The sequence below is a fragment of the Xiphophorus maculatus genome, chromosome 6 (assembly GCF_002775205.1).
Source record: "Xiphophorus maculatus strain JP 163 A chromosome 6, X_maculatus-5.0-male, whole genome shotgun sequence".
In the NCBI taxonomy this organism is placed as follows: domain Eukaryota; kingdom Metazoa; phylum Chordata; class Actinopteri; order Cyprinodontiformes; family Poeciliidae; genus Xiphophorus; species Xiphophorus maculatus.
This window is the reverse complement of record NC_036448.1, coordinates 18061608-18348994: the sequence shown is the minus strand read 5'-3', so window position 1 is coordinate 18348994 and position 287387 is coordinate 18061608. Positions and strand designations below refer to the sequence as shown.

General features: G+C 36.0%; 11 protein-coding genes across 15 annotated transcripts; 6 read left to right on the top strand and 5 right to left on the bottom strand.

The window, feature by feature from the left end:
- Positions 1-55686: 55686 nt before the first annotated feature.
- Positions 55687-99589, top strand: crhr2 (corticotropin releasing hormone receptor 2). The gene is made up of 12 exons (XM_005809445.2): positions 55687-55939; positions 56054-56173; positions 83988-84073; positions 84615-84721; positions 86747-86864; positions 87013-87166; positions 89818-89878; positions 90009-90081; positions 91881-91966; positions 94746-94881; positions 95290-95331; positions 97904-99589. The coding sequence occupies exons 1-12, from the start codon at positions 55726-55728 to the stop codon at positions 98042-98044; spliced, it is 1338 nt and encodes a 445-aa protein (XP_005809502.2). The 5' UTR covers positions 55687-55725; the 3' UTR covers positions 98045-99589.
- Positions 99590-106783: 7194 nt separating this feature from the next.
- Positions 106784-111129, bottom strand: LOC102217899 (myosin light chain 3-like). The gene is made up of 5 exons (XM_005816267.2): positions 110945-111129; positions 109244-109271; positions 108708-108857; positions 107271-107444; positions 106784-107189 (listed from the first exon to the last, which is right to left on the bottom strand). The coding sequence occupies exons 1-5, from the start codon at positions 111050-111052 to the stop codon at positions 107083-107085; spliced, it is 567 nt and encodes a 188-aa protein (XP_005816324.1). The 5' UTR covers positions 111053-111129; the 3' UTR covers positions 106784-107082.
- A 7445-nt stretch (positions 111130-118574) lies between these two features.
- On the top strand, positions 118575-174964 carry pth1r (parathyroid hormone 1 receptor). The gene is made up of 13 exons (XM_023336194.1): positions 118575-119769; positions 150115-150217; positions 156542-156652; positions 157381-157502; positions 160739-160833; positions 163624-163810; positions 167263-167416; positions 168219-168279; positions 170542-170608; positions 170766-170860; positions 171508-171649; positions 172007-172048; positions 172137-174964. The coding sequence occupies exons 1-13, from the start codon at positions 119659-119661 to the stop codon at positions 172497-172499; spliced, it is 1653 nt and encodes a 550-aa protein (XP_023191962.1). The 5' UTR covers positions 118575-119658; the 3' UTR covers positions 172500-174964.
- Positions 174965-175920: 956 nt separating this feature from the next.
- Positions 175921-185735, bottom strand: tmie (transmembrane inner ear). Its single transcript, XM_005809455.2, has 4 exons — positions 185411-185735; positions 183179-183296; positions 181678-181827; positions 175921-176273 (listed from the first exon to the last, which is right to left on the bottom strand). The coding sequence occupies exons 1-4, from the start codon at positions 185519-185521 to the stop codon at positions 175972-175974; spliced, it is 681 nt and encodes a 226-aa protein (XP_005809512.1). The 5' UTR covers positions 185522-185735; the 3' UTR covers positions 175921-175971.
- Positions 185736-197835: 12100 nt separating this feature from the next.
- Positions 197836-203836, bottom strand: ccdc13 (coiled-coil domain containing 13). Its single transcript, XM_023334826.1, has 14 exons — positions 203752-203836; positions 202668-202879; positions 202395-202543; positions 202172-202314; positions 202007-202090; positions 201798-201911; positions 201013-201117; positions 200466-200627; positions 200201-200377; positions 199905-200111; positions 199709-199815; positions 199385-199447; positions 199138-199263; positions 197836-198628 (listed from the first exon to the last, which is right to left on the bottom strand). Exons 2-14 carry the CDS (start codon positions 202847-202849, stop codon positions 198529-198531), a joined length of 1719 nt encoding a protein of 572 aa, XP_023190594.1. The 5' UTR covers positions 202850-202879; positions 203752-203836; the 3' UTR covers positions 197836-198528.
- Positions 203837-206651: 2815 nt separating this feature from the next.
- higd1a (HIG1 hypoxia inducible domain family member 1A) lies at positions 206652-209651 on the bottom strand. Its single transcript, XM_005809444.3, has 4 exons — positions 209543-209651; positions 209015-209092; positions 208755-208889; positions 206652-207780 (listed from the first exon to the last, which is right to left on the bottom strand). Exons 2-4 carry the CDS (start codon positions 209085-209087, stop codon positions 207707-207709), a joined length of 282 nt encoding a protein of 93 aa, XP_005809501.1. The 5' UTR covers positions 209088-209092; positions 209543-209651; the 3' UTR covers positions 206652-207706.
- A 5332-nt stretch (positions 209652-214983) lies between these two features.
- LOC102227191 (7-alpha-hydroxycholest-4-en-3-one 12-alpha-hydroxylase) lies at positions 214984-217406 on the top strand. The gene has a single exon (XM_005809443.2). The coding sequence runs from the start codon at positions 215026-215028 to the stop codon at positions 216559-216561; it is 1536 nt and encodes a 511-aa protein (XP_005809500.1). The 5' UTR covers positions 214984-215025; the 3' UTR covers positions 216562-217406.
- Positions 217407-220057: 2651 nt separating this feature from the next.
- On the top strand, positions 220058-236186 carry gjc2 (gap junction protein gamma 2). Of its 3 annotated transcripts, XM_005809442.2 has the most exons (3): positions 220058-220218; positions 230206-231466; positions 235597-236186. In XM_005809442.2, exons 2-3 carry the CDS (start codon positions 230234-230236, stop codon positions 235597-235599), a joined length of 1236 nt encoding a protein of 411 aa, XP_005809499.2. In that variant the 5' UTR covers positions 220058-220218; positions 230206-230233; the 3' UTR covers positions 235600-236186. The 3 variants fall into 3 exon arrangements, with proteins under 3 accessions (XP_005809499.2, XP_023190708.1, XP_023190709.1); XM_023334940.1 differs by lacking the exon at positions 235597-236186 and having other exon boundaries at positions 230206-232938; XM_023334941.1 differs by lacking the exons at positions 220058-220218; positions 235597-236186 and adding an exon at positions 226997-227263 and having other exon boundaries at positions 230206-232938.
- Positions 236187-236569: 383 nt separating this feature from the next.
- Positions 236570-239315, top strand: iba57 (IBA57, iron-sulfur cluster assembly). Its single transcript, XM_005809441.3, has 3 exons — positions 236570-237025; positions 238222-238571; positions 238688-239315. The coding sequence occupies exons 1-3, from the start codon at positions 236667-236669 to the stop codon at positions 239077-239079; spliced, it is 1101 nt and encodes a 366-aa protein (XP_005809498.2). The 5' UTR covers positions 236570-236666; the 3' UTR covers positions 239080-239315.
- A 6-nt stretch (positions 239316-239321) lies between these two features.
- On the bottom strand, positions 239322-242865 carry jmjd4 (jumonji domain containing 4). Its single transcript, XM_005809453.2, has 6 exons — positions 242213-242865; positions 241952-242117; positions 241366-241491; positions 240996-241263; positions 239887-240033; positions 239322-239797 (listed from the first exon to the last, which is right to left on the bottom strand). The coding sequence occupies exons 1-6, from the start codon at positions 242463-242465 to the stop codon at positions 239462-239464; spliced, it is 1296 nt and encodes a 431-aa protein (XP_005809510.1). The 5' UTR covers positions 242466-242865; the 3' UTR covers positions 239322-239461.
- An 836-nt stretch (positions 242866-243701) lies between these two features.
- On the top strand, positions 243702-252144 carry snap47 (synaptosome associated protein 47). 3 transcript variants are annotated; one of them, XM_023335812.1, is made up of 5 exons: positions 243702-243778; positions 244073-244594; positions 245675-246174; positions 246460-246584; positions 250843-252144. In XM_023335812.1, exons 2-5 carry the CDS (start codon positions 244098-244100, stop codon positions 250987-250989), a joined length of 1269 nt encoding a protein of 422 aa, XP_023191580.1. In that variant the 5' UTR covers positions 243702-243778; positions 244073-244097; the 3' UTR covers positions 250990-252144. The 3 variants fall into 3 exon arrangements, with proteins under 3 accessions (XP_023191580.1, XP_005809496.1, XP_023191579.1); XM_005809439.2 differs by having other exon boundaries at positions 243740-243852; XM_023335811.1 differs by lacking the exon at positions 243702-243778 and adding an exon at positions 243859-243958.
- Positions 252145-287387: the final 35243 nt, after the last annotated feature.

The following is a 287387-nucleotide window of genomic DNA, read 5'->3' as shown; positions in this document are numbered from 1 at the left end:
TAGGCCAAAAGGTTTTGATCGTATTTCACCTCAAGTGTCCTCTGCATGGCTTGTGACAAATTATAAACAAACTTTTATTGACCCATTCTCAACAATAAAACTCTTCTTATCATATATCACATTTGTTCTGTCAGCAATTTCTGGCATTTGAGATGTGAATTTCAAGAATTCCTCCAGGACAATCATGGGCCTTTATCCTATCTATCTTGTTAATTCCTTTCTTGGCTCTCCTGTCTGTTTAGGAGCAAAGTCATTTCTTGCCAGGCTTTCCAGGGTGCCATACCCTTTCCACTCTAGATAATGGATTGGACAGTGTGAACTGTCCAAAGCTTAAGATATTGTTTTATAATCTAAAGCTGCTTTAAACTTCTACACAAGTGTCCACAGATGTCCTCTACAAAACATCTGAGACTTTCACAGGTCAGTTGGAGTTACAGTGGGAATATATAACATGTAAATAATATTTAACTTCTAAAGGCAATTGGGTGCTATGCAATTAATTTAGAGGTATCAGAGCAGAGGAGGGAGATACAAATGCATTTCAGAGTTTGGAAATAAAATTGTATAGCTCATTCCATTTACAGCTTGGTCATGTAAATCATCTTCAAATACTACATGCTGACACAACAACAATGTATGTTATTTTTATATGTGGAAACAATGTATATTGTAAATGTATATTTTTATGTCTCTTAAAATATAAAGATAAAGGTTTTGCATCTGCATGGTATACTAAACTTTATTTACATGTAAAACTCCTATTTTGACAAAATCTTCCAACATGGTGCTAGCTTGTCAGTGCTGGTGTGTGGGTGTGACTGTAAATGCACTGATTTGTATCAGTGAGAATATTGGGTTGTAAATTGCAGAGAAGCCTTTATCAGTCAAAATGTTTTTTTTTATTATTTTAAAATAAATGTTATAATTTGCAATACATCAGAACTGTGGCATTATGTTATTACAACCCTTTAAATCCATGTCATTTCAGTAATTAAAGTATTTCTACCTTAAAACAAGTCAAGTTTCAGCCTGTTATTTCATTCAAGATAAAACTTGCATGCAAACATCTTACTGTTTCTACTATATGTATAACGTAATGTTCATTACGGTCAGCATAATAACCATATTAGTAAATCTGAATGTGCAAAAGGAGCTCAAACTGCAATAAAGTCAACTTTCTTGGCAACTCCTGAATAGGTAAACAATTTCAAAATTGACAGCACCCAGGAATGACTTAACATTATTATGCTACACAATGTGAGTGCTTATTTTGCAACACAGCCACACACACACACACGCACACACACAGGCATGCATGGAAAACATGCCTTTGCAACTGATTATATAATTTAGTTTATCAAGTAAATTCATAATTGTCAACTTGCAAAACAAATGAAATCATCATGAAAGGTATGCTGAGGTTGCTGCTCAAACATTTTTCAGTTCAGACATTTTGCAGTTCATTTTGCAGTCCCACCCAACATAAAAAGTCAATAGATTTTGAGCACAAGCTGAGAACAAAATGTGTTAATGTAACTAACAGTACAAAAAAATGTTAGACATTTTAATAAAATTGTATTTAGTTATGAGGGAAATCAGTTAAAAAAGCTTGCAGCCCTTTGCCACAACACCTAAATGTTTTGTCAACCTTGTTTACCTAACAGCCTTAAAACCCAATGATTATATGGCACCGAAAGATTGACACATTAAGAAAACAATTAAAATTGGTTAAAAACTGTTTTGATGTCCTATGAGTATACTTTCTTCAGCAGTAGTATATTTGAAGGGGAAAATTCTCTGATAATTATTAAACTTACACCAATGGCTTGCTCAAAGAGTTTTATGGACAGCTTGATTTCAACAAGATGATTGTTGACGAGTGCCAGAGATCAACATCTCCTCGGTGCCATACTTTTGAACAGACGAAAAGATTTATAAACTAGGCTACTAGTGCTTTGAAAGCTTTGACAAAAGCCAGGCTAAGAATTTTATCTAAAAATATTTGACATCACCATATGATAAGGGGCAAAAAGGAGGTGAACACTGCAACATATCAGCATCTGACAGAAAAATGTCTCTAAAAAGCATGGCTGAAAAGTAGAACCATTATTCACAGATCATAAAACATGAAGATATTTTCTATGAGAAGGAGAAACATTTGAAAAACTCTGGCATAAAGTCAAGCATCACCTTCAGCAAGCTAAAGGAAATGAGAAGGTAAAAACAAGGAACTGGTGAACAAATGTTCATTTCGGACCACCATCAGTTCAGTCATATCATGTGCAAGGTGCAAAGGGACTCAAAATTCTGAGAAAAGAGGGGACAAAAGACAAAAGACACGTCACTGGGAGACTGGTCGTGGAAACAGAGGAAGTCGCCGACTGTGGAAACTGTGAAAGAGTTATACAGCATGACTGGGCTGGTGACAGGAAATAATATAAGACCAAGGAGGCTGGTCAGAGATAGATAAGGAGAGATCATGACACTGACAAGGCAGAAAAGTGCAAGGCGCCGAGCAGATTATACCAAACATTCAGAACCTGCACAGCCTGCTGTGAGTGTATGGTATCATTCATTTAATATATGATTTAGTTTTAATAAAAATAAACTGATCATGAAGGGATTATCAAAAATTGATAGCTTTTAATAAAACACATTTTAGAAGTATAATTTAATACTGAATTATTCCTGAAAGGAAAAAGTTGGGCAAAGGTGGCAAGGTGCATCTACCCTCACTGTTTAATGGAAGGATAAATGTATTCAGCTTTTCAAAAAGAGATTCTTGCAATAAAAGTGCACTCACATACATGCACTTCGAAATTTTAGATACACAACTTCAGTTACTTTTTAATGGGGTGGTATTATGTACTTTCCTTGCACATGTCACAATCAAGTAACTATGTTTCCTTCAATTATAAAATTACAATATACTGTATATATAATTTTTTTTTTCCAGCATGGCACCTTCAGCACATAGTCACAACAATACTTCTAATTATGCCATTAACAGCCATTCTTAGGTGTGCTAGTTTGATAAGTATCTCCAATAAGCTTAACAGACTCACGGTTCCATCAGGGGTGCTATAAAGCTAAAAACTGTTGATTTTACATCATTCCCTCTTTTTAAGTAAATCAGACAGTTACAGGACAACAACTTTATACCTTCAGGAATCCAGGCATTATGACCATGACTTGCTTACATTCAAAAGGAACATCAGAATTGCTAAGAACAGGAATTTGAATGACTTAAATGCATTTGTTGCTGCTAATAAACATAGCAAAACTTTGGATTCTTGCTAAATATAATTTATTTTCCAGGCATTGTTAATTACCAAGCAAAAAAAAAAGTAAAAATACATTCTCCAAAATCTCCACCTCCAACAACCCTCTCCTAGTCACAACAAACATCACTGCTTCTAGTTTGATGTTTTGCCATCTATTTGATTTGGTATAATGTTGAAACTTTCCTAACCAACATTAAAATGTGTCCATTTATACAACTTTCTGTTGCACAGTAGGTAACAATAAGCACATAACATGAGTGATTTATAACTGGAACATAAAGTAATTGATGATGTTCTGGTTTTAGTAATTGAGAATCCCCCCTTTTTTTTAGGTCTAAATGTTAAACTATTCTACCACTTATTATTCTCTGCTCTTGTACCCATATATGTGAATATGTTTTGCTGGTTTTACTTTTTTAAGTTTTGTTACTTACTCAACCATTGCCTTTTTTTCTGTCCTTGTTGGCCGTTCTCTTATCTGTATCTTATTGACACAGTTGGGCTCAAAGGGGAAGGTAGGTGCAAATGATTGCCATTATGGCTTTATGGGTGACCTTACATCTCTGCCCTGGGCATGAAAAGGATGTCACCCCACTGGTCAAGACACAATGGAACAAAGGAACTGGGATGCTAGCTCTGAGATCTTTATGACAGCAACTGATCAGGTAGCACAAAAGAAGACTGCGTCAGAAGGAAGCTTAGGTAGTGTTCTTACATTGAAGATGCTCGCCTATGGAAAATCCACATATTCTCAAACTTTGTCAATGCTACTATTACCTCTACAGAGAAAAATAACTGAGATTGTCTTGTAGTGAAACAGTCTATCAAGACATATTCATACACCTTGAAAAGTTTTATGTTTTGGAATGTTCACATACTGTCTGTTGATGATGATTAGTAATATTCAAGGAGTAAGATTATTAATTCTGGGAAAGAAACATATGTGAAATACCATTGATTCTGACACAGCTTCTCATATAAAAGGCGTGTGGTCTGATGTCTTCTTATGTAAAACTTGGCTCTGCTTATATCTTCCAACAAACAGAATGCTCTCCGTTGGGAAACGAGGGAGAGCCCCCTCTTCTTTCCCTTCCCATGCCACAATCTTCTCCAGGAGATCCTGTCTCCGTAAGAGTCATTGGTGAGGGGCGTCATTGTCTTTGATCTAGTGAAAAGCGGTGGCCAGAACAATGTGGAGGGATGCTGCTGTTTATTGGGCAGTGTCCCAGGCTGTCTACCAGATTCCTGGTAATAATCAATAATGATATTCCTAGTAGTCTTTTTCTGGTCGAGGAAGAGAGTCACATTAGGTATTCAGATTGCTTTGAGTGGCCTTGTTGTCCAAGGATCTTCCCTTGAGTCATATGGGGAAAGTCGCGAGAATATGTACGTCCAGAAATCTCTGACGTGCTCAGATATTTTAAAACAAGGTCCCGTATCCCTGCCAGCTCCGGACTTGACGTTCGTAACCACTAATTACCCCACTGGGAATAGCAAAACATATAACAACGGAAGAGCATCCTAATGTAATCTGATCTGATCACATAGTACACACCAATATTAGTAGGAGCTTTTCAGAGAATCCAGATTTTCAAGAACATCTGACTCACAGAGATTTTCCTGACTCCATGAACTTCCAAGAACTTTGACGTAGGATAGAAACTAACAAACGAAGAAACGAGCATTTCAAAATTGGCCACTATGACCTAACAACAGCCGTTAAGATGATCAGTTATGCTTGGAGCCTGGAAAAACCCCTTAAACCCTTGGCCATGACCAAGGAGCTTTCTTTTTAATGGTTGAGGAAGGGCTGAAGGAAGGAAGTCAATAAAGTTTTATTAAAATTGGTCATTGTATTTTTCTCGCAGTAAGTAGATGACATAAACCATTCAGCACTCTCCAACAATTTGAAGTCCAGTGGAGTACCTCACAAAAGCATTCATTTATTTTATAATATAACCACAAAGTGTTTTTTTTGGGAATTTTACAGAATAAACCTTTAGATGCCTCCGTGCTCCAACAACCTTAAATCAAGAAGCACTATTAAACTGTCAACTCGAACAGTAACTGGTTAAAGTTTGGGTATACCTTTAGGTGAACGTTTCCAATACTTTTCTGTTTGTCACTATCGTGGGCAGGACATGAAGGTGCTGCAGCTGTGGTCAACTCTCTGCTGACGGTTGCAGCGACACTCAACAATGGAGAACCTTCAGGTTGCGGTTATGATGAATTCAAATAAACCGATATTTAATTTAGTCTTTTAGGAAGTCCTTGCTGGCCCAAACATAATGCTAAAAACTCAAATCAGCAGATTATTTTAATATACATTTAAATATACATTCTGGCACTTAGATGTGCAACCTTTTAGATTTAGCTGCAGTCAAAAATATGTAAACCAAAACCCACACATTAACTTTATATAAAAAAAAAAAATCCAAAGAAAAATTTAATTACTATGTAGTTCAGGTGCTTCACACAAAGATTGCAGCTCCGCCAGAACTCTGACCACAGATGCACCATTTCTCTCTTCATTGATGTCCGTTCTTCAGAGATGAGCTGCTAGCAGTGCTGCTAATTCAAGGTCATTCCGCTCCAAAACTTACCGCATGTGTTCCTGGTGCTGCTCGTGATTAAACTCATAACTACACTCCTCCAGTCTGAACAGCTCTCTGACAGCAGATGGCATACTGCATCTGCAGTCCACAGCTAACTATATGAGAAATATTGGTTGGAGTTTGCTATGAGGTAATCACGAGCCAGTCAACAAATGAGGTCAGCTGTCAACAAAATTGTTTCTGAAGTACGTACAAAAATTTTAGAAGAGTCAAGCAGAGCTGCTCCAGATCTGCTAATGGAAAATTTATCTGACCTGGGCCGAGCAGGACAGAACCTGTTGGGGGTGCTTGACTGGAAAAGCTAGATTTCCTTACTAGCAATCGCTAATGAACAGTTTGTTTGATTGGGGATGGGATGCATCTACAACATGTAGGATTGTACCTCTTGATGAATGGACTTGGGCACCCCTGTAATAGACCAACATAAAACATTTAATAAGTGTGAAGCGGAAGGACAGCAATGCATAGTTTTTAAAGAATTTGATGAGGATTGTTTCAAGGTAATTTGTGAAGTGTTGTGTTTTCTCCCACACAGTTGTTCTGTAGGACATATAGTTACTTTTTGGTGTCATCAGACAACAGCACCTTCTGCCACATATTTGCCGTGTCCCTTGCATGCCTTTTTGCTAACTTTAAACAGGGTTTGCTCTAAATTTATTTCAGAAATTCCTTTCTCTGTATTTTTTAAGTAATCTTTTTTTTCGTAATTACCTCACAATGCAAGCATTTCCTAAATGGCTTGCTGACAGCATTAAATCTTACATACAAACCATTGTGTGTCTACTGTTGAAATCGCCGAAGGTTGATAATCAGTGGGTGGTGGACTGGGAACTCAAAGAGAACTTCGCTGTTGTCTATCTAGCAGGTGTTGGCTCCAGAGGCACAGGATCTTCTCACAGAGAGCTGCTCCCTGGGGTGTAAAAAATGACTCTCTTGTCTCCTATTCTGTAGTATTGACGGCCTTATCAGGGGAAGGAAACAATTTGGGAGCTGCTTCCCTGCATTGTGTGTTATTGTTTCCCCTAGTGAGAGGGTGGCATTAGTCAGCAGAGAAAGATAACATTTCAGCTTTGGGTCAAGGTGTTTTTGCTTTGGGTTTTGAAGAATTTCAAATTTAGTTTGGCTCAAGAAAAGGGGCTTGTTTTAAAAATAACAATAAGAATACAGTAAACAAAAATGGACTCTAGGACAAACCTTTCCAAAAAAGGCATATAATATTCTGAGGTTCTTGAACCCTGTGGAATCATTTTAATTCTTCTTAAAACTAAGCTCCAATGTTGACACTATTTTACTACAAGAAGCAACTTTTATTTCACCTTAAATCTGTTTAACCAGTGAGTCGTGTTACTGAATAGCAAGAGGCAGACCTATTCACTTCCACTCGCAAAGAACGGTGCCAAGATTTCACTGTGCCAGATTGGTCGAAGAACAAAGAATTTCCTCTGCCATTTATTTAATGGATACTTGGGCTTTGTAGTCGCATCATTGGCACTCTTCCCACTGCTTATCTTCATAGATATCCAACATTTACACATATTAGTAAGAAGTGCAAGACAACGTGACTCAATATGCAGACTAAACAGTAAAATGTTGCAGTGATCTGAAAAATGCATATGCGTGCAGCCTAATAACATGTTTGTTAATGTTCACTGTTTGATGACGTCCTGGCCTGCTGATGACGCAAATCTGACACTTCCTTAGGGAGCTAATGAGTTTCTTTGGCGAATAAGCCTCTAAGGAATTCCACTGAACAGCTCCATGTTTTACTTTATCCATCTCTGACAAGATGATTATTGATATTCTTGGGAATGACATTGTTTGTAAAACTTATGAATTTAGGAAAAGACAAAACATATGTTTAATTATTCAGCAGAAAGGGAAATCCAAACACTTATTTTATTATTTCATTCTGAATTTTATGTCTTACTAAATAGATATTTGGATATGAATAATTATAACATCAAAGCAGTAAAAATGTCAAATGTACAAATCCTCAAGTTTATTAAACTTAAAAAATATGTGTAATCAACCAGACATATTACGAACTCATTGGAGAGAACCCAGGTTTTCAAGTAATTGAAAACCTGATATTTCAGACCATTTTTATTGTCAAAATAGCTCAACCTCAATCAGGTTGGATGGAAAAACATGCAATTTCGTTCACAATTCACATTTCAGAAAGCAATATTTCAATACATTTTTACCCTCTAAACTTTGGACATTTTCTCCAAGCCCATGGATTTGCTGATATTTGTCATATATAATTATATCTGCAACAATTCCTGTGGTGTAATGTCTTTGTTTAGTGAGTTAGTATTTAGAATGTAATTTGGCAGACCTCATATTGTTCTGAGTCATTGACCACAACTGTTTTTCTTTTCTATTTGGAGATCAAAGGGTTTTAGGCCATCAGTATGAAAGTGCTACACTGTCTGACCTCTCTGTTTTCTCCACAGATTTTCCTTCTCAAACAATTTTCACCTGTTAAAAGCTGTTTGATGTTTCACTCCATGACTAAGAAAGAAACTGGAGACAGACACTGCAATTTTACCTGCAAATGGTTTTCCTAAGCCCACTGTGTCATTGGGATTTATTTTTTTACTCTCATACATTCTAAAGCATAATAGAAACTATAATGATTCAGCTTCTATTTTACATATTTTGAATCCAAAAACACATTTGTAAAAGTGTAACTGCAATTAACCTGTGGAATAAAGTCACTGTTTATGTCCTGTAGGTGATGCGCCAGCTAAAGGTGAACATTTGGGCTTTTAAAACCTTCCCTGGATTTCACAGAGCATAGATATGTAGCACTTTGATAGATGGTGTCATCCATGCTTCAGCATAAATCTGTCCGCCCACCAGTGGGTAAATAATTACTGGCACTGAGATTTTATTGGTCAGTAGCTTAATGACTTCAATTCTTAACGCCATTAGTGAAACTGTCACACCTTTTGATCTAATTAAACTGAGATATAAAACCTCTTCGATAAATATATCCCTTATGTAGGACAGGTTATGTCCAGCCTTTCAAGTTATGAAAGATATGGTTATAAGACTACTTTTAGCAGGATCGTAGAAAAATCGGACTATTTGAGTTTCACCTTTATGATTTGGAACAAGACAAAAAGTGAGTGTCTTTTATAAGAGTGGCTCACCTTTCTTTTTCCAAAAAGGAAAAATAAAAGTAGCAAAATGACACTTTGTCTTTTTCTTGAGTCCTTTATGCCAGTCTGTTGCTGCAGTTTTCAACAAAGCTCCCATGGAGAGCAATAAAAGCCATTATAGATTCAGCTTGGGTGTAGGGCCTCTTCACTGAAATGGGATCAATTGTATGAGCAGAAGGCTGTTTCAGACCTATGCTAATGAGAAGGCTCTGCCAAGATGTTGAACAACGCTAAAGCCCAAATCTACCCCAAACATTCTTGTTTATAAGATCGAAGAAAAAATATAGATGGCTTTTTTAGCCCAGTTGTATCAAATGTGACTCACCAGACTGCACAGCTCTGTGTCTAAGATGCACATAAAAAGGCAAAATATCTGAAAATCTCTGTGGCGGTTCCTTCATTGCCAAGAAGTGACTCATTCTAAGTATGAGCATACCTGCAAGAAACAAAAACAAAATACATTAGACCACTTTGATCAGCTCTTTTAAAAATATTCACTCAGCGTAGGGAGAAGCAAAATGCATCTTAATAGCACTACTTCAGGGATGAGGTCTCTGCAAACGAAGCACCCGATGCTACTGATGTGTCCATGCACAAGAATCCACAAAATATTTTTTATACAATGGGTTAAGGTAGCGACACAGCAGATGTTGTCTACAAATCACGGCTCATTTGGCACAGGGCCAGTCATTGTGTCTTTAGCCAAGTTCAAAACATACGCTCCAGACTGGACTGGTTGACTTGTTTTCTTCTGGCTGGTCCGATAGGAGTGTTGCGTCCTGTCTCAGTGTGCATACATTCGTCACTTTGTGTCGGCTGGTGAAAACATTTTATGTCTGTGCAGAAAAAATATTTTTCACCCAGAAATAAACAAATCATTATTCTCAAACTTGAAGATTTGATTTGTGAATGCAATTGGGGCCAGAGAAGGGAACTGTTGTCACACATTCTTTTACAAACTATAGTACTTGTTGAACTTATGTGATTCTTTTGTGTCCAATAAACCATAATCAGGTCTTCTTGCATAATAGAGCAAACAACTCTTTTCACATCAGATAATGCTGCATTTTCACATGGAGGAACAAACACTCTAAAGTAAACGTGTCCTTCGTTCAGCACAAATGCCACAGAATATTGAATAAGAGGACTGTATCAGTATTTTTGAGCAAAATAATGTCTTCCGTGCTTTTTATAGAGAAACAAAGGTTTGTGATTAGAGGGGTTATTTATATTGGCTTAAGATATTGTTTGATTTGGAAAATTCTGGATCTTTTTTAATTAATAAATTAATTGTTACGTTTAGAGGAGGAAAATGTACAACTTGTGCAATTGGCTCTACAAGCTAAATTTCACAGTGACAGATTGTGCAAAGTAATTATAGAAAATAAATCCAGCAATGTACTTTACAGTTTTGAGATACTGTCTGTTTTACAATATTTTATTACCGTTTAGATTTACTCTGATATTTCTGGGAAAGTGAATGGGTGGACAGGAAACATCACTATTGACAAAGCACTTGTACAAATATTAGGATGACACACTGATGAACTCAAAATAAGGAAAGTATGAGATTCATGTTATTGCAACTCAGTATCCTGCCATTGAAAGACAGGGTGGGTAAAATTAAAATTTAGAAATTATGATTTCCTTTGATTTAACTACACAAAAAGTGCATTACATTTTTTTTCTCCTCTTATATCATGCTGTAAGGACTTAGTCGGAATAACCACAAAGGTGATGTGAAAGATGAAGAAAAACTGTGGTTCTGGTCTAAAGTTTACATCCACTCATCAGGAGCATGATCTACAAATAGTTCATTTGGATCTACAATAGATGTTTTATGATTATTGTGAACTGTTCTGTCCTTATTATAAATAGAACAACTCTTAAAATCATTGGTTTTGATGCTCAGACCGGGCTTTTAAGTATAGTCCTTTTATTTTAACAGGGTTGAGATTAGGGCCCTTGCAAAAACTTAATCTGCTTTGTTCTTTTTACAAACAGTTTCGATGTACCTTTGAGTTTTGAATATTTATTTTTGCTGTATAAGTTGTGGTTGTTGATTTATGTAATAGTGTTAGATTACCTGAGTTCTTGCTGGTTGTAGCTCATCACTTCACAACTACTCACACTTTAGAATTTTATTTAGTTGCATCCTCTTTAGACCACTCTTATTCTGGAAGCACTGGAATTGAAACCTTTAAGCTCCACTGAAAATAGCATCATTCTAAGATTTTAATTTGATGCCAGGGGTATCGGTGCATTGCACCAGTTGAATAGTACAATAAAAGACCAGCTAAAATTTGGACAAATATGGCGCTTCTGGAATGACTTAAAACTGTTTTCTGCTGAAAAATCAGGTCGGTGCCATAGAAGCAAACAATTTCGTAGTTTTTCTGTGTGTTTACTTTGGTTTCTGTGTTCTGTGGAGTCTCTGTGTTGTCCCGTCTACCCCTTGATTAGTAATACCTGTTCCTTGTTTCTCCTGATTGTCTCCCCATGTGTTTAAACCCACCTGTGTTCCTTGTTCTTTGTCGGGTCCTCGTCTTGTCTTCAGTCAAGTCTGTCTCAGTGTATTTTTTGTTACCAGTTGCTACCAGTTTTGAGGTTTAGCCATCTGCTCATTCTGTGCTGCCTGGACTTTTGGATTATTTGTGTGCCATTCATCATTAAATCATCATTCTTTCATTTCAACCTGGGTCCAGAGCGTCTTCCTCACCATCTCTATTACTGCACATCATGACAAATTTAAATTGAGTCTACCATTTCTGATAAGAAAAATAGTTAAATTAGGCCAGAATATTTCTGGTGGTAATAAAATGTATTTTGTTTCTCAGAAAATTTTGAAAGGGACTTTTGTCACAAACTTAGTGGAATGTATGTCTATTTTAGGATGTATGTACAAATGTACAAATTTGGATCTGAGGATAAGAGGAATAGAAAAAATTCTAATTAGTTCATAGTTCTCTCTATTGTTTGCAAATCTTTAACGCTTTTGCATTTTGAAAATAGAATACTGAAATAAATAACTCAAAGGGTTAGGATTAGATATCCTGCTATGAAGATGCAGACTTTCACTATTGGTGTCACAAATGACCTTCAATGTGGAAGTATACTGAACAAAATTTTTAGGGTCTTAAGGGAATGCACGAAAGGCCATAGAGTCAAAGAAAAACAAAGGCTGCATCTTTTGTCAAGTTGCAAACTTGTTTACAACAGTTTGCAAACTTGTTTACAACAGTAAACAAGTTTGCTCTTCCTCTTGGGCAGCTTTCGACATATGATGAGGGTCTCTTTTTGTTTCTAGACTATTAACCTTTCTACAATAATGCTGAAGTGGATCCTGCTGCTGATAGCTCAGATGAGAAGTTTCATATAGTCGACACAATACTTAAGTGCAGAAGCAAACAATAGAAGGAGTGAGGTATGGATATGTTATCAAAGTTATTATGCAAGTGAAAAAGCATCATGTAAAAGCAAAGCTGCAAACATGCACAACATGTGAGAGCTAAGATTTGTTGTAGCACATAGGAAATTACAACGTTGTAAAAATTAAGTCAGCCTCCATTCCACACGTTGATTGATACTAAACTTGGTGTGGTAGATCTTTTGGGATTACAGTTTAAACATAAAATTTGTTTCAAGCCCTTGTTATCTTTTTTGGGTGTTCATAATGATCTGATAAGTTAGTTAGTACTTCTAGGAATTTGAAAATGTTATCTTCGACACTTCTGGAATGTTGCCTTGTGGGAGGTTCCTTGCAGTGGAAACATACCATTTACCTTCAGGCCACATTTATGTCTTTTTGCTGTTCATAATAGCAAATTAAAAAAGAAAATGTTATCTTCAACACTTCTGGAAGATAGTGTAGAAGATTATTCATTTTTTTTTTGTCTATTCCAAACCTGTCAGAAACTTAAAATTCCTTGAACCTTGTGAATGGAAGTATATTCTAGAAAGATTTATGTTCCTACCAGATGGTTTGACCATTGGAGCCCAGAGAAGCATTAACAAGATGGGGTCTGCGGAGCAACGTAAATGGAAGTCCACTGGGATACAATACTGTTAAACTCACACATTCATGCCTCGTGACATAGGTCTGATTGACTCTTGTCACCCCTGCAATCAACATAATGCTCCAAACAGTCTGCCATCCTGAATGGATTTCATTGTTTACTACACTGCAGACACTTTAAATAGCTCAGAGCTTGAACTTCCTTCACACTATGCTTTGTAATTACTTCCAATATCAAAACAAGTTCATGGAAGTTTGCCAACAGCTTTTTCTTCAGTTCCTCGTTGCATGCAGCTCCAAGTTAATTATTTCTTTTCTTCCTTACATGTTATGAGAAAGAAGAAAGGAAAAAAAACACAAGCAACATGTTCCTAAAACATGAGTTTGACAAACAGCCCATGAACTCCTGGGTCAGCTCTCCAAGTCTCATTCTCTAACCTCACCATTGCCCTCTAGTGAACAATGAAAGTTTTGATCAGTAGTAAATGCTTTTAGGTTTCATTTTAGTTCCAAAAAAATATGCATATTTCATCAGTTGACTCTAAATAATTAAACCATTCACACACCATTTTACATCTGCAGCTTTTGTATTTTGAAACACTAGGGTGCAGAAAGTGGATATGAAAAATCAGTTTCAAATTTCAACTAACTTTAGAGCTTTTCTTTATCCTCCAGCTATTACCCCAGAGCCTGCCTGAGCTCAAAGCCTAGTTTGCTACTTCTTAGCCTTTGTATTCACATTAAGAGTGAACATGGCTAAGGGATTATGTGAGTCCCTATCAAGATCTTCAAACTTTCTCATTCAAGGAAAATTACACCAATCTTATGAGTGCTCACGTAACTCTACACCAATACGAGAGATAAATATCAACATAACAATGTATTGTTCTTAACAGATTTTTTCTAAATTAGAAGTTTATAAACAATAACACTTTGAATAATTAGACAATGGTAGTTAACATGGGGAAGATTATGAAGCCTAGGGTTGCAGTGTCTTGTGAACACAGTTTCACACCTAAAACCTTCTTCCTATTTGGTAATCTATAAACTTAAATGTATTTTATTGAGATTTTATGTGACAGACCAAAACAAAGTACAGTGAACCCTCGCTATATCGCGGTTCACCTTTCACGGATTTGCATCGTACATTGTGCATTGTGTTGGCTAAACAGTCTCTCCGCTTCTTCTCTACTTGTGTCAATAACGTTGCGGTTTCATATGTACATGTATGTAAAACAGCTTGCCAAATTTAACATAATCGATGGTGGCATGTCGGTTTATAAAAATCTTTTTGCCCAGAAGAACAAAGAGCGACAACAACTACCGATAACTAGTTCTTCTCTAAATGTTCTTCTCTCGAAAAAAAAAACACACCTGCACCGCGGGCTTTAGAAGAAAAAAATCGCTACAGAGCGGAGTCAGGATGCAGCGGCTCAGTCAGAAGAGCAGTGAAATACATGTGAGTCACTATTTGTCCAACTATACTTTGTATTTTTTTTCATAATCATTTTTCATTTTCTCCCATTCTAATCCAATGACTCGGGTCGCGGTGGGGCGGTGCTGATCTCCACAATTTGAAGCCTTCAGTTCGTATTGATGATTAAAATTATTATTTTACAGTACAGTAGTTATTTACAAAAAAAAAACAAACAAAAAAAAAAAGTTTGCGGAGTACTTTTATTTGTTAAACAAATGCTTGGGCCTGTAAAAAGGTTTTGTTCTTTGGTTTCAATGTATTATGGAGTATTTCATTGTATAATAATTGTAAAAAAAATAAAGGTTACTACTTCACAGATTGCGCCTATCACGGGTTCTTTTTGGAACGTAACCTCCGCGAAAAACGAGGGTTCACTGTATAACATTTTTGTAAAGTGAAAGAATAATGATAGATGTTTCACAATATTTGTCCCCCCCAAAAAAATATGGCTTGCATTTATATTTGCTCCCCTTTAATGCAGTGCTCTTAAATACAATCCAGAAATTTAATCTGACAAAATACATTAATGTTTGTGGCTGTAAAGTAGGAAAATATGTAAAACTTCAAGGGTATGATTACTTTTACAAGGCACTGATCTCTACACACTTGGAGATATCTGTATATTTTGGTAGCTTTTATTTGTGTGACCTGTGATGAGGCCTCCCTTCACTGTGTTTGTGTTTAAGGTCTCCAGGTCAATTAGAATTGGCAGGAGCTGGTCAGTTTTGTCAGGCTAATTTACGACACTCACTTTTTATGGGAGACCCCTCTCCCCCGCTTCTTCGAAGAAACGCTAAATTAGTTTTTAAGCAGTTTCATAACTGGGTTTCTCTTAACTCTTTGCGGTCCTTAAGCCACACATAATGGTCATTCTTTAAGAACAATTATTTAGCTCAGATTTTGTGCAAATCAAATAAAATTAAACTTTTCTAAGCCTCTGATAGGGATCCTATGAGATGCCATCTAGAAACATCAAGTTTGAATAGAGTAAATTTTTACTTGAGCTTAGATTAAACATTGACTCCTCTTCAGTCCAACAGAACTGGAGAGTTTTCTATTACAGAAGTCAGAGGTTTTTAAACACCAGTCCTCAAGGGCCAATGTCTTACAACTGTTAGATGTGTCTCTGGTCCAACACACCTGAAATAGCTAAATATTTTCCCCTGTCTATGCATTCAAGTTTTCCAGGGTTCTGCTAATGACCTAATTATTTAACTTTTTGAAGCAGAAATAAAAGTCTAAAAGTTGTAGGACACCTGCCCTTGAGGACTGAAGTTGAAGACCTCTGACTTAGATTAATTAAGCTATGTTATGGTCTGCCCTGGAAAAAAGTCAAATTGCTGCAAAAATTATAATAGATGACAAGAAAGATGAAGAAAATTGCTGTAATTTTCAAAGAAATAAAATTTTAAGTTACAAGTTATAGATTTATTTGAAAAAATCATGCAAACGTGTTTTTAATATATTTAGTTTCTTACAAAATCCAAATTTTTATCTCAGAGAATGATATAGATGCAAAACAGTAGTTAGCTACCAAAATGTAAATCTGACTCTAAGACATCTCATTGACAAAGCTGTATTTTATATATCAATAGGCAGATTTGTGGAAGAGGTTGATAGTCAGTATTTTAACAAATGCTTTTGTTTCTAGACAGTAACAGCAGCAGGAGCTTAAAACTCCTCATGGTGGGGTGATAACTTACACCATTTTGAAAACATTGTCACTACTATAAACATTATTTAATTACTGTAGTTAAAGACCTGTCCAGATTGTACCTGGGGAATGACCAATGGCACCAGTTCCCCCGCAACCTTGCACTGATAACAATGCATGGATTGAATTGACTACTTAGCAGATGTGCATATTCAAACCACATCTTTAAAATAAATGGTTTCAAAAAGTCTGAATGATGTACTTAGTAAAATCTGAAATTTACTATATTGCTGAAAATCCTGGTATTTATACAAATTTAAATTATTATGAAGTTATATCTTGAACAGTGCATACTAATGTTCCACTCGCCATCTCCACCGTGTGCACAAAAGGCTCACTGTTCGTCTCAGTTTGATTCTGAAGTAAATGTTTGTTGCTTCTGAATGCAGCGTTTTGTCCAATGACATTTAGCTTTAAATCAACACACCCAGCACTAACGAGCACAGCCTAAGGGCAGCTGTTTTTCCCATAAGTATTTCTCCAGGGGTTATGTGAACATTAGGAAAGTAAATATGTTTCATATAGGGTTCACTGACATTCATGTCAAGTCTGCCCTTTGCAAAAGATATTGATTTACACTGAATGAATCAGAGTTATGCTAAAATCCCACTCTGACTGTTAAACACATGTTATGTCCTATGATGGAAAATGTTCTTTCCATTTTATTATTATTTCTATTTCCATATTAAAATCCCACTGAAAACAAGATCAAATCAACAATCCTCACAAAGCTCTCCAGCTGGGTTTAATTTACCGCCACAAGCTGAGCTGAATTATTCTGGCAGCATTGGGTTGTGAAGATGATTTCCCTCATTTCAAGTCTGTCTGCAAAGATCCTGAAAGACTGGATTTTAATGTTACTGGCTGAAACCTTCATGTCAGCCAGCAACAGAGGAACAAACCACTGAAGTGAGATCAGTGATCAAGACAAAAGGTATATTCTGTGTTGACGCCATGCTCCCTGAAAAACCTTGTTTTAGATGTTTGCAGCAGGAGAGCCCTTCACTTAAACTGACTTCACTCTCTTTGAACACTGACAAAGCTGTCAGAAAATACCCTGGAGTGTTGAATTGCTTTGCAGACATTACATGTAGCCTATGACTGAGAATAAGGAGCAGAATTTCAGTGCCTTTGAAAATTGTATCATTATTATACCAGTCAAATTCTTTCAGTTATACCTATGAGTCTGTTTAAGGAATTTTGTGTTAAAAATGTTTGTTTCAATAAGGTTTTGTCCAGTACAAATGATGTTCACTCTTCAGAATAAAAGTAGATCTATAATTCTTTTCTGTTATTTAAATTTTGTGTTTTAAATTACATATTAAAATAGTTATTTTCATAACTCTAGCTGTCTTTTTATTAATTATAGAGTAACAAATTTATAACTGTTAAATTTACAGTGATTTACAGAGCAACTGAATTCATTGAGAAAATTGCAGAAAGACTGTATGTCAAAGTATTGTATATTTTATTTGATACTGTTACTTTTACATTCAATAGCTACTTTTTATGGCTCTATTAAGGCTAAATTAAAAATGAATTATCATTAAATAAAATCACTGCAGATCTGTTTTTGGGATATAAAATTTAAATACATCCTTTCAGTATAAAAAATATTAGTGCAACTGTAAAGACATGTTAATTTAATTTAAAATGTAGAAATTATAACGACTTTCCAGTGGTTGTAGTTGCAAAAATATTAATTCACTGTGAGAAATGCAGTCTAACAGGGTTTTGTATAGATTCTTAATTTTACAAGCACCATCTACAATTAATCAGGCAGATGATTATTACTGGCATTTGGGGCTTCCAATAGGATAACGATACTGCAAAGCAAAACAATGCTACATCAGAATAAGAGAAGGGTTTCATTGTCAATTCATCATGGTTAGGTTCTCGGCTCAATAGCAAAGTGTTACAAAGTGTGTGGACTATAAAATGAAAACCGTACAAATATATTTGCATGTTTGTCATTAACAGTAGGCTATGGATTTGATTTGGATAAGAATGAGTATGTAATGAGAGTAAAAAACAATGCCTCCATATTCACAACCGAATCACACTATATTTGCAGACGGGCACATTATTTACAAAACCATGCAGTAAATGTGATATATGCCACCCATATATAGTAAACTAGTCAGTGGGAGAGGGGTATTTCCAGTTTTTGAAAAGGATTAAATGTCCAGCTCCCGCTGTTACATGTGTAAATAAAAGGAGACCTTTCAGGTTGTGCCGTTGCTTTTCACAGAGAATAACCTACTGTCCAGCAGGGGGCAATAATGGATGTTTATGTCCATTTTAATGGTCCTCCCAACATTTTAAATGCTGCTCATGTCCATTACACAAACTGTGTGTGTTTACTTTTTGCAGCTGGAAACATCATATCTGGACTGATGAAATGTGTAGTCTTTCATTGACATTTATGTCTAAACCTTTTCACTTGTCTTTTAAAAGTTAGCATGAAAATCAAATACTTATTTCAGTTGTGCATGTGAATGTAGTTAATGGGCTGATCTATGGCCTAATATGCATTACAGGTTGGCATAGTAGAGTATTGTTTCTTTTCCTCCAGGCAACATGAATATGAATGTGAAGCATATAATGTATGCAAGCTTCTAAATTAAGCTGTTAAAACTTTTAAACCATGACAGTGCCAGAACTTGTGTTCATGCATTTAATGACGATTATGAGTATTCACTCATCTGTACATCCATCAGCTCTCCTAAAGGTCATTTTTCAGCATTTTGGATGAACTCACTCTAATTCACAAACCAATGTTAAATTTGCAAATGGGAAACCACTACAAAGGAAAAACTGTAAGAAGATATATCGAAATTTTAAGGGAACATACCTATTTGTTAATGAAAAAAGACAGTTTCTTTCCCTCTGGGCAACATAAATTTGAGTGTGAAGCATGTAATGTATGCAAACTTCTAAATTAAGTTTTTTAAATCTTTAAACCATGATAGTGACAGAACTAGATTTTTTTAAATCTGTATACAATCAGTTTACTTTCAGAGACAAAGTCTTTCAGAGCTCTAACATGACTTCACCACTTAATGTTGAGTTTTGAGCTTGGATTGTGATATAGTTTGATATCTTATGTATTAAATCTAATTTAGTGGCTTGTACAAGCAAATGTTACTGCATTTCAGTAGATTTTCTCCATGTTGGGTTAGAACTATTCACATTTTCTATGTGAATGTCAGGTAAATGATGTTTAAAGTGAGCCAGACAGCAACATAAAAAATATGATCCCTTGCACTAGGATTCAAACTAAAGATGATATCTAAATCCAGAGTGAAATAATCTGATCTGTCAACCCTCCCCCCACTCCTGCTTGCTTCCTGACAACTAGATTATCTCTATCTGACACTAATCCACCATATATGAAGCCTTGAAAATCACCTTAAAGGCTGTCTTTCCAAAGACTTACCCACTTACGTGCATTTAAACCCATTAACTCTGCATGCATAGTCTGATGTAAAAGTAACAATTCTCCAGCAGGGATCTCCATAGTGAAGGAAAATCTAAATGGCCTTTTTTCATTGAAACTACAGCAGATTGCTTTTCTTTTTTTTCTATATATATTCCGTGAAAATGATTCATCAATGAGCTAGTTGTCTCCTCATCATACACTTATTTTGAATGGACATGGAGATGAGCAAAACTGGGAATGGCATGTTCTTTTTTTTCTGGGGAAAAATGTTTTTCAAATAATGGACTTAACACAATGCAAAGAAAAAAAAAGAAAAGATTGGAATAAATGTATATGCATTGTGGATTAAACACACATTGCATGATTACAATGATAGCTTCATAAAACACTGCTTACACCATTGGCTCCATGGCGTTTTTGTAGCCAAGTAGTTTGAAGGATTAAAATCCCGCAGAACACAAACAACATGGTGAAACAGTCCAGAGAGAGAGACAGATATTTACTGATTGACTGGTAGTAAGATTTTGCAGAGTCTATATAGGGTTAGTTTGCTCCTTTGTAAATGCATTGCTATTTAATTGTAAAAGTACAATTAGATAGCATCAGACACAATTTGACTTGTCAGAGTACATTTAATCTGGAAAAATCATAATTGACAACTAGGGTGATGATGAACAACAAAAATTAATTAGTTAATGATCTGTGTGATTTTTCTTACAGTAAATGATGACACATGGTACAGAGGTTCCCCAACAATGCATTATATGTTGTAAGACTGACTCTGGGGAATATTTCTAAAGCATTTACAAGCTCTAAAAGGCTCTTCAGCAGCCGTGAGTATGAAACCAGTGATGCTGAATAGGTCCATAAAAGGCTTTTTACTTTCCACACAGGCATTAGACAAGTGGTGAGCCTTCCTAATGGAAATATGGTACATTTATTCATCATTCATTGTTAGTTGGACAGTTGCTGTCCAGTTGTCAAATCAGCAGTTTGGTCTTTCAGTAGTTAGAATATCATGAAAAAAGTTTATATTTTTATCACTCATTTCGGAAGATCACACTCATGTTTTATATAGATTCTTTACAAATCGACTGAAATACATCAAGGCTGTATTTCTTGACATTTTGTGGATCATGGCTTACAAATCATGAAAACCCAAAGGACATTTGTGAACTAAACTGAAAAGGCATGTGTTAAGGTTGGCTAGAAACTTGAAACAATTGTGAGAGGATCCATACTGATCAGCCAGTATGGATTGATATTGATTGATAGGCTGCCTTTTACACCCTGTTTCCTGAACACATCCAAAAACACAAACACTATGGGAGACATGTGTGGTTGCTAACATGCTGTAGCAGTGCTGCTTGGTCCCAAGTCATTACTGGTCTTGGTCCCTCTACTAAAGCAAATACCTGTTATTTGGTACATTTGGCTTCATCCTGCACTGTTTCAATTTTTTCTCTTTACATTTTTTAGCACCACTTATTTGTCTTCCTGTCTTTCTCATAATGGGTGTGTCTGCTCTTTTCGCTTCTTAATATGTAAAATATCAGGCTGACATAGTCTGAGATTTCACTGCCTGTGAATCACCAAGTCGGCTATGAGGATAGTGCTGATGCGCTTTATTAAAGTGGAAAAAAAAAAAAAAATCACACACACATTCTGACCACTAGCCAGTTTGCCCTAGAAAAGACTGACAGCTCAGGAAAACCTCCCAAACCTCAATTAGCTCCTGGTATCCATTATAGTCTTATCTGTCCTTTCAGCAGAGATTTGGAAGTCACCAAAGGTAAAGCCGCTTTATCCTGAAACAAGCTGAAATTTGCAGTGATAAGTTCATATCATAAAACTTCATTTCCCCCCTTTTCACTCTTATTATTTTGGCATAGTGTTAATAGAAAAAAAAAATAGGTAAAATAGAATTGAAAAATGTTGCAAATAAAAGTTTGAGCACTAATCTTTAAATATGAGAAGCAACAGAAGACTTCCCTTCCTTCTTAAAAATAAATAGACTTATGTTGGTGTGAATCATCAAGGATATAACCATATTATCAATCAAATTTGAAGTAAAGCATATAAAAAAGCAACTAACAAACACATTTACTAAATATCATATGGATTCCCCAAAACCTTTTTAAAGCTCAAATTAAATTCACAATAAAATATCTTTAGTGGCTTTAATATTTGACAAAGTGAATAACGGAGGAAACTGGTGACGGAATGCACAATAATGGTCTTTTGGGGGAATGTGTTATCAGGATAGATTTCCTAGGAGATTGCTCTCATGATTTTTATGGCTAAGCAGCATGATAAAGTCACTCTTTTTAACAGAAAATTGCCCTTTTGACAGTTTGCTAAAATAATATTAGATATGAAACTGAAACTACTGAAACTGATTTTAAATTGCCGCATACCTCCTCTGTGCCTTCATTTATTTTGTCATATTGATAATAATAAGAGAGAATACGCTCAGCAACAAATGATCCTGATCTGAACTCAGCGTGGTGTAATCCCTCAAGGGGCTTCATGCAGGAAATGGAGAGCCCGTGTTATTGAATCACCTGCTGCAATAAAGGGATTACAAATTTTTTTACAGAATATTCAATATCCACTTAAAAAACTCCTGCAATTAAGTGAAGTCATTTTAATATTTGATAATATAATTGTTTACTCATACTGACAGCAGCAAAGGATTGTTCAACTGGATAATTATTCAAGAAAACGATGTGTGTAAAACAGAAATCTTTCTGTCATTTTACCTTTCCATAAAGATATAAATTGCGTCAATAAAATAAATAAAATGCTAAACAAATGTCACAAAAGTTGTGTCACTTAGAGTATAACAGACTTCATTTTGTGATTTTGCTCCTGCCAGCTTCATCATGGTGCAACATGAAGCAGCAGTTTATCTACAGCTGAGAAAAAGCGGTTAGATGAGATAATTTGTCCTAGGAACAAAACCCAATGGTGGCAGGCAGAAGATCTCTGGATAAAATAACATCACTGTTGGCCAATGTCTATCACTACATGCATGACTCTTGTTGCAAAACTGGAGAACTCCTTCAATTACAGACTGCTGCATCCTAGGCAGACAAAGGAATGTCATCATAGATCCTTCCTCCCAGCCACTTCATATCCATCACTGTTGCCAACAGACTCAGTTTGCACAACTTTTTATTTCTGCTGTTATCTGCACAGCATTTATTGATTTTTTAAAAAATGTTGTGGTTGGTTTTTTATGCACAAATATGCACATACAGTGTATTTTGAACATCATTATTACCCTGCACCACTGCACATTTCTTTTAAACACAGTATGCTATTTTTAGTAACTGTACAGTATTTATTTTTGTTTAATTTTAGTTAAGATTGACTGAGTGGTTGTTGTGCTGTCATGAATGCTTGTGTCTTCTTTCAGATTTCGCTGCTACATGGTCTGGTTGATTATGCTGTTACTAATTGTATGTTTAAACTGCAAAGGTTCTGCTTCTTGATGATTGCATAAAAAAAAATCTGTGTGCCTTTGGGTCTCTTTCCTCTCACATTTCCATTTATTTTATGTCCATCAAGGAGATAGAAAAGCAACCTTATAAAGCATTTAATTTCTATCCGAGGAATTTCATGCTGAACCACGAAAAGGGACAGATTCTTGATCACCCAATCACATCTGCAACCTGACCAAAATCTGGCCCAAATGTAGTGCCCACATCCAATCCACAACTTTGTGGAATGAAAACCCTAACTCAGTCTAAATGTGGAATCTGGAAGTCACCCTCACCCAGATGTGGGCCACATTTAGGCCAGATAATGTCTTCCTAGTGGCTCATGTCTCGTCCCACTGTAGATACTAATGTGTACTGAGTAAGTGCTGATATTGGGATACCTCTAAAAGGCTTATTGTTTAAAAAAAAAAAAGACAAAGACAAACAAACTATGATGATTAGGGAGGATTGGAGATAATAGCAAACCTCATGGACACAGACAACACATCCTTTTTTCCCCCAAGAAATGTTATGCCTGGTTCTTAATTTAATGCACTTTAAATGTTGTGCAACTTTATTATTGTGAAAATAATGAAGTTAATATGCCCTTTCCTTCTGATTTCCATGACTACATATTTGTTGTTTTATAAATTCTGTTTGGATTAATTTGGTCATTTTTCAATTTACTACATCTGTTTCATGGTTTGTTTCTGTCAGGGTTGCTTTCTGCTCTTCTATCACAGATCAACCTGCTTTGTTAATTATCACACCTGTCCCACGTTCCTCTTGTATTCCTTCATTAATAATTAGTTTCCTAGTTTTCAGTTGTTCATTGCACTGTCCATCACCTACACTGTTTGTTCTTCATGTCAAGTCTCATTTCCGTCCTTGTCACACTCAGTCCTTCTATTTGTAATTCATGTTTTTGTTTTTGAAAGGCTTATATATTATCATTGCCCCTCTCTTTCTTGAGCTCCAGTTTCAATTAGGTTCTCTTCACCTCTGAAATCTAAAACATGGTGACCTGATATGAATTACAAACTAAACCTGCCAATCAAGTCAATCTTAATCTGAGGAGGATGGTATTACTGCTCAAATCAATGGAGGATGTCACTTTCAATCTTTCACAGACAGTCCATGAATAATTGTCTTACAAATAGTGTGAAGGTGTTTGGCTGTGCTGTTAACCACTGTGCATCAAATGCCAAATTTGGCCATGACAGTCTGTAAAAATAAACTTGCTGATGTTAAACAAACTACTTTGGAATGTTTAATGTTTTTTAATATTTAATGTCCTGACTGCTGTAGATAGGCACCAGACCACCTCATGACGCTGCAAACATAAGCATGTTAGACAATGGATGGATGGATGTTCTTTAGACATTAATAAACTAGAAACTACTCAAAGAGGAATTAAGGTTAATTATGGCAAAAAATATTGGAATTTCAGAGACACAAACCTTCTGATATATTTTTCATAAAAGAAATAGAACCTTTACTTATGTCAAGTGATGTAATACATGCACAAACAACAAAAAGCCATTGGTGTTACATATAATGAAGGCAATAGCGATTTAATCATTACATCAAAAATGTTTTTGTCACTTCGTCATCACATTTGTTTTTTTATATTAAAAATATTTTTATGTTCAAATTTTACATTACAATGTTGGCCTTGCCATTTGCCTTTGTGTGCTGCATTTTCCACACTGATGTCATCCAGTTAAATGCATTAATAAAAAAAATGCCTTTCATGTAGGTTTACCATAGAGTACTTTTTAATTTGTGTTCTACTTATCCAAAGTAGTACTAAAGGTAAATGGAAATAGTAGATTAAAGTATAAAATAAACAATGATTTTGAATCAATAAAATTAGAAAAATAAAATAATTCCAAAGCAACATGGATAAAAGTAATTTCTCAAACCTTCACACTTTACTCTCATATTTAACCCTTGGTGGAATAAGTTTGGTCAACAACAATACACAATCAGCTAAAAAGTACAGAACCTTTATCCTCTATCAAAGAAAGTGAATTCTGTTCTAAAGTGGGCTCACACTTCCATGTCACTCAGAAGAGACATAGACACATCCAGAATACAAAATATATGCTTGAGAACAGAGAGTGAATTACCTGTGGCATATCATCTTCTAAACATACCTCTGTGGCAAACAGGCCAACAGTATTTCACAAGTAAATGCAAATTAATAATAAGGTTCCAGATCACTGAGCTCTAGTTCTCCTGCAGGCTGCAGAAAGAAGCTCTCAGATGATTGACCATTACTATAAACTGTTGATTGCGTAAATGGAATCTCTTTAACAAAGAATGAAAACAATCAAATTAATTACATGGGGTCAAAGACAATTGTCCTCTTTTGATCTCATTTGAAGAGAGCAATAATGAAAAGAGTCATAATGGCAACTAATAAAAGATATATTCTCTCTGGTGACAGTAGATTTGTAATTACTTGACGTCAGTCCTTCACGAGTTCAGTGATTTGATTTGAGCCACTAAAATTTTGTAGACATGATAAGTCCAATTTAAAGTTTATAAAAATCCATCCATTAGTTAATTTTTCATATCCACTCATCCTAACAGGGTTCTGGGAGGAGGGCCTGGTGCTTAAAAGCATGCTCAAAAACATGCAAACATCAAGCTGGTTTAACTAATTCTAGAAAGCTTTGCGAGTAAAATATATTTTCGCCAGTTTTGGTTTATTTTAATGTATCAGTTAAACCAAGATAATCATGTAGTTCCTGCTATTTTCAATTATGTTATATTATAAGGATCACAAGTTTCAAAGGCCAGAAAACATTGAAAGTCCATATACGTAGATTTTAAATCAAATATTTACATTTTAGATGATTTAAATAAAACTGTAAATTTATACTTCTAACATAAAAATGAATTTAAATGCTGAAATAATTAATAAAATACAAAATAAAAACATTTTATAATAATGGATTACTTTTTAAAATCATGTTCGACTGATCAGACGAAGGATCAGTCTTCTTAAGATCCTTGGTAAATTAAAAATGACCCTACATAATACATACAGTTAAAGTTAGCTCCACTGTGGATATTTTAAAGCGTTACACAGCTCTCTATTCACAACTATATTTCTTTAGGGATCTGTTATTAACTCTACAATACATTTTTAATAAGAAAGTGGCTGCTATTATCACATCATCATTAGCTTTAATGACCAGAGGTGATCTAACTTTAGATCAATTCTTCCTTTACAACAACCCAAAAATGTGATTGTTTATTAAGCCCTTTTGCATTTTTCACTCCAAGGATTTGATTACTTTGTGGTTAAATACATCTCTACAAATTACTTTTGGATATAATCCCTTTCTGGTATTAGCACAGTTTCATTGCCATAACTATTAATGTTATCATACACCAAGCCGATTACTCAAGTGAACTCCATTATGCTAATGGCCTGATATTTATTTGGACTGTGGCTATGACAATGGAGTGAGAAGCAGTGTAATGAGCCGGCTTCATCATAAAATCCAAAAGACAAACAAAGGATCAAAACAGCTCCATTAGTGGCTCTGAGCTCAACATCTTACTCACTGTCTAAACTGTTATTAATTCCTTATATATATTCCAATGATACTCTTTTTATTGTTTGATATAAAAACTGGTTTTGGCAATAATAAGGTAAAACTGATTCATATGCTAAGATCTTTAAAACAAAAACATTTTCATAAAGAAATGAACATGCCAATGTTTGTGTTCACAAACATGCATTGTGATGCATTGTGATGCAAACTCTGATTTTCATCACAAATCAGAGTTAGTGAAACAGATTCCTTTCACACAACGCTTTGAAGGCCAGGCAGACTTCCAGAAGCAAATAGCATAATACAGATAAGTTGTGAATAGCTTACTTCTTATCATAATATGACCCAAAACAAGTTGTCTCGCTGATGGATTCTAATCAAAGCATATCTACTCTGCACTTGTTTGGTAAGCATAATCAATTTGAATAGAACTAAATCCAGTAAATGTCAAGTTGTCCAGTTTGGCTGGGTGATAATATCAGCATTCAAAGCTGAGTGAGTGCTGAAGGACAGTTAGTAAGCCTGGGCGAATAACTGCCACCATCAGGACATTTTATAATGTCTATACTTTCAAGTGGTCGATTGCACAGCTGCCACCTATTTCTTTGAGAATCCATTAGAGAGGCAAAAATGTTTGTGTATGATGTGTTTTCACGTCAATGTCTTAAACTTGGAATTGCTAGGCCTTGATGCACTGACACAAGCTTAAAGGCCTCATGTAGAGCCAGGAACCACTGTAGCAACACATGACTAGTTAGCATATGAATACATGTCCTTTACTGATGATATTCCTCATTTCGTTCTCTTATCATATTACTGTTCCGTGCAATACCATTAAACCCACTGTATTTGCACCATAATTGAAGTAGGAGATATTTTCACATTCAAATGAACTCAGCTATGACTTTTATTCTTAAATTATGCAGATGATAGGATTTTCTGAAATATTACAAAATTGTTGATGTACGTATATAGCTGAAGATAACTGCTGCTCTCTAATTAAGTCCAAGATTGTTAGTTTTTAACAGCATTCGAGGGAAAGTGGGGGATATTTAACAGCTAGCACTTTCCTATTTTATTATAATGAGCATTTAAAATTCTCTGGATGACGCTTTATGTGGTGGACAGCTTAAATTCATTTGAAACTGTGCAGACATTAGCCGGGTTTTTGATTGTGAAGAAGATCAACTCTGAATTTTCATCCTTAAATTACATCTTATTTTATCATTTTAATTTTCTTTGACTAACAAGAGTGCATTTAAGAAAAATTCAGTCAAGTACTCAAGTCAGTATCCACACCGAATACAATAGATAATTGTATGTTTAATCAGACTCTTTATGTCTCAAACAGTGACAGAAGTCAGATACCTAAGACATCTCCCAGTGAAGTGCAGTATAAGGCTGTTTATATTAATATTTCACAATCCTGATCTTTCAGACATATATTTTTGGTGTGTCTCATTAAAAAAACGTGAATCAAAGGAAAAATATACTTCAACAGCTTGTCATGAAGCTCTACAGAAGCCTGTTAAATACAGATCCATGTAACCCGTTTGTCATAACACATCTAAAACATGCAGAGGAGTGTGTTCAGAAGACATGATTCAACAAACCCTGTCCCCCAGCCCAACACTTCCCCAACAGATCCCCCCAAATGAAGAACTCACACAAATTAATCAAAAATATTCAGTTAATATAAATCTTCAATCAAAACAATTGACTTTGATTAAAAAAAAAAAAAAACATCAACAAGTTTAATGGCTACATGATCAAGCGATTATTTTTGTTTTATTTGAGAAACATAGTTGCTTCAGGAAGAATAAAGCCGCATATTTATACCTTCAAATGACTAGTTCTCAATCATCTTGTTACTTGAAGCAAAGGATGATGAAAAGGAGTGGCAGCTTGCTGTCAGACTATCGAGTTTAGCAATCAATCAAACTAACAGACTGAGCTACATCACAACCCACATCATAATTTAAATATACCAAGGTGCTTTTTTCAAAACTTATCTTCCCTTAAATAAATTATGCAACAATCAGATTACCACTTTTATGAGGCTGTACGTCTTTATTAAATTCAATATTGGTTAGATCTTTTTTTTTTTTTATTGTGAAAAGGATCTTTTTGATCATAAGTACATTTTTCTATCTTTTGTGCACTCCAGGTTTGACCCCTGTGACTTATTCCTCATTAATGTCATTCAAGGAAAGAATTATGATTGACATTTTTTGTCTTCAAGGCACAAAACCTTATTAACAAGTCACTTGTGGCTTCTCCGAAGCATAATTATAGATCATGCATTAAAGTATACACTCTTAATTGAATTTCAGAATAAAGGTGCATCTTTGCATACAAAATGTGGTCTGGAGATTTCAAGGACAAGGACTGTAATTTCTCCATCTGAAAACACTTTCAATATTTCCTCTGAGATACTCGGCACCAAACAGAATGTGATGGATCAATGCTTTTGAACCCCCATACATGGACTTTTAATTGATTTCTTTCATACATGGGTGAGTTTAGTGTGAAGTCACATAAAGGACCTTGTACAACAATAAATCAAAGAGCATCAAAATTATAGAGAAAAAAGGTGAAAATCTTTGTATTTACTAGAAGTCAACCAACTTAGTTATTAGTAACTTGCATACAGAGCAATGTTATTAATTTCAACTTACAGGTATATGTCTATATTTGTATAGGTGCATCTATCAATAAAACCAGTTAAGCTGGATTGGCAGGAGCAGTGGTGTTTTTTTTAATAGATGGCATTAATCCCATTTTTTGACTGAGACTGCTGTCTGTAGAGAGGAGAAATCTATTTTAGTTTTATGACTGTTTTTAACGCTCTTTGTAAACAGAAAAGGACTCTTCTTTCTTAATCCTCTGATGCTTGACATATTGACTACACAGTCTTCCATGAGTGGGTCTTTTTGGGCCCGTGTTTAAATCAATGTGTTTATATGGTACTTTTGTCATTTTGATTCAAAATAATGTTTATGATACTTTCTGCTGTGTTTTATTTCACAAAAGAATTATTTCATGTTTGAAATATTTTTATTTTTCCAAGCATTTTTAGAAGAAATTGTAGAACATTTGTAATGATTTGTAGAACATTTTTAAAATGAAATGACAACAGTAATTTCACAACAGCAATGTTGGAACAATGTCAGCGTCTGCCTCACCACCTCTCTACCGCAAATCATGACACTGGGTACTCCAGCTTTCTACCAACTGTGCTTTAAAAATGGTTTCAAATCTTGCCTGAAGTGTTAATCATCTAATACTAATTGTGTTTTGTTTAGATGCACGTCCTGTGGTTTTCATTGTTGTCTTGTGACAATCTGATGACCTGTCAAAAAACGGACTACACTTCCTCCTCGGTGACTGCTAGAGATAGACTGCATCTCCATGGTAACTAAGGACTGATAAAGCAGATATAGAAACGTTCTTTAAGAAAATACAAGGATGAGTAGTTGAGGACGGTAAGCAATTCGCAGTCAACTGTTATTACTGTGAACAGAATGAAATTATAAAGCATGCTATGTTAGACTGCCAGAAAAATAAGATTAGGGCAAGAATTTATGATCCCAGCTACCAAAATAACAGGGTGGATGTCTCTGACTCACAAGACAAAACAAATGAAGTGGACAAAGCTAGATTGTGTTATCCAACACATTTGAAATAACTTTGTTTTTCTTAGTTTTAATTTTTTGTTTTAAGAAAAAGCATTTTTCCCAGCAAGTAGGTGGTTTTAATAATCACCAGAGAAAGAATTTATGAGAAAATCAGAATAAAAAGCACCGCTACTGTGTGCGTTACTTTCATTTTTGTTTTGCTTGTCCCTGGAAGTTAAACTTTACCTGCAGTTTGTGTTTCTGTTTGGCTGCCTTGATGTTTGCTTCCTTTGTTCCTCAGCGTCTCTCGTCTCCTACCAGGAAATCACGGCTAACAAAGTGAGTGACGGAGGGAGATATAAGTAAACAGAAGTAGGACACCTGTTTACCCACATCTCCTTGTAAGAGTATATTACCAGTGAAGTCTGCTTTATGAACGTTGTTCACATATGAAGACTTGTAGCTATGCAACAGCTATAGATCAAAATAGAAAGCATAGATAGTGATATACATTAATATTGCAGACAAAACAATGAGTGTCAATATGATCTAATTTTATTTGTCAAGGGGCAAAAGTTGCTGATCCTTCTTTGCATTGGCAATCTTTCTACACATAATTTTTGAAGTAGTTTGAGTAGCCCTACAGTGCCATGCAATAGTATGTGCTGCATCCACTTGATGAAGAAAAGGGAAATATAGTTTTTAGAAATGTATGAAAAGAAACCTGAAACATGTAATGAATTGTCTTTAAAAGTCACTTTAATATGATCCTGCTCTGTGTGTTATTATCTCAGTTTAATTATAGTTATTTAGTTGTTGAGTATTGTGCAATAGGAGTCTAGTTTTGGTTATGAATAACTATAAATAGGGGAGTTATTAATAAAACTAATAATTTAGGTCAAAATTACTAAGTTGGGGCACCAGAAAATAACCAAATAGTTAATTCTCAGTTATTGTTCCTGAAGCCCTACTTGATAAGCCTTTTAGGGTTTTGTAATTCTTTTTTTAAAGTATTCTGTCTGGCTGCGTCACATTCAGAGTTGCTGTGACAGTGTCATGGTGAGGTCCAACAGAGCGGTGCATTGTGGCTTTTTTAAAATAAGCTTTTAAGTCCAAAGCACCGCAAATACTAATATCAAATTTTTATGACTGAACAGTGATACTCTAGCAGATCTATCACATGAATCACTAACTAAGCTCTGAAATGTTGCCTTACCTCATTAAAATAACAAGTGATTCAATACATATTGTGGATTTTTAGTTTTTTCTCAAAGCTAACAACAGTAAAATACTACAAAGAAATATAAGGTACACTGAAGTCTTTAATTAAGAGCTTGCGTGTCATCTCTGGTCCACTTCCTTTCATGATCCCCCTGCTTCTGTGATTGCTTTAAAACTGCTCGATAAATCACAACCAAGGGGAAAAACAGAACTGCAGTTTCCATCAATCAACTTTTGTTTGCTGTTTGTTGTGTTTGCAAATCAGGCTTCTTCAGAGCCACTTGCACAATACTTTAATCAGTGCCATGAAATCCACTGAATAAGTCTCACTTTCAATTTCCATTCTTTAGCCATCTCCTGGGGCATTTGACCTTTACCACCTGTCAGACAAGACAGGAGTAAATTTGCTGTTTTATTCATGCTAATAAAAGGAGCTTTCCTACCATTTCTGCACTCTAGTTGTGTTTTTCATTGCAAACCATTACACTTGCTATTTGCAACTATGTATTTTTCATGTGGACTGAGTCCATTTTTACATCGTTGACAACAAAATTAAAAGGAATATTCTCAATACAAAAAGAAATATACCTTGTAAAAATCTAGAATCATAGATGTTCTTCTGTAAAAAAAAAGTTTGACTTATTCAATCTGAAATGGATGTGGAGTTTCAAATTATGAAAAAGAAACAAGAAATATTACAGTAACCTGTCATGATTCATGTTCTGTCCTGTCCATGCTGTGTTTAAACACTCATTCAGCTCACCTGCCACATCTGATAGCTTACCTGTTCCACCTGGGCCCCGCCCTACTTAAACACCCCTCAGTCTCTGCCTCCTTGAGAGATTATCAACAGCCACAAGCCAGTAGAGAGCCAACGTTTCCTTCCAAGCCTTCAGTGTTTCCACGACTCTTTTTTTGTCCACGGATTGCCCCCTCCTGCCAAGCCCTTCAAGGATCCCTTCTGTTCTGGATTTCTGGACCCGGCTCAAGCTTTGCCTCACGACCATTGAGTATTGCCTGCCCCTCAAGCTAAGTTTGCTCTCTCTGTCCTCCTGTGTATGACCTCTACCTGATTATTGTCAAAGTCCCTGGGTGTTGCCTCTTGGCTCTCCTTGTGGAGATCTTCATTGCTTCCACAGTAGCCTGTTCTACCTGGTTTCCTGCACCTCCCTGTCATCAGACCCTTGGTTTCTCAGCTCCACCCGCCCACTGTTCTACAGGTCAGTTAAGCTGAACATCTCTAAGACACCCCTCCTTTATAAGTGCGTCACCAGTCTTCTCACCTCTCTTCTCAGTGCTGTGTTTGACGACCTCATCCTGAGCAGCAACCAGAGCCTGTAAATTTAATTAAACTTGTTTTTTCCTTTGCAAACTCCTGTGTGTGGTTGAATTTCTGGCTCCCCACCGAGTGTCCTTACAGTAACCAATGAAAACTCTTAAAATATCTTACCTCCAGCCTCATTTAAAGCTCTAGGAAATGCACATTAAAAACTCATTTCAGTCTTTGCCATGTGGAATTTATTAATTTGTTTAAACAAATTGTAATGTAACCCCATAAACTATGCTGATCTGTCTGTATGTGTTTGTTCGTTAGTTCTTAGAATGTCCTGTAGAGGGCACTAGACCCACATTTCTCCTGTGTCGGTACGAGAAGAAGAGGGAAGAAAAAAAGAAATGGCAGACTAAGCATATTTCAGCAGAAGTAGGGAAGTTACTACGCATAAGTGCTGCTGTGATATGAAAGAAATCAGTTTATTTTGAACTGGATAACGTATATTCTGTTCTGAGAGTTCTCCGGTGAGTCTGTTTTGTTTTCAGCTGCTTACTTACGCAGAATGGCTAACGTTGCTCAGTTTTTTTCGAACTGAAAAAAAACGGAGTATAAAGTGTCGCTCTGTGAAATGAGACTGTTTATGATGAAGTGATGTTTATTAAGTAATTTCTTTATTACTGAGCGTTTTTGGTTTATTTTAAACGCTAATTAGATTTTCACTGAAAAGTAATTGAAAGATTTCTATGATTTCCGTATACCTGCATGATCGGTTAACGCTCTGCATGCAGGTTGTGTTTTTTTTGGGACGACCGATACCTGAACGAGCCAGTGGTTCCAGAAGCAGGAGGGTCCCGCCGCCATCTTTGACTCGGACTGAAGCCTGGAAATACGGAGGGCCTGGTGCTGCTGGAGCTGGATATTTTAAGTGGACAACAGATAAGCTTATTGAACAAAAAGGGGGCCCCCAATTTTTTTTTCTTTTATTCCACAAACTATTTGTTCATGAATATTTTCATAACGGACAACTTATGTGCACATTGAGTGAACTGACTGACTGGAATATGTAATTTCTTTTGTTGAAATAAGCTTTAAAGCTACTGTTAAAAAAAAAAAACTACCCTCAATTTTCTATATATTAATTTGATATTTTTATATAAGGGTGGACAATTTAAGTTTTACCTTAATTTTATTAAGGTATTTAGTGTTACCTGGATTATTTTTTGTGGGGAAAGAAAATAAACTTGTGTGCTTATCATCCTCCTGTGTGACCCTAAAACAAAAGTAACTTTCCTACTGAATTTATTGCTAATTAAATTAAGTAGTGGTTACAGTAAGAAATGTAATGTTATTACCTTTGAAAAATTGTGATAGACAAGCCTAAAGGGATTAAGACAATCACTTAAGATAAACTGGTTAAGCTGTAAAAACTATAAATGACAAATGAGTGAATGTGGCAGTGGGCATTGTGAGAATTATAAATGAGTAACATATTTAGAATGAAGCAGATTAGCTCAAAGACATTTCATATGCAGGGGGATGGACCTGGGAACAAAAGGAATATTAAAGCTTCTTCTGATAAATTTCCAATTAACACTATTTTATTTTTTATTACTTTGTGTCTTATAGAAAGATCTGAAATTACATTTTAACTGACGTAATACTGTGGAAGCAAATTAAATTTTCCTCATCTTAGATCTCAGCAGGGATTTCTTTATTTCTCTCTAAGGAATCCTGTGGATGTAGATACGCCTGCACAATTTTTAATATCAAACTGCTACTCGGACTTCTCTCTGGGCAAATTAGATGATCCTGTTTGAATATTCTTTCAAACTTTGAGAAAGAAAATTCGACAAGTTAGTATTAAAGTAACTAATTTCTGGGGTCAAGACAACATTTTTCATGAATGTTAGAACAATGTAGAGGTGATTAAAAAAAAAAAGGAGGGGAAAATGCAAAACATCATTTAAACATTCTCCAGGAGTGGCGTGGCATGTAATTTCAGCAGACAGGGAGCTGGAAACCAATGACAAAAGATAAAAAAAAAAAAAGATGTTTCACAAAATGTTTATATTGTGTTCGGCTATACATGAACAAATAAAGGAGATTTTCTTGGAACATGAGGGCCTGTGATACCTTTGAAGTTTGCCTGTTGCATTTATTTGCTCCTATTCTAGTCTAGAAATTAATTTTTCAGCTAAGAAAACCAATACATGGTACCCTCTTGATATGACAGCACAGCAAGCTTCAAACTCTTTTGTCTTGTACATATTTTACACTAATCTTATTGTGACCTGAAAATGAACCAAGTATGATACAAGGCATTTGGCAACTGACAAATCTAATTTAAATTTATTTTCATGGAAAAAATAAACACTGTCATTTTGCAAAAATTTTAAACATGGGTTTTAAGAAAAAAGAAATACTCATATGCATGTATCTGCTTTTATTTGACATAGTGCAAAAAGGGAAAGCTTGTCAGGCACATTTTAAACAACTTTATTGAACTATAATTCCCATCTGTTTGATTTTGCCCATTTTACAGTTCTGATGTCAGGAACTATCTGCACCAGCAAGCACATCATGTTGTGTCTTCTCACATTAGCAGAATCAGGGAATAAAATATTAATTTGAGTGACAGTTTCTGCCTGCCAACTTCATTTTAAAACTTAGACTTGTACATAAAGAGCTGTCAGTGCAGCGCAGAGCAGGACATTAATAATAAATGAGATGATAAACAGAAGAAATGATAAGTACTGGAACTGGACAAAGTCAGGTCACCTAATTTTAGGACAAAATGAGCTAGCAGTGCTGTAAAAACATAAATGACCCTTTACCTGAATAAATTTATAAAACTGATGTCAAAACATGATGTGACTTATTAAGGGAAAGAACAAACCACCCTTTCTCAGTATGAAAAAGCAATTGTCCTCTAAAATTAATAGTAGCCAAAACAACCTACAAAATTCAAGCAATTTTATTTAATAGTTAACAAAATGTATCTATTTTAAGTCAAGTTTATTTATGACATATTTCAGCAACAAGGAAGTTCAAAGAGATCAAAACCCCACACAGGAATCATCCATGAAACAGGTAACAAACATTACATTTTCTCAAATCAGATAATTAAAATCATCAAGCATAGTAATTATCAAACGCACATCAAGTATATGAATCAATGCTTCAGCTGCTTATACTCAAAGGCAACTCCTAACAAGTGGTTTTTTGAGTCTTGATTTAAATGAACTCAATGTTTCAGCAGGTTTTGTTTTCTTTAACTTTAAAATAACTAACTTTCTTTAACTTTTCTGCACTTTCCTCATAACATATTTAATTTTCTTTGCGGCTGTAATGACACATTCTTTTATTCAAAGTAAATATTTAGTTTGTATTTTCTTGTAACATTGAATTATGAACATTAGAGATGAGAAAGGAAGAAGTTTGTTTTATAAGCTTCTTCCTTCCTCCTCTTCCTCTGTGCAGAAACTGTAACACAGGAGTTTGCTACAGAGTTTGATCAATTCGATTGACTTTAATTGGTTTGACAAATCATGTGGTCTGTGATCTCTTTATCAGGTGCAGTTATAAAGTGTTTGATCTACAGCTTTTCACGTCATAGAAAATATTTTGAAAGTCTTTGTGTGTACATAAAATTATTTCAAAAATCTATAAAGCCCATAAAAGTTATGTAGCATGCTACCATTTCAACGTGAGCAGAAGAGCAGAGGTTTTCAAGATGAAAAGGTCAGAGTTCAAGGTTTGGTCTATGCTTCAGCATATATAAAATACTTCTAGGATATGCACCTACATGTTAGTTTTTTACTGTTTTTTACTACAAGTTTGTCAGGCAGTGAGGAGACAAACAGAAACCTCAGAGGGGGGGGATGAAAAACTTTCTGTCCTGGAAAAAATGACAACTGACCGCAAGTCCTTATGAGCCACGATCTAAATAAAAGAAGAGAAAATCTCAAAGGAAAGCATTAGAAGAACTTCCTGTGATATGACTTTTACCTGACAGGGTACATCAAGAGCTCTCTGCCAGGGCGCATCAGCTGTTGTGAGGATTTGCTTATTGCTAATCTGGTCCCAGAAAAAGCTGAAAAGGCACTTAGGAAACCAAACATCCTTTGCAGCTCGAGGAAAAGCTCTGGCTCATGTTTCTCCCTTAGGTTCTTAGCATAAGATCTCAACCAGTGGTAGAGAGACTGTCTTTATATGAACATATGTTCTATGAAGTGAGTTGGCCAAGTTACAGCTAACAGACATCATTACACAAAGAATTAAAACATTACAATTTTGAAAGTACATATGGTTTGCTATTTTGTGTAACAAGCTCTGCTTCTTAAGAATCAGCAGATGCAATGAGAAATTCAAATGTATCCATAAAAATATTGATAAGACTTTCCTACTCAATGGAACCGTCTCTGTTGCAAATCTTAGCTCTGACTCTATATTTTTTCATCTAGTTCATAAATTACCAGCAAATTACCATCTAAAATGTGTTCCTTGAATAGAAATAGTATTTTCTATGTCTACCATGACACATTTCCAGACATTGCCTTTACATTGCCATTAGAGATTGTGACTCAGTTTTTCATCCACAGTCAAAAACATGTGGAATGAATTTCCTAAATGTGATTTCATACTTTTAATAAGTAAAACTAAAACGGCATATGATGAAGAAAGTAAACTTAGCAACTAAACCTCTAACAAATTGCTTATTTGCAAAAGACAAAACTGTCTTATTTGCTGGTTTTATTTAATTAGTGTGTGAAGTAAATACTTCCAGAATTCATGTTTGTAATTAATGATGCATAGAGCAGCTATGGATTTTGTTTTTCATGCAGTCACACACTGAACACAACTACACCACAAATACAGTACAGACCAATGGTTTGGACACAACTGTGTGTCCAAACTTTTGGTCTGTACTCAGTTCAGACCAAAAGTTTGGACACACCTTCTCATTGAATTCAATGAGAAAGTGTGTCCAAACTTTTGGTCTGTACTGTATATATAAATTCTAGAGGTATATACATTTGTTACTCATTTGATTTTCTGAAATGACTGTACTAGGATGAAGTTATGAGAAATGTAAATGAACTGAACTATGTTTGAATGAATCCAGCCTATGTCCAGTCAAAACCAGCAACAGATCAATATTACAGATTAGAGATGAGACTTCTGGGGTATGGAGGATTTGCACATCATCTCTGTTAATATGTGACAGGCTGTAGTATAGACAAACTCTATACCATAGCCAGAAAAAAAGACTCATTTTGCAATGTTTTCATTAATAATTTTTTGTGTTAAATAAAAAAACACTATTAAACCATTGCTTTATTTTCTGAGTTAGCATTGAAATAAGAACCAAAATTGTGATTTTCTCCCTGAGATAAGATGTAGAATCTATGTTTCTGTTATTAACATACAGCTCTTCTCATTTTTATCTTGAAGTATAACTTTACAACTTTATTATTTCACCAAATAGAGCAGTTACAATTTATATGCATTGTCCATTTTATACACTGCAAGTTCGAGCAATTACCAGCACTGGTCACTTTGCAACAGGAAAGTCATCAGTTTTAATTGAGGCCTGGGGACTTTCTTGATGGAGTTTCCATATTCTTGTCATCCACGTGTGGGTTGACTGCCCATGACTGTGGGCTACCTCCCACAGTCCAAAAACATAACTATTAGGTTAATGGCCTAAGTATTGTTTGTCTGTGTGGCCCTGTGAAGTCCTGGTGTCCATTTGAGAGTATATTCCACCTCTTTCCTATTGATCCCTGGGGATAGGCAGCAGGCACCCTGGACCCCTGTATAGATACGTGGGTATGGACTATAGATTGCTAGATTCTCTTCATTCACTAGTTTATGACATTGAAGACTGAACAGAAATGGGGTTGGCTTTCTGCTGTTCTGGGTGAAATAGACATGAAAGCATATTGTTGTGAGATGGATTTTTTTCTCAGATCACTCAATTAGTGCAATTTAGTTGGTCTAAAAGAAGAAACTCTCCAATAAACTGGTTGAACTGGCTGCTTGTATGTGCAAACAGTAGAGGCAAAATTGTTCAATTATGAGGAGAACACCATGCCATAGGTCCTCGTTTTTTGCAGAAAAATCAATAGAACCAGCCCCTCTGTGTGACTTAGAGGGGGAAGATAAATAGAAGGAGAGCTAAACTTATCCTGAGCTGTGAAACTGAGACCAAGTGAGATTTTCTCCCTAAATAACAAGAATGCAATGTGACTGAGACAGCATTATTCATGCAGCTATATGTAAACATTATCATCATTCTTACTGCATTCTTTAAAACATTTGTGATGAAATTGATTATTCTACATAAAATACCACATGATATGGATTACTAAGCTAATTTATATTATCACCAATTCACATGTTGGAGTAAGTGTATTGAATACAGTACTAACGAAATTTATTAGCTCATTTCCTGGGCTTGGTGTGTCTTGTGGATCCAGCCATGTGAACCTCAAAACCTTTTTCTGGTTAACATTGATCCAATACTGACTTTTGCCACATTTGATCTTTGTTACAGTATATGTTTCATGTGAGAGAAAAATAAAAAATGCACAGTGGTCCTTCGGCAGTAGGACATCAGGGGTGGATTGATGTATTATCATATTATGTGCTGAATTTTTTGTATATCTTAATTATGTTTCATTTTTAAAACAGCATGAATGTTGACGACAGTCCACCTATAATAAAATGTTTTACCCAGCACTTCTTTTCTGTTATCAGGTCATTACACTTTTATGCAACACTTTATGGTCACACATTGATACCTGTTTTTGGTATAAAAATTTGTTTCATAAACTGAAACATTTAAGGCAGTAAATACTTTTTACAACTCTTCTTAAATCTCACCAAGCTGACGTTTAGCCTCTGTCTTGGTTACTAATTTTATATTTAATGCATATTTCATGTCTGATGGGTGTAAGTATGTGACTGTGAAACAGAAAGGAAGCCTTTTGGTCTGAAACCAACCTTTGTTCATGCACTCGCACCAAAAGCAATAATGTCCTAATGCTGAAGCGGTGCTCCATTAGACCTGGAGACACAATTAGGCTGGCAGGTGCCTACCAGCATCTTCAAAGCTTGTTAATTACCATGACGAAGCTTATTTATTTAAGCCACACAAAAAAGGGAGGTGAATCCATTACCCTGCTTCCAGCTTTTATGCTGAGCTGACTATCTCCTGGCTTAAGTGAAACTTGATTTTCATTGAAGTGCAGTTTTCCTCAGAACTTTTTTTCCCTTACATGTTTTGTTCTCACAGTCCTCTTGTTTGACTATTATCCCAAGACCAGTAAATACCATTAAAATCAAGCAACTATGTGAACAGCCCTTATCAAAATCTTGTTTTTGTCTTTCAGAAAGAGTTTGTTCAGTGAACTGTATCTAATCTCTAACTTACGGATTTCTGAACATTTAGACACGAAATAAAACTCTAATGTTGTTTACATGTCTATGATGTCCAGACACTTGATTTATTTCAGTACTTCTTCATCCATCACTGTGGTCTTAAAACTTGACGGCAGTGTGGTGTCAGTTCAACCCCAACAAAAATTACTTGTAAATTCTGTCAGGTATATTGGGTCAGTAAATAACTTTGGAAAGTGTGTGAAAAGGGCATTTGACCAATGGCTAGGAAGTTATATGGCACCAATACATTACCAAAATCATGACTTGTAGTTTCCAGGTAAAGCTGATAGTATTTTTACTTCTCCTATCTCACATTGACTAATGTCACATTGACCCAAATGTTTCCTTTTATACTATTTCATTGTAGAATTTTTAAGTTCGTCATTATGCATAATGTTGTGTTGATCTGTCACAACACAACATTGTGTGGGGATAAAATCCCACAGAAATATTGAAATTTGTGATTGCAGTATGATAATTTGAAAAGGGCAAAGAGGTATGAATACTTTTGAAGGCAGTATATTTTCTTGACAGTCGCTTTTCATTGCAAGTGTTTCATTTCCCGTGTATGGGAAGTTGAACTTAGTTCTTGCTGAGGCTAACAGGCAAAGTTGTCCAGTGATAAAAAAATCTGCATATTATGTCTATTTGAAGGTTAGCTATGGTTGGCTTAGATACATACTTGATAGACTTTTCTTCACTTTTCTTTTTGTATCATGTTACTGGACTTTAAAAAAGCTTTTTGAAGGTGTTATGACATGGTCTCTTGGAGCCCTGTGTGGGCTTGATTTCAATACATCCTGTTGTTGCTAAGTGTCAGATAAATGCAGAGGGTGAATGAGTGCTGAGAGGCAGCTTAGGAACATGATCTAAGGCATAAATATGTACATGGTCATAAGACACCTAACTGGAACAGAGTTGGCCACAGGACCACATAACAATCCACAAAGAATACCATCATGAGCTCTGCACTTTGAGACTGTGAAAATAATGGGAGTGAGGTATAGGTGAAGTCTGGTGGTAGATGATTGGGAGCTCTGGCTTTGTCTGGAAGGAAACAAGTATTATTAATAATTGTATGATAGACACACACATCTTCCCCTTACTCTCTAAAGAGAGTGCTAAGAGGGTATCTCAGGGAGAAAGAGGATTAGGAAAGATTAAAGACAAGAAACAAACATAAAGACCAAACTTTCACTGAAAAGTATCCTCTCCACAAACATTGAAATATTACAGAAGGAACAACACAAAGGACCTGATAGAAAAAAAAAAAAATCATAGTTGGAGTAGAACAGGTAAGTATATTGTGTCCAGGCCTGGTACTGCTAAATGCAGTTGTGGATGCACTTAAAGTGAATTGCTGATCAAATGTTATTACAGATATTAAGTTGTATTTTTTATTCCATAGCAAAAACATTATAACCAAAAATGGATTCAATCCTGTTGATTTAACATAACTTTAAAATAATTGCATACATGATAGTGATTACAATAGACATCTCTACAACCCTAAGGCTGATTCATTATAAATACGCTGGAGTAAATACTGATTTTTAAAGCTATTTTTATATCTGTGATAAAACTGAATATTAATAAGAATTTGATAAAAAGGTTTTTGTTAATCAAAGCAGCACCAGAGAGCAAGAAAGAGTTTTACATTCTCACTTTGGTCTTATTCCATTTCTGGCATTATGACAAAGTGAGGATGTACTGTATATCCTCTGAAACTCTGCTCAGATTTATTTTTACCTCTCCGGGTTCTCAAACAGCCATCATGACTTGTACAGAAAATCCTCTTAAAAGTGCTTCAGCACTCTTGCCTGCACGCTTTCATTTCTGAGTCAAGTGCAAGGAGAAGCCTCTTGGATAATAACATCTGGTCAAAGGTAAAGGCAATGCAGAATTGCTTTCTCTTGCTGTATGACAGGTTGTGCCAAAACTGTCACCTCTATTATCAGAGTTATAGATGTTAGAGACCCTAGCTTCTATCAATCGGTTGTAATTTATGAGCTGCAGAAAATTGAGATGATGATTCTCAAGGTGAGAACTGCTGGTGGCAAATAGAAAAGATTTTTTTCCTTTTTCTCTGTAATATATATATATATATAACATTCCTGATCTGTTATTTGCTGCAGACAAATTTCACTAAAATTGCCACATGTTACAGTTACTCTTAAGCTGATTTATGATTAAATTTGTTGAAGGTATTTGTAGAACTGTTATTATTCTAGATCAAAATGTCAAAATGAGACAATCATTCTTTACAAATGCAAGATTTACCAACTTTCTATAATATTTGTTCATTACAATGAAAAATTTTAAGATTTCAGAATTTGACAATATTTTCTTATGGGAGCAAAAAGCAGCTTTGATCAATGTGCTTCTAACTTTCAAAGACACATTTTAAAAAGTAGAAAAAATAAGCAGCAGTCTTTTGTAGAAATAAAGTCAAGCAGTCAATTTAGAGTCATTGACTACAAGTTAAGAATTATTTGAAAGTGACAGAACATAAGAACACAGAAATATTTATTTAGTTAATCATTTACGATACATCATCACAACAACTGACAGCTGTGCCTGTGTACATTTGCTGGAACTATGCCTAATATCTTTCACAGAGATATCAAACTGTTCACAGTACACCCCAACCCACAGTTTTACCAATTTTATCCTCACAGTGACTAAAATGTTTCTCTAAATACACAAAGCAACCTGCATAATTACTGGCACCACTGAAGTGATGTCTGAAAAGATTATCTCAGTATAATAAAGTCCTTGAGAGTAAAAAGCAAGAAAATTCCACACAAAGAGCAATTTGTTTTACTATAATTATGTATCCCACAAGCCAAACATACCAGCTCTACTTAAGAATTGTAGTATTTGATGCAGCAGCTGCAAAAGTTTTAAAAGCCTAAAACTGACCTTTGTCCCAAGGGTGAAGTTTGCAAAGATTCTTGCTTTTAACTTATAGTGATACTTTACCAGTAAATGTCTGAAGCACTTTCTGTAACACCCAGGGGACACCGCTTGGTTAGGATCTTTTCTGTCTCATGTCTGTAAATGATTAAATGGTGCTTCATCATTGCATCATCTTCTAGTTTTGTTGACTGAAAAGCACCATGAGCTGAGCTAAATTTGACACTCATCTACTATTTGATATTTGAATCACATTCTGCTGGCAGAAAGTTCTCTATTTGAAGTAAAGCAATATTTCAGAATTGCAATTTTTGAACTTTGACCTAGTGCATATTAGGAGCAAAAAAATCACACACATGTGATGGTGGTGAAAATCATATACATGGAAGATGTCTTTTTTGCCAAATGGTTTTGGAAAGGTATTGACTGTGTCCCTGTTTTCCCCCATAATACTGTGATGATGCTCACTGATCTAATGAACTTCTTAGAAACAAAAGCGTATCTCTTCACGTTTCTCTCCTGACACTCTGTCAGAATGCATAGTGCTTGACATCTTGGCCTTACATAAACATGCTCAAAGAGTGACACGCTACTTATTGAACCAAATCACATCAAGCCTATAGGAAAATGTTTTTCTCAAATTAACTTTAGATAAGTGAAAGAGTAAAGTGCATGTACCCTGCTTTTCAATTGCAAAAGACAAACAGGAGTAAATGAAATACCACAGACGTTGATTGCTGTGAAATGAGGAAGCATTGAGGAGTGCACCGAATAGGAAACAGAGCTTCATTTGTGCTGTTAGCGATGCTTTTAAACTGTATTGAACGAATATTTCATGCACAAAATTAACTTTGCTTTTTACTTAAGGGAAACGTAGTGAGAGTGTTAATTTTTCTTCCTGTCTGCGCTCTATCATTTTCAGTACATCCTTGAGTTTGCAGAAAACATTAACAAAGCAGTGGCAGGAATGTTAAATCAGCTCTGACATTAAGAGTCTTCGCTTGAGCAAATTAGTCACACACAGTAGCAAATAATTGTGAGCAACTGAAGTCAGGTATGCCCTCAGGATATAGTGGATGAAATGCAAAATGTTGCCCCAAGTACCTTTTTAAACTTGGTTTATATTTAAAGCATATGAAAAATGTAAAACCTCTAAGAAAACACTTTGTGAAGCGAAAGAAACCTTTCTTTTCATTTAAATAATCAGTATGGCATATACTGTACAAAAAGCTATCTGTCAGAGTTGTTCATTAATTGTATTTAGATTATCATAATATTGACAATATTGAGTAGTCATGACTTTCCGTGAAGGAGGAAGAAAATAGAGACCTGACATATTAATTTGTCGTCATGCAAATCAGCTGCTTACTGAGTCTTCCCAGTGGCTAATGAGGAATTCTGAGTGACTTCACATCTCAGCTTGGAGTGTCTAAACTCCATGGGCTTTTCCCCTTCCCATCTGTTTATTTGATGGACCCTTCAAAGTAAGGATGCTGCCATTTGCTTCTCTCACACAATGATGTTCAATATTGTGCTTTAGGAATAAAAAGGCACTTTAGTTGTCTTTTTAACTTTTCATGGTCAGATCTTATCTTACTATATTTTGACTTCTCCACAAGCTTTTAAACATACGTTTTTGTTATAGCTTATATATCATCTCTCTACTCTAAACTCTACATGCCTGGACAACTAATGCAATCTGGGAAAACTTTTGCTGACATGATGGTGGCGGCTGACTGCTTTAGAGATGTTTTCTTCAACACTTAAAAGAAAGTTGGTCAGGATTGACGGGAATATGGATGTGGCTAAATGCAGGACAATCCTGAAAAAAAACAAACAAACAAGCAAACTGGCAAGTTTTGCAAATCACTTAACCAAGGTGAAACTTTACCTTCTAGCAAGACGACTGTAAAGATATTGCCAGAACTGCAACAAATTAGAGCAGATCAAACCACCTTAGGAGCATGTGCATGATTGTTTCTCTCTGTGTTGCTCTGTGACAGACTGGCGACATGTTCACAGTATTCCCAGTCTCTCACCTCTCACTCTGGAGATATGCACTACCGTCTCTGTGACCTTACAATGACATGAAGACATTCTGATGAATGGATAGATATGCAAAACTGACAGGGACAGATCTCAGAAGGCTTAGAGGTACAACAGCAACTAAAAGCCCCATCACGAGACAAAGAAATACTGATGATGACAAGGGTGCTAAATATGAAAACATCTGTGATATGAACCTTCAATTTCCAAAGAGGTCCTGTTTGATTTAGAGCTGGTGAATTTGAAGACAAATAACCGTTTCAAAATGTTCTCAGGTTGGTGATGTGGCCCATTATCCGTTTGTAAGTAGACATCAGGAGATCAGTACAATTCAAAAGGAAATGCTTAGATTCTGAGATGAATGGGATAGAAATAGTCGGAAACAACATCCATATTATTAGAACACCATCCAAATATGCTAAACTGGTATTTAGGGTTTCAATATGTGCTAAAAATACAACCTACACACAATAAAACAAACACCAGCCTGAACCATTGATTCAAGACAAGAATCCATGTTTCTTGTTGCTTACACTGAATTCTGATGCTGTAGTCCATCTGCTTTAAGCTCTAATATATCAAGATATGGTATTCTGCATATTTTGAAGATAATGAGTTGTTATTTGAGCTACTGTTGCCTTTCTATTATCTAAAATAGTATGCATGTTTTTCCTCTCTCTACTTTCTCCTTTTCAGAACATTCATTATAAACCCCAAAAATAGTTGTGCATATAATCCCTGAAAATTAGCATTTTCATGACCAATCAAATCACTCTGTGTGAAGTGAAGACTGTAAATATATAGAACCCGAACATTGGCAGTCCAGAGCCAAATAGGCAGGCAGATGAAAAGTGAGCTCAGATTATTTTATTCTGGCATTGTACATGAACTAGTAGAAAAGGAAACAAAGAGATCCTTTACAAGACAAAAGACAAAGAAAAGATTAAGTAAATAAATTGTAATTTCATTCACTTATTTAAGACTCAGATTGGAAAAATTAGACAACTTCTTTACAGAAAAAGAAACAACGAACAAGCAAATTTATCCACATGTCCCTGCATGCTTTTAAATCTAGGAGTTCAAAGCCAGATATTTTCTTGATACAACCTCTAACACAGATGTACATATTAGTCAAAACATTATGACAACTGACAAGATGACCCATATTAGACAGCAAGTAAGTAATTGCCCTTTAAGTTAGAGGGTAACAAGTAGGCAAACACTTGTGAGTGACTTTGACAAGAACCAAACTATTTGGACTGGAAGGGTGGGTCACGTTATTTTCACTTCTGTAGCTCCTGTTGGATTATTTTAGATCCACAGTGATAAGAAGGTCGACCAAAATGGGATAAACTAATCTCAAATCAACAAGTTTGAACTGGAACACAGAACAATGAAAAATGTGGTCTTATCTTCTTATGTCGATGACATTTTGGGTAATGAGCAGCTGAATAGAAGTGTGTCATGCCATCCATCTGGAGAATATCTTGACAGATAGCTTGTACCTAAATGTGGTGCTGACCAAGTACACCATTTCTCTTTTTCAGGATATTGCATAGTGTTACAATACAAAATGGAAGACTAATGGAATCCCCACTTATTGAATCTGGGAATTTGTGTCACTCAAGGGGGATTTATATGATATTCTGTGTGTTTTCATTCCCTAGACTGACCAGTAGGTAATCCCTAAAATAAGTCCTGACTCAACCCTAAACTTCTGCTTAGCTGCTGGTTTGTTAAGCCTCTCAAAAATATAGCTACTATTTTTTAAAGCAAGAAATATTGTGAGACATTTGTACCTTACTGAAATAGCAAAATCCTTGAATGACCTCAGCTTGGATAAAGAAAACTGACCAACAAGAACAGAGACCAGATCAAACCTGATATTTTTTAATTCAAACAATAACTGGTTTTAAATCCAAAGTAGCATAAAATGGCATTCAATTGAAATTCTATACATCTTAAGTCTATTATGTATTGCTTTACTTTGGAGCACCTAACATTCCAGTGTTGGGCTATGTGACAAATATGGTGTTTAATGCAAATGTGACACAGATTTGAAACATATAAAATAATGTTTTTTTTTAAATGTAATCACATTTTTGAGATTTGGGTTTAGTTTAAGTTTGGTTGAGATAACAAGAGGGATGTTCAGGGATACACTGTGACAGAAGGCTTCATTTCACCAACAGAAATTGGATTCTAATTGCTTATATTCATGGTCTTGTTCTCTCACTCCATACCCCAAAATTATGGCCAGATGGGCATCTTGTTTTGTTGCCTTTGAGTAATAATAATCATTTCACTACTGATACTTTTAAAATAAAAGGATCCTTTGCAAGAATATGTTAGCCTTTCTTAGTAAATTCAGATCCCTGCTACATCTCTTCAACTTAGTGTGTTGCAAAATTATTTCTAACCTTTGAATGTGATGTGCTAGATCAACACAAAGCAGTGATTAATTAAGAAGGGGATTTAGGGGTTAGGAAACATGGTGTTCAGATTTTTTAAATTAAAAATGTGAAAGGATTGTTTTGCATTTCCATTTGCATGATACTTGGCAGAAATAGTTTGTGGCTGCAGTCACTCTAAGTGTTTTGGTTGTCATCTCCATCAGCTTTCCACAGCTGTTATAGATATTTTCCCCATTCTTTCTTGCCAAACAGTTCAGGCTTAGTCACAATAAAAGAAGATAATCTGAAAACATCTATTTTCAAAACTTTCCACAAATTTTCAATCTGATTAAGATCTTAACATTGACAGGGCTAATTTAACACAAGTATACAGTCCTGGCTGATTCGTGGGTTTGGGTTTACTATCCTGTTAGAAGGTTAACCTTCTCCTTATTCTCAAGTTTTTGCAGCCTCTAAAATGTTTTCCTCCAGGATTGTCTTGTATTTAGCTCCATCCACATTCTCATCAACTTGTTTCTCTGCCCTTCCACACTGAAGAAAAGAATCTCTTCAACTTGAAGTTGCCAGCATCCTGTTTCATCAAGGTTGATGGTGTGTTCAGAGTGATGTGCTATATTTCCAGAACATGTAGTGCTTTATATATACACTAAAAGTTTAATTTTGGTCTCGTCTGACCAGAACATCTTTCTTCACAAGCTTCCTTTGTGCCTTACATAGCTTGTGACAAACCTTAATTGAATTTTTTAAAATTATTTTCTTCAGAATATGTGCTTTCTTCTTGTCAATCCTCCATAAAGGCAAGATTTGTGCAGTGAACAAATAATAGCTGTCCTGTTGATAGATTCTTTCACGTAGGCTGTGGACCGCATCATCTCCTCCAAACTTACCGCAGACCTTTGGACCTCTTTTCTTTGCTCCTTAGCTACCAAGTTATTTTATCTGCTTTGTCTTGACAGGTTTTTAGAATAGTACCATTTTATGCAAATGTACATTGCACCTTTACAGTTTCAATTGTTCTTACACCTAACAATTGTGTGCTATAAAAATCCCAACAAAATATGCAAAAGTCTGTATTTTATTTAAGACAAATTAGGAAAAATGAATGCAGACCACTGTGTGTAATATATGCAAACAACACACATATATAGAGTTGAATATCTTCTCGCAGCATGGCAGGTAAGTATTTACTGCACCTCAAAGTCACACTGAGCCAGCATCGATAGTGCAAACTATGCATTAATTTGTAATAGAGCAACAGAATTTGCAGCATCTAACACAGGGCTCAGCCCCTTTTAATGACCTGCTTTTTCAAATAATGCTGAGAAGATACGGAGCTTTTAACTCACCCTCGAAGCATGGTTTGCTGCCAGTGATAACACCTTGTATTCGTCATGGCTCTGCTTCGAGGCTGGGTTCGCTTTGAAGTGTAGGCAGTCATTAGCAAAGATACTAGTGACAACAGTTCATTTAGTACAGCAGTTTAATTGTAGAACAGTTGCTTGCCTAAAACCCTCAGAGAGGTTATTAATGCTACTTAGAGATGAAAGTCTCTTTAAACAAGAAAAATGAATTGACCGGCTTAATGGGTGCTTTATGTTGGCAGTGTAAACTTAGGTCAGACGCAATCGACGGGTCGAAGTCTTCCCACTTTTAGGATTCATCTTAGTTCATTTGTCATCTTAAAGTATAAAACCATTTGGATATTAGAGCTAATACATGAAAACAAAACTCCTTTTTTGTAGCTGCGGATATCAATATTTCAATTGTGACCCCTTTAAAGCATTCTACTTGATCCTTTTCCAAGATGCAGATGTTTACCTCTAGTTAGGATGCTCTCAATCTCATCTTTGATAATTTTTTGAATCACAGTTGCAGGTTACTTTTTGTCCTGTGGAACCAAAGTACAGTTTTGATTCTAACAGTGTTTTTCTCTTTTGGTTTGCTCTCTTTAACATATTTTTTTGGAAATTTGATATTCTAACACATAAAGCGCTCTGTAATTCTACAAGATCCAGTTATACACTTGCAGAAATTACTCTGGCCACTTGATGCTTCCTTACATAAGTATTCAAACCCGATGAACATGTTAAAATGTTCTCAAAAACAATAAACTTTAATGTACTATATTTAGAGTTTTGTGTGATAGAGCAGCCCATAAGTGCATACAGACAAACTGTATGCAGTTTGTCTCAAGTTTTGTAAAGGGCTAAGTAACCTGTGGAAGGATGAGTGCAAAAATTAATGAACAGTACACGTCACCCTGAGCCACTACAGGGGTAGTGGCAGCAGCATGCTTTGGGTATACTTTTTTTCAGCTGGGACAGCAAAGCATTGAAAGTCTGGTGGCTGTCCCACTCACAGCAGGCCAAAAAACCATAACATCATCAGTGGGATAAATTAATAATCCTGTTTTTGATTCAAATCTAGAGATATTTAGAATACATGGCACAAATTAAAATTTGATATTCACAGATGCTCTCCAATCAATATTACTGAGCTTGAGCTATTTCAAAACAGAATGGTCGATCGAGACCAGAAACATGAAAAGACATGTTTCTGTAATTTCTGCAAATTATGGACTCTTCTGGGTCGGTCAAAGAAAAAAAAAAAAAAACAACATTCAAAAATGTATGCAATTTTTGATTGTAGCTTGGCAAAATGTTAAAGGCATAATTGCTTCTGCAGGACTCTGTATTCCAGGATTGTTTGCAGTCATCAATTTCTCTGGAATTTTAATGTTCAGCATCATATAGTTGCCTACATAAATAGAGTAGAAGCTCAGAATAGAATTTTCTATGGGTGAATCAAAGTTTTCTCCCTCTGGTAATTTCACAGTAAACGTTTAGGTTTCCCTTTTCAAATAATTTGTCCTCTTTTTCCTGTGATCTGAGCCTTGCTCACCTGCATGTTTTGGCGTTTCATCAGACAGTGACTCACAAGAGCATGTCACATTTGGCATCAGCTGCACAAATAAACCAAACTGAACTGGTCAGATCTTCAGCCAAATGAGCCTGGGAATCAATTGACTAGAAAGAACAGGGCTTATCACTTATGCCACCTGAGCACTGCTTGGTATGTGATTTCTGAGCCAAGATGTCAAATGCCGCCAAGCTTTGATTAACTCACCTTCAGGCCTGCACAACAGCGCATGAGAATATGTATTCAACGGCTGTCATTTCACAGAGTGCTGTAAGTGGCTCTCACAAAACCCCGCAGTGAAGTAAAGCATCTCAGCCTGACTCACAGGATCATTTTGTTCTTTTTTATGTGCCGCGTCATGTTATGTACATTCATTTGCTGCTGGTTTACTGTATAACTTACAGTCTGTTATTCACTTGCATTACTTTAGATTATTTCATCACAGTGAACAGTAGTTGGGTTTCATTGTCCAGTTGGAGTAAACATAGATGTTTGATAAAGTAAAACTTTGTGATTCCTACAAGGTGATCTTTTTGCAGTTGTGCTGTGTGCCAATTTTCTAATAAAGACAATTCTAAGTTTTGCGATATTTATGCAGTCATAAAATACAACACTTTGTTGTTGTTTTCTTTAGAGAAATGATGCCATCTTCTTAACTTTGATCTATCAAATTCTTGCAAAACCCCATACAAAATAAAAAACTCAGGAAGAAATTAAATGGTTGAGTAGATTCATATGGAACAAAGATAAACTTTACTTTTTTGTCATAAAATGTTCATAAGTCCACATTCAAAGGTCACACGTACAAGATGAATCATCTCAACTCTTATGAGCTACCCATCATTTCATTTTAAGTTATCTCTTAAAGTACATATAAAATGTACTGAAATAAACTGTGAAAAACTGGCCTCCCGGACTGCTTCTAAAGAAATATGTAAAATGTTCATGACCTTTCTTATTCCGATGTTAAACAGTAAAACAATGTTACTTTTCTCAAATTACAAGCTCAATGGTCTAACCTCTGCCAGGTTCTTTTTAATCCTCAAGGTTTCGCCTGACCATTTGCTGCACAATCCACCCTCTACTCTATGCCATCTACCTCTTTTCTTTGAGCAACTGAGCAGAAAACAGCACCTTCTCTGGAAATATGATGGACTATAAAATGGGAAAAAATTGGAGTCGCAGATTGAGTTTGACCTCCTGCCTGTGTCATTTTAAAGACATGGATGAGAAATCTGCAAGAATAAAACCTGTTCACATGAATTAGATATTTCTAGATATGGTGACACTGAAAAACACACATCTGCAATTAAGATTACTAGCTGTTAAATATTTAAATTAAATATGAGGACTTATGACAGGGTAAAAGTAATAATTTCCTCAGATTTTAGCTCAGCTTCTGTAACAAAGTATTTGTGATTTCGCATTGTGCGTGATACAAATTCATTTTATTGGGTTTAATTTGTAACCTTTTGGGGTTTGTGGCCACAGACCTCGTTCTTTTTTCTATATTACGATTTATTTGCCACCTGAAGGTGGAGCCTCTCTTGCTGGACTGATTTCCTCACGTTAAGCTCATGGGCTAATCAAGTCACAGCATACAAAGACCAGCGGGACCTCGGTTACTTCCAGATTACCCGTCTCTTGCTACAGTAACCTGGTGCTCCTTACTTCTTACTTCTATATGAACATTTCCCCCTGCTGTTCTACTACCACTTTTCTGAGATTTACCTCCAGCCAGCAAAGAAGCTGATCCCCTATCCCTGCAACACCCACGAGTCCTGCACTAATCTAGTCTGTGTCTCCTTCTTACCCCAACTTACCTGCCTTTTAGCTCAGTAGTAGACTGCAAGATCATTAAGTATCAACATCAACAACAATTAACTTTCAATTTGATAATCAGTCACCCGTAGTCCCCAATAACCTTTACCTCAAGTACAGAGAATATGGATGTTAGATTTTACACTTTTAACAATTTCATTAAATATTGTCACTGATCACTATTGGAACAATGTTTTTTTGTCTTACCGGGTGGTGCTCCACAATTCATACTCTAAAAACATTTCCAACAGCTATTTCCAGGATAACAAGCAGAAGTAATCAATTAAAAAAGTAAACTCTAAGTATTTAGAGGAAATTTCAAAATGACCTCACACTTGAAACCTTTGAAAGCATTGGAGAGTGCACTCAGGGTGTGTACTGTAGAGTCTGAAACAAGACCTTTTGTGTGAAATTCTTAAAATATATAAAAATACAAGTCTTTCAATTGATCCAGTCTTAAGTGAGAAAAGTGTTTTTTATATTTTCCTGTGAACCTGTTAAAGCGTGATTAAGGTGATTAAGCTGTTTTTTTTTCTTTAGCATCTTTGCCATCTACTATTTAATGTCAATATTATCTTTGAACCCGTTATGCTTGTGCTTAATTTTGGGTACTGTTATGCTTTTCATAAGAAACTACCACCTGAGAGAAAAGTGGTACTTGCCGAATTCAACGCAATCCTGGAGGTTTTCGACTTTCGTAGTAGAAGTTTACTCTCGAATTATTTAACTTTTTATTCAGTATTTGTTTCCCTTCATGTGGATTGACTTAGACTTTCAAGTTTCAAAAATATGTTTTGAAATGTCAACTTGAAATGTGAAAACGGAAATCCCAGATAGATGCCATGGTAATTACCATCATTATAGAAATGAGGAACTTATTAGTATTTTGTGCCAGCTCTCTTCAGGTGAGGAAAGATTATTTCTTGATGCTGCCATTCCTGTAAAGACTTTATTGTTTTCTTTTACTTTCAACGTGGAACAATAGAAAGAAGAATACAACAGAAGGTTTGTTTCATTGTCAGGGAAAGCTGTGTGATATTTAGTAGGAGCAGTGAGGGAATTAATTAACATTTGGGTGTTCTATTCTTAGCAGTGAAATTACAAATCACATGGTCAAGTCAACATTCAGATTCTTGACAGATCTCTGCTTGTGTGATCTAAAAGCATGAAGCAGAATAATGAGACATAGTACAACCTACTACTCATTGAGAGAGTCTCTTTCTCATAAAAAGGTCATGTCTCAGATGTTAAAAGTAAACAACCAAGATATTAAACTCCTCTATGATATACATTCCCAGTCTAGACACATTTTATTGGAAAATGCTTCAGGGTCTAGATACCATTAATTTATACTGTGTGTGAATTGTCCTTTATTTACAGTTTTATATTCAATTTACAACACTAAACAATTTAATGCACTGAACAGAGAGTATCTGCTTATATTCAGATAGAAGGAACCTTTTTTACTTTTTGATATTCACATGTTTGATTAATGCATTTGGCCATTATGTATGTATTTACACATAATATTGCTTGGCCAGCATCAAAATGAGTACCACAATTGTTTGTTATAAAGATGAGTCTTTCTGCCTAAGGACAATTTTCAGAGAAAAATGCTACGTGTGAAACTGTTAATTGTTTTTAGCAATCAGAACTAAATTCACACATACTTATAGGTTGCTACATGGCTGAAACAGTATGCTTATGAAATCCAATCTTTTTTAACCACTGTTTTCTAAAGTTGAACACTAAATTTGGAGAAAATAATGGCAGTCTGAATAATTTTCTTTGAGAGGTAGAGCCAGTTAATCTTTTGTTCCTTTGTTTCCTTTTGTTTGATATATGGAGATTTTTTTTCATGGTGGGTTGTGTTTTGTTTCTGGTTTGTTCTCTTTTCTAGTTTTTGTGTGTCAATTTCTCAGATCTCTGTTAGTTCCTGTTTTGTATTCAGTTTTTTCCAGCCTGTCATAGTCCTGCTACCCTCACAGTTGTCAAGTATCCAATAAATTGACTCCCACTTGTATCCTATTCCAATGATCACTTCCTTCAGTATTTAGTTCATTCAGTACATGTTAAATTCTTTAGTCATTCTCCATGTCTCTGGGGCTGGTCTTTTGCATTTGCCTCATTTGGGTCTTGTTTCTGCCTTGAACTCAGTTTTATAAGTGTTCATTATCGACTGCAGGGTGGACATTAATAACACTTAATTCTTTTGATTAGCACTTTGGAGGTTTGCTAAATCTGAAAACATTTAGCACTTTTTGCTTCCCCTAAGTGACTTTTTGTAAATTCTAAAGCACAAATTTAATTGGCTGCTTTCTAAAGTTTCAGTTAAATAAAGTTCAACATTTGTGTTGATCTATGTAGGAATTAAGTAAACTTCAAGTGAATGTTTATATTCCTGCTCTGATTTTGAAGGCGGTGAAAATTGTTTACACTGTAAAGACATTTCTGTTCTGCTCTTTCCTCTCCTCAAGTTCACTTTTTTTATCCCACAAAAAAATTTGATTTCAAACAAGGAATGTACAGTAACAAACTAAAACATGGTTGGGAGAGAACAAGATATGAACATATATAAAATATCTGGGCATTATACTCAGAATAAATCGATGTAGAACTACAACCTGTAGTTCAACAGTAAACACATTATGTCTTGATTACTTTCTGATTGAAGTCCTGCCTTATTCAATTAGATAAAATCAGCAACAGAGTTAGCAATACCCAACAGCCATGAAACGGCTCAAAGTCAGTCTTCAAGTGCCAGTATCTTGAAGACTGACTTTACTGCCATGGCATACAGTAGATGTCAATGTTCTGCGGAGGCCTGCTAACGAGCAATTATTTGATCCAGGTGTGTTGTACCATTGAGGAAACTAAAACATGTTCTTGAAGACTGACTTTGGACACCCTTGTGTAGATGGCGTAAATATACATATTTTATGAACAAATATTGAAAAGTAACTTAACAACTAATGCATACCATTGACTTTCTTTTGAAGTTAGGAAATTCCACCTTCACCCTTTACTTACACTTTGCCATTTCAATGTTTCCGACTTTTTCACCGTAAGCTAAATAAACTTGACACTTGCGCTGCATGTGTGAAATGTCAACCGCCCCTGATGTGGTCAGATGAGTGAGCAGACTCTCTTGTCCGTCTCTCCTTTCACCACGGACGGATATATGGAGCGGCTGAGCGCGGCTCTGATTGGCCGTACAGGGACGCGCTCCCAGAAGGCGCATCAGCCGCTCTCCTCTTGTCATTTCTGCTCATACGACTCACATGCCCGTGAACTCCACTGGGCTCAGTGCGCGCATCTCTGCTCCAACTTCAAACCGGTCCCGTCAGCTTACTGAAAAGCAGTCGGCTTTCACGATGGATGCTTCTGTTTATGATATCATACTGGGGGAGCTCGAGGAGCTGAACTGTAGTTTGATAGAGCATTTTCAAGACACTTTTTATGAAAACGCTTCATTGGCTCTGCTGAGCGCTGATGGTAAGATGGATATGTTTTTTTTTCTTTTCTTCAGATTTTTCTTGTGTTATTGCACCTTGAAAATACCTAACAGTTTCATTTTGTTTTGTTTTGTATATGTTGCCCTATCCTAAGGTTTATATTGCAATGTCACTACTGATGAGATTGGAACCTGCTGGCCGCGGAGTAGCACTGGCAGGATTGTGGAGAGACCGTGCCCTGCTTACATCAACGGAGTAAAGTACAACACAACGAGTAAGATATTTAAATAATAATAATAACAGCAAAAGTTTGATTACATATATCGAAAAATAGTTTATTTATTAAAAATAATTTAAAATTAAAAGTGGGCTTTTTTTTTTTTAAAGTGATAATCAATTTACATAAAAATAGGTCTGGAGTAAATGCTGATTATTGCCAAACGTCCTGATTTCATGTAACTGGATCTACCAGTTTGCTGATTTACCACTGGCTCTTTTTAGAAATTTTTCATTTGTTGTAGGTTCATTTCACAAAAACCTTTTCTTGTTTCACTGACCCTCCTTCTGTTCTGATGTAAAGCACCACTGGCAGTAACCTATTACTCCTGCTGTTGTTGAAAGATATTTTTTTCATGCAACTTTAAAGGGCAATTCTTGATAAAAACAAAAACGTTAATTGTAAATCCCAATTTCTCGAAGTGTAAAAGTATTTATACCTCTTCTCACATTTTGTCATGTTACAGCTCTGAACTTCAGCACTTTTCATTGGGATTTCTGTGACTGTCCATCATAAAATATAACATGATTCTAAAAAGCAAGAAGATTATATTTGGCTTTGAAGATAATTGAAAATTGTAGTGCGTGTTTGTCTTTAGTCACCTTAAAATAATAATTTTCCAAAACCGCAGTCTGCAATAGTTACATCTGTGAATCTTTGGAGCTGTTTTTCTGCTCATCAAGGCATCAACATGGTTACTTATTCATCTCTTGAAAAATAGTTTAAGATCATATTAAATGAAGACTCTCTATGTTCACCAATTTTCATATCTTACCACCTGGGGTCTCAAGCTGCAAGTAATTTACAATGAATCTTAAGTCTAAAGTCTTCAAACTCTTATGCAGTTTTTAGGTTTTTCACTGAATAATTGCATTGAATGTCCCAACAGAATGACACTAAAAGTACCATAAATGATTAATTTTTTAGATCTATTTTTTGGCAATAAATTGAAAAACATAATATTTTTGTTAAATCATTTTTCAAAAAAATTGCAATCCTTGCAAACATTTATTTCATTATATAACCTAAAAATAAAATTAGTTCTTGATCATAAATAACACATTTTGTATTGTATATATTTATCAAATAAGTCATCTTTTTTTTAATAGTCATGAAACATTTGGGGTTAAAAATTTGTTGAAGTTAGATGTATTAAACACAAAAATAGCTCTTTGGACTGTAAAGGCTCCTGATCCCTGCAATAGACCCTTCGTTTTTGACTGGTTCATTCTTTCACATGACTACCGTTTAACCATTACTGTATATTGAACTCTAGCTGTACTTAGGGCTGTTGTCATGCTGGATGCTGAACCCTGTCCAGCATCCAGGGTATCTTACAGTATTAAAAATGTTTTCATCGAGAATTACCCTGTATTTTACTCCATCTATTTTCTCCGCTTCCCTGTCCCAGTTTAAGAAAAACATGCTGCTGCTGCTGCTGCTATTTTTCAGTGTGTGGATTTTGTGTGGAGCTTGACATGGACGGTTCTAGACAGGGGCCGACAGGGCCACTGCCTCTGTAGAACTAGTCTTGCCCCCTTTTTTACATAAGGTGTTACGCTTTTAGCTACATTTCTATTGAAAAAAGACTAACAGTTTTCATCTGTTAGGTAAGGAGTCTGCAACCTGCAACCCCAGAGCAGCATGTGGCTGTTTGGAATAGTGGCTCATTTAATGCATACATGCTTTGTACTGTTTTACATTCTTTGGCCTCACTTTGTTAAAGTTGGACTAGAACCACCACTGATTGATATGCAGTGTCAGCTTTGCCAAATAAGTTGACTGGAGTAAAAAGCAGCAACTCAAATTTAAACTATAAAAAGCGAGGTAAAAAATTATAACTATAGGAAAGTCAGCACTTTGCTAATTGCATATGAATGAGGGACTTTTGACCTGATTATGTAAAACGCTCTGTTGTCAGCACAAATAATCGCAGCAATGCAATGATGTTACACATTTTACAAACCGAATTAGGAATTAGAGATAATGAGTTCTTCATGGGCCACTGCGCTGACGAATAAATGGAAGCACTAAAATACTTTAAGTAAGTTGACCTAATAAAGGTCAAAATGGAAGTAAAAGCAGTCCCATGCTTTCAGCACAATATCAAATCTGACAGCTAAAAGGCCACATCTTATGTGTGTGAATCTCAGCTGTAATATGAGTTTGTTAAAATCAATAACATATGCCAAGTGGGTGGTGTTTATTTGCAGGCTTGTAAACTCAATTGGCTAATAGCATTTGTAGCAGCTGAGAACAGCCTCTCTGAGCACAGACACTGTCATATTATGCAACGCCTGTACCAATTATGAGACCCACAAAGCCGTTAGCTCAACTTTACAAAATAACAACACTCCTGTACTGTTCCAAAAATGTAATGTTTCCTGTTAGGTCCTGGACCTACATAGTGGCTTTGTTAAAGCCACTATGTAATTCCAGATTGACCAACATTAAAGGAAAAAAATATATATTTGTTGTTGTATTAACAGCAGTGATGTCAGTGCTGTAGTTTATTGCTCTTCTTGTGTTCTTTTGTGTTAAGAGTTCATCCTGGCATTTATACTGCAGGAGGTAAAAGTGTGGTTGGAAATTTGAAGTTGTTTCAGGCTATTAGATCCACAGATTGCATAAGGAGGGTGGGATGCTCTTTTGTTGAGATTGATTGTTTCGTGAAGTGGGTGTTTTGGATTATTTCTGTGGCTTTAGTCAACCAGGGCTCTGACGGCATGTTCACATACGTTTTCAAGGAGGATGAGAAACTGTAGCCAAGAAATAAGGCTATCTATCCCTGAGACTAGAAGAAAGCTGCAAACTAGCACTGTAAAACATCCACAGTTTCTTGCAAAAGTATTCAAATGCCACAATAAAATATTTTTAGCATTTTAGCAACTTATAGCACAAACTTAAATATATTTTACTGTTTATTTTTTATAGAGCATCCTAATTGTGAGGTGGAAGGACATGATTTTGATATTTAAAAAAAAACAAACAAAATCTGTAAAGTGTGGCATGCATTAATTCCCTTTTAGTAGACTTCTACAATTTTTGCCAGTAAACTTTGCAACCGACTGCACAATGGCACAGTTACTGCATGATTCCAAGAAGATTCTGGTGTCCAAATGCCTGTCAGGGCTTTTCCGTGTGAAGTTTTCATGATTTCCTGATGCATGCATTGGTTCTTTCTGAGTATGTGTAGATAAATATTAGTAGTGACGACATTATGCTGTAGGGAATCCTTTCAGCAAGGATGTGAAAGCTGGTCGGAGTTGATTGGAAGTTTGGATTGAGTTTAAATAGAGCAGCCCTTCTTCTGGCTACAAAAGTGGAATGAAGGGTCACTTTCCAGCTGGACAGCAGCTCGGAAGATATAGCCAGAGCTACAGTAAAATGGCTGAGTTTGAAGAATAGTCATGATTTAGAATGGCACTGCCAGACATAAAACTTGCCTGAAAACTGATGTTCAAATGCTCTCCATGCAATGTGACTGAGCTTTACTTCTTTTGCAAAGAAAACTAGGAAAATACTTTTCCCTGTAGATGTTTGAAGCTGGTACATGTATCACAAAAGCAGAAAAAGACGATTCTCCAAAGAACTGAGTCTGGTGGACTGAATACAAACACATTTTTAAATATTTTTTATCAACAATAACATTTGATCAACCATAAAAATAAGTTTAATTCACATTTAGAGTGTTTGAAAATGTTTTCTTGAAGCTCATAATAATATTAGTTTGCGTTGCTTAATAAAGCTAAAATCAAAGTAGAAAACACTGAGGCTTGTAGTTGTAGCATGATAAAAAGTAAATAAAACAATTCAAGCGATATAAATACTTTTGCAAGGCACTGTATTTGCCTGACACTCAGTACTGCTAATGTTCTCCACCTTGCTGGTTCCTTGTCTGTATTGCATGACCACACTGTGTTACCTTTCAGTTCAGCGCTATTAAGTATTGCAGCCTTGAGGTCTCTTTTGAGCTTGACAAATGTCATGGTTCCTTGCTTGCCTTGAGCAAATAGTTGTAATCTCACATAATTTCCTCTGCCACATATTTTAATGAGCCTATGCGATTGCATATTGTCCGATTAACCCAAATTATGCTCCAGCTGTTTCATTTGTTTTTAAGTCAGGATATAGTTTCCTCTGGTGATTCTCTGCTAAATTTCTCTAGTGTGGTATTAAATTCTTATTTGATTATTGCAGACATTTGTGTTCTGTTTATTATCATGTTTTTGTGATGGTTTCACCACAAGCAACAACATATCTAATTAAAGTTTATGAAAATGATGGCAAGAGCCTAATGATGAAAGCATAATTTATTATACTAATTATGAAATAACTGTTTATTTTAAATAGATGAGTCTGTGCAGGATATGCTTGCTCTGTGTGCATGACAGCGCTGTAGGTAAAATTAATTAATTATAGTTTTTCTCGGTCGCTTTGGTACATTTCTTGAATCATCCATAACATTTGCAAAACAGTAAGTGCATTTCTCAAAACAGTTTGTACAAATGGCCAAACTCCCCAGGTTACCTTCAAAAGCCAATCTCTTACTCAAAATCCTTAGCTCATCTCTTAAAGTAAATATATGTCTATGAACATGTCAGTGCCATTGGAATGACATGTCCTTGTGTCATTGTGTACAGTTAAGACAGCCCAACTGCTAAGTCATGCATTGTCAATATCACATTTTACAATGGAATGATTTTTTGATGCAAACTGTGGGTTAGGTTTTGATGACACTTGTAAATTCTAATTCTGGGAGACTAATTTGCAAGATTCATATTTAGACTTTTACTATTTGTACTATAATTTGTTAACAAACCATGCCATTGTGATACAGAAAGGAGAAAGTAGTAATGCAGAGCTCAAAGTAAAAAGCAAAAAACCAAAAACAAGTATAAATGGGAACATAGGACAATCTTCTTAAGAAAAACAGTTTTTGCAGTGCTGCAGGATTTACAGTGCAGTCTTCTACTCCTCCTGAAGCTCACCATGAAGTAATGTACCATGGACAGATTTGGAGAAAAAGACAACTGGGAATGTATAGAAATATTCTTCACATATTATGACAACTTCTTTTGCCATTTTATATGTAAAGACTTATTGGGTGAACTTATGCTTAAATGTTGTAAAGGATGAGACAATTCAACAAAGACCTATATAATACATTTTAATCAACATAACATAAGTAACTGAAAATAAAGGAAAGAGCAGACAATTGGATGTAATCACTTGCATGGAGGTACAAAAGCACTTGCAGCTTGTTCAAAGAAATGGAAAACAGCTTTTTTGATGTGCACAAGTGACAAACAATTGCAAAGAATAAAACAGGACATTTAGTAAATGTAAAGACATCTCTGTGTGTGTGCAAACAGTCATTATTACTCTAGACAGTAGTAGTTCCCATTCTGCAGCACACAATGGGAACTCTTTTTAGGAGTGTTCCTTTCCCATGAAAACACCTCTTTTTCAACAGCCTGCAGTATTCATGCTGTCTCTGACCCATGGCCTCAGTAAACCTAGGGGCTCTCTCTTGACACGATCTATTTCTGGTCATCATCGGTGACTTACTATCATAACAGTTCCATTTTGATGTGAGGCTTGACTGTTTGGCGCACACACATGCACACAGTCTGTGCTAAATAGTCAAATGAGGCAGGTACCATACTGGAATTATAAATTCACAGTAAACTGCAGGTATCCCTGCTATGTTTTCCCTGTTCAAACTGGGTTTAATTCATGGGCTAGGAACAGCTTAAACAATCAAAGATTAAATAAAATTTTTTGGCACAAATTAGGCAGCGTTCTATTGCTGAAGAGTGGGTTAAGGGTGAAACTTTGCTCCTGACAGGTGGCATGAGTGCAGCTGTGGTTCGAATCGCCTCTTCACAGCTAGACAGTTCTCGTATTGACCCTGCTGGTTGGATTTGCCCTTTCAGTGTGCTGTCTGCATCATCAGAGTGTAATCCCCCCACAAGCTGAATGTCAATTTGGACAAAATCCAGCCCTCTGGGACCCTCCACAATGTACAGCTGTCATATGTAGAGCTTTATCAAAAAAACTTCACATTTTATAAATAATTTATTTGTAAAAATTTTGCTTTCTATTAATCTGGGTTTGACATGTACGGTAGTAAGAAAAGTGAGTTTTGAACACATGACTGCTTTTCTCTATAAGTATATTTTTAATATGTATACTGATGTGACATTCACACCAGATGTTGGTAACAACCCAGGTAATCCACCCATGCAAAAAAAGCAACAACAACAACAAAAAACCTCCCAAAAAAACAAATTAGTCCATTAATAATGCATAAGGTAGAATGACTCTAGGAGCTGGCTTTAAATATGCTTCTACAAATGCATTAGTTGTTATGGTCATTCCACTCTATCACACGTATAGTAATTAATGTTTTTATGTATCTTAGGTTGACTTGGGTTGTTATGACATTTAGTAAAATTATCTTGTCAATAGCTCCATTAAAATATTAATGAAGACAATTTTTTGAATGTTCGGTGCTTCTTTTCCACTGTCGATGTTTAATAAACGTAAAAACATAAAAAATATTTTAGCTCATCTATGATTCGAGATCCAGAAAGAAAGCCCAGAGATCCCTTTTCCCAGTGACTCTCTCCAGTTCCTTCTGGAGGATCCCTAGATGTTCCCAGGCCTGAAGGCAAGTTGAAATGGAGCATCTCAACTTGCTCCATTTCAGAAAGCAGAAATGGAGGTGCCTAGGAGATATTCTGATCAGATGCTGAAACATCAACTAGCCCCATGCAATGTGGAAGAGCAGTGGCTCTTCTGGATGATGGAGATCCTCATCCCATCTCTGAGAGTGAGCTCAGCCTCTCTGCGGAGGAAGCTCCTTCTTGCTGATTCTACACAGAATGTTTTTTTTTTTTCATTTTTCCAAGCTTTGGCACCTGGGGCTGCATGGTGCCCAATTCAAAAAGGCTATTAAAAGCCCCTTTCACATGGGGCCACCACCTGTAGGGAGGGACATTCAGGTCAGGTGCGATGGGTGTCGAGTGCAGGCAAGGGCGGAGATCTGGGTGTGCAAATTGCCTGCCTCACAGTCTCACTCTCGTGACATACATTTTCAGCTCAGTCTCAGAATCAGTTTTGCTGCATTACAGTTCCTGACATAAAATATTCAGTGAATCATTATGAAGATTTCAGAAGTGAGAGAAATTAGGCGGATTTTAAATTTTTAAAGGCTGAGGACAAGGAAAATGAATCTCAGTGTTTCTGTTGGAAATGTAAGTAGTGCAAAGCAATTGATTAATAGGAATTTGTTTTTGTCCAGCAGCAAAAACATTTATAGAACTCCAAATTGCACAGCTGATACCAATCTGCGGGGTGCTTCTAGGTTCTACAACAAAGTGACAGGACTCCAGAAACATTTAGATCCTGCTGGGCCGCAGTGAATCTCATTTGCTGCTAGAGAGAATGTAAAATGACAAAATAGGTCAGACCAAGAATAGAATTAGGACCTAACATCCCAAGAGCAGGTGTTAATTAACACAATGCTTTAAAACATAACATATGCAGGTAAAGTCAACCTTATCAGACAGTTGAGTACATTGTTTTGCAGTCCAAGGTTTGATGCATTTTGTTGTGTTAAAAGTATAGCTAGAAAGGAACCGAGAACATATTCTCCTTCATTTACCTCCTGAGTCTCAGAGGTGAACATTTAAGGTAACAGATTTGCGTGCATAAGAAAGTTGACCTACTCTCATATTTTCAGTACAATCCCTTGTGCTTTGAACTCCCAGTTGTTGAATTTTCAAATTATTCAGTGCAAAACCTTGGTGGTTCTGAACATAAGCTCAAAGTCAGCAAAATGCATCAGTTCCTTTAGAAAAATTAGTGAGCTTACATATCTAACAGGCCTGTTCAGGTGTGTGGTTATGAATTCTTTACCATTTCTGCAAGTTCATATTAATATTAATGTCAATGCAGAGTGCCTTAAGAGCTTTATGCATTTTTAAACCTCAGTGCTCTTGTTTTTTGGGGGGTTGCATTTATGTAATTCTCTGGTCTACATAAAATGAACATTAGAGTGGGACTGGATTTTCACATGTGCTTTCTCTGCATTGCTACATTAATGTAATTTGCCTTCTGTCAAGCCGCAGGCAAGATTACATGTTCAGAAGGCTGAAAGTTATAATATCTATTTCGAAGTTTTAGTTTGGAAAATTAAAGCAATATTTTTGTGGTCTGTTTGGCTTTTTTGTGCTTACTCAAACTGGCAAAAATACAATTTACTTAGGGAATTCACTTCTTTCAGGTTTATCACTTAAAAACAAAATACATGACACGTGTTGCATCTTGTCCACACATTATGTCCCATCCTTATCAACATAACTCAGAGCTCAGATTGCTTTTTCTGCAATAGAAATGTATTGATTCTCTTATCAGGATTAATAAAGTCTGAAACTTATCAGGGCCGCCGTGCATCTCCGACTCAGAGAAGACAGTGAACCTTTATCTTTAATCAGAGAAGATGAGTGCGTGCAACCCTGCTTCACTGTCAGGGGTATAGATAGCACGGAAATGAGAGATGATTTAACTGAGATATCCAGGATCGTTAAACCTAAAGGCAAAAACACAAAAAACACTGGCTCTTGAGCTCGAAAAGGTATTTATGTAACACTTTAACTTTTTCCAGTTTTATTGCATTATAGCTACAAACTTTGATGGACATTTAATGTGGCACACTAACACAAAGCAGCACATAATTGTAAAGTGAAAAGACAATATTGCATAGTTTTATGAACAAAAATATGTAAAATATGCCTGCAAATGTATTCAATTCTAGGCCAAAAAACATGTTTAAGAAGGTCCTCTGAGCAGATAAGATCCAAATGGAGCTCTTATTTTCATTCAGAAGGGCTCGATATAATGCTCAATTGTTTGAAAGAAACTTTCTAAGGCCTGTATAATTTTCTCAGCATTTTGCATTTATGTATTTCTTGTTTTGATAGCTCTAATAGTTTCCCATAAAAAATGCGTTGAAGTTTTTGGTTAACATGTGAAGAGATGTAAAAAAGTTCAAGGAGTAACTAGGCTTTTCTGAGATACATTACTTGTGGTCTAAAGTCATCAAGTTCTGCTAAAAGAAATGAGCCAATATTTTGACTAACATTTTGTGTCCTAACTAGAAAATTTGGCTTTTATTTCCATGGATCAACAGTTATGCCAAGGTTTTGTCACAGAGCTGTCTGCCTATGACTACACTGCTGAATTATCCAGTCGTGTCTGGCTGCCAGGGTTTGGTGCACACTGCTGGGCTGATGCTGTGTGCCAGTTCAAGATGTAACACAAGACTGTGCCCAAAAGATTCCTCCACCCTGATATTGAACAGCAGAGAAATTAAGAATGAAAGTGTAAATCAAGGATATTTCCATTAGTTTAGGCTGTTTAGTGCATATGCCGATGTGAACTGTGACACTGGGTATTATCTCATATGGAAACAACTTGGTTCATGGTTAATGCAATGTATTTTGTAAACACACATCCCAAAGAAAAATGAGGAGTGGAAATCTGAGCTTGTGTTATTCTCTCTGAAATTGCCTTCAAAAACCTCTAGTCAGAAAAAAAGACTCTTGCTGTGCTGTAATTGTAATTTTCTTGTTAAAATGCATAAAAAGTTTTTGCCTTCAAGAACCTTGTTTTGTAAAATGTCATATGGTCACCTCCCTAAAATAATAGTCTTAAGTAATTTTTTGACAAAAGTGATTTTGGCAAAAATTCCCCATCTCTTTATTTCCAAAAGATGTTTTAGACAAACAAACAAACAAACAAAAAAAAAACCCCACTTGTGGCAAAATATTACTGAGACTGTTATTTTAGGAAGGTGATGATGCACAACTTATTTTCCCTGAACACCACACAATAGCTATGAAATATGTTTCAATCCATTTGGTCCCTTTTAATTTTTTGTTGTCATGTCGCAAAGTCCATTTTAATATATTTAAATATATGGGTAAACTATTTATTTATACAATATTTATCCATTCATATACAATCATATGTAGTATATTATCTCATATTTGACAGGGTGCACCCTGCAATTTTCCTAAAGCAAGTCTATAGATTTGGGCCAAACCTTCACTTCTGGACCAAGGAACAATGTCACCTTTGAAGCAAAATAGGGAGATTTGGAAACCTGAGGACCTGTCAAGGGTGACAAATGGATGTTTAGCTGCTCTGTGCTTGACACTCGTGGGTATTTCTGCACGATAGAAGACCTTACAAATGGAAGAATTAGGAAGGAAATTCAAACTATTCAGACTTGATGTACTGATGCGCTCTGCACCGACAGAGGAGAGTGACTATCCCTTCTGGCACTGGCTCCTAACCACTTTGCAAAGCCCCCAAGCGTAGAAGAGGCACATTTTAATACAGGTCACATCTGTGTGCGCTCAACTGGGGAGCTGTCATTTGCCTCCTAAAGTGAGGTAATTTGCATTGGCCATTTAGGGTTAAATGTGGACATGGATAGGGCAGAACTGGAGGCAGAATCTGTATGAAAACCTTGAGGTGCAGCTATAATTTATGGTGTGCGTAGTTGTATAAATCTAGATTTTTTTGGGGGGGGATGTACCTCATTTTTGGCTTTTGGACGTATGTGCAGTATTTTTACAGCTCCTATGCAATGTTGTCTAAATAAGACCTATCCCTCTGCAGAACTCAGTGACATGCTGATGAGGGGAATTTTACTATACAAATCTTTGGTCTTTGAGAAACCATACATCCAAATGATACAGGATAACAGCTCGAGAAGACTGGAAGTAGGGACCCCAGTACTGGACTAACATTAGTTTTTCCATGTGTATTTTAATAGGACTCAATGATAACTCTTAACTTGTTATCATTTGCCACTATAGTTGGTCATGTGTGAGCACAACCTACAGATTATTTAGGGTTATAGTCTTTTCACTGAAAGATTAGGGAAAAATCTTTTAGGAGAATTCTTGGCTTTGAACATTGTAATTATTAGCTAGTGTTACAGAAACACTCTTCTTTATTTTTCTCTCCAAGTTTCTTTGCACATCTGCCAGGTGAGCTGTAGCTCAGAATTGATGCATTATTGTCTAAATACAGTATAAGCGTGGTTTGCAGTTTTAATTAACATACAAGTTTAAATACTTGCACCCTTTGGAATATGCTTACATAATGTTAAATTTATAACCATTCAGTACACAATATAAGTTTCTTTCATCACAATCGAGCAATTTGCTGTCTGTATAACAATGGGTCATTGGTATAAACATTTCCAAATGTTACATATTTGCACCTACACAGGCTGGCTTTCTGTTTGGGTTTCATGAAGAGATCAATGGACCCATCTTTTCTGTGACTGCTCAGAATAAAGTAGCTGCACCACAGCCGTGTATGAAATACTTTTCCTGCTGTGAATTTACCCACTTGAAACCTTCGATACACCCTTTCCTGGTTCGGCATGGCAAGAGGTTGGTCCTTCAGCAAATTCAGGTCAAACATGTAACACAAATTTCACTAGTCACTGCACACAAAGTCCCCTATGGGGCCCAATCAGCACCAGCCTCCTCCGGCTCTGCTTACAACTGCCACAGCAGGCGGACATGACACAGTGCTCTACAGAGCATGACAGAAATTTCTAAATCATACAGACATTTAAGTAGACAGTTTTACCGAAAAAAAGTGTGCCCTTAGTTTTTGGTTTTTGTGTTGTCCTGTGAAATGAGATTGATAGCTGTTGAAAGAAAGGTCTTGTCTGCCTTCCTGAATCCATTCATATACAATGCTTTGCAAAAGTATTAATATCTTGTTGACTTTTTTTCTTTACATTTGTTACAACAGCAAATATCATTGTATTTTTTTTTTCTTAAAAAAAATGTAGGGTAGCCCATGACTGTAAAGTGGAATGAAAATGGTACACATTTGTAAATTTTGTTAAGCATTTGCTGCTCCACTCTGTCAACACCGGAGTCATTTTTTATGTGCATTTTCAGTCTTTTAGAGTACGTCTCTACCAGCATTGCAGGTCTAGAAACAATGTTTGACCATTCGTCCTTGTAAAATGGCTCAGGCTCTGTCAAATTTGGTAGAAGACGTGTAGCCATAAATTGTATAGCCTTTCTACAAGTTATCAATGAGATTTTGATCTTCACTGTCACTGGTTAATTATAATAAAATGCTTTCGTTAGTGGTGGGACTCGATTAATTTTTTTTATCGAGTTAATTGCAGGATCTGTAATGAATTAATCACTAGTTGTCTACATTTGATCAAAAAAAGTATTTACTGCTGCTTACATATATCCCAGTCTAATCTCAGGAAAGGGAATAAATATGTCCAGTTGTATGTAGTAATATTTACTCAATTTTCATTTAATTCAGCAAAGTTTTGAACAAAATGTACTTCTATAAGTATTTTTCCCCAACCATGCAGTCCCTATTTCATTGATTCTGTTATGCATATAGAGGTGAAGTGAAAACACACTAAACAATATATGTTATTTCTGGAAGTGCTTTGCATTACTCTGACATATATACACTAATTAATGATTTCAGAAGCTATATGTTGTTAAAAAAACAGATCAAGAAATTAATGTCTTCTACAGAAAACTTTTTTCACAATGCCAGAATTTACACATTATTTTGTATTTTACCTGCCTTATTATGTAGTTTTAATAAATTAAATAATTTTTTGCAAGACTGATTTCTGCTTCTACTTCATTAAAATTATGTTGAAGTGCTTGAGTTAAATTTTAGGCTACTCTGCTGAAATCTGTATATATAAATTATGGTCAGCACTGGTATAATAGAAAAAAACAATGTAGTATTCTGACTGTGATTTGGGAATGCAATCAAACAAACCTCAGAAATGTTTCACACGTATTCCACCCACAATCTCACGTCCCACCGAATGGAAGAAATACCAAAGGGCAATGTTTTGCAAAACTCTCCCACATCCCCTTTTAGGACCATCAGACCACAGTGCTCTCTGCTTGTCAGTTTATTTCCAGCTGTTGAAAAATGGATCACCACATTCTGATGAGATCCTTTTAGAACCTTATCCCCAGGCACATCAAACTAAACGCTCAGACCAGCCTCCATCCTGACCAGTTTGCATTTGAAGCCAACAAACCTACAGGGAGTTTCATATCCCCTGCCTTATATCCCATCATCACAAACCCTGGAAATAATGATTTTGACACAGGCTTTTAATATCTACCTCATGAAAGAAGTAGGACTATCTGTGCTGGATATTGGGCTTCCTCACAGAGAGATTTTAGGCTTGATGAGCAGAGGCACTTCTCTCTGGTGCTCAGCACAAATCCGCCTGGCTATATTCCCCAGGGTTGTTTGCTCAGTCGCCCTCTGTTTAAAGTTTAATAAATGACACATAGACAACTATGTCATAAAATCTATTAACTCAGAAAGGGCACAGAGAATTCACACGGGGGGAAAGTAGTTAATTAAGCCCAATGCTCAAAGACAACAAAACCAAGGACCTGATTGATGATTTTTAGAAAATAAAAGACCAAAATACACAAGTGTGTCTACACAAATGGAGTAGAGGTGTAACTAGGTAACATATTGAGGTCTACGGGAACCTGTGAAAATTAGCACACACCTAATCGTTCATGTAGAAAACCTGGGAAGAACTTCACTTCTCAATTATTTCTTTGCCATCCACAGAGGAGCCATAGTAACATCACTTTTATGTTCCTAACCACCAGGGAGATAGAAAAGGGGAATCTGAAAGGCCATTCAAGGATTTGGACACCTGCAGTGTCTGATAGCACACAGTGGAGGTTCTTGCATGAATGGAGTCCAGAATAAGCCTACTTCAAATTAATCAGTTATCTGATATTCTGGGGGGTCGATAGGCAAAATGCAGTGCAGTCCTTGAGAAACCTCTCTATTCTTAGCAGCAAGCAGAATCTTTGCTACTCTTGGCAAGTGCCCCAAATGGCTCATCTCAAAAACTGCAGCTGCAGGGACCACCATTGATGAACAAGTATTTATGCAATGAATTTCAAGTAGTTTTGCGTAGTGGCAGTTTCTTTTACTGAAAGTTATTTACAAAGGTTCTTCAGTTTACATTTAATATCTACAGAAATATGTTTCAGACAGATTAAATAGCAGAACTGCTGAGAATACTGTAAATGTTCACTAATGTCTCTCTGTTTTGTAAAAGTTCATACATTCTGCCCACTGTCAGTCAGTGTCTGTTATTAAAAAGCATGAAATTAGCAAAATAAGGGACAGAAATTAAGCAGGAGTTGAGGACAATTTTGCATCTCGGGTTTCAGTCGCACTCACTGTAAGAATTGGAGAAAGTCTGTAAGATAAGTGAGAACAGAAATGTTTAAGAGTACAACTTCAGAGTATAACAGAGGGTATTTTATTGTATAATTGGGTATTTTTTCCTTTTTTTGAGAGCTATATTGAAAATGTGTTATGAAAGTCTTAATGTACTGTGTTTACTTCGCTGCCTTTAGAAAACTGTCCATAACAATAGTTTTAGATTTAAAGGACTGTTTGCCATTTAGATGTGAAACTATTAAATCATTTTTAACATCACTCAAAAACCTATATTTAAAAAAATAATCATAGCTAACATAGGTTAACGTGCTATATTTAGATTACACAGGAAAAGAAATGTTGATATTTTGTTTTGGTGAACACAAATTAATTTTTGCTTTGTTTTAATCTAAACAATGGTCAGATTAAAAAAGAAAAAAGCTGTTTTATACATTTAGGTTGGGTGAAGGTTTATGAAACATGACAACATGCTGTTTTAATGTATTCTCATTATCCAGAGACACTATGTTCCATGATTAGTTTGCTAGTTTCACTGAAGGGCATACTTGGCACACAGCCCTTTGCTCATATGTTCTCGCCAACCGTCTTCAGAATTGCTACAAGGGGCAAGTTTTTGACAGCAAGCAGGGAAGTAAGTGTTTGCCCTTGCAGTTTTACCTAACATGTCATCGGGCCATGGTGAGAAACAAGAAGCCTAAAGAGACACAGCTGTGACTAAAACATCTCTGCCTTAGGCTCCATTAGTGCTTCAGTGGAGATAACACAGTTCTTCTCAAGAGCAAATTAGTATTCTCTGCTAAATAGATGAAGCAGACTGAAAACTGTCCAATCTTCTTTTCACACCAATTCATATGACGTGTAGAGATGGATACAATTATCTGATTATTTGTTCTTTTTGCCACCTGATCCAGGGCGAATGTTTGTGTTACTTAGATATTTAAAATTCCATTTTCTCAAAAAATGGAAAAATAATGGCAAAGTTACTCAGTAGATGAAATAATTGTTGGTAAAAACAATTGGATTCAAATCATACCTTTGATAAAGCCTTTTGGGCATATTTGAGTTATTTCTTATAGATAACCTAGAATAAGCATCTTAGTAAGGAGGTTTTACAAAAGACTGTTACCCAAACAAATTTAAAGCAAATTTGTATCCATGAAATTGTTCCGATAATGTTATTATACTACTTAAGTTAATACATGTGTTCCTCATATTGGTCTTATATCTTATGGATATTTTTATTGCGTTTATAAAACCAACAATCATGTATGCATTTTTGTTTCTCTCTTTATCAACCATCTTAAACATCTCTAAATATGTTGACTCAAAATCCCTTCTTATGGAATATAACAGTTGTGATTTTTGATAATTATTTAAGATTTTCGATGTTATAGCACAGTTTAAGAGCTAAGAAGAATATATGTTGTTTCAGTAAAACAAATATAGTCCAATGAAATTATTAAAAACAGCATATAAGGATATTAGGTTTTAGTTTTTTTACCTCTCTTTTAGAGACAGCTTTTCTAATGATGTTCATTTATTTTAGTTTTCCAATTAAACAGCACCAGTCCTATGTGCATGGTAATATTTGAAGCTCTCTGAGCTCTGCACTTGTCTTTCTTGACATTTAATTTGACTTCAAGAACTTATTCTGCGTACCACATAAAAATAAAATCACAGCTGATTCATAATTCTCAGAGGTTTACTTTTGTTTCAACATTAAACCAATAGATAAATGTGGCATGAAGATAATCTTGCTCTGTGCGAGACAAAATTTTAATTCTGGTTTTAAAACTATGTTACCTAGAGAATTTCTTCAACAGGAGTAAAAAAAACATATAGTTTGAATGCACTGCCATCCCACACATGTGTCTCTAGTGTTTCCAGTCAATTGCCTCTGAAACCCGTGCAAACTGTTCCCTTCGCCTGAGTTTATCTGGAAAATCTACCTGGAAAATATTTTACTTTGGATTTTCATCTTTATAAATCTCCCTGCCAGACATTTACTAAGCTAATCTGCAAGAGCAGACCCACTGCAGGTACATAAATGTTTCACTAAATGGTTATTTAGGTATACACATGTTTAGAAGATCTGTGGGATGTGCAAATGCAAGAGAATTTTTAGCTTACATGTTGTGCTTGTGGGTATTTTTTCCACCAATTACTTGAAGCTTTTGAAGTGGAATAAAAGTGCCAATCATAGATCTTTCTCTTCAGTGGTGTATGAAAGTTTTCACTCCTCTCAGACTGGCCAAAAGAGAGAGGCCTATTATATACTGAAATATATCCTGAATGCACTGAAATTTGTGGTCATGAATATGTTTACAGTTAAAACAAAACAATCCTCGTTTTCTTTTGCCTTTAAATTCTTGTTCAACATATACCGTGAAAGTGGGTGAAGGCAGTACGTCTAAGTTAACTAAAAACAATTTTGCACTATTGGCAAAATAGAGAAGAAAAAACTGTGAACTCATACCATCTTGCTTTTATCTTTAATGAGAAAGGCATTCATGCACTCAAATGATTCTACAGTAGTCATGGGTGTTTTGCAGCTTCAGCTTTGATCATCAGTAATGGTTGCGTAATGCTACAATCAAACATATCCGTCATGGAGGCAATGAAGCCTAACCATCTCATCAGTAACTTCTGCAGCTGTGGCACAAACAGCAACAAATCTGATCTGACAAATCTGATCTTCTTTGTCATCTTGATCATATTTTTATGCAAATAATTTTGCAAAAACCAAAAGTGTGGATGGACACCTCATCAAATGACTGTGCATTCCATTTAGAATATGACAAGACTGTGTTTAAAATAATTTCCAGAGAGGATGGGCATAAAACCAAATCTCTACTTCTGCAAAAAATAAAGGACACTCATTCCAAAGGGCAATTTAGAAAGGTTTAAAGGTCACCTATAGTCTGAAGAACTTTCCTAAACAATACAAATACATTGTTTAAATTTGCTGTACATCTATGGGTTCCTTGTTTCCAAGAAAGTAATTGTTTGCAGAATAGTATCTATGGACACATCAACAACACTTTCAGTGACAAATGTTCCTGACCTGCATGGAGCTTGTAAAATAAAGAGATCATATTGATCGCGCTGCTGCTTGGGTGAGCAACTTGCTGTCAGAGCCTTTACAAAATCCCCATAGGACCAGACTTGAAATGCTCAGCAGAGGTTAACCGGGGCTTTTGTTAGCAGACAGCCCACTACCCGCCCGGCTGCTCTGGGGCGGTATTTCAGCACCTCCAACTGAAATAATTGTCAGATGTAGGAGGAGGAGGAGCATGGCACTGAGGCATACAATAGTTATATAAAAAGGAAGCTAAATCAGGCTTCTTTCTTGATTTGTCAAAATGGTCATCATGTTAAAGCATCAGTACCAAATCTTGTATGTCATTTAAGTTAAAGCATATTTGAAAGTCTCACAAGCATCTACTGTAAAGGTGGATGACTAATTTTGGCAGCCAAAATATGCCAGCAACATTCCTGCACAACCCTGTCTGACTGTGTGTGGATGACACAGAAAAGGATGTGTCTTTCTTTAGAGTTGCTCCTTCCCTGGGGCTGTGCTCTTTATAGAAGCAATGAGTGTGCATTGATTTCACAGAGGAGTCTGATTACAGAACATCTGACTCGGTTTGGTAAATATCCGTCTGATTTTCACATTTATAAACCTTAGATAAATGTCAGAGATAAAAAGAAAAACAATTTTCCAAATGCAATTTAAGGGAAGTTGCATCATTACACCTGAAATGATGGTTTACAAGTTATTTTTTCCTATTTTTACAGAGACTTGGGTGATAATAATATTGTAAGAGGTAAGAAGGTTAATACATTAGAAACTGTAAAAAAAAAAACCTTCATCATTAGAACAGCAAAGAAGCTTGCTATTCAATAATATTAAATAATTATTTTTACATAAGTAATAATCTACAGAAACATAGCTTTCAATACAATCTTGAACTGTCTAATTTCTTGTATGTGATATAGTCAAAATCTCTGTTGATGATATCAAAGAGTCAAAGATCATCCCATCTGACACAGGGTCTTGTACAGCAAAGTGAATGTGACAAGGACGAGGTTGTATTTTCTTTTTTTGTTAAGTTTTGTTGCTGCCAAGTTTTATCCAATCAAACTTGGGTTACTTGAGGACTTTAAAGGAGTTTTATGTCGCATTGGAGTCATGTTGACATGTTCAGGTTATTTTATTAAAGATGAATATGTGGAAAAAAAACAACTTAATTTAAACAAAACAAAATTTTCTTTAAAAAATCTTTTCTTTATTAGGCAGCTTAATGAAAATTGTTCTTTTGTCATATGCAGCATGAAAGTGTTGTTTGGCCTTTGAGAAAAGCAAAGGAAATCTCATAAACCTTAAAGGAAAAGACAAGATGTGCTGGTCCAAAAATGGAACCATCATGACAGTGTGAAGGCAACGTAACACAATAACATGGTATTATTAAACAGCTTGATGACGCTGTGTAACATATAAGCAAAAATGACTTGGATTTGTTCAACTACAGCCTTAAACATAACTTTCTTTTATATTTCCAACACCCAAAGTCACATCTGAAGTAACTACTGTACATGTTTAAGAAATACCTAATTTATTATGCTAGGGTATAATTGTCCATTAAAGTGTTTCTTTAATTGGATTTAAATGTACTTATATGAACTTATATATAAGCTTTATTTATGTTGTTCTTTCAAAGATAAACACAATTTATTTATCATTGATAGTTATAGAGAAAATGTAATAAAATCAAATGTTTGCATGTTCTTTCTGTGCATTTGTGGATTCTCTCTGGGTCTTCCACAGCTCAAAAATATGACTGTCAGGTTAGTTGGTCTCTGAATTCTCCTTAGGTGTGATTGTGTGCTTGCATGGTTGTTTGTCCTGTCTGTTTCTGTGTTGCACTGCGATGGACTGGTGACCTGTCCAGGGTGTACCCCATCTCTTGCCCAATTTCTGTTAGAGATCCACACCAGCAGCCCAAAGACAAGTGGGTAAAGACAATGGCGGGATTATTTAAGTGTAAGTGTCAAGAGGCTTTTCAGTCCCTGAGCAATTTCAGGGAAGTGGTTAGCTGACTAATTTGACTTTAATCTGAGGATGAAAATAAAAGGGAGGATAAATTCAAAGTCAATGAATAGGGATCACACTTAATTGCAATCAATTGGAACATTCTGGAACCAGCTTGCATTCCCGATATGGAGGCTCTTTCACCTCCATCTCTCATCATGTCATGTCCCACTCTAAAGCTGTATGTTCTGGTGCAAGTTATTGGTTGGTCATTCTGCATTTACAGAGTTTTACTCGACACAGACAAATGTAACACAGACTAAATGAAAGCAACATTTATCTCAATTAAATCTGATGAGGGTGATTAGTGCAGGCTTTGATTCAACCAGGTAAGGCTTCTTTATAGCTTTTAATCTCTGGTTCTGTCTTGTTTTGCTTTCTATGATATTAGGTGATAACATTGTTCTTGTAGCTTTGTGCTGATTTAGGTGCATTTTACACCCTGAGTCTGTTCTCTTATGTCTCTCATGTCAAGATTTTTATGCGTTTCCTTCCTTTTCTGGACATTTTGTTTGTGACTTCTTGCCTAGCAGCGCCTTTTGTTTTGTTTAAGTTAATACATTTATTTCTCTCTCTGTCAGCCTACATTCATGTCCTCCTCTACCACACCTCATGACACTGTTCTAATTCATCTCAACATCCCTGCAGTTTAACAGTATTGGTCATATGAAAAGCAGTTAAAAAAACATTGAATTCATGCACAGCCATCTTTCCTACATACTCTTCACCATTTTCTAACAAAGCACAAAAGATGACTTCTCATTTTGTGATTTTCTTAAAATAGAGATGAGGAGACATGTATACCAACCTTTTTCTTTGCAGCATGACTCACTGGATGTCGTCTACTGTTTTAATAGCAGTAGGTCAGTTTTTTTTCCTTCTTTCTTTACAATAGGCTTTGTTGCCATTTAAAAGCCTCCAAAAGGAATAAACATTTTTTTAATAGCAACCTGCTAATTTTTAAAATGATTTTTTTAGTAATTTGAAGAATATTCAAAATATAATTGCAGCATTTGCATTTACATAATGTGTGAAAATCATTTAACATTTTGCACAAGCCATTGCATTGTAGACATCTGCTGTCTAAGTCATGCCTGAGCCAGAGTTGTTTTTGTTTTGTTTTTTACCTCTCATACTTGAAGTGACGACACTAGCCGTCAGATTATGCTGACACTAGTACTGGCAAAGCAGTGTGGAAATTAGTCTTACCATTTCAGATTAACTTCTTCAAAATCCCAATGCATATTTAGTTTTACTTAGTCAGTTTTTGACTTTATAACAAAGGCTGGAATTATCACAGCTGCTTTACACCACAATAAATTGCAAGAGTATATGATGAGGATTTTCATAACGTGTATTGATTTTTTTTTTTTTTTATCTTGTATTTTATTTTTTTAAGTTTTGTATCCAAACATACTCATTCATCTATGGGAAAGCAAACCTGTCTCCTTGCTGAACAGTATCATGGTTAGTCATTACTATGGCATTTATACTTGCATATAATTTTTTTGACAGTTGAATGGAGCTCCTTGAGGCATCTAGAAATTGTATCCAAGGATAAATCAGACTTGTGGAGGTTCACAATTCTCTTCCTGTTATCTTCCCTGGCATGTATTGATTTTCACACAGTTTCAAACTGCTTCTGAACAGGCTTACTTTTATTTGCCAATGGGTTCGAGATCCTGTGATCTCTGCCTTAAACGAATCTATGCTTAAAAAAATCTAAATCAAGTCGGTGATTTGACAAACTAGGTAAAAGGGGAATGTAGGAAAATCAATAATGTTTTGGAAATTACTATTAACCTTCAAACCCACCTTGTTGGCGTTGATGCTAATATGCAATAGGAATCAGTAGCAAAAGGTTAATGAGCAGTATTTTTCTACAATTTTCAGGCCTTTATAAATTCTTACGAAAGATAAGTTTCAAGAAATTAAACCTGTGCACCCACTTTGAGATGCGAAGGGGGATTAATTATTCTTAGTATAACTAGATGAACTGGACTGAGATTTCTGCCCCATGGCAGTTCAGTGGATATAGTACAGGAGACAGAGTTTAATGAAATGGGTGAATGTTTGTTAATATCCTCTCTATTAATATTTTAGTTTCTTGATATAATCTTTTTTTTTCTGTCTCTGTGTAGCCTGTGACATAGGTGTGTATCATACAGCAGATTTGCTCCAGTTCCTGCTGTCTTAATAAAATGTCAAGCTGCAGTGAGCTGTGTGATTCCAATGCTTTTGCTATTCCCCAGTTTATTCAGTACTCAGCCTATGAAATTCAATTTCATTTGGCTTGAGAATATCACGGCAGTAACTGGCTCAGGTGTGGGCCGGTTACTGGGGCTTTCAGTCCTCAGTTTTGAGATGATAATCTGTACTGCCACTTTAACCTCATCCAGTTTCAAGCTCCAGTTTTACAGACTGTTCATCAAAATCCAGAGAAGAAGTGTGTAATTTGTTGTGAGACAAGAGTGGTAGTTTGTCTTTTTGAGGAAAAAGGTCACTATTTATTTCTCTGTTTTTATTATTTTACTGCCTTAACATGAAGGAACTTGCAATAATAATTAACAGTAATGAAAATTAACAAAAAAAAAACTGGGCAGACAAATTCAATACATTAAAATAGCCCAGCTCTGCTCTACTTAATTGGATAAGTAAAATCCATGGTAAACATTGGACTGTTCCTCATTTCTGCATCAGTTTCTAAATTCACTTCACATTATGTAAATTTTTCTGTAAGGTTTCAGATTCTCTAATTATTGCTCACATTTTACGCATGAGCAAGCAATCAACCTCAAATCCACTTAACTGAAAATTTCTTTTGCTTTTGTTTGAACACTCATATGGTGCTTGTTAGTGACATCATATTTGTTCATGTATAAAAAGTGAGGCAGCTTGGCTTTCTTAGCAGATTCTGCATTAGTTGATAGTCACAAAGCTCTTCCTGCTATGCACTTGTACACAATTAACATGTTCTTTCTGGATTCTGTTTCTTTCATCAGCCATCTAGATTTAAATGAGACCGACTCGTTACAAGGGGGCGTGTACGGGTGCGCACGCCCGCACATGTACACGCCCACGCACACAATAATAATAATAATAATGATAATAATAATAATAATAATAATAATACTCTCTGCATGACTCATTTGTCTTGATTTTAATAAGCAGGTCAAGTTGACCCAGAACAGTATACGTGTCTCCGGTTCAATTATAAAGATCATCCCTTGAAAAAACAATTCAAAATGTAATATAAAATTTTTTACAAAATATCAATTTCAAGGACAAGTATTGATTTTTGTGTGTAGGTTTTTTCAGTGGTTTAGGATATTGTTTTCTACAAGTATACATGGTAATGGGTCACTTTTGACCCGCAAGACAAAACAAGGGTTAAACACTCCACGGGTTAAATTGACCCAGGAACATTATTGGTGTACGTCAGAAACGAATATAACAGGAGGGTTAATGCACAATGCACAGATGGCTTGTCAGAAGTGCATTGTTCCTGCACTCATGCTTTGAATTAGTCTTGCCTCAGTGGAATACACACAGAAGCGAACATCACAACCTGCTTCTTAAACCCAGTGTGTGCACCATCACTGCTTGTTTCACAAGAACAGCGTGATATTTGCTTTAAGTGCCAGTGAACTTATAGCTCAGATGACATGGAGGTGCAAATCCCTTTTAACTCTGTTTTTCAGATATCTACAAGCTACAAAATATGTAAGGGTTTGGAAGGGATGTTTCGATAAGTAAAAGGAGATTAAATCCTGGCATTGGCAGAAAACACATGCTGTGTGACTTGCTGGGTTTTACCTTCGATTTTGCAGTGTTATACCACTGAATATTATTCATAAACATTTGAAATTTCAAAATTAATTGAGCAGTTCTTGTAAAACTGGAGTTCTAAAGCACAACATTTAAACTCTGATGCCATCTCTTTAGAAATATTTTTTGACTAATCATCATGAACTAACTAAAATGGAATTGTTAGGGCTTTAAGAATGTAATTTTTTAAACAAAATGTAACAAGGGTGGCTTAATCAATTTTTTCTAGTTCAAACCAAATATGGCATCATCATCCACTTCCAGCAGACTGCACTGTATATTGTTTATATTCTAAGACTATTCCTTGGTGATCCATTCAACATTACGATATAAAGTCCCAGCACTGAAAAGAGTACAGCTTAAAATCTTACCTCACTGTTTAGCTAACACATTTCTGGCTGCTGTATTCACACTGTGCAAGAGCAGTTATGTTAGTTGTGTGTTTGTTTAATACAAATATAACAAGATTTATATGCACATATTCAGGTTCTTGCAAAAATGTAACCTTTCCAAACTTCTGCTTGTCCTATTTGACACGTGGATTGAAAACCGCTTTCCTCTCTGAATTATTACCAGGGAGAACCAGGGGAGGCATGTGTGGGCGTGCTATTAGTGCTTCTGGCTGGAAAGAGGAGCTCTGTATGTATGATGAACATAGACATTTGACATGCCAGTTCAAGGCCCGTCTGTTGAATAAGTGTGTGGCTGAAAAGAGACTACAGTTTGGGCACAAATGATTGAAGGATACATGGCACAAATTTATCTATTAAAATGTTTTGGAAAAAATCCAAATTGTTATTTAGATTAGTAGAATCAAAAAATTGCACGACAGTCAGTTTCATATCAGCTTCAGATAATGACAATTTGTTGCAGGAAAAAATTGCAGAGAAAAAAAAGTTGTACTCCTCTTAAAAGTATTGATGTACTGAATTTGAAAAATAATGTTGTCGACTTATCTGAGAGACTGATTGAAACATTATTTGTCTAGAACACAAATTGATTCCACTTCATGTTGCACCTCATCAGAAACATGTTTTCATACTTATTGTGTATTTAATCTATCTCTTGGATTGTAGTATCATTTCTTCAAGTTCCCTTGCCTGTCTCCTGTCTTTGACTTACCTTCATAACAGGGACACAAAACCGAGTGTGATCAAGGTAATACAGTTTAAAAATAATTTGTTATTTTTCTTTTAGGCTTCAAGTAGCCATCTCACCACTCTCCAATGACAAAATGTTACATAATGTAACACTAATTTCAATGCAAAGGTTAATCCTCTGCTGCTGTCATTGCTTCAAAAGGTCCTAAAGGCATTTTTGAGGTGCTTCTTCCTGCTCCAGCATATTGCTTTGGTGTTAACAAGTCTCTGTAATTCAGGATAAAACTGTCTACGCCTGGGTCAGATTTGTCTAAACTGAACTCATCCCACAGGGGGAAACGCATGTAGAAAAGAGATTAAATTATTTATTCATCCCTTTATGTATTTTGGAGCAGTAAATCAGGAATTAATTTGCTCAAAGACATCATAAATTTGTGATTTGCTTATACAAAAGTATGATTCCTTTTAGTACTGACAGCATTAATCTTAAAAATTTAATCTTCAGCAGAAAGATTGAAATACTCACTTGAACTATCTAATGAGAATAAAAAGGGAGAAAATCACCTTTACATGCGTATTGCTGCTGGTTTTCAGAGCAACTCTGTTATTTGGTGTAAAGCAGATAAGGGGCTCACTGAATGTGCTCTGAGGAATTTCAAAATGAAATATTCAGTTCAAAGTTGATTACGAATAGCGGGTTTTAAAAGATATGCAAGCAACTGACGGTAAGAAGCTTTGCATATCCTTGCCATGAATAAAAATTGCGCTGCTCAATTGGCATTCAGTGCCAGCATCACATAGATAGTATAACTCAACTTTGAACTGAGCTTTGAAGAAATTACTAAGATGTTTAGTGTACCTGTGAAGCACTTTATAAACACTCCACATGGAATAAGTATTTCATACCAGTTTGGCTCATTGTAGTGTTAAATGCCATGTTTACTGGTGATTATTTGTTATATTTATATACAAATGTAATGTACTGTGATTTTTTTAGGGTAATCTGAACTCAATGAGTAATTTTAAATTGTTTTCCAAACTGTAAATATTACCATTAATGCAATGCATCTGCAGTCAAAAATAAAGGTTTTGTTAGTATTACATGGTCTACATTGTGCAGCTATTTTTTAATAAAAAGGAGCTGCGCTGGTTGTGTGTTACAAATTAAAAAAAAAGTGTCCAACTCAACACTTGCAAAACTACTTTAATGGTCTTTAGATATGCACATCTGCATTCATTTCAACACTTCATAGTAATACAGACACACATGCACAAAGCAGGATTAGGGAGATGGGGAGTTTGTTGCAGGAATGCAGTATAGTCCTCTTTAGATCTTAACCCTGTAACCAGATTGGTTCATTGGGGGAAAAAAGGCAGTTTTACCTATGGACTGTGATGTGTAACCATGCATGTCATTTGCAGTGCTCATAGATTGTGTTATATTATCATAATGTTCTGTTGTCCTGCTTCATAAACTTAACACACTGCTTTGACTGTTGTCAATTTTAAAGACTATTGGCACAGCTGCTCTTTTTGTAGCTCTACTGGGAGAGCTGAGGATATGTGTGTAAATCACACACCAGGAGGTCACATGATACAGACAGATGGGAGACTTAAAACAGTCTGTCTTGCTCTGTTGTCCTATCAAGTGTCTAGCGTTTCGAAAAACATATATGGATCTGTAAGTAAGAAAATTAAGGAAATTTTGTGGAACTCCCAGTCTCTTTAGAAGTCCTCCTGTTGATATAGAGATCATTGGGCTAAAGGTTTTGCTTCATTTCCACTGAGCGGAAATGAAACAATTTTGCATCTTTCCCTTGTGAAAGAAGCCCAAATGTCTTATACTGCACTGTCCCCGAACCTCTTTAGGTCATAGGACAATAGTAAGCTGATAGGGTGGAGCTACACAACACACTCCATTGATTGGGAGACAGAAAAATGTCACTGCTTGCGATAAGCACAAGTCATATGTGTGTGTCATGTTTTTTGTCACGTTGGGCATTCTAAATAAAAAAAAGTGCCATACAGAAAAAAAAAAAAAAAAACTGAACGATTTTCTCTGAAAGAGATTTTAGGAGAATTTTAGAAGTTTGTAGAACGTTTGAAATTAACACTTTGCAGATTCACATTTTACTCTTGATCATAGTACTGAAGAAATTAACTTTCTTGACATTGAAGGAAACAAAAGACAGATATCTGTCCACATCTATTCACTTTAGACTGAATATAAAGTTTTCTGAATATTATACTGAATATAAAGTCTAAGTTTATATATGTATATATAAACTTAGACTGTTTACATAAAATCCAACTTTCTAGAGACATTATAAATTCTAGATAAATTTGTGAAATTCCAGAACAATACAATAAGAACAAAAAGAATAGATGTTAAAAAAGTTCAAAACCAAGAAACCTTTAAAATAAAAAAAAACTAATCAGTTTTTACCCTACCTTTACAACAAAGTGCAGGAATATTACAGAAATAATTTGACACATTCTTCAAAGGGACCTCAATGATAACCCATAGAGAGGCAAACACATTAGTGATAGGATTGTTGAAGCTTTTCAGGATGATATTACCCCAGCAATAACCCTAATAATTTTCAACCTACATTGCAATTTTAAATGTCAACCCAGTTCCACTTCAGCTAACTGAGCTCACACACTATTATCCTGTAGCAGAATTCCAAAACAACAATTTTATTTTAAAATACTTGTATTTCCCTTGTTCAAAGCCCAGTTGTGACAGGCTGGTCTGTCTTCTGTTTAACTTGCTCAGGTCTGGAAAATGTAAACCAAAGATAGGGGTAATTGTTATCCAGCAAGTCAAGGATCAGTTGAAATCCTACCAAAGGTCTTTTTTTAAATAGACTGATTAAACATCCACTGTTACTGTTTCATCGTGTTTAAATTAACATTTTATTAAGTTTTTCAGCAGCAAATAAAAGTTGCTGATTCGATTTTTAGGATTTAAGCAATATTCTCAAGTTTCTATTTTTCAGTTAAAAAATTCAATATCAGCTGGGAATTTCTGATTTAATGAATATTAGATAAAGCCAAAATAAGGCTTACAATAAGTAAGATTTTCTTTCTTCAATAAATAAAAATGCACTGCAAAAAGAGCAAATTTGAAAGAGTTTCAACTTTCTCCTTCCAAGATAAAGTAAATGAAGCATGAAGTGGGACTTGGGTGATGTATGATAAAGCAGACATGCGGGTGGAGAGAGGAAGGGTCCAACCTTATATTAGCAGAATTTTCTTGGCAGTGATGATAGTTGTGCTTTCAAGCACAGAAAAGGTTCTTGTGAGGGAATCTCATTTTTTTGTTTTTAAATTTCCTTCCCTCCAGGTCATTTCCATTCTACATTTAATGTCTCTGTAGATTTAAGCCACCTTTAATAAAAAAAAATCACAAATTGTTCTTGTGTGTAATGCATTTTTATTGACTCCCATTACTCTTGTTTTGCAGGAAGTGCTTACAGAGAATGCCTGGATAATGGTACATGGGCATTGAAGATCAATTATTCCAACTGTGAGCCCATTTTGGAGGAGAAGGTTAGTGTGGTGACATGAAAACAATTTCTCGTTTTCCTATAAAAACACAGATTGCTATTACAAATGAAAACTCAAAAATATTGTTGCCACTTATTAATGCTCATTGAAATGTGTTATTTTAATGATGCAGATACCCCCCCCCCCCATCAGCCTTCAAAAAGCAAAAATAAAAAATAAAAAAATGCTGCCCTGCCTGTTTAAAAGCTTGAGGATAAAGAGTGCTGTTCATATGTGTTGTGCCTTGACCTGGTTACCTCTAATTTTCTCTCCAGTATTTCTGGGTCTTGCTCTAGTTCCTTTAATAATTTTAAGCCAAGACATCTGAAGTGTGTCAATGACATTGCTTTTCAATCCATGTTATCTAGTATATTATATAAGTATATTATGGATTTCTTGCTGTTTCCTATTATTCATACAGCAAAGAAACGATCTGCAGTTGTACTTCTTAGTATTTGTAAAGTGATCTAACAATGTCTGCATTTGTAAAACATATTTTTTACATCTAGCAATATAATAATTAATGTGTGTGTTTCCTTTTCAGAGAAAATATCCCATGCATTACAAGATAGCTCTGATCATCAACTACCTAGGCCACTGTATTTCTGTGGGAGCTCTAATCGTGGCCTTTATTCTCTTCTTATGCTTAAGGCAAGTATAGAAATAATCTGAAATGGGGCTCCTGTGTGCAACAGCCCAGATAGAAGATAATCAGTGAAACTGATGTTGCATCCTAATGCTGCTTGTCATTAGCTTGCTCATGTCAGATAAACAAATCTCTGCAGCTCAACTCGGTAGCTGACTCTAGTCCCAGACCTGATGCATATTTTCTAACACATCTGTCCTGAGGGCAGCTGTGAGTGCTAGCTTAAATACAAGAAGCTTTAGAAGCATTTTCTCACTTTTAAAGTTTAATTATTATGTAACTAAAGGAAAATTCTTATCTCTTACTGAGCCAGTCTACTTTAACACTTAATTGATATTGATTACATCATTCTATATGGGTTGTACTACTCTTTGACCTTTTTCTTGAATACTGTGCTATATATAGCATGAACAGATTATGTGTTAAATCTTAAGTACCTTCCAAGATAGAGTGACCCATATTTTAAGACCTAAAATCTCAGTTTGAATGAATATGCTTTTATCTCTGAAGGCATGACTGAGTGCAATAAAACACAAGGGCTATGACTACATTTTAACAATAGATTGTATGTCAACACTTTGGGATGTCAAGTTTTAAAATATAATGATGTAGTGAAAAAAAAAAACCTACTATGCTCCCTGCTGCCTGCCAAAAATCATGATTAATTTTTCTAAAATGCATTCATTAAGTTCAGCAAGACTATAGCCCTCAGGCCCTCATGTTTTCTTTCTCTTCAACTGTTTTAGCAACTGATTTGAGGGGCATAGAAAGACAATGGACTTTCACAGGGTATTTTGCACAGATTTATAGTATAGAAGGAACAGAGTATCTCAACTTTAGTTTATATCAACACTCAAAATCAACTCAGCCCATACACAGCTGTGACTAGTACTTGGCAGACTATAAACCCTTCTTAGATACATGCATCTATTTAATTCCCTTGAGCCACAGATAGTCTGTAAAAACCTCTGTGACAGAACCACAGCATAAACTCTTGGTAATGCGACTGCAAGCCAAGCATCTGTTACACTAGTCCCACTCACACTGTAATCCTTTCATCACATATCAGCTCCAGGCATGGCAGGCGTCATGTTAGTACTTTATGCTAAAGCAAGGATGGGGGGTGGGGTGGGAGGGTGGAGGGGCAATTATTTCTTCCAAAAAACACACAAGTAGCTATGATGTAGCTATGTATGTTGTAGAGTACCGGTACCTGAATATTGGCAAAATCAATTCTTCCACATATAAATGTGATAATAACCCCTAAATATGACTTTTATTGGTTACTGGTAACTTTAATCATTGACACTGAGCAATAAAGTGCAACGCTCCGTAGAGACAACTGGAAGTTTACATTATGTTAATGTAAACAGTTACCCCATTTAATCCCACCAGCAACAATTGTTGGCAGACATTTTTTCTAACTTCCGGAAGCTCTAAAATAATTGTTTTGACTTTTGGCAGCTAATTGAAGTTTCAAAATAAAATAATAGGGTGTCTACTTTAAGCAATATCAACTTCATGTATCTACTATGAACCCTCTTTACTTCCTCTTTACTTCCTGCCTGTAAAGCTGGAGGTAAATGTCTGACATAAACCTGTACAAGAGGAAGTCAGTAAAATATTTAAATAAACAAATATAAATAAAATATTTTGAACATATGTTCTTTCAAGTGTCTTAAATTATTGTCAAACTAAACAAAACAATAAAACAATTTCTTATGTTTCATTGTTTTGTTTAGTCTGACAATTATTTAAGGGTTAAGAAGTAATCCCTGAGAGCATTATTCTCCACAAACAGATCTTTTGCTTTTTAAAAAGCAACAACTGCATGCTACACAAGAAAAAACAATCTGCCCGGGCTCTAGGCTAATTGATATGAATGCCAAAAAACCCCCCCAAAAAACAACTAAAATCTTGAAAGGGCCGTACACTTATGAATTTGTACAAATTTCAAACCCATGCATATTTTTGTTAGTTAGCTCTTCTGAGAAATAACAGTGAAAATCACCATGTTGCTTATGTTGTAGGAGCATACGGTGTCTTCGAAACATTATCCACTGGAATTTGATCACCACCTTCATATTGAGGAATGTTATGTGGTTCTTGCTTCAGTTGATTGACCACAATATCCATGACAAAAATGAGGTATAAACATTTTTTTTTACTAATAGTAATCACAATAAGAGAGATAAATTACAAATATTTATTGATGGTAGTAGTCTGTACAACATAACATTGTTTTATAATTGTAATTTGATTTCTTTTGGATAATTCTGTCTCTTTTTCTTCTCAGCCTTGGTGTCGATTAAGTACGACAATATACAACTATTTTGTTGTGACCAACTTCTTCTGGATGTTTGTTGAAGGATGCTATCTTCACACTGCTATTGTTATGACCTATTCTACTGATAAACTGAGAAAGTGGGTTTTTCTTTTCATTGGTTGGTGTAAGTATGCTCCTGGTTTTATGCCATATATAAGGCAAAGCTGAGCAAGCTGGCTTTCAAATTATATTAGTGTACAATGTTCATAAAGAAAATACAGATTTAGAATGGAGATATGTCTGAGATGATTGCTTAAAGATGAATTGTGGTATCAATATTTGCTCCATCCCACCAAACATCAAAAGGCATTTGTTCATAATATGGAGGACTTATTTTTAGTTATGAATACAGGAAACATCCTGAAATATGCCTAATTTTTATACAGGAAATTATTATAATTTTTTCTGAAATGTAAATTTTATTTGTGAACTCTTCTATTCTATTCTATTCTAGTGTGGAACAACCCTAGCAGGACTTTCCATAAGTTCTGCACTTAAGGTTCCTATGAAGTATTTTATCCTGGCTAGTAAAAAAAACAAAAACAAACAGAACTCTGTTTTTGTTCTTTACCTCGAGTAAAAATAGATTTCTTTCATTGTGGAGCATGTACAGCCCTTACACAAGCAATAAGTTCAATCTTGTTCTTCTTAAAAATCAGTTTAACTTTGAGCAATGTTGTCATTAGATGTTCTGGTCTTTCCACCAGTATCTGATGCTAAAAGCAGTTGACATCAGAAATCTACAGACACATTTATACATTTTTGGAAAACAGTCACAATTGTCACAGTTGCCAAAATAATAACTAGCCAACAAAAATAACTAGGAACATACAGACAGTTGTGTAAATCAGCCAATCTGTCCTTGGTTTTCATCATGTAATAGACATGAGAGCTTATTTGCAACTACACAAAGTTAATGGATCTAACCATCCACAACCTGACAGAAATGCATAAATTAATGTAGTTTGAGTTAATGCAGCTGAAACACACCTCCTGGTTTGACTGCTGAAATGTAGGCAGCTGACTCTTATTTCTGCCTCAACACTCAAGCAAGTAGAGTTGTTCACACTTCAACTGCCTTAATTTGCTCATTCTATCCTACATCTTGCATGTCAAATGGGAAATAAGGGAATCAAGACAGAAATAGTCATTTAGCCGTACTTGGGGGAGGGACGGTAGATCTTAAGTTTCCAGGTAATTTTTGATTTAATTTATTTCTACTTTTGGAACAGTTAATGTTGTTCAACATAGATGGTTTCTTAGAGTACCTTACAAAAGCATTTAAATTCCTGGAATTATTTCACAGTTTGTCACATGCAACTACATATCTTGTCAAAATTTATAACAGTGAAACAGATGATTTGTGGTTTTCAGCATTTATAAAAAAAATAAAAAAAAAACCACAAGTGTGGCAATTAATTGTTCTCAACATACTGATAAACAATACCCAAGACCTCCAAATAAATTCTGGAGCCACCAACTGTCTTAATTAGTAACTGAATAAAGATCCTCAGATGTGTCAACATGAAAACTATAAATCAATCACTCCACAGACCTCACCTTTAAGGGGTCACAAGCCATGTAAGGAAGAAAGCAAACAGTGGCAGTGTAATGCTATAGGGATGCTTTTCAGGAACAGCACAGCTAATCAGAACTTTTGGGGAAATGGTTTGAATTGAAATCAGGTCAATACTGGAAGAAACCCTTTTAGCATCCTTGGAAGACACTTGAGATTTGAGCAAAGGTTCACCTTCCAGCAGGATACATGTACCCCAAGCTGGTACATCAATAGACATACAAGAATGTCTCAGTCAACGTCCTGACATATACAATAGAGAATCTCTGGTAAGAGTCCACAGCTCATGTTCACATGTTCTCCAATCACTCCAATTTGAGTTGTTTTTCGTAGGAGAATGGGAAAACATGTACAGTAGGTCTCCATACATGGAAAGCTGGCAGAGCCATTTCAGTATTTTTTTCCCCTTGTCTCATCTATGTACTACTTTTTATTCTGTAAAATCCCAATTATTTTGACACTTTTGAATCAAAACTTTAAGGAGTGCAGAAACTTTTACAACATATTGTGTAGTAAACAATGAATAAATTATTCAAACCAAATCCATGATTTATTTGAGTCCATTGTTAACTAAACAACTTTGTTGTAATGAAAAAACTTTTTTTCTCTTTCAAGAGAAAATCAATTTAAATAACTGTTCAAGTTTAAGCTCAGTTGAAGAAACTTTGATGTGCCTGGCATAGAATATTTAATGAACATTCAAAGTTCAACTCATGTGACACTTGACAGATTTGTTTAAATGTTTTATTTGCTTACCATTTCAAATAGTTAGGAGTCAAACTTAATATTGGAAAGTTTAAAGCATATGACAGTTTTATAACAGAAATCTTTCTTAGATATTTACTGTGTCAAAGAATCCTCAGTGTTTTCCTTACGCTTTGGATCCATCATCAGTTTGAGGAAATTAGTTTTGGCTCCCATGATGTGGTTTATGTCTGTCGAGTGTCTTTAGCTGTAAAGTGCAGTTTAGGTGAAACCCTTTCAGAGAAGGATAATGGGTAGATGTTTTCGTCGTGTTGGTTTTTCTTTAATATCACCATTAGCTGATTATTCTGACCTAGTTTTTTCTCTGCTACTGTTTGAGATTAATGGAGATTATTACTTCAAAAGTCAGAAGAGGACTTTTAAAATGAACAAGTGCAAATATACTGTTAAAACAAAATATGTAACTTGGATCACCTTTCCTGTCTGCATTCCAGGCATCCCGTGTCCAATAATTGTGGCGTGGGCTATCGGAAAATTGTATTATGAAAATGAAAAGTAAGTATTTTTTGTTTGCATTAACATGACAAAGAAAGGAAAGATTGATGCATTTTTTTCATCTAAATTTGTTTCAGATTGTTTAAATTTACATTTCCTCATTTTTCTATGTATTTTTTACTTTCAACAGATGCTGGTTTGGTAAAGAGCCTGGGAAATATATGGACTACATTTATCAGGGACCAATTATTCTTGTGCTTCTGGTCAGTAGCTGCAAGAATCTTCAACATGTTTCAGATTTACTCTTTGCACTAGAAAAAATTCAATACCATCAGCACTTTTTTTTACACCTTTTTATTGTGAGTTTTGTTTGGGATGGCTTACCAGAGTTTTACTTATTTTCACACTGAAAGTTGCAAATTAAGTGGAAAAACAAACCCAAATCACTTGAGAACCCAGCAGAGAATGTTGCAGTAGACTGATGATCTATGAAGAAGATAGTAATGAAAGAAGCTCTAACCAGGGTTCAAGTGATGTTTTATTTGATTATATATCAAAATAGGACAGCAAGTCTGAAAAAATGTGGGTGAATATTATGCCATGTAGACCTAACAAACAGGTGATTATTAAAGTGCTCTTTGAAGAGCAAAGTCAACCAATATTCACCACAGTGATGAATGATTATTTGCAACAAAATAATTATATGTGGTAAAACTAAAAGTCTGAAAATATTTATACAAATACAATTTCTGCCACAGTTCTGAACAGCTCTGTTATTCTAATGTCCATAGACATTCATCTGTTATCCTACAAGCGACTGACACAAGAATATTTTATACTGAGCAGCAATACTGTGATTTTTGTAAGTCTGCATTTCTCCTCATATCAGTCAGCGTTTTACTCATGACAGTTTAATTGCACTAAGTAGCTGGTGACATGTTATTTTGAGGACATTGTCTCGCCACTTAAAATTTACAATTCGATCTGAAGTCAGGTTTCTCATGGGATGTTGTTTGACCCTAAAAAGTCACATTGAGCCAGACTTACTCATGTGGTAGTAGGCGGGAAGTTAAAATCCTCAGACAGGATCTGTGCTCAATTGTTTCCTTTCTTTAGTGGGCTTATTTTCCTGCCACATGGAGACAAACATATTGCCCACAGCTAATTTATGTTAAATATTTAGGAGGAAAGTAGACAGAAGACACATCAAAACAATTAACATAACAAAATAAAGCACTTTGTTACCCAACAAACATTATGCTCACAAACAATAGTCTGACTGTATACTCACTTCATTTGTAAGTGTTGTGTTGTTGCATAAACTGTGCTGAAGTCTTCGCTCTCAGCTGCAGTTTGTTTATTGCTTGCATGTACAGCAATTTTATACATTCCTGTTAGAAAGTGAATTTTGGCCAGAAAACAAACTCTGTGCTTTCTGTCGTCATAGAAAGCACAAACATGGTTCAGGACCATGCTCTTCAAGACACTAAATCTTCTTCTATGTGTGGTAGAGCCTTTTTATAGGAGAAGCCATAGGTTGAAAGTTTTTTCTCCTTTTTTTAAACCAGATAAACACATCATAAAATGCCTGCATTGGAAAACAACATAACAGCTGACTGTGACTTCGGTTTTATGGCTTCATATTTTTTTGGCACTAGTTTAAACACAAAAGTGAGATGTTTCAAAAATAGACCTATGAATAAAAATGTGAAACAAAAGCTATTTCTGTATGGCATCCAGATTTTGGATCTATAAATTGAATCTTACTATTTCCAAAAAAAGAAAAAAGACTTTTTGTGGGACAGTTTTATACCACCCCATACAATTATGTATTATTATTGTAACTACCTTGGATCCTCTGACACATTGTGTCACTCCCTGCTTTGCTTTGAGTTGTGCTTTGACTTGGGCTGTTCTGTGCTCTCACAGCTTACAGACAGCGCAGTAAGCTTACCAACAGCTCACTGAGCTGTCTGTTCTCACCAGATAATTGTCTTCTCTGTTCTTCACGCCAGGTCATTACCACAGAGCTCAACTATGTTTTCTTCTCCCTTTTTGCTAGATAAACTTTGTTTTCCTCTTCAACATAGTACGGATTCTCATGACCAAACTGAGAGCTTCAACCACATCAGAAACAATTCAGTACAGGTAAGAAAGTTTTGTCTATGCTTGTGTCGATTGTCACGCTTTTTACTTCTTCGGCTTTATGTAAAAAGACCCAAAAAACTCAGAGTTATTTTTGGGTCTGAAATACAGTTTGTGGTATACATCATAAATATGACTGCTCAGACTGTGCACTAGAACACAATATGGGTTATTTATTTATAAACTGCAAGTGTTGACACCTGGAATTAAAACTCCAAATCATCAGATCCTAATTATCTTCTCTACTTGCAAATTAATACATGAACACATCATACAGTGACAGCTGCACGGCAAACTTGCCTTCAGGTCTGCTGATGTTTCTGAAAAAACTGATGCCCATTCACATTGATCAGTAAGACAAATACTTAAGAGAAACATCCTAAGAGACAAACTGACTTGCCTTTTTATCCATTGTTAGATTTATGTTTCATTTTGCCCCTAGCGAGTGTCACCCTGCCCATGTCAAAACCCTTCACTGTGTCCAATAATCGAAGGCCAAGGGTTACAAACAAAAATTTTCCTCATACGCTTTCTTTGAAAATAAAAATATTGTCATCTTACCATCTAATGATTGCTGCTAGAAATTCTGTCATTTTACAGCTAAGATCAAATTAATCTGCCATAATAATTGTTCCCACTTCATCTTCTTGCCTTCTGTGTTTGCAGCTGTGTTGTCATGGTTCAGTCACCTTACGAAAAACCAATGGTAGGCATCAGGTTTGGATTTAATGCTGTGAACACAGTAGAAAGGTTTTGGATTAGATGTGTCTGTCATACTTAAGTCCCATATCAGAGTGAGGTTGGGGTAATTACAGTGCTTTTTGCAAAATGCTCTTTTATTTAGTCCCACCATTAACCACTAGAAAAAAGTGGAAAATCTCTTATGTGCCTGATTGCTAAAACAGCAAAGCTTGTTTTCAACAGCTGCTATCAGTGTACATTTTTTTTGACTTCCCATGGGAATATGTTGAAGAAAACAAAGTGTTTGTGGCATCCCAGCTCAGACTATTTATATTCAAATTCAAGGTTTTGAGGCTGGCTGTGACAGGAGTTTGTTTTTGTGAGCTTTGAAGAGATAAGCAGATGGTATAGCAATATGTAAAGCATAATCTGCATAACATGTTTTCTGTTAAATGTCATCTTCTAATTGTTTCCAATCTGAATTTACATTTGTTTCTAGTGTTTATCAGAAATAAACGTTAGGTTTGATATAAATGTCAGTCATCTGTTATTGACAATCATATCACTACATTTTTATTTTGTTTTGTTTAAAAAGTTTACCTAAACACATCTTACAGTGGAGCATTGTTTGTTTGCTGCTGAAAGAAAGTTATCTATCTATCTAGAAAGTTATCTATCTAGTTTTCTGCTATTAAGGAAAGATATGCAGCACCATTTATTCATTTTGGCTTGGTGCAATCACAACCTTCAATATATTTTAATTGGATTACATGGAACAGATCAACACTAAGTAGGTCATAGTTGTGAAGTGAAACAAAAATCATAAGTGGTTTTCAGAATTTAAAAATAAAACAAAACATAACTAAGTCAGGACACGGATAAACAAATGATTAAAATTCAAATACCAAAAAGTCAAACAACCCAGGAGAGATAAGTAGATGGTACAGCAATATGAAGAGCCAGAATCAGAAGAGCTTTTCAAGTGAAAACTGATTCCCCTCTTTTTTGCCTTTCTCTGCTCAGCTCTCACTCTCAGTGGTTCTGCTCTGCTTACAGCAGAACATAAATTGGTACACAAAATATTTACCTTACCTTCACTTATTGTGACAAAGTGGCCAACCACTTTGTCACAAGGCCAACCATATGTGACCATACCACTATGTGAAAACAGAAAGGTGAACAGACGTGACAGTCAGGTGGAGAATCTTTCTGTCCTCTCAGTCAGTGATGAGGAGGAAAGTGCATAAAAAAACTCATAAATATAACTGACACCCATAAACAAAGCAACATCTGGCTGCAGTATAATATAAATTAACAAAAATGTATGATTATGAAGGTTATGTTTGGTAGATTTGTCTGCAAAGCAAATAACACAGACTTGTTAATTTATTTTTGTGTTTAATAACAATTAAAAGTTTGATTAAAATATTACATAAAAGTAATAATTGATGCTTTAACATTTCAACAGAATAAATACATAAAATTAGGCAAGTATGAGGCATCTCATAAAAACACTGAATGCAAAAAGATTTATTCAATTAAAAGTGCTGAACTTCCCATCACTGCATCCAGTCTGTCTGAGCCTGAGCAATTATTAAAGATACTTGGGTACAAGTTTCAGTTTCCAGATTTGCAAAACTGGTAGAGATGTACCACAGAAACATTCTGGTGTAATACTAGTAAAAGGTGATTGCACTAAGTATGGACTCATGGGCAATGAATACAAATGGACAGCATACCTTTCAAATTTGTATATAAAAAAACAAACATTGTTCTCCTTTAACTTTATTTTGCATTGGTGTCTCACTTAATACAAAAAAAATGCAATAAAATTTGCCCTCATCACAAAATAAGGAATATTCAAAGAATCATGTATGTGGTCTTGGAAGGAGCTGTTTAAAAGTCACTTATTGAAAAGTGGTCATTGGCTTTCAAAGGCTTTCAGAGATAGACACAATCTCTGACTATCTTGTGAGTTGATACTGTGATGGAGAAGTGTTTTTATTTTTTCTGCACAATGTCATATGATTCCCAGAGTAAGATATTTCTGTAAGTAAAAAATAAAGAAGCTGTTGCTCATGTTAATTCCTTGTCTTTGCAGAAAAGCTGTGAAAGCTACACTCGTCTTGTTACCTCTGCTGGGGATCACCTACATGCTGTTTTTTGTCAATCCGGGGGAGGATGACATCTCTCAAATTGTTTTCATCTATTTTAACTCCTTTTTACAGGCTTTCCAGGTGAGAATGATTTTCTTTCACACACTACAACAGTGGACAACCGTCAGTGTTTTTGTTTTTTTTTGCCAGAGTTGCATCATTTATTTGATCCGCTTTCGAGTTTTCTGGTGGGAAGATAATTTGATCTAGCATTCTGGCTGTGCTTAGACAGTCTGTTTCCCTCCTGTTCTGTACTCTCACATGTCAAGATTAGTCGGCCCATGTGGGCTTGATTTCTGCTCTGTAGCTATTCCTTTTATTAGTGTATTATTATTTTTTTATCTATGAATAAATGGAAGGAGGGCTGGTGAATCATATTTTTTCTGGAGTATAATGGTAATAACTTTTTTATGTGAATTGTGTCTTATAGCATTTGAAAAGATATGGTCCTATATTTTACTTCTGCTGATAATTTGTCTTATTCTACAGGGATTCTTTGTGTCAGTCTTTTACTGCTTTCTAAATGGAGAGGTAAGTCATTGATGTCTAATGGAAAAACATTAATCACTGTGGGTTTTGATTCATAGTCCTAATAAGTCCCATATATGTCTCCTCAAATATTTTAATATTTTTCTTCTAAATGTGTTAAAACTTAATCTGACAGAAGCATCTTTAGCCAGAATATATGTTAAGCACTAGACTGAGCCACACAATGAAATTTTCAGGAAAGTGCTTCAAGTGCTGCAATTATCATCTGATTAAAAATAAAGGGAAATTCACAGAATGCCAGTAGTTGTCTGACAGTAATCAAAACCAGATACTTTGGTTCCCTCTTCCATTAAAGAAAAAGTCCAGTCTTTAGGGCTTGCTTGAAGTTTTAAATGCTTCTAAAGGTCTCTTTTTGCACACACAGTGAAATTCAAATAGAATGTAATAAAATACTTTTAAATCTAAATTTTATCTTTTTTGAGTCTGATTATGATTGTTTGTCACTGATACCCAGACTGCCAGTCAAAGCAGAGCGTGTTTGGTTTGGCTAAGTTCCTGATCCAATCTTTTACAGATTTTGGTAGTTAATAGGATTTACAGCCAAAAGTCTGATTTTATTTGTACAGGAGACAGGCAGTGAATTTCATTTTTCTTGCATTTGCTAGTTAAAAATTAGTCTTTAAATAAGTTGTTACTCTCAAAAGTCTTACATGTAGCATTTGTAACTTGATGTTATTCTGGGTCAATTATTTTGTAATACAGTTCTGTCATGAACCACACCAAAGGTCTGCAATCTGTAGCTTGATGCAGTTCTATTTGATCAATCTACCTGGAACTAAAAGTTGATTATATTTGTGATTATATTTATATTTGTGCACTGCACATTGAAAAGCTTAGGAATATTAACATCTAATTTTGTACAACGTGAGAATTCAAAGTCAGCTTGCTATTTTATTAATTTCTACCAAATGGTGGAGACTGAAATGAACCAGTTCTTCACTTTTAAAAAAAAATGGTCATTTCCTTTTTTATAAATAATAGCAATGTCACACTGTGAGAAAAATAACATGAAGAAGTTTCTTCTTCATGTTTCCAAAAACATGAAGAAGAAACATGTAATTTGGTGTGATATATTTTGGAGTGACTATTGAGAAATGAGAAAACTATGAAATAACCATGATTCTCCCTTGATCTGGAGTTCCATGCAAGAATTTGACTTGAGCAAAGTTTATAATTAGAAAGGTGAAGGATCAGTTCTGAGATACACAAGAGGAAAATTTCAATGATTTAAAGGCAGATGAGACCACAGGCACCAAAGATGCTGCTGCGAACATACTTTGCTATGTCATGCATTGATATCTTAAATCCCATAGAGAAAGACCATGCACATCACGGTCTAAGGTTTTTCTGTTAAGATTAAAATTATTCCGGATAAGCTTGGGAGACATTATTTTGGGGCAGGCTTTGTCTAACACCCCGTACACCCCTGAATGCGTTCCTTTTGGAGTGGTATGACTAAACTTCTCCTCTAGTGATGTAGATCATTCTCCCCACACATATAAACAATGGATGGAAGGATGAATCAATAAACAAAGAACATAGTCTGAAAAAACTATTATTTGGAGGCGTTATCCTAATTGAATCAAAACCTTGTCCAGAGAACCAGTCTAAGTCATTTAAAAGTAAACCTTGTCTGATCCAGAAGTAAAATCTGACTTCAGTAAAGTTAATTAAATTTACATTTCATTAAACTTCTGACATCTAATGGAAGTTTGTTTTTCTGCTGCAGAAAGTATTTTTTAATGTTAGAAAACTTAAGGACAATTATTCTACCTGAACTCTGAGAGCTGTGGATATGAAAGTTCAACATAGCAGGTCACATGAAACAGACAAAGAGCGACAGCAAGACAGTTACTCCTCAAATGTAAAACTAATTGTAAATAGTGAAAAGGCTTAAGCTCAAAGCAAAAACCACAAATTCAATTGACAAAATATTGTGCATTAACTATAGTAGAGTTTTTGAAGCTGGAAACATGGAAAAGGTTGAATAATACAGCATTTATTGCATTTTATAAAACAATAGCATATTGTTTGCAATTTGGTATACTGTATCTAAAGAGCAGAAAAATGGTCTTGAATTTAGCCTTCATATGTTATCATATTTATATTTACTTATTTAAAGATGTTTCATCCTATATCTGTAATGTTGGTAAGAATGTTGATAAACAGGATAACATGATGCCTTAGCTGCAGTTGTCTGCTTTTTTAAAACCTTCAACTTCAATCTTCAGTTTTTTTTGTCCATGCCACTTGAAAAGGAAATTGCTGCTTATGTAAAATCACAGCAAATCTCATGTCAAGGCACTTTGCAAGACAACAAGATGCAATTTTCATTAAAAAATATATAATATAATCAATCCAGTCTTACAGACAAATTCAAATTCACTTACAAATTCAACCTGAATTGCATGCACCAATTAGATCCTCTTTTACAATACAGTGAAGTTCAGTTTAGCCTTAAATGTGTTTCAGGTTCATAAGTCAGCGGTTTACATTTTATGCAAGGAAGATATATACTGTCTCTATAATCTGCTGATTTTGCTCAACATTTCAGGTCCGTTCTGCAGTGAGGAAACGGTGGCACCGTTGGCAGGATAACCATGCTCTTCGAGTGCGAGTGGCACGAGCCATGTCCATCCCCACATCGCCGACCAGGATTAGCTTTCACAGCATCAAACAGACCACAGCTTTGTGAGCGTGGGAATAAACTTTATCCCTTCTGACATGCTCATCCACAGAACAGCCTTCATGATTTTGGTCCAGCATTCCAAATTAGGCTAAGTACTTCACAGTAAACTGCTTAGTGTTGTGTGTCTAAGTCAACAAGACACTCCTTTTTACTGCTGAGGTTTCAAATGCTCATAAATTAGTTTGTTAGAAGATGCATTGTTTTATGGAAATGTACAGTGTGTAAAGTACAGGATTTGACATTCTTTGAAGAGTGTTTTGCAGCAAAGACAAGTCACCATTCACCAACAAAGTAGGTCTTGCTATGCTTTTTATTTCTGTCAAATAGCTGCTTAGTGGTTATTTATGGGAGGACAAGAATTTAGCAGAATCTGCAACTCATACACTCATAGACAGGACACTCTCGTTATGCTGAAAGAGTGCAATCAATAAAACTTGAACTGTAATTGACCACAATGCAGCCACTTGTCTGCCAAAACAACCATTTGTCTTGAATATGATCAGAAACCTAACTTTAAAAAAAAAGAAAACAGTTATTTTGGATGGAGGTGGTAAAAAGGAAAAAGTTTTGTCTTATTCTGTTCTGCTTTACATGTTATCAGGGCATTTGTTCACACAATTTCACTTTCACCTCTCCTGGTTATTTGTTCCCAGCACTCTTATTTCTCCTGTGTGCAAAAACAAACAAGAGGGTACCGACAGAAAGAAGAGTCTACTTCAGGACATGTTTGATGCCACTGGTTCCCCAATCCCAAGTTAAATCTCGAGTCCAGACAAGCAAATCTAAGATTATAGTTATTATTTTAAGAAGTGAAAGTGATTCTTAGCCATTTATGCAATATTTGCATATAGAGCACAAAGTGTTGTGCACGGATTTATCATGCATGTGAAGTGAAAGCAGATTAAATTCTTTTTGGCTTTATGAAATCCTCGTGGCTTTCTCATAATCAGTGTCACAACTAAGCTTTTGCTGCTGAAGAAGGGAAGCCTGATGGAGAGGGAACCAGTCACATCCCTAAAGACGCGCTTCGGTCAGGTCAGCGTATTCTCTCAATGTAATGCCAGCTTTTACGTCTCACAAGGCTTATCCCACAAAGTCATGGAAACAGCCATGTGTCTGCTTTGGTATTTGCCCAAAAAACTTTTTGCTGAGGGATTAAAAGAGGATGAGAATTATTGGCTTTTTTGGAAGAGATTACACAAATAAAAAGCATGTATTTTATTGATGATCTAAAATGCTGATGATGTTTAAGCCTGACTCATCAGATCATCTGCATAATTCTCTAGAGTTGTTGAAAATAGATTTTCAAAAATAAGTGTATTAATTTTTGAATTTCTGTTAATACTCCAAATAAACTCTTAGCAGTTTTCTGTCATTTTGATGCCACACAGTGCGTCAGTTAAATAACAAAATTTATACATGTGTATCTCAGTACATTAGAATATCAACTGAAGTTATTTACAATACAAATTAAATAGACATTTTTTTATTTATAGTATTTATTTTTTGTTTGTTTTGATTATTATGGTTTATTGCTAGTGAAAACCCACATTTCAGTTTCTCAGAAAACTGAAGACCAAAATATATTTTATTTCATATAGACATGTTGACTGACTAAAAACTTTGTCCACTATAATATGTGAATTCATTACTTCATCGAGGTTTGTTTTTGCATTGAATTAGAGCGTATCTCCTCTGGATTGACGGTCTGCTGTTTCTCATTTTCTTCTAGACAATATTCTATAGGTTGTTTTTGGGATTTAGGTCAAACCAGTTTGCTTGTCATATCAAGAACAGAGATATTATGATTATTACTGTGGTCACTTCTGTCTTTGAAAGAAACTCAGCATCTCCACAAGGCTTGTCAGAATAGGAAAGCATGAAGTGCTCTAAAATTGCTATATGTAAGGTCCTGCTGACTTTAGATAATAGACCAACAGCAATAGATTAAAGAGCTCCCCAAATCACTGACTGCATCTCAATCAACTTTTATTCTGTCTCTCCATTTGTTCTGAAGTCTCTGAAGCATTGGTTTCCAAATGAAATGCAACATTTGCAATTAGAATAGCCACCACACTTTTTCTTTCCAATAAACTTTCCATTAAAATACTTGAATAAATCACTTTGTGAAGAGCCTGCCTATTTAGCAAAGATCTTTTCTGACTTTCTCTCATTGAGGAAGATGTTAGTGACCTGTTACTGGACAACTGTCATTTCAGCAGTCCTGATAATAAATGTGAAGGCTATAAGATGAATTTATATGAGCCATAAGATTATACTATAAGATAACATGCTCTCAAATTATTTTTAATTAGTGGTATCTAATAAGAATTTTGGAGAAACTGGGCTTTCATTACCTGTAAGGGATAATCAATAAAAATTAACACTTGAAGTACATCAAAGTGTGATCAAGCTATGTAGTTCTATCTTTTTTGGAATAGATTGGTGAAATCAAATAACTTTTTGATAATGTTCTAACTTATTGAGAGACACAATACTTTCTGGAGTATACATCATAGGGTTTGGTAAAAGTTTGACCAAAAACTCTTTTTTCAAAAACTGTGTTTAAATGGCTTGTATAAAACATAAAATATGTAACCATCTGTTTATGTAAAAATGTGCTTTTCATTGTTCACTTTGTAAACTTGTGTTAAACTAAAGCAAATTTCTTATTGCTGTTCTGTTCTACTACACTGGTGTAGTAGTACACTGTTCTGTGTAGTAACTATCTACCCCAGACTGATTTGTTGTAAATATTATATCTGCTTCACTTCAGAGTCACGGCATGTGAAGCTGTAGTACAGCACATCTTTTCAGGATTCCTACAGGTTGGATAAAGTTAAAAGGACTACATGATGCTACTATTGTAAAAATGTGAAATAATCTTATAAAAAACATTTATTTAAACTCACCAAAGAGACAACCTTTGTTAACTAACTTACAGTTTTTATTGTCTACATATTTATATTGTTGTCAGTGGACTATAGTTAATGAATCTGTTTTTAACATGATTTTTTTACATCGATCTCTCATGAAGTGTAAGCAACAATGCCAGATGTCAGATCTGTAGATTTTAAGGAAACCACCCATACTGCCTTACAAAACAAGAAATGTATTTTTGTGAAAAGGAAGTTGTCTCTATTGGTTAAAATAAAAATATTCTGTGTTATTGTGCCATTGATTTTTACTCATGTCTGAACAACATACACATTTCAACTGATTCTTATCTTTCACAATATGCAATAGAAGAATATTTTTTTGATATTATAACAAATGTTCTAACTGATTTTAAAGGGGGGAAGGGGGGTTCTGTAACATTATGTTACACACACACACACACACACGGACACCCCCCCACACGCACATATATATATATATATATATATATATATAGTTACTTGATTGTGTTAAAAAATGGCACTATGTGCCTGGAAAATGCCATCCTTTCCAGTGTGTTTCAGCAATAGTATTTTGATGATTTACCCTTGGTGATGAACTCCAAGTCTTTCTTCCATCATCTCAGATTCTTTTCAGGACTCTGGCACTTCATGACATTACTTTTATTCCAGTTGAGAATATCTCTGCCATGGATATGAGTAATTTAGGACTTAACTATATCTTATTTAATGGATCTTGGATTTTTGAAATTTCTTTGGAATTAATAATGTATTTTTAGTTTAGTTCAAACGAACCAACATCAAAATCCATGTAAATACATGTTTTAGATAATGTGATTTTGATATTTTAACACTAGTTGGAATAATTGTTGCTTTTCTGACATGCAAAACCTCTTGGCTCATATTATCCCTTTTTTGTTTTAAAAAATTGTGTGAAAATGTAAATACTGAAACACCATGGGATAGTGTTATTCTTACACAAGGATATAGCCGAGCATCTCAGACAGGCCTATGCCCAATAATGCTAAGTAATCTGACATTTCCAGAAATTGCACTGATATTTTTCATTTGCTTTTCCACAGGAATAAATTCAGCTGTTTTTTTTTTGTTTGTTTTTTACTGCTCACATACAAATCGTTCCTCTCTTCTGGTAGAGAGGAAAAAAAATCTACTTTACATGTTTTATGATATGTAAACACTGTAAATAATTATTCATTGAAATGTAATCATTTTAAACTAGTGATGAAAAAAGATGGCGTAGGAGACAGCACTTGCTAGATGTAGTTTTATACATTTCAGGCTCGAGTGAAATGGAGCAGAAACTACAGCCTTTGCCAGCAACCCTCAGGACTCATCTAGCCATGCATCCTCAGACAAAGAGATAAGACTCTAATATGCTGTAATGAATGCTTGTTGAATCAACTAATACTCTTGATAGTTGTCAGCATAATGAAAGAGGAACATTAGATGTCAGGCTTTCCTTTACTGTTAACTAACTAACCTAAATTGCATCACATTTATGTAAGTTGCATTTGAACAGTTATGTACGGTGGCCGACAGGTGCAAATGCGCAGCAAAAGAGAAAACATGCAAACAAAAAAGAAGACACCCCCGAATGAAATGCAGCAAACAAAAAGAGAGACGCAAACACCCCCGAATGAAATGCAGCAAATAAAAAGAGAGACGCAAACACCCCCGAATGAAATGCAGCAAACAAAAAGTGTTGAAAACGGAAGTGCTCCAGACCACTAGGGGGAGTCAAAGAAAATAGTATTCATTTCTATGGGACCAGATGCAAGATTCTTCTTCTTCTTCTTCTTGGTATTTATTGGCGGTTGGCAACAAACTTACAGTAGCATTACCGCCACTTACCAGTATGGAGTGTGGTTCGAGATGGTCTATAAACTTTCACTTTCTACCTTTTCCCTCCATTAACTCCTGATTAAACATACCCCCACACATACACACCTGCTTATATTATCCAACTTGCTTATAACTTTATATACCCCTCTTTGATATTCTTTACACATTCACACCCAACTTGCTCTACTCATATCCTATGAAATAGCTTTGTTTTTTTAAGATACCGAATAATTATTTGAATATGTCTACTCCCAAAATCTCTCCTCAAAAATTCTATTAAATTAAACCTTTCTTTAATACCTACACACTCTCTCAGCATGCATCTTCTCTCTTCTTCATACTTACAACACTCTAAAATAACATGCTCTATTGTTTCAGACTTCTCACAATAATCACACTTTCCAGATGCAAGATTCAGAGAGATACCTTTACTTTCTTTCAAATTTCTTTCTCTGAATCTTGCATCTGGTCCCATAGAAATGAATACTATTTTCTTTGACTCCCCCTAGTGGTCTGGAGCACTTCCGTTTTCAACACTTTTTGTTTGCTGCATTTCATTCGGGGGTGTTTGCGTCTCTCTTTGTGTTTGCTGCATTTCATTCGGGGGTGTTTGCGTCTCTCTTTTTGTTTGCTGCATTTCATTCGGGGGTGTTTGCGTCTCTCTTTTTGTTTGCTGCATTTCATTCGGGGGTGTCTTCTTTTTTGTTTGCATGTTTTCTCTTTTGCTGCGCATTTGCACCTGTCGGCCACCGTAGTTATGACCTTATCTGAACATATTACAGTTTGGGCTCTAAAATGGCAACAAAACTGAGGTGGATGTATCTGATGAGGTTCAAAACTGACCAGATTTAAACAAAAGAAATCGTTGCTGTGCTTGTTTATTTACTGGGTGATAGATAAACGTAAATATCTATCACCCAGATTTCTCCTGAAAACTGAACTGACAGATAAATGCATATATTGAGTTTGAAGAAACGGTGGTAGGCTGTAAGTCACAGGCTACATTTTGACCACTACAGATTCTGAAATAATGAACAAGAGCAAAAGCCCAAATGAAAATTGGTTTTCTTCCAGAATCTATTACACAGGATTTACATTGGGGAGAATGAATCTGTTTCCCTGGAGGAATCTAAAGACACTAAGGTCAGATATTGCTGCTGAAAACAGCAGTATACAAATTTCATGCCTTTTATTGTCCATCATAGTTTCACATATGAGCTTTATGAGATATCTCTATCACAAAACAGTAAACAAATATAACCAAAAAATAAATGCATAAAAAATCAAGTCTGTGGATTAAAATGTTTAGAGTGAGGAATCTAAAGCCACAAACGCAATGCATGGATGGAAGAAAGACAGGAATATTTTCTTCCAAAAAAACTCTCCAGATCTGGCTACAGTCGCTCAGAATTTTGTAGGTGAATATGTTTATGGGCTGAAGCAACCAGACTTTTGGATAATAAGTGCAATAGTTAGGTCGGATGCAAAAGCAACACTGATCATCACCAAAAGAAGAGCAAACCCACAGTGCAATTTGATGGGGACAGGAATTAGCTATGGGTGGACTTATTCTCACTTGGAACAAGACCAGAGATCTCACAGTAAAGTCCTTTAAGGCCAGGTTCTTGAAACTTTTGCACACATCCCTGGTTCCAAACAGCTGAATGAACTGGCTAAATTGTCCCTTTAGCAGTCAAGCTCTAGAGTTCTGCTAATAAAGCAATTACTCAAGTCAGATGTGTTGAACCAGAGACATGTCTATGTAAAAGTCAATGGAACTAGAGTTTATGTCACCTCAACTCAAGTTTAAAAGTTATGATTTTTTCATGATTCATTAAGAAATCATAATAAATTATAAATACCATTCAGTTTTGAACCAAAATCTTGAGGGATATTGTTAAGAAGGTTTTACGTTTCAACAACAGAATGGCATCACAGGGAGAAAATTAAATTAATCTATACTTTGAAGACTAAGTGATCTAAAACTACCAGTTGAGGTGATTTGGATTGCTAACAGAACGCAAAAAAGCTGAATACTAACATTTAAAAAAGCTGAATGCTAACATGAAATCAAAAGGTGGTTCATGAAAGTGTCAATGTAAGTTTTTTTCACAGTTATGTGTAAAATCTTAAATTTTACACATAAAAATGCGTATATTTTTAAAAATGATTCAAGCCAGTTTTATTTTACTATGTCACACAAAATCTCACCATTCAGCCGGGGACTTTTATATCCACTATGTATTTTTGCCAAGCTTACTCCCAAAAGAATGCAAAACAGTCTTTAAATAATAAAAGAATTGAAACTAGCTGCAAGTTTACAGTATCATAGCTGAAGAAATCTGTACTTTCCTTCTCTAGCAGTAGGTGGTCCTTCCTGTCTTGTTTCTTTTTCCGCTTTCCATATTTATTTATGACAGTGTCCCCTGGTCACCACTTCCTCTCTCTGTAGGTGGAGCTCTGGATTCTTGGCAGACTGACTCCACACAGCTGTGGATCATCTACGTACTCATCACTATGCAAGTCCATCTTCTCTGAACTTCCCTCCCACTCATCAGTTCCTGATTAGACCCTCAATGTTCTGTTTTGGCTTTTACTTCGTCCTCTCACCTGCTTGTTAACATCATATACATTTTTTTTTTCCTGCTCTGTGTTTTTCTCTAGAATCTTGCTATGGAAATTTGACCTTGTTTCACAGAGAAGACAGCTGATGCGCAAAGAAAAGTGTAAAATAGAGTGAGAAACAGCAGATCAAAGTAGGTGGCATGTAAAAAACATAACACATTGCCGGTATAGGTGGAGTTTGGTGGTAAAAATAGTAACTCCACCTAGTTTATGTATCTTTTTTTGCTTTAAACACTGTTAAGGAATCATTCTGCTTTACTTAATATTATCTTGACAAAAAAGTGGGCAGAGAATTCAAGTCAGGAATCAAACACCAGCCAAAAACAACCTCAGTGTAGCATGAACCTGTGTGTTCGCAGTGATTTAATGTGAACTAGCAGGTAGGAAATGTCTCAGGTCACAGCTTAGATGTCAGCTGAAACATCTACATTTAGTGAAAATGAAAGAAATAGGATAGGAATAAGAGTGTGTGCTTGCTTATTGGCAGTGTAGACAGAGGCTTCCCCAAAAATCCTATTTATAATCCTATAGACAAAAAATTAATGTACTGCAGTTAAACCCTTATGAATAAAACACAGACTAATTGGAAAAAGCAAGACTTCATCTGCGCCCATTCACTGTTTCTACATTTTACACAACCACTGCAAAAAAATTGGAAGAAAGCTAGTAGATGCCCATTATGATTAATTGATCCAGTTTTTCTTGTCAAATTGGTTTATTAAAAGTTCAGCAACTTTAGATTTCAAATATGAATTGCTGATCATTTCTGCAAATTAAAGGAATGTGAAACTAAACAAAACTAGAGTTTTGAAGGAGTTTAAGAAGAAGATGAAACTATTGTGAGAAGCTGCTAATGCAGAGCATTCTGAAAAAACAAAAAACTTTAAAACTGTCTTAAGTAAAATAAAAATGGCTGTGCTAATCACAGAGCCTCATTTTGATCTTCGATCAGGTTAGATTTTTAAAAATAGTTTTAAAAATATTTCTTCAAAATATATCCAAGTAATCATGCTGCTTTATAAAGAAATGTTGATCAACACCTCCCTCTGCTGGCTGCAAAGGGGAGTCCACGACCTATCCTTTGGATAATTAATAAAATGTTGCCCTTTGGATGATGATGATGATAATTTTTAATGTAATACCAGATTTGCTAAGAACATTTCTATTTGTAATTTTTACTTTGTGTACAGGCATTCATTAATTAACTAATTTTAGGATAATTAATTTCCCTGTGACACTTAAGAAATCCTAACAGATAAGCAGTTTTTTGGGTAATCTTTTAGTATTTCTCATTTTTAAAAACAATATCCTGTCCTGTCAAAACAGTGCAAAAAGCTGCAAAGGATTCTTCTGAAACACATAACACAATGAAACAAATATATTTATGCACCATGATCTGAAAAATGTACAGAGAGGCACCACATCAGCCTGATGAGACTTAGAAAATGAGATAAAGCATTTATGAATTTGTCTTTCATAACACATGCAAATGAAAATTGTTCAAAGTGGATTTGACAGACATGTAGATTCCTTTTGTTTAAAAGGTGACAAAAATCCTTGCTTAGCAGTGAAGAAAATGACTTTTTTTCCTATTCCAATTGGCTTTTTATGTGTCTTCAGATGTAGCACCAAAATCACATTAAGGCTCAAAGGGCTATTTTATGATGCCATGATGTACTTTACGAAAGCTTCATAATTTATACAGCCATTAGCATCTTCTTGGTTTTGCATCAGCTGCTCCACTTCATCCTCCCTCATCTTCTCACCTGAAAGCAGCGACACTGTCAGCTCAGTGTGCATCATTGTTACCAGCGTCTTATGAAATCTACTAAGACAATTCCACTCACCAAGGGTTGCCAGCACATGTCTGAGCTCAGCGCCCATCACTGTACCATTTCCCTCCTTGTCAAACACCCTCAAACCCTCAACAAAGTCTTCAAACGTTCCACGGTCCTTGGCTTTGCAGATGTGTTGGTAAATTGGAAGGAACTGGTCAAAGTCAAGCATCTTGGTCTGCATATCTGTTGAAAGTATTAAGAAAGAACAGTGGTTCCCAAAGATTTTCTGGCCTCCCCCTATTGATTACAATAAAATCCCCCCAAAAAAGAAAATAAATAAATAAATCAACTGGGCACACACATCGTTCAACCAGACATAAACCTATACACATATTTTGTTTTCAAACTCCACTGAAGTTTATTTCACACTTCAGGTTTCAACAAAACACACTACAAACCATCTTCACAGTGAAACACTTTTGTGTAACTGTTTTCTTTTTTTCTTTTTCATTCATCTATACCGCCCCCCTCCCTCTCCCCTGTAATGGCGCGGCGCCCCCCATAGGGGGCGCAGCCCACGCTTGGGAACCACTGAGAACAAAGGTTTTGGGCGATGTTGTATTGTGATCTAACCTTTAATTTGAATCTTTCATGTACAGAGATTTTTCTGTTCACTTTAGATGACCAGATGAACCCAAGAGTTGTTGTTGCAAGAAATGTTTGTTTTGCATTTTATGCTGATTTATTTTCCTGCACTTTTGACATGTTCATCATCAGCTGGTTTCTTTAACAGGTCGCTGAGTTCTGAATTCAAAGTTAAAGATCCTGGATGCCCCAAAAGCCAGTACCAGGAGAGGATCACCTCACATCCCCTTTTATGAATGACCTCCAGGTGGACAGAACAACTGCTGGAGCAGAAGAGACTCATTGTGTAACCAGGAGAAACACTAAGGTGGGTAAGTAAGGGGTTCTCGGGATGTAAAAAGCTTAATTTCACCCAGAATAGACAATATTTGATTATGTTTTATGGCCAATATTCTGGCACTTACAGATACTTGATAATTGTAAGGGCTTAGGTCAGTTTAATTCTCATTGGAAAGAGCTCCTGATGAATTGTAACTCTGAGTCAACAAACATGATACACAGTACTATGAACTGTTTTCCTCAGTGTATTTTTTTAAATTAGTTAACATCTAACTCTACACATCTGACAAAAAAGACATTGATCAATAACTGACTACTGTTTTCTTGTTTATTCTTTATTTACATTTTTATCAACAAAATTGTAATTATTTTACTCAGTGGGAGGGTGTAATTAATGCTTCAGATCAATTTCAGTTTTTGATAAGTCACTGACTGTTTCACTTTAATCACCATTGAGACTGGATGATTTCTCAACATTAAATATTTAGAAAGTAGCTAATAGATGTAAGAAAAAAAAACAGATGGCTGCCCTCAATGTGATAAAAAAAAAAAAAGAATGACTAAAATTGTCATACAACCAACCTTCAGCTTTGGGCTTTCCAAGGACATACATGATCTCCACATTGGTGGGATTCTGGCCCAAAGCCCTGATCAGGTCACCACACTGCGCGTAAGTTATTTTCATCTCACTGGTTGGTGTTCGGTCAAACAGCTGGAAAGCATCTTTGAAGTCTGTGAACAAAAAGAATAGCTAACATTCCTTCTGAATTTTTTTTTGCTCATTTCTGTGTCATCTGAGAGCATGTGCAGATCTTTCTGAAGTAATTATCTATAATGGCATTCCTCAGATAAAAGGAAGCGCTGCAGCTTCCCTGAAGGGTTCCGCTCTGCTTTGACTGGCATGCACGTCACATATTTCAGAGGACACTGACTTGAATAGGAAATAATTCTTTAAAAAAAATAAATAACATATGTTTGATCTGGTGAAACACCAGCTGTTGCAAAATGTTTCTCACACATTTAAAACTATGCTGTGAGTGCAACCATTTATTCTCTCTATAAATAACCCCAAGCCCATGCAACACAAAGGGAAAAGCAGCAGCTCTCTAAAGCCTCACCCTCAAGTTGTTCTGGTGTAAATTCCAGCTGGGAAAAGACAAACCAAACAGAGCAATTAGAAGACACTAATCATTCAGAGCAGCAAATAAAAAGTTAATTGAAAATAAAAATACACAAACTTGGGGATGCAGTCTCTTTTCTTTCTTCTATTTTGAAAAGCAGTTGAGGTTACCTTTCTTGATTATAATCCAAAGGTTTTAAGTGACCTTGGATTTAATTCCTCCATCTTTTGACATATTAACTCTGCACTATAATGCGGGATTCATCCCAGCTTATTTTAGGTGCATTTGGCGAGTATTTTCAATTGACTAAAATGTAAAAGAGATAAAATGACATAAAAAGAACACTTATTTCTGCTCAATATTCCACATTAGTTTTTTTTCTGCCAAAATAATAAACCATATTTTATTTCAGAATTATGTGTGACATTATTATAAAATCTCACTCTATATTACAGACATTTCAATAATAAGATCATGACAGCACATTCATTTGAAAAAAAGACCTTCCTGATATAAAACAATCAAATCAAATAAAAATAACATTACAATATCGGACTTTATAAAACAACTGTTCTACATTTTTAATCTGCTTTATTAACCTTTCGGTGTCTAAACTAACTTGTTGTTTCTCAAAGTCTAAAAATCAATAAAGATATACAATAAAATTAAAAACTGTGGTTCAAAATGCAGAACGAGACAAACTTAAACGTCACCATCCTGTGAGGCAGGAGGCGTCCATTGTTTCAGCAGTTCATAGTTTATAAGTGACCTTGGATCAGCCCTTTGTTACCACTTGAACTCTATATGCTACTGTGGACTTTGTTGAAGTTTATTTTTAGATGCACTTTATTTTAATAAAGAGAAAGCAATATATTTAAAATGCCCAAGTAAAAAAAGAAATAGCACGCTTTAGAAAAAAAAATAAAATAATTGAAACTATTCTTTTTTTCCTTTTTTGTTTTTTTCAGCTTGAGAATGGACTACAATTTCAATGAGATATTCATTTATAAAGAGAGTGTTTGTACATGTTGACCCTCAGTTTGATTCATCAAGTCTATGTTTAATGTCTGGATTTCTACAAAACCTCAAACCACAAAGTCTCCGACAAGCTAAGAGAAAATACACCCAAACCTTATCTAAGCATGTTTTAAGATAGAACAAGATGGCTATAATTATCTATATTTTTCTTTCTTACCAGTTTTCCACCCTTGTTTCCCTGTAACAAATAGTGTGGGTGGTCTGCTATTTGCAGAAATAAGAAAAAAAAGTCATATTTTGTGGCTTTAACCACACTCTATTGTAACATGGCGGCTCGCTCGACCTAAAACAACATTCATCCTCTCAGAAAGGGGCCAAGTCAGCATAAAGTATATTTTCCATGATGTTTAAAGCACCAGTTAGTTTGCATCTGTACCTAATACTGAGACAGGCTTACAGCTTCCTTCAATAAAATATCCCATTTGGTTTTGTGTGTTTGTAATTTACGAGATATTCTACAAAGATGGGAAATGAGAGAGCTAAGGATAATTAGCTGCAGTAAAATGTTGGGCTTGCAGTGCCAAGTTTAGATCACTTGGGGTCTCTGATGTTCATCAAAAAAGAATGAAGTCAACCGAAAACATTATGTCTAAATAGAACAATGTGATTCTATGCTAAATCATCAAATCATTTTTACATTTCTAATTTAAAATGTTTTACCGTTACTGTTGCTGGGTCAAATTCAGGAGTCTTTGGGCGCTCCGGTTCTTGCGGCTTAGGGGCCGCTGGTGCAGCAGGCTTTGGCTCTTCCTTCTTCTTGGGGGCCATTTCTAGAAGCACTCAGGACTGTGCAACAAAATGCTGGACACTGCAGGCAGGGGCGGGTGATTAGGGCCTCCCTTTATGTTCTGGACACAGGTGTCACCTCCACCACCCCCTCTGTGCCCAACCAGGCTGCGAACAACAGGGAGAGGACTATAAAAGGATATGACTTTGTGGTTCTATTTAAGACAAAGGTTTGTTGTTCTCTGAGTGTGTCTGTCGGGGTGTGTGGGTGCGTGGGTGTGTGGGTGTGTGCGAATGGAAAACTACATTAGCTAAAATCCCAGGACAACAACCTTCTATTAAACAGGCTATTTTAATCAGCAGAAGTGAGACCTCATGCATATTCACCAGTCTTCAACCGCTGACCTTGTTCGATGAAGTGTGGCAGTTATTAGCGAGGAGGGGATGAAGAAAACGATAATTGTTGAACACAAGTGGAAAGAACTTTTTTTAAAAGTTCCTTCACCCACAATGAAGCATGATGAATGGCAATTATTCCTGATTACCATTAAAGCTTTCAAGTGAGAGAGAGTTATTCACAAGTCTTTATGACAATAGTCGTTTATCTCATATGATCAAAAGGATTTACAAGTCTCAGATTTAAATCCACCTCAAAATAGGGGTCAGTGAATGTTGTTTCTGTCTGATCTTGGCCTTTAGTTAAATAAGTTACACTAAAGCTCAGTGTCAAAATAATAGAAGTTTACAATGTTATTTTTGTGAAATTATAATTACCACTCAAATAAAGATGAAGTGCCAGTGGTTCAACTGTAATGGATTAAAGATAATACAAGTAAAAGTAATTCAAGCAAACATTTAATTAAAATGCTAATTTAATGGAGTGTTGAGTCACAATGGTCAAGCTTCTTCTTCATGCCGTCTTCATAGCTCTTACAATTTCCAGACTTGACAAGTTCGGGTTAAGATTTTTTTATGATGGCTACCAGCAGCACTTGAAACTGTTCAGATGGACAAGAGCTGAATGCAGGACAGTCTTGGAAGATAAACTTGCAATGAGCTGCAAAAGTCCTGTGACTTGGACAGAGGTTCATCTTTCAGCAGACCTGCAACCCTAACCAGGCAACAATGCATTGGAAAGGTTCAGATCAAATAATTTTTGTGATCTTGTGCTTCAACTGCAAATGTCTACAAGCAATTTGAACTGAGGCCCTGTGACAAAACCTGAAACTGCTATAGTCACAGAGGTTCTTCATTAAAGCTGATATCAGATAGAGCCATAGAAAAGTCTTTTTATAAATCTTAGCGTTAGTTATAGTTCCGGAAGTATTTCCACTTTCATTTTCATTTTGATAACAGCAACTCATGTAGTTTGATCAGCATTAAATTAGAGGCTGTTTTTACCAAGCAAAAAATCTGAAACTTAGTGAAACATTTCAGCAAGCAAAAGTGTATATATAGTGATTTATGTACTTTTTTAAACATATCATCCATAGGAATTAATCTCTGGCAATCTCAATTTACATTCCTAATGACAGGTAAGATAAAAGTTCAAGATAATATGCTTATGGATCGAACCCTTCAGCAGGTGACTTCACAGTCAGAATCAGAATGAGAAAGGTTTATTAAATATAAAAATATCTAAATATATTTGCACAGTGTGCCGCTGTAGCCCTTCTTCTTCTAGGTTGGACATATTATGTGTTCAGAAGTGGTGTTGTGGTTAATTTGGTTGCAACACCTGGTCATCTGACCTACTTTCGCCTTTTTATTATATTGAAGACATTTCTGTGTGCACAGTTGCTGCTCACTAAGAACTTTTCTGTTTCTCTTTAAAGCAATGGTGGTTTCTCATTTTTTGAAACAATTAGATGGTTAAATTAGCTTGTGTAACTGACAGACACAGATGGAAACCTTTTATGAAAATCTGAGCATAAAAGGGGTTAAGCTTGCGTAGGTCACTGTTAATTACCTATTACTGTATAGAGGTCCATCACTGACAGGCAGCAATGAGAATTTACAACACGACCGGCCGCATAACATCAAGATCCTAAAACATTTAAGACCTGTGCAGTTTGCTATTTTAGAGTTGGTCTGTTGTTTAGCTGGTATGTAGCTTGGAGGGCCTCCAACCTGTGAACAAAGCCAATTGTTACTCTGTCACATTAGATGACCTTGAGTGTAGATGAAAGAAGAGTGGATAAAAACATTGCTGTTAAATGACAACCTCAAAATAGCATAGGGGTTCTTCTAAAATCTGTTCCAAAATGTAATAGAGACAAAATCTCAGTGTGAATATATATGACTTTTGAAGAATTGTATCTGTAAATGTCTGAATGTGCTATAGGAGCAGTTGTGGAAGAAAAATAATGGGCAGAGACGGGGGGAGAAATTTCAGGCAGAAAATTCAGTTGGAAAGTTTTAAAGGTTATGAATATTGATTCAAAACTTCAACATTTTCTTATATTTCTTAAAAAAAATTGTGTGGATCCAGAATGACACAGTTCCATAGAAATTCCTCACAAAAACTCAGGTTACCGAGTACCCATACCAGTCGTAATATTTGTGCAGTAGTTGAGGCACCTGATGAATTCCTGTTTGATGTGTTTAGCGTGTTGTCAGCTGCACAAGTCAGTAAGTGTACCATAGTGAGAGAGCATGTAATTAAACTGTCACCTATCCAACTTAGACTTATTGTAGGACCAAGTTTGCAAAGCTTAGGCAGAACCCATGCCAGTTTGAAGGGGCTTAAGTTTAACACAGACTTTGACGCAGTGTTTCTTGGCAGGAATTAATTTTGTAGAATTGATATGCTTAAATAAATTTGGGGGTTGGCAGTGGGGGTGTGGGAAGGCAGATAATATAAGCCTTAGGAAATTTAGTAATTTCATCAATGAGGCAAATTCAAAAAATGTTAGTATGAACAAATCTGCATCTGAGAGGAAATACTCCCTGTTCCACCAGACCAAGAACTACACCGTGGCGCTGTCCTAAACTAGTTTCAGGCATGGCATCATCTTATAGTCGTCATTCAGTGCATAGACACACTTTGTGTGAAGGATTGCCTTTTGAGGAGGGTTTGAGGGGGAAGGGTTTCAACTGTGGGAATGACAGTGACGTACATGACATCATTTTGAGGTTCCTTTAGGCCTAGAAGATCTAAAATATCTGATAGTTTTAAGCTGTGTGGGATCAGCAAGGCATATACTGTAGAATAAAGAGCAAAGCTATGGACACATAGCATGGTGCTGTCTATGTATTATGCTAGCGGCAACAATTGTTGCCATGTTTACATTCACTCCTATTATGATCAAAAGATGAATGAAGGGATACAATTTTCTTTATATATCAGTAGAAGACACATCAAAGTACATATGTTCAAAATATTTTATTTATATTTGTTTATTTAAGTATTTTACTGACTTCCTCTTGTACAGGTTTGTGACTGACATTTACCTCCAGCGTTACAGGCAGGAAGTAAAGAGGTCTGGTCATGTGACCTTTCACACCACCTACACGAAATTAATATTGGTTAGCGTAAACATGCTATTATTTTTATTTTAAAACTTCAGTTAGCTGCCACAATTCAAAACAATTCTTTTAGTGCTTCTAAAGTTAGAAAAAATATCTGGCAACAATTGTTAAATTGTTAAAAGTAGGATTAAAATGGCTAAGTAAGTATACTCAATACTGAGTAGTAGTAGGTATTGAGTAAGTATACTCAATACTTACTCAATGCCAGCCTTCTGATCCTTGTTAAACCTTGTAAGCATCTGTGCTGTTTAGCAGCCAAAACAACAGCTGAATCATGCTGCCCTCCCTTGGTCACAAATTAACTATGAAGCCTGAGAACTGTCGTTCTGCCCAAGAGATCTAATTTCTGTTGTTTTTTTCCCTAAATGTGAATACTTATTCAGCTTTGGATAAATTAATATGATTGGAAACCCTGTTGACTCACAGGGACAAACAATGACTACAAGGTTCATGACATTTCCAGACTATAAATCATAAAAAGAGTAAATGGAAAAGAAAAAGGAGGAAGCACAGAAAAATCATCTTAAATAAAATGACCTCATTTTGGCAGAGGGTACAAGTTAGGATAGGCTAATCTGATGAGACAATGTTTCTAATAACACTGTAATTACTTTTGTTGTTTGGATTATGAGAAATATAAACTTGCCCAGATAAATAAAATGCAAATGTGTGCAAAATAAGTAAATTTTTAAATGAACAAAATATGAATCACACACATCCCTTAAAAGAAAAAAAAAGAAAAAAGAAAAAAATAAATATATATATATATATATATATATATATATATATATATATATATATATATATATATATATATATATATATATATAGACTGCTGTATTGAGTTAATATTAAGTTGGACTGGCTAGCACAAAAAAAATAACTTTGCCATAGAAAGGGACTAGTAGAAGCAGATGTTAGTACATACAAAAAGATCAACAGTGATGAGCTGATGCTGCCAAAATACAGGACAGTGAAAGCCATTTCAACATAGCAGAAATGGCAGTAGATGGAACAGAGAAAAAAATCTCCAGAGTGTTCTTGCTGTCTTCACATGAACCTGGATCGAACCTCCTGGAACATTGCCAATTAGGCACATCTGGGAAATTGGTCCCAAACACACTGACAGCTGAATCTTATTATTCAGGTGAAATAAAAAATCTACATGAAATTTAGTTCATGATGACAGCTTTTCAGACAATTTCTAAGAAAATGATCCTTACCTGACACAAATGGGTCAGGTGATAATTCCCTCGTTCACTAGTACATATGTTTAAATGTGTCTCTTCGTAATAAGCTCTGATATGGTTTGTTGGCTGTCACAGATATAAACTGCCAACCAGCTGAAACAGAACAAGGATAAATGACATGAGAAAGATGATAAATAATAGTGCATAGGGGATGAGACAGATAGAGATATATAGACTGCTGTCAGTCCAGTGCATGGTTCCTTACAATGAAGACAGTTTGGGGGGATGGATATTAATCATGCCAGATAGATGTCAAAGATCAGAAGCGCTTTGAGTCTGTAAAAAACATGATATGAGCTGCATGGAGCTGCAGTAATTAGCTTAAAGGCACATTTAGCCTTTTACGAAAACCTTTCAAAAGAAAGCAAGAAAAAGAAGGCAGACCCCAATCAAAAAAATAAAATAAATAAATAAATAGGTGATGTCATGAACACTGTTTCTCTCTGTTAATTATTTGAGTGCTATTTCAACTTTTGAACAGAGAAATTTTGGATCATCATCTTCTGCATGGAACAGTCAATCACATCTTTGAACTATTTCCACAACATGTCAAGTACCTTATGAATAAAGCTCTTCAAATAAAATACCTGAGAGTCAATTCACACCCCTGAATGAGTAAAAAGTGATGAAACTGTCCACAATAATATAACGACGTTGAACGGACTAAACGCATGCAAAGATGTTGGACCTAAAGATATTTTGGGTCATACATTGAAATCTTCTTCTGCTGAGTAAGCAAAAGCTGCAAATATATTTGCCATCTCTCACCAGCAGTATATTGTACCAGCACAGTTTGTCCTGCTTTTTAAAAGAAAGTGAATTCAACAACTTGTCATGAGCAACATTAAGGACTCCTAACACCTTCTCTGACTTTCTACGTTTGCATATCAGCATACAGTGTACTAAAACCAAGACACAACAGCAACATAGTCAATCAAATTAAAACAGGCATCCCTCAGGGTACTTAGTCTGTATAAAACATATTTTTAAGTTTCTAATGACACAGTTGGGGCTCAGCTACAAACACTAAAACACATTTTAGAGGTTGCATGTCAATTGGATTAAAGAGTCAACAAAAGAAAAAACTGTTTGGTCACTTCAGGAAAAAAACAAGTCATCCTCACAATTTTTCTGTTGGACTGAGATTTCTTGACTGGCCAAGCCACTCCAGAATAGCACTGTTTTTCTCAGTCACTTTTTAGCATTTTTGAGATCCTCTTTGACATTTGTAAAATATAATGTGCATTTCTCACAAAACAATTCAGAAAAACAGTTAAAACACACTGCATTACCTATGAAAGCCAGTCTCTTTCACAAAATCCTCAGTTCATCTCTCCAGAACAAATACCTGTGTCAATGAACATGTCAGTGCCATTCGAATGACAAATCATGTCAATGTCATTGTGAACAGATAAGACAGCCAAATTGCTTAGTCATGTTCTTAATATAACAGCATACTCTGGGGGGATATTTTGATTTAAACTACGGCTAAAGTTTTGATGACAATTATGGCAAGTTGTAATAGTGAGAGATTATGTAATGGCAAGATTTATATTTACCCTTTTAACATTTGTACTGTACTGTAAAAGACAGCAATATAGAGCTAAAAAATAATAAATAAATAATATGCATACAAGAGATTAGAAAATATGCCAATATTATTTTATTTATTTTTACTTTTGTTATTCAGTTATTTCCTGAAAATAAAATAATTCTATTGTTTAAGAAAGATATATGGATGTATGTCAGGCCGTCATCTGCCTCAGCTATATCTTTTACAGCTTTTAATAAATTTTTGATTTGATATTTTGATTATTCATTTTTACCTCCATTTATCTTTCCATGAGCCCTGACTGGTCTTCATTACAGAAAAGAATGCCCCCAGGATGATGCTGCCACTGCCATTGTTCAATGTGGGAATGGTGACTTCAGCACTTTTCAAGCACACAGCATTTTGCAAAGTTCTCTTCTGAACAGATCACCTCTACATAATCCTTCTTAAATGCACACTGGTTTTCAAGCTATAATTTCTAGCCCAGAATCAAACAGTTCATGAACCCGTCAGTTTACACCCTTTTGGTTCTATGTGGAGGAGGACAGATCTAATAGCCATGTTCTCTCTCTGTTTTTGGACAATGGATCAAACAGTTCACAAAAGTTCTCTGTTGCTCTTCTGTGGAGCATTTATACCCTTCCTGCTAAAAGTTTAAATACTACTGGCATTTAATAATTTGGTGTATTATAAATGAAGTAGGCTGTATTAGATTTTATTAAAGGGTATAAGAATAAAAGAAGATGAATACATATTCCTACTACTACTTTTTAGAATTTTATTTAACTTATGAAGCAGACTGAATTAAGGTTAAGATTGGCCAGCTGAACTTTCCACAATTACATTGTATTGTAGCAAGTGATAAGAGAATGACTTAGAAGTAAATTATTTTTTATTTACTTCATAAACGTAAAATGTTGTTACAGTCCTTATACCGATTCACCATCATATGGTGCTTCATCCGCTGCATTATGTTACTGTAACCCAATCCAACTGGATGCAACTTTTGAGAGACTGCAGGGGGAAAAAGCGGTTTGGCAACGGCCCTGCAATCTGTTGAATGTGGAGTTTGTTTTAGGAGTGAGAAAATATGTCATTTGGGGAGTCGTGGTTTATTCCAACGTAAGAGCGAGCGCACCAATAAGCGGCTTTCACGCTCCACCCTACCTGCCTCCTTCCAGCCCCCACCCTGCTTCCCCTTTTCCATCCACATACTCACTACTGAGCACGACCTGCCGCTTTGCCACATCTGGACTGGAGACGCTTCCCAACACGAGAAACTTCAACTTTTTTTTTTTTGCTTTGACTCTGCGCAAAAAACACAACAATCACTCAGGCGTTTTTGCGAATTATCAGTCCGTTAAGGTGATTTCTTTTCTCTCTCGATAGTAAGTAAAGATTGTTGAGTCTAAGCTGGCGTTTCTGTCTCGTCTTAGGTAAACAGAGTCTCGTTTGGGAGTTTCATACATTCAGTTTTCTGTTAGATTGTCACGCTTTTATTTAGTGCGCTGCACGTTTTCAGCCAATGACACATGATCTGCAGCATTTTGGTGGGGAAGAAATGAAGGAAAGCGAAACTCTATATATGAAGTCTAAACACGCAGATTAAAGACATTTACATAAGTATTTGTGAATTTCACTCTCCGCTCTTGTCATAATATTGTTAATATTTACTTTTAAATGTGAAAAGTGAACCCTGTCTGTGATCAGTGCGCTGAATGAATGCGTTGATGGTGACATGAGTCAAACGGAGTGAAGTTGTGAAATTCAGCAGACTCTGGTGATGGAGTGAGACAATTTGAGGTTTTATTTTATATATATAAATATATATATTTTTTTAAAGAATCATATTTATTTATTTATATGTGTGTCTGATCCGGGAGGGGAAACTGGAAGAAACCAGTAGGCACAGAGCTCCATACTGAAGTGTTTAAGTTAGTCTGAGGGGAAATTTAAAAAGACCTAAAAATACAGCGTTGGTTTCTTCTCTACAAAGAATCATTTGAACTTCCCACCGCAGAGAGAGAGAGCGACATAAATAGTTCTGACATGTGGATGTAATTTCAGAAGTGAAAAAAAAAGAAAAGAAAAAAAAGACAGATGCGTAGAAATAAAGCGAGCGGGCTGAACCGAACCATATAGTAGATTATAGGAAATTAAATCGAGGGCAGAGCGGGCGATTAGAGTTATGATTTCACAAGCCGCCAGGAGCGTCGAAGGGCCAGATGGAGTGAAAAGACGCATCACGCTCCACTTTGAAGAGAGTTAAGTAGATTAAATAATTGCTTTCTGAGCTCCATCAGCTGTGTGTTTGAATGACTCTCACTCTTGGAGGTAGAGTTGCCTCAGGGTCAGGGATGGGATCTTCTCTGCAACTCCATAATCTGGACTTTCTTCTCATCTCACTCCTCAGCAGCCTTTGCCTGGTAAGTCATTCATTTACTGTCTACAGCGTAATTAGCGTCATTTTGCCGTGATGTTGCACATGTGAAGCGTGGAGGTCCAGATGTGCTTCCTCTGCAGTGACAGCTTGTCAAAGACAGAGAAGGCAAAGTATCAGCAATTGCAATTCTCTCCACATGTGTTTTTCATTGGGAATATTGAGGAGCGTTTAACTAGATTTTAGGGAAGAGCTAATTAGGCAACCCTAAGCACTGCTGGTGTTGTCATTGGTCTTAATTTCTAATAAATCTCCCCATTATAAATAGGAGTCTAATAAAACTCTCTTTCCTCCAAAATTAGAGAAAAGGAAATTGACTTTTTGCTCAAATGACTTCAGTGCGACTTCAGTGTAATTTACTAAGTCTGTACTGCATGTCATAGTTGAATAAATAGTGGAATTACAAAATATTCCTTCCAAACAATGGACATTCCTTTCTCACTTGTATACTATTTTTTTTAACCAGTGTCTGGGGGTGGGTTTTTTGTGACTGGGGACTTCTGGACTAAAACTATATGAATATATATTATACAAATTTCTCTCACCCATACAAATTGCAATAGAGTAATAGATCAAGGTTATGGTTTATAGGCCGTAGGGTAACCCTAACCCTATGCTTGTGAAAAACTATTTTCCCAGAACACCTTTGGATTTGTAAAAAAAACATTGCTTCAAAAAATATAGTCAACCATGCAAAGCAACACACAAAATGTAAAGGTGTGTCAGCTACATATGTCGCGATGTAACACAGGCACTGAAATATACCATAAACAAAGAAAGCATTGAGCATATGGTTAAAACTTGCTGTTGTGATGTTATTTTATGCATTGTTTTTAGATAGCTGCGTGTTGGTATATGAAAATCAAACACATTAAAACACAGTCCTATATGCAATAATGTGTTTTCTTTTCAAATAAAATACAGTATGAAAAATTTTTATTATGGCACTTGCAAAGGTCCAGCAAAGCCACGTGTGAGCTTATCTTCACTTTTCTTTTTTTAATAAATTGTGGCAGTACCTGTTTATAATATTCTGAAATCTCATGCGTAATTTAATTCAGTTGCATGTGTTTTTCCTTCATAACTTACTACTACTCAACTCAACTTTTATTTTATGTAAGCATTTTTCAAGCTCATGGCAACCCAAAAGGTTTTAATAGACGTGCAGTAAAACTGGCCCTTCTTAAACTTGCCAACTTTTTCTTGCTCATCAACTTTGAGGACAACATGTTCATTTACTTACTAATATTTCCCACCTACTAACAGTTGGGATGATGAGTAGATAATCCCTATTAGCCTCTTAACTCACACTGCTTTAAAACCACTGTGGGGAAGATGCAAGCACAATGTCTGTTAAGCAACTGGCTGCAGCCTAGATATCTGATTGGATAGCCTGACGAATTAAACCAGCTAAGATTGTGGCATTTTGTGCTATTAGCACTACATCAGCATTTAGGTTTAGTGGCTGTTTCTGCTTTATTTTTGATGAAGCATTAGATTTAAAACAACATAAAGAAAGAAAATATGGGTAATGTTTTCTTATTTTTATGAGTATAATAAACATGTTGCATTATTTTAACAGGAGTTGGAATAACATGATTTTTTTTTATTTATTTAAAGCAATTATATAATGTTATCTTCTTTTTTTCTTTAAAATTCTTTTTAAAGAAGATGATGGAGTGAAATTGTAATATATGTACTCAAGATTAATAGGCAATAGTGATCACAGTCTTGTTCCATTTTGTGTGTTTTCTTCCTCTAGCAATAAGTGAAGGGGTCTCTAGCTCCTATTGGCACAAAATCGATTTGAAGCTCTCACCTGCCTGAATTGGGATTGTCAAAGTGCTTCATTTCTGCAGTCTAAATTCCCATTTGTATAGTTTACTTTAACACAGGATACCGTGACTTATAAATGCCTTTTTAAATATTGTTATAGCTGTATCTATAAAGTCTGCTGCACGCACACACAGCGTAGGCAGAGCAACACACTGTGTTGGTTTTGTGTGTTTTGGCTAAAGCCGTTGTGCATTCAACAGGCAGTTTGCCCAGTCTCTGAGGTACAGTGCATTTTCCCAGTGATGTGGTTCATCACTGCGCCACAGTGGACCTCTGAGCTCAGTGGCATAGATGGCACAAGAAAACAATTAAAATGAAACTGTATTTATAGCTGGTTCAACATTTAGCTGCTAAAAGGCTCTGTCTGTGAATGATGTTTACCCATTTTTATGTTAGGTGTTTGCTCAGTCTTTCCCTCCACCCTAAAAAAATAAGTTGCGGCCATCTAAACTTAGAGTGGAAAGTCTGGCTTTTGAAAGCTGAAATGAGACTTTTTGAGTTGAAACTTCCACTTGTCAAATTGCAGGATTATGCCTTCGAGGGGCTCTGTATTGAAGCGAGAGAAATCTGGAGATTACAAGCTGAAATCTAAACGTCGAAAAACATTTTGACATTGGCATCTTCACAGCATATTTATCTAAATTAACCGACACAAGTCGTGTAGTAACTATTATTGTGTTTTACATCTCAGCAGTCAAGCGGCAGTGACAGCCAACAGACGAAGCATTAGCTCACAGCACCTTTGTTCGCTGTGACAGGCTGCGTCACTCTATTATTACATTTATTAGGAGGAAGCAGGGCTTTCAGGAAACCTTAGTGGGGATTTAATTTCTACCTCATGACTGTGTTTTCCTCCGTGATGACTTGCATGTGTCTGGATACTCAGAGTGGATTTGAATCTGCTTGCTGTAAGTTTTGTGTGAGGGCAAGATGGACAACTTATAATAGCAAAGAATGTCAGCTTTTGCTATGATCTGGGCAAAAATAATCTTCTTTATTCATTATTCATAAAAACAGGCTTAGAAATTATAATAAAGAAGTTAAATTGGAATTATATTGCTAAACTCCCACAATACTTATATTAATACTTCAAATAATTATTAAATAAAATAAAACTAGTTAAAGGAAAATATTTATTTTCCCAGTTAAAAGCAGAGTAGATGCTGGACAACATGATATGTTTAACTCCTGGGATCATATTTGTATTTTGCAGCTTTGTCAAAAATGAATCCAACAGAACAATGGTACACATATAACTTTTTTTTGTTCTAAAGCAGTCATGTTAAAGGTGCTAAAATGCATACTTCTATGCCCAGCATAATAACATTTCCTTAAGCTTTATTAATTTCTGTCAAATTTTCCCCAACATAATTTTAGAATGCAGATTACAGTGCCGGATAATCTTTTTTCAATCTGCCTCTGGTAATTAGACTCAGCAGATATTTTCTCACTAATTTGAAATGAACTGGGGGTGTATTTGTAAAATGGGCTTTCATATTAAAATTCCGTTTTGCATGCCTTTTGACTGATATCCAATATGACTTATGCTAATTTTTTCCCACTTGTGTGTGTTTGTATGGAATGTGTGAGTGTATCTGAAAGAGTAAGGCATGAAATATCCTCATTAATGTATTCCCCCAAGTCTGTTTTTCACTCAGTGATGTTGATGAAACAGCTGAGATTGCAGTCTGTTTGATTGCTTCTTTTGATTGGTCCTGGTTGTTAGCTTTCAGTACAATTAGTCTAGAGAAAAAAAAAAATCTAAATGTCTGAATGCTTATTATATTCCATGCCATTTATTCTTAATTCAAGTTATATTAATTATAATTTATTGATTCACATGCAGTTATAACATTTTCAGACAGATTTCTTTCCATTAAATGTTAACTTATTTAAAATTGTGAAGTGAGGATGTAGTTTTACAATTTAGAATTAAATGGTACACACAGTCATATTAAGAAATCAGGATACCTTGATTTCTTTGTCTTTTTAACATACTTGGATATATCAATACCGTCATATTCAATATATTATGAAATACATCCTAATGAGTCCTGTTTGTCAGGTTAAAAGTATGTTTTGAAAATAACAACCATTAAGCAGACATCAGAGATCATTTTAGTTAAGCCTGCACTTTTATTTTTAAAAATTGTTTTTGTGGTCTTATGTAATATTCTAATTTTAAAAGTCATGTTTTCATTAGTTGTCAGAAGAAAATATTAATAATTAACAGACATAAACGCTTTCAAACATCCATTTGCGTGTAATTAATCTTTATAATCTGTTTTACTTAGTGATAAGTTTCTAAAATAAATGTATTTTTCAATATTCTAATTTACTGATTAGGTCTATATATGATATCAACCTTAATAACTGAAAATGTCAAGTAACAAAATACGACATTTACAGAAAAATGTAATGAAAGTGATCTTTTCTGGCGAGGAACAAATTAGGATGAGCCATTTTAAAATTACCCAAATTGAAATGACTAATATTAATTACAGACATACCACAAAGAATTATTAGGAAATCATCATTTTGGTATTTTGAGGGAGGTTTGTCAAGTTTAAACCTCAGATATATAGTTTGATACGCTGAAGTTAAAACTATTGTAAAAATAATAACAACAATAATAAAAAACCTGCCTGAGTCCTTCAGAAAGAAAGTTGTAGCAACCCTTTGATCTCGTAAGAGAGATCTCAAAAAGATTTGAATATGATTCACAAGTGGAAGTCTGAACATCTAAGCAAGTTTATCCTGAGAGTAGGCCACAAGATGCTCAAAGTAGTCTCCAAAAACTGTGAAGTATCCACATGGGACCTACTGCAGGTTCTTGCAAATATTAACAGGAAATGACATGTCTTCAAAATAATGAAGAGATTTCACAAGTTTAACACTCATGGGAGGTGGGTACAAAAGAAGTGTAATGGTTTTAGTGATACCCTAAACCACAACACTACACCAAGACACAAGTATTAGAGAGTACTTGAGGAAAATGTGAGACAATCCTTAAAAAAACTGAAGCTGGACTGGACCTTGCAACATGACAATGATCTAAACCCATACCATAGCTGAGAATTAAGAAATGGAAAGTCCTAGGCTGAGTCAGAGTCAATACCTTCATCCCACTGAGATGCTGTGAGGTGACTTGGAATAAGGTGATGCATGTGAGAAACTGTTGCAAAATCTCACAGCTGAAAGTCAAGAAGCAAGCTAACTTTCCTCAGAGTGATGTCAGAGTAGTAAATCTTTATAAGAAATGTGTCACTAAAAGTACATGAGCCAAAAGTAGTTATATTAGCTATAGGGTGTCCTAACTTGTTGCTTAATCCAAAAAAAAATTCTGTATCTTTTGTTTAATGAGGAAAGTAAAATGTTTTGTCATTTAAATGTAAGTAAATAACACTGTTTTCAAAAAATAAGATGATTAGACATTAATTTGTGATAATACACATTTTATATGGTGGATGTAAAACAAAGCCAAAGCTGCTTAATTTAATTCTTTTACCCAATATTATTATTACACAATAAGTGCAGTGATAATTTCTTATAAGTAATTTTGTTTCTAAGCCTATTATATCAAATAGGCAATTGTGAACATGCAATGTTTATTTGTTGTTACACTAAACAATTTATTGACCCTCTTATTACCATCAAGCCAGTGATGACAGGGCCTGCCATGAGGTTTGTTTGGCTTTTAAGCTGTTATTGCACAGTCAAAACCCAACAGCAGTGGTCAAAAAGGGCCAAACCCACGACTAGCATGAAGCTTTTCTTCATCACTGGTTCAGCCCCTTTAAATCTGATTTCAGCCATTACCATATAGTTTTTGCAAATTAAGTTGGTGACAGCAGTTGACATCTTGGTTAGAATACATTTTACCAATGGGCAATATAAGTTACAATTTGACAACATTTTATTGTACACAGAAAAAAACTTACAATGTATGTAATTAATGTCAGACTGTCAATTTGATTGCATTTATTGTTGATTTAACAGTTTTTTGTTATTATTTCTGGATCTAAATTTGACTTGTGAATCAGGGACAAAAATACATTTCTTATTTAAGATATAAATACTGATCATGGTATATGCCAAAAGGGGCTTGTGGATTACTCACCCCTTGAAAGCTAATTTTTTATATGCACATGTGCACACACATCCAGACATAACATAATCTGACCAAGACTGAGCCACAGGCCCACAACATGACATTACATTGGGGCAAAATTATCTGTTATTCCACAGACTGCACTCCAGCAATTGTGAACATGCAATGTTTATTTGTTGTTACACTAAACAATTTATTGACCCTCTTATTACCATCAAGCCAGTGCAGACAGGGCTTGCCATGAGGCTTGTTTGGCCTTTAAGCTGTTATTGCACAGTCGAAAACCAACAGTAGTGGTCAAAAAGGGCCAAAAAAATGAAAGGTGCTGTTTGCTTACATTTCATTCATTGGACATTTTTGATAACCCTACAGCAACAAAATCAAAACAAATTCACGTTGTCTATATATAATTTTGGTCGAGAGGGAGTAAAGATGCAAGTCACGTCTTTCTCCACTAGTTAAGAAACATAGTATGACTTAGATAAATGGTTCTAGACAATGGTTTACTTTTTAAAGTTGTTTCAAAACAAACGTCTGTCGGAAAACATAAACAAAAGATTCTGTTTGGCCATGATAATAATAACGTGTCCCAAACTCAATGGCAAAACACTTCTCTGTGGTCCACGCTTCACAAGATCATGATTGGGCAACTTCTGTGTGCTGGTTTGTGCTGAGGCAGTGCCAAGAAGATTGTGAGTGTATTTACACAAGGGGCAATTATGACATGGAACCTGTATCATCAAAAAAAAGTCCCAATTTTAACAATGGACAAGTCTGATCTACTTTATTAAAACATGGTTGTGTCCTTTTCACCATGTTTTGTGTTATATTTTATACACACACATGCCCCCACACAAAATTGAGCTTAATTTTTAATTTGTACCTCATGTAACAAATACAAGATTTTGTTGCCTTTAATTTTAGTCAGTATATTAACATATATGTGATTTATGTATAATTAACAGATTCTAATATAGATGGATGGTAACTCCAGTAGAAATGTTCCCATTTTCTAAAATCAGTGTTGATGTGTTTCTATGCAGCATCCAGCTCCATAACAAGGAGCTGCTGTGTATTAAACTACACCCACAAGAAATGATGGATGGAAAAAAATGTTCCCTGTTCTGCAAGGATCACATGCCTCCGCTTAGAGCAGAAGGAGATTATAGATTCAGGCCATTAAAATGGTGTACTGGGGTTCTAGTGGTCCTAAAGACATGGGAGTACCACTGAGAGTAAATGATTACATAAGTCCCAGTATTTGTGCCACTGCCTTTTCACTGAGAATCTCAATGGGATGTGTTTATACTGGCCTTTGTGGCTGCAGGGATGTGATATTTCTCTCTGCTACAAAGACCTAATTTATGAATGCAATTAAGTAGGAGTCAAAGCCCCCTGGGTTTTCATTGTAATCGATACCATTCACTGTCCCATAGCCAGTTAGCTTTTAGCTTGCTTAAGATTCAAGGTAGCCTTTATTGCCCTTTTAAAAAGTAAAAAAAGGTTTGTAGCCAACATTTTAGGATCAAATAATTTACACACAGATTAAAAGATTGATTGCTGATATTGTACTTTCCACCCCTTCAAGTGCACCTTAATGAATTAGAATATTATCAAAAAGTCAATTTACTATTGCAGTTAAATTTAAAAAAAGTAAAGCGTATTTATCTTAAAGGACTGGTATTATGTTTTTTTTTTATCATGTTACAATGTTATTCGCTCATCAAAAACATACCTGGTGTGTTACTTTGATTCTTTTAAGCATGTTTGAGACAAAAAGCGCTGCCCATTTGTGGAAATGTAGCCAGACTAGAGACTAGTCAAGCTCAGTCTCTAGCCAAGCTTCCCATCTTTTCATCTCTACCTGACTTTCCTCACTCAACTCCCCCAGACTAGCGGCAGGAGCAAATAGTAAACACCTGGTGGAACTGTGAGTCTGCTCAACTCATTATACAAGCTTCTTCTCAGTCCAATGCTCTTGATAACGTTGGACTGAGAACGGTTGTAAACATTGTTGTAATGACATGCTGAAGGTGGGGTATTGGGAAGAGCAGGAGTGTATTTAAATTTAAATTTCTTTTCAGTTGTGTTTGATATATGCAGCATTTTTATAACAACTGAAAGCAACATAGTTACCTGATTATGCTATATAGGTAGTGTCTGGGAAGTACATAACACCACTCCTTTGATATTGATGTTGATGGTTTACAATTAAAGAGACGCTAAAATGCAGTTTTTCAGAAAAAAAATGTAGAAAACATGTAAAAAAAAAAACGCAATTATGCACTTAAGTTTTTCTACTTTTGATCTACCATTGCTCAAAGAAATATGACTCAAGTCATCATGTCAATAGCACATCCTAGCAATTTCCTAGTCATCAACCTCTGAAAGCAGTTCCTTTCGAGTTATCCGAATGTCCAGTGTGAACTTTATGCTGCTCCTCTAATTGTTTATTTCTGTCTGGTTGCTTGTTCATTAAAGTTGCAGTTCATTTAGCCCACACAGTGAGGGACCATTTTAGATAACTGCAAAGTCTTCATGCAAATTAATCTGCTCACCAAGAAAGCAATACAAACATGTGCACATGTTAATTTGACACAAGCTTTACTTCAATCCAAGCAGGAGAAGATCCATTTTAGGGTGTAGGAGGTGTATCAGTAGAAGTGCAACGGTTTCAGCTAAGGCTTACCAGAACTAATCACTTGCATTCAAAGCTCATCAAAATGTTTTAAAATGTGTAGTGTTTTGCTGCTTTAAAGAACATGTTCTCTGTGTTTTAATTTCATTTGGAAATGTTGCTCTTCAGTCTACCATGCAATGTTCAGTAAACAAAAAAACACTCAGGCAGGATGTAAGCCAGCCTGTAGTGTTTGCATAATATATCCCGTTTGATAATTGTCATTAGTCTTTCATTAGTCTTCTTGAGCTAAGGATCTAGAGTGCAGGCTGTTAATTATCATAAAGCTTTACAAAATCACATCAAGAGAAACTGAAGACCAGACTATCTGACTATATCAATCTTATCTGAGAGAATCTATTTATTGAATGATTGAGCATGTGGCCTCAGACTACTCAGCTTTGTCAGTTAAACTGAACTGAACTGAAAACCAGTTGTATCATTCTTGGGAAATTTTGAACGACGATGGGATAAAAATAAACACACTGACAACACATTGTGGATGTACAGTAACATTTTTAGTGATAAACTCTTTATGCCAACAGTGTTACTAGAAGACTGATATTTTTTATAATACAATACAGTGTCACAATTACATAACTGCTAAAAAATCTTTTTTTATTATTTTTACTAACCAGAAAAAGATAAATTAATTTGAACTTTTACCACATGTCAGTTCACTCAACCTTCTGGAAGAACCAGTCTGGCACTTATTTGACTTAAATGAGCAATGTGCTCATTTTGTCTGTCTGATATCAAAGGTCACCTGCAGAGGTCTCATAGAGTCCATGTCTGTGTGGGTCAAAGCCATTTAAAAAGCAGAAGAAGGCCAAAACATATTAAGCTTTAAATGTTAATGCTGGCCAGTATTAAAGCCAAGGTAATATGTTTTGATCCCCAAAGGAGCTTCTAGCAATCATTCACTAAATCTATTTGGTTATAAAATCACCAACCATATAGCTCGGTGTTGTGAGCCCACATTTAACTTAAATCAATAAATAAAACCAGGAGGACTCCAGTCAGTCAAATTCAACTGCTCCCAGTTTCTCAGCTCGCCTCTGACCAGTGCCAAACTTACAATATTTTTAAATATGGGCCAACATTCTTACAAGAATATGCATTCCTGATATCTTGCTATAATACATATTTTTATTTGTACATTCTGAATTTTAACAAGTTAAAAGTCATACACCCCATTGTGCTTCAAATTGGTTTTGCAAAAACACTCCATCAATTTATAGCATTTTACATTTTTGATATATATCTTTTTGTTATTTGACTAGCTTCTTTTGTTTTTCCTTCATCTTTAAATACATGTTAACCATGGTTAGGAGTTTTGTATCCCTGAGAATAGAGTCAATTAGTTTCATCACCTTGTAAAGGGAGGATTTTCAGCACCTAAAAACAAAGGGGGAGATTTTTAAACTGTTCTGTCCAACATAAATAGTTTGCAAAACTGACCTTTTCTGCAGTGGTTACCTCAGAATTGTTCAATTTATCAAACTTGCTCCACATTTTCAGTAATGTAATTGACCAAAAATATTTCACCATATTTTGCTTTGAAAGGGTTCTTTATTTAGACAAATCTAATGTATTTCTAAACTTCAAATACTCTAGCATCACTATTCTGGACAAACAAAGTGGGGATTCTATAGTATTTTCATCCATCCAGACAAACCTTCTTTCCATAATTAAACATAATTATAGAAATAAATTTGCCAGAAGCAAATATATCCGTCTTTTATTTTATTTTATTTTTTTTTTTTGCAGTTTTTAGTTTAATTAATTTTAGTACACTGTAATGGGCTGGTGACCTGTCCACAATGTATTGGTCTCTCACCCAATGAGAGACACCCTCAATTGGGTGCTACTTACACACATAATACTCTGCTGCTATTATTAAGTTATGTTAAACCACTGTTATATATTTAACACTCTAAAAAGTATGTAGGGAAAGTATAAGATTTTATTTTGTTATTTGTGCATACATGAATTGGGTTCCTGATTCTTTACAATGCACCTTGCTTTTCATACGGTAACTTAAACATATTTATAGAATCATATTCCACATGCATTCAGATTAGAGCTGGCTGGTTAGAGTGCACCCATCTGGCCATTCTGCTTGCTGGTAACTTAGCACTTGTGTTAGATGATGGGGTTGTTTTGCAGCTCCCAGTCAGATTTATAGTTGGTACATGAAAAACAAATCTATCCATTTAAGTCCACCCTCGGTCTCTTTGTGAACTGCTTCCATTCGTTATTTGTAACCAGATTACCAGGAACTCTATGCAAAATTCTCAACATATGGTTCAGAGGCTCTCCTGCTGCTGTACAGAATAGAAGTAAAGTAACTAAAGATCAAGTGTAAATTAAAAACAGTAATTAACTTCCAAAAACACATTAGTTGTACTTGACAATACTCCATTCAGTATACTGACCTTCTATGACAGATAAGTCACATAAACGAAAAGTTAGTTTTGTTGCGAGGTTAAATTTTACAAATGAATACAAATTAATTTGATTTCATCTCCATTCCAAGTAAATAAGGAGAAAATATGTTGAACTTTAAAAAAAACAATTGAACATAAAAACAAGGTGTATGGTGAAAAAAATATTTTTCTTAAGTCAACCATGGACAGGGGGACAAGTTTTGAAGGGCCAATTTGTCACATTTTACTGGTGTGTTCCTCTTGTCTTTCTCAGACTCATCTGACTCAGTTGGCATTAGACAGCTCTATTGGCAGCTTCTAAAAGAGAAGCCCATGTCATCAGGCCAAATTACAAGTCAACAATTTTAGGAGACTTGACACACATTGAGATCTGACATGGATCTAAATAAACAGTTTCTTGGTTGTATAACTGAAGGGTCATGATCATTGTATGATTTTATACTCCAAGGAATATCTTCTATAAGACAATAGGTTATTTTAATACAAGCTAAACTCATGTTAAAGGCCTTTTTCAAATACATTGGTCAGATTAATGAAATATATGTCAAAAGTTAGACTCCTTTAGGATTCATGTACCTAAATGGCCTTGACATTTTAAAATCTCAGTCCAAAAAAACAAAAACAAAGCTATTGGTACCAAAGTGGAGGATGTCATTTACTTGTCAGACATGGGTACCATTGTGTTTCAGTTCATTGCAAAGTTTTCATCTTGGCTGAGATTTCATTTAAAACAGAAGAAAATCTGTTCATGAGATTGTCTAGTTGAGAACCTATTGAGGTTAGAAGGCTGTTGACTTTTTAGTGTTTTTACTATCTTCATCATCAGTAATGTAAAATATCGGTATTATGTAATGTAAAAGTCAGTGTTATGTCTGTAAATGTATAGCTCACGAGGCTTGAGACTGTTTTATACATAGGAATGGATCGCTGTATGTGTTGGAAGTTATAGAGATTGATGGGGCCTGGAGCAGCATTGCTGTCTTTAGCAGTATCTGACTGGACACCTGTCAGTGGACCTGCACAAATTATGCTATTTCTTGAATTCTCAGTTCTGCTAACGATATTTCTGCCCCTTTTCTGTCCTCTTCCAGCTACCAGCATGGACCTCATGTTGGCTTGAGGAGATTTTTTCCTCCTTCCATTCTCATGTCAAACCTTTTTCGTTTCATATTAGTCAGTGAACTTTCAAATGTTGATGGCATTTGCAGCATTACAAGTGATTTGCCATAGCTGTGACACCAGCACTGTAGTTTTGCTCGTATGTTCCAGTACTCCAGGCCAAATTTATTTTAGGTTAACCTAAATGTTTGCCAGTTTCAATAACAGTCACCCAGTAGGCCTACAGTTCATTTAAACATTTGGGCCAATGCCAGCCTTCATATTGTGCTTAGAGGACCTTGATTATGCTAATAACAAGGGGTGTAATAATATGATGCGCAATATTAGGATCAAACAAAAAACTGGATTTCATAAATAGATGTAAATAAAATTAGCTTAGTGGAGAATTGACCAGTTAAAGTTTGATTAGTAGCTACGTGTATTTCATATGTTTTAAATAGAGGTTACCAAGTACAGTAAACTTTGAAATAGCCCTTTAGTACCACTTAGCAGCTCAAAGGCAGATACAAACTTTAGCATTGTTATTGGCAGGTAGCCAGCCAAAGTACTCACTGTGATTTATGTGCTTGCATCTTGTCCATCTGTGATGGGCTGAGCAATAAAAGACCTTTTTAGGTTTAAGGCCAAAAATCTTTGTTTTTTAACCCAAAAGACAAACTTGAGTGAATGATAAAAAATGAGAATATTGGGCCCATAAAAAAGGTCCAGATAACTGAACTCAACTCAAACAAACAGACTTACCTAAATGAGACAAAACACAAAAAGGGGAGAACATACAAACATCTAACTGAAGCTAACATAAGAAAATCCCATTTCCTCCCCCATGATCCCATGTTGTGGTACGAACCAATCTGCAGGTCTTTATATGTTTGCTCCACCCCTTTTCCATCTCTTTGATTCCCTCTGAAGAACTGGAGCAGCTGGCACTGAGGTAACCCCCCCCAAAAAAGAGATTAACACTTGACTTAGTGTAAACTAAAATGTGTGCACTTTTTTTTTTAGAATGGAGCATTTTGATTGTGTAAAACTATAAACAAACATTAATTGTTACTCTGTAAATTAAATCCTATATTTAAAGAAACAAAACAAATGTGTGTTGAGATTTACTATGATTGATTGTAGCAGTGAGCATTACCATGTCTGTGTGACTGTAACTGCGGCCATCACACTGTCACTAGGTCAGTTTCCTTATTTTAAACGTATACCAAGTTAAAAGGTGATTTACACTACTTCAGTGCCTATAATAAAGTGTTGCCAGCTGCACCTGGCTAGCCCTTAGCCAGGTGCAGAAGCACAGTTAGCATCTGCCAGAGGCCTTCCCACCAGGGCTAAACTAAACAAACTGTCTAAAAGCTTTTGAATGACTTTGGACTATATTTATCACCTCTGTTTGAACATATGTTCAAGTCAAAAAATATGAAATACTGAGACTGATCAAACTGGAACTGAATAGCATTGCAGTGTAGAGAAACTTTTAAACATATTGTGATTTATATAACATTTGCTTCATTTACATCAAGCACTCAAGTCACAGTTTTTCTTAAGCTGATACTCTTGGACACTTGAGGTGAAAAATTAAATAACCATTTTATATTTTGATACGTTATGTATGTTATATGTGCTGAATGCAAGATTGTCTTCCTGGAGAATGGACCAGATAAAAAAAGAAGCAATTTTTCTGAGATAAACCTTACATTTTTTAGTCTGTAAGAGTGATTCAAATGTATTCTTTTACAACAATTTAGTACCAGATACTATTTTTCCTCATTTTTGCTGTTTTTGGTTGGTCACCCATTAGCTAAGCAAAGACTGACTCTTAAACCAATAATAGTCAGCTTTTTATGATACTTTTCATTGTGACAGGGCTGATGCATAATCTCTTACCGGTCATTAACCTCAGAGAAAATTATGTTTTTATCACCATCATTTGCAAGAAGTGTATCTAAATGGAGGAGAATACTGTTTGAGATATTGATAGTGTTTGTAAAGTTAGAGGAAGCTCACTGCAAATATTTTTCTGCAGTCTGTGTTTAGGTGAAAGGTCACGTCTGGAAGTAATCGAAAAACAACTGCAATTATATGTTTGCAGTCTACAGCTTTGAGAGCTTTGTGTGATTGCAGGATAGTTTGAGAGAAAATGGAAATCAATTGAGGCAAAGAAAGTGGAGAGATTTAAAAGGGTCAGCTTTTCTGCACAGATGGTAATAATGCTTATCACAATACAATTATGTGGTTTTTGTGGTTCGCTGCAGTATGTTGTAGATTTTCAAATGTGAACATTCATGTTCCTGTACACTCATGTCGCTGTGGACTGTGAGTTACTTGCTGTTGTCACAGGTCACTTTACATGTTTGCTTGAATTTTCCCCAGATAAGCGCATGGATTCAGCTCACAGATGCAACCTGTGGGAAAACGCCTTTTATACACACTGCAGAGCTTTACAGTAGCTGAAAAGCTACCTGAGATTATCACCAGTTTCTCTGTTTTTTTTTCTTACAAACACACATTTCTCTGCTCATTTTTGTATTGAGTGACATGGCACTCGGTTTTCATAGGACCAACTTGTAGTTACTTGTGTTAGTAAAGGGAGGCTCCAGTTTCACTTGCATGCTAAGGTTATACCTTTGCTGTGTTTGACTCAGGAAGAATTTGTTTTCTTAACTTACCATGACCTCTGCTGCTTTTTTCTCTTAACTTTTCCACTAAAAGAATGTGTAACTCAACGCCACTGGACCTCACTTAAAAAAACGGCTGATAGGCCTGTACCTCTACAACATCAACAGTTAATATGCTGGCTGGCTGTGTTTCAAGCATTTTTTTCCCTATTTTGTCATTCATGGTTTTGATTTTTTTGACCTTGACACTTCTATTTTGCATGAAAATAGTCTATATTGCTTCAATGATCCCTCTGAATTCTTCATCATGAAACATGACAAAGGATCCAGATTTTACTGAATCCTATCTGCCCATTTCAGTCATAAACCTCATCTAAAGCTTTTCATTTTCTTCAAAATAATCAGGTCATATTTTAATTGAGTGGCACTGGCTTATCTATTTATTTCACAATAAAAAAGCTCCTTACTTTCACAGTGAGTCTTTAATAGTTTGAAGTTGTGTTTTTTGTTTTATTTAGTTTTATAAAGTGTTTTAGTGCATGGAACAAGTGGATTACATCAACAAAATTCTTGAGTCATTTGTGGGATAGCAAATAGTCAATATTGTGCTGAGACCTTCATTTTGGGCAATATGTTTGGAATTCCAGACTGGCGCTGTTCAAGTTGACATGTGAAAATTCTCTGCAATGCAAAGGTTTTTCCCATAGATGGACAGTCCAGCTCAGGCCCAACCCCCAGCCCCACTGTAAAAGGATAGATTACATTTCATTCATACCTTTCAGTTTGCCTTTAGTGTTTTAAATACAATAGGAATACAATTTTAGACAGCATTCTGAATGAATCCCTTAATTATCACAGTCAGAAAGAGTAGTATTTCACACATGTGACCCAGTTGTTTACATTATTTGAATCCAGCTCAAACTCTGACCAGGAGTGCTCCCCAGTTGCATTGCTTATGCCGGACGGAGAGGAAGCTGGATTTCTTAATAAGACCCTTCTTAGTTTCACTGCAAAACTCTGAGGCTTATGGGGTTTAAGGATGAATTCCACAAACTTCCAAGTAATACAGGAGAAATATTTAGTCCAGTGGAAATCTCTGCCAGTTTTCACTCAAATTATGGCGCAAATGTTAACTTGACTACATTTAAACCTCAAACCAGTGAGCATAAAATCTTAATATGTTCACTTCCAAGTCAAGGGAGATTACAGATGTGTGTTTCAGACATACTATTGATTCAGACTGACATTTAGAAATACAATTTGGATTTATTTGAAATGTTTTGCATGTTGTGCATAAGAAAATTACTGATTTCATTTTACTGTTATCTTGTGAGTGTGTTGCTTCAGGCTTCAGTTACAGCTGTTAGTGCAGTATGATGGAAAGACTGCCTTAAATAGTTAGTTTAATTACTAAAACACATAAAAACTGTGTCAATATGTTGGCTGAACTTTTTTAGTCTAGTGTATTCTTAATATTTAGAAATCAAAAGCTTAACATCTTACATAGGCGTTTTATTTAAGTGGTGCTTTGGTTCAGTTGTGGAATTTCAGATCAGGAGATTGTATAATTACTGTTTAATGTGTGCAATAAGGCAAACTAAACAAAGTCAGAGATATATCCTATTGAAATGTAACACATCATTATATAGTTCTAAGAAGGTTTTGAATGTAGGTTTTTAATGAATAATAAATTTATCCCATTTTCACAATCTTTAATGTGATGTTGCTCTCCAATTGGAGCATGCATGCAAAACAAACAAAAAAAACTGCTGCCTATTTTCAGATTGTTCCTAATTAAAGAGAGACCATTCACTGTTCTATTTTCTACATTTTAATTAAGAGCTAGTGGTTAATTTCCTACATTTAGATTAAAATTTTACTTCTGAGAATGTAACAGATTAGATACAAGAGACAGATTTTATTTGAGTGAAATCTAAACACAGTCATTACACAAAGGATAGTAAAGATCACAAATATGAGATTTCTATCTAATATACATGTTTTATAACAGCATGTTACAAAAACTACAAAAATCGTATAGTCCTGGTAAGATGCGTACTAAAAATATTTTGTTTTCAAAACCTAAAATTCAATTATTGTGCAGAAATGTTAGACTATGTCTGTATTATTATTGGGGTTCATGAAGTTTATTTTGCTCTTGTTTTGTTTTAATCCTGTTTTCGTGTTAATCCTGCTTAAACATGCAGCACCCACTGTCCCGCATATTTTAAGTGGTTCCCTGACTCCACTCGCCTGACTTAAAATAGGTGATTAAACACAAACATGAAAGACAGTGGGCTCTGAGGACCAGCAATGAAAACCTGTGCTATGAAAATGTTGAAAAATATTCATGTTAAGTTGCTTTTGTGCTACAATTTAAGCTGTAATATTTCTCTGTTGTGCACATAATTTTCTTCCTTTTACCTAAGATTTTAAGCAATTTTCAGTCAAACAGAAATGTGGTATAAGCACAGAAGCACCAGTGACCTTGTTGCATGGGAAACTGAAAGCTTGATTGAAAGCCAAAATCTTTTGTTTTGGTGAAACAAAAGATTTCATCCCCAGGGCTTCAAAAAGAAATAACTGCACAAAAACCTTGTGCATGTTGTTATTCAAGAGAAATAAGAAAATAAATTAAAACTTGGCATGTCTGTAGTGCAGAAAACATTTTTATTATTGTAAGAAATTATGTAAAACAGCTCTCTATTCTGGGTGCTATGAAAAAAATATTTTAATGCTGCTCAATTGCAGAAGTGTTTCCAAGGTAAAGGTATTGAGCAGTTCAGTCCATTGGGAGCAATAAAAGAGAAAATGCTTATTCGAGCTCTGAGTGCACCCCGGAGATGTTTAACATTCATATGCTACCACTGCTGTTGTGTTAGGATACAATGCAAGAGGTATAGTCTGCGTTGGTTGGTTACCTAAGTAATAAAGTCATTTAGATATTTTCTGTGATGTAGGAGCAAACTGATTCTGAAATTTGCCACCTGTGATCCTGGATTGGCTAAAAATCACAATGTGACTTATTTTACAGATTTTCGTGACTTTTTTATAGATATGTGGAGAAATACAGATTAGTTGCATTACCTAAATGTGTACACAGGTCCATATAGACTTATCAGATTTTAAGTTTTCAATAGACAACCAAGTTTACATAAATTAAAAGTGCATAAGCCTCTGTGTGACTCGCCTCAAAACACATTCAAGTTGATAATGCAGGCAAGGGTTATTTACTGATGTCAGGAAACCTTAAAACTTAACATAAAACTGTTCATGTGGTTTAAAAGCCTTTCATTGGGATACCCAAGAAAGTGCCAAATTGAACACAGTTGGTCTGTCCCTTGTTAACATGTTGGTTTGCAAATAGAAATAGAAATGCACCTTTTACTTGCAAGAAAGAAAGAAAGAAAAAAAATCATTATCTGGAGTTATTTTCATCTCAAAAATCAGCTATCCTTTTCCGAAATTTACATGAGTATAATTCTCTACACTTTTTAAGGTAATTTCAAGGTTTTGCTTGATTTTTATCTTTTTTTTTTTTTTTTACAACGTTTGATTCTTGTGGCTTGCTCGTGTTCTTTGATCTGTAAGGTTTCAACCTATCTTTACTTGCATATCTGTTTATTCTTTTCCATTTGATTTCCATGACAAGTTTTTTCAATATTTAAATTTTATCATCCTCTCAGTTTGTTGTTGCTCATTTCTGCTGTTTTGCTTTATATTTATTCAATGAAAATACCTTCCTGCCATTTCCATTTGTCTGCACCTGGGTCCCTCCTTCCATCCAGCTGCAATACATAGGTCTGGTTTCGCAGCAGGTACTTAGTGTCTCTTTGCATGGGCAGGAAATTAGTTTTGAGTGTATAATATTTCTGTGTGTGTAAAAATAAGGACATATTATATACCAGTAACTGTCATGAGTCTTAACATCTGCAAGTAGTAATTCATTCATTGCCAACTTTATGGATTACTTGCCAGCCCCTTCCACAATACTTCTAAAATGTTTTTTTTTCTCTATATGTAGTAAATAACTCAACATAACACATTAATGTTGGGGAACGTCAGTGTTATGACTTAGTAGCATAATATTTTTTTACTTTAAAATGTAACAAAGTTGTTTTCTACTATTTAAAAAAATGGAAGTGGTTTCAAAGTAATAAGTCTAGATTTGATTAAATAAACCCTTTTTAAAATAAATTTTCAGATTTACAAAAAATTGCAAAATTTTCTCTAATTGAGAATAAGATTCTTTGTCTTAGCAAGAATACCTCAATAAATAAAGTTAAAATTTTGAAAAAAGTGGAATAATTAATTGAAAGTCAGTGTTGTAGTCAAGACCACCTAACCCAAGACCAAGACCAGAGTGCATCGAGACCGAGACAAGACCAAGATTTTTAGGGTTCGAGACCGAGTCAAGACCAAGACCAGCGCTCCGCGCTACATGACACAATAAAATATGAAATATGATCAAAATTGCTAATCAAATTGATCTGAAAGATTCACATTCCCATAAAATCACCTAGATATTAAATACTTGCTGGAATAAATTTAATCAATATTAAAAGCAGAACAAACTCTTTGTTCTGCTTATCTACAGCGATAATGCCCATATCAATGATGTCAGAAATCACCACTGTCTACATTATTATACATAGCAATTGAGGCAATGCCATGACAGTAAACAATGCTCAACTATAAACACTGACCAAAGAGCAACAAGCAAGAAGTAACCAAGCACAAAGCATCACCATGACTGTCGTCACCCTCTCTTCCACTGCATGAAGCCAGGCAGCAGCCAGGCTGCCATGATGGCAGACATTACAGCTGCCACTTTGAATGAAAACAATCAATGAGTAATGCATATGCTCTACGTGCTCTTTCGTTCTTGTGTTTTATTTATTTGCTAATAAATAAATATCAATGTATATAATTAAATAAAAATAATAATACCTACTGCAGTCTACGCAGAGCATCACAAGAACAAAGAACGGTTCTCAGTGAGGCTCCAGTCCTATCTTCTTAATAAAGAGAAGTTCAAAAGACTCGGGTTGTTTATGAATGTCACATAACTATATTGCAGACTTTTGGACACAATGTTGTCCCAGTCAACACCTCTGCACAATAATTCAGCTCAGTGAGTGATTTTTTTTTCATCACAAATGCTTATGTGTCTCTGTACAACTAGCTTTGCTAACATCACGTCAACTGAGCTTACCTTTCTTTGAGGTTCTGTGAAAGCAAATCGCTGCTGAATTAGCTGTCGCCATCGGATTTCTTATGATTTATGCAGCGCAATTCTACTACTGACGATTAGACAGACATCTTGTGCCGCTCAACGAAAACCACTGCACATGTCTTGGAGCGCCACATGTGAGTGAAAGGTGGGGTGGGTTGGGGGAGTAACAGAAACACGGAATTGGTAAGTCACGTTATTGCTTGGATTTTAATTGCATTTAGTGAAAGCAAACATGTTAACAAATAAACTGGACAGTATGCCTCCAGGGGGTATTTTGTGGGCTCTAGTGTCCCTTATATGATAGTAGACTGACAGGAAACGGGGAAGGAGAGTGGGGAAGACATGCGGCAAATGTCGTCGGGTCCGGGAGTCGAACCCGCGACGGCCGCGTCAAGGACTCAAGGCCTCCAAATACGGGTCACGCTAACCCTTATGCCACCACGGCACGCCCAGTATGCTGTAAGTTTAGTGATATTTCCACAGTTGCAGTCTTGACTGGTCTTGAAATAAAATCCCGAGTCCTCAGCGCCCGAGAACGAGACAAGACCGAGACTATTCAAGCAAAACAGTGCTACATATATCTTTACAAATTCTGAGTTGTCCTGTTCTCTTATCCTTTCTGTGTAGCACTAGTCGGTGTCTGAAGCTCAGTGGAGGACCTTAGTACCCTCTTGATTTTCTCAGTATGCTTACATGCTCTTTTGTTGTTCAGTGTATCACCATCGTAAGCGTCAATTATTAATCTTTCCTATCTTGGTTTAGCAAACTTTTTTCATCACAGTCTACTTGTTCATAACATTACCTGCCATGAGGACACTGGAGCCTTCATGGACCCATTGACGTGCATGTATGAGTTTTAAGGGTGACTTTTAAGGGGTTAACTAAATTCGTCATGATGACACTGAAATGTCTTTTCTCACAAGCGCTATAGTCAAGGTGACCATCTGTACAACACTGATCTTCAACATGCAAAACAGAGGGGTGCAATATTATCAACGAGTAAGAAACACCTTGAATAATTATGTGATGCCTAATTAGTCTAGAATGGAGTTGCTTTATCTAGTAGGCAGTCACAATCAGGGGGTGTAGTAGAAAGAGTGTCCTTGTCCTAGTTCTAACACACTGCGGGAGACTTGATTCTTTTGCCTAACAGAGGAGAAATGGTTGATTGGAGTGGTGCCCTCTACATGTTTCACCTTTTAATGTTTAAACGTTTTCATCGCTGATTGCAATGTTGAGCTCAACTCTAATCACTTACAGCTTATGGTGCATTAGTTTAGTTTTATCACTTCCTGAAAGAGTTCCTTTAAGTTTGTTGTTATGGCATCAAATTACATTTGGTAAAATACTTTGTTTTAGTTTTAATCAGTCAGTTATACTTTGTCACATTAGGGTTAATTAACACAGTGCAAAACAATGCAGCACAAGGACTTAATAGGTCAAAAGATTTGTATGCCGAATGGACTCAATTTGGGTTCACATTCAATTATCATCAGTACTCCTTTTTTCATGTCAAAATAAAATATGAAGCTGAAATAATCTATGCAGGGAAGGAGTTGCTTTGCTGACTGCATGTCAGGATTGTAAATCACATGGCTTTGCCTTTACAAGAGCTTTATAAAAGTTTTCAGTGACGGTAGTGAGTTGATAAAAGTGAATGCAAAAACAGCAGACAGCTCACCTGAGCTTGCATAAAGTTCGCCTTCATCAAAACAGTTTATCTTTTATGTAATGGATAAAATAAATACATAAATAATGGAAAATTGTATGTGGTTTGCATGTGTTTACAAAAATAAATCTAAAAAGTCTGGCATGCATTTCACCTCTCCTGAGCCAATACTTTGTAGAGCCATTCACAGATATTCCAGCTGCCCTAATGCTCAGGATATATTCTGCCAGTTTTGCAAATCTAAAGTGAATTTTTTGTCCCTTCGTCTTTGGAGAATAACTCAAACTATGGCTGATTAGATGGAAAACATCTGTAAAAAGAAATATTTCTCGTCATAATACAGATTGTGTATTGGATTTAGGTGTGAAGTTCGAATGGGACATTTTAACAAATTGATATTTTTTTGCATTACCATGGCCCTCTTGGGTGCTTCTATGGTCATTGTTCTCCTTTCCTGGCAGTTTAGTTGGGCAGTCATGTTTTGGTTGGCTGGTGGTAGGGGCAGACAATATCAGGGCAACATGTAATTGCAAAGCTCTTGACATGGCAATATTTATTGCAGTTAATACTAAATTTTCTTATTGTCTTGTTTCTTTTGCCTCATCATATTTTTCTCATCAATCTTGTTGAAGATTGGCATCTTGACCAATACAAAATGGTCTTTAAGTCAGTGAAAGTCTATTAATAATGCAAATAATGTTATTGACATAAGTAATTTACCTGCAAGGCACTGTAGGCACTTAGTAGTATTTGGTAATATCTTACCATACTATTTTTGAATTCTGATATTGTATTACAAAATTGATAGTAGAACAACGATTGTGATTTGACATGCAGTCCAGCTCTAGTTTGCACTTGTCCCATAATTTTCTATTTTTGAATTAGGAAACAGATTCAATGATGTTCAAAGGTTAGGGATTCTCCGAGCTAATCCGATGTTTAAAGTTTGGCAATACTGCTTTATAAGCTTTTTTTTTCTCCACAGCTGTATCTCTGACCAGTGTGTTGTGTTTCTTGGCCTTTATGATGTTTGTTCACTAATTCTCTCTATCAAATCTTTGAAACATTCATTGAATAACTGTTTATACTAAGAATAAATTGCAGACAGATCGAATCTATTTACTAATTAGATGAGTTCTGAAGTGGTGTTGACTTTATTTACAGTTATGAGAGTAATAGAGGACTAAATACCAAGGCATGCCACATTTTTCCGGTATTCATTGGTTAAGAAATTCAAAAACACGTATCCTTTCAACTAAAATCTAAAATTCAAGTAAAAGACATTAAAGTTTTTGGTTGTGATGTGATAAAAACTCAAGGGGTGTGAGTACTTTTGCAAGGCACTGTATTTCACATAAGTATTGGCATTTATTGAAACTCATGGTCCTAACATTGGAACCACCTAAACTCTAACTACTATCTGTATTTTTAGTTGTCTTGGTATAGTCATTAATCTTTTTTAAAATGTCCGAAACATCTGATTGTTACATAATATGTTGTAGTTTTAAGCTTTTGATGAAAATTGAAATGTTGCATTCGATCGTCTGCTTTCTTGCTTACATAATGCAAAAATTATCCTCTTATAATTTTAGGGAACATTGCAGTCAAAGCTATGTGCTTTGTCTGTTTAAACACACACACTCACATGTACGCATACATCCTTGTACTTCTGTACAAACTGACTTCCACTTGTATTGACTTTCATTCATTTTAGCAATTGTATTTATGCCTAACCCAAGCATTTTCCCCAACCCTAATCATTACTAGTCTATTCCTACTCCTTACCAAAACTTAATTCACACCATACCTTTAAGTCCAACTGATAGAGCCCAGTAGAAGTGCAAAAAAAAAAAAAAGTAAGGATTGGGAAAACGTCATTTACTTTCCACAGATGACCTCCCTTTGTTGGTAAATATTGTGAAAGTGGACCTCTATAAGTCGCATATACAAGTACGCGCAAACACATGCACACACACGCACACAATGTTTCCATCTGGGACAAAAGTGCTGTTCTTTAGGCTTACGACCAAAGCAGGGTATAATTAGGAGCTAAATGCTGCTTCAAGTCAGAATGTGGTTTGGAGGCATTTCCAAAGGACAACCAGTCTTGTGGTTTGTGGTTTTTATCATCAAATGTAAATTGCACAGTTGAAGAGGAGTGGCACTGACTCATAGAGTTTAGAATATCCAGGGACCTCATCCGCTAAAACATTCATGTGGTACAATATGTCAGAAGTAACATATTCATGTTTTTTCCAGATAGTGGACAGACGGGTAAAAAGTAGTTTCAGCACAGTTGTAATTTACTAGTCCCAACAATTTTCTGAAGAAAAAATAAAACATAGTTCTAGGTGGAAAGTCCAATACCCAGTGGGACAGGACTTTGAATGCATGCCAACAACAAGGAAGTGAATGTTAGCCTATGGTGTAAAGAATGGCAGATGACCAAAATAAGTACATAAAACAAACATTCAGCTGTATTTGCATAAAAGAAGCTCTTCATGGCAACCAGAGTAAATATTATTAGAGCATTATTTATCATCCATGTGATGAGGTGTGATCTGGAAAATAAAGTTTCAACTTTGTAGCTAAGTTTTCCTTAATAACTTATCCCCACTGAACAATCAGTGAACAGAGAGGGTTCTTATTAGAAAGCTTTTTTTTGAAATATAGACATTAATATGAGTTGTGTTTCTAGTCACACTGTTGTGATCTATGAGTTTATGCTTTCAGAACAAGAAAACAATGCAGTATGGCAATGTGTGTGTTCATTCTTTGTGTCTTAGTAATCATTACATACCAAGATAGTTCATGAATTGCTTGATTACAGAGTGAAGTTTGTCTTGAAATGAAAACCAGACATTAGAAATTCACTGCAATATTTCTCCTGTAAACACCGCCATTCAGAAAAAAAGAAAAGCCTTATCTTTTACATTTTGAAACAAAGTTATTATTTTAGAATTACTGTCATTTATATAGTTAAGTGAACCTACTGATTCTTTAGGGTGCCTTCACCAACCTTAAGCCACATTACAATTGCTCCCTCTGGGTTAGAGTGGAGTCTCTAGTAGAGGAGTTCAAGTATATCCATTACTTGTTCATGAGTAGTGATAGAATAGCATAATAGATGGACAGTCATCCTTGCCGCTAGTAATGTAAACTCTGCTCTGATCTCTTTAGTTAAGAAAGATCAGTCTGTTTACTGGCCATTGGGATTAGCTAGAAAGAATAGAAAATGTTAGAGGTGAGATTGATATCTATGTTTATGCTTGATCTTATGTTGAATAGATGGATGGATGGATGGATGGATGGATGGATGGATGGATGGATGGATGGATGGATGGATGGATGGATGGATGGATGGATGGATGGATGCCTTCACATTGGAGGAAATTCTTGCTACAGAATCTAGTTGCTCTTTGCAGCATCCTGTGGGATATTAAGAAGTAACCTTTTTGTCACTATTGATTGAGCGTTGAGATGACTTTGTGCATGTACAAAACCTCCATTATGCACACAACAAAAAATGTGTCCCAAAATTGTTCAAATGCAGCTATATTCTGATAGCTACTGTAAGTCATTTAATAGTAGGGTCATCATGTATAAAAACTGTATAAAAACCTTCTTAAAATAGGATTTAAGAAGACTGACCTACATCAAAGTCTTGTTTTCAATCAGAAAGGGTAATGATGTGTTCCTCAAGTCTGCTGTGCCTTTTGTTCCACATTAAGAAGAACCAAGAGTTGCCTGTTGACTGTAGGTAATTATTTCAGAATTGTGTGGTTTTTGTGGTCTGTTTTAACTTCTTGCCTTATCAAGATTCTGTTTTGTGCTCTCTACAAAAATCTACCTCACAAAGCATTTAAATCTCTGATTCACTGCTCAGCATTTCAGGAAATGACTCTGGTTAACCAGGACTTTTTATTAAAAAAAAGAAGAAGAAGAAAAGAAAAGCAAAAGTCAATCCACAATGAGGGTTTGCTAGCAATGTAGCAGAAACCCAACGTCTGCTCGGCATTTGAATGGCGCCTATCCATATGACTTCATTTTTGGTGTTCAGTTAAAAGAAAATCTTCTTTAATCCTTTTTTTTCCCAACTTCTTTTGAAATTAACACATGCAGAGTGAAGCTATTCATTTTACATTCATTCTACAAACCACCCAAAGTGACCAAATGCCTAAGCAAACTGAAATCCAAATGTATCTTCATTTATTTTTTTAAAATTAGTTATTAAACTTAAATGGCATGACACTGGCAGAGCAGCCTGAATACATTTCTGCCTTATATTCTTGCAGAGCATTGCAGCTGAAGTCGTCATGCTGCAGTTTGCATAGAGAAACAAACTTGTGGTTTATATTCGAGACTGGTGATGGAAAACACACAGATATATGATGTATATTTTTTCAGTTTTTTATACTGGCACAGACCCAAAAGTGGTCAACAAAAAGAGGCTGTGTTTTGAATCAAATACAGTAAATAAGAATGTTCATGTTTCTCCCTGTGAAAGTTGTGTTTGCCTTAGAGGTTTGGACTCTGGCCAGAGCAGGAGGAATAGTTTTCAGAAATAATCTGAGGGCATACTTATTACCAAGGATTCTCCTCCTGAATTAGCAAATGATACTCTTCTTCCTCATGTTTGAGGGTAAATTAGAAATAATATCTTTTTTTGTTGTTTTTACAAAAAAGAAAATATACATTTGTTCACAGTTTCTGATTTTATTTTCAGCTTAATTCCCAACAAGAGTTCTATCTGATAGTCGCAAAATACTTACTACAAATAGTGAAATCCTTCTTACTGCATGAATCATTTCACTATCCATAGCTGGTCATTTATTGACTGAACTTTCACCTAAAGCACTATTGGGAAGTTGCTGAGGTGAAAATTAAGGTAATGTCTCAGGAGCTGTCAGTGGAATATTCTATATTGGCATAGTTATTCCAGTAAACAGGTTGTATCTATCCTTGTTCGCCTGTGGTCAGATGTTGTTCCATCTGTGGTTGTTTACCATGCAAAGCCATAAACGTCTTCATTCTGTAGCCTTATTCAGTTCCCAGACTGGACATCCTTATTTCTGCACAGAAAGCAATGAAAATATTGATGGATTGAGGTATTGTGGGTTTGTATGGAGAAAACCCACAAGAGCTTGGTATTTTTGCAGTTTATGTAAAGACTGCAAAAATCAGAGACTTGCTTTAAAGGCAATTTATGCCAGTCCTTGTTCAAAATTGTCAAAGATTTTATTTTTTCAGAATATAGATAGATATTCCAGAGTTCTTTTATTTTACATCCAAATCAAGATATTATTTGGATTTGAGGGGTGAGAGTGATGTTCAATTTATGTACTTAGGATTCCACCGTACTTAATGTATTTATTTTGGCAATCTGAAGGACTGAATACAAACAGAAATTTACTAATGCCAACTTTTTTATATATTCTACACATACAGTGTAGTGTCTTCTAATTCTACCACTTCAACTTCTCCACCTTTAATTCTAGAACTTTCAGTGTATTTTATTTGTAATGCGTGTTCAGGAGTAAGAAAAAGTAGCACATAATGTTGTTTCGAGGAATCAAAATAATAGTTGCAGGTATCAAGGAACACCAAGGCTTTAAAGCATTCTGGTTTCAAAAACCACTAAAATTTTCAATCATACTTTTCTTGGCTTATGGTTTAAAAACCTCTTTGTGAGTTTCCTGAGAAAATGCTGGAATGACTGGAGGATTTGTTTTTTTCTGTTGATGCAAACAATCACATTGGTGTAAAGCTATATTACTATCATAAAATAGAAGCAATTTCTTGTGTTTTTAGTGAAATGTTATTGTGCCATGAAGTTGTCATTCTGGCTTAGATTTAATAAAGACAAAAAAAAAACCCACACACACACTAGTTAGGAAAATTCCAAAGTATAAAGCTTACTTGGGTTATAAAACAATCACATAGTGCATGGAGCACTATTTTATTAACCATCCAAAAACTAAAAGTCTTGGCCCAACTGAAAAGCTCCTAATACATGGCTATTAGTATGAACTGATAGTCTGGCCAAGAAGCCTAGAGGCCTATCGCAACTCTGGAGGAGCTCTATAGATCCATAACTGAGATGGGAGAAAATCAATTCACAGGGCAGCTATTAGTAATTGCACTCAGCAAATCTGTCCTCTATGGAGCAGTAGCAAGAAGAAAGACATCCTTGAAAGAAAGCCGTAAGATATTTCTATAGCCCATGTGAGGAACACTGCAAACATGTAGAAGATGAAATCCAGAAACTTGTATTAGAGACAATTATGTAAACAGTTGTTTCCAGTAGTTTTGGTCAAAATAGACTAAAAGTTTACATTTTGGTCCACATGCAAATCTCTATGTAGTGGAAAACTAGTACTGCAGATTACCTTGATACACAATTCTCACTCCAAAACGGGTTGGTGGGAGCATCGTTCTGTGGGGAGGTTTTGTTTGGCAAGACCAGGGAAATTCAGGGTCAGAGTTGATGGGGAGATACATGAAGCTTATTCCTGGTTAATGTTTACAGCTGCCCACCATCCTGTATGGGTTTGACCTATTATGCAGAAAAGAATGGACAAAAAGTTCAGTTTCAGTCTCTAGATCATCAATGCTGGTAAAGGCAGACCCCTAAAGACTTCCAGCTCTAATTCCAACAAGAGATGTTTTTAGAATGTATTGGTTCAGGAGTGATGAATGTTAATGTATGCTCCCCATATTTTATTCTTATTTGTAAAACATTTTGAAAGTTAAAAATAATTTTCCTTCTACTTACTTAAGCTATACTACTTTGTGTTGCTCTATCAGTTTAACTGGTCATCATGCTTTTGAATGACACTCTGGCTTTAGTGTGTTTAGTTTAACCTACACCATTTTAAACAAATTTGACTTTTATGTATCTGCAGTATACATTATATCCTTGTTCATTTTTCTAAATAGATACTTTTCTTATTCTTATTTTAGCTATATCTTAAATATAAATTCTCTTTATCTTTTTAAGGATGAATTTTCTCTAAACTATTTTAAACAATTTCCCCAGATTTTGGATGCAACACAGAGGTTCTTATTTCCATTGCTCTGTGTGGAAACGTTACTTTAGCCCTCCAAACAAAAAAAGTCTCGAAACAGAAATATTAAAAAGTATACTCATTTGTTCTTATCTGTCCTTTAATCTTCAGCACCCAGTGAGCATATTTATGTTTTTATTTCAACCTTTCTTGTCACGCACTGTTAGAAATGAATGTTGCTGCCTACAAAGCAGTCACATTTGTCACTGCCTACAAGTGATCCGCGAGCAAACAGCAAGTCAGTCAGTGTAACCCATTAAATGAAAAATGTTTCCTTGACTGGAAAACCGCACCTGAGGCTCCACGTCAATCGTCATTACATAGCTCAAAAGCTCAAAATGCATAACTGTGAAAAAGCTTTTAGGAATACATGTTGTCAGTTTTGACTTTCATCATGCACAGACAGAAACAGTGGACACAGCAACTGCAACACAAACTGCAGCTATAAACAGCATGCGAATACTGTTTATCCAAGAGGAAGAGTCTGTCTGATAGGGCATTTTCATATTTATTCTTTATGGCATCAAAGACAGAAATAAATACAGCGCTGGACTCCCAGATGCTTTGACATGTCCTCCTATGTGGTCACTGTAATCTGACCTTCAGGAGACGGAGGAGTCTGTCAAACATCCGGTCGACACATGTTAATGTAAAGTATATTGACATTTAATTTCTCCCCTTATGGAACAAACTGTAGGGAAAAAACTGTAAAAATAACAATTCCAACAATCCCAACCTTACTTTTTTGGGTTAGTAAATATTATCAGTCAGTTTACTGTTAGAAAGGCAACTCATAATTCTTATTCCAATAGCACATTTTCTGCTTAATGGTAAACATCCCTACTAGAGATCCTTTCTTAACAGGACGTACTGTCAGCCTAACGCTCCAGCAGCGATTCTGTCTTCCTGTTTAGGTCACTTAAATTCAAAGGCTCTTGGTTCTAATTTGGTTTGTAGCAAGGGCGGTTGTAATTTGGACTGACTTGCTGCAGAGCCAAGAAAGAGCAGATGAAAGAAACATAAATAACTGTGACTTCTAATAAAAAAATGCACCTGCTCCCATTCAAGGTTTCTTGCAATTATCAGTTTAATAAAATGCCTCACTCACTTTAACATTAATTGGTGTTTTAAGGTAATTCAACATGGATTATTTAGAAACATTTGGTGAATTTGTAAAATATAAATATCAGTGGTTTAAATCTACAAATTTTTGGTCTTCTGTTATATTTGTGTTTTTTTCTTTTTTAATATTTCCAAATAATTTTTATATTTCTTGCCATTTTCCACAAGATTTTGCACCTGATTGCACCTGTCAATCAGGTGCACACACCAGTACTACTGGTACTACTGGTACACCAGTACTACTGGTGGTAGTACTGGTGTGCACCAGTACTACTGGTACTTTTACACCAGTACTACTGTGTAAAAGTAGTGTGTCTTTTACACACTACTGGTGTGTAAAAGACTACTGGTGTGTCTTTTACACACCAGTAGTACTTAGTGTTAAAGTTCTTCCTTTCCTAAGTCCTCTTCTCTCTCTCTCTTTTGCAGGTTTATGCAGATGATGTGCTGACAAGAGAGGAGCAGATTGGCCTGTTGGTCGAAGCTAAGAAAAAATGTGAAGATAACATCAAGTCAAGGGGTAAGATACCCGGTGAGTAGAGTCTGGCTCTTTACTTTTGGGTTTCTGATCCTTCTGTGAGTATCTTAATTTTGTCAAACTTCAATATGCTTTTGGGTCCAATTTTCTATATTTAAATAACTCCTGATGCTAATATGTTCCTATCCAAAAATGAAAAACAAAGCGCTGCTCTTTTCTTATGTTGTTGTTATTATGCTATTATGAATACGCTACATAGGCACTGTTAGCTGTGCTATTGCACTTTATGACAATACGTTCATTTGTATGTATAGTTACAAGACTGGTGAAATGTGCAATTACTAAGAATGGAAATTTCATGTCATTCATCTCCATGCCTACTCCAGACCAGGAAAAATCTCCCGTTACGTTCTGTATTACAACAGATTTTAAGAAGCTTCTGACAGAAGAAACTCTATGACAGTATCATGAAGAGGATGCTCAGGATTGTTCATAATTTTCTTGATTTATGTTGCACCATCATCTGAAGAGGTTCAACAGTAGTCCCCAGAACCAGCCTTCTTTAATTCAGCTTAAATTCTATTCAAAAATACATTATTGATCAGGATAGAGCAATGACTCTCTTTCTGGGAGAAGTGAAACAAGTGACAGGCTTTTGTGCGAACCCAAACTCTTTTCAATAGCCACCTTGACATTTTTCAATTTTTTGGCTGACAAATATTTTTGGAATAAGTTAAACAACATTTTCCAGTATGTACCAACGTGTTCCCATTCAACAGTCATCTTAGAACTTGCTCAGCAGTTATATGGTTTATAAATGATATCCCCTTGTTTGCATTTCCCCCCTCTGTCTTTCCTGGAACTGAAATTGAAGTTGATCCTCGAGTGTATTTGTGTTCATGGCCGTCCAGAGAAGAACATTTTCCATCAGACCCCATCATCTGCCGCATTGGTGGTTGCTGTATTATTCTCCTCTGATTGTTCAGCAAAGACTGAGGGTTTTACAACCAAGTCATTTGTAATACTATATTTGTAACCTCAGAATAATGAAGTCGGCATTAAATTCTTTGACCCTCAAAACGATACTCTTTGTAAATGAAACATATAATTAAAAACATACCATTCTGGAAAAAAAAGCTATTGTTGACTCTCCCCTGTGGTCACATTCCTTCCGGGATATTACCCAACATTTCATGGTTTTCATAAAACCCCATGAATCTTATATTAGATTTAAATAGTCATGCTGACACTGAGAACTTTAGTAACTGAACAGCATCTTTTGTTTATTCAAGGAATGTTAGAGCATCCTCCACACTTAGTGAGCTGTTGTATGTATAGTCTTAAACCAATAAATCTGTTTTTTATTAGTTACATAAACTTGGAAAAAAAAAATTAAAAGTTAACCTCAAATCCATTTCTAACCTATAGAATAAACTATTCCAAAACTGTAGTGGTAGTCTTATGTGTTTTAATAGGCAATTTATTATTTATTATTTTATCATCTGTTGATTTTGATGTTTTTTTTTATTTTAGAAAAAATTACATAATTTCTTTCTAAAAAAAAATGTAACGATGTAATGAAATTGATGTAAAATGTTCATTAATTTTTAACATTACTTTCAAAATTGATGAAAGTAATGTTTACTTCCATTAATTATTATGAGATTTTCCCACTTCTGATCCCAGTGGGGCCAGTAGACATATAAAATACAACATTATAATTTACCAATATTTTAGACAAAGTTGGTCCATGTCATGAAAAAAAAGAAATACATGACAGTGCATCAATTTTCAAAATTTCTTGTCAAGAAAGAAAAATCTCTTGCTGGCTTCACATCGGTTGCTTAACTGGAGTCAATTATCTATATTTTTTGTAGTAGACTATGACTAGTGTATAAAAGTTAAATTAAATTATTTGATGTGAACTGTAAATATGTATGTTGAATACATCATATTCATCAAAGGAGCACAATCCTTTGATGAACTGTTTTGCACTGACCTTTACTAGTAATGTAGAAAATTTTGGAGAGCTTGTTCCAAGTGTTCAAAGATGCACATATAGTATGTTAAATGTAAACTCACTCTTAGCACACAGCAGGAATATGTTGAGATATTCCAACAGATAATCGCCTAAGATTAGATCCATTCTGACAATTAGGGCATCTTTAAGATTGTTCGAAGTGGAAGATCGGGATCAAAATTAGCAGAGAAATCTTGCCATGTGAACCAGGCATAAGCTTGTTCCCAGTCCAAGGACCTGCATGTTATTAGTTCAATTTATCTCTCTAAATTTCCCTTTGGAGTTAGTGTGTGTGTGAATGGGTGTTCGACTTGTGTTCTTTGAAAGACTAGTGATTTGTCCAGGATATACCGTCCTCTTACCCTCTGACTGAGGGACATAGGCACTAACTCCTCTGTACACCTTCAAGCATAAGCTGGTAGACCATGGTTGGCTAGATGGATTATCTTTACATACCAGGCTTGGCTTACCATTGCTTTCTAAATAGATGTGTTTATTAGAGTACAAAAGAAAATCTAGGTTAAAAGACATATAAGTGCAATCCATTATACTGCTTGGTGTCATAGGTGAAGCAGTTTACTGTATGGCAGTGACTCCTGGCCGGTAGATTATATCAAAGCTTTAACCATATCCCCTTTGTCGGGAAAAAATAGTTCTGAATCTAACGACTTCAAATCTGACCATAACAGAAGAAAAATGCTTCAACTCTAAATGAACCAGATTTTGATCAATACTGACTTGACAGCATCACACAGTTTCTGCAGATTTGTCGATTGCACATCAATGATGCAAATCTTCTGTTCCATAAAATTCTGGAAGTGCTATATTGGATTGAGCTACGTGATATGTTATCCTGCTGGAAGCAGACAATATAAGATGCAGACACTGTGGTCATAAAGAGAGGAACATGGTCAGCAGCACTACTCTGGCAGGCTGCAGCATTTGAACAATGCTTAATTTGTTCTAAGCAGCTAAAAATGTTCAAAGCATAAATTGCCCCACATGCTATTAAACCGTTACTAACAGCCTGAACCGTAGATAAAATATTTTAATGAAGTTTCCATCAGATTCTTGGTATCTGAAATGTACAGCTAAAATGAAAATTTCTGTAATATTAGGAATGTTTGTTGGACCTGCATGAGCTGTGTATTCTTAGTTTCCTGCTCGTACCCGAGTATGAACTTTTGTTTCTGTAGCCCATTTGCTTTAGGTTTTGACATGTTGGGCTTTTATGTTGTGTATGTTGGTTGTTATAACTAGTTATTTGAACTCCTGTGGTGTTTCTATCATGTTGAACCTGAATTCTCATTCTCCTCTGACTTCTGACACCAACAAAGCATTTTTCCCTCTATATTTTCCTTTCTGAACCATTTTCTGTAAACCTGCGAGTTGCATGTGAAAATCCCAGATCAGCCCTTGGATGATGCCATTCTACACTGTTTGTGATTCATCTGGCATGTATGTGTCTGCTTTCTGATCTCTTTTGGAAGGTTGAACATGTCAGTTTAAAAACAAAACAACTGAAGAAATTAGACTACGCATGTTTCCTTAATGACCAGTAAAACATTTCTCTGATGAGCTTGCCTGGATGAACACAGACTACATGCTTGCTTAAAGTACGTGATTGGATTTTTTTTTCTCTCAAGATAATGGTTTATGATTTGCTCTGACTTTGCTTCATTTAATTTTAAAAGCCACATTTGGCATTTTCTAATTATTTAAAGTGGAAAGTAGGAAAAATGTCTGCTCTAATTTTATACTACAAAGTTATGTAGACTTGTAAGATCTTCTGATAAATTCCTGTAAAAACATTGCTTTTGCTTTCTGATGACCTGGCTAAGTGCTAGCAGTCAACATTTGGAAATGAGTTCCTCTCTTGAACATCAGGGTTCTCTACCAGATCACTGCTAACTTGAGGGCCATGCTCGTCTTCCCAAGGTTTTTCCCTATGAGCAAAGATCTCTAATAATGTTATTGGGTTCTGCACATTTATGTACCAAGGTTATTGCCGCCATCGCATCTATTAGTACAGCTTTTCCAATCCACTTTCAGGATTTCTTAATATCAGCCAGTTCTTTAATCTGTTGGTGGTACATGAAGTGCAGAGGCTTATCTAGTCCAGTCTTTGTGGCCCTTCTGCTCCCTGTGGCTTTCACATAGGATGTGTCTGCCTGGATTTTTCATCTTTAATCCCTGATAGAGGTTATTGCTAGTTTCTGACATTTCAACTTATGTTTAGTGTCTTGCAAAAGGGTTTTATACTATTTGAACTTTTTTGCATTTAGTCAACTTATGACCACAAACGTTAATGTATTTTATTGGCATTGTATAGAACAACAGAAGTGAAATGAGACAGAAAGAAAATAGCACATGGTTTTTAAAATGTTCCAGCTATGAAAATCTAAAACCTTTGGCATACAGCTATGGTCAAAATCTTTTGCTTTCATACCTCTTAATAAAATTGAGTACAACCAATTGCCTTCCAGTTATCTAATTATTCCACTTGTGTAATCTGTTCTCCATGTAAATCCAGATGTTTTATGAAGTCCTCAAAGATTTGTTAGAGAATGTCTCACGCAACGTGGTCAAAGTGGTTCCACTTCCAATAGGACAACCTCAAACACACAACCTAAGCAACAGTGGATCAAAGGGTATCCATGTGGATTTGATAGTAGTTGTTTAATAAGAATAAATTAATAAGTAAATACAAATTGTTGAGTACCATATTTATTTTCATTTCTTATCACTGTTTTGTTTTAATTTTGTCACATGAAATTCCAGTTTGTGGATGCAATGTGAAAATAACTGAAAAGGTTTAAAGAGAAGGAAGGCTTTCACAAAGCACTGTATATTATATATACATTTGATCTTTTTCATCATTTTTCTGCAATATTTTGATAGCATTTCATTTGATTTGGATTCTTTAAATAGACAAAAGTCATCATTACATTACTGAGACAATGTTTTCCTTGAGGGGGAGCACTGAGGTTTGCCTGGAGAGGACAGTGGAGGGATGTGGGATCAAATCTCCAGACCTTGCCAGTGTGAAAATAGCTCAGCCCTGAAGCTTGTGGTCTTGGGTGTAGAACAACACCGGGGATCATTATAAAAGACCGTATGTATGAGGAGAAAATGCAAAATGTGTTTTGACATCTGCAGCTTGGAATCAAATGGGTTAGGGAGGAAAGAAAACTTTCAAAAACCTCCAGTGACATCACTAATACCCAAACGACTTCATAGTCACGTTTATATTTAAATCGTGGTCAAGAAATTTACGGGAAATTGCACACTTGTGTGTGTGTTTTTTGGTGTTTAATTTAAGCCTGTAAGTAGGTGGTCTTTATGGTAATAACATCTATGGCAAAAGGAAAGCAGCTTTTCTACTTTTACTTCCAGGATGTGTGGTCAGCGTGATTTTTGAAACTAAACTCTGTTTTTCTCCCACCAAAGATCTACAGGATTCAGTCAGCTCCACCAAGTCTACCCTTTAATTTCATGCTCTAAGTGACAAACGAATAAAATGCAAGTCGCTGTAGCGTCACATGGTTCTTTGCAACTCACTCAAGGAATGAGAAAATAATGGATCTGCTGCAAAGACGGGATCATTTAAGTTTTATGTACAGCTACTTATTAGTGGTCAGAGTGGTCAGATGTTTTCAATAAGACAACATAAATGCCAAGCCTTTAGAGGGAATTTTGCCATGATTTTGTGGAGAAAAGAATGCTACTCCCACTATTACATCCTGGGATCAACAGGCTTTCTATTTATCAGACTGTCTCTCAATAGTTGGATAAATGGATAGACCTAGAAGTAACCTATGTCATACAGTAATTAAATTTATCCATAATAGTCCACTTAGAGTGCTATTATGCAGCCAGTTTTGCAGAAAAAGTTTATAAATGAGATCCATGCTGAAACCATTTCTATACAATAGAAAACTTGTATGATTCTCAAAACAATAAAGCACTTATGGAAACTTGGCGCAACCCTTAACAAACACACTAGATTCAATTGGCACCTTGTTGTCAACATACTGGGAACACGTTGATTATGTTGCAACAAATGGGAAGTAGTCTGAGAGTGTGTTCCATTGAATGACCCCTACTTTCCTTTGACTCAACAAAAAAAAGGTCTTATTTACTGTCAGACTCACCGCAAATTACACGGTTGCTTCTAATTTACATAAACACACAAGTCGAGTGACTGGCCTACTTTTTAAAAAGAAAACACAACCCTTAAAAATGAACACCACTGCTGCTTTCTGTATGTTAGTTGATATTTGTTATAATACTGTAATCATAACAGAGAGCAGAGCTTTGTGGTCTTTTTTTTAAGTCAATGTTGTTTTTGTCCTCAGATGGCTTTTGTTCACCAGAGTGGGATGGCATTGTGTGTTGGCCTGAAGGACATCCTGGAGACCTTGTGTTCACATTGTGTCCTGACTACATTCATGACTTCAATCACAAAGGTAGGACTTGGTCTGCAGAGTTGTGACTTTTTTCACTCGATAGAAAACCCTTTTCTTAATTTACATGTAAATTGGACCTTTCATATATTGAACTTGGTCTCCATTCACCAATTTAGTCTAATAAGCTCATTATTCATTGGGGATTCTGGATTTAAACTCGTGCTGTCTCTATCTGATTTTACATTTATGAGAATTAATGTGAACAAATTCAAGATTTTTTTGAGTCTTTAAATCCTTTTACCAGATTCATAAGCTCATTTTAAGCCAGGAACATACCAAATTAAATGTAAGTGATTTAAAATTGGTATGCTTCTTTCAGAATGATTTTCCTCATTAGAAAGGAATTTTTGCCCTTTACAAAAATAATTGAAAATGATTTTTCATAGTTCATTTACAGTACTTACATTTTTCAATGTTGGTACATTTTATATAAGATATCCATATGTCTAACAATGTTAGAAAAAAACCCACAGGCAGCCATAGTGTCCCGTTTTTCACATGTCTGTACATGATTTTCTGCAGGTTTTATATTATGTATCCACTGTCCTAAACACAAATAATAATACAAAATCCTTGCTTGTAAACCATGATGCACTTTAATTGTGATTTTTAGGATAGTGTACTGATGTTTTACATATTTTTCCTGTGAGACTTGGTTGATTATGCAGCTTGAATCTATAATTGAAACCTAATGTTTGTTTTTTTCTTCTCATCCTTCTGGTATGTAGGACTGGCATACCGTCGCTGTGACAGCAATGGAACGTGGGAGCTCGTCTCAGTCAACAAAACATGGGCCAATTATAGTGAATGTTCAAAATTCCTCCACATTAACAACTATATCCATGAAAAGGTGGGACTCTTATCTTTTCCGCTTACATGTCCAAGTTGCACAGCATCCCTAATTCTAATTATGAGCAACAGCCATGCACCAACAGGCCAAACTGTCTTACTCAAGACATTGTTTTGTTTTAACACAACAAAAACATGTAATTAGAATTCTTGTTAAATGAGTAACACATTACAGTATGCCTTTTCATTAATGTGCAGCATTAATAAACTATTATGTTATGAGCTTAATGTCTGGAGATAATGAAAGGGTGGCAGTGTGGTTGCTCTTTGAAAATGCATCTAATTAGCTAAATTCCTGCTCAAATATGCAGCATTGTCTTATTTCTTTGATTTTATGATATGACATACGACTTAAACTGCTCAAAAAGAAGTTGGTGTTGAAACGCTATATCCCCTCTATTTATACCAGTCTTGGGTTTTGAGAGAGAGAAAGAGAGAGAGAACAGTCTTTAGGCTTGAAAAGTCTTATTGATGTTTACCCCAAATGATTGGTAAGACGACATGGCTGCAACTCATTCCAGGTGCCCTCCAGGTGTTTGATGGAGTTTCTGCACAGGTTTGTTTAAAGTCCTGTTCACACTTTTAGCAAAACTGAGATTTTCTGAGCCGTTTGCACCTTTCGTTCACACTCAAAAGATTCAGTTTCTCTCAATCGCAGATTATGTTGCATATAACAGAATATGCAGAGATTGTTAAAAACAATTTCCTTTTTGGTTTGTAACTTTTACTTAATGAGGTTTCATTGAGATTAAAAATATCTTATTCTAGGGGTTTCCTGGTCAAAAATAGCACCAATATAGAAGCCAAGTTTGCACATGATCGCATTTCCTTTCGATGCTAGAAATCACAACCACAACGGAACAGGATTTTATATAGGTTCATTCCACTTCTGTACCACCTTCTCCTGCCTGTGTTTCCAATAAGCTACAAATGTAACTTGAACAAGTTAATGCCTGAGAGGACAGGTGATCAGTGTCAGAAAAACACAATCTACAGTTACAATTTTTGGGAGTCATTAGCCTAGCACTGCTTTAGACATGCTGTTAATCTTCTAAAATTTGTTGTAGCTAATGCTAATATGTATGACATCATTTTAATTGGAATTCCAGTGTAAATGCATATATTTAAATGACAAAAACTATAAGTTTAATATAATATGAGTAGCTGGGACCTAGATCTGACAGTCCTGTGGCTCTTACTTTGGCCATGGAGATATTGACTAAATCTTTAAAATTCTACCTATATTATTATGTCATTCATAATCTTCTTTCAGTGCTGCTGTATAAGAGTTTTAGCAGAGTAAGTCCACAGATTTAGTTTTGTCCATGCTGAACTGTTTTTTCCCCCAATGAAAATTTGAGGCCTCGTGTTCTTGACTTGAGGGTATTTTTAGCTTTTTCTGTCTTAATGGTTGGAGAAAAAAGCAATAATTACACAATTAGGGCCAATATTGAGATAATGTTTAGCACTAGCTGCTAAAATGACTATTTTTAATGCATCATAAAAGTATATTATAGACCTCATGTTGTAATGAGGACGCGGAGCAATAAATATGCAATAGCATATATTTGGCACAATAAAACTCGCAAAAAAATGAATAACACATTATTATTGTAAATTCTGTGTTCTTACCTTTTTCCATTAGTCTCATTTTCCCATTTAGATGCTATTGTATCTTTATTGAAGATGCATTTAGTACCCCTGTTATAAACTGTGTTTCTATGCATGACTTATTTAAAATACAACCTTCAAAACTTTAAATCAAAGGCACTTTTCAAATAGCATCAAGGTGTCCTAATCTTTGATTCTCATTCCTTTTTGCTTCTAAACTTCACTGTACAGCTGTCCCCTTAATGTCTTCAGGAGTTGACCTTTTCCCCAAGGAGCACTTCCAGTAGTTAATCAGAAATAAATATGCACAGAGTGAAGCATGCACAGAAAAAGCTGCCATACCGCAGACCCTTGCCACAACTGAGAGACACGTTTTTCCTGGCTCAAGATCCTGATACTAAATGATAACAGCAGCACAGCTTTCAAGAGGTTCATTGGCTTCTGAGCATCTTGATGTAGAGAGGTTTTGGTAGAGGATCAGTTTACCAACTCCTACCGGCCAAGCAACTGCTGCATGATCAAGCTGTTGAATTGTGTTGCTGTCTTTCACATTTCAGAGCTTGACATTTTTCTTTGACAGGGTAGAAATAAATTGACTGAGGTTTTAAGAACAAACTTTGATTACAATGATGAAAATACTTATTATACAAAAGTTATTAATTAAATTTGACTGTGGTTCTCAAACTGTGGTAAAGTGGAACTCATGTTCTTTTTTTTATTATATTTTTGTAGGAAAAATGTACAAGTTGAATAATATTATTTTATAATATGATGAATTCTTTTCTTTTTATATGATTATATTTCATGTTTTTATGCTGTCAAGCAATGCTTAGTTTGTGCTTTTTATGCATTTGTTGTATTTATGTAAACATCTTTATTTATTTATGCAAAGCGCTTTGATCTACCCCGTGTATAAAAGGTACAAATAAATCTGCCAAGTCATATAGTGTGTTGATTCTGGAGCTGTAGCACACAGTTGTTTTGGTCTCTGGCATGTTAAAAATGTGATGTTTATGCTTCATTGATTCTCTACAGATCAAAAATAATCTGTGGCAGTCAGGGTCTTATGGTGATCAAAATGTTAAAAGAAAAAAAAACCCACAACATTCTAAAAAAAAAAATCTGGGTTTCTTTTACTGCTACTTAAAAATCATATCTGGATTTGTGGTACAGCATAAAAAGTTTTAGATCCTTATCATTATGCATTTACTACAAGACAGAGAGTTTTTACACAATTATAAAATGACAAAAAACTATGTTTCATAAGAAGAAAAATGATTTGATTCCCCTAATTAATGTTGGGAATATGCAAATGCTATTCAGATTTAGAGATACTAAAATGAACTCAGTTGTACTTCTGTTCATTATAGCTTTCACTATTTCTTTGCTTACTTATTTACTTCAATTATCGATAATGTGTCAATTTCTTATATCTACCTCACAGAATAGGTTGTCCTATAATTTTTGAATAGAAAACACTTTTTTTGTTAAATCTTCCTAATAGAACATGAGGGATTGGGGTCAAAACCTACACTAAATCAACATTTGGAACAAACATATCTCTCAAATAGTGTGCTTTACCCATTTGGTGCTGTGCTGACGCTTTTGCATATTTATCTTTCACAGGAAGTTTTCCACCGCTTGTACATCATCTATACCGTTGGATACTCCATCTCTTTGGGCTCAATAATGGTGGCTGTTGTCATCCTGGGATATTTTCGGTGAGTCTACTCAGTTGCCTTCTTTTATCCTTCTAACCTCAGATGTTCCCAAGGGAAAGATTTTGACACCAGGTGAGAAGCTAAGGCTGGATCATCAGGAAGTCTTGATGTTTAATAATAGTGAGTGGATTTTTTAGTCATGCAAGGAGCACATAAATGTCAAGATGATTATTAAACTGAGCTTCATCATTTAAAAACACTATTTTCCATTTATAGGAATTAACTTAATACTGCATATGTTGCCTCATAATGAGGGCATCACAATGCAAACTGTATTAAACACTACGTTTGATTTTCACTTTGAACAGAATGTGATCTGACTATCTCTGAAGCACTGACTACCTTCTGGCTTGCATTAATACAGACCTCATCGTCTGACCTTTACAGCCTGTTTCACTTTCATGTTGGGTTCTGATATTTAGACTTTGTATGTGTGCAAGAAAGAAATCATTGTTAACAATTAAGAATAAAATGTTCCTTCTAAAAGTTTGCTTTTGGAATAAAAAATTTCCAAACTGGTACCGACAGTGCAGTGCAAGAGTATTCACAGCTCTTGAATTTTCTGTGAATTTTCTGTGATAATATAAGTTAGAGTTGTACAAAATTGATCCTTTTCAGGTGTTTCCTTTTACAAATAAAAATCCAAAAAGGGTTGCATGCAGTTTCAAAGTCCACCTGAATCAATACTTTGCACAGTCATCTTTCAATGTAATGACAGACATAATCACATCTTAAGTTTGAAATTTGTTACCCATTCTTGTTCTGAACCTACATGGCCTTGTGTGAATGAGTAATTGCCCCCTAAACCTAATAACTGGTTGGGCCACCCTCAGCAGCAAAGACTGCAATCAAGCATTTGTGATAGCTTGCAATGAATCTTTTACTGTGCTGTGGGAGACTTCTGGCCCTCTCATCTTTCCAGAATTGTTGTAATTCAGTGACATAGAAGGTCTTTTGAGATCATGACACAGCATCTTAATAGGATTTGCGGTGGTGGTGGAAGGGCGTAGCACGTAGGTTTGGATTTTTTATCCCTTAATAACAAACACCTTCCTTTAAGTAATGCATTTTGTGTTCACTTGTGTTGTCTTTAACTAATATGTAAGGTACTTTGATGTTCTGAAACACTTTAGAGTGACAGATACATGAAAAAAGGAAATCAGGAAGAGGGCAAACACTTAAATCAAACCACCTTTAACGAGGGCTGCCCAAGTCCAATCCTCGAGAGCTGTCCTCCAACTGTGAGATTCATCCCTGCTCCAGCACACCTGACTTACATTTCAGAGTTACCTCCTTGGCATGTCATGCAGCTCTGCAGAGACCTGGTAATGAGCCATTGATTAGATTCAGGTGTTAAACACAAAGAATTTGTTTAATAGTAGGAGTAGCCAAGCAACTACTCCTACTGTTAGGAGTAGTATAGTAGCTCTCAAAGACTGGACTTGGCCAGCCTCTATCTAATCCCTTCCATTGTATCTCTGACAGAAGGCTTTGAGTTGTTGTCCTGTTAGAAAGTGAACCTCCACCTCTCTGGCAATTGGTTACTCTGGACTTAATTTAGGAGTATCAGAGTAAAGTTGCCTGTTAGAGATTTTTTGTTTTTGCAAACCAACCAATTAAAAAAAAATCTTCCAGTTAAAAATTATGTACTACATTTTTGGTTTGTCCCTTAAAATCCCAATAAAAAAAGCCTGTAGTGAAAAACTTTAAGGGGTGTGAATACTTTTGCTCGGCTTTATAGTTTATTTTACTCATTTTCCCTAAAAATTTACTTCTGAAATGGAGAAAAAGTCTGTAACAAGGTTGAATTTAGACCATTTTGTTTCACGCTGAGCAGATTGGTCAGTATTTGCTTATTTTGTGGGGCACAGGGAGTATCAAGAATCGATGTAAAGGCCCTGTTTACTAATGTTCCAACTGACGTAACTTACAGTACACACAGTCAGTCAGAAAGGTTTTAGGAATGCTTCCAACTGGCACCAGGAAATATACGTGCCAAATGAGTTTAATAAGTTATCCCAGGGGCCCATCTGACATTCTGGCACCAGACTGCGAAGTGCAACAGCCATGTCCCCCCTTCAACACATCAGCTTTTAGAAAGGAGAGCTCATAAACGTTTTCCAGAGGGAGCAAAGGGATATTTTACATTAGCACTTGCTTTCAGGGCCTTTTTTTTCACCTGGGATGTGTGCTAGATTGGTTTTTCCTGAATCAATAGTTCTCTGAGGGCACCTTGTCAGTTCATTAATGAGATTTAGTGAAAGAAATTGTGGACAGAGCTGATGGTGGATACAGCAGTTTCATTTCTGTCTCCGGTAGATGTGTAGCCTTAAAATTGTTGGCACCAATAAATAGTCAGCAAATATTTCCTTTGCCGTTTTTTTACTGTAATAACTTAACCTTTAAGTCTATTGACCCAGCAAATTGAGCCCAGTGGATCGTGACGCCAAAGGTCAAGCCACAGAGAATGTTCAGGATGTTCTGGAAGTGTTTGGAACTGATAAAATTTGCATACTTCTCCAACTGCTGCACACATGCTTGCAGTTTGTTTTACACTTTAATTTGAGCATGGCGATCTGATAACCGTGTTTTTCCTAAAAGTGAAGAATGTGTTATAGTCAGCTCAGAATTCAGCTGGCTCTAATTAGGATGCGCATAGTTTATATGCAATGTGGTTTTGGTCGTTCAGACACACTTTTATAAAACTTTTCAAACTGTTTAAAAACATTTTTTTAAACATTTTAAATGACCTTGCTGATGTTTTTTTTATTTTATTTTTATTATTCCCAGACGGTTGCACTGCACCAGGAACTACATCCACATGCACTTATTTGTGTCCTACATGCTACGAGCTGTAAGCATATTTGTGAAAGATATAGTTCTCTACCCTGGATCTGCTTTGGAGAACATGGAGGGAGTCACAGTGGAGGACTTCAAGTCCATTACTGAAGCCCCACCTGCCAGCAAAACACAGTTTGTAAGTTAATCCCATGAGTCCTTGGCCTTTAGTAAATGCAGGAACATAGAAACCGTTTTCATGTGTGGTCAAAGGCATGCCAATTCGTACACGATCTACTGTGAGTTTTATTTGCACACACAGATTATTTGAGTATCAATGTTCACTAGAGTTTAGCATTCTGCTTCCAAGGTGGATGTGATGCATGTGCTAAAACTCACCAACTTTTCCTGCATTGGAGAAAATGAACTGCCCTGCCTTTCACCCTGCCAGTTTTTCACTAAGCCAGCACTTGGCTTCCCTTTTCAGATTAAAGCTAGAAAATGGGAAATGACTGTTAACTTTTCACAGTTACCTTAAAATACAAACATTTGTGTAATATATTCTTACAGGTCACGACTTTTCTTGTGTTTAACTAAATCAACCAAAACAAACTACAGAAGCTTTGAAGTTGTTTTTTTTTATGCATGTATTTTGGCTTGCTGTATTAATTAATTCAAACCGTCATTCAAGTTAATGGAAAAAAAAAGTAAATATTCAAATTAACACAAAAACTGGTCTTTTCCATATCATATGTTTCTAAATCACAAATAAAAATTCAAAGATAAACAAATTTTGTAATATATGTAAAAACTACATTATGAACAGTTTCAGGCAGCATGATTGCACAATTGTTAGCACTATTGCCTCACAGAAAGAATGTCCTGGGTTTGGAAAGCCACATTTTATTAAGGTTCATAAACCAGTCTCACAATCTGTTAAAAATCAATCAGCTTCTTAAGCCAATGGTTCCAACTCATTGGCAAAATGTCCAATCCTCCTAGAGAAGAGAGTTGTATATTTTTGGACTCCTGGATACCACTTGCATGTAATCAGTGGTTATTATAAATAGGCCAATAGTCCAATGAAGACATTTGAAAGGTATTTGGAGAAAAGCAGTGCTGTAACAAACAAATTGAGATCTTTTAAATAAGAAGGTGCAATATGAGACTTAAAGTTAAGTCAGACCTGACAAGGAAGACAATGACAAGAGGCCACATTCATATTTCTCTGCATAAGGTTAACTGGTCACCATTAATTGGCCAGAAGTATGCCTCTGTGTGTTATTGGTTGCCCATCTTGTGTTGCTATGTGATCCACTGACTAGCTTTTCAGAATGTAGCATGCTCCCCTCCCATTGACCCATGGAAGTTAGGGCCAGCAATGACCCTTCAAAAACGATGCATATGGAAAACATAAGTGTGCATGAGGAAGTTCCCTCTCTAAAACAATCGGACAATCTGATCAGTGATAAATCACAAAGGGATGTGCTAAGAAAAAAAGATACCAATGACACGGTAGCAGCAGGGAAAGATTACATTGGATTCATAGCTATTAATGACGACACACCAGTGCAACAGCAACAGCTGCGGCCATGTGGAGGTTTGACCTGACTTTGAGTCAAATCAATCGATGGCTGAATCAGTCTTGTCATCTGTGAGGCGTCCACATGATGTCAGTACACCGCAGTGCGTCTGTGTTGATATAAAACAAGTTTGATTTATTATCAGAAGTGTAAATTTCTTCAAAGTATTTGTGGATTTTTACTTTAGACTGAGAAAGATATTTATCTTTTCAGCAATCTATTTATTTCTAGATTAATGTTCATTCATTTTTTTCAAATTAAATAGGATCCCTTATTCTTGCTACAAGGCATCTATGTAAAAGCATTAAAACCAAAACATCAGCTATCCTACCAGAGACAGGCCCATCATTTGTTTTTTTCCTTTTTAAGCTACAAGTAAAACCTGCAGACATGCACATCTTCTACTATATGTTTCTTCATGTAAATGAAAAATTATAGAAATTAGCCAATTAGCCAACAAAAATCTTTCATAATTAATTGAGGCTCTGGATTGGAGAAAGAAAGCTTGAAGGCTGTGCCAAAACAATTTTGCATACATTCCTTTAAAATGTATGCATTTTGTGATGGAGCTTTGAAGAAACAGGGGTGGCTGTATCAAAAAAAAAAAAAAGATTTTAAAACATTAAAACGATTAAAAGTAAAAACACATTGTTTAAAGTTGCTTTTAAATGAAGGGTTTGCTACTTCAGTTTTAATTTTTGCAGTATGACACATCCAGAACACAAATTATTTCCATGACAAGGATCTGAACTCAGAAAATAATCCTCTATTATAAAAATTTTAGAGCAAGAACTGCAATTGAAAAAAGCGGTCAGATCATGTTTGGGATCAGTGAACAATACCCTAATGAAATAATGAAAGTCATGACTGATCACTATAATGAATAATTTAGGTTAGAGCAGGCTGTGTAGAAAACATCCACCCATCCATATTCTAAAATGTTTATCCTTTCTGGGTCACCAGGGGGGCTGGAGCCTATCTCCAGTAGTCAAAGGGCGAGAAGCGGGGTACATCCTGGGCAGCCAGTCTATCGCCTGGCAACACAAAGACATCAGGACAAACAACCTTATAGACACACATTCACACCTAGGAAAAATTTTAGAGAGACCAATTAATCTAACAGTGGTATTTGTTTTTTTTTTTTACTATGAGAAGAAGCCAGCGTAGGGTAAAAAATAAACATACATTTTAAAATCAAATACACCTTATAGACTTATTAAGGCTGCTTTGATTTTATTTGTAATACTAAAGTCTAAGCAGGGTACGAAGACATGAATTAAAAATACTTAAACAAGCTGAGTATGTTGGAAGAACAGCCCTTGTGTTTGGCTAATTAGTAGAAAAATAATTGTAGTCTGGATCAATTAACATGACTGATGAGCGCTAACTGAAAGCACGCACCAATAAATATGTATATTCAGACTAGATGTAAATAATGCATGAGGTTAGGGAAACAAGGATAAATAAAGTATGTAAGGAAAAAAGAAGCAAAGAGAATGGGCATTCTCGGAGCTTAAATGAGGAAAACAAAACAATGCTGGCAATAAAACATTTTTAATTTTGTAATCTCTGCAACAACTACAAAATTAACTCATGGAACTAAGAGTTTCTTAATTAGAAATAATGCTACAGTGTTCCACGTTTGTTTTTAACCATGAGGATATCTGACAAAAATTCTGAGAAATCTTGACTATTCATAAGCATTAGGAATTAGGCAATAAATTAATTCTGATCATTACTTCACTCAGTGCATTTTAAGTGTGCTTTGGTTGTGTTTTAGTTCAGTTCATTTCAACTGATTCCTGTTTGTGGCTAAGATGCACCACTCAAAAATCATAACGGGTACTTGTAGTTGCATAATTAAGTTGACACTGTTGTTGCATTTCAACTGATATTTGAGTGTTAGACTAAAGAGTTTAACTAAGTTCTTAGCAGACCTAGACAAGATTAGAATTGGTAAACATAATAGCAAACCAAGGACATGAAAACAATAAACAATTCACATGGGTGGTTTTTCATTATGAGTGTTGATTAATTTGCTCTGCTGTGTCTGCTTTTTTTTTTATAGATTACCTGCAAGGTGGTGGTGACCTTGTTCATGTACTTTCTGGCGACCAATTACTACTGGATTCTTGTGGAGGGTCTTTACCTGCACAGTCTCATTTTTATGACTTTTTTCTCAGACAAAAAGTACCTTTGGGGTTTTACACTGATTGGATGGGGTGAGTGTTGATTCTTTTATATTGCACTTATGGGACTGACCAACACTAAGTAGCGAATAATTGTGAAGAGGAAAAGGAAAAAGAAATGACGTTCAAGATATTTTACAAAAAAAAAAAAATCTAAGAAAGAAAAAGCATGGTATGCATTTGTATTGAGTCAATACTTTCTAGATTGTTCGTACAGAACAGCTGGGGGGAACAAAATCTCATGCAGGAAAGCCACTGATTGCACAAGATCTTATTTTGATGTAAAAGAGCAAAGGGGACTGGATAGAAATATTTGCCAGACTCTTTAGATTTTTACATGGTAAAGAATTTGGAATCCAGGTAAATCAATGAGAAGTGTAGGTGCCCACATAATCGGTGCCTATGCCTTGAAGATTGTTGTAACATGAAAAAAAAGAGAAAAAGTTTTATGCAAGATACTGCATGAACATTGTTACTAGTTCTAGACAGTAGACTTTTGATCAAAAAAACTTTATTAGATACAAAATGTCTGAGTTTTTTTTCACATTTAAGGAAAAAAAGTTAAAAGCTGTAGGAAGCATTGTTACACTGATTGATGATATTGATTTATGAAAAAAGTAAAAGCAGTGAGTAATAGCTCTGTTTGAATGTGGGTTTTACAGTCCCTGCATTGTACACACTGTGCGTATAGATCACATAAGCACAGCGCATACAATGTGGATGCTGTCCTATCCAATTTCCACTCATACAGGATTATCAAACATAGCAATTTGGACACTTTTCAGAATATGCTTGCATGAAAGCAAATTTGAATTGTTCCTAATTAATTTCCTAGGAGTACCAGCTGTTATTGTGACCATCTGGGCCACTGTGAGAGCCACGCTTGCTGACACAGAGTAAGTGATCTGCATAATTAATATCCCTTTTATTCTTGTCAAATTTTAATACGGTAAGGCTGATGTCCATAGTTCCTTGAAGCTGATGATTAATGATGTTGAATCAAGCCTCTATTTATAGTTTAAGTATTTTTAAGTTTCTACATGTTCTATAGTCTGGCCAGTACCTTGGAGGCCAATGTTTATCTTGAACCTTATTCAATAGGGTAAATCTTAAAAGGTAAAAAAATTATTCACTTTTCACTAAAGATACAATACAACATATAATTAGAAAATTGCTTATGATTTGCATTAATTATACATTGCATGTAACTTTTACATCGATTTACCCATTATCATGAGCATTTGCAATATTTACTGAAAAGTGATGTGATCAGTATTTCTAGCTATTCTCTTTGTATGCCAAAGTCCAAACATGGTTTATAAAGGCATCAGATTTATTTTTCATTTAAATGTGTAATTTTGTCATGCTACTAATCTGGATTTACTACTTATTGAGAAAAGATTGGGATATTAATTAAGAAATATTTGGCTGAATACCATATCATTTTGCTAAAAGAGTTTCATACCCCAAACCCCTGCTTTTTGTTAAATGAATGAATGATTGTCAAACCCACTGATTAGTTGGTGTAGAAAAACTTTTATGTTTTTGTTCATATTGCCTTGTTTAGATAGTATCTTTAAAAAGTTTGAGACGATTGACATCCAAAAAATTATTAAAAGAAACAAATCAGTAAATGAAACTGATTAATTTATCTCTAAATTACAAACAGTTCTGGAAATGCTTGCTGCTCAACCCCTGCTGCCTCTACCTGAACCTGAAAAATGAAATTTAAAGCCAAGCTTTGAAGCTGACATGAAACACCGACAGAAACAAATGGAGAAAAGTTATGATCCACTCTTAAAAAATCCAACTCATCAGGCAAAAAATGACAATGGCAAGGTAAAACATCAAACCCCTTCAATAATTACCACCACCTTCAGTGTCTGCTTTGAGTTGTGTTAGGACCGACTGATACTGTGTTCATCACCTCTTGAATGGAACTAGAGTGCATATTTGTCTTCTAAGTGGGTTGGAGTCCCAAAGATCATTTCTGTTTACGTTCCAGGTATTTTGGAACAGAAAAAAACACCCCAGCATGACATTTACAACTTAAGCATTGCCCTGAAGCTGTAAAACAGCACAGAGACAGCATTGTGCCTAGATCTAGACGCACCAGTATCAAACTGAAAGGAGCGGATTCAGAATCAGTACAGTAAACCCTCGTTTTTCGCGGGGGTTGCGTTCCGAAAAGGACCCGTGATAGGCAAAATCCGTGAAGTAGTTACCTTTATTTTTTTACAATTATTATACAGCATAATTAAATACTCTACATTGAAACCAAAGAACAAAACTTGTTTTCAGACCCAAGCATTTTTTAAACAAATAGAACTTACAAATAACTACAGTAAAATAATAATTTTAATCATCAATACGAAGCACACTAGGACAAATTGTGACTCGCGTATTTCACTGTTCCTCTGACTGTGACATTGCGGCCTGACTCTGCTCTCTAGTGGCTTTTTCTTCTGAAGCCTGTGGTTCAGGTGTGTTTTTTCGAGAGAAGAACATAGTTATCGGTAGTTGTTGTCACTCTTTTTTTCTTCTGGGCAAAAACATTTACCAAAATTTGCCAAGTTGTATTATGTATATTTAAATACCGTAACGTTATTGGCACACAGGTAGAGAAGAAGCGCGGAGACTGTTTAACCAATCAGGACGCAGAACACAATGCACTGTGAAAAAAAACTGCACAAAAAAATCTGCGGAGCAGCGAGGCCGTGAAAGGTGAACCGCATTATAGCGAGGGTTCACTGTATATGAAATATTCAGTGATTTTAATTCCCACTATGGGCAAACTAGCAATTTTCTTAGCCTTTGAAATACACTGAACAGGTTAGAGAGATGCACCTGAATCTCAGGAGGAATAAATCAGTTCAAGGGGGATTAAAGTCAGAATTTTAATATGAGTGCTTTGAAAAATATAATTAGTTTGCATATAACACTTGTGTCTAGAGGTGTTATACATCTAGCGACTATGGGGGACAAGAACAATGTCCTGTCGAATCTCTATCTCATTCCTATTACATTGTGAAACAATGTCAGATATCATTTAAGACACTAAAGTGGAGCAGAGAGATTCTGAACCTGCTTACCCACTTAACCCTTCTTTAGCTTATTCCTGAACCCTTACCTACTCATCTTGTTGTTTATTTCTGCAGGTGTTGGGACTTAAGTGCAGGCAATTTGAAATGGATATATCAAGTGCCTATTTTGGTGGCGGTGGTGGTAAGTACATGCTTCCAGTTTGTACTTCATTCCCATAGTGTGCAGGAAATTACACCACTTGACTGCAGCTGTGGCCTAACAACTGTTGAATGAGAAAGAGCTTATTATGTTTCCAATTATACCTAATCCTAACATTATGTTTCTACTTTCTCTTCAGATTAATTTTATTTTATTTTTGAACATCATCAGAGTCTTGGCAACTAAACTACTAGAAACCAATGCTGGGAGATGTGACACCAGACAACAGTACAGGTATGGACAAGTCTTAGAAACATTTGAATCAGAATTCCTGAAGCTGTCCTTCTCGATCGGTTTATCATGACTTGTTTGCCAACATCAAGCCTTCTTCAATGGGAGTAGATGGGATTTAGATTTAGAATTTCTTTCTAAATCATCATTTGTGCTGTCCTCTGTTGGTGACTTTAATCTCAGAATTCTGACTTTAATCTCAGAATTCTGACTATAAACTCAGAATTCTGACTTTAATCTCAGAATTCTGACTATAAACTCAGAATTCTGACTTTAATCTCAGAATTCTGACTATAAACTCAGAATTCTGACTTTAAACTCAGAATTCTGACTATAATCTCAGAATTCTGACTTTAAACTCAGAATTCTGACTATAATCTCAGAATTCTGACTTTAATCTCATAATTCTGACTTTAAACTCATAATTCTGACTTTAATCTCAGAATTCTGACTTTAAACTCAAAATTCTGACTTTCATCTCATAATTCTGACTTTAAACTCAGAATTCTGACTTTAATCTCAGAATTCTGACTGTAAAGTCAGAATTCTTTTTTTTTTTTTTTCTGTGGCTCTAATCCTCTTCCGTAGTTTTTAATGTAGTTGTTTTTCTTTTCAAAACAATCTTTAGACTGTAAAATGTTCTGTTGCAGAAAGCTCTTGAAGTCTACGCTGGTGTTGATGCCATTGTTTGGCGTCCACTACATTATATTTCATGCCATGCCATACACAGAGGTCTCTGGAATACCATGGTTGATACAGATGCACTACGAGATGCTTTTCAACTCCTTCCAGGTAAAAAAAAAAAAAAAAAAACATTGGTGTGGAAATTCTGGAAATGCCACTTCATCACTCTGGCAGCCTTTATTCGTCTTTTCATTCTAAAGAAATCAATTTGACCTGACTGGGATTTGTCCGCAAGGTTTATGTTATCACCATTCAACAGCTACAGATTGTCAAACTGTTTTTCATTGTTTGGTTACCGATTTCTTAGAAGATCCTCATTGAGATAAAGAAAATGGCAGGGATAACTGATGACTGTGAATATCAAAGAAAATGTCAAATTACACAGCTGAAATGCCATATTAAGCATGTGCTTATTGCTTGATTTTGTAGTGTCCCTAAAACCAGATTTTTTTCTCTCTCTTTTAGGGTTTCTTAGTTGCAATCATATACTGTTTTTGCAATGGGGAGGTAAGAACTCCAAGAATTGTGCTTTGAAACATTATTTTCAATGTCCATGACTGTAATCTTATATAAATAAAATCGATTATCCTTTAAGGTGCAAGCTGAGATCAAAAAGTCATGGAGCAGAAGAACCTTGGCCCTTGACTTCAAGAGAAAAGCTAGAAGTGGGAGTAATACTTACAGCTATGGACCAATGGTATCACACACCAGCGTAACCAATGTCACTGCCAGAGGACCCCTGGCCGTCCATCTCACCACAAGACTAGGGCCGGTGCCTGTAAACGGCCACAGGAACCTTCCTGGGTACGTCAAGAACGGCTCAGTCTCAGAGAACTCTGTGCCTTCCTCAGGACAGGAACTTCACATACCTGAAGAGGAGCAGTCCGCACAAACACGGCCTAGTGTGGAAGAGAAACCCACTCCTGTTGTAGAGGAGGAAAGGGAGACAGTCATGTGACCTCTAGAGGTCATCATATATAGCGAATAGACAAATTGTGAACACTCTGTGGATGGTCTGAAGGAGGAAACTGCATGAACCAAAAATATTGGCTCTTTTCCTCCTGTAAACTGAGCCAACACACTGCAAAATGAGGAGGCTCAAGGGAACAAGAGTGTCTTGATTTTTCAAGCTTGGCCGAGAGATGAAGACGGCAAGTTCGTAAAGGCAGATAGTTTTTGTCCTTCCATCCACCATCTGCCAAAGAGAATGTGTGAAAGCCTAAATCAGGGTGAAGTGTCTGACTTTGACTTCACTGCTATGACTGATTATATAGTTTTCTGTTCTTTTACAAGGAAAATATGTATAAATTAAGCATAAGGTTGGCAAGACATCAGCCTTACTCATTTTCTGTACATTAAAGATAGGAAACTTTTCTCAGCAAGGTTTAATATGAATAGAAAAAGTCATAAATGCTACAATTTGTAAAGCATCAGTTCTACTTTGTGGCATGGTCACATTTGTTCTCCACTGACTCACATCTGTGTCAGTGTAAAAGGGAAGCTACTCAGGTAATTGAAGTCCTTTGTTGTCACACACTTATTTTTCATACTTTTCAAGTGGTGTTTCAGCAAATTCTGTATCTCCAGAATCTTCAATGCTCATGAAGTTTTGTCAGTTTTGTTTTCTGTCTTTTCATTTTTTTACAGCTTCAGGTTTTATTTAGCAATTCAAATTTCAGTCTAATTAGAAGAAATATGAAGGGTTGAAGTGAATCTATAAATTCCCTAATTTTCTATTCAAAAACTATGATCGCTCTACATCATGGAGCCAATACTATATATGAAATTTCATTGAAATATCTTGGTACTTTCCTTGAACTGACATTTTCAGGCATTTTCCTGCTGGGTAGTTTCTGGAATCAAGCTTTATTACAAGGCTGACTAATCTTTGGGTGCTTTCTGGGGACTTGCCAAGAACCTTCATGGACCTTACATATAATGTTTTTCTTTTAAATCTCCTAGCATTTACCTGTAAGTAAATATAAACAATATGTAACTTTCATAGTAGTTACCACCTACTTTCCACTACTTACAAGAACTATGCTGTGTTATAAATTGATGTACAATTTAATAAGATTTTAAATGAAATTAATGAGTAATTTTAGGAGCTTGACTGTATTGTGAGTTGACTCATAATGAGTACTTTCATGACTTCAATGAATTTTCACAAACTGCAATGGTGTATGTATATATTTTGGCATTATGGAAGAATGTTACTTGTCACAAATATGTTTCTTGACAGTTCGATGAAAGTTTTATAAAATCTCCATAAGCGTTTCAGAAAACCATCTGCTAAGTTCCATGAAATTTACATTAAATTCACCTATAACTTCAATAACAGCACAGTTTACATTGGGGACATTTTACAAATGATAATAGGAATATCAAAGTAAGAATATTTCAAGTGGAGTTTGGAGTAAAGGTAGAACATGAACAGTAATGGTTTGATTTGTTGTCATAAGGTTTTTATAATATTAGACCCAGATCAAAACCACAGACGAATTCAAAAAGCCTTAATTTCCAGTGGAGTGAAAATTAAATCCATGAGATTACATTCCCCAAGAATTCAAAGAGTGGCATTTATGCTGGATGCAAAGGACAACGGATTTTCACAAAAGGCCCACTAATGTGCTGCTTCATTTCGTTCACATTCAAGTCGCAGTGTTTACAGATCAAAAGTACATTCTAGTTAAGAGCTAAATGTTGTTCCAAACATGCAGTATATGTTTTGTAGCTGCTGTGTCTTATTTTCGCTAAACTGTTAGTTAAATGAATGTCAGAACTATACGTAGACTCTAAACAGAGGTGGTAAATTTATTAATGTGTGGCATATATTCATGGAGTTAGTTACTGACACATGCCACAACACATTAAACTCAGTAATTAACTTGCATGGCTGACTGCGTGTAGGGCATATTATTTATTATTGTATCAAAAAGAAAAGGCATGATATGGCCTTAAAAATGTAACACTTCAACATATCTTTGTATTTATGCGCAATATTTATTTCAATTTACCAAATCCTCCCAAAAATAGTGAAATGATGAAACACACGTGCCATTGACGTTAAAGATATTGTTTTGAACTTAGAATTTGAAATCCATGATTATTAGATCATTTATACATGTTCAGGATACACCATCATTACAGCCATATTTTAAACTACAAACTCAAATTAGAACCTAATTTTATATTTCAGATTCATAGTTTTTCAGTACTTCTGTCAGTAAGTCTATGATCATAATTGCTAAAAGAGGTTCATGTATTTTAGTTCCTTTTGTTCATCTGCAAAGTCTTACAAAGTCTGTAACAACAGGAATTTACTAATTTTTTAAAGACAGTCTTGATCCTAAAATAATGGCAATGCACACTGGTAGCCAATAAAAAAATCAAAAGGATAAAAAAAACAGAAAAAAGTGTCCTTTTTGCAGTATTTTTTTAGATACAGATTGTTTTTGCAGTGAAGGGGAATCAAAACGTATGTATTTTTTTTACACCAAATGTGTTAAAATGTCTTATGATAATGTCTTACCATATTGAGAGAAACATAATTTTCTGGGATATTACAGAAGTATACACAACACCACTGGCATTGCAGAAATTTAGAAATTACTCCATATCACTTCCTTAATTCAGACATCTTCTACCTGTCTACTTACTTTATCTGTCAGAACTACAACACAAGATGTAGGGGATCCAATACACATGATGCAATAGGCCAAAAAATATAAACTCCTATGTTACAAGTGAATATAGCTTGCAGAAAATATGTTCAGAAAATTTGATTGTTTAAATGGCTTATGTAATAAGGTCAGCCAGAATCCGAGTACTTTTACAAAGAAATGCTTGCAATTTTTATTTTAGCACTTTATTTTCCCTGTTAATTTTTTACAATTCTGTTCTGATTTTTTTCAGAACAGAATTGTTCTGAAACAATTCTGTTCAGATATTGTGTTTCAGAATTTTAAGGCCAATTTTCATAGAGCTGATGTTATAAGTGTTTATATACCTCCTTTGGAAGTAAAAAGTGTGTTTTATGTCATTTATTTATGTTGAAATGTACTCAGTGGAAGTGGTATTTAGTCTCAAGGCCTTGTGTAAAACTGTAGTATATTGGCAGTATTTGGTTGAATACATTTCTCCCTCTCTTCAGTACTCTGTAATTAAGGCATTTGTAGATGTCAGTGTAAATATTCTAAACGATGGTTTCTAATCTCTTATGTTCATCAGTAAATTGTAAGACAATAAATCTGTAATTTCATTATTTTTTTGCTGCTTTTCCTTGATTTCCACTCAAAAAAGTAACACAGTGTCTGACATGGATTTAAGTTTACTTTTAATAGAATGTACAAACTTTATTTTAGAAAAGCATAGTTTTTTGCTACGTGAAATATAAAACAGTTACCTTTTTCTTTAAGACGGATCACAGTTCACTTTTGTGATTTTTTGCCTCCCCCTTTAGCACCTCCTTTGCCTCCTTTTTCATCCTTCTCTCCTTTGTCGCTCTTCTTTCCTTTTCCTTCACCACCTTCTTTCTTGGATGCTCCTTTTTCCCCCTTCTCCTCCTTCTCTCCCTTTTCACCCTTCTTTTTTGTAGAAGCCTCCTTGTCATCCCCTTTCCCTTCTTTGGCACTCTTGTCTTTCTTTCCCTCTTTGCTCTTCTTTTCTCCTTTTTCACCATCCACTTTCCCAGACACTGTTGGAACCTCAGTTTTTTCTTCTGGTTTTGCAGCTGCAAAAAGTAAGAAAAAAGGGTCAAAACTTCTAAGCAGCAACAGGCACTTCCTGGATATTTCTAGAAACAGTGGTATTGACACCTTTCTTGAAGAACAGACACAAAATGCCTTATATGGCCCAATAAGAACCAGATAAATAATAAAAAATAAAAAAAAGAAAAACACATCAGCTGCCCATATCATATCACAGAAGACTTCTTTTTGACTAGCAGCACAGCATTGCTGTGTACATTTTTACTTCTTCTGCAGTCTAAGAAAAGCCAGAACACTAGCTTATAACCATTTTGTCTACCTTCTTAAGAGGCACAATCAAGAGAATCCTGACCAGCTGTATCACTGTGTAGTCCCCTGTGTTTTGCAGCAAGACCCTCTAAGCAGGTGGAAGGTCTTACGGAGGCTTTTCGCATGAGCTGGAAAGCATTTAGTATTGTAGGAGATGCTACCATTCTCACTGGTTTTCACTCTGCTGCCATCTGGAAAAAGACTGCAGTTTCTGGGCCAAAGGGGATATACAGAGTACAATTATTTTTTAAATGTGCAAGATCTCCCCGTCTGAATGCATTTTTCTGCATTCTCTGTGTATCTTTGTCCTACTGCAGTACACAGAGGATCTGGCAAGTATGCCAACAAGTGAGAATTTCAAATTAGAAGATAAATAGCTAAATAAGAAAAGCACAAATTAGTGATCATTTTGATAAAATATTTAAAGTTTTGGAACAACATTTCCAGGCTTATGTACTAATATGTCCTAAAATAGAAATATGTTTTAAAGACTGTTACATTAAAATAATGTAATTTTCTTTTTTTTTTGCCTTTATCTTTACCTAAAATATTAATCTTCCGACATGTAGAGCACCAATTTATCTGAAACTGTTTTATCCTCCTGAGACCCAGAAAAAAAAAAGTTTTTGAAAATTTTTTTTTTCACTACATGACTCTTTGGAGTGAAAAAACATCACTATAATTGAAAAAACTTCAAAACATGTTTTTATTTATTTTTTACAGTATGTCCTTTGGAGAGGACATCGGGACTCTATTGTGGCAAATATGAACACATTTTGAGGCCCAGGATGTCCTCTCTAAGGACCAACAGGATTTAACACAGTGGCATGTTTGGTTTCAGAGTTATGAACAAAAAAACCTATGTCCTCCACAGAGGACAAAAATGTATTGCTGGGTCTCAGGAGGATTTATTCATGCAGCTATCGTGATAAATTCCACTTGATCAGTCCAAAGGTTCACAGGAAACAATTTTGTTACTCAGCAACAGCTTTTAAACACTTTGACTGCTACTCTAATTGGGGGCTATGTTAAGCCTGACATGTTTTCTCTTTCTTTTGTAAGCTGTCAGTCTGTTTTTTGTTTTTTTTTTGACATCTCATTGGTTAACACCTGGTTGACATTGTGTTAAATTGAAGCAGGAATTAAACCTTGATTTGCTTTCTACTAATTTGCCGTTACAAAATGACACTGCTGGCTGGAATAATTTATCACATATAATACAGTGACATCTCCAGATTTATATGGAATTACACACCTTCTACTTGGAAATAAGTAGAAGGTGTAAGTAAGAGGAGGTGAAAGTAGAGAAATGAAGAATACACACACACACAAAACTCTATAGTTCTTCTTTATTCAGTGGGGAACATTTTGGATAAGGAAGCAAGAGGGAAGGCAGTTAGAGACTAAGCTGTGTGACTTCCAGCATTTTTTTTCCCTACTCACTGACTGTATATGTAAGATATAATGTCTCTGAAAGAGGAGAAGCTCATTATTTTTCTTACTTGACTCTACTGTCCCAGATATGTTTCTCCTTTTGGCACGTTTGAATATATGGCGGTATAGAGACCTTCATTCTGTAGAAAGTTTAGGAGATCAATGTCGCAGGCCAGTTTATACTCTTAACGACATCTAGGCCCATTATTTATACAAGCATACATTCCCCTTAACTTTTTCTCCTTAGAAAAGCAGTCAGGAGGCCCATGGTAAAATCATAGGTAAAGATAAATAATAATAATTTCAAGGCTTTAGAGAAATGCCAACTCTTCAGTTTTCAACACCAACAAGTACTCTTAAAGTTCTTCAGTCTGAAAATTAATAATGAAATGCTCTCAAAAAACCCATACAACTCTAGAATTGAGTCATACTATTTTGAAATTCTTTATAAGTATTATACTTGCCAAAAAGAGATTGCTATAGTTCTTTGTCAGTCTCAAAAAATGACCAGAAAAAACATATATACAGTTTTTCTTTCATTAAAAAAATCCATGGCATGGCCAAAATTTTGGCATCTTGTGTTTATTTATTTTAAATATTTAACAAAATGTCTGTGAAACATAATCACAAATTTCTTCTCACTGTGAGATAGATTCTGCTTCACATTCAGTGACGCTATTTTCAGCATGTATTACGAGTTCTTCCGGGATGTCAGCTGTTGTTACCGATTTAATTTCAGGCACACCATCAGCTTGACATAATCTGGAAGGAAATGCATAAATGTACATATTTATTCAGCTTTTTTTGCTGCCTTACTGCTTAAGTCATTCAGAGGCAAACATTAGAGCAAAGTTTATCAAGTAACAAGTAACTCCATGTTCATTTTCAGCATTTCGTTATGGCTACTGTCCCTCCTTTTATCCCAGTGACATGGTTAATTAGCCTCTTAGTGCCACGGATGAGTATCCACATGCTGACATCAGAAACTAAAGCAATGTGCAGCAACAGTAACTTCATCATGTTGTTCTTATTTTCTGATGCCAATATTATTTCAGACATCCATCATGGGAAAAATACTTAAGCGTGTAATTGCTCTATATCAATTACACATTACTCAACAAATGCATTTCCGTGACCACAAAGAAGATGATGCAGAATCAGCAGAGAGGATAAGACTCTTCTGACACACTAAAATTAACAAATAGAAATGGCATCTGAACTAAAAACAGATGTAAAAGAACAGTCATAATAACAGCAGAGTCCAAGAGTCCAAACTATTTATTTTATTCAAATCTAATCTCACAGTTAGGAATATTGATGGGGCTGATGCAAACAAACAGGAGTCGGAACAAATACAATCCTACAACATTTAACACAAGGCATGCCGCATACATGGCAACTCAATCAGGTTCTTTTCATTGCAGTTTTGCTATTCCAGCTGTTTAAAAATCCATGTATAAAAATATCATGCAAACATTCAAAACTTTCACAACTCAACCTAGAGGTGCTTTTTGACATGCTTAGTAGGGCGGCCAAAACTGGGGCATTTCGTCCCCCAGGTTCTTGGGGATTTAGATTTAGACTTTGATGTCTAAATCAAGTGGGATACTTTACTTGCTGTTGCTGCTGAAGTTGGTATTTGATTATCAATTTCAGGTATGATGCTAATTTAAATATCTTTTTTGTGTTCTTTTGGAAATCTTTGACACATTTGATCATATTTCATTCAAAATCTGAAATATATTATTAATTATATTATAAATTCATTAGATATTTCAACACTGAATACAATGAGCAGAGATCATTTTAAAACACACTTTGAGAATATGCAACCTTTATAATTTGAAAAAAAATGAGAAAAAACACTGCAGAAGCATTTTGAATACTTTTTTGGCATTGAGAAAAATATCAATAGTACAATTTTGACCAGCCAGACCTGGACCTAATTATTCTACACTAATTACAGATTGGAACATAGCTTGTAATATGTGATGCTTTATCCATAAAAAGGAGAAATATGAAGTATGAACTCTGACAAGTTGAAGACCTCCAACATCAACACAACATTTAACAATTTTAGGAAGAAGTGAAAAATAAAGCCATTGGTATCCACTGTTTTGGAAATTACATTTCAAATTTTTGGGGGGGACCTTGAAACTGAAACTGGATGTCTTAAATAAAAGCCAAAACAAAGAAATGACCTAATCAAAGTCTACAGTAAAGTTCAATCCAAATGGAATGCTGCAACCAATCAGAATTGGTTGTTTATGCTTGAAAACCATTATGGCTTGGTTAAAACCAATTTGCAAAAAAAAAAAAAGAATCGGCAAAAATTCTTCTAAAGCAATGTAAAAAACTCTGTTATCTCAAACACCTTATAGCAGTTGTTACCACAGAGACTGGAAGGAACATGTTATTAGTATTAGATGTTATAAGGGTAATTACTTTTTACATAAGGTCATATTGGCTTATATAGCTTCTTCCTTTAATGTATTAAACCATTTCCAAGCAGCAATTTGTCTGCACCAGAGTGAAGTTCGCCTTAGATTAAAGAGTGGTAGTTTACCGGTAGTTTATTTTTTTCTTTTACCACCTTGTACATATATAACATGCACACTCCCAAATACACACCAAGTGTGGTGAAATCCATAAATGTCAAGCTGTTCTAACCAAATTTGATTGTAAAAGCAGCACCATGTGTACTTAGTAGTTTCATTTAAGTTTCATTAAAGAGGATATCACTACCGAGCAAAGCTTGAAAATTTCCAGCAAAGCCTGAAAATGTTGTGCTTTCTTTTCTGGCAGCATTTTAGAAGTGATACTTTAGTCGTGCTAAACAAGGGATTGATTTATCTTTTGCCACCAGCAGTTTTTAACGAAGATTGCAAGGGCTGAATTGAGAGCGGAATAAAAGCATTTTGGATAAATGAATGAAGGGTGCATTTAGAGTGGCTCCTACTGTAAACACTACACTCTGCAAAGCAATTGAGCCAAAGAAGAAAGGCTGCAGGAAGATAAGAGCAAAAGAACAGGAGGGAAAAAAAACCATCATCCCAGCTCTGGCAAAGACAGAGCGCTAGGGTGGTCCTCGTTAACCCTAACCCCAGAGAGAGGGCTGCTGTTAGGGTTTTGAGTCTGGACCTGCTCAGACACTGTCTGCAATGCAGATGCATCTGCGGTCGCTGGAGGGATAGGAGGAAGAGAAGACAAGAGAAAAGGAGAGGAAAAGTGGAGATTTTAGGAACAGAACTTTACAAGCGTGAGACAAATATAAAGATGAAGAAAAAAATATATGATTTAAGAGGACAGTGTGAAATAAAGTAGCTGTTAATCAGAAAGTGTGTTTGAGACAATAATGAGTTTTCTGGATTTTATTTTAAATTTAGTGTTCACTAGTAAATTGCAGATACACATAAATAAATCAATTTCAATCATGAACTATTAGACTGAATAAAAAGCACTGCAGATACAGATGTACAAACAGCCTCTGCGAAAGTCAAATCAAGCATTTATCTGTTTTTTTCCCACGTCAGAAAGAGCTGAATTTTTAGCTTAAGAAGTATGGCACAGAAGGGAAATTAAACTGCTAATGTCAACTTCAGCTGCTGAGAGCTGCTGTTGCTTTTATTACCAACGCACTTCTGTCATGTGTAGATTCAAATGGTATTACAGAGAGGTACTTACATCCTGGGATCTCAGTCAGCTCATTCAGCGGTGGCACTGTCTCTAATGTGTTGGCATATTTTTTGGCAGCTTGTCTTTGTGCATGTCGTGCCTCAATTTCCTTTTTTGTCCGTGGGATACGGCATTTGAAAATACAGCACAGAGTAATAACTGAAAGAAAGGTGGGGGAGGACATGGTGAGTTTAAATTATTAAAACTTCTTATTCATCAGGAAAGTGCAACACATTGCACTTAGGAGTAAGTTAGCTATTACACATCCTGGGGAGATGTGAGTTATGACTTCTTCATTTAGAACAGCCTAAAGAGAATCTGTGCTTTCTATGGAAGCTAAACTACAATGGGCAACAGGTGCAAATACACAGCAAAAAGAAAGATGCACTGCAAAATTAATGATGCAAACTCCAAAACACACATAACACAACAAATGTGTCAATCACAGAACACAAAAGCAAAAACCTACCACCAACAAAATAAATGCAAAAGAAAACTGCTACAATCAGAATTCACTCCACAAAGTAGAACAACTTCAGGCCACCAGGACAAATCTGTATTAGGTAATATTACTAAATATGTTGCTGTTATAATACTGCAAAAGACTGCGTGCTTGAAAAGGACACAAAGTATAATGCAGCTTTTCTACTTTCTTCCAACTTTCGTCTGGACATCCAGTTAAATCATAACATATTGTCTTTACTGAGAGTCCAGTCGCATATGACTTGGTGGCCAATTCTCACTAGTGGTCTGGAACACTTGGAGCGAGTTTGCATCCTTTGTTTTTTTCTATTTGGAGCATTTTCTCTATTGCAATCTTCTATTTGCATTTCTTGTGGTTGCAGAAATGTGTCTATGTTTTTTCTTTTCCATTTGATTTAGTGGTTTTAGACTTTTGCTTCTCTTCTCTGTGTTTGCAGTATATTTGCTGCATTTATTTTTGCCATTTGCACGTCAACCACTATACTAATTATCTTCCTGGTCTTCTGCACTCAGACTGCCTCCTCAAGAATTTGATGGCAGCTGTGAATAGTTTCCTCTATTTGTTTTGACCTTTAAACCAGGAAACTATGCTTCCGATCATCTCTTCAAGACTGTGTTTTGTTTTGTTTTTTCTCGTTTTTGCATGCTTTTTCCTGTTTGTGCAAACCAAAAATCTGTTCTCTGAACTCTCACAGTTTTTGTGTGATTAGGGGAATCTTTCTATCTCAACCCCACAAATAAAACCCTTATTTGGGTCACATCAGGTAAATTTGAGACCTTACAACCTTCTCAAATACTTGCTTTTATAAAGAACTTCATTGTATAAGTTTCAGACTGTAGTCACTGAAAGCTGAATTTGGATAAAATCTTTGCATTTTTGTTGTGCTTAATTATTAAAACAATTTTTTGTCAACATTTGAACAATTCTGAGTTTTCCCAATAAATCAAATTTGCAGGAGGGGCTACATAATGGTAGATGTCTTGTAGTTATACCTGTAAGAAACTGAATTGACAAAGGCATACTTACCAACAGCCAACACAAACACTGAAAAAATTCCAATGACCTGCCATAATCTCAGCCCCCAGAAAACGACAGTCTCTGAGGTGACAGGGTCCGGCTTCTTCGGGGGCTCTGTGGGTAAAAGCTATAAGAAAATGACAAAACAAACAAAATTTCACACAAACCAGAATTTTGCCAATATAATGGGCAATGTTATATATGTCTCTAATGAAGATCTCTGGTAATAGTACTTTGCTGCTAGGCAATTTGCTACAGATGTGTGTGGAAGGCATTTTTGAAACATTTATTTCACCACTGACCTCTATAATTGGAGCTTGGGAAAGAACAATTATATGTTCTCCCAAAAAGATATGTTGTTGGTGCTACCAAACCCCGCAGAGCATCACCCCCTCTGATAAAATCATCAAGAGAATATTTCCCTGGCTGCTGTTTATTGATCACTTGACTGGATGTGGAAACTCTACACTTTAATCCATGAAGCACCAAGTAATTGATCTAAAAATAGGCCACTGTTGTATTTGCTACCATTACTGAAAACACTGCAAGGCGATAAAAAAGAAAGAAAAGAGAAGCTGGATGTGAACACAGAATTAAATCAACATTAGAGCTTTTTTCTTGTTAAAACCAAATTATTCCAGATCTTTATCTTTTGCAAGTTCCACCTAGGTTTAATGTAAATTCCAGAGAAGAGTTATTAAGTTCACTGACCTATGTTGTTCCTATCAGTAGTGTCTGTCAGAACACCAGACAGAGTTACACATTTTCACAGGTTTTAAATATTTCATATCTTCAAAGCTGCTTGTTGCTTTAAATTGCAATTGCTACAACTCAGTCAGTGGAAATACTTCAATGCAGAGCCAGTTGTTTCTCTACATTGCAGAAGCAGATGTGACATACACATCACATTTAAAGCCTATGTGGAACCTTAGCCTCAGTGCCAGGTCAGACCTTAAGGTATTTTTTTCCAGGATCACCCGGTGCTCAGATCCATTTATCTTTCCATCAACTCCCCCATATCGCCTGTCCCTGCCCAGCATCAGCCCAGAGCATGATGCTGTCACTACCATGTTCCACAGTGGGGATGTATGCTATGCAATGCTAGTTTTCCTTATCACATAAAGCTTTTTATGTTGATCAAAAAGTTACATTTTGGCTATCAACCTGGTTGGCAAATCTTCAGAACAAGACCTATGAAGGTCTTGAAGGTCTATGAAGAAGTTTACTTCAAACTTCTTATGGCTTCCTTTCAATAATGACTTTCTTTTTGCCATAAGTGATGTGAATGAGGCGAGAAAACAGGATAACGCATTTGAAAACTCTTGACAGTTTTCGTTCCTCTTCTTCATGTACATTATAAGCTACTGTGCAATAAGCTAAGTAAGATTTTACACCATGGTATGGTGGTAAGATACTTGAAATGCTTAATAAATATTAAGCATTTCAAGTATCTTACCATAAGCCTGAGCTTCAGTCATTTTGCTTTCAAAGCTCAAAAGGCAGCATGTGAGCAGCCAGAGGGACTCCCTCTAGAAGTTTCTGCCGTTTTCTCTTATCTTTAATGAAAAACCTGTTCGCTTCACATTAAACTTGAACTGTTATGCATAACATAACAGTTCAAGCCATAGCCTTTTAATAAATGAAAATATGTTATATGTGGAATTTTTTGTACATGAAAAAAGAGTGAGTTCCTCCAACAGAAAAGGCAAGGATACTATATCTTTTTTTATATGTATATGAACATATAAAAGTAATACTTGTGTCCTGATTGTTTTGATTTCCCATGGAGATCTTTTTTGATAATTACAACATCTGACTTGTCTTAGATGCTATAACGTTGCTTCTGTCTGTGAAGTAGCTCATTCCCTCTTATGTTTGTGCAGTTTTTGCATAAACTGCTCAGTTTCTAAATCATTTATCACCTTTTAGCTTTTTTTTAATGTCAGACCAGAATGAAAATCAACTTATCTCTCTTCTATTCAACCTGAACACCAAAGTAACAGTTAAAACCAATACTTGTCATAACAACTCTGCTTAGCTTTTTTCACCGGCTCATGCAGTCATGTTTTTCTTTTCTCCCTCAAAACCACCCAATCCCAGTAAGAAAACAAACAACAAGTCAGGCACCCAATCAAGTGGCATAAATTACTTTTATGGATGCTACATGTTACGCAACTAAACACCTGCACCTACATCTGTGAAGACTATGTTGGAGGACATGGCGTGCCTTCCGGCTCTTACCTCAGGATCCGGGACCTGGGAGAGCACGGAGGACAGGCACTGAGACAGCAGCAGAGTTTTCCATCCCCACAGGAGGAGATGAGATGGGCATCCAGACTGTTCCCCGACCATTCTCTCCCCCTGGTTCTCCCTGCAGCCACCCTGCCCTCTCCTCCCCCTTCTTCCTTCTGCTCTCTCTTCTTCTTTCTCTGTCTGCCTGCCTGCTTACACTGGCGCCGTTTACAGGACGGGACCACAATGGCCCTTTAGTGATTGATAGTGAGAATGATACTGATGGCTATCCACTGCTGTTTCTTTTGGCTTTCCACCACAACACAATCCGAACCAAAAGACACAAGTGAGCCCCTCTGCAGCCAGCTGAAAACTACTCCAGTGCAATGGAGGGAGCCAGTCTTGCTGTTAGGGGACATTAATTAATTAGCAGAGCTGGTGTGGTTTACAGCCAGCTCACCCAACTGAGGACAGGCAGTTAACTAAGAGAGGGGGATGGGCTGTGCAGTTGGCCATGATGAGATCGAGCTATTCAGGTACAGCGAAGCGAATGGCTGTGAGTCATTGCTTTTACAGCCTCAGAAGGTTGTAGAGTGAAAATCCCCACAGCCTCATCCTTTCAGAGTGGCAAAGTATGATAAGCTGAGCTGCTGCTGACTCCAAAGTTTTCAACAGGCGCTTGTCCAAGGAAAGTAAAAAGAAATGAAGAGTAACTGCTACAACATTGGCATAGACTGCTGTGACTTTTTTTTTTTCAGTTTAGTGAAAATATTTTTTCCTGGCTGACTCGTGTTTTTTTTAAAATGTACAAAAATCAATTTCGTTAATGAAAAAATGCTCAAATTAAGTGAATCTAATGTTTTTGACAACATTTTCAGCTTTTGTTTGAGAATACATTGGTGATTTAATTATATTGAAGTCGTTGCTTGAGACGTTTTTTTATTATTATTATTATGTAGCACACAGGACAACAATGGCTGCATGCTTATATTTATAAAAGTGACAACAAATGATACACTGACCTGTAAAATTATTACTGGCATACATACTTTCCAAAATACGCCACATTGCTAAAAAAGCTTAGTCAATTTTGGGGATTTTATGTGACAGACCAACATAAAGTCATGCATATCAAAAGGTTTTATGCTACTCAAATTGACTCACATACAGTACAAACCAAAAGTTTGGACACACCTTTCTAATTCAATGGGTTTTCTTTATTTTCATGACTATTTATAAGGCAAGAAATCCCACTTATTAACCTGACAGAGCACACCTACTATATGAAGTGAAAACCATTTCAGGTGACTACCTGTTGAAGCTCATCAAGAAAATGCAGAGTGTGTGCAAAGCAGTAATCACAGCAAAAGGTTGCTACTTTGAAGAAACTAGAATATAAGGGGTATTTTCAGTTGTTTTACAATTGTTTGTTTAGTGCATATTTCCACATGTGTTATTCATAGTTTTGATGCCTTCAGTGTGAATCTACAATGTCAATAGTCATGAAAATAAAGGAAACTCATTGAATTAAAAGGTGTGTCCAAACTTTTGGTCTGTACTGTATACAAATCTAAAATGTATTACATATATTTGTATTTAATTCCCATTTATTGTCATACCTCTAATTTAGAGCAAATGTAACCAGCTGCTTGTCATCAGGACAACTCCAAGTTGCACACTCCATAAATCTGATTTTTATAAAAAGCAAGAAAGTCCCTGGTGAAAGAAAGGTTTTTTTTGGTAAACTACAGTTTACCAAAAAACACACACAGAAGAACATAGCAAATATAAGGTACTGTTGTCAAATATATCTAAAATTGAACTTTTTGGGCTGCAGGTAAAACTGACTACATCAACCATGCAATGAAACATGGTGGCGGCAGCATAATGCTTGGGGATTTTTTTCAGCACAGGCTGGGAAGTTGATCATAGTTGTTGTGAAAATGGTTGCACTGAATTTCAGAATAATCTTGGAAGAAAACCTGTTCAGATTTCAGTCTCAGTCTCAAACTTTACTAACAATTGTCTTACTAGCCAAAAAAATCTTTTTATAATATTTGTTTTTCTACCATTATATTTTCTCTAATTTAGAGAATCCAAGAAACTTGAGACTGGGACAGAACTTCACTTTCTAGTCGGACAATGACCCTGAAAAATCCTTCAGAGCCAAAATAAAATTGTTGAGATCAAAGCTGGTCAGAGATAAATTAGAGAAAATATAATGTTATAAAAACAAATATCATAAGAAGATTTTCTGGCCAATAAGAAAATTGTCAGTAAAGTTTGGAACTGACTTCTGAAACCTGAATGGAGCACTGCATGATTAAGGGCCTGACTGTCACAAATTACGAGGCTGTTAGAGTTTAAGATGGCATTCTTCTTGAAACTATTTCTTAATCCAGTGACATACGTCAATATGGTCATGTAAGCCTAAATTAAAGTATGCACCTGAGTTTAGATCTGGTGACCGCAACGATCACAGCCCATGATCAACGTCCTTTTCATGTTCATCAAAAGAATCCTTGACCTTTTAATTCCAAAGTATGAAAGTATTGTCATCCTGAAAGAGGCCATATCCATCAAGGGAAAAACGTTTCATAACAGGATAATAACAGTAGTGATTCAAATTTTCAGTGACTTTTTCCTCTGAGGGGAAAAGCGGATCAAAACCAGTTCTGCAAAACAGAGTTATCCTCAGAGCCACCAGCTCCTTTTTTGCTTCTGATATTTTATTAAAACTGACACCACCTCTATTCCTTAAACACTTTAAAGTGGTTCCCACAATGAGTGCTAAACATTAGATTGTGCATCAATGCACTAGAGAAATATTTGGTTGCTATATTTATGTCACTTAGTTTGAACATCATCATATGAATGTGTCCTCTTTGACAGCCATCTTGTAATGCCAACTTAAATGCAGCTCCTTTATTGGACTTGAGCTGGCACGAGTAGGAGTCTGATTGGTTGATCATTTGCAGAAATTTTGTAGAAATTTAAAGTAATTAAGAGAACCATGAAGTGAAATATAAACTGGATATATTTTTGTTGATAAATAAATAATAATGTTCTGATTATTTATGTGAAATGTAATCTTTTCCCTCCTGGATGATGTGACAGACCAATTTGAATTAGGAAGGTTTGGCCTCAAAGTATAAGTAAGTGGACTGCTGGATGGGTTGACATTTTGGAAGCTGTTGCTTTGGATAATGACTAGAACAAGTTAAACTGACTTATTTTGCTACAAAGCCAAGATACCTGTCTCGTAGGAGGTGAGAAATAATAATAATAATAATAATAATAATAATAATAATAATAATAATAATAATAATAATAATAATAATAATAATAATAATAATAATAATAATAATAAAGTATTCACCTAAACCAATATTTCTGTGAATAAATTACTGTGTAGTGAACACAAGCTCCCAGATTTGAAATTTGTCTTCTACAAAAACACTGAATAATTTTGTGTAGTGTGACGTGGATTGTGAAGTGTCTTCCTCTGCTGAAAGAATGTTTTGCACAATTTATTTTGACCAAATCAGTTGAATATTTTAATTGCAATAAGTGATTTTCTGTGTTATACAATTTCTATTACCTAATCAAATTTCTGTTAGTTTATCCTCTGCTTCTCCATGGGCCCAGTCACTCTGTGACCTTTTACACAATCAGAGCATTTTTCTGAACTTATCAATATCTGGAGGAAGCCTCCGCATTACTGATACTATCCAATCACAAGAAACATTTTGTTCAATATTTATTGAGTTACAGGTAAGAATTTACCCATTTATTATCTTTCTAGAGAGCACCAGTTTATAGATCCCAAACCATCACTTTGAGTGCAGTGTTATGCTTTTTTGTCACTGTTATTTTGGCCCACCAAATCTTGAGAACAAAATCAATCCACAGTTGTTGCTCTGTTTTCAGTGACTGTATGTGCAGAAGGACTCAAACTGTGTCAGTGGGAAATTTGCTGCTGAGCCCACAGTGTGAGGTAGATTTGTTGCTTTCCCTGGAAGCAGGTCCCTCCTGAGTGTTGACATTAGATACAGAGAAGAGATAAGAAGATGTTAAAACCCCCTGCAGGACACAGGCAGAAGCAGGAGTACACATAATAGAATGATCAAGCAATCATGTAAAATATTGGTTAAAAGTGAACTTTTTATGAGCCACAAATATTATTATTCTAAAATATAATACATTCCATCATATTTTCTTTTTTAAAAGGAATGAGCTCAGCAGACATTCAGCTCTGCTAGGTGTTAGCTAATTGCTAGTGCCGAGTGAGAAAGGTGTGAGAAAAGGTTATTCTATAAGGCAGAGCTGGGTGGCTCCATGGGCAATTCAAGTTTTTCTCTAATATGCATTAAAGAATCAAAACAAAACTCCATGTATGAGGGAATGGCGTTATAAAATGACAGAAAGCTAAAAAAAAAAAGTTTAAATAACATCCCCTCCCTCCCTTTAAGCTTACTTCAACAGTTATTTCTCATATCTTTATTGGATGGCTCTTCGGCTTTATCTCTCTATTTTTATCCCTTAATAATTATTCTCAAAATCCCTTCGGCTTTGGTCCCTGATACACATTACATGTTTTAATAAGCAGAAACAGGAATGGTCAGGTTCCATTGGGTTGTAAAATATTCTTTGGGAGTGAGATGATGCTTAAACCTTTGTCTCAGACTGACAGAAACGGCTCCTGGCTATGTAATTGTGATTCTTGTGTCCAATTAAAATTATATTTTTTAAGTAACTGAGACTCTACTGTAAGCTTCTTCATAGTCTTTGTAATGCAACAGTAATTTTAAAAAGTCAGTAAATGTGTGTATTACATATATTTATAAGTAACAGAGAAATCTTTGTAATGTTTTAAAAGACAAGTCAGACATGTAAAATACATGACAAGTGCTGCTCCTTGTGTTCTCACTAAAACTAGAAAAAAGAACATCACTCTGATTCTAAAGTCCTGACACTAGCTCCCAATGGCTCAGCACACAGAATATACTTCGAAACATTTTTGTTAGTTCATAAGCCACTGAATGGTTAAGCACCAAAATACATGAAACCTTGCAATCTACAGTATATTCCCAGAATCAGAGCCAAACATGGGAAGCAGCATTCAGTTGTTATTTTCCTCTAATCTGGAACTAACTTCTAGAAAACTGCAAAAATCCTGAAACACTGAGTTCTTTTAAAGTTAGGCTTTTATCATTTTGTCTAAAGCTGCCTTTGATTAGTTATAACAAGAACATCATTAATTGTAGTCGGCATTCCAACTTGTCCTTATGTTCCTTTAGTTTGCCTTTTAGTTTTAGTTTCTGCTATGTAATGTTTCTTGCTGGTTTGATGTTTTGGGTTTTCATCGTGTAAAACACTTTTCAATTCTCTTCTTCTTATACAAAGAAGAAGAAGGAAACACATTGAAGTGAAACACATTCATTAAACTATAATGAAGTGGTTTAGTCACATAAGAAAAATACTAAACCAGCTTGGATAAGTATAGATCTACATTAATAACACATGAACTAATTTGAGATGGCGAAAAATCTTCAAAAGAAAGAAGAGTGGGTTTGAATGAACTAAGCCACTGGGTCCTGGGTCAGCATTCAACACACACAAACTCCTGCTTTATACAGGATATACGTTATAAACTTTTGTAGTAAAGGAGTTGATAAAGAATTAGCTTACTTTTAAACTTGGCCATACTGTTTCTGAATACTGAATTCAATAGAATTTCAAATTATCTCAATTATACAACTGTAGTAAGATTCAAAAGAACAGATGTAAGTCGCCACTAAAACAGATTTACTTCTTGAGGTGATGGAAATTTTAAGGTGTCTAGTAATTTGGTACCAATCTTGTAATTCTGTCTTTTCACATTTTTCTGTTGGAGCAACAACATCAGGGGTAGTGATTCAAAGAAACTATCTCTGTAGGGAGCCCCCTGGAAACCTGTTGAGTTGATTGTGATGGGAAAATTGTTCTGCAAGTTTCTCTAGATGATTGTCTTTTTTTCTCTCTGCCTAAGGCCAGCAACATTCTCTGTCTGTACAATTTGAGCACTGATTTAAGTGAAAGATGTGTCCACTCCAAATAAAAAAATAAATTAATAGTCTTTGTACCAAGTGCCTATTTAATAGATTCACTTGTGTGTTTGCAAAGGGTTTCTCCCAACGTTCCTTCTCTTGCAATGTTCTATAACATTGTCAACTCTATATTGTTAGAGTTCTCTCTTTAAGTGATTTTCTTTTTCTTTTTGTTTTTTCAAAAGTACATTGAAATGATTGTTCCATCTCCGAGGTTACGATACTGAAAGTCAACCTGCATGTCCATTTTCTAATATAGGAAGGTAAAAGTTATCTGTGTGTACGACAGTTCCGGTCTACATGTCAGTCTGCTGAGGTAGATTCTGTACATCAAATACTACTGGGAATAAGCAAGGAGGGGACGAGGAAGGAAGCAAAATTTCCACTAATAGCCCGGAAAGCAGACAGGGAGAGACTTCCAAAATTAGATATCATCCTACACCATCCATTCACTGTGGAGCCATTTATCAGTAGGTTTAAAATTATGCTACACTGTTTCCTTTTTAAATGTTAGATTGGACAATTAAATGATCACAACTTAATAATATTCCAACTTTTCCACCGATGTTCCTGAGGTGTTTCTAAATTTTATAATGTTCTTTGTTTATTTTATTTTATTTTATTTTTTAAAACAACCTCTGAAGCTTTCGAAGAACAACTTTGAATCAAATTTTGTCCTACCAAGATAAAATTACAGACATGCTTGTGTTCGTGTGTCTCATAAAATCCCAAAAAATTGAATTTGGCTGTATGAAACGTGGGGGAAAAAAAAGGAAAAGTCCAACGGGCTGTAAATGCTTTTGCAAGTCACTCTACTCTTTTGTTAATGTTGCATTTATAATTTTTGCATTTGTATTGACTTACACACAATAGATAACTGTGAGGATTTTAGTGTCTGAGGTACTTTAGTGTCACATCTTGAGTTTAATGATCCTTTAATGGATTTTAAACTTTTAAATTGGGTTGGACATTGCCTTTGACTGTACTCCACCTTTACATTGCAGTTAAAGAATGAACTTGCTGGGCCACATTGTGGACCAGTTAACTATAATTACTGGATCCATCTGTTGTGCTATAACAAACAGTCATTCATTGACATTCATGTAACGTACAAGGACATTATTTCTGTGAACAATATGAGCAGTCTCTTGGGGTTTCGCGGTGCACCAGTTTGTCTCTCCGAATTAATTTCTGCCTTTCTCCATGGCAAACTGTCAAATGACAGAAAAACTAGAGTCAAACCAGCAGACTGTTATCAGTGGTGCTGATGCAAATATTTCCAGAATGTGGACCCTATTGCACTCATGAGTAACATGTCATTGTCATTTTGCCAGGACACGCTTAGGGACTTATTAAACTGTAATAATGAAAAAACATTCCTTCATGGAAACAATCCTCTTTTCTTTGTAGATTTCTTCCTGTTCATCCAGTGAAGAATGAATATACACAAAAAACTAATTACTTCCTCTAAATGCAAAAACAGAGCATTTTTATTTTCCAAAAGTTTAAAAGCATACTAAACGGCAACTCCACAAACCCAATTATGAAGCTTAAAAAAAATCCTAACAGAACCATATCTTGAGCACAAATGTTGGAGATGTTCCTAAAGAAATTGATTATTTGACAGAAGGTGGGAGCAGTTCAATCTACAGTGAGAAAAGTCTTTAAGGGATGAAACAAGTGTCAAAAGTAGCAATCACATTACAAAGATGACAAGCAGAGAATACCAGCTTTTAGTGATAGGGGAGCTGCACTTTGATGATTGCAGCTTTACAAAAAATTCTGTTTCCCTTGCCGAATCACTTTGTTTTATCATTGCCTTTTGCTCTATGCTCCTGTAGTGCTGCTCTGCAAAGTGTCTTAAAAGGAAAAATGCAGCTGATATGCTGAGCAGTGCTGCATACTCCTGTTCTGGTGCTTTAGGAATGAACTGTGTTTAGCATATTTTCACTTACTCAACCCCCCCCCTCCTCCCCCCCCCAAAAAAACACCCTACATAATGCAATTTTTACCATTATCTTGGTTATTTGGTTTCAGAGCAACACAAAAGATGTGTTCAATGTCAGATGAAACTGTGGAAAGGAAATCCATGAAAGACAAACCTTTTCATATCTTTAACAAAAGCAGGCCCAATGCCAAATAACGACCCTTCTCTGCGTTAGTCTGGCATGTGGTTCAGACTTGAGAGCGGCTGATTGCTTTGTCCCAAGCTAGAATGATTGCCACAGAGAGGCCAGCATATTCAGCTGCTGTCAGACTGATGAAAATTACTGCATGCCCAGAAGGGCTTTTTGTCTCTATAGTACATCCTTAGTGGTATTTGCCTCAGATAATTTAGTAGCATTTTTGTAGACCTTCATTTTTAACTTGTATTTGTTGAAGCTCTAGTAATCTGCTTCCACCATACCTAATGAACGCAATTTATTATACATTACATAGTTTTTGCTTTTCAGTAATTTTAAAGGTTTTCTCCAAGTCAGTGAAGTTTTTCAGCATCACATAAGATCTTAAACACAGCTTTAAAATTTATTTTGATTTGAACTCCTTTCATAGGAGGCCCTTTCATTGTGCTTCTATACAAAACACATACATTTCCTTCATTTTTCCAGAAAAAAATCCTACTTATTGAATAGTCTTAGGATAATGCATCTGCTATGTCAGCCATGTTTGATAATTTAATATTAGAGATTGGAGTTTAATGTAGTGTATGTTAGAATGCCTTGCAAAATTTTTCAGACCACTTAGACTTTTCTAAATTACATGATAACTACAAACTTAAATTGATTTTATTTGGATTTAAACCAACATTAAGCACAGGTTTGAAGAAAATCAAAAAAAATTACATTTAGGCAGCTGGTTCCCTTCAGTAGTCACCTAATGAATAAACAAAGTTTATACATGTGTAATTTAATCCCAGAATAAGACAGCTGTTCTGTGAAGGCCTCAGAGGTTTGTTAGAGAACATTAGTGAACAAAAAACATCATGAAATCCAGAAAAGACAGAAGTTGTGGAGAGGTTTATTGCAGTGTTAGGTTGTAAAACATTATTCCAAGATGTTCAAACAAATGCAAGTGGAAAAAGTACGATACAGCTGCAAACTTACCAAAAGAGGAGCTGCCCACCTAAACTAAAGCATGACACTAAGAGAAGTAAAGAAGTTTGTGGTAAATCGGGAGGAGCTGTAGCGATAGAAGCAAATCACGTCTTAGAATGGCTTGCTCAAAGTCTAGACCTCATCCCAATTTAGAATCTTTGCTAAGATTGACAAGTTCACAGGCACTTTAGACTGACGTGTTGAGGTGATTGAATTTTGTCAAAAAAAGAAAAAAAAAGAGGTATCAAATTTCAGTGTCTACACATGTAAAGCTATCAAAAACATCAAAATACTTGTGGCTGGGGATTTCCCTCTAGTTACATATGCACACAGCACTTTTGAGACTTAAATAGTAAAAAGAAAAAAAAAAGCGCTTCTGTTAAATAAGTTAAAGTCTCTGGTTGTAACGTGACAAATTGCCGAAAAAAAAAGTTCCAGGGCTCTGAAGATTTTTGCAAGGCATGGTACTTATTGTATAGCTAGTCAAATGTTTTCTCCACCCCTTTTCAATATGTGAAACTTTAAAATAATAATAATAATAAATAAACATATTTTCTTGAAATTGTGAGTCATTGTGTTTTTCCTACAAGAACTTAAATTTTGTGGAAAGAGTTTTACAACACTTTTGATTTTAAATCACATGGTACCACTCAATGTCAAAACAGTTTCTTAATAATCTTAGGTACATCCCAGCACATGAGCAACTGTACTGCCATCTAGTGATACCACGCCTAATTAGACCCTGAAGAGAACTTAAAGTGATGATCCAGTGAACATTAATGTGACCAATAAGAGTCTAATCATTACTTCACTTGTATACAAGTTAAGTTGTTACTTAATTTCTAATTACTGTAAATGAGCACATTAGAACTGTTCTGTTTATTTTCTTTCCATTACATGTAAATGAGAGCCACAGCGCAATGAATAAACTTACAGAGGAGTAAACTGTTTTTCTGGCCTGAGGAAAGTTCACAGATCCCTCGTACACTGATTGCTAACTTTAACCTCTGCGTTCACAGCTGCACTGTTTACTTTAGTTTCTGGATGCAGTCAATGGTCTGCAGGAAGCATTGGTCCAGAAAGAGGGAATACCTCTGAGGAGAACGATGGAGAAAGGAGTCATTCAAAGCTGGAATGACAAATAGCCGAGGCTGTTTACGTACGCTGTGTTTACATAAGTTTGTGTTTGGTTTGGTGGCTTATTGGGCATTTTGGAATAAATCTACACCTTTCTGCGTAATACAGCTACATAAAACAAGAATAAAATTGTTTGCCAAAGTGTAATTTATTTGAAGGTGATGACACTCCGAAATAACTGAAGTCAACAAGCGCAGACGCATTAAGCTGTGAAATTAGCTTACCTGAAATTACACTATAACCTCAGTAGGAAACAGTAGGAAGCTTAATAATAAAAAAAAAGCTTACTGAAATATTGGAAGTGCTTGACTTGTTCCTATCAGTTAGTATTTACACATACACATGGTGTGCTCAACAACATTTAACATCTTCCAGGAATCACATGGAACAAGGGACAAAAAATACAATTTGCTCCATGGTACGCATCATGTTGTGTAATTTATGCCAAATCAATTCAGATCCCATTGTATCTAACCTGCTCATGCACTGCCACCAACTCACTGTCACCTAAAAAGGTTTCTCACCCTTCATCCGGGAGGTGCTCAACACAAGATGTTTTTTGTTACTGTGAGCATAAAGGCTGTCTTCATCATGTCCAAACTCTGATATTTTTGTCTTGTGGCTCTTTCTCACCAGGTCCAAATGGGACCTGCCAATCTCCCACAGGGTGCTGGAAGACATAGTGTGGTATTGGAATCAGCACACTAAGTCAGCCATGGTTTTAAATTAAGCGTGATGTGGAGAGGGAAGAGACGACAGGCGAGGCAGGTTTCTTTTTTTTCTTTTCCTGAAACACCTTCAGATACATTAAAATAACTCAGATGTACGTATGTATGTAAATGCCACACCCATCAGCAGGACTGAGACAACGTTTGGATTGAAAGTCTAAGAGGCTTTCTAAAGATTTTATTCCAGACATAATTAGCAGAGTTTTCCGTTAACGTTTTTGCTCATTTCTAAAGTACAACATCTGCTTAAGGCAGATAGGAAGAAAGGATGGACAAAAGCAAAGCAAGAAGTTATGAAAAATAGGGAAATGGAGGAAATGATGGAGAATGAAAGAAATAAATAAGGAAGGATGAAAGGATACGTGGAGGAAAAGAGGATAGGGAAGAAGGAATGACAAATGTAGAAGGAAAAGGAAAGAGGGGTAGCAGGATGAAGGAAGGACAAATACAAAGAATGAAGAAAGGAAAGAAAGACTGAATAGAAAAAATAAGGAAGAAAAAACTGTTAACTGCATTAACTTTGAAAAGTTAATGCAGCAACAATATTCTCAGCAATGTATTATTATTCAAACAATGTTGCTGAGAATAAAGCCTGAAAACAATCAAATTTTCCTAATATTACACTGCCTTTTTTCCAAATTCATTCAGACCCAGTAAATTCATAAAATAAATTGCCTACTTTTTCCAAACACTTTCCAGGATGTCTTGGATCGCTGATCACAGACTTAATTCTGTAAATCAGTGATATGCTCTGGGAAATGAATTACAGTCAGTTTGTGTAGCTTTAGTTTGCATTCACTTCTAACCACTATTCCCACACATCTGGTTTCAAGTCAGAAATGATTAGTGTGGATATTTAACAGGAATATCAACTTTAGGAGGAATCTAACAGAGGTTAATGCAATCTTGACGGCAATTTTGCACTTTTATTCGCAACCATTCACAGCCAAAATAAAAAACAGGTAAGTCATAAAAAAATAATTTAACAAAACCTTAGTTTGTTTCAAAAAATGAAATTGATTTGTCTGAGACAAATAAAAAACTTACAAGCATATATTTTTTTTTACAAAATAAAAGTGTCAATTTACATTTCTGAAATGACTATCGGAGACAACGTGACACCAGGGGGAAAATAGATTAAGGTCAAGCCATTCCCTTATCAGCAGGAACAACTGTCTGCTAGTATCAAGGTTAAGCAGGAAGCTGCACCACAAAAGTTCCTCCATAGTCCTTAACCTTAAGTCACCTGGTCCGCATTACAAATCATTCCAAACTGAAGTGAGAGTAAGATATCCCCATCATTTGCGTGTGCGTGCGAATGCGTGTGTGTGTGTGTGTGTGTGTGTGTGTGTGTGTGTGCGTGTGTGTGTGTGTGTGTGCGTGTGTGTGTGTGTGTGTGTGGCTAAGGAGGAGAACTTGTTTCCTGCAGGCTGTGGTTTGTCACATGTGACAAGAGAAGGTAGGGCTGAGCAGCAAGAGAGCTTGAGCAGGGAGCAGCCAGTTCTCCTGGTTAGTGTCTTGTCAGTGCTGTCACAGAGCCCCCAGGAAAAAAAAAAAAAAAGTGCTCGACTTGTCTCATCATGTCACCATAAAGCTGTACGCCGTGATGGAGAGTGCTCTTTTAGGATGCCCTCAGAGGCTGCGTTTCCTCCAGCTGAATGACCAGACAGGAGACAGCAAACAAGAGCAACATAAACAACCAAAAGACGATGGGCTGAAGCTAACCCTGTGCATGGGAGATGAGACTATTGCCACACATCATTAAATCTGCTGTGTGGTTAAATTTTCATGGGATGGAGAGAAAAAAAACTGTCATGTTTAAAATCAGGAGCATCTCACAACACAATAAGATTGAGAGGTAAAATTTATTCGTATTTCAGAGTTTGATTTGTTTGTCTGTTTTTTTTTTCTGCCTTGTAGCTCCTGCCCTATTTCTCCTGAGGAACAGTCATGGTATGCTAGAAAACCCTTGGAACCCTTGGAGTTGAACCCTGGGAAACCAGTTTTTTAGCAGAACGCCCACCTGGTCACACTGGTCCTTATCCTTCCTGTGCTCGACGCAGAGTCCTTTACTCTGTTCATGCCCTTTCTAACTGCTGCTCCAGCATCAAAGTTTTGCGGCGCTCCTCTTGGTACTTCTTCTCTGCCTCCAAACACATTTGTTTCATGTCTTTCTCTCTGGAAGATAAACATTTGTTGTCTTAGATAAAATAATTAAACAATTTCTTAATGCACACACTTCATTGCTTTCTCTTTGGACATCTAAAGCAACAATAAAATTATTGTCTATAGGAATAATCTGAAGCACTTCAATCCAATATAATGGATAGTGATTCTGTCTATCATTTACATTATTAAACCTTAGACCATACTGTAGATTTACTATTACAACCTAAAAGATGTGAAAATGACCCATAACATTCTTGCGAATGTTTGAATGAATCTCAGCCAAGATTTAGATTAAAATCAATAAAAAAATCAAGAGTCGAGTCCACATTTGGTTGTTCCTTATAGAAGCACGTTCTATTCATGTCAATGATGTAGGAGAGCAGAGAGTATTTCACAGGAAATCAGCAAAGTCAACTTTACTGAGTTCGAGGATATTTAACTGAAATCAGTTAAATGTAGTGATTTCAGTATATTTAAAGTTTTCTGGCATGCAGAAAGATTTGTAGAGTGTGCATTACTTGATCTGTAGAAGCTTAACCAGCTCCAGGAGGCGGTCCTTCTCCACGCTGAGGACTTTATACGCACTGCTCTGGGTGATCAGTGCACTCACATCAGCAGAACAACCCGGACACTTTGAGTGACTTCTGAGAACATCAGACACAATCAAACAGTTCGTAGTTTTGATTTATTTACATTGGTGCAATAATAACTGATATTTAAAAATAAGATGAATCATATACAGTACATATAATACAGCTCACTTACTTTAATTCCATCTCACCTCCCACAGTTGCAATTATCAATTTATGGCCTAATTTAGAGACTGAACTGAAACAGATAAAAGGATGAGAAATCATAAAATGTTTTACTCTTCTTGCTTCTTCCGTCATTGACCTCTTCGAGTCAATTATAAGTTATTCTTTGTAAAACAAGTGACCTTAGGTCCTAATAGAAATTGCCAAAACATGCACTTTATACCACAAAACAAAATTTATTATGTTTCAGAGGGTAGTTTTTACGATTCTCTTAATAAATGAATAAAATGATAATATAAAGAATCAAATAATTCAGAGGTGTCTGAAAACATACTCAGGTGTAATTCTTGTGACACTGTCTCCATCTTCTGGGTAGATTCCTGAACTGCAGCTTTTTATTTTAGGGCTTAATTGTCTGTCCACACTCTCTTCCTTCGGTTGCTGTAAAAACAGATTTTTATTTCCAGAAGGCAGATTTGTTTTACGGTGGTTGCTACAGCACTAAATATTTCAGCTTTTTTTTTTTTTACCTTATTGGAAAGTTGTTGCTTTTCCCGCAGCTCTTTTATTATGGCGTCTTTTTCTGCTACCACAAGCTTCAGTTTCTGGATAAGGCATTTGTTCTCTGGGGGCCCACTGTCCAGCTGTTGTCTCGGGCTGTGTTTGTGGCTCTTGGTCTGTGCGCTCTGCTGTTGGCCGAGTTGCTTCAGCACCGTCTGCATCTGGCTCTGCTGTTTCTGCCAGGGGTTAACAAAACAAGGTTGTGGGAAAGGAAGAGCCCAGAATATTTCTCTCTTTCCCACTTTTATCTTATCTGAGAGCTTACCAGCAGAGCATCCACAAGCCCGGTGTCATGTTTACCCTTCTCTAATAAGGAGGAAATCTGCATTTTCAGAGTTTTGATTTCCTCAGACTGAGTTCTGCTCCTGGCTTTAGAGGCTTCTAGCTTTTTCTTCACATCCTCGTGTTCTTTCAAGAGGCCCTCATGATCAGCTGAGATCCTCTACAGATTTACCAAAAGCAACAAGCAAAAAACATATTAGTACCTTAATATTTCATTCTGTTTTTAAACTGAGTTATTGTTTAAGTACCTCAAATGCCTCCCTCTTTTCCTTCTCTATGGCACGGATGTAGTTGAGGTTTCTATTTTGAGCAGGGGGTTTATGATGGGCCGCAGTACCAGAAACATCCTGCTCCACACTCTGAACATCTGCCTGTCTTTGCTGGCACAGCTGCTGCTCTAGCTCCCGCACCTGTTGTATGAATTCAGCGTTTTCTGTGACATAACTTTCAGGTGCATCAAACTAAAATTGGAATATCATCAAAATCAAATTCAGTTCATTTGAAGAATTCAGTTCAAAAAGTGAAACCCAGATATAGATTGATTACATGCAGAGTACTATATCTCTACTGTTTATTTCTATTGATCGTAGTTATAGTTGTCGCACAACCAACCTACAACTGTCATATTTCGTTTTTTGAGACACTCCTGAACCAGAAACTTCCCAGTGATGTTCTTTTTGATAGAGATGCACTTTCATAATTCTGAAAACCAACCAACTTCTTGAAATAAGTTGTCATAATGAATGATGAACATTATAACGGACATTCAGTCACCACCTAAGTTTTCCAGCTTACTCTTGTTTGAAGAGCAAGAATCTGCTGCGACCGGCCTCTAAAGCTCCCAGGGTTGTTGAGCATCTGCTGAAGGTTGATCTCCTCTCCAACTTCACTCAATAAAACCTGCAATAGTTCATCATTTTAAGAGTAGACATAGACATAATTTATTATCATTAAACTGCACCTTTAAAATGTATATAATGAGCAAGATTTTGTTGCAAGCCTCCAATAACAAAATAAATAAATACATAAATAATAAAAAGTATCATCATAAATATATAGAATAAAAAGAGATCAATCAACATGTCATTAAAAATGCATAATGTTGATGAGGTATGAAGTAAATAAAGTGTACATTATGGACATTATGGTTTCCTTTTTGTTTTGTTTTTAAACTGTGCTTTATTTCTGTAGGGCAGTGAGAGGGGTGTGTATTTAACAAAGCAACTAAGTAAGAAAACCAAACTATGCTACTGGAATCAAAGAATCTATATATCACTAATGACAATAAATATGGAGGTTGCTGTATCAGTCTTGGCCAGGACGTTCTTATAAAATTAGAGACTTCATCTCAAAAATATAATTTCCAGGCTATGTGTAATGGTCTTAAGTTATTTTTATCCGTCTCACTTTTCAAACTTATCTTCGAAATGCAGCTTGTGTGGTAAGAAAATATCCACAGTCCCATTTCTGATAACCAGAGAATACAGGGCCTTCAGCTGAAAGGCCCTAAAATCCAATTAAGAAGTCATAAATAAGCATAATTAGAGCTCTGTCAGGTGGAAATGAAATAATGAGATTACCTTTTGAGCAACCTTCAGCTCCTGTTTTGCAGACTGAACCTGGTTTCGATATTCTGTCACTTTGAGCTGGGCAGCTGCTAATTTTTCTTGCAGAGACTTGACCAGCGGGTTTTCCTGTTGCTCAGTAGAAAAATGTATGTGATTTAAAATAAAATGCTATCACTTCAGGTTTCAGATCAAGAGAATGGCATTACTCAGTTTCTGTTTACCTCATGGTCTTCAGACAAGCTCTTATCCAGGGTTTTTTGTGTGGTTTTCTGTCCAGGTACAACATTCTCCAAAGCACACTGCAGCTAAACAAAATGTTGCTTTCTATGGATTTTGACCAGTAACTTCAACGTTCCATCCAATAAATCAAATAAACAGAGCTTTACCTCTTTCTCGAGTTCTTTGATCCTATTGCTGCTTTGCTTGGATCTAATCTTCTCTTTCTCAATTTCTGCAGTTAGCTCTCTATTCTTCTTGGAAAGCTCAACAATCTTGGTGGCAGCTACAGCTCCTGCTAAGCCCGATGAACCTAAAGGGATAATTCACAAGATGACTGTGAAGCGCCATTAACTCTTGTATGTAAAACACATCCAACTTGTCTGCTTGTACCTGTGAAGGCCAGTCTTTCTTCTTCTCTTTTCTTCTTCAGATGTTTGATCTCAAAGTCCTTTTCACTCAGAAGTTTGAAGAGCCTCCCATTTTCATCTCTGAGCTCTCGAATTTGATCTAACAAGATCTCATCCTGCTGCTTTAACAGACTTTGAATGACAGACGACACACCATTATAACGTTATGACTATTTATTTTGTACTTATGTATTATGTAAGCTTTGAGTTAAACAATACAGTTTAATTTAAACCGAGACCAAGTGAAACCACTTACCTTTCTTCAGGACTGTCTTCCTGAACGACTTGCTTCGACAGATTCAAATCATCCAGAGTTCCTGTCACACTTAAATTATTGGGTTCTTTCTTCTTCTTCCCTTCCAGTTTTCTTTTTTCCTGCTGTTTTTGCAGCGTTTGGAACTGAAGCCGCAAGTCATTCAAACGTTCATCACTCTCCATGATAAACAAGGTAGTGGAAATAAGAAACTACTAAAAGAAGGCAAAATTATTGTGTTAGCTTTGATTATTTGATCAAAGCTTGATTGTGTTGATTTTGTTTACATTTGTACACGGCTGTTTTTTAAACTCATTTTCACTCCAGTAACTGACCAATATCGCTTAAATTTAACCTACATCTACAAGGCACAATCCGCGTGTGGCATCTGACATGGACAATATCAACAGCAGATTCTTCAAGTCCTGGAAGTTGTGCGGTAGTTCCTGTGTTAATCAGACCTGCTTGTCGAGCACATCTCACACATATTCAAATTGTCTTAGATCTTTGCAGGTTCAGTCAACTGCTCAAACTGGTTTATGTGGTCCCCAAGACATTCCCAAGACATTTTAGCACACCATTGCCCAAATAGCCACACTGCTGATTGGGATTTTTACACATAAAACAGAATCACTAATGTGATTTTTAGAGTTACTAACTGAAAACTAAATGAAATAGATTATGAACAGAATGATGCATTTGTCAGATCCTGTCTATGCTGAAATGATGTTAAAGAATTTAAGATGCTGGTAACACCGGCATCTTAAGGTCTGTTGCTTCTATTTCTGTTTTTCACTTGTTTTCACCTTTCAAACACACACTGCCCAATACACTTAATGCTAAACGTGATCCTAAAGTTCAAAAATTGCAACTAAATCTACCCCAGCATTGCTCCCAAATGACTTGTCACCAAACCTGCTGTGCATACAATTTACTAAAATATTATTTAGAAGCTAACCTTGTGCTAATCTGCAACAAGAACCGACATGGTAATCAGGTACCTAGCAGTTTCTTCTTTTAAAATTCGAACAGAAATCTTTAAAGGTCACAGGACATCTAAAATTGTAAAACCGAGATTATAACATACCTGTAATTTATACAAGAGTTAAGACGTTTGACTTTTTAACTGCATGTTTTGTTAACTTTGAAAATTAATACGTAGCTCCCTAAAGGTGACGCTACTGTCACTATAACAACGCAAGGATTGTGACTTTGAACGCGATCTCGCGTGAACAGGGAAAGTGCGTGCTCTTGTTAAAATTGCACCATGACAGCGGCCATCTTGCTCAGGGTTTCTGACGTCTGTTCTTGCTTATTGACAGGAGAGAGCTCAGTTAAATTAATAAAAACCACCGGGACACGATAGTGCACAATATATGAACCAGCTTGTTAGGTTTAATTTTTATCAGTATTATATCTCTCTACTGTATTTTTTATTTTATTTATTTATTTATTTATTTATTTATTTATTTATTTATTTATTTATTTATTTATTTATTTATTTTACCAGCTAAATGATATTCTAATTATTATTTTAGGCTATAAACCTATTTGGTGGTGCACCACCATGGTGGTGCTGTAGACACCAGCCTTTGGGTTTACCGAGAAGTGCTGATTTGAGAGGTGCTGAGTTCTCAATTTAAGATTTGCATTTTTATTTTTGAACTATCTTTAATACCTAAGGACTTTCTCCGTGCTACCAGTCATGTTGTATCTGTAATTATGATTACAAAAAGTTCAAAAATAATTTTGATCTGCTAGTTTCATTTTGCATTTTCTCACTCTATGGAAGCAAATTCATAAAAAATAAATAAATAAATAAATAAACTTATGATCTTTATTGTGAAATTAGATTTAAGCAAATTACGATGTAGGAAAAAATGGATTTTAGAATTATTACCATGACCATTGATTGTACTTTCATTTTTTTTATTTTGTTGTAAATATTAATTTATGTGATAAACATCAGTATCAAGATTATCTGACATCACTAAAGATAATAATCCCCTTTATACTACCCGTTCATACTGCAAGAATGAACGGGCATATCTGTAAATATGGACCGAGATTTCATCTTAATTAAATATTAAAACAAATAAAAAGAAATAAAATAAATTTAAACCTTAAGTTAATGAAAGGATGAGCTCCGAAATGTGCGCAGTCATGCTGACTCTGCTTCTCCGGTGGTATTGTTATGCATACAGGAGGAACGTGACATTCGTGCTGGAGAAGGCGAAACTTGATATGCAGCAGCTGTACACGTTGATCCATTTTCTTTACTAAAAGAAAACTAACCTTCACAGTGTGCTATCAAAGATACAGTGGCACAATGTAAGGATTACGGTGCTATAATCTAAAAGCACCCAGTGCCTGTCAAAGAGTAGCAGCCATAGAATAGAGCAGAGACTGGATTGGAAAGGTAAAGGTAAGACTTGGACCACAAATGATTAACAGAAAGATGACTAAAGCACCAAAACAGCAGTAAATAAATCCAGTATCCAATAAAATAATGTTGCAATAGCTGTTTGTTTTCTTTAAATAGAACATTCAGTTATGCATATAAAAAGTTGAATAAAAAAAATAATTAAAAAAACTTTAATATTTTTAAACCTTTTCAAATATATGGGCTATGATGTTTGAATGGAAAATAACACAGAGGTTTCATCAACAAGTTGCAACAAGTGAGCGAGCGTCACAATGACTATCAAATTCTGAATGAATGCACGTGACGGGACATGAGAGACTTCTCAGCAGATTAGTCACACATTTTTAGTGCATTGATGGGAATGTTTCCCATGTTTTGAAGTGGAGTAAAAACAACGTATTATTTTGCAGTGTTGTTTATGGTGAGGAGGGATGCACTACTGAAAGCAGCCTTTATCAAGCTGTGTTTCAGCTATTATTATTATGGTTGAACACACATAAAATACATAAGAACAAAGAAAATCCAGTAAACATAGTTTTATGAAATATTTGTTTAAAGTTAATGTTTGCAGTCAAAGTGACAAGTTCAGTTGTTTCTGAAGATGACAATACAAATACAAATAATATTTGTTAATGAAATACTACATTGACATCACACTGTGTGTTCAAAAGTGTAGGAATTCTGTTTAAAAAGTATCAACACTGATAGCTCACACAGTAGTTCAAGAATTCATTTTGGTACATTTAAGTTGTAATAGTCTTAAGTTAATAAACAAATTCTAGCTTGAAGAATATTACATGAAGAAAATAATTAATTACAAAAACATTATTGACCACACTGCTAGACTGATGACTTGTCTGTTGTCCAGCAGGCAGTAGTTGATACCCTCCAGAAAAATGTAATTAAAGAGGGCTTTTCACATAGTTCTGCATGGAAAGTTGAGTGGAAAAATTAAAAAGTGCAATCTATACGTACACCACTGTACAGTATGTCACAAAAATAAATGGGATGAAATACTGATTCGCTAGCCTCTATAAAATCTTTAGCATGTCTAATTTGCCTTCTGTTGTCCACAATAAAAAAAAATTGCCTACATTTGATTGAGCGATTTATTACACTAGTACAAACATAATGTGTTGTATTAAGAGGACCAGCAATTTACTTTAATTTGGAAAAAAAAGTTAAAATGCTCAAATTTAAGAGAGCCACAAACATTTCACTGGATTCTTCATCATATCAGTTGATTTGAACATAAGCTCATATTGAAACTGATTTTAGAGCTACTGCTTGTTTATTCTACATAGTCTTTAGAAAGCTGGAGAATTTGCAGAGTCATGCTGACAAATCCACCCCAGAGGTAATTTCACGTTGGAATGCCATCCATGCTAAATGATGGAGGCAGTACTTGCACAACCCTTCATGAATGTCAGGCAGACAGTTCTTGTTGCCAAATAAAAACTCATCTTTACAGCAGCCCTTAACACACTGCCTTCATCAGACATACTGCAATGTCAGTAAAGTAATTCACTAAATGCTATGTGTGTCTCATAGAATACAAAACATTTTTTTAAGTTACAGGAAGTAGATTATTTAATGAAGAAAGGAAGCCATTTTGAAAACAGTGGTAGCTCAATTCGGTAGCTACCAAAAGTGAGTTGAACAACTTGCTGTGGATATTATCATATAAAATATTAAACTAAGAACCGTTCCAGGTAAAGCACGTAATATAAGTGTACACACAGCAGAGATTCAAAACTATTTCAGGAAATGAAGGTGACTTTCACAAATAGCCTGGTACATACTTGCATATGTAACCCTGTCCGCGTGAGATGAAAATCTCGCTGTTCATTAGACTCTTATGCCCTACACATACAATAAAAATCAGCCCTGGAAATACCTTAGGAACTAATTAATGTTTGCCACTAAAACAGGCTACATTGTGTTTAACAAACTACACCACAGTTTATTTATATAAAACTCACTTGATTTTTTTGTATCATTCATATCTCATTGCAAAAATATATGAAGAAAATACTAATAAATTAAAAAAATTTAGCAGTACAATGCAGAGAATCTCAATGAATAAAAATCAGCATTTTAGTAGAAGTACTTATAACAAAAAACATGAATTTTTTTTTTCTTGTGACAGTGTGCAAACATCTGTAACAGCTTTTGTCAGGAGAGGTGAATATTTTACAGAAAAAAAAACAAAAACAAATTAAAAGCATTTAATATGGAAATGTTTTTAATTTGGCTAAAACCCAAATTACAACATAAAAGTGTAGCTGACTTTCAATAGGACAATGATAAATAAATATGAAAGCCAGAAACTTTTGTTTGTGGTCATTACTAGAGTCAGATTTACCCTGGTCATAAATTTTGTCAAATTTATCTGTAACTAATATTGTTTTATATACTACACTGAAACATTAGAAAAAAATACATCAGTGTTGCCATAATTCTCACAAGCATCCACCCGTTACATTTGCAATTTCAAACATTTTCTGTAAAAGGGTACACCATCAGTTGGTTTTTAGTCATCAGTCAGCCTCTGAATGTACATCTATAAATGTGAGAGTATTAAAGACACAAAAAAACTCATTGTAAGAGTCTCTGTTCAATTGTGTTTTCCAGTGTTCTGCTCTTCTTTGGGGTGCCTAATGTACTCGTTGTACATTGAATACAGGACTCCTAAAAGAGAAAAAAAAAAAGAAGAAAAAGGCGAGTTAGAGGATGGAAACTTGAAGAAGGAAACAAATCAAAAAAGTTGCAGCTCAGAGTTGTGATAAATGGAATTCAAAGTAATCACTGCTTGATAAAGCAAGAAACACAATAAGGCAAACATAAGTAGTTCTCATCTATAGATAACTAAAGAGAACAAAGGAGTTCCACAATAAATCAAGCCTAATCCTTACCACAATAGGAAATTGTGCAGTACGAGGTATAGTGGAACACTCAGATGGAATATTTAGAAATTATATTTAGAGAGTAATATAATTCTATTTATATTTATATGGTAATATTCCAACAGATTAACAGACTTTCACTAGTCTTTGTACAACAACTGATCTAGGCTTTAGATCACTTTTCCTGTAAAAGCACAGGAAAAGTGATGGGAACCCTTAATGTAAAAAAATGCAATTTCCCCCAAGTTTCATAGCATCAAACTGGCACATTACACACACCACAGCCAATCATTAGAAATTGAGTAAAATGTAAAATTTCAGGAGTCAACACCTCTAGCAAGCAATCATTTCTCAATAGCCAAGGGTCCAGACCCTGTGTACGAAGCAAAGTGTAGAGCAAAGGACTATTTTTTATTTTTTAACCAGGCTAGGAAAATTGTGGCAAATTTCTAAGTCTGGGAAAAGCCTTAAAATAGACATAAGCTCTACTGAAGATCTGCTGTAAATCTCAACTTTACATCTACATGTCGAAGATGAGGTTTGAAGAATTATACCCTACTTTCATCCTAACTGTCACCAGTGTAACATCACCCAGGGCGACCAATAAGATCAAACAGGGAATGTACTGTAGATATCGTCCTTCTCACAACCATTGATGTTTTTATCTCATATAGACATACAGTCTAATGTAAATGAGATGAAAGATATTGCTAATATAAAAGCAACCAAGATAGGAAACAAGATAATAAATATACATACCTACTGTCATGGCTCCAACCACAAAGCCTTGCGCAGCTACACGCATGTGAATCAAGTGCACGGACATTTTTGTGTCCCCTCGATTTTTCATTTTGTACAGCTGGTGTCCAACGATGCCAACAAATCCAGCCAATCCTGCAAAACAACTAGGGATTATACACAGCTCAATTTCAAAACTGCATACTGCAACTACAAACATGAAACTTCACAATTCAACATGGAGTTTTTTACTCTACTACCATGGAATAAAACATACTCACCCAATGGAACAAAGGGATTCTCCTTCACTTTCCGCATTAACTTTGAATCATTTCCTTCTTCGTAAGATGACATCTTGACTATGGAGCACACAAAATAGCAGAATTTCAAAACATTTTCACAGTAATTTTCAGAACTTTGACAGTTCAGCCAGTCCAGAAAAAAAAAGCTTTTATAAAGTTGGTTTACTGAATCTTATCTAAACACATTCTAAAGTTGCAGCCTTGCTGGTTTTAATTTAGCTTGGCTCATCATGACCTGTTAGAAGGTGACATGAAGGACAAGGAAGATACATTTTTAAAGTAGGGAACAATTTACCCATGTATAGACCGTTATAGCAGACAGGATTTTTTTGATTTGTATTTCTGATTAAAAACGAACGTTGGTTTAATATCTTTCGAAACGGCCTGAACGTCAATTCAGGGCCCAAACAGTCAGGGAAACACGAGACAATAAAAACTAAAGTTCATTATCGGCTGTTTACCAACTGACGTCACAGTTTTAATGTACAGACGTGAAAAGATTTTTACCTGCGTTGCTTTGGAGAAGCTTTGCAAAGAGACTATCAGATGAGCTTCGTGAGCGCAGTTTACACGGAAGTAATATTTGTAACACCGCACCGGCAAAAGCTCTGATGTAACTGTCCCTGACGCCGGGCTGACGTCACGCTCCCACGTGGTTAGTTCATTGTTAGAAAGAAAAAATTGGAGATACAACTATCGCATTTCGAGTTGATAGCAAGTATATGATGTAGCAAGTTCAGTTTATACTAAATGTAAATAGAAAATTAAAAATAAAAAACTAATAGCGCTACCGTCATATAAAAACATTTGAAAGTCTTGCTAATTTAATCGTACCTTATTTTGATTTGTAATGTAATATGTAATGTAAATTAAAATAGTAGTATGCATTCATATTTTTCCGAATGTGACAAAAGCCACACTTACTCGATTGCAGCAGACATTTATAGACACAGACATAATACAGAGTGAAAATTTGCCAAGAGGACAGCTAATTCCGTGATGTCTTTAAAGCAACACTAGCTTGCGTGCTAGGACAGCGAATGGCTCCACCCACAGACAGAATTTTAGTAGAGTCATAGGGCCTGCCTTCCAGGACATAATGTGAAATAGTGAAGACAAATTATCTTTTCTTTCTTTTCTTTTTTTTTCTCATGACCTAAATTGGCTAACATTGTAAAAATATGATGTGACATGTGTTATTTCAAAACAATCAATTGCAAATGGTTGCAAGAAATGCTATTTTACTTCAGCAACAATGATTTTTTTATATGCTAAACAAAGAAATTTGACCAAAATACTGTATTTTGTTCCTAGTCTTATTGTCTGCATTTTAAAAGAGACTAGAGTCTTTTAATTTTGAGTCTTAAACATCTAAGTTGATTGAATACCTTTTATGCATTCGTGGATCACTTTATACTTTGTAGTACGTGGATTAAATACCTTTTTCTTCTAGAACTGGTTTAGTTCTTTATGGCATATTAAACAAGGTGTCCTAGTCTTTGGTCCTTATTGAGATGATAGCATTCTGAAAATGGAGAGAACAAAACAGGATCGTAAACTTACTCAAATTTGAGTGCCCATGTACAGTAAAGACCTATGGCTACCCTGGAGGGGCTGCCAATGTCCACAGGTATTGGTAAAATGATCTGTTGATAGAAGAACTGTTGGTCAAGCATTCTATTTCAAAGAGTACGGCTAACCAGCATTCAAAATAATACATAGCTTTGAATAAGGGCAAACAGAACATGTTTGGCTACATGTCATCAACCCATCGAACCACTTACCCCAATCATTTTTTGCAGATAATTGTTCACATAACATAATCAAACAGAAGCAGCAAATAATAATGCTCTTTCATAATTCAATAACATTTAATTTCCCTTTGGGATCAATATATATTTTAATTTATATTTTTTTTCTTGTATAAAAAATACACTTAAAGCAACTAAGCAGTTTATGTTTTTTTTCTAGAGGTTTATAATTTTTTTATGATATGTTCTGCATTGTGTTCATCTTTGTTGAGAGAAGACATCAAAAAAACAGATCTGAACCCTAACGAGCCTGTGGTATTTCCTTTATGTAATTACAAGCTCAGATCTGAGTGATCAAGAACCAGATGTACACCGTAGAAAGTAAATTAAAGCTGAGACGTGAAAGAGAAGTTGCCAAATCTTCCTAACCTTCACAAAGATCAGTTAAATAGATATTTTCCTTTGTTTCAACTTTTTTTTTGTAAAATGCTTTTCTCTCATTTATGCATTTATCTCACATCATTAACATTACATTCATAATTTTTTATCACCTGAAATTATAAATATCAAGCACAAAAAGCTGTCCTATCACACTTAGATTTTCACATGACCTTCTTAAAAGAGACAAATATCTCATAGCCTAACCTTGTTTAAAATAAAATCCAAGGCCAACATTGAGGTGACAATATTCAAAAAGGAGCACAGCTCTACTTAGTGGTCTATTACTGAAAGTGCACTAAATTGAATTCAGTGCGAGTTCAAATTTACATGAAATACAGTCCTTTGCAAGTTGGTTGTGTTGTCGTTACAACCTCAAACGACCATGTATTTTATTGGGATTACATGTAGTAGACCAGAACAACAGTAGTGAATAAATATGAAATAAAAGGGGAATAATACACTGTTGGGCTGCACAGTGGCACAGTTGATAGCACTTGCCTTGCAGCAAGAAGGTCCTGTGTTCGATTCCGGGCCCAGGATCTTTCTGCATGGAGTTTTCCTGTGCGTGCATGGGTTCTCTCCGGGTACTCCAGCTTCCTCCCACAGTCCAAAAACATGACTGTCGCCTGAAACGTAAGCTGTAGTTAGGCACTAGCACCCCTCCTGACTCCACTAGGGACAAGGGTGTACAGAAAATGGATGGATAGATATTACACAGTTTTTAACATTTTCAGCTAATATAAATGTTTGAGGACAAGTATTAAGGATCCTTTTAAAAGGATATCCAAACAACTGCATTCAGAACACCTACTTTATTTACTGATAGTGAAATTGACATCTGTATAAATAAAGTTGTTCTGTCATCTAATTATAAATATTTATATATTTAAAAAACAACATATACAACGATATATATTTAAATATCACATCAGCAAAAATCTTAACAATGCTTTCTGACATGAACCAGCAGGTGGCACTATATGTCTGCTGATCAAACACAAGGGCAGCTGGGTTCTTAGTGTAGACTTTGCAGGCACCATTGGCTTTTAATATCACAGCATTTTCTTATTTTTAAAAGATCAAGATAAAATGATGGCCTATTTAGAACATATTGCATTTTCACCAGTTTCCTGTCCAGGCATTAACCCGAGAGTGTAAATGTTCTTGTTGAAAAACAATCCTACCATTTGTAACCTCTCTCTACCACATTTCACAACATTCTGCCTGTCATTTTGGACTGCATTGCTAACAGACAAACAAAATACAGAATTAGACATGCTTCTGCTGTACTCTAAAGCAGTGGTTCTCAAATGGGGGTACGTGTACCCCTGGGGGTACGTGGAGGTACTGCAGGGGGTACGTGAAGCTTTTCAAAATATCTTTAAAAAATCAGTAGGCTCCTCATAATAAGTCTTGGGAAAAATTATTTTGTAAAAAGTTCGATAAAATATAAATGTGTGTTCATGCACTGAATTTTATATTCAGTATTTAGTTTCAATATCCTTTAAAATAAAACGGTTTGACTGGTTTTATACCTTCCTGGTGGTCACCGTCTTCTGTTTTTCTCTTTTGTTTAACCATGCAATGTTTGCAATATGGATGTATTTGTCAGGTTCACTGATATAAGTTGTTTGGCTTTAATAAATCAGACAGTGATTTTACAGCACTGTACCTCTTTTTAATTCCAAAAATGTTTTGCCCGTGTCAGGGGGTACTTGACTAAAAATATATTTTTAAGGGGGTACATCACTGAAAAAAGTTTGAGAACCACTGGTCTAAAGTACACATTGCACTCTCATGCAATAAAGCTTGCATCATTGTTGCAATTTAGTTCATGGCCATCATGATAGCATGAAATACATTTTCCTCGTGGACCCATTTTTAAGCAAGTCCACGTACCATTTGCACGTTCAACTGCATAAAGATTAATCTTGAACAGATGATAGGTTTGTGAGCAAAGTGAAGGTCAGTGGACTGTTTCATCAGTAGTTCAAGGTCTGAATTTTTTCAAGGTTTTCTTTTTTCTGTCGAGCTTACTTTGTAACCAGAACATATAGTGTAATTATAACAGAGTACTAATATAACAATGAGGTCACTTGATTGGCTGTTTTTAATGTATGCACTCAATACATGCTGAAAAATAAAGTAAAAAATAAAATAAAATCCAAATATAATAAAAAATGCTCTTTAGGTTTGGTTTGGAAATTCAAACTTTTTGCCCAGAACAATAAGTTTTTTTTGGCTTACATTTTTTTGTTTATACTGTTACTTCATTTATTCCTTTTAAGTGTGATTAAAGCTTTTTCCAGTCAACGCCCTAGAAAAAGTTGCACAATTTTATCACTTTTTTTGTCCAGGCTTCCTTAAATTTTTTGCATATTTTCTGTGCAGTGTAAAGATGTAGGCAATCTTAAAAGTTCAGACATCGTTACACGACTCCAGTCTCAATATATTTTGAAATTTTATGTTGGTTTTACTATTGATTTCACATTCTGTTTCCTATCAATTTCAGTGTAACCAATCAGCTGCAAAGCTCCAGCTGATTGGTGTCATACACCATCAGGCAGTTTCTCTTAGATGTTCTTCTTATCCACATTAAGACATGAAGGTAATCTGTTGCAGAAGCATCAGACCCGTTGAGAATTATTCCTCACACTATTACTCAAACAGTAAAAAAAAACCCCAAAAAACAACTGTAATTATTTGCATCACTCCTTAATGTTCAACTCAGAAATTTGTGCTTTTGTAAATTTATTCCACTTTATCGCTCCTTCCAACCCTCCCCCCCCATTTGCATGTTCTTGTTCTGTGGGAGAATCCTGGCATACCTGGATAAAATCCAAGCATACAATGGGAAAACATGCAAATTCCACACAGAAAGGTTCCATATGAGATTTTGTTTTGTAAGATGTCTGTTAAGTTAACCACCACTTTATTACTCTGCTAGATTTGTTTTCCATCTGTTTCTTTTCAACTTTTTGTCATATGGAGTTTGTTTAATTTCTTTGCAGTTTAACACTGACATTCCACCCAAAAAGTGAATGTCTCCATTTCAGATTCTAACAACAAAATAAGAACACTTGTTACGTTCTTTTTAAAAAAATGATTTGAGTCACTTTCTGCATAGTCTTTTAGTATTTGTAGTACTTTTTGATCAATGACTAGATCATAACTAATGCTCTGTCATTTTGAGATAGCAGTTAACTTGCACTTTTTAACATCCCAGTTAATCTCTTTAACAGCCTACATAGCCTTACAGCCATAGGTTAAAGCATGTTCTTATCTTGAGTGAAATGACTCATTGACATTGGCTGACAGGTCACCAGAGAGGAAGTCATTTTTCCAGAAACCGCATTAAACACGGATTTCAGCTTGCAAATATGCTTCTCTGCAGTTTTTTGGTTTTTGGAAAAAAAACAAAAAACTGTTTCACTTTCCCTGATGCAACTTTAACAGTGTTTAGCAATGAAGACCACTGAACATTTGGAGCAATAGAAAGGAAGGTTACAAGCCTGAGACTATTCAAATTGTTAAGTACTGGGGTGAAAGCCCCTTAATTCTTTCTGTGACACTGAGTTCCAAATACCATTTCCTTATTTTCAGAAAAGAATAAAAATAAACTTTAATCTACATCAAACTTGAAGTGAATATTTTCCTCGCTCTTTGTCTGCTGAAGAATTTTATCTCCTTTCCTGGAAATCTGCAACCCATTATGAATGGGAGGAGCAACTTGCTGCTTATTCTTCTGAGCCTGGACTTCATCTCAACAACACTCTGTTGCTGCCAACAGAAACAGTCATGGGGCTGCTGCTGCCTGTGCTCTTCAGCTGCTTGTTTGCGCTGCTTGGAGGACTGTACCTTCTCGGAGTTTTCCGAAAGAGACGTCCAGGAGAACCCCCGCTTGACAAAGGTCTCATTCCTTGGCTGGGCCATGTCTTGGAATTTCGCAGAGACAGTTTTAAGTTTCTGGAGAGAATGAAGAAAAAGCATGGTGATGTTTTTACGGTGCAGCTTGGAGGATATTACTTTACATTTCTGCAGGACCCCCTCTCCTTTGGGGCTTTTGTTAAGGAGAGTCGAGAGAAGCTGGACTTTAATAGTTTTGCAGAGCAGCTTGTTAACAGGGTTTTTGGCTACAAAGCTGTCCAGAATGATCACCATGTCCTGCAGAATGCCAGCAATAAGCACTTGAAGGGGGAAGGGCTGGAAATAATGACACAAGCCATGATGAGTAACTTGCAAAACCTTATGTTGCACAGCGTGGGCTCAGGCACAGGTCAGAGCCCCTGGAAGGAAGATGGACTGTTCATCTACAGCTACAACATTGTTTTCCGAGCCGGTTATTTGGCTTTATTTGGAAATGTGCCACACAAGTCTGAGGGAGGTGAGGAGAAAGCCAAAGAGAAGGACAGAACTCATTCAGAAGCTCTGTTTTATGAATTTCGTAAATATGACCAGCTCTTCCCCAACTTGGCATATGGAGTCCTTCCACCAAAGCAGAAGTGGGAAGCTGACAGGCTGCAGTCCTACTTCTGGGATGCTGTCTCTGTGCAGAACATGAAGGCCAAGGACAACATCAGTCGTTGGGTGTGGGACATGCAGCAGTCCAAAGAAGAAGTGGGCATGAACGAGTCAATGATCAACAGGTACATGTTTGTGCTTCTTTGGGCCTCTCAGGGCAACACTGGACCCTCTTCGTTCTGGCTTCTCCTCTTCCTTCTGAAACACCCTGAGGCCATGAAAGCAGTGAGGGAAGAGGTTGATAAAGTTTTGAAGGAGACGGGGCAGGAAGTCAGACGTGGTGGGCCCTTGGTAGACCTGACCCGTGAAATGCTCATGAAAACTCCAGTGCTAGACAGCGCTGTGGAAGAGACCCTCCGGCTCACTGCTGCACCCCTCCTTACCAGGGCTGTGCTCCAGGACATGACTCTCAAGATGGCCGACAGGCGTGAATACTTCATCCGCAAAGGTGACAGGATGTCAATCTTTCCTTACAGTGCGGTCCACCTTGACCCAGAAATCCATCCTGACCCGCATGCATTCAAATACAATCGCTTTCTGAACCCAGACGGCAGCAAGAAAACAGACTTTTTCAAAGATGGAAAGAAAGTGAAGTACTACAACATGCCCTGGGGGGCGGGAGTCTCCATGTGTCCTGGGCGATTCTTTGCCACCAATGAGCTAAAACAGTTTGTGTTCCTCATGCTGGTGTATTTTGAGTTTGAGCTGAAAAACCCTGAGGAGGAAATTCCTGAAATTGACTTCAGACGTTGGGGCTTCGGATCGATGCAGCCCATCAGAGATGTTCAGTTTAGATACAGACTCAGATTTTAAAGACCTCTTTCAAAACATGTTATAGTTATTCTGTGAGTATTATTCTGTGACTATTCATTGATTAAATAGCCTTACACTAATCGTATGGGGATCTTGTAAAAGCTAAACAAGAATAATAAAAATATATTGTAAATTGCTGAAATACCAATTCTGTAAATGTGATTAAAGAAAACTTTTTTCTGTATGTTTCAATATCTTTTTACATACCATTTTCTTTTTTCACCAGAAACGCCAGAAACTAGAAATTTATTCAATTAACACATTTTGAAGACCTGTTTTCTATTCAGAATAAAATGTCGGAATTAAATAATTAAACAAGTTAGGCAGCATTCAACAATGTTGTAGTTGGTTTCCATTAACACATTAACAAAAGAAATCTTGCTTTAAGAATGTTTTTCTTCTAAATTCTTTTTTTAAGTATCATTTACTGGTCTAAGATGTAATTATCCCACTCTGGTAAACAGTTTTTTTTTTCTAAACAGTTTTCATATGGTTTTATGCTGTTTTATTGTAAGCCCTAAAACTGTGAACAATCTATCGAATACGAGATGAATGTGCTCCTTGGCTTCCTGGGTGTATGGTCTGTAAACAAGTTTCTCCTTCATTAGTTTCCCTATTAAATCCAAGTGAACTTTTATTTTGTGTTTCTATTGTACGCTCTTTTTCTGTTTTTTTTTTTTTGCTTCACTGTTTCTTTTAACACACAACTTTAACCCCACCCTTATCTGTGTCATAACCGTGGTGGTTGATAAATCTCATGTGTTTTTGTTTATTAAGAAGATGATTTATTGAGAAGAGTTTTGGAAGATGGGTGACATTATTAATAAATGGTTCTGTGACCTGAATAGTACCCCTTTTTTTCCTTTCAACTTACCAAAACCATGAGTCAGTTTTTTTTTTTTTTACAAGGAAAGCTTATATGAACACTCAAGCTTTTCTGGCATTTTTAACATCACAAAATATAAACAATTGTCATTTTGTATTTTGTAATTTAAAGCTTACAATCACTTACTCACATCTGCTGATAAATTAGTTTCTTAGTGTATCACTCTGGTTTCTTTTGGATCAGTTCAAAAATTTAAATGTTAATTTATTTGGCCTCAAAGTCAAATGTAAAAGTTTGTTAAACAAAGTTTTCATTGTCTTATCATCGTTTTACAACCTCAGATAATTAACTAAGACTTTCCTTTCAAAAAGAGTTTAGACAAATACATAAAAAGGGCCTTTTTATTATAAGTTATAATACAAATGTTCTATTACAGGAAGTATCTAATAAATTTCCAATACACATAAAAGATCACACTTCTAACCAAATTAAGACTTTGTGTTTACTTCCATTTATTTTAATTAGTCCGTTTGTGCCAAATGTGACAATTACCCTAACTTTAGCTCTTACAAGTGCATTCTTAACCCTAACTTAAGCTTAACCGTCTTTGTTATAGCACAAAACAGGAAAGACATCAGATGTGATCTTCCTGATGAGATAAAAAATAAAAACAGCAAGTCCTTCATTTATCTGTGAAAAGATCTGGAAAATATGACAGACATTTGCTTCGGAATGAATGACACAAGAGAGATTACATCAAAGGCTGTATCACCACATGACACACTTATTTTGTAAGCCTTAGCTTGTCAAGCAACCACAAAAAATTTAAGCATTGCTTGTTTGAAAGCATTGTGAAAAGAAAAAGTATTTTTCACTACAAAGGTTTTATCAGTTGATATTTTTTTGCTCCTTCTTTGTTGCCTTGATTACAAGTCTCTTGTTATTGTCATGCAAGAAGACCCATTCACAAACCATATGCAGTGTTCTGGCTAAGGTTAACAGGTTCTCTGTTCATCATCCCCCCAATGTGTTGCAATCTACCAAGAAACACACTAAAATCATAATTCTCCCACCATAGTGTTTTGTGGTGTTGTTTAATCCATACTGATCATTTTTCTGCCTTTTCAGATTTTTTTCATAATTTATTTGCTTATAGATATTGCCTTTTTAGTTTATTCCTTGTGTTAGTTCACTTATTTTTATTGTTTGTGTTTTGGACTTGTTCCCTAAGCACAAACACTTACTGTTTATGCTAGCTTCAATTTTTCCTTTCATCAAAGGTTTTTGTGTGTCAGCTTTGTTCTTTCTCCTTTTCTCAGCTTACCAGAATACCTTCCTTTCCAGATCTTTTCCAGCTGCCCTTATTTACCTCTGATTAGTCCCTGTGTAGCAGTCTCTTCTTTCCCTTTGTGTATTTATATTTCTAGTTTGCATTGTTCTCCTGGTTTCTCTGTCTAGCTTTCATAGTTCTCAGTTGTTCCCAGTGGAACAACTGGTTTGTTCTTCATTTTAAGTTTCTTTTTGTTCATTTTTTCATTAAGCTCTCTGCAGTTTGGTCCTCCTCAACCCCCATCCATGACATTTTGTACAGGTCTAGGGTTTTGCTTACATAAAGATTACTAAATAGGGACAGGAGCCGACCTGTTAAGCTGTCGGCTTGACAAAGCTCAGGTCAGTTATGAACCTGAAACTTATTCTCTCTTCCAGTATGGTCTGGCAATTTATTTTTTATTCAAATACTTTCTTATAATGTGGTTACAATGATTTTCTCTGGTTTTTTTCTTATGCATACTTGTGGAACCGGTGTATTTAGAGTAAGATGAGGTACCCTCTGGGGTCTCTCTAATTTAACATGTAAAATTTCAGTAAATCTTCAAAAATTGTGAGCCTTATGAACCAAGTCAGTCATTTAAATTTTCTCCCTTCCAATAGTATGTTTGGATTTGACTTGAAAATAATCTCCATTTGTATTTGTCGTTTAAACCTAGCCAGGTTAATGGACTTTACCCAGTTTAGATCTAGGTAAAGCTCTCAGCTGGGTATTTCCAAGTATTTCCAGTAACTAACTTGCCAAATAAAGACAGTACAGGAAAGGCCAACAAAAAAACTATCAATACAAGTTAAATTACAGAGGGTAAATCACATTTCAAAAACTTAATTTTAAATATTTTAGAAAATTTACATTTGAAAATATGACTGCAGGGTAAATTTTAAAAAAATAATATGCAATTTTTTGTTTAAGATTTTACAGTTTAATATTAATGTTTGAATTATAATTCAACTGTTTTGCTACTACCTGGTGGAAAAGGTAAACGTGTTTTGCCTAAGTTGATTTATGTTTGTGGTTAAGAAGTTAGCATTAAACAAACTGGTTAAAATATCTGTATATCATGTGAAATATGTAATATTATAATTTTATTTAAATGGTTGATTCCACAGTAGTTTTTCCTTACAGTAAATTCTATGCTGTTTTTTGCCACAGTGAAGAGAATGCATTTTATATCAGTTGCTTACAGCTTAAATCTATGACACCTTATTTCTGGATGAATGAATGTGGTTGTAGTGGTTGTGATGCTGCCATCAATAAATAAACAGTTTGTCAGTCACGGTCATGTAGCCGGATGAGCTGCAGAACAATGGGTCTTTTGGTGGCATGCTGGTCTTCTGAGAGGTCTGCCTGTACTTGGTGGAGAAGGGTTTTGATGAAAAATAAGCCATTGTCGTTGTCATCCTGCAACTGAGCCAGTACACTGAAACAATTCCTTTGGATGTCAGCAAGGATATTCCTCCATTAAGTCTAGAAAGAGGTTATTTTTTCCATATGTGGACAGGTAAGTAACCTCTTGCTCCCTCTTAACTCCCACACTCATATACCCTCTGTTCCCCCTGCCCCTTTTCTTCTCTTATTAAGATGTAGGTTATTTCACTTGATCTAATAATCTAAAATAAAAGGTTGAATTTGAACCAGTACTTGTGTTTCACTGCATACACAAGTTGATGAAATAAGTTTAAATAACAGAAAATCAAGGCAGCAACAATATCTGTAAAGAAACCACAAACAGCAACATGATTTATGCAACATTATTTTGAGATTGTTTTATAGTGGTTTGAAAGCAATTTGAAGTAATGTAAACACTGTGAAAAATTTCTGTCTAGAACCGATTAATTGTGTGATCCCGACTTCTGTGAGTGCAGTGGAGAGGAAACAAAAGTTTGTTTTGAGTATAAATATGAGTACTTTGTTTGTTTTTTGCATAGTTTCTCGAGATGACTTCGACTGGGAATTAATCCTGCACTAACGATTGGATTGACCCAAGTTATGACAAACTGGGATGTATCATCTAAATCTGAAGTGCCTTATTTTACTGACCAGATTAGCAAATGCACCAAATGCTTAGAAATACCTCAACCTTGAACTCTTCTTGTTTGCTGATATTTATTTCGAAGGCCACAGCAACAATGCTGTTATCGTTTCACCTTGTCAGTAACAAAGTTTGGATAGGCCATTCACCTGTTTGTGATAGTGTCTGAGATAATCAATCGTTTCAACATGGATGCAAAGGAGTCTAGAATTGAAAAAAGCCATGACTGCCATCTAGTGGACATTTTTTAGGATCAAGCTAATGAATGGACTCCACTATAGATGTGAATTTTGTTTTTGTTGTTATAGTTACGGTATTGGTGAATAAGCAAGAACTTCTGTGTTGCATCTCTGACTCTATCAATGATTCTAACCAGGTCTGTTGTTCCTTCAGCTGCTAGATTTTACAATGACTGAACAGTTAAGAGTTTAGAGGGTGAAGTTAAAGTTTAACGTTTTGTAGTTTTGTGACCTAAGGTATCTTATTTTGTTTATTTGGATCGGTGTTGATTTTTGCTGCCATGCAGTTTGAGTAAATATCTTAAAAAAAAAAAAAAAACTTGCACATGCAGAATATTTTCCCTTCTTACTTGCAATAAACATTAAGTTCAGTCAGACTAGATGGAGAGAGCATTTATGAACACTAACTTTCAATTGTTGTCACAGATTAATAATTGTTGCCACAGATTAATAATTGCCTCTTGAGTGTTCCATGGTGAGATGGGCAGGGCAAGGCAAATATAATTACATGGCACCTTTCAGCAACAACACAATTCAAAGTGTCTTGCATGATGAAAACATAGTTTTAAACCAGAAAATTCTTTGCCTTATTTGACTTGCTCTAGCTACAGGGCTACAGTGTTGCAGTTCATATTATCCAGCTGGAAGATGTTAATGATTATTTAAAGTCCTTAGCCACACATTTCCAAAAAGTTTGCAAAAGTTTACAAGAGTTTGCTGTGTACAACATCGCCATCTGGTGGCTAGACATGTTTAGTAGATGTGCAACTCACCTACATAATGGTTCAGTTATTGTTGCGTTACAGCAAAAAAGGTCCCAGGTTACATTCTTGGGGTTGGGGAGTGTGGCGCCTGTCTGTGTGGAGTTCTCTTCTATGAATGACTGGATTTTCTCCAGGTACTCTATTTTGCTCCTACAGTCTAAAAACATGCCTATTGAGATAATTAGTTGTTTGAAATTGTCCTAAGGTGTGAGTGTGTTCATGTCTGTTTGTCATGTAATAGGTGGGAAACCCATGACTTTTTTACCTTCTGTATCAAACACTGATCTCTGCAGTTAGATGGTGGTTTTCATTAATCAGAATGAGAGAGTAAATTTGGACAGATAAAAGTATTTCAAGCTTAAAGGTTTTGTGGGATTGTTATAGAATCACACAAATTCTTTAATTTGCTACACATTTCCTGACCACATTATCTAATGTTTTTTTTTCTTTATAGCAATCACAAAGCCTTGACCTTGAAGGTTAATATTTCAAGCTGATTGCCTTCTGTTATGTCCTCATTAATAAAAAAAACCTAATGCACAACACATCACTTAGTGTACACAAAGTTGTGGTCCAAGCTTTTTGCATCAGAGTGCATCAAACACAATGGCTACACTGAAGCAATCTGAGGAAATCCTGTAGCATTGCTAGCAGTGTTATCAGTGTCTGGAGTTCACTGAGTTATAGAGGAAGGCAACAGCACTGAGGAGGAGCCGCAATAATGCATCACTGATAGTTGGAATGACCCTGACTAGGTCTACTGTGCCTTTAGTCTTGCCTCAACTTCATCACTGACATGGTCAGTTAAGACAAGATGATGCTAAAGATTAAAGCTCTGCAATTCTGCAAACAAGGTTTTGATGTTTTGATCATTACAATTATATTTCATAAGTTGGATTCTGATTCCTTAAAGGAAAATCTCTGCAGCATGTGTACAAATTACCTGAAAATGTTAAAATAATATATTTATTTATTTTTTCTAAAAACATTAAATACTGCTAAAAATGCTGAATCATATAGTATTTTCTAAATGACATGATTTACTCATTATTTTTGCAATTTTATTTCTCCTCAGATGTCTTTAAATAATGAAAAAATATATATTTCAACTGCTTTCTGACTGTTCTTTAATTTCCACTCATAGTGAGCTGCTTCATTGAAACGTGGGAGGCTCAGGCTGAGGAAAGTTGTTGACATCCTCCTCAAGGCTTTTCATCTTAGTTGTTTCAGCGTTGTCCAGCCTTAGCAAAACTGGCACGGGACGCACTCGACCTCAGGGTAGGAGATGCTCGGCTGAGAAACTGGGAGAAAAAAAAAAGTGAACAAATGCGATGGGACTGCCACCACTCACAGGCTGCCTGTGGGATAGTCCCTCACAGCCTGGTGAGGGTGCTTTAATGATAGCGTTGGGAGAGGATGAGAGAGGAGGAGTCCAAGCACTAAACTGAATATTTCTTTTCTTTTTTTTTTTCCTTTGGTGTCTTGTGTCACTCTTTTCTGTGAGGGGTAGAGGAAGAGGAGGATAAAGGAGGGGCATCCAAATCACAGACTAGAGCTTGATTTGTTACATAAACATGGACCTTCACAGCCCCCAGTCTGCTCACATCAAATTTGTTCTGTAAATATATGTGGATGAAACTCTTGGTATGACATTGGTGGTGGCCAAGGAGAGTTGTCGAGATGTTCACTCCCCAGTGCTGCATCACTTCACCTCACAGCTCACAGAAACCTCTCAAGGCAAGGCTGTTTGTAAATAGAACCATTACTTTTTATTCTTAAATTATTTTCATCATTATCTCTTAAAACAATAAAACATCTATTTAATATTTTAAAAATATATGGTGTTATTAAATTATTAAAAGCAACTCTAACCTTATGAATATTTACAACATTTTTGGGCTATCACGTAATAAGAGTCCTTGTAACAGGAGCAATGTCAAATAATGTCTTGCAGGGGAACTCTGTTATATTTTCCTGGCTATGGGCTGTCCAATCAATATTTATCAGCACCAACAACTGTTTCCCAAAGCTAAAACAGCCTGACTCGTTCGAGGACAAAGGGACAGATCTTTCTTTTTTTAAAGTTAAACAGTTGCTGGGCTGGTGTTGTACTTTGACATGTGTTTCAAATATTATAAGACACTTCCAGGAAAACAAACTGCTGCTGTTTCCTAATTACCTAATTATCACATTATCACAACATGTAGCTAAAGCTACATAGGAGATTTTACAGCCTCTCAAAATATAAATAGTTTTGACCTTACAAAATTCACAAACTAATGCTAAAGAATATGCCTGTGTATATGGACAGTTTGTTTGAAAATGAATATTATATTTTTCATAACTAGCATACAGTATTTAAATCCCTACTCTGTTTACTTCAAGGCAATCTGGAGTAGAAAAATTTGAATTTATCTTATAGGATTTGACTATATTTGGCTGTTCTACTTGCAAAATGCTCTCAAATTTTTTATCTTTTACAAACCCACGTTGAATAACTCAGAGACTTTCTGCCAGATTCTGAATTCTGGCAAGATCTTTCCAAAACCTTATTTTTCATACTGTGAAGTGACTTGATGATTTTGATGCATGACTGATCTAACTATGATGATAAAAAAGTTAAAATCTTTCTTTATTTTCTGCTTTCTGACAAAAACGACTCGTATTTGGAACTTTTTTTATTTCATCCACCTTAAATCTCAGTTACACATGAAGAAAACTAAATCGGAGACATGATGCTGCCACCACCCTATTTAACTGAGGGTATGCTTGTCTCTTGGTGATATGCAGCATTGTTTGAGCTTTACTTATCTTTTGAAAATGTGGCTGCAACTATGACCTATTCCTTAGAAGATTTTAGACAAGCCTGGATAGTTTCTTTTCATATTGTAAGCACATCTCATGTTATTTAGACAGAAGGAAGCACCAACCTTTCTGTGTCGAGTCATGGAATTTGATTTAAAGACAGGCATACGTTGGGTCATTCAGCTGTTTAAAAACAGCTTTAGCCTCTATGTCAGGGTGCACAAACATACAATAGGTCTGATCATTTTAAGGCTCACATTAAAATCTGATGCACTAAAATTTTATTTTGGTATTTTAATTATGTGGCAACTCCAAAGCAAAATGATTAGCACATGGCTGCGGTCAGATGCAATGTTTGTCCATCACATTTCAGATGCTGTGAAATGGTGTAGAAATTATAACAAAACACGATTTAACTTGACATGTTGATGTGGTAACTGGGTGTTACCACATCAACTTTAAAAACATTAAAAGGAAAAGCTAAATTTCCATTTCCTTACCAACTAAATCATCTGCATTTTGCGGGTTATTTCTGAAAGATGCCAAATGTGTTGCAACTAAAAAACATGTGCCTGTTGGTCCCTAAGGCTTATCACATGTCAAAACTCCAAATGGTGCGGTCAATCCAACAGCCTTTCCCTTTCTCATTTTCTTGCTGCATCAGTTCTCTTAGATGAAGAGTCTTGCCTCTGAGGTGAGGCCCCAGGTCAAAGGGTTCTGCAGGCTCAAATGGCTAGCTCTGGGGGTTCTATTTAGACCAAAATTCACTCAAACAAGTGTTTTTGAGGCAAATATTTCTGATAATACTTGCAAGCGCTGCTTCCTTTTGTTTTTGTGATAAATAGTAAATGGCTGTGTGATTTGGACATCAACCAATTTGTCAAGTTGTAACCAATAGGAAAAAGGATCTGCAGTAGCGACCATTCAACCCAAGAGGCCAGCACTGAGACGGTTTGATAAAATATTGCAGGATTTGACATATTTGCATGAAAATGTCAAAAGTTGCACAGCACATTAAGATAGAACAGAAGCACCCCATGCTCAACAGAAATGAACTCATTTGACTTTTAACTTTGTTATCACCATTATGTTCTCCTTTACATTGGCGTTTGTGGCTGGATGGGACAAAATCCAGCCACAAACTCCAAGATTCATGACTACTTTTATAAGGCACTGTAACAAATTTTGTTACTGTTGAAGCTACAGCCTTTGCTTATTAATGTAAGCAAAGTAGAATTGTTGAGCATTACTCTTTGCTTTATAACCATATAAATATCACAGCAAAAGATTACCAATGACCATGTAAAAGAAACACTGTAAAACAATCACTGTGACAATGACCAGGCTTCTATCATTAATGTAAACCAGACGCCAAGCCATTTATCTGTCCTCTGTTCAAAAATAATTTCTCGTTCCAAATTCTGACAGCAAGTTCTGGCAAACAGAATAAAGTCAGGGAGGAATTAACTTTCCAGTTTTAATTTTCCATGAATCACACCCCAGTCTCCTCCCCCCTTCTGTTCTTTGTTGTGTTGTTACTGACTAAAAGAAACAACTGACTATGTGTGTGAGAGCATTTGATAAAGAAACTCCTTCACTTATGTGAGAAAAACTCAAATATATTTAATAATGTTAGCCATTGGGTTGCAATTGAGCAAGGTGACAGCTAAAAGTTTTAACCCAAAGTTGGAAAAGACATGTTGCAGGAATGCAGAGAGTGATCTGTTCGGTTTTCTGTTATCTGGCTATCTGCCGGGATGAAAGATCTAAATATTATGACACTTGACATGACTGAGCGTACCTGCTGGTTACATTTTAGCTGATCTGCAACAAGGCAAGGTGGCTTATGTCTTGGTGACACTTTTGTCCTAAAAGTCCCTTTCTTTGTCTCCCTAAAGTTGTTTCTTCATTACTGCCACCCTGTGTCAACTCTTATGTAATCGACAAATAATAAAAAGGTTGCAAATCTGCAACTGTTATAGCCGACTGTGAAACCTATGGGACTGAATCGGAAAGAAATTGATGTAAACATATCACAGGACCCAATTGTGAAGTCTTAAAATTGCATATCCATTTACTCAGTGAGCTATTGCTGTGTATAAATCTTTGGAGGCATGATAACATAAAACCAAGATATAGATGGAAAAACAGAAGCACAGAGAGCAAGACAAAGTAAGAGAAAAAGCGAGAGAAGGAGACTCATCATCTGTTGCAAATGGGGCGAAGGGGTGGTGGGGGGAAGGGGCTTTAGACTGTGTTGCGAATAACACGTTCCCTCAACTGAGTGTTCGTTTCAATCTGCAGTACAATATTCTCAAGTCTGGACCCTTGGATCAGGGTCATTTGCCAGAGGAGGATTTTTTTCTTTTTTTTTTTTTTTTTTGCGGCTCTCAGTTTTTTTTTGTACTTCCTTCTTGGGCAGAAGACTGGTGTAATAGAAACCAGACACAAGCCAGCATGTGAGGCATCCATCCACTATAGCGAGACCTCACTTCTTTGCAGACTAGGCTAACAGGATAAGAAGGAAATTCTCGACCAGGAAATTAAGCCTCCGCTTTAGTTTTTAGTTAATCTGGATGTTAATATGACGGGAAAAAACAAGTGCTTAGGGATGGAGTTGTCCCATAATGAGTCAGGCTGTGCAGAAATAACTAGGGAGGACAAGTGAGGACTCCAGAATGGGAAATTCATGTGCAACTTTTTCAGGTGAGTTAATTCTGTTAAATTTTGTTTCCCAAAATGCACTCTGTGAAATTCTACTGGTAACTCTTTGCTCATGCTTTTTGCTGATATGAATATGTTTTTTTTACTGGTATGTATGTATTTCTTGAAGGTCCAGATTTAAAAATCTAAATTTAAATGCTTGTTGTTTATTTAAATGTCATCATTTGATTCAAAACTAATAATAATGCTGATCTTTTTCCTTACTTTTTCATTATATTTTTTTATTATACACTTTATATATTAATACAGTTTTTGATATAATGTAATGTAATGCTTAGAATAAAAAGGTAAAAGAAAAAGAAACTATTTTGGTGATATATGAACAAATCTATAAGAAATAAATAAAACAAACTGATCTCAGTTTGAATTTTACGAAAAGCTGAAATTTATATATAGTGAATAACATTTTTGTATGAATTTTCTGTGTCTTTTTCCATGGATTTTCTTCTTGTTAGTTTCAAAACCATACATTTTTGCTCAACCATGCAAACTATGTTGACTGAACTTTTGTTTTTGGGTTTGATCTAGGAGTAGAAAGAAATAGTGTGCAACAAAAATCCGTCCTATATAAATGTACTGCAGTTGGTCAAAATGCATTTTTATATCTGTGTTTAATGATTAGTTGCTTAAAATCAAAATCAAAATCAACATAATGTAGGATCATAACAATACAAAAACATAAAATAGTAAAATGATAGGAAAAAATGTTTCCCTTTGAAACAATGCCAGAGTTTTCTTTTCTAAATTAATACAGTTTAAATTTGCAACAAATTATACTTGCAGGCAATTTTTAATTTATATTTTGCCTATATCGAAATGAAATTTTTTTTATTGTCCCACAGTGGGGAACAGCTTTGGTGCAATAGCAGCAAAGTGACAGGCTATCAAAGCAAGTAGGAATGTAAATGTAGTAAATGAAACAAAAGATATATGTTTATTGAAAGAACAAATAGACACTGACAAAGCAGTGGAAAGCTGGCTAGCAACAAGACGTCCCTGTTGTTGTCACTTGTTAAACTATTTTATTCAGGCTAGATAATGCTGTGATAAACACCATAACTGTTCTTGCCCAGGTCTCGCTTGAAAAAGAGATTTTTAATCTCAATGAGACATTAAATAAAGGTTACAAATAAACAAGAAGGTATATTTAAATATAAGTAACTGAACTGAACAGGGCTGTTGTAGTGCCATTCTGGAGCAGACATTTTCAACCCGTCATATTTTCAACTCTCTCCTGCACCGGGAGTCCTGGTAGAAGAGGGAAGACTTTCTGGTTGGGGCAACAAGCCTCTACTGTTCTCTCAGATGGTTGGGTGGATGGCATATCACACAAGGCAGTACAGTATCATAGTCGTGAGATCAACATACAGACTGAGTGAATGAAAGTGCTAAGCTGTCTCCTCTTCACAGCTCTTATTGCCTCACAGTATCTGCAGTGATGTTGGCCGTGAGGAGCGTATGACCCTGTGCAATCTTATGTCATCCTCTTTTTTTGCTTTTTGCTCTGGTGCTCAACTAGCAGCATGTTGTGCTAAAGCACTTTGACAAGATCAAACTTTGAACTAAAAAGTCTTCCATCAATCCACATGGTTGCCATTTTATTTCCAGCCTTTGGTCCAGCTGTAAGGGTGTGGTGATCATGGGTCTGATTCATTTATGACAATGACTCCTAATTGTAGTGCCTGATGAAGGACTTTGTCTTTTAATCTATTCTCCTCTATTTTGTGCAATTTTCTTCAGTTTTAACAGGCATTCACTTGAAAGCAGTCCTATCTAGAACAGAATCCCACTGTGGTGAAAATCTTTGTATCCCATATGTTTGACATTCTGTTTGGATTGTGATCAAAATAAGAATACGAAACTACAGAAATTGTTTGTAATGTATTCACTGGTTGTTTGTTTTTTTCTTTTACTGGTGTTTGAGCAGAGAAGAGACACTAATAAAAACTGATTAACCCCAAAAATCTTTAAAGGGAAAGGGGTAAATTTGTGTCAGGTTTCATGTTTTCCTTCCTATGAAGGGTCTGGAATACAAAATGAATAAATACATAACTTTCCTTTTCATTTTATGAGATTACCATGTATATTTAATCATTTAGGTGTCAACAAATGTTTGACTGTAATCCTAAATTAAGGGCTCTAGATTTGTTTACCCCCTTGTCAATTCACACCCATTATTTCACACCTAAAATTGCCATTTATGCCATTCTTACTTCTCTTTTGTACCTACAGATAAACCTTTTCATATCTTTATGTAAACCGTTGAAGATAATTTTATTTTTCAGTCTAGATAAGTAATTTTATAAATTAAGGTGAGAAATGTTCACATGACTGCTCAAATCTCAGTGTTATTTTGGTTCGATAGCAAACTATAATATATTTTTGAAATATGTTTTTAAACCATTTATTTTGGTTCTAATTTCTTTTTGGCCTTTTTTTTAATCTTTTAAAATCAGAAAAGTTTGACACAAACTAAATAACTCCGATAGACATTGAATTTATTGGATTCATTTAACATTTCTTTACAGGAAACTATCAGGATAATTTTGAAAATGTATTTAAATAAATTCAAAGCGGGGATGAAATGTTCCCCCGATGGGTATATATTAATGCATGTTTGGTACAAAGTGGTTTGAATGATCACTTCAGGTCGTTATTCCACCTTAGAATATAATTAAAAGGCCCTGAAATGACATAAATAAAATCAGCCAAATCTTTGATTTGTTGTGTTATGTGACGGTATGATTTTGTTGTTTGTTTTTAATTTTTTTCCTAGGGTTTTAGTTGAAGAAGCAATCACCAAGAGTCACAATAAACATAAGTTTCTGCTCCAGGAAAAAAACTGTGGTTTGGCACCAGAAATTATGAGTTCAATGTCTATCAATATGTCGGTACAATTTCTAATTTTGTCTTTTGTTTTACAGATTGTAGTTAAAAGCTTGTAGGAGCAACATGAGCTGGAGTTTTCTCACCCGCCTTCTGGAAGAGATTCACAATCACTCCACATTTGTGGGGAAAGTGTGGCTTACTGTGCTCATCATCTTTCGCATCGTACTGACAGCTGTTGGAGGTGAATCCATCTACTCCGATGAACAAGCCAAATTCACCTGCAACACCAAGCAGCCGGGCTGTGACAATGTATGCTATGATGCCTTTGCCCCCCTCTCGCATGTTCGTTTCTGGGTCTTTCAGATAATCATGATTTCCACTCCCTCCATCATGTACATGGGTTATGCCATTCACAAGATAGCCCGATCTTCGGAGGATGATCGCAGGAAGCACCAAAGACTTCGCAAGAGGCCGCCCCCTCACACAAGATGGAGAGAAAGTCAGCCTGTTGAGGGGGTCCTGGAGGAGGAAGATGATGACGCTGAACCAATGATCTATGAGGATGCACTGGATGTCCAGGAGGGCAAGGTAGATCCTGTGAGCAGCACTGGCAAAGACCCACCAAAACATGATGGCCGCAGAAAAATCATGCAACAAGGCCTGATGAGAATCTATGTTCTCCAGCTCATGTCACGAGCTATTTTTGAAATTGCTTTCCTAGCTGGACAATATCTACTGTATGGATTTCGAGTTAGTCCCTCTTATGTGTGCAACAGGGTACCTTGTCCACACAGAGTGGACTGTTTTATCTCCAGACCTACAGAGAAAACAATCTTTCTCCTTATTATGTATGTGGTGAGTTGTCTCTGTCTTGTGCTAAATGTGTGCGAAATGCTTCACTTGGGAATTGGCACATTTCGGGACACTCTTCACATGAAGAGGAACCGCGACCGACGTTCCGCATCCTATGCCTACCCATTTTCACGCAACATCACATCCTCCCCTCCTGGGTACAACCTTGTGATGAAAACAGACAAACCCAGTAGGATTCCCAACAGCCTCATCCCCCATGAGCAGAACATGGCCAACGTAGCCCAGGAGCAGCAGTGTACAAGCCCAGACGAGAACATCCCCTCCGACCTTGCAAGCCTGCATCGACACCTGAGGGTTGCTCAGGAGCAATTGGATATGGCCTTTCAAACCTATCAGACCAAAAACACCCAGCAGACCTCCAGAACAAGCAGCCCCGTTTCTGGGGGCACCGTGGCAGAACAAAATCGATGCAATACAGTCCAAGAGAAGCACGGAGCGAGGTCAAGATCAGCCACAGACAAGGCAGCAACCATCGTGAAAAATGTAAAGACCTCTGTATGGATATAGAGATTCATCTATTCTAGGAAACTGACGTTAAAATGAAAGTATCCAGAGTTCGAGAGCTGTAAAGGATGAAGAGTTAACTATGGACAGCAACAAACTAGATTTGAATCACGCTAAGAAAAGACATAGGGACATTAATAGTCTAGTTTTGAATATAAATAAAGAAGTAAGAACACATAGACTTCAAAGTCAATATCATAAATCTTTACTGTAGTAGTAGATGTTGGTTATGGATAATATGTACCTGCTTAGTTTAGCATCTTTAATTCCAGCTACATTTCATCGCAAACTTTTTCTCTAACATATCATCACAGGAAATTGAAAGGGATTCACTTGGAGCAACTGAGATTTGCAATTAGCAATTGTGGTGGAAAATGAAAGTGAAGCACTTGAATTGCACTATGAATCATTTTGTTTTTTTTACATAGACTATTGATAGAAAAGTGCATGTTTTACATTTAGATAAATATTTTTGGATGAGAAGCAATTTAAATAGAACTATTTTAATAATAGTAGAGAAGAAATAAGGATGTTTCTGGGAAACATTTGCACAGTTTGGTGATCTTCAGACTCAACAGTGTGCAAAGCCCTAATCTGTGTGTCATAATTTTAAAAAAAGCTTTGTTTTGTCATAAAAAGTAGTGAATAAATACAAACTGTAACAATTCTCTCTACTAAAGAGTAATATCTTTTGAGTAGACTATCCATTATTTACAGCTGGAAACTTCAACGAGTACAGACTGTAGTAGGAATCCTGTTCCCATTTAGCCATTTAGAAAACTCGTCCTAAATTCAGATTGATTCAAATGGTATTTTTTTCCTCTGTTATTAAAATGAATTCAAAACAGGGAATACTTCCTTCACTATGTTCAAATCTCAAAGTGCCTCAAACTCTTAAAGACTGTTTTAGCATTCTTTTCATGGTTAAATTAAACAATTTGAAATTTCAAATCTTCTTGTTGTGCAGCAGATCTTTGATTCAGTGACTTATTGCCCAAATTATGGCGTATGGCGAACACAAGTTGTCTATACTTTGATAACAGCTATGCAGTGACAATGCTGTTAAAGTAAAAAAAGAATTTCAAGCTTAGACACTTTAGAATACTTTAATAAAATAATTTAGCTGAAAATAATTATGTCACATTTCACTAATTGCATTTAAAAAACAGTTTTCTATAACTGGTAAAGAATTTAATCCATATTAATACAACATAGTAACACAAATAACTTCAGAGCTTTTTATTGCAGGCAATAAATCTGGCAAGAATGACTCTTCATACTGATAACTTCAAATTATGGCACCTTATTTCCCATAAAATTACTTTGATTTACTCACATAAGGTTAACAATGTCTGCAGTCCAAAATACCTCTTTCTGTGTGTGGTCAGACTTCAAAAACAGGAGGTTTTTGTCCATTCTTCAGAGAATTAAGTAGTGTAAAATTTTGATGATTTCCCTTTTTATACAAGATAAATAAAGGGATTGAAATATTGGGTGTGCAGAATTATTTCTTTTTCCTTTGGCTTTAAGCATCTATGATCTACAAATCTTGGTATCCCATTTGCTCACACATGTACAAACCTTAAGGATGTTGCACATCAACAACTATGTTAGAAGTACCGAGACTAAAAAATGTGCGTCCCTTTTCAAATAAATAAAATAACTTCAAAGGAAAGCAATTAGGCCTTATAGCCATAACTTTGTTGCAATTTATATTAGTAGGGCTATAGGAAACAGTACACTTGTAAAATAAAACACAGCAATATTTCTTATTTCTAAAGCATGATCTGAGTTTTAAAAGCTTGTTTTAGTGCTGTGTAAAAGTATTCATAGCATTTGAACAGTTTCAGGTTTTGTCACATTATTCAACCATAAACCTCAATGTACATGATCAAGATTTATTTTATTTGAACACATGGATATGCTAAAATTGCTCAAGCTCAGTTCAATCTTAGATTGAGAGTCTGTAGACTTTAAACTGCAAGTGACAATTCTTATGTTGTGTTTTCTGCAACAACTTTCTTTAAGCCACTCTTCCAGTTTTGTGGAATGATTAAATAATAGTAAATATGATATATTTTCACCTGAGTGGTAGCCAGTGCAACTCTTCCATAATTATGATAGACCTCATATGGAAGGTCTATCCATAAGAGGTGGTCCTTATGGGTGGTCCTTTATTCACCTTTATTCCTTTATTCACGGTGGACCATCCATAAGGACCACCTCTTATGGATGGTCCACCGTGAATAAAGTAAATTTCCTCCACTTTATTCACGGTGGAGGAAATCATGAATAAAGTCTCTATTTACTGCCTGACCTGTCAGTTTAGTTGGAAGACTGTGTCTTTAAGAACTGCAGTTATCCCATATTGCTTTCCTTTTCAGATAATAGATTGAGTTTTGCCTTCTGAGATGTTCAAATCTTAACTAAAATCATATTACAAGTTGAACTCTATTTACTAATTAGGTAATTTTTGAAGGCAAAGAGTTGTACTTGATTTTATTTAGTGCTGTTGGATTAAAGTTGGCTGAATCCAAATGTACACCACATTATTTTTATTATTATTTTGAAGAAATGTTCAGAACTAGATATTATTTTTGCTACACTTGACAGTTACAGGCTTTTTTAATGCCTTTAACATAACATCAAATAAATGAAAGATATTGATGGTTTGTGATTAATGTGATGAAGTGTGAAACGGTTGAATGGGTGTGAAAAATGTGTTAAGGCACTGTATATGAAATGCTGTCAAATGTAACAGAAGACAAAACACACTTTAATCAAAATGTAGTTAATGTTAAAGGAGTACAATGGAAATACAACATAAAATGGGTTTGCCAAAATTGTTTCTGAGATGCTATTACTTTGGTAAATTTTACTGTTATTAGTATTTCTGCATGCAGTCTTCATTTGTTTACATTAAATGAACAATCTAGCAAACAAAAACTGTGCAAAGTTGGCAGGAACTTCAAAAGGCTGCTGTGAACATAATTCTACTCTTGTTCAAACAACAGGTATCCTGACAATTTTCAAATTACACTTAATTTAGAATTAAGAGAAAACTTAAGAGCCACAGCCAAAGTGCAAAGTTCTTCACAACAAAACAATGGATAGGCTATGCCTTGTATTGCTAAGGAAAGAATTAGCTCAGTTTTCAGGCTTCTTTGTCTAAAAAAAGTAGCAAATAAAGCATCTTCAACAACCTGGTTTGACAGTCTGGACATCCTTAAGCTAAAACCCTTTTGAAACAACTTTTAACTCAGTTCTAGTCTTCTGTCTGCATGGGTGTACACATACATAAAACAAATCAGATTACTGTAAATTAATCTATAGTTTGCAGACAGAATAAAACAGTCATAAATACTAGGAGAAAACATGAATCAACTGTGATATAACCAAAGGTGTACATTTCTCTTTATTAAAAAAAAAAAAAAGACAAGAATGAAACAGATGCCAAGAGCCTCCTTAGCTTCTGTTTGGAACTGTTTGTGGTCTATGAGTGACAACAATCTGTATCTCTATATAAGGAGTAAGGTTTTATGACAGAAACAACACATATCTGAAAGGACGCTACATACACAGTGAAATGTGGTAGCTACACATCATAATCTGGGTTTACTTTTATTCAGATGGGACCAAATTTTTCGCAAGGTGGAGGAAATCGTGAATACGTTGTTATAAATATCAGAGAGTTTTGACAAAAAGCTTATAAGGGGCAGAGATAAATATTGCCAAGTGAAAATGTGGATTGCTTGCAGACTAAATCCAAGAAGACTTGATATCAGAACAGAATCAAAAACAGGTTCAATAAAAGAACAGCAGGTAAAGAAAGTATTAAACAATTCAACCTATTATCAGTACAAATATTTCTACTTTTTCCATTGACATGAGATTCACACCTATGAACACACAAATAAGCCACACATACAGACATTTTTTTTAACAATTTAGTCCATAAATGAATGTTATGTGTTTGGCCTATGAAAAGATATTCATTGCCACAGTATTGATAGGATTGATAAAACCAAGGAAGACTTCACACAAAATTCTGTTTTAAATCATTATTATTGCATTGATTCTATGCATTTCTAAACTTCTGAATGTTCTAGTGATCATCGTTGGAGCAACAATCTGGACGTGGAAAGGAAGAAGATGTAATCTGGAAGTGGGAAGGAAGGAACCATAACCTGGAAGTGTGAAAGACATCATTTCACCATAAAAGAGCCACAGTCACGCCCCTTTTAAGATTTCTGAAAAGTGATGTTTTCAGGTAGTAACATCATGATGTGTGCTATATTAGAGAATATGGTACTGGCAGGCTTTATATAACTGAATCAATGATGAATAGAAAAATGGACCAGGATATTTTTGGTAAGACTCTGAAGATGTAAAGAATAGAGTGAATTATCAAGTAGGAAAATATTTCCAAAGACACAAACAAATAATCTCTTTATTGGTGTGTTCATTATGCTCCGTGTCATTCCAACATTTTTATGGTAACATTATTTGTGGACAAGTCTGCTTTGATTTATTTACATGTGTGGATTGTTTGGGGTTATTGCTGACATCTGGTGTGAATTTCACATCAATAGAAATTTCAGAAAAATATTCACACAAATATATTCAATATCTATTTTACCCACTGTCTAAATGTATAGGTTATAATCTCCATGCAAATTATGGCTTTTTGCTAAAAAAGAAGGGGAGGGCAAGAAAAGTACTTGTGGGACACAAACATGTTTTTTGAGCCTTTTTGATATTTCACCCATTAATAGAGTTGTTTGTTTTTAAGTTGAACTGTACAGCATACATACAATAAAGGTGAAAAAGTTATTATATAATTTATCATGGCGTCATTTTTGTATTACAAAAATGTGGCATTCTCTGCACGTTTTCACACACACTGACTAAATATCATATATCTTGTCATTTAAAAACTATAATTAAGTAAAGAACTGTTTAAGAAACAAAAAAAGTTGTTGTTTTTGATTATCTGAGCCAAATAAGCTGGATCCCAAAAGACAACCAGAAACCCACTGATCTCGTGCTACGCTATTTTGGAGCAATGCATTTTGGGACACCAAGATGGCGTCCTCTGTGTTGACGTAGGGTGTTGTGTTCTCAATGATGCAGATTGATTCCGTTATAATTAAAAGAGTTTAATAACTATTGCACTGCTATGGCACCGTTTAATATGGTAGGTTTTAATTTTATCCGGGGAGCGTTCACTAGTTTCGGTGTTAAAATCGGAAAACACAACGGTTTGTCCGAGACGCTTCTCTGGGGAGCTGCAACTCCAGTAAGGATTCGGGTCCGAAGGTACACTCAAGAGTCCGGTAAAGATGACCACGGCCAGTTTGTTTGTTACCAGCTTCCGCATAGGACCCTGCTGAAGATTCAAGGACCGGACACAAGCCCGTTTCTCCAGGGGATTATAACCAATGACATGAGGCTACTAGAAGAGCCTGGGTGCACTGCCATGTATTCACACATGCTGAATGTGCAGGGACGAACCCTGTATGACATCCTGTTGTACAGGTGAGAAAGCTTTGCACTTATTTGCTCAATATTTCTTATTTGTTCACCTTTAACTAACTATAAAGTGACACATCTTTGCTGACAGCTCTGAAGCTTGTCGTAAGTGAGAGAAACAGCCATGTGTAGAAAGTCAAAAACGTGTAAACTGGGTCCTGCAAAACTAAACACTCCGGGTAGATGCTGAAATGTTTCATCATTCTTCTTTCCAAAGATGCTCAAGCTCAGTCAGACTGGATGAAGAGCGTCTTAACATCTCGTTCTTAACTGAATATAGGTCAGACTGGTCCATGTTAACACTTCATATGCTTTCATTTAAACTATTCCACTGCAGCTTTGCCTGTATTTATGTGAACATTTATCCCTAACCCAACAACTGTTAGCCCTTCTATTAACAAATGCTTCACTTTCTGTTGATCTATGGCTTAACAGGATATAGATAAATACTTTGGTACAACAAAATACAACACATAAGATCTAAATTTAAAAATCAGAATCATTGAGAATTTTCCTATTTTAACCTATAAGTTATTTTGCATCTTTTCTCGCTATTCTCTATTGTCTTCAGTCACAGACATACAGGCTGAGCTATAGCTGACATTAGATAAGGCACAGGGTGCACCCTGCACAAGCTTATCAATTGCACACAGAAACACGAGAGAGAAAAAAAGAACTTGCATACCAAAGTGATATTTCACACAAGCATAGCTAGGCTATGCAAACACCTTTCAATCTGTTTGGCCTGGTTGGCTTTTTCCACTAATCCCTGTCATGCACACAGCTTATACAGCCAGGTTATCATTCAGCGATCTAAAAATAATCAACATGTGATGTTAAGTTCTCCATCATAGAATATTTTATAGTTCATATCAACCAAACAATGGTCCAAACGCAGCATCAAATCTTCATCATAATGGCTGAACAAGAAAAGAATCAATTCTAGATCTTAACCTGGTTAAAATGGTGGGACCTTCAAATAGTTGTATATAGATATGCTTGCAAAGCCACAACTGGTGAATGGAGATAAGTGTTGCAGGAAATGAGGGAGACCTAAGGTCCAATTAGCATAGAAAGAAATAATTTTTTTTAAAGGCAATCTCATAACTGTCAGTTTTTAGATCCTCATCCAGGCCAGTTGGCATATAATTTATGATTGTTGCAATATAAAGCCTGCACATACTTGCTGTATTTCCCTCCAGTTTGAAAGAAGCAGAAGGAGGACATGGTGTTTTCTTGGAGTGTGACAGCACAGTGGAGAACTCAATCATGAAACACTTAAAGGTGTACAAGATCCGGAGGAAGGTGAGCATCAGCCTCTGTCCAGAGCTGTCTGTGTGGGCAGTACTTTCACAGCAAAGCAACCCAGATCAAGAGGCCAGGAAACCTGAGCTGTCTGCCCCTGAAAAAGCTGTGATATGGGAGGCTGATCCTCGAGCTGTGCAGATGGGATGGAGACTGGTGTTGCAAAATCAGTTTAACCCCTTGGAAATCATTGCATCCTGTCAAAAAGGAGACATAATGGATTACCACAAACATCGCTACTCAATAGGTACGATCAACGACTAAGAAGATAGTTTTTGTCAGACAATAAACAGTTTGAGTAGTCTTAGTGTGTATGCCCTTGATATTCTGTGACAACTTTTATTTTTCTCTGCTTCCATGCAGGACTTCCTGAAGGAGTAGACGATCTTCCCCCTGGAGTCGCCCTACCACTGGAGTCTAACCTCGTATACATGCAGGGTATCAGCTTCAGCAAGGGTTGCTACATCGGTCAGGAGCTCACGGCCAGGACTCATCACACTGGGGTGATTCGGAAACGCCTCATGCCAGTGCGCTTCTCATCTCCGGTCCAACAACTCAAAGAAGGAACCACACTCCAGACGCAGTCGGGCAAGCCAGCTGGTAAACACCGATCGGGCGTCGGGGAGCTGGGTCTAAGCCTAATCCGCACAGCTCACGCCAAAGAAGTGTTGACGCTGAAGTCTTCCGACGACACCTTAGTGACACTTGAAGTCTCCGTGCCAGACTGGTGGCCTAAAGACATGAAAATTAACTGAAGAGGAGGTCGTTTTGTTGCTCCTTGAAATGTGACATGGATCACATTTGACAGATTTATGACCGACAAAACCCTTAAGTAGAGTTTGTTACACTGCCATTTCTTTAAACATGTTTTGTCTGAACCAAAACCTGCTTATTTATCTCAAATGGATTCTTTATCATTTATAGAAAATTTTATAGCTAAAAGATGATGCTGTATTGGTGCCTATTAAAAAAATGAAAATAAAAGCAACACAAACACTATCATTTCTGCTTTTTATATTTCAGTGCAAAAACAAAATTCAGACAGATAAAAGCAGAACTTTAGACAGCAATGAACGTCATTGCTTTATGACAACATTTTTCATACTTAATGTGGCACTTGTTTAGATGTTGGGCACATTATTCCTGATAAAGGAGATGCTGCCCTCTAGTGGACTGTATAGTGTCTCTGATCTGCTGTAACAAGGTTTCAGGTTGCAAAGTCGAGGTTGAATGATCAAGCCGCTTAAAGTCCTCGTTGCACAGTAGGCATTCAATAATATGGGCCACTCTCTGTAGGTCGAAGGCAGCGTGGTAAGGTCCAAGAGCGGTGAGGATCTCTGAGAGAGGACGGGAGTAATCAGAGGAATCGCCAGAGGAGCAGGCATTCAAAAAGGCCATCCGATTTTCAGCAATGATTTTCAGAAAGGAAGCAAATTCATTGTAGTCAATTCCAGAGCAGGCTTTCATAATGACCTGAGGGAAAATCAACCAATAATCACTACCACATTTTAAGTATTTCTTGCATGTTTCCGAATGATTGAATAATCTCATGCACACAGTACCTGGCAATGCTGATGCCATGAATCCATTGTGTTTTTCCACTCCTCTATCTCTTTCTGAACAGAAGACAGCTCATTCAGTAGGAACTGCCACATGATGTCAATATTGCAGCCATTAAGCCAATTATGATTAATAGAGATGGTGTCCTCCTATTAAAAAAAAAACACATATAAACAAAAAATAAATTGTATACTAATTGTATATAATTGTATTTTTGTAATTTGGTTCAAGATGTGAAACTAAGGTTCTTAGTGAAATATTACCAATGTTTGTTTCTGTTAATTTCTGATAATTTTGAGGATTATAAGTTACAGCTTAAGAAAGACTCACGTTAAGTTTTGCAGTAAATTAAATTACTTGTTAACCCACACCAAAACATTATTGACTTTTTGAGAAAACATGCTCATAAAGTTAAAATATGAATTTATACCAAAATCTCCAAGGAGTACAAATAATTTTGGTAAAGAAGAACATTGCATTTTATATGGTGTTCAGATAATAATTATATTCAGTGCCTGGTGACACAGAGTCTGGAGACAGAGTGAAGAATCGCAGAATTCAAGTTGGTTCAGATCCAGTGTCACACTTCTACAGTCACTGATGATTTGGGGAGCCACGTTGTCTGCTGGTGTCAGTCTGCTGGCTTCTATCAATTCAAATGCCAGCAGGGGAATATACCAGGATATTTTGGAGCACTAAAAGTTTCCCTCTCCTGACAAGCTTTACATACAGTAGATGCAAATTTTTACAGTCAAGCTTAGCTAGGTGCCTGGCCAAAAGACTCAATACCTGGTTATTAAACACTGGCCAGACCACAACCCCACAAAGAATCTAATCAGTATTGTCAAGAGGAAGAAAATGATGAAAGGCAGCAGACCAGTTGAGTTGAAGGAAACTATTAAAGCAACCCGTGCTTCCTTTAACACCTCAGTAGAGTCGCATGCTGATCTCCATGCAGAGCTGCATTGATGCAATTACTCAAAAGGGGCAGAAATGCATGACTGTCATGAGCTGATCAGTTTCACTTTTGAATGAAATTACTCTGAATATATTCTAATTAACTCAGATGGATCTTTATACAAACAATGTATATATTTTTTTCACTTCTCACCAGATTATAAACTTGGTGGTGCCAGCCACTTGGCACAAAAATAATTTCACCAGCCTCTTGAATAATTTCAAGAGGTTGGCAAGCCTCTTCAAACTGTGGGAAAAGGCCTCTGTCTTGCAGTTCAGCTGAAGTAACATCATAAGGGAGGTTTCCATGGGTGTCTCGTAGAAAGTCCTCCTGACCCGGAGGATACAGCAGCCACTTCTTCCTGCCACAGATATTTGCAGACCAGCTGTACGAGCGGAACACATCAGCATGGAACGGGGTCCTGGAGACAACAAGTACAATGGAGTTTTGTCCAAAAGATTAAAAAGGTAACCCCTGTGCTATGATGTCAATATAGTTGGATCATACATTAAGATTTTTATACCATGAGCCTTTGGGTCCCATGTAGACAAACCGGTAATCATCCACTTCAAGTGTATCCCAGTATTCATTAAGCCAATCAGAAGAAAAGAAGACTGGTGTAGTGTAAACATTATGGTCTGGAAAATCCCTGTAGAATAGCATACATATGAAAGTTGTTAGTGAACAAAATTAGCAAGCTAACTTGGAATAGGTGTGGAACAGTTTGAGATTTTCAAATTAAGTTAAAAATAAAACAGCACAGCCTCATTTTATATTTACTCAAAAATATAACAAAACATTGCTATTATTTCAAGTAGAGAAACAAAAACCAATGCTACTGTAATATATATTTTTTTATTATTTTCATTTTGATGCACTTGACTTAAATTAAGCAGTAACTTAATGTAGCTACTTGATAGCTTAGCAGTAGCGATAATATTGCAGTTTAAAGAATTTCAGACAAAAAAAACAATTTCTATCTCATCACTTTCTTAGTTTTTCAAAATGGCTATGACTTATTGTGGAAGTTTTAATCAGATGCAATCTTGTTTCCTACCTTATACATGCATATACAAGACAAATTGTATTCTTCTGAATAATCCTTGTACCTTGACATATGCCAGTCTTTAAGATAGAGGCATCCTTTGGGTGATGAGTGCCCATTCTGGATGTACTCCTTCCAATAATGTATAAATTCCTTCAATGGCATTACTTGTTTGGGGTTGGCATTGTATTCCTTCGCATTGCAGTTTGCAACTGGGACAGGAGTCTCATCTACAACAAAAGGGCAAGAAAATACAATAATAATAGTCAGTTAATATGACTATATTCGTTACAGCTGTGGACGAATAAATAGTCTTGTTATTTACCAAACTCTTGCAGCAGTTTCTGAAAATTAGGTTTGCCCTCTTCTGTCACCCATTGTTTTCTACATTTCCAGTCTTCTGTGAATCTTCTTGAGAACATGCACGGGTGATTAGGCAGCAAGTACTTCCTGAAAAACTTAGAGTAGCTCAGCTCTTTGTCAATGTAGTCAACAAAATGCGAAGACCAAAACTGCTCATATGACTGTCGCGGCATTTTGACAAGGCTGCTGCAGTTGTGGTACGCGTCTCTGTCCATGGTGGTAAACAAGACCCCGGCTAACAGGCTACCAAGATTAGCCAGCTGCTACACCGAAAAGCGAGTGAACAAATTAGAATACGTCCGCCATCTGTTTTATTGGAAATTTAAATACATTTTAACGGGTTTTGTATCTCTGTTTTTGACTACAAAGGTCGCCATATGACTTAATATTTCTTAACGACGCAAACATAACACCGACACCTTTTCTGCTTATGTCAGTAACATTGACTTTTACTTTCTTTATCGCTAAGGCTGTCGTAACTCGAATGTATCCATTAAAATGACCGTCGTAGTCATTACCCGTTATTGAACACCCTACCACAAGAACACTGTGTAGTGCGGACCTAGGCATAGAAGAACAAACGCCGCATGTGAGTGCATGACCTCACGTTAACGGTACCGCCATGTTGTGGGTGGCATGTAGGGAAATCAGCGTGACTCTAACATTTGCACTCTATTTTATTTAATATTTTATGGAAATGTTGTATTTAATATAAACAAATAACGTCATGCAAACTGCCAATTCCCTTATGGTTATCGGTGTGTGTGTGTGTGTGGGTGGGTGGGGGGAGGGGGTGAACAAAGAATATAAAAATATTTAAACTGAAAATAATTTTGCTGACTTCTCTTCACCAGTTACACGGAATTTGCTTTTTTATTGCTTACCCTACTTGTGGAATGTTATTCCTAACAAGCAGTTGCAATAGCAATAACATTATGATCATTTTTGTTATCGATTGCCACTTGAATACGAGTAAGAATTTTATAAATGCCATTTAATATTATATGAGACAGGAAAATTGTTTAATCATTAAATGACTTAGACGTTTTGTAACGGTTAGTAAACTATTTAAAATAAATTGTGCAAATGATTTAAAATTGTAAACTATTCAAGGTGAATTTATGAGTTATTGAAAGTGAATTTTCTAAATTATGAATGTTGCAGATTGTTTATAGATGTTTGTCTGTTTTGATTAACATTGTTGGTGGTTTAAATGTTTTGTTTAATGGTATTTGTACTTTGTAATGTTTATTTGTTTGTTTTGTACGTACCTGATAACTGTTTTAGTCGTTTAAACTTAAACGAATAATTCAAAATTAGATTACCATAAACTGATATTTTACTTAGAAAAACTATACTTGTGCTGCTTTACAAGTTTAGCTTGCCACTCGAAACACGGCGGACACGTTCACGCGTGTTTAATAGGTGACAAAAATCTAGAAGTGCTTTCAAGTCGGAAAGTTAACGCGTCCGTACCCCGATGTGACATCACTTCCGTGATAAACAACGTTACTGGGAAGAATACGAGGTAACGTCATGCCCAGGCTGCTGTTTTCGCTGTTTATGTTACGCTGAAAAGACATTTATACAAGAGGAAGCAGGGTAATTTATTTACAATGGCATTTTGTGGTGCGGATGACAAAACGGAATTTGTCTGATCGGGCGCTTAATCCGAGTTCATTGGTTTGCCTGCTTTACTTTGAGGAAAGTATGTTCCTAACCAGGACACACGTAGATCACCCAGCAAAGCAGACTCATAACATAACTGTGTAGATTAACCTAGCAGTATGTTGGCACTGAAACTTATCTGCCTTTCACCTAGGTGAACTTCCTTCTCTGCCTTCAATATGAGCCGGGATGCTCCCATCCACAGTTGGCCTGGCTCTTATTACATCAACAGTGAGAAGAGGTGGGAGAGCGGAACCCTGTCCCTCACCAGGACCATGGTGCGCTTCACCTCAAGCCAGAGCAAGGAGTGTCTCGCCAGCTTCCGCCTGTCCAGTGTCATGGAGATGAAGATGGAGTCATCTAGTTTCATCTTCAGCACCCTCACAGTGCTGGAGGAGGGAAACATCAAGCACTGGTTTGGTTCTCTTAAGCCCAACCGGGTGGTGGTTTTTAACGTGCTTGAGCATTTCTGGAGAGAGCGGCTTCTTTCACCCACCTCAGAGGCTCGGGGGGCCGAGGGCCATCCTTCAAAGGGGAGGGAGCTGATCAGCCTTGTGGCGGGAGCTCAGAGAAGACTGGAGGACACTGGCAGAGTCCTCAGCCACCAGGGAGAGCAGTTTGACAACATGATGCAAGGATTGGAGAAAATTGACTCTGATCTGGGTGTTGCTGATAAGTAATTATCGATTTTCTTAATTGAGCTGCTTTTGCTACATTTTTTCTATCAAAGCTGAAAGCAGTAACAATGTAATAGTCACATACAGATCACTAAAAAATTAGCACAAATAAGCGCATCTCTATGACGTGGAAGGAAAATAATACATGGTTTGCAAATCTTTTTTTTCTTCTCCCAAATATAATCTTAGAAGTGTTGGATGCACATGTATTCACTCCGTTCCTGGACCAGTTGGTTGCTTTGCTCCAAATAAGTTTTATCTTGCACTAACAGTTTAGGTTCGATGTCCTGCATGCATGATTTCTTATGACTTTTTTTCTAACAGTGGCTTTAATCTTGCTACTCTTCTGTTGAGGAAGACTAGTGGTCTGGTTGCCGCTTGTGTTTCAGGAGAGGGCTGGGTTTGGCCATGTGATATTTGTATGGTCACTTAACAGGTGATGGTTATACCTAATATTTTGCATCCATTGTTATTGTGGTTTGTTAAACCTAAGCAGAGAAACAATATGGGTGATATGGACGGTTTTACATGGTGTCGAAATTGTAGGGAAATGTAATATATAATATTGATTATTGCCCATATCAGCAGTATTAATAATGGATATCAATATCAGCCCATATTTTCATATCAGTTTATTCTTAGTTTGCAGTTGCCCTTTCTCTTTGAGTTTTTGAATGATGGAGTGAACAGTGTAACCACTTAGACTTATCTATCTGGTGAGTTGTTTGGTCTCCATAATGTTGTTTACTGCTCTCTAATGTCTGGTTCTTGTTTTCAAACTTGGGGACTTCTGAAGGCAATTGGTCAGGCTGGATTTCATTTAGGGTGTCAGAGTAAAGGGGGCTGAAAAGAAATCAACTTCTTGTAAGATTTTTATTTGTAAAAATGTTTATTAATAGAAAACACATTTTCTCCCTTTAACTTCACAGTTATACATTGTTTAGAGTTGATCACTGGTAGTTGTATCAGATCTCAATAAAACATATCTAAGTTTGTGACTGTAACATAATAGAGCATGAAAAAGTACAAAGGTTACAGGTACTTTTACATGGCACTTTATGTTATTTGTATCTCTTCAGACTTCTTTCAGAACTTGAGTCTCCATCCTGGTGGCCTTTCGGCAAACTCCCCTGGAAGACTCAGCAGGAGGCCAAGGCTGAGGACGCCGCCAAGGCTGCAGCTGCCATCTCTGCGGGCAAAGTGTCCAGCAGAAGCAAAGTGATCGCGAGTATCCCCGCAGTGGTGTCCAAAGGCGGAGACTCGGACTTGAAACCTGGTTGTTTGCTGGTGCTAGTGTCCTCGCTGGAGGTGCGAGACACCAACTGCCACCTCCTCCACCGATTTGAACGCAACGAAATCGACGAAATTAGGGTGCACAGCCCCTACGAGATCACAATCAGGCAGCGGTTCATAGGGAAACCAGATATATGTTACAGGTTCCTTTCAGCCAAGATGCCAGAGGCCATGTCTGTGTTAGAGATGCAGTACAAAAAGAAGATAGAGTTTACAAGTGAATACGTAGCCTTCAAAGCAACTCCGCTTTCATCTCCCGACAAAGAAGGGACAATCTGGAACGACGGTAAAGCAAATGGTTTTTGTTCTTTTGCCATGCTGGATATATATTTGACCACTGAGTGGCAGTAATGATCTATGTTCTCAGCTTGAAGCATTCAGAAGTGCATCCACATTCAAAAACATTTCACCACAGTTATTGGTGTTTCTTTGTGACAAAAATATATTCGGATGAGTCAATTCACCCTGATTGCCTCAGTTGCTGCACTCAGAGTTTACTGTCTGGTTTTCTTATAAACAACATATTGTATTCACTCTGCACTTTTTCACCACCTCCACCCAATGGAAGCAGGTTTGATGCAGAAGTGCCAAGACACAGAGCTCCCAGTGGAGGTCCCGGCAGGAGAGCTGTCCCAGCTGCAGGTGCAAGCCCTCCAGCCGTCTGTCAGTCAGGCTGAGGCCCAGGAACTCAAGCAGGTGAGAAAGCTGGATTTCCATTCCCTTTATAAAAAAAATATAGCTGCACTATGGAGGTCTTAAACAGTTTCATATTTGTATAAACAAGACAGGTGACTGAGTTGAAAAAGCCCACATGTAGTCTGCATAGTGTCTCAAAATGACGTTTGCTGTTATTGTAAATAATCTTACAGTTACAGCAACATGTATTTTCATGTTTCCATTCCAAGCCACAATTTTCTGCTATGATTTTTATTTTTTATCCTATGTATTTAAATGTTATTTGGTGAGCCCACAAACCAAAAGTCCATCCTGGGTTTAAGAGAGGAAAAGAAGTACGGTCAGTTATTTGGTCAGTGCCTTTTCCATTCAGTACCTCACAGCGCTGAGAGCTGTTACAGACATGGTCTGTGGTGGCAAGAACTAAACAGTGACGCAAATTCAGGCGCATTACGCTGACATTTTTTTCTTATGTTTGTGACTCACTGCTTGAGGTTGCTGAGATCTTGAAATTACATGTGAAACTTACAGTAACCCATTTTTGCTTTGTTCCATAAGTTTGAACCATGTAAGACTAAAATAAATGAATGACTGTAAGATTTACCTACTGCATACACTCACTGGACGCTGTTTTAGGTACACTTGTTCAGTTGCTTGAAGTCAGTCAATTATGTGGCAACCATCTAGTGCATCTAGGCATCTACATAGAATGTAGGAAAAAAGGAGGTCAAAGACACTTAACATGGCACTGATGTTGGGGCCAGGTGAACTGTACTGAGTATTTCAGAAACAGTTGATCTGCATTCATCTCTGAGATTTATAGAAAACTGTCTAAAAAAAACCAAAGTATTCAAGGAGGACCAGGTGTGTTAGCAAAAAAGGCCTTGATAGTAGCCGAGAAGAATGGGCAGATTAGTTTGAGATAATAAAAAGACAACAGCAGTTCAAATGTAAGAATTGTTTGGACAAAATTGTTTAGAACACCGTCTCTGAACACAACGTGTCCAGCCTTGAAGCTGATGGGGTATATTGGCAGGAGAACGGATTATGTGCCACTCCTGCTATCTAAAAATTGCAAACATGGACTACAGCTCATACCAGACTTGGACAATAATATTGCCTGATCTAATTAGTTTTAATTCCAGCTGTGACCTTGACATAGTAGAGACAGGATTCAGTTTAAGCATGAAAGCATTGATTCCCTCCTGTCTTTTATTTATAGTTTAGGCTGATCTTGGTAGTAGGAAATTTCAATTGTCAATATTTCTGCCATTAGTACCAACTGAGCTTTTTTTTTTTTAAACTCCACAGTCTACTTATAGTGTTGTTGCGAACCATTTCCGTCCCATTATGACCACAGTGTATCTTCTAATGGCTACTAATAGCAGCATAACAAGTATCACATTATCTCAAAAGAGTCAGTGAGTTTTACTCTACTCTAATGGTCTCCTTGGTTACCAGATCTCAATTCTGTAATATAGAACAACTTTGGGATGTTGTGGAATTGCATTCTAGCATCATGGATGTGCAATCAATAAATCTGCAGCGACTGGAGGGTGCTATCATGTCAATATAAATCACAATCTCTGAGAAATGTTTCTGACACCTTGTTGATTCTATGCCATGAAAAAGTAAGGCAGTCCTGAATGCTAAAGGGGAATCAACAATGTACTAGCAAAGTGTACCTAATAAAAAGGCAGATCAGTTAAAGACTCTACTACTCAGTCCAAAGTCATATGATAGCTTGTGTGATTCCAGAGCAGCCAGAAAGCTGAAGTCCCCAAAGCTCCCTGGGCCACCCATTTCTCAAAGCCTTAGGTTTGACAAGTCTACAAGAGTTCCTGATGGTGCTACAGTATTCTTTGAACACACTTCATGACTATTCACCTATCCCTGTGATTCACTGTTATGACCCTTCACTATAAATTTAGTTAAATATTACACAGCGCTTTTTGCTGCTGCTTTGGCGTAAAAGCTATGTCTTAAATAAACGTTTGAAAGCATTTACCAGCACTGGGCCGGTCGTAAAGCTCAGCTTGGCCATTGTGCTTTCAAATGTTTTATTGTCCTCTGCTGATAAGGGTTCACCGGCTGCCAGTTCTAGGACTCCATGCAGCACTAGTGCACACACCACGCTCCTAACATAATTCAAGATGACAATCTAGTCGTAGATACACTGCCTTAGACAGTGTATTTAGATTCGCTGTTCCAAGGCCTGATTTAAGTGCAGATACCTATACTGCATCACTGTCCACTGCCATAACTAGAATAATGACCCTGAGTTTATAACCAGAGTTAATACAATGACTTAGATCATTAAACCCTCTTTACCAGGCTGAAAGGAAAACACAATGCGAACAAGAAAATACATAAAGGTGGAATCACAAGGCATTAGTAAATGTAGAATTAAGAATAAAGAATATCTATTTTTTTAACACTAGACTGGAAGAAGATAAATATTGTTGCCACTCTGATATGGTAAAACCTAAATCGGAATAGGTTGGATTTGTTTAATTGTTGCTTTTGCAAGAAGGACAACACCACTCTCTTCACTTTTTCCTTCCTACTTCTGCACGTCATCTGCAAAAAGTCAGTAAACTAGCAATCCTGTTGTAGATCAGTACAATCATCAATACATTTACTAAGAAATAAATGTGATGAACCATAAAAACTGTTTACTATTTGGGACAAAAATCTTTTGTGCCATGCAGACCTGTGATGTGTTGAAGTTCTTATTCGTTTTTCTGCTGTTCATGTCTAAATCACCTCAACAATGCACTGTACTGTTTTTGTAATTTTCACTCATATTCTGTGAGCTGTAGCCTAAATGTTTGATTTTGGAGGTTTTTTCATGATTTATATTCTCGCTATTGTGTAAGCAATGACTGAAAATACTGCAAGGTATGATGCCGTCATGTCATCTTAGTTTAGAGTGTGAAGTCACAGACCTGAGTGAGTGAATGCACGTGTTTCTTGGAGTGTATTGACATTATCTGCTTTCTAATCCGCTGCCTGTGACTGTTTTCATGCCCATGTGAAATGTCCACAGAAAGCAGCTGGTAAAACCTGACATGTCAGCTGCTACACGAGCATGGTTTGTGTGAGTGTGTATAAAATAATACAAGTTTAGACACGAGTTTGGTAGAGTTTGAAGTGAGTGTTTATTGGGTTTTGCGTGGCAGAGTGCAATATATTTAAACTGTCCTCCCATTAATCATCACAAACATGATTTTTAGACCATGGACATGTAGTCACAATATTCTCTAAACTCACAGAAAGTAGTACATAAACAACATTGTTTAGCAACGCTCCCTTCAGAGAAGATAGCACTTCTTTCTTGCTGTATTGGCAAGTTGTGGTAGCTGAATACCCTTTATGTCCTCAGCATTAACTTATTGCATCACAGATTCACAGGCATTAAACATCAAAACATATTCCTTGAGAGCAAAAGAAAAAACATGATAGTGCTTTAAATTAAGACTGAAGCCCTATGTATTTGCAGACATTTTAACACCCAGATGAAAATGTTATGCCTATAAAAAAGTATTCATACCCATACAAGTTTTTCAAATATGTTTCCCATAATGACCACAAATTTCAAATGATTTTATTGGAATTTCATAGACCAACACAAAACACGTGTACAATCTGAAACAGAAAGAAATTCTTATGGGGTCTACGGACTGCAGTTTTTGCCCATTCCTTTTTAAAAAATAGCCGAAACACAGTCAGATTGACCAAAGAATATGCTGTGATTCAAATCAACTCTATCTCTGGCTTAATGTGAAGCCAGAGATTCTTCCACTTGAGTGCATATCTGCTGCTTGTCCTTACCCTGGGCCTTCTGTTTTTTTTTAATTAAATAATAGTCAGTCTAGGTCAGGGGTGGGCAACTCCAAGCCTCGGTGGCCGGTCTCCTGCAACCTTTAGATGTATCTCTACTTCAACACACCTGAGTCAAATAATGAGGTCATTAGCAGGACTCTGGAGAACTTGACTGCACTTAGGAGGTGATTCAGCTGTTGGATTCAAGTGTGTTGGACCAGGGAGACATCTAAGAGTTGCAGGACACCGGCCCTCGAGGACCAGGATTTCCCCCCTATCTGGCGCCCCTGACTCTAAAACACCTTAAGACTGCTCTATTGGTTAGTGATTTTGAAATAGTCATCCCCATTATGTTGTTACGTGGTTACCCATGCTCTCTCAGGAGGCTGACATGTTGTGAAAATATTGACCCAACTGAATATATCCTCCTGTGTGGTGTTATGTTTGTAAGCAGATGCTGATGCAGCTAAAGAACCTTGCACTGGAGGCAGAGACGGAGCTGGAACGCCAGGACGAGGTCCTGGACGTCCTGACGAGCTCAACAGACCGAGCCACCATGCATATTGGGAAGCACACATGTCGCATGAAAAGACTGATGTAGAGGAAAGACTGTTGAAGAAAAAAAAAGCATGTCGCTTCATGATGTGCCTTAGATGGCCTTCTGCTCGAAGAAAGAAAGAAATTAAAAACTGACACATGTTTTAGATAGTTCTTAAGATTTAGTGCTACTTAAAGATGTAACTGGATGGCGCTCTAATTTGTAGGGCAGTTCTGAGGTGTTCCCACAAGTCTAGTTTAAATATTACTTGCTGTGAAAATAGAACTTTGGTTCTTCAATGCAATTAGGCAACACATACCTTCCAAAGTTTGCAATACTTCTTTAACAGAAAATACTGTTTTTAAACTTTATTTATTTAGCTGTTTAAAATGTATCTTCTTTTAAAGTATGAGCTTCAGTTTGCCAAATCAGTGTTTAGCATTTTAAAAACATCACCTCGAGCCTTGTCATCTCTTTTTTTTCATGATTTGAAAGGATACCGTTCATCTCTCTCTTCCCAGTGATGCATTTGTTCTAGATAATGTATTGCAACAATTCAATTTTATGTTTCTCAGGTTATATGTTTCACTTTTTGAAGAGTCTATGTCTCTTTCTTATGCATGTGTCAGTATGACTTATTTTACAGAAATAAGGGAAAATGTTATTTGAAAAAAAAAATCAATATATAGTTGAACACTAATAAAACTTTGTGGACATTCCATGAAAAGAGAGAAATTACACATTTATCTTTAAGATTAATTTATCTAGTGTGCATTACAAGCTCATATGTTAACATTATATATCCTTTGTTCGTTTTTTAAATTCTGAACTTTTACGTTTTAACCTTTTAAACTTTTATTTGCTCTGAGTGTTTTTTGTTTGTTTGTTTGTTTGTTTTTGTGAAAGAAAATGCCAGAGAGGTACAGGTTATGTGTGTCATGAGGTAAGGATTTGACCTAGAGATGATTTGAGACTAAACTGGAGCATGTCAAAGTAACTAGGTGTATTACTGTACATTTGATGCATCTATACCAACTTCTGAAATGATCTACATCTATTTCTACTGTAAACTTAATTTGTCATTGGATGTAAGTAAGTACGTAATTAGCTTCGAATATCGGTAAGATTCACCTAATTTTTCCTTCTATTGTATGCACTGAATGAGTCTGTGTAGCATAACTTGCAATAAAATTTAAATAAGCTCAGCAAATATGCATATTTTGAAGTTTTAAGTTTTTGTGGAACCTCTAATTAGCATGTTGAATGGTTTGTTAAAATAACTGTCGGTTACGTTATGACTCATTGCAGTTGCCGTCTACAGAACGTTCCTCTTTTATTTTGTTTTCTACTGCTCATTGTTTTTCTTCACTCCTTTTGCTTTCTTCCATTGAGAGAAGTAGAAACTCAATATGAGTCAATAACTTCTTTTGACATAAAACTGGATGGATGGAACTTCTTTTGACATAAAACTGCTTAATGTCATTTTAATTATTTTATTATGTAATACCACTAACATGTCTTACTGTAAGCTGGTCTTAATTGCTTTTAATTTTTAGCAACCGCATTAAAAGAGCAATTTAAACAACAAAAAATATATTGTCAAGCCATAAGAAAAACATTTATTCCAGATCAATCTTGTCTTGATAGAGTCAATACATGTTTTTTCATGCACATATTGCTCAAATATATTTTATACTGAAATTGATTTTGAATTCAAACCCCATGATTCATTGCTTGGAGTAGACGTATGTTGAGATCAGCAAAAACCACAAAGATTGCCATATTTTGAATCAGAAATATTAAGAAAACAATTTTTTCTGGTATGATTAATGATAGCAACTGATTAGCAACAAAGAAAAGGATGGGATGAGAGGGAACTTTTTTTTTTTTTTGTCATAAGTTGGCATTCACCGCTGTGTTGAATAACAGGCAGACGGATCTCCAACAAGTGCTTTAAAATATGAGGCTAGTTGCTGGTTTATAAGGTTACTAGAGTACTCTTTATTTACATGGGTAAATTGCCATGTACGTTTTCACTTTATGAACTCACATTCAAACTTCAATGCCTTGGGCCACCATTTTCTTCAGGGCTGATGCCCAAAAGAAACATTTGATGTCATTGCTATTCCTCTGCAAATTTCCACTGCCTGGTCAATAGAAATAGTTATTTTTATTTTTATCTGAAAAAATAAAAATAACTATTGTGAGTCACAAATCGGAACACAATTAAAAAGAAAAAGTCATCAAATTGATATATTCCCACCAAATTAGTGTAGCCAATACCCTAATGCCCAAGTGTTCTAAAAGTTTACATTTGTGTCACAGTGTTTTACATTTATAAATCACAGTATGCATATTTTGTATGTAAACATGTATTTTCCGTGAGCAGTGAGGTCTGAAAACTAACCCAGATGGTCTGTGCTTGCTATTGCTACCAGCTACAGGAATACTAATGATAAAGTTTCAAACTTGTTAGCAAAAAGTCCTATTTACACAGAGGAAATTACCATAAACATGGTTTTAACTTCTTTGGAAGATGTTTACATTACTCTGTGAACAGATTTTGTCAACAAGTTAACATGCTAATTACAAAACATTTAGTGGGAGTTGACATATAAAAGGTATGATTTGATTTGTGTAAATCGCGATCCTAGGCATCTTCCATTATGTGGCTGTTGTTTAGTTTTTAAGTGATGAAAATCTATTAAAGCAGTTTAATTTTTGTAATGACATTTTGTCCTAAACACGATCCACATTTTGTGCCGTAGAACTTGGTATTAAAAGAGAGGTATTCGAAAGAAGGCAGACAGCCTCATTCCAGTCTGGTCCCAGTGAGCGTAAACTTATCACTGCCATGAAAAATTGGATCATGAAAAACACTTAGCACAACACAGAGCTCTTACTCTTGTATGACACTATAAATATTCTTGCCCAGATGAGAGTGATTTAATTGTGGGCCATTTATTTTGTTGATTCCACTGATAAACAGTGAAATGTTTGAAAGGTCAGAACTTCAGAAGCACGGCACATGGTTTCTTGAATTCCAACCCTTTAAAAAAAAAAAAAAAAGCTGAGGGAAACAGACTACACGCTGGCGTGGTTTTGAAGCAGCACTCGCAATACGAGGAAGTGGCGGCGGTCTCGTCTGACCACAGATACATGAGATCCGGCTTTGCCTTCTGAACGGATGGTATGGAGACACAAGGGATTTTGCTGGCCTTGACTTCCAAGCCTGTTTACATGATAGTCCTGTGGTAAGAGCTTTCATTCAAAGAGGCATGTCTCTACTGAAGGCACATCACTCAGTGCTTACAAGAAAAAAAAAAACTGCTCTAGACTGTGGGCAACGAGGGCATGAGGGTTGCACTGCACTCCAAATGATGAAGTCATATTTCTCTTCAATGGGGTTTTCAGTGTTTATAAAGAAAAAAATCTGCTCTTTTGCTCAATTTCCATTTAGCATTGTAGAGTCACTTCAGTTTTAATACATAAATTATGAAAGTTAATATTACACATCTGAAAGTATGAATTATGTGTTAATGAAGCCAGACCCAGACACATGAGTGAATTACTACAGAAAATCTTGGTTTTAGTCTGTTTGGCTTTATCTGAGTATAACATCCTGATTCTTGACTCACATCCTGGACAGACCCTCACTATTGCAGGTGTTGCTACGTTTTCTTTTGCTGTGGGAGTTTCTGGTTTCAGGAAACAAGGTCCTGTGCTTAACATTAGAACTGGGAGAATACATTCCTGGAAAGAAGGTGCCTGAGCAATACCAGGGGGTCAATGTGCTCTCTCAAATAAAAAGTGGTATGACTCTTTACATCGACACTTTCTGTATTCCTCTTACTAGGAGATGATTTTTTCTTCTTTTTTTTAGGCAAAGTTATACATCATATAGAGGTTAGCATGTGGATTTATATTTAACCTTGATTTTATTTAATGTCCATCCATGCAAATATGTTGTTTGGATTTGATTCTATCTATGGTTTCTATCTACTCATGAATTTGCTCAGCATGGCTGTTATGGTACTTTCCCAGATGCTGAGCTGCATGCTGAAATCATGTGCTGTTGCTCATTGTAATGTTTTTGTTGATCTTTCAGTGGCTTGAATCTTGGTTTTCTGGCTTTTCCCATTTCTGTGCAACATGGATAACATCGACAGGGCCAAACCAAACTTGGCCGCTGTTTTGTACTGCAGTGTCAGTCTCAAATTCCCTCCAGGTGAAATCTGACATTACAGCTAACCCGATGTCCGTTTATTGACTTAAATGTGAACAATGTACTGTTTGCTGATTTTATAACTGTTGCTTAGGGTGTTATGCCTCCACCACAGGCATTGGTACTCATATAGTGTTGTATTCCACAACTCTTGGAGGAAAAATTTAGAAGACATATTGTACTAGAACAGTAGCTTGGAGACCTACCAAACTGGCACCCATGAAGGCTTTTTAAAGGAGCTTCCTTTTCCCATAACTGTCATGAAATGCGGTGTAGGTGGTGAGGCAGACGCTTGAGACCCAGGTTGTAGTGAGGTGAATGATGTTTAATAAAGACAAAAACAGTCCAAAATCCAAGGCAGCACAGGTAGCAACTAGGTAAAAGACTGGACTGATGACGGACTGAACACACATAAGACAGCAAAGACGCCAAATGAGACGAGGACCCGACAAAGACACAGACACACAGGTGACACTAAATACACAGGAGGTAATCAGGGAATGAGAAACACCTGGGAGTAATCGAGGGGAGACAGGACAACGAAGAGACTCAAGGACACAGAAACTCGAAAAAAATACACAGGAAAAACACGGAACATGACAATAACTGACAATAGTGATGAATTTACAAATTGTATTTTTCTCTACATACTCAGATTCTGCCTTACTTGTTAAGGTAAAATTGCATTATTACAACACAGCAATCAAAATGTTATTTAGAGGACCTTCTGAAAACAAAACGGATGTTTTCTTCAAATTTGATCAAGGTCCACACTCATGTGCACAGGCATATCTTAGCCTTCTTTGCAGTACTTCTATGCAGTGCTTAGGCAAGTCTTCATTTTCTCTAAATACTCAGTTTGTGTCTTACCTGTGATGGTAAATGTGCACTACCGCAATCACACAGCTATCAAAATGTTATTTAGAGGACAGTGTCTGTCACTCCACCCAAACTCTGTAAGTCCATCTGTAGGTAGTTCATCCACAAAAAGTCAATTCAGTTTGATGCTATGTGTGGTGGATGGATGCAAATTAAAATACTAAAATACAATCACACTGCAGCTGTATTCAGATTCTCTTAATTTGGCTCAGATGAGAAAAAAAAACAGACACAGTTGAAGCTGATTTTTGCGGCTAAACACGTAGAAGAAACATATGGAAAGAGCTGTGCTAGATTTACTGCAATCTGTGGACATAAGCAGACATTTTGTACTCAGAAGTAAAAAAACGTATAAAATGGACAAACAACAGCTACAGATACCCAGGTGGACTGGGTGTTAACTCTTTAATCAAGCTAGTCAAAGCGAAGTGTGTTGTGCACTCTTCCCTCAAAACTTGGGTTCTTGGTTACCTTAAATCAAAGATTTAAATTGAACAATCCTGAGTGATAGCCGTTCCTTTTCACTTTTATCTGCATCAATTAACGATGTGGGAAAACTTATCTAAAACAGCGGTCCATTAGAAACTCTTGTTCCAGATGACATGACACTTTTTAAGAGCTATAAAGAAAAAATTACATTTTAAAATAATTTTCAGAAAAATGAATGGCTCTAAAATATAAATATATTTACTCTTTATTGTTTTAGTTTATCTCTTATTTCAGTTTAACTTATGATTACTAATTCAATTTTCAGATACATAGAAAATACACTAACCTGGCCACCAAAATCTGGAGAGATTTATAGTTTTTATTATTCAGCAACAATGATGCAACAAGTCTTCTTTTTTTCATAACAAACATTGATGGTAATGCCTACAACACATTCCAAGCTTTTTCAGGTAGTAACACTATTGTGCTTGAAATAAGTGTTTTCAGCAGGTAAACTATTATGTCTTCACTTTATCCATTTCACATGAATCAAAACAGCAAATGCGGCTTCTTAAAGTGAAAAGTAATGGGTGTTTTGCTTTTTTCCTCTAAAAAACATGTTGAATCCTTCTGTTTTGTTTAGTTCTAGTTCTGAACATAATTGGGCTTTATCGAATTTGATTCCCTTTTTGATGACAAGATTGTTCAGTCATCTAAAACCCATCTATGTACACCTCCCCCAAGCAGGTTGTCAGGGCATCGGCCAGTTTACATAGCATTGGTACTTTTACAAGTCGGCCCCCCAGAAACCCTTAGCGAGTGTGTTTTTAGTGGCTCTTACTGCAAATGGAAACACTTAACTCCCACAATAAATTACCCACCAGACTGTTGCCACACTGCAGAACCCCAGCGTTTGGAGCTATGGATTTATATTTCATTAGAGTGTATTTAAATCTGCTATGTTGTAATGACTTTGGTTGAAATTAACTGATAAGAGGGCTGGAAATAAATGAGTCAAGTAAAGGTTGTTGCACCAGCCAGCAGGGGTGGATGTCTGATTAAAGCTAAGGATGTGTTCCCCAGTCACCTCATTGTTGGCTGACACTGGGGTCATTTTAGGATAAAAATACACTTTCTTGGTTACTTATTTTCTGTAGTAAGTAAACAGTCATTAGTATGGCAGGCCATTGATCTCAAGGACAACACCGGCATTAAGTCTAAACTACTGTTTATGCTGTAGCAGGGTAATTAAAAGGGACAGTCATACTGCCTGTGCTGTTTAATAGTGGATCCATAACAAAAACAGTAATAACAACTCCTTGGGGTCAAGGTCTGGACACTACTTAAACATGGAGAAAAGCATAGCTTGTCTTAAATCGCTGTATTGGATCTCAACGCTTGTTAGGAAATAAGGACCTCACCTAGGTTCCTTGCTAGCTGGGAGCCTGTTAAAAAATCCTAATTATCATTCCAGCAAACATATGTATTTGACCACTGAGTGATGTAATCACAGCTGACTAAACAGATTGTTGTTGAAATATTGCCCTGCTGTTATAGGTATGATGTGACGGCGTTGTTTGTTCACCAAGAGCTGCCGCAAGAATAACAAACACAGCTGAATTTGGGGTTTGCATTTCAGCAGGATGGCGGCACATGCAGAGTCTGGGTGGGACAAAGGATAGTAGCCATGGACAGCATGCATTGGCTCTTTGCCTTTATGGTAAAAACTTGTCACTATGATCTTGGAGATTAATGTAAACATCCACCAATTTCTGAATACACAAGTTTGTGAAACTTTTGTGTCCATTTTGTGTCCATTTTTTTGTGGCAAAGAATGGCAAAAGAAAAAAAAAATACTAGAAAATTCCTGAAGAAATTTAACCAGGGCCTGCCAAAGTGTAAAATAAAACCAAAGAAAAACATTTTTGTGAATTATAAGAAAGGTGCTTTGGTCAGCTAAGATGCAAAACCAAAATTCTGTAGATACGGAAAACTAACTCTGGAGACTGACCAGAATACACACACACCTTGCTGAAACATTATAGTGGTGGCATCATCACATTGTGGGTAGTCACTTTTTTACATGGGGCAGATTAACTGGATGGAGCTAAATGCAGAACAATCCTGGAAGAAGCCAGCTACTGTACATACACCTGCTAGAAGACACATGAAAGTTCACTTTAGATAGGACAATGACCTTATTTCTACATAATGCTTTTCATTAAAGCATATATGTGGATTGGTCCAATCAAAAACCAGACTTAAATCCAATTGAAAATCTCTGCATGCATTCAGGTACTTCCCTTACAATTTGACTGAGACTTACCTACTTTGCAAAGAATAATTATGAAACTTTTCAGTTTTCAGATGTGGTTTAAACTGGTAGAGATACACCTCCAAGTTGGCAAAGCCAGAAAAGCTATTTCCCAAAACACAACTGTAATTTGAGTGAAAGGTTGTTGTAAGAAACTATTCACTTGTTTTAGCTGAATACAAACACATGTCCATATTTGTATAAAGGATCAAAATCAATCCATTATTTTCTTTCCTACTCACAGGTATGTACTACTTTGAGTTGGACTATCAAAAAAAAGAAATGTAAACCATTTAGGTTTGTGGCTGTAGCACGACAACATTTGAAAAAGTTCAAAGAGTACTTTTGAAAGGCGCTTTACATGTTTTGAATGATCTCTCCAAAAAGTGGTTCAAAAGTTATGCTGGGACAATAGACTGCATCTCTAATGAGGGTGTGGACCATCAGCTTCAGGCTGAAATCATTTTCTTTTAATAACTTCCAAAGTGAAGCCGGCAGCTTAATGTCATGGGCTGGAACTTTTGAAGTCAGTGAAACCACAAATCAAGAGAATAATTGTAATCATTTTTGGTTTGGGAGTGGGTTTAAAGGAAAAACAAAGTAAAAGTTCTGGTGTGATCTTGGATCAGAAATCTGTCCTCGAGTTTCAGAGCAACTAAAAACATATTTTTTCAGGTTGTCTTCATATTTTTAAAAAAGGAAATTAGCAACAAAAGAAAAACATATTTCTATATATATGAGGTGTCATGTTCTGGAGTTTATTTCAGTTTTTCCACCCTTACAGCTCTTTTTATATTTTCCCTTTTACTTACTTTGCTTCGATAACTGCGCAGATTTTTTGAACAACACCTATTTTGTAAAGCCCTTCTGCAATCCCAAATGATTTGTTCTTGTAACCCTAGTTGAGCAGCCAGCAACTATGTAATTGGAGAAGATTGAGTACACACAGCAAAACCATAGCCTGGTGAGCTCTTGAGAAACTGAAACAAAGATTACCAGATGTTTACCCTGCCCTTCCATATGTGAAGGGAAAGGTGAACTTACCCGCCGACTGCAAGAGGCAGACTGAATGAGAGACTACCACTGGTAAGAGAAGCTACGATGCAGCTTGAGTTTGAAACCAGTGCAAAACAATGACGTGTTACCTTGTTTGGTTTTCCTCTAAAAGGAAATCTAGTATTCCTCAGGATATTACTCAGGAATCCCCTTCGACTGATGGAAACCATGGAGCCGTCCAAAAAAAAGCGCCATAATTCAGCTGTCTGGTTTCAATTAAAGGATATTAAATATCAAAGACAATCACTCCCATTTTTAAGAGCAATTTTTATGGGTTCCTGGTTTATTTTGATTGGAAATTTGTGGGTGGAGCACATGCTAATAGATATGGAAAACTTGCACCTGTGGTATAGCAATGTTTTGAGTGTCAGAAACACTGACTGTTTGCATACTTTTCTTCTGAGAGGGAGCCTGGCTTTATCCAAGGAACAATTCCAGACTGGGCCTGACCTGTGGGATTGTCTGGAATAAAAGTCTGCACAGTATTTGTAAGATTGTAAGCTTTGACTTGCTGTGTATAATTTATGTAATCAATCATCGTTATTGACTAGCCTCGTCAATAACAAAGCAGCAGATTCTTTGGTAAAAATAGTAACCATGCATAGAATCTGAATTTTTTTTTTCTTGATGTGAAACATTAAATTCATGTCAAACATCAGACTTTAAAAATTGAGTTTCACAATGACCACACAGCAGTCCAACTTTACAGATCTTTTCAAAATCATAGGTCCAAAGTAAAACCTATGGAGAGGTTCAAAATATGTCAAATACAATTAAGCAAGATTGTTTTTTTTCCCACATTGTTCACTATCATATAGAATAAGTGCAGCTGCTCCTGGTCATTAGCTAAAACTAATGACTTTTATTTTTTGACGGAATAACACAACATCTTTGTGTTATTCCGTCCTGTTTTAAACACATTCTTGTTTGAATATAATCATTTCAGGCTACAGAAAACAAGAACTATAAAGTCAAGCTTAATCTGTTGGCACTTTAAAATTGCTACTTTGAATTGTATTATTGTTTTTTTTTCTTCTTCATAAATTTAAGAATAACTAATGTTAACTTAAAAAAAACTTGTGACTATAATTAGAACAGGAATAGCAACTGAAAACTGCCTATCTCAATATGTCCATGTTGTTTCTTTCTGCGTATCCATGTGTGTCGGACAGATCTTTTACATTCCATCCATTCTGGTGATCGAGAAATGGAATCACCATGTCTATATATAAACACCAAAAAATTGAGTTTTCTCCACCCTACGTTGTGGTTTTCAGGATATGAAGGGGATCTGCATTATGTGTAGTCTTCTTTCATTAGTGGTAAGCTTTGATGTTGAGATTAGAGAGTACGTGATTGAATATTGCTTGTGTATGAAAACAGGAAGACATATAATGACAGATTCCCTTTTATTAAAAAAAAGTTGCCTGTGTTGTGACAAAAGAATGCACGCATAGCCTAGAATTACCTGGTTTTCAGCAATAACTGGTAGAAGAAATATCTTCAACAAGCAATTATAATCTACTCATTCATTTCTTATATACTTGTACATTTATTACCATGTCAAATTTTCTCTTCAAGTCCCTACTATAAAGGAGCATAACACAGATTTCTTCTTAAACAACTTCAGAATTACTTGACGGTACACTGAGCTGTAATTTGTAGAACCGCTTCTCTTGCATGCTCATCTTTTAATACTTTAATACTTGATTACGAGGATTGATCATGTTGTAATTATACCACGCAATAGTGTCTTTAAGGACGTGAACTTTGCATCGTTTGCCACTGGTCATAAAACTTAGAGTTAAAAAATGAGATTATTGGTATAAAATGCCTGAAAGCAGAGGATCCAGAGAAAAACATGTTTAAGGAAGCAGGAAACTGCAAAACAGTAGTCAATAATGTGCTTGCAAATATGTTGAGTTACTTATTTTTACTAGAATTGTTAACAGAGAAGGCAGATGATGAGAACTGTCAGAAAAACAAAATCTGATTTGTGGTGCCTGGAGATGAGATGCAAAGCATCTAACAGCTGAATTAGAATTGCAGGTATGTGTTCAGATGTTTCTTTCTCTGGCCAGAGTGAGGGTTGCATAAATTCAAAAAAGGAACACAGATTTTAGCATGCAACCACAGTCTCAGGCTGATACTAACCTTTTATTTTCAAACATGAAGTAAGAGATCACAGTCATACTTCCTAGGCTTATAAATTTGTTTTATTTGTGGACATCTGCTGTGTCTGTACAACTGTTCCCGGGGACTGGATTTATGGTTTCTACAGCAAATAACTCACTCCATTTGATGGTAGTTTGGTGTAAAACACAAACTTTCAAATCCCTGCACTCTATTCAAAATGTCCTTTAATGTCCAGATGAGAGACACACCTGCATTATCCCACTGACATCTATTGGAATTTTGAAATTAAATGTAAAATTGTAAGATTTGTTTCCTTTGAAATAAGTTAATTTCAGACAAGGATTTCAGTTTTGATTATCCATATTTCTGGATTATAGATGAGGCTTTGTACATAAACGGGGCAGTAGATCAAGACTCTTTATTTCGGTTTTGTTCTTTCTTCCCTGTAAGTGACCAGAATGCCCGTGATATTCCAGATGAGGCCCAAATCCATCTACTCATCTCCTTCTCCATCCACTTTCTGTGACCTGCAAATAAGGCATTCCATTAGAAAAGGAGTCAAATGACAGTTAAACCATTTTGGACTCCAAAAACCATTTTTCTTCATGTCTATAGGCCACATTAGCCTCCTTGTATGATTCTTTTAGTTTTATAGGTCCACTGTGCAATATTATTACATTTTTTCCAGGTGTTATTTGAAGTGATTTCAAATAAAAAGTCATTTGCTGTGAAATTGTTATGGTTTTTATACACGCACACCTGCAGTTGATATGTTCTCCTTCAGGTCTGTGGGGAGGTAATAACCACCATCGATTTAATGAATTCTTCGGACACATCCTGCATTTTTACGGTCCACTGAAAAGGTTCTGAGAGCCTGTTACCCTTCTGACGCAGTAAGTGATCTTATAACAATGTCACCATGACAATTTGTGTTATTTTCTTCATGTGTCAGTTTGCCTTTTTAGAACCGTTTGAGACCCAGAGCCCTTTTTTTTCTCTTGCACATTTTTGTAAGTAACTGTGACCATCAGATTTTATGCTTTGAGTAGATTTTCCTACTTGGATGCAACCCAGCTTCTTTTTTCCCTCTTGATGATCCATGGATTCACTCCACCATGTGCTTTTAAAGAAGCACAGAAGACTGCTTCTTTTGAACAGTTTGAATGATGAAGTCCCTTTTCATTAAATTGTAGCTACATCTGGGGTCATTTCTCCACAGTTATCAAGGCATGACTTGCAAATTACACTTGAAACTTGGGTCTTTTTGCTAGGGCTTTTATTTTTGCTGTTTATGCAAAGCTGACATGGCAGAGTTTGGAAGTACCTTTTCAGGTGGGTGTTCTAGGCCCACCGGTAAAGTAAGTACAAGTGTTTCCTCTCCACCAACTAAAATAGACATGGTCTATCCAGAAACTTTCAAAAGGAACAGACTATTTTAAAAAGTGAAGTGTTTGAAATTAACCATTATTTTTGTGAAACAATGGATAAGGCCTTACAGTACACATGCTTCATGTGGACCATGTTTCCTCAGTTGTCATGAGGACACTGGTGTCTTAAAGTACCCCATTATCTGACATGTAAGTGTCAACCCTTATCTGGGTTGACAGTTAAGGGGTTAAACAGTCTCTCCCAAACTTAACTAATTCTTATTTTTGCTCTTCTTTTACTCCTAAATTCTCATTTAACTTGTGTGGTTCTTTTTCCTTTAGACATGACAAGAAACTTTATCATAAGTATGAAAAATCAGAAAAGCACCTTGGATGGCTGAGCTGAAGTGACATCACCATCAACACACCAAGACTCCCGGTTGTGGATGACTATCAACATAGCTTCCACTGTGCAAACATTCTTACTTGGTGTGTGTCTGCTTTGACATATCTACATTCTTCATCACACTGAAAGAAAAAAAAAAACAAACAACAGTTTTAAATAATATTTGTCTTGTAATGAGATTCTCTGCAGGGACCAGGGGAGTTATAGAACACACTTACAGACGAGTCATGACATGACTCACCCCACCAAACAGCATCAACAAATATGTGCCTAATGTTAATGACACCATGTCTCGAACATTAAAAGTGCAGACATCCGTGAGAAAATATCAGGCACTGATTACGCATTTCCTCTGAGATATGGAAATTCTGAAAATGTATTTTGAGATATACCAGCAGTTACTGAGAGATTTTAAACTGATAAATAGCAAACCTGATCACTTTTTGTATCTATGAAAGCTATACAAATTCAAAGTATGAAAAATATCCCCACCACTAAATAGGTTATTTCAAAATACTTTTGACAACAAAAGTGTTTGTTGCCATGCCATTCTTAAAACAGGAATGAAGCACCATATATGGATAAAGAAATGCCATCTGGATCTAACCGTCTAATATGCCGTCTTAACAAGAATAATGTCAAATTGATGTACAGCGCTTAAATAAAAGGCAACTGGGCCTCTTTTGTTTTTTGAAGGTGTTTCGTCCCCACCAAAAGGTTACAAAATGTACAATGTACTTAAAAGTAAATTGCTACTTATAAGAGACGATGTTCGACATTTATCTGGAAATGGCAATGTCAAACACCAGGCATGATTGTCTGGTTGACGAAAAAATGTTTGTTAATGGCAGAACATTTATTCCACTGTGGAGGACCCGCAGGAGGATGTGCTGGAACAATTCAGCCAAAGCGCCTGGCTGAGATTCAACAGAGCTGTGTGTAGATAATTGGTCGAGCAGCAGAGGAATGACCTTAAGTTTAGATTCAGGCAGTTAGGAGACCTTGGAGACTGCCTGTATCCCCAGGCTTTCCCTCACATGGTTCTGCACGAGTTTGTGCATGTAAAGTCTGCCACTGGAGAAGACCACATTAAGCACCAGGATAACACAAGGTTGCGAATTACAGAAGTGTTGCAATATTAACTTTATGCATTTTATATGGCTTCCCTCTTAAATACATGCGGACATCAACAAATAGACAGTATGAGACTCTTAATGATAAACAGTGCAGTTTCACACCTTACTGTTTCCACCCAACAAGAAACTTAGTCCCAGTGCCAGTCTTACCCTCAAAACCCATGAACATATAAGTCTAGAGTGACTCTAAGCTCAGGGAGCCCCTCATTGATCAGTAGTACAACAGATTCCAGATCCAGCCAGCTGGGGCAATTAGCTGGGGAAGCCATGTTCTCCCGTCTGCAATGAGGTAATACTTCAGACATCTGCAGGAGGTTCTAATTTTGCCAGAACCACTTGGTGTCTGGCTGCTTTTTTGGCAAGATGAACAGCCAGCAAAAGCCCTCATACTCTTTGGGTATATGACATGCAGGCCAAGAGGATGCCCTCTCTCTGCTTGGTTTATACATGGAGGCTGTTGTGTAATTTTGTTACTGTCTTGGTATTTTTGAAAGATGAAACAGCTATCTCACAGGGGTTTTTTTTGTCTTTTAAGCCTTACTAAACTCACATTTTAACCCAAAACTCCAATGTTCACAGTTGTAAAATAGAAATTAATGGATACATACAAAGATTGCTAGAGGCCAATGGTAGCTCTGAGGAAGCTCGGGTGGGAACATCTGTTGACAGAACAACTATTAGTTTGCCACAAGCTATGTAGGAGACAATTCAAAAATCAAGAGGAAGGTGCTGTGGTCAGATGATGAAATTAAATTTTTAGTCTACTCGCAAAACACTATGTGTAGCAGAAAACTAATACATCATCTTGAATAGACCGTGAAACCACTGTTAAAAACGATGGTTGCATCATAAGGATGCTTTTCTGCAGCTGAGAAAAGAAAGCTTGTCAGGGATAATGGGAACATGGATGGACCTAAATACAGTGAAATTCTGGGGACTGAAATGGAAGTTCAATAGGACAACAACCCCAAACATACAACTACAATGGGATAATTAAAATGAAATTATATTCATGTGTCAGAATGATCTGTTTTCAGAGGTGCTCCATCAGTCTGATAGAGCTTGACTTATTTTACAAACAATTGGGAAATCTGGTCAGAATTAGAGCTATAAGTAGGTAAATGTATGTAAGTACATACATTTACATAGGTATTTAAAACATTCTGTTTCCTTCTATATATGAGTTTTTAACTACATAGTGTTGGTCTGTTACATAAAATGAGAAAAAAGTAGGTTTTAATTTGTGGGTTTGAAAGATACTAAATAGGATTTGCTGCTTCTCCCTTGGTTATACTCAAAGTGACATTGTATTTCCTCGACAATGTTATCTTTTCGACTCCAGCCTCTTCCTGACTGTTTAGTTTCTGGCTGTGCCATAACACAAGGTGGTGCTACTGTATCTTTCTGCTCTGTTGTTAGGTAGCTGGGTGTTTGCTAACAAGGTAAGAGCCATATGTTTAAGGCCTTGACTGTTTTGTAATTTTTATATCCATTTTCATGTTCTCCACGTGAGGCTTGAGCCAATGTGTCATGTAAGGGGAAACAGAGCAACTCTTACATTACAGAGCTGTATGATTTTGCTTATTTTGCTCTCATAATTAAATAGCTATTTCCTTCCATGTGACAAAATGATAGGCTTATCAACAGCATCCCAGGCTTAAAATAAGAAGGTAACGAGGGTAAAACAGCACGTTGCATTGAAACCCTTTATTTGCGTAAACTGTAAACACCAAGTTAACAGAGATCAACACAAAAACATTGGTTCCTATAGTAACATGCCTTTTTAAGATGGCATACCTGATATTTAAGTCTGCATTGCTTTACTCTGTTTTTTGTTTCATTGCAATGAGTCACAGCTATAAAACTAACTACTTAGATCTGAGCAGATAATTGGTAAATTGCTAACCAAGTTGAATTAAAAACTGGACATCGTGGGATGTCCTGTGGAATTTGAAATCAGTTAATTGTGTGTTTGTTACAGAATGGTGCACCTGTGGATTCAGCTTATTATGGGGAAAGACACCTAAATTAAATTAAAATTTGACAATTTTTGGTCCTTTATGCTGATCATAAGCAATTGTATTTGTTTTTGGTTTTTTTTTACAAAGAATGTCTAATGTTAAAACTTTCTAGAAACACTTTCCTCTTCTGCAATTACAAGTGCAAGTCTTTTGGGGTATGTTTTCACTAGTTTTACGTTTCTAGAATGTTACTTTTTCCAGACTTTTACAGGAGTACAAGTCAATGCTTCTCTGATTTGTACTGCATTTCATCAGTTTAGGGGTGGCAGCCAAATTTTTTTATGCTTGCAGCTGTGCCTTATGATTTCCAATTTTAGACTATGGACAGAGCTATGCTCTGTGAAATGTTAAATGATTTTAACCCAAATGTGCTTAATAGTGTTTTAAAATGTTGTTCTTGGTGTACATAATACTGCTCGTTTACTGATACTCACTTTCCAGAAATGCATTTATACTGAGAGATAATTACATAGATTTGAGCTGTTTTATTCTGTTAGCATAAAAATGATTAAAAAAAAAAAAAAAAAAAAATCATTGTCAAAAAGGTGCTTTGTTGTGCTGCATCATCACTGCTTCTTTGCAGGGCCCAAAGTCCAGGCTCCTTAAGAAGAAGTGCTGTTTTGGGGTTATGTATTAGCTTTAGGACTAAGGTACGGATTGAGTTTCAGGTTGGCTTTAGAGTGAGTCGTGTAATGGTTAGGCTATAGAAATGACTGGAAAATGAATGGAAGTTAATGCAAAGTCCTTGCAAAGAAAAAGAGGTACCATGTGTGCATGTGCATGTGTGTACACCCCTGCATTCACAGTTATAAATCATGAACCTCTGAGAATTGGAAAGTTTTTGATGGTAGATAGCTGTAATCGACCTCAGGTCAGCAGACAGCTTGTTCCAGAAAGTAAAACCACAGTTTTCTAAAGTTGCACACCCATCGCACTTGCAATTGCTTCTTGTAACAGCCGAAAGACATCTGATAACCTGAGACCCGATTAGCCCATAGACAGTGAACAATGTTCAAATGTACTGGGGAGCTGATCCAATAATTTCTTTGTGTTTTATATATTAGGTTTTCAAAGGTTTTTCTACTGTGCTGTGGGCAATGCAGATTTATCTTTACTGAAGAAGTAATATGTTTACATTTCTTCTGGTTTAAAAAGTTGGTGTCCTGCTAACTACTTTGATAAATGTTTAAAAGATACAAAGACATCAACCACTTTTTCTGAATCAGAGTGAAATAGGAGATTTATTTATTTATTATATTTAATTTGGTGAAATATAAAAACTTGTATAACTACTATGACTTATCCCAATGGTACAACTTGCTTTTTTATGCTATAGAGATAGCTGTGACATCTTACTGATTTTCTATCTGAGACAACTAAAAGTATTAGTATTATCTCCATGTGTCTTTCAAAGTTTCTGAAGTGGTAACTACTAGGGAGAGAAAACATTCTGAGTCTCCTCATACAGAAATAAGAGTGGTGACAGTTTAATGGTCTATAGCAATTTATTCCAGATATAGAGTTGACCAATTTTTATCCAGAAGTCAGGTTGTCATAGCAAAGAGAAATGTGTGGTCATGTGCACATGAAATATGATACATACACACACACACACACACATATATATATATATATATATATATATATATATATATATATATATATATATACTGTTTTAATTATTTTGATGAAGGCTTAGACAAATAAAAATTAAAGAGAAGTGGACTAAGATATGGATTTTCAACTTGTGGAATCCCTTCAAAACTGCTCGAGTTTAAAAATTTGTAAAGGATTCTTTTTTCCATGAATAATTAAAAAAATGCAGAATTTGGCCTTTCATACCATAGAACTTATGGGACCTTTTATTTATTTTAAATGTCAAAATTAGCAGATTTGAATGCACAGTAATGATCTAAGAAAACAAAAAGCAAATCACACTGAAATATACTGTTCATCTTAAGGTATCGTAAGGTGTGCTCTTTGTACTACAAACAAAACCTACAAGCACACCCACAAAAATAAAAAAAGGTAAAACAACTCTTTTGGTAATTTGTTTAAGATTAACAAGACCTGCAACACAGTTGTTAGTTAGGATTCTATCTGTAGCATTGGGGCCAACAAGACTCAAATCTCCCAGTTACTGGAACTACACAGGATGAGAGAAAACATTTTTCAACTCCTCATACAGAAATAGAGTGGTGACAGTTTAATGGCCGCTGAGCTCGACTCACCAAACCCTTGCCACTCTGCAGTATATAAAAGACCCCAGTACCACTCCAGCTTGTGACGTCAGGTGCTAGAACCTGCTCTACAGAAGTTGCAGCTTATCAACAGAGATGTACATTCTCTGAAGTGACGATATTGAAATGTAAAACCACAAATGGAAAACAATTTTACCTTAGACCAGTTATAGGAGTCCAAATGCTAGCAGTTAAATTTTTTTATTTATTCTAATCAATAAAACAGGGATTGTTTCTCATTTTTAGATGATTTGCTATAATGATATGGCCAAGGGATGAAAAAGCTGGAAGGACCAATGGATTTTTGAGTCCTTTGGAATTCTCTCTTTGTTGAGAGAAAAGCTCATTCTATTGAAACAAATTCTCAACGCCTGCTTTAGTCCTTTGTCTATGCTTAATATTCATTAATTTTCCCCTTCAAGACTTGTTTTTTCTCAAAGTTAACCACATTTTCCTGCACTTAATGAGCCATTCGTATGAGGAATAACAACTTACAGACTTTCTGTCTCTCTAAACCCCTTCTCCACAACAAGGGGACTTGATTTAGACAACTGCTGAAAGTTAGCTTGGGCCACAAGAGCCTCCCAGGCTTGACAGACAGTGTTTTTCTGTGAGACTCTCCAGATGGGATCCTACACTTTGAGCTGTCCTAACAACCAGTGGTACTGCCAGAATCATAACTGAAAACCTCTGATGTGACAGAGAAGGAAGGAGCATCATTAATAAACATAATGAGGCAGATGGGTGCTCTAATGGGTGGCTGGAGTACACACTGCAGAGTCAGTCAGAGGTTACGGCATTGGGTTCCCTTATCGGGAGAGGCTCGGATGTAGAAACCGGATGCTATGGTGTTTATGACACTGAATGAGCAAAATAAACATGCCAGCCAGCTTTCTCAGAGATCAGCAAGTGAATACGAGTTTTATCACAATTTGAGGCCACAAAAAGAGTTTCCCACCTGCAACATGACAAGCAGTGAAAATAAATTAAGAGAGAACAACATTACTTAACTCCGCATTCCTCCAGCAGTGCTGGACTGACAACTGAAACTGAAGCAGGAGAAACAGAGACGTTGTCTTTGTTTTTACACACATTCCTCTCCTTGTCAACACCTTCCACCTACGAGGTTCGCAGAGGAATTTGATTCTGTTTAGTCGTCTCTGCTGATGTATCTTGTGATCGCAATCAGAAAAAAAGAAATCTACCGTGTCTTTTCCCAAGCTATATATACACTTAGACCTTTGAAAGAAAGCTTAAATTTGAAGTCACAAGTTATACATACCACAATATTTGTTCATTGTTTTCTTTTTTGTTTTGATATGCTTTCCATTCAATGCTATTAAAACCTTTTTAGGTTTTAGTTGATCTTTTTGAGTTTATTTCACTGCCTTGCAATCATAGGTTTGATTCCAGCTTCCTCTATACTCTGAGTGAATACTTTCCAGCTTACCAGGTCAGGTAAGCATTTAGGGTGCATTCACATCAGCCCTGTTAAATCCACTTTAATCAAGCTCTAGTCCGAAACTCCAATTCATATGGGGAAGGGTTCATGTGTAATCAACCTCTCATGTAGACCAAAAAAGCGAACTCTGGCCCGCTTAAAAACCTAGGTCTCAGTTTGTTAAAGTGAACTCTGGCGCGGTTCGACTGCACATCAGAGTCTAGCACAAGTAAAATTACCAAAGACAAAAGAGAAATCCCACAACCAAAAAATTTGAAAGCCAGAGGGGAGAGGTGTATTTGGTGGGAGGTGGGAAAAGGTTTTTCAATTGGTTTGGATTGTTTGACTGTGCAGTGTGAAAGTGAACCACAGCTGAAGATTTAACAAATGTTGCAATTTTGGTCTCTAATTGAATCAAGTCTACCAGACAATCTTGTGTGAAAACAGTAGAGCTGACAGGAAGGTGGATTGAACTGCAAATGATTTGAGGCTGGAGTGGAGGTTCAATTTCCAGCAGGAAAGCAAGCCTCGACATGCAGCCAGGCCCAGACTCAAACTGTTCTGATAATTATTCATTTGTTACAATGGCCCGGTCAGAGTCCAGAACTAGCTCCAAGATGACTGCAGATGCTCCTCATTTAATCTGACTGTGCATGAGCAAATATTTCAGTTTCATCAGGTTTCTGCGCTTCTAAAAAAGCTTTTTGGATTTTTATTTGTACCATTTTCTTTCCATTTGACAATTTTATGAACTACTTTGTGTTAGGCTATTGCAGAAAATATTTGGCTATAATTAACAAATTTACAAATGTGAAAACCCTTAATTGGTTGCAAACATTTTTGCAAGCACTCTATCTCATCAAAAATACTTAATAGAGCCGAACAATATTCATGATAATAAAATGCTGGATAGTTTAAAGGGAGAAAAAGCTGAACAAATGTCCTTCAGAAACACATTTCCACCCAGAAAAAAACTTTTTGGAGACCAATCCTGTTTAAAATTATGTTCTCTGTGTGCAAGAAGTGATACATTCTCACATGACAAGATCAAAAGCATGGCCTCTGAGAGACTATGAGGACAAACCTTACTGCCTTTGGGCTCTCATCCCAGCTGGCTTCAATACAAACTGAACTGGCGTCGCTGTTCATACTTAGCTGATGTATTTGAGTGAAGTCTGTTTATGATAGACAGTAATAGACAGTTTATACTTCCAAGTGTTTTTGAATGTGCCAGTCCTTTTCAGAGTTTCCACACATGATTTACCAGATGGTTCTGTGTAAGACTTTATCTTTGTTCGGTTTTCATGCTTTAAGCAAAAATGGCAGTGTTCTGCAACATCACTTTACCACTTCCCACAGAAGTTTTGATCCAACATTCTCACCCCCTGATACCTTATTTTTTTAAACAGTGTAAAGTACTATTCTTCTAACATTGTGTTGATGAAAAACTTTAAAAAAGCTAACAGCTGATGTATTGCTGTTGGGCTCTTAATTGCTGTGATTCGGGTCAATACAGTAAGATATGCTCCGCTCCAATACCGTGTATTTTTCATTGGTCAATGATGCAGTGAGTGTACTGAGCTTCTGATTGTCACCCAACTATTTGCAAAAGTAATTAGTTACTGTAAAATGCTGTGATGGAATCTGCCAAATATTGTTACTCATGAATTTGTGGTTTGGAAGTATTTTGAAATAGAAACTAAACACATTTTAGCCACTACAGGCAAATTACAGGCTGTAGTGAAAGTGCAATATGCCCGAATAAAAGTTCGCTCCTAGGTAAAGTTAAGCAACATGCCATATAACGGAAACTACAAAGAGTATGTACATTTTTGAGGTGACACGTACAAAAACTGCAACACTATAAAAGCCATTGGTCTGTTGGATAATACAGGTTTGTGTTGGCTTTTGCATCACCTGAAACCCTTGTGCATGCTCACATGTCGATACACATAAATTATATTTGCCACCTTTTGTGCATTATATTGTATAGTATTTGATCTGACTGACATTAGGTTTGCTAAAAATAAATAGAGTCCATTACTTTATGATCTGACACAACTTATAGGTTCTGTGTTGACACTCCGTATCTGTAAATTCTCAGACTCAGATTGGCATAGGTACAAAAAAAAATATTAGGAGATCTCTAGCTAAAGAAATTGTGCATTAAATTTTGAGATATTTATGTTTAAAAACTTGTTCAACAAGTGAATTCACAATTTTATCCCTAAGGCCAGAAGATAGAGCCCCCTGAGAAGGGAAGCAGCATGTTGATACGCCCTGTGGTAGTGGAAAAAATGGCCTGTGTGAACTGTCAGCACCAGATGGACACAGAAGCAGCTAATCTGCTCCCAGGCCAGCTCTTACTTGCATGTGCCACTTGCGCTTTTGCTGACTGACTTCCTCCGTGTGCATGCTGAATGAAGAAGAGAGTCTGGGTGTACCCACAGGTGGAAATCCTGAGCGTAGATAGACATGCATGAGGAGACATTTACCAAACATGAGACACAACAAAATTCTGGGAAACACATATCCCAGCGAGCAACTCCCCCTCAGAGGAGGCACTCTGAAAGCAGACATATGTGGGCTGTTCACAGATTCAAGACACAATGACATGTGAACAGAACTCTATTAGCTCATTCTTAAACTGGGGGAGGTGTTGACATGCAGCATATGCTTTAATTAAATCTACTATTTTCCAGACAATGTATAATGGATCATTTAATCAGCCACTCCTTGCTGAATGAGAAGGGCAAATAAAGGATTGTTTGCTCAGTGACTAAAGATCTGGACAAGCAGAGATGGATACTTACAAAGGAGACCAAACCCCATGATATCATGCCCCTGAATGTAAATCTTCTCCCTGAACCTTAGTTCACGATTCATTTGTGCTGAACAGGGTCTGTCTTGTCATTAAGACCATTTAAATCCTTTGATTGCTGTTGAGTGAGAACCATGAATTGGTTTGAATGAAAAGAGAGGTTGTCACGACATTGAACATCAGAGGAACTATGTTACTGTAACATGTTTTGGGATAACCTGTGCAGCAAGACTACTCTCCACCTGCTCTTATTTCACTGTATGGAGAATGTGCCTTTATCCAAACAAGTGCTGTCCGAAACTTTGCGGCTGACAGAATGACCCTGTGGTTGAACTGCCTTCAAGGCAGTCCAGGGGCTGCCCTGCAGACAGATCAAAGTAGAAATCATGCCCCACCAATAGAGATAAATGCACACTTCCTCCCGTCCCTTTCACACTGGTTTTTCCCACACTGTGGCACACCGTTGAGCTGAAGCAAGACCAACTCAGGGGAAATGACAGACCACATCAAGAGGCTTGCTGCTGCTCTGGCATGACATTTAGTACTGGCCTTCAGGATGGAGGGAGATGGTTTGTTTTTTTTCTTGTGGAATAAAATCTCTTATTGCAGCTCCAAAGAAATATGCATTGTAGTTTTTTTTTTCATAAACTGTGAAAGACGCAATACTGTAAGAAATTCAGTAGAAAATGCTATTACGGCAACACAAATTCTTTTCTTATATTGGTATTTGGCAAGATCTGAACTCATGTCTCAAGCATTTGAAGAATAGGCCTGAGCTAAGTCTCAAGTCTGACAGGAACAGTTTCAACTCATATTTTACGGGAAAAGTCCAAGAAAAATCTCAAGCTTGTAATTCTCAATTCCTTGCCAAGTCTCAAGTTTTTTGCCCTCCTTGTCAAAGTGATATGACTCCAAGTCAATTCTTGACTCTGTAATAAATGAAAATAGCATTATTAGACTGTCACTTAATCTTCCTGCATAAATGTTCCATGTTATAAATTCAAATCAACATTTAGTTTACTTACAGCAGGTTCCTATTTGTGTTCTTTGCACTTTCTGTCCAACAGTTTTTGTGGTAACCACAAGTAATATTTTTAACAAAATATGCAAAATGATACCTTTTGCAAATCAAAGAGATTAGGTACAATGCAACCTTTGCTGACGTGTTTTGTTACTAAATTACAGTTTTCCTGCTGTTTTCACCAAACACATATAAGTAACCTTTATTAAATAAACCATTCACTTACTCCAATATAGTTTTAATGAGCAATTTTAAAAAGATTCATCAAAAGTAGGCTAGTCATTGTTGTGGTAATAAAGAAAAGTGAAAGGCCGTCCAATTACAAATTAGAGGGGTTTCTCGTACAGATACTTAATGCTAACCATAACACCTAAAGATAACTCATTTATCACAAACCATAAGCTTTTTCTATTGACCTAACTAGCAAGCATAAGGTTAACCAAACAGTGACTGTTATAAGCAATTAAAAATAGAAGTAAAAACTTGATAGGAGTTTCCAGTCAACTTTAATTCTCAATTTCTGGTGTTTTGCAGTAAGCAGTGATGTATCACAGAAAGAAGACGGAGGGTTCACATCTTGGCTGGAGCCTTTCAATGTGGATTTTGAATGTTCTCCTCGGTGTTTTGTTTCTGGTTCCTCCGATTTCCAAAGACAAACATGCATGACAGATTAATTGGTGACAATATATGACCCTTAGGTGAGAGGGAGTGTCGATAGGCGTTGATGGATTGGCAACATGCACATAGTGAGCTTCTCACCTGTTGAATGCAAAGTCTTGAAACTCTTAGCAAGATTAGGTGAGTTTTGAAAATTATTTTAGAAGAATTTTCTTGCCTTACCTTCTTGCCAAACCAGTAAAAGGGCACTGTTCAGTCAGACATATTAAACTGCTAATTCAACCTTACTTTCAAAAACACCTATTAACCACGTCTCCAGAGTAGCTGACTGATGGACATCATCCCACTCAGTGACATATTACAGACAAGTACTCTCTTAAATGCATTTCTGATTAATGGAGATACATTTTACACTCTGCTAGGCTGCTGGTTGTTGCTGAGCACTGCAGTATAACACAGCAAAGTGTGTTTATATAACATGTAAATTAGCCATATGATCTCATCTGAACTTTATATCGCAATAGGCCTTGGTGAAAATTTGAAATAAGTCCCAAACAAATACCTTTTTAATTTTTTTAGTGCTCCAGTATCCGTCATCATAAATTAGTGCTCAGAAGATATATTTTCTTTCCCTGGCAATAGAAAACAGTAGTCAAGAAACAGGTTGGTTTGGGGTTTGGCTTTAACTCTTACCTGTTTCCTCGATCTATGCTTCCTAACAAAAAGGCCTCTCATTTTGAAGAGTGCACTGAGTAAATCAACTCTGCCTTTAGCCAAAGCTTCATTAATATGATCCTTCTGAGACATGTACTTGTGATGGCAAAACATGACGGCTGCAAGGAAAATCCTCTCTTAAAGCAATGAATTATGTTTAGGAATTCCCTGAACAGCTGCTGCTTATATTTTCATAGGGGGGATACGCAAGGCCACCCAAAATAAAATTGTGTCATGTTACTACATGAGAAAACACCAGATCCCCGTAACAGGGCTGTGCCATTTTTCCAGCTTTCTTCTGTGTTTTCTGCTCCTCCACAGGAAATACACCCATATACATAAGTTTCCCCACCTGTTTGGAAACATCTTTTGAATCGTTTCTGGTCGCTGTAACAGATCATAAGCAATGCCTTTAATGAGCAAATAAAGTCTGGCAATGCCTCGCACCCAAAACTGGAGAGAGTGAATCATCCTGCAGATTCATCCTCAGCAACACCTAATATTGTTTGTGATTCATGTAGGCATGTCAGAAAAGAACCTGTGGGAGAATTGGAAACTTAAACTAAATGTCCCAGAGCTGGGTCCAGCTTTATTAAACCTAATTGAGCTTTTTATATTGAAATGTGCAGTTACATGCTGTTGACAGCTAGGGAATGTTCTTGGTGCTGATAATACTGTTAATATTGGCAATATTCAGAGGAAACCTGTCTGGAATTAATGGACCTATTTCACAGAAGTTATCTTCAGTTACACACACAATTCCAAACAGAGTTATTATTTTCAACAGACAATAAGTCTTGCTTTAAAGTGGGATAAACTGTTTATCTGGTAGTTGTGACAGTCGAGTTTTTGCATGTTAGAGATTTGAATAGAAAATTTAGGGCAATGAGTGAATGAAATATGTAAAACTAGACTTGTTAAAACATACCTCCTCTCAAGATAAATTAAAGTTATGGTTAACACTAGGCATGGGCCTGTTACCAGTGTCAAAGTATACCAAGGTTTTAAAAAGTTATGGTGCCAAAGCCATTAAAATTTTCCATTATATTGTTTTTACAGTTTAAAGCAATTTTATGAGATGCCAGAAAAAGTCCAGGAGCATAAGCTAACAGAGTATTTCCCTCCCTTTGCTGTTGTTGGGCATCGCAGGTCAGTTGGCCCAAAGAATCTGCTTCACTTTTACAAAAGCAAAAATCTGACTGTTTCTAGTTATGCAAGAACACAGAGCAGCAAGCATCATGTTTATTAAGGTAACCATGAAGTCATCTAAAAAAACTCCCTATTCCAGGTAAAGTGATTTTTAATTTTGAGCTTCTTTTGAAAATGTCATGGTTTGAGTTTTTCTGTGTATTAATTGTGTTTCCTCTGTTTCTGAGTCTCCATGTTGTCCTGTCTCCCCTTGATTGTTTCCCAGGCGTGTCTCGTTCCCTGATTACCTCCTGTGTATTTAGTGTCACCTGTGTTTCTGTGTCTTTGTCGGGTCCTCGTCTCATTTGGCGTCTTTGTTGTCTTATGTGTGTTCAGTCAGTCCAGTCTTTTACCTTGTTGCTACCTGTGATGAGCCCTGGTCTCCGCTCAGCAGTGCTGTCTTGAATTTTGGACTGTTTTTGTCTTTATTAAACATCATTCACCTCACTACTACCTGGGTCTACAGCGTCTGCCTCACCACCACTCACCGCACCTCATGACAGAAAAAGCTTATTCTAAGGTGTTTGAGAAGAGGTTCTCATAGTGGGGCCTTCATTGTGGGTGTACAATAGTGGACAAGATCTTTACCCTTGCAGAGTTGCTCAAAGACCATGTGAGGTTTGGTTGTTCAATGCATATATGGTTTGTGAATCTGGGGAAATCCTAATGACTATCCCTCAACTAATCTTTTGGCAGGTGTTGCTGGATTATGGGGAGCCAGGGATGCTTTGGATGCCTATTTTGTCTTTGTTTGCCCAAAGCAAGTGCATTATCTGCATTCCTCTGACAAAGTCAGGCTTGTTTATTGAGGCGGCTGGACTTTACCATAGCTGCTACTTTTTACTGATCTTGTCGGTGGTGTTCATGTAAAGCCACTCAAGTTGTCATGGGAAAAACAACTGGCATTTCAGATGATGTGCTACTTGTGAATACATTGGAGAAGAGTGTAATGGTGGTCAGTAAGAGAGCCACTTCCTCTAAGTCTGAGATTATGATTCTCAACAATGAAAAGGTGGACTGTTTTTTACTGGGTTTGGGATCTGTCTCTGAAAGTTTAAGTGGAATAAATGCTTGATATGGAATGGTTTAATAAAGGGTTACCAAACATTGACAAAGAAATTCTATATTTACATTCAGCACTGAATGTAACTTAAATAGAATTTAAAATTCTCGTAACATATGAAGCCCTTAATCATCAAACTCCAACATACATCAAGATCTGATTGTTCCATATATTCCTAAAAGAGCACTTCACTCTCAGAATGCAGTTTTAATGGTGATTCCTATAGTTTAGGTCCTATTCCTATAGTCTATAGTTATCAGCAGTGCTTTAAGTGGAAAAATAATGATTACATGTACTCCCCTTACCATCATAAAATAGAACAGAAACACACGTATTGTTTTTTATAAATATCTATCAATCAATAGATTGGTGGAGGTTTTTGCACAAAAATGACAAAGAACAAAGCTAGTTCTAAGTGAAATTCACATGGGTCCAACTCAGTGTCTTGGAGCACATAATAACTAATTATTTTTACTCACTCACATTAGTTTGAGTAACTTTATTGAAAAAAAAATTATTAGTAGATTTATAACATACTTTTTACTTTAGTAATGTTACTATGAAGTATCGCCATTCTAGCTTGATTAAAACTTTTGGATACTCTCTGGATAAGCTGCAGCTTTGGATACACAAACATCCTTCACAAACCTCTTTGTCCTTCACCAATTGAAGGACAAAGATGCATTTTACCAAAAATGCACAAGATACAGACACACAGCTCCAGTTTATGCCTTGTCATATGCTATTTGCGCCTGAATTAATTATTGCTCAAAAGGTTCTCCCATACTGGTCTGCTCCTTTGCATTTAGTTGCTAAGTTTATTCTTGCATTTTGTTCTTTAAGCATTCTATTTAGTTTTCTTAGCTTGCTGTTAGCCTTTCTCTTCAGTTTCTCTCACATTACTCTCCCTCCCATTTTTATTGTATTCATGCTCCCAGTAATCACTCTTGCCATTCACCTGCAATGCATCATCATCTTCAAGTGTTTCAACTGATCTGCCACTCAAGCTCCTTATTTTTGTTGTTCAGCTCCAAATTATCTTTTTTTATGCTCTGATTCACATCTTTGTTCCGTTATGTGTCCTTAGAACAGGCTCAGACTGAGTATGCACATGCAACCAGCTCTCAGCGTTAGTCTGTGAGGCAAACACCTTGTCTACTTTTAAGACTAGGCTACAAAAGCTCCTTTTTGATAAAGCTTACAGTTAGGCTGGTTTGGTTATCTTGAGCTCTCTCTGAAGTTATGCTGAAGTTATAACTACAAGCATTATTTGTTGTTACTTCAATCATTAATTAATGTTTTTATTTTTATTTTTATTTGGTCTCTCCGTAGAAGCTACATTTAGTCTGGTGTTCCATTTTGCTATGGTACCTTCTGGGAGTCGGGCATTGGCTGAAATAATCCTGGTATCAATTAATTGTTCTTCGTCTTCTGTTATTAAGTGTTTACATTTCATGATATTCCTACATCTGTTCAGTCGTTTCCTTTTATTGTCTGCTCTGTCTTCTCAAAGCCCCAGTCGGTCGTGGCAGATGGTCACTGGTACTGAGCCAGGTTCTCCTGGAGATTGTTTTGTTATCTGGGACATTTTTCTCTCCACTGTTGCTACATATATGCTGAGGGACTGCTGCAAAGTCAGTAACACAATGCAAGTGATTGCCTACTGTTGTTACATGCTCATCCAGAAGGAATGAATGCTGCAAGTCAAAGACTGCTGCAATCTGCTGGGTTTTCTTGGATGAAAACTTTTAAACTAATTTGAATAATTAACGGTGCTTGATGTACTTGAACTGTTTGATAACTGTGATTATTTTGCATTCAATTGGCAAACAAAAGGTAATTGAACAACAGCAAAATATCTGTAAAGACAAGTATTATTTACTGTGGGAAATACATGACAGGTATTTTAGTAAATTGAGTAAATTTACTATTTAATAAATGGTTGTACGAATATCCTAGATCCACAAATTCAGTACATTATCAGAGCTTCTGAACCACAGTGCAAAAGGATCAGATACCACTAATCCTCACTATTATTCATCACTCCCTGCAATCGCAGCTCAGTGACCTAATGGGTCTTATGTTGTGTCACTGTTTTTTATCAAAGGATATCAAGAAAACCAAAGAAGGTCCTTTCCACTATAACAGTCAGAGTCAACAAATTGACAGAAGGAGAAAAAAGAAAGTGCTGAGGCTTTTTAGTAATCTGTTTGTTTATTCTCTTTTAGTTCATTTGTGGCTCTTTTAAAGCCTTTGGCACCAAGGTATTCCGCCTGGCAACCCCTTCCTCTCTACCACACACCTTCCCTCTTGCCATCCGTAATTACCACACTGTTTGAGCCCTCGCCTGTCCAAAAGCCACTGCAGGTTTGATGTTTTTGGCTTGGCTCCTCACTGACATGCCTGGGAAGGGCAAGGAAAGGAAATGGGTGGACCGGCCGCTCTCTGTTCCCCCGAAGTAGGCCTGGGAGAAGCCAGCCCAGTGTTTTTGACTCTGCTGAGCTTGTAAGGCAACACAGCCCATCTGGTTCTAATAAATCCTCTGTGGAGCTTAGCAACTGGAATTGCTTGACCTGTAAGGCGACATGAAGATCAACACCATCATTTTGGAAGACAACAAGATATGAGTTTTAGAGCAAAATATCAGATTCATGATTCATTTTTAATAGAGAAAAATGCTAAAACTTAAAGTAATTGGTGTAAGATGGTTTCTATAATGGTCACCATATTGTTACAAGGGATTCCTGCCAAAAGTGGGCAGTGTATTACCATTGGTTGAGATGTGACTGTTTATCAAACTCAGAAGTCATGGTGAGAACAACTCTCCTTTTCTCCTAATGAGTCTCAAGTATTCAATTCACCAGTTTGTAGAGCTATCACTGCCAAGACTGTTTTAGCTTAAGTGCAAAGACTTGAAATATTTATTTTCTAAGAAACAAAGTATATATGTCTACTCTCTTTTAATGTCCTTCAGTGGAAATTTTACAAAACATTAAAAGCAATATTTTCAGTTCAGCTGGAAATGACCATGCCCTTTTTTATTGGTATCACATTTCTTCTATTGCACTAAAACACTAAATCTATTTTGCATGAAGAAACTGTAATATGGGCACACCGAGACAGCACGCTACACCACGTAAAGCCTGCCAGATCATTAGGTCATGCACTGCTATGTTGGTAATGTCTGCCTCCAGATCCCAGGCACATATTTATGACCCGTTGGCTGCAGAAGCCCTGCTGACTTGTGTGAATGAAGTCAAAGCCATCACAGTGACCTCACTAGCAGACAAGCAGAACATCTGTCCTCCTCTTTTGACACCTTCAGTGGTGGGGTTTCCTCAGACCTCCCTGCTCCTCCCTGCGCTTACTGACTTCTGACTGGAAACACTTTTAATTCAATAATGGGATCAAAGAAGACAGAATTTCCGGCCAAATGAAGTGGAACAGGGAAGAATTTGGAATAGTGTCCATAAAGTCACTATACAGTGGTTCACTTTTTCCCGGTATTAAACTCACACTGACAACACAAAAAACTTGATTGGATAATGAGATGTAAAATTTCCAGACATGATTTTTTTTAAAAAGATACAATTTTTAAAGAGCACACAGAAGAAAGAAACTGCTCATTCTGCATTGTATGTGCTGGTATTGGTAACATCACAAGCATTTGGCATAAGTTGCAAGGAATTTACCATTGCATGTCTGAGCCAGAGTTTTATTGCCAACTGATGGGGAAGCTGAAGCAATAATGACATAGACATTCATTGTCTTCAAAATTTTAAGTGGTATAAACAATTGCATATGGCTGCACAGTGGCAGTAAGAACTTTGTAGCAAGAGGTTCCAGGGTTCAAATCCTGACCTGAGGTGTTTTTGCATGGCGTTTCCATGTTCTCCCTGGGCTTGTATGGGTTCTCTGTGGGAATTCTGGCTTCCTCTCACATCCCAAAAAAATGAGTTTTGGGTTAATTGGTGTAGGGCTAGGCAACAAAGCAATAACAACATATTTGGAATGGTAGTGCAAAAGCACGCATGGTGGAGTTTGCTGGTAGGATTCAATTAATATGCTTGCAAATCTATCAATGTTCAGAGAAAGTAGCCGGTGATGCATCTAAGCTGCAGGAAACATTGCAACAACACGAAAATGATCGACTGCATCATCAGGATGATTTGGTTTTAATAACACTTCAGCTAATTGTCATGGATGAGGATATTTAAAAAGGAAATGCAGCTATTAGTATGTCTTTGTGCTCTTAACAAACTGCTTCCATGTGTTTCGTTATTGCCAGAATTACCTGAAAACTAAATAGATTTCTTCCCTAGAAGGTCTTGCTGGAGATTTACAGAACTGAATAAAGAACTTTGACTGAGGCATTTGATTTAAATAAAAATAAAATTACAATATGTACGTATTTAAGAGAGCTCATATCAGCTGCTCTATGTGATGTCACCAGAGGCATGTTGAAGCCTGTTTCTCAGATGGTACATTTTTTTCTTGTTTAAAAAATTATTTGCAAAAAAGCAAAACAAATAGAAAAAGTGATCATGACATGTCTTACAGGGGGGAGATTATATCTCAAGTGAGTTTGATAGATTTTTTTTTTTTAAGTCCATCACATAACTTTAATGGATCAGCTGCTCAAATTTAGCATTACTTTCTTAAGAAACTTCATTGGGGGGAATAGCAGTTCCATCCCACAACATGGGGAAAACACATCACAAAAGAAAAGCATGTGATTCTAATGTAAATCATTTGCTTATTAATGATATTAGAAACAATAATGATCCAATATCCCACAGGTATTATCCTGTAATTAAAATGGGTAATAATAGGATTTAGGCGGGGTTTTGCAGCAGGAGACCACACATGGGGTATGCTTGTATTGTACGTGCATAATCAGATTAAAACTTTAAATGTGATTATGAAAAAGAGTGACACATACTTCACAGGAATGCTGACATAAACCGGGTTTGCTAGTACAGTCACTTTTAACAAGACGGGACATTTTGTTTGACTAAAACTCTCCTATCAGACATTTCTGGGAGGATTTAAACTCCACTGCACCAAGAAAAACCAAAAGTGTTGCTCATACAAAGCTGCACATTTGGTACAAAATGAGAGAGACAAAATGATGGTAAAAGATTCCGTATGACATTTATTTTTTAAATGTTTGTTTTCTTTTAAAATATATTTAAATACATTTCTAGATTAACTTTTCTTGGTTAATATGTGCTATTTTATAATAATGTTTAAGTTTGAGTTTTCAAATAGCTGATGTGGTGAATGATTATGACCGTCTCAACATATAACGGCCATCTCTGGTCTTTATGAGTAACTGTACATCTATAGTTTGCAAAGTGTCTTTGTGGCACACCAGTTTCTCTTCTTTTTTTCTATTTGTTCTTCTGCACAAGGTATCTTCTTGTGTCTTTTACTGTCTTTACATTTGCTGGCATCTGTTTGCAAAATTAAGAAAAAATAGGAAAGCAAGATCTTACCTGACTGGATTACAAAATGTTGCTACAGACATGAGCATAATCCTGATCAGCTCATGCTGGAGCATTTTAAAACTACAAAGAAAATCCACATTTGTTCTTCAGTTAACATCAAAACCCATCACTGTGACAGTGTTAAATATACCGCCATGACAAATTCAAAACAGACTAGCAGAACAATGACCCACATTTTCCATGCATTTTTGTCAAGTGATGCTGCCCAACTCTGTGGTTCTGAAAGAGACACCATCAGTTCTACCTGACAGGGAGTGAAAACATCCTTTCACTCCTCCCATCTTATCTGCTCACCATACTATACGTACAGACAGAAAATACTTTGCCTTGTTGCCTCATTTTGTCTAATGCACAGTCTGCCTGTCCAGCATGTTACAGAATATGAATCAGGGCGATTCATGATACTTTTTTTCCTCTCTTGTTGTCCTGGAACTCCAGCATAATACATTTTCTGTGATAATAACAAAAACATCTGATGACCTCATGGGAAGCAACAGACTTCTTCACCTCTTAGACAAAGAAATGAAAATGTATTTTTGCCAAAGGATAGTCTGGCTCAGTTTTAAGAGGAAAGTTGTCTGTTGTGTAGTATAGCAATATGCTTTTTTTTCCCCTTTTCTCTCTGGAATGAACTCATTATCTTCTGAAGGCAACTTGAAAATAACACCACCTGGCATGGATCAGTAAATTGAAGGGACGAGAGGGAAAGCCATATGTCCACCTTCAGTTTTCAAAGCAGCTTCCATGTGTATCTAAGTGCATTCAAAGACAAAAGCAACCCAAAAGGGAAATTTATCATTGAACTTAAATTTCTGGGGTTTTAAGGATTTACTTTCATAAACATTGCTTGTTAATGTTTTAGAGTTCAAACTGATGCCATTTGAGCACAGACTTATAGAACTAACAGGATATCTTGAGTGCATTTGCCAAGATCATTCATGTGTGTCGGCACTGATTTCAGCCAAGCCGTATTTACCATATCTGTCTTTAAGTGCACCAAAATGATCTGGATATCCCATTGTGCAGACTGTAACCCACAGGCATTCATTTATTTCTCTACAAGAGTACATCCAAACCATTAAAGGGATTTTTTGACATTTTGGGAAATAGTTTTTATCTTAATCATTTGCATTTCGATAGGTGATAGCCTGTTAAAAAGCCTGGGAACATAGACAGAATAAAATTGGCAAAAATAATATTTACGGTTAAAGAAAAAGAAAAAAATATATATTTTTCTTTCTTTAAAGAACAACAAATATTTTTTCTTTAACCGTTTACAAATGTGGTGGAGGAATCAGAGTCCAGACATTAAATTGTCAATCAGGGTTTTAAAATACTAACTTGTTGATGACACTATCAGTACAACAAAACAAACAAACAAGCAAGCAACAAGATGAAAAGTCAACAACATTCCATGGCAGATAAAACCAAAAGTAAAACAGAATCAAAAATCTATGATGAAAAACCTTGAAGAATTCTTGTATGAACTTTCTGCAAAGACTGGATATTTGAAAGATATAGATTATATTGTTTAAAGTATTTGTTCACCACTTCAAATTATTGATTTCAGTTGTTTTTGTAATTTCTACGCCTTAAAACCTCTCAATGTATTGAATGTCTAAAAGTCAAAGAGGATGTAGTACTGTTTAAGCAGCGAGGAGGAGTTAAAGAGGGAGTGAGTACTGAAATCTTGAAAACTGACATGCTTCGGCAACATGGTGTGAAGACCTAACAGCGATGGCAAAGATACACATTTTCTTTTTTCTGCTGTTAAATTAATCTATAAAAAATACCTCATACAAATTTAACATTTGTTGTCCATGGAGATAAAATTTCTTAACACTTTTTCGCTGCCACATAGATGTTGAGTAAATCTTTGACTCATTATTTTAAACTCAGTAGCATCATTGCATAAATTATTTAAGTAGCTATAATAATAATGAAAAAACAAAAATAAATGTGCTTTTCAGTGTCCAGGAACGTTCTGATCTAGTCCCATGTGTTGGATACACTGTCCTGGCAATGGTATTTTTAAATGATCAGTAAAAAATACTTTTCTCCATGGAATGAACTCATTCGTTCATTCCTTGACTAAACTCGGCCTCCATTCCCAGTCGTAGTCCCACTTGTATGTTTTAATGTCAGATACATCCCAGTAAGCTGTAAAGCTATTTTCATCAAAGTACGATTTTCAAAAGTCGCTGACAGCTTTCATGTGTGCATGTACAACTTGCAAAACTATTAAAGCTGTGCAATTTTTTCTGTTGATCCACGCCATTGTATTTACATCTGTGGTGTTATGCATCCTTAAAGTGATGTTGATATTGAAAGACAGACTGTGCTAGACACTAACTCCCAGTCAACCTGTGAGGAGTCTGCAACCTGCGACTCCTTAGACCCGTCATGTTCACTTTTAATAATTGTAGTCAAAAATGACAGAACTGAGCAGTGACTTTGAAGTTTTCCCATGAAAAATCTGTATAGAAGTTCCACAAAACAATGACAAGACTGGTACAAGGAATAGTTGCTTTTGTTCTTAATCGTTATGTTACAAATAATGTATTGTGTTCATTCATCTTTCATAAATATTGAATGTTCACTTTTAAAAAAATGTATATTTTCTCTTGTTCTAAATCTTGATGTTTTCTCTTTTTCTCTAAAATGTAGACTTAGAAATAAAAACGTCACGTAGGTCTTGTGACTCTAGATCAATTTTATTTAGTGGGAGTGAGATCAAATATAGCTCTTCACAGTGTAAATGCTGGTGACCCCTGTTCTATGTCAATTTAATTACTCCACAATCTAATGGCAGAACTGCAAAAAGTGCAGCCAAATTAATAATTTCTTAATTTCACAACATTGAATTCTGTTTATAAAGCAGAAGAACAGCCCTTTCTGTTTTTTGTTTGTGTATGATTAACTTTACTTCAACTTGTAAAATATTTTACAAGCTGAAGTATCAACAAATCATATCAAAACAGAGTGGCCGCGACCCATGCTTGGAGGCCTTGAGTCCTCGACGCGGCTGTCGCGGGTTCGACTCCCGGACCCGACGATATTTGCCGCATGTCTTCCCCCCTTTTCTTCCCCCTTTCCTGTCAGCCTACTTTTATATAAGGGACACTAGAGCCCACAAAAGACCCTCTGGAGGGGTAAAAAATAAAAAATAAAAACAGAGTGGCCAAATATCATTTGACTACCATTTAGGCTCAACATTGAAAAATAATTATCATTGGAAGTGAGCCAGGAGTTTATTTAAGACTGAAGATTCATGTGTTGAGTCAGATGTTGAAAATTATAAAGCTATTCAGATTTCAGACTAAAGAAATGGATTTGCTATTTTTTCAGAGCATTATATGTTATTTTATAACCAAACTCTGCTTTAAACTCCTCTACAACTTGATTTCTGACCTGTTTGATGTGTTCCTTAGTCTTTATGATGCTGTTTCTTCACTTATGATCTCCACGGTCTTCACAGATTAGCTTTCTATGGAGATTAAAATATACACAGACAGACTATTTATAATTAGATGAATTCTGCATTGATGAGGATATCAAAACAGAGATGTCAAAAGCTGCACATTGGATATTGTGAAATTTATACATAATTTTCCTTCCATTTCACAAATATGCATTACTTTTCTAAGTCCAACAGAAATCCCAGGAAAATGCATTAAGGCTTGTGACTGCTTTGGGACAGAATAAATGGAGTGTGACCACTTTTTCAATGCACTGCACAGTACCAGACAAGCACATAAAACATCGTCACAATAAATCATGTGAGCAGGTTTTAAGGAGAGACAGGTTATTAAACAATAGTCTATATTTTGGTGTGACACTTTTTACTATATACACTCAGCTCATCCACAGTTGGAA

What these genes read in the sequence shown, in the direction of transcription:
- crhr2 (XM_005809445.2), top strand. Translation starts at nt 55,726, where the DNA reads ATGCCCGTGAACTCCACTGGGCTCAGTGCGCGCATCTCTGCTCCAACT. An exon ending in AGTAAAGTACAACACAACGA is followed by an intron (nt 56,174 to 83,987) that starts GTAAGATATTTA and finishes CTTGTTTTGCAG; the next exon opens with GAAGTGCTTACAGAGAATGC. An exon ending in ATTCTCTTCTTATGCTTAAG is followed by an intron (nt 84,722 to 86,746) that starts GCAAGTATAGAA and finishes CTTATGTTGTAG; the next exon opens with GAGCATACGGTGTCTTCGAA.
- ccdc13 (XM_023334826.1), bottom strand. Translation starts at nt 202,849, where the DNA reads ATGGAGAGTGATGAACGTTTGAATGACTTGCGGCTTCAGTTCCAAACG. An exon ending in AGCTGAAGGTTGCTCAAAAG is followed by an intron (nt 201,118 to 201,797) that starts GTAATCTCATTA and finishes GAACTATTGCAG; the next exon opens with GTTTTATTGAGTGAAGTTGG. An exon ending in TTCTTGCTCTTCAAACAAGA is followed by an intron (nt 200,628 to 201,012) that starts GTAAGCTGGAAA and finishes TTCATACAACAG; the next exon opens with GTGCGGGAGCTAGAGCAGCA.
- LOC102217899 (XM_005816267.2), bottom strand. Translation starts at nt 111,052, where the DNA reads ATGGCCCCCAAGAAGAAGGAAGAGCCAAAGCCTGCTGCACCAGCGGCC. An exon ending in TTGACCCAGCAACAGTAACG is followed by an intron (nt 109,272 to 110,944) that starts GTAAAACATTTT and finishes GTCTTTTCCCAG; the next exon opens with CTGGAATTTACACCAGAACA. An exon ending in ACATGTGCTGGCAACCCTTG is followed by an intron (nt 107,190 to 107,270) that starts GTGAGTGGAATT and finishes CGCTGCTTTCAG; the next exon opens with GTGAGAAGATGAGGGAGGAT.
- LOC102227191 (XM_005809443.2), top strand. Translation starts at nt 215,026, where the DNA reads ATGGGGCTGCTGCTGCCTGTGCTCTTCAGCTGCTTGTTTGCGCTGCTT.
- jmjd4 (XM_005809453.2), bottom strand. Translation starts at nt 242,465, where the DNA reads ATGGACAGAGACGCGTACCACAACTGCAGCAGCCTTGTCAAAATGCCG. An exon ending in AAAGACTGGCATATGTCAAG is followed by an intron (nt 241,492 to 241,951) that starts GTACAAGGATTA and finishes GCTATTCTACAG; the next exon opens with GGATTTTCCAGACCATAATG. An exon ending in ACCACCAAGTTTATAATCTG is followed by an intron (nt 240,034 to 240,995) that starts GTGAGAAGTGAA and finishes TTTTTTTAATAG; the next exon opens with GAGGACACCATCTCTATTAA.
- pth1r (XM_023336194.1), top strand. Translation starts at nt 119,659, where the DNA reads ATGACTCTCACTCTTGGAGGTAGAGTTGCCTCAGGGTCAGGGATGGGA. An exon ending in GTCATCCTGGGATATTTTCG is followed by an intron (nt 160,834 to 163,623) that starts GTGAGTCTACTC and finishes TATTATTCCCAG; the next exon opens with ACGGTTGCACTGCACCAGGA. An exon ending in CTGCCAGCAAAACACAGTTT is followed by an intron (nt 163,811 to 167,262) that starts GTAAGTTAATCC and finishes TTTTTTTTATAG; the next exon opens with ATTACCTGCAAGGTGGTGGT.
- higd1a (XM_005809444.3), bottom strand. Translation starts at nt 209,087, where the DNA reads ATGTCATCTTACGAAGAAGGAAATGATTCAAAGTTAATGCGGAAAGTG. An exon ending in GAATCCCTTTGTTCCATTGG is followed by an intron (nt 208,890 to 209,014) that starts GTGAGTATGTTT and finishes GTTGTTTTGCAG; the next exon opens with GATTGGCTGGATTTGTTGGC. An exon ending in GGTTGGAGCCATGACAGTAG is followed by an intron (nt 207,781 to 208,754) that starts GTATGTATATTT and finishes TTTCTCTTTTAG; the next exon opens with GAGTCCTGTATTCAATGTAC.
- snap47 (XM_023335812.1), top strand. Translation starts at nt 244,098, where the DNA reads ATGAGCCGGGATGCTCCCATCCACAGTTGGCCTGGCTCTTATTACATC. An exon ending in AGGGACAATCTGGAACGACG is followed by an intron (nt 246,175 to 246,459) that starts GTAAAGCAAATG and finishes CAATGGAAGCAG; the next exon opens with GTTTGATGCAGAAGTGCCAA. An exon ending in AGGCCCAGGAACTCAAGCAG is followed by an intron (nt 246,585 to 250,842) that starts GTGAGAAAGCTG and finishes GTTTGTAAGCAG; the next exon opens with ATGCTGATGCAGCTAAAGAA.
- gjc2 (XM_023334940.1), top strand. Translation starts at nt 230,234, where the DNA reads ATGAGCTGGAGTTTTCTCACCCGCCTTCTGGAAGAGATTCACAATCAC.
- iba57 (XM_005809441.3), top strand. Translation starts at nt 236,667, where the DNA reads ATGGCACCGTTTAATATGGTAGGTTTTAATTTTATCCGGGGAGCGTTC. An exon ending in TATGACATCCTGTTGTACAG is followed by an intron (nt 237,026 to 238,221) that starts GTGAGAAAGCTT and finishes ATTTCCCTCCAG; the next exon opens with TTTGAAAGAAGCAGAAGGAG. An exon ending in CAAACATCGCTACTCAATAG is followed by an intron (nt 238,572 to 238,687) that starts GTACGATCAACG and finishes GCTTCCATGCAG; the next exon opens with GACTTCCTGAAGGAGTAGAC.
- tmie (XM_005809455.2), bottom strand. Translation starts at nt 185,521, where the DNA reads ATGGTCGGGGAACAGTCTGGATGCCCATCTCATCTCCTCCTGTGGGGA. An exon ending in CCCAGGTCCCGGATCCTGAG is followed by an intron (nt 183,297 to 185,410) that starts GTAAGAGCCGGA and finishes ATTTTCTTATAG; the next exon opens with CTTTTACCCACAGAGCCCCC. An exon ending in GCTGACTGAGATCCCAGGAT is followed by an intron (nt 176,274 to 181,677) that starts GTAAGTACCTCT and finishes TACTTTTTGCAG; the next exon opens with CTGCAAAACCAGAAGAAAAA.